Below are 288358 nucleotides of genomic sequence, written 5' to 3' on the forward strand. Positions count from 1 at the left end.
TTTGGTTTGTAACCGTTTCACAAAAATGGTTGCAAATCTATTTCATCAATGTTAGGAAATCCGACTACACTGACGAGAGGTTGGAATGACCCATTATATTTCTTTTTTACAAAACGCAACAGAAGCAACACGGAATAGTAAAATGCAAACTCAAACTATTGAACGGACCCCACTAACTATTGAATGTCAAATTAGCTGCACCATCATCCGGCTGCTATAATACATGCCCCATACATGTCCCCATCAAAGATGGCACCAGCAAGCCAAAATGGCGGCAGCCAGCTAAAATGGCACCGCCTCGCTCTGCTATAGCTAATGATTGTGACGGCGCTTTAATGACTCGACTCTCGGAGACGACTACGACCCCGCAAACTCAAACTATTGAACGGACCCCGCTAACTATTTCTGCTATAGCTAATGATTGTGACGGCGCTTTAATGACTTGACTCTCGGAGACGACTACGACCCCGCAAACTCAAACTATTGAACGGACCCCACTAACTATTGAATGTCAAATTAGGTGCACCAACATCCAGCTGGTATAATACAGGCCCCATACATGTCCCCATCCAAGATGGCGCCAGCAAGCCAAAATGGCGCCAGCCAACCAAGATGGCGCCGCCTCGGCTGGCGCCGCCTCGGCTGGCACCATAGACATTAGCATATACATTAGCATAACAATACCCCATCCAAGATGGCGTCAGCCAAGATGGAGCCGTCTCGACTGGCGCCATTTTGGCGCCGGCTAGACTGGCACAAAACTCATCAGCATATACATTTGCAAGACATCAAAGGAAAGTGCCTTTATTTGTGTGTGAGATAGGGAGATGACATACCGATTATGGATTTGTAAATGAGGTGAGACCAATGCTGGCGTCGTCAGGAGTGGAGCAATGTCCAGTCAATCAATTTATACAAGTCACAGTGGTGAGTGGAGAAGTGCGCACCTGTGGCGAAGCGGATGCCTGAGTGGTGAAGCGGGTCCAGGGTTACTGAGAGTGGAGTGGGATGCCGTCCTATGGCGTCGCCATAATCAAAAATGGGCAGGATGGTCATTTTGACAAAAGAGTGTCTGGCTGCACGGGTGAAGGAGGCCTTATTACGATAGAGGTAAGCTAAGACGTGATTTGACTTTTGACTGTAGGTGTTTGTTAGGTTCAGATTCAGCAAAAGCATCAGCAGACAAAACCAGTGAGTCAGAATGTTGAGTCTTTTCTCGCGAGGAGTGCATCCAGACTTACAGCAATCCAAAATACACTAAAGGTCTTGTTTACACTCCTCTCTTTTTATTCAGGAATGCCCTACCTACAATGTGAGACTAGCCCCTGATAGGTGGGGGGGAAAGCGTGGGCTTTGTCTCATGAGAGAAGAAACGAGATTCTATGTGAAACTAGAAGTCGCAGACAGGATCCCATGAGAAACGAAAAGTGTGCAAGGATAAAATGTTATGGGAAACAAAGTAGTCATGTGAAAAGAGTGCATAGACAAAATGACATGTGCAGACATCAACAACTTTCTTGGATTGTAGAAGGTCAGGAAGCTCCAGACAGCATCGTTTGACTTGTTGTGGACAGGGTGATGTCTGCAAGAAGAAACAGCAAGCATTCTGCGCAATAACTTTATTAATATGTACTCATTAGGGAACGCATGATAACATATATACACAATTTATCTAACAATTCCCCCCTGTCTTATCATAAGTTCCCGGAGAACAACCCATCACCCATATGGCCACTTCAAAAAGATTTTCAGCCAAGGGATCACATTTCGCAAGAACTAACTTACACTCAGGAGGAAACTGAGTCATAATCGGCAAAGCTAGGGTCAAGAAACAAACCGGACAGGTTTACCACAATAGAGTCGCCGACCGGGTCGTCACTAGAGAAGGAACCCGCGTCGATCGAAAGGTCATCCCTTTGGAGCAACGGGAAAGTCTCAGCTGGTGGAGAGATAGCAGTTGTAATTAGCCTGTTAATTAGGGATCGGAGACAAGGAATGCAACAACATCCACACAAGGTCAAAATGGCAGAGAAAACGGCAATGGAGACCAGGGCAGAGGAAACCAGGGTGCGGTACTTTCCGAACACGTTCAACCAGTCGGTCCAAACCTCTGTGTTCACCCCACTGTGCTCCTTCATCTTCCCGTTCAAGGTCCGCAGGCCCTCAAGGGCCTGGGACAGGCTTCCGCCGGCTGCAGTATTATTCGGAATAAACGTGCAACATTGCTCACCGAACATGGCGTAGACACCGCCCTCTTTTGAGAGTAGCATGTCAAGGGCCATTCGATTCTGGAAAGCCATGAGGGAAGTAGCGGCCAGTTGGGAGTGGACCGCCTTGAAACCCGCCTCGGACCAGTTTCCAAGCCTCTGCACGTTGTAATGGACGTAGTTAATCCTGTCAACATTTTTGTTAATAGTACACCACCAACACAGGGCGGATTCAAAACCAGCTGCTATCTGATTCACCAGCTTATACTCATCCGGTACTCCTCTAGGAACACCAATGGCGTCTATGTAAATTGGATTAGCCGCGCCCCGCCATTCGGCGTTTCGTTTCGTTCTCGGACAGAATACGGGAACCACGGATTTAGCAAAAGATGTTAGATCATAAGAGGACATCGGCATCAAATGAACATGTAGCAATAGGGTTACCAAAGCGCAAATTCCGGAGCTGTCGAAAGGCAACCTATCATAAAGTTTGTTACTATTACACCAAAACCAAACATCACTACGAGCAATGGGCAAAAAAGGGGCAGTGACATTGGTCATGGACCCACACCATAGAGGAGGTAGGGCGCCGAGCTTCTCACCGGTACCAGGTAATCTAATACATGTAAAATTACCCTTAGCTACATCGGACGAAAAAGGGGTTTATATTTTGTCATAGAGGCAACAGGGTAAACCTTATCCCATTTAAAACAATCATGAGTGGGTGAAATGGATAGGCTTAACATTAAAGTAACAGCACACTTAGGACCTATATTCCAATACTACAATGTATGTTCTCTCCTACTCTCACATTTTTATGAGGGCTGGGCACTCTCCTCGTTGGACAAGTTTGTGACCACAACCCTCAGATTATTCTATAATTTCTAATTTTTACATTTAACAATGCAAATCTGATAAACCATTGTCTAGCACACCGCTTTCGTGCACCAATTTAACGCAATTCCAACCTTTATAACGAACTGATACACAAAGACAAACATACACAGAAACAAACACACGGGCCCACAACATAGACATGACAATCTTCCCAGTTGATAACAAGGGTGGTGGGAGCAACTGAAGTGCGGAGAGCCTCGCCACCGCCACGTCGCATAATGCAATCCCCTCTGTCCAAAATATGCATTTGTCAAGATATTTTATATTGCCGGTGCCGACCCCTTGCATTTCAATTCATGTCGGGGTAGCGGCTTTTGTTTGCTATTTGATTTTCCCATGGTTTATTTCTCTAAATTTCGGAGTTGGCAATTCGAATGGCACCTACAGTGTCCTAAAGCCAACTTTATTCACCGGACAGTGGTAAAATATTCAATGAGTGGTAAGTCTCCTTTCCTCTGCTTTTACACAAAACCACTGTTTACATAAAGGAGAGCTCAAATGAGATCACTCTCAGTCAAACCATACACACACACACAATGCGCATCCTTATCATCTCACAGGCAAGCAGGGGAGTCCGCCCTCCCGTGGATCTTTACAAAATCTAAACTCTTTAACCTTCCTATTGTGTAAGAAAAACTTATTTTTGCCATTTTCTCAAAGTAGATATAAAACCTATCTTTTCATGGATAAAGAAGCCAAACCAGCTAAACAAGAGTTAAAAAAAAAAACACCCCAGATGGCAGCAGAAAGCTAACACATTAGGAGGGTTAACTAGGAGGCCCCACGACACCTCAGCGGAATTTAACTGCTCCAAATTACCTGTACTTCTTTAGAAAACAGATGGGTCCGCTCTCCCATGGAATTTAACTGACTCATCAGTCGGGGGACTCCATCATCCCAGCGGAATTTACTGTTTCTAATTGCACTTGATAGGGTCTAGAATTGTCAAGGTTTTAAGTGACCTCTTGTCACTGCACTTTTATTACTTCCAACAGAATCAAGATTCGTACTCACAGTCTGCTGGGCCTTCTCCTCGGATGATCTCGTCAACCACTCCGGCGTCCAACCGACTGATCGAGACAGCCCCGTGTAAAGGGTTTCTCTATCTATATGCCTTGGCCAAGGACTTGTCCTGCGTCGAAAAGTCGGCCGGAACCCCGAAATAGGTCTTTTGAGATCCCGGACGAGCCCCCAAAAATCTGTTAGGTTCAGATTCAGCAAAAGGATCAGCAGACAAAACCAGTGAGTCAGAATGTTGAGTCTTTTCTCGCGAGGAGTGCATCCAGACTTACAGCAATCCAAAATACACTAAAGGTCTTGTTTACACTCCTCTCTTTTTATTCAGGAATGCCCTACCTACAATGTGAGACTAGCCCCTGATAGGTGGGGGGGAAAGCGTGGGCTTTGTCTCATGAGAGAAGAAACGAGATTCTATGTGAAACTAGAAGTCGCAGACAGGATCCCATGAGAAACGAAAAGTGTGCAAGGATAAAATGTTATGGGAAACAAAGTAGTCATGTGAAAAGAGTGCATAGACAAAATGACATGTGCAGACATCAACAACTTTCTTGGATTGTAGAAGGTCAGGAAGCTCCAGACAGCATCGTTTGACTTGTTGTGGACAGGGTGATGTCTGCAAGAAGAAACAGCAAGCATTCTGCGCAATAACTTTATTAATATGTACTCATTAGGGAACGCATGATAACATATATATACAATTTATCTAACAGTGTTTTAAGTGGGTAGTGAAGGAGAGGGACGAGTTCAACCATAGGCCAAAATATTTGTAACAATTTACAAACTCAAGTTCAATGCCATCCGCGCAAAAGATTTTAGGGGCAGTGGTCGGAGCACGAGTCCGGTTAAAAATGATGCATTTTGTTTTCTGAGTGTTGAGAAGGAGATGGAGATCATGGAAATATTGTTCAACGGAGGTGAAACTAAGTTGTAATGAGGATGCTGCAGAATGGAGAGAAGGGCCTTCAGAGTATAGGACAGTGTCATAAGCATAAAGGTGGATCTTTGAACTGCCGGCATACTTGACTACATCATTAATGTAAATAGAGAACAGTGTCGGGCCTAAGATCGAGCCTTGAGGCACCCCTTTGGAGATGGTAAGAGGGTCGGAAAGAAAGTTTTCCGATTAACTTGCTGGACTCGATTGTTTAGGTAGCTGACAAACCAATTACAAGTGTTTGATGACAGGCCAATACTAGAGAGCCTCTGCAGGAGGATGGAATGGATGACGGAATCGAAGGCTTTTGTCAGGCCAATGAAGGCAGCAACACAAATCTGCTTGGAATCTAGGGAAGTAATGATATTGTCTAGGACCTTCAGAGCAGCTGTTGTGCATCCATAGCCAGGCTGCAACCCAGACTGCAGTTCGGACAAGATTTTGTTTGTGGCCAAAATAAGACTAAGCTGTTAGTGAACCAGTTTTTCTAAGACCTTAGCCAAGTAGGCAGGACAGAAATAGGTCAACAAATTATAGTTAACTTTTCACGATTTGGATTCACACAGCATGTGTGTATTAATCCAAAATATTTTAACTATATATTTCAATACTTTGTATTAAATACTTTAATTTGAATCTACTGAATTTAATGAGTGGTTTCTAAAGTTGAAGTAACTAAAATATAGTCCATTATATTAATTGTCACTTTGTTGCCTTAGTTTTTTATGAAGATAATGATAACATATTTCCGAATGTACGCGCTCAAACATTAGTACACTTTAACTAAGTGTACACTTTACCGAAGAGCGTAGAGTGTACGGCGAGTATTTGCCCCTCAATTGCGCGTTTCCGTTGGGCATGCAAATGCACAGGTGTCCAGTTTTTCGGGTGCGCTGTCTCCCCGCCGCATTTGCGACCATGTTCCACATTTCGAGAAACAACTTTGAACACTCCTATTTGGTTGTGTAGTTCGCTGAGGGCGTGTAGAGTATTTAGTCAGAGCCGAGGAGGAGAAGAAGAAGGAAGTAGAAGACGAAGTAGAAAAAGTAGAAAAAGGAGTAGAAGAAGAAGACGAAGAAGAAAAAGAAGAAAAAGAAGCGAAAGGCGGCATTGTCGTGAGTTAAAAGTTGTACTTGTTTTTTGCATTGGTGTTGTTTTACTTGTTTATTGCATTGTTATTGTCGTAAACTACACAGACTCGGAAATTCCAATTCGAGCCTGCACAAATTCAACTCTGAGCGAGGAAAAAGCTGGTCGAACGTTCGTTCTTACTGTCTATTTTATGAACCGTCCACAAATTACATGACCTAGGCCAGGCTGATTTATGTTACAAATTATTCTCGATAAAATAAGATTGTTTTAAATATCCTAATGCAGCAGTAACGGGACATGACAGACAAAAAAGATCCCTCGCCACTTCGCGCTTCATCTTTCGTTAATGCGATACTTCACGGATTTATAAGTGACGGGAGAATACTGCGGTCAAGCCATCAGGCTTTCGTTTTCTAGTGGTCAGGCCAGCCGCTCTTTAAAAAAAAAAGTGTACCCCTATTTCAGGCGTTGCGGTAAAACAGAGCGAAGGAAAAGAAGAACAGTGTGATAGCACGTAAACGCCGCAAAAGAGAGCAAATTGAAAGCATAGCATCCTGATAGCATGTAAAGACATAAAAATAAAAGCTTCAATGCAATGCTAGCAATGTGTTTGGCCATCCACGGAGCGGGGGCGGGGCAATGTCATACCAGCCAACTCACCGAACCCAGGTTAAGAACCACTGTCCTAGACAGTTTGGGGCCAATAGGTCACATGACCTGGGAGCTATTGAGCTAAAATGCAAACATTTAGCTATTAAGAGTTAAAATGCTAATATTTACAGTAATAAATTCACTAAAAATATTTAAAACATTGGAATAAAAATTGGGCGGCTCGGTTGGACACTGGTTAGCATGGCCGCCTCACAGTTCCGAGGGTGTGGGTTTGATTCCTCCCTGGGATAGTGACAAACGTAATTTCGATCTCTGTGTGTGTCTTGACACGCGGAGGAATTGACAATAAAGGAGACTTTGAGACTTTGACTTTGAAAAGTATGTCGAAGCGTGACGGGAGGGGCACAATTCAGAAAACGTGCTCAGCTCGTCGAAAAAATGCGATTTAAGCAATAAAATTAAAAATGCGCCTAAAACCTAAACCAAACGCTGCAGATGTTCATTTCTCCGTGCGCAGTGGTCAACTCGGCACTCTAAAGCCCCCTGAGAACTTTTTACTATGCCAACCTAACCACAGTGACGGGAGAGGCACAATTCAGAAAACGTGCTCAGCTCGTCGAGAAAATGCGATTTAAGCAATACAATTAAAAATGCTTATAAAACCTAAATCAAACGTTGCAGGTGGTCATGTCTTCATGTGCCGAGATCATCTCGGCATTCTAAAGCCCCCAGAGCACTTTTTACTATGCCAACCTAACCAGAGTGACGGGAGGGCACAATTCAGAAAATGTGCTCAGCTCAGCCCAAGTGAACTGCTAGATTCATCATATTCTGCGTCAAAAGAGGTTTCTGAATCGGATAAAATGATGCTAATATTGCCGCTAGAAATGGAGCTGTCGCTATCATCTGCCATGTTGTTTGGGTTCATTTTAGCTTTATTCTTAGTAATCGGTGTCCATTTTTAATTTCCAATGCGGCAAATGTGTTCACTTTATACATTCTATCAAATTCCGTTCTAATGGAAAAAAAAAAGGGATGTCTCTAGCCCTTTAAGTGTGGTTAGAACTGCTCTTACAATTCTAAGACAAGTAGTGGCTAGGTTAGAGATCAACATGTTCCCATCTGTGTCCTCTCCTCTACTGGCTAATTGTGTGTCATATGGGCAGACGCTGCAAAAAGTTGCCATGCACCGAATATATCCGCAATAATGGTTTTCCGATGCACCGAGGCATAGGTGTAGCGAGGGATTACTTTACAGCTTCAGGTAACAAAAACTGTTTCAGTATTTAGGAGATTAGAGTATATATATATATATATATATATATAGAGTATATTTTGGCTCCTTTAAATTGGAAAATATACAAAGACGACCATGTATTTTGTGTTACTTATGTCACAGGTATCTTATTTTATTGAATAATTTTATATATATTTTTACATTGACTAGATTTCTGTTTGCTTGGTAGAAACATTGTGTTTGGACATTTACCGTAGTTTCCGGACTATGAGTCGCTCCAGAGTATAATTTGCACCAGCCATAAAATGTATAATGAAGAGGAAAAAGACATAATTTGCACGTCCCATTTTTGGGGAAAATTTATTTGATAAAATCCAACACCAAGAACAGACATCATCTTTAAAGGCAATTTAAAATAAAAATAGAATAGGCAAGAACCAGCTGAAAGTGCGGTATGCTTACGTTACATAAACATAAACAAGGAACTGAGAACGTGCCTGACGTAACATATAAAGAGTTATTCAAATAACTATAGCATAAGTAACATTTGTCACTTAAAATAATTAAATCCAACGAAATCGTCATTCTCTGTAGCAGGCGGGAGAGGATCAAAATCCGGAGTCTCCCACCTAAATCGGGAAATATACCTTAAACAAATATGCTGGGTATCTGCAGGGTTGCAAAGCATATTAAAAGGTAGTCAATACAATTAGCGCAAAATAAGGCCATTAAAAAGTATCAAAAAGTAGTACATACCATCTGACGAGGTATTAAATTTTTGAACCACTATCCACCTTTAAAGGCCTAGAGACATCCCTTTTTTCTTTTCAATTAGAACGGAATTTGATAGAATGTATAAAGTGAACACATTTGCCGCATTGGAAATTAAAAATGGACACCGATTACCAAGAATAAAGCTAAAATGAAATGCCAGTTTATCGATCGGGTCCCGCACGAAGCCACACTGGCGGCGCCATTACTGTGACGTCACAAGTTGTACATCTGGATGTCAACAAACCCAAACAACATGGCAGATGATAGCGACAGCTCCGTTTCTAGCGGCAATATTAACATCATTTTATCCGATTCAGAAACCTCTTTTGACGCAGAATATGATGAATCAAGCAGTTCACTTGGGCTGAGCTGAGCACATTTTCTGAATTGTGCCGCTCCCGTCACTCTGGTTAGGTTGGCATAGTAAAAAGTGCTCTTGGGGGCTTTAGAGTGCAGAGTTGATCTCGGCACATGAAGACATGACCACCTGCAACGTTTGGTTTAGGTTTTATAAGCATTTTTAATTTTATTGCTTAAATCGCATTTTCTCGATGAGCTGAGCACGTTTTCTGAATTGTGCCTCTCCCGTCACTGTGGTTAGGTTGGCATAGTAAAAAGTTCTCAGGGGGCTTTAGAGTGCCGAGTTGACCACTGCGCGTGGAGAAATGAACATCTGCAGCGTTTGGTTTAGGTTTTAGGCGCGTTTTTAATTTTATTGCTTAAATCGCATTTTTTCGACGAGCTGAGCACGTTTTCTGAATTGTGCCCCTTCCGTCAAGCTTCGACATACTTTTCAAAGTCAAAGTCTCAAAGTCTCCTTTATTGTCAATTCCTCCGCATGTTAAGACACACAAAGAGATCGAAATTACGTTTCTCACTATCCCAGGGTGACAAGACAGAGTTCACAAAGCACATACAAGTAAACAACGCAGGAAAATTAAAACAAGAAGATGAACAATACGAGTGATAGCACGTTAGCCGCTCCCGATGCACAGCAGAGTCCGGAAAGATGACAGTCAACCAGGCCACTGTGAACACGAGCACACAGCAGGCACGCACTGTCCGGTTCGTGGATCCTATCAGGCGAATGCAACCAATCTTGTCGTCCCGCGAACGAACGTACGCCAGGAGAATGGAAGGCACGGCTAGGCGAGCTGGGTTGGCCGCAAACCTGGCCCGATGGTCTCCGCGCTGGCCCCTCTTCTCTTTTTCTTTACATTCACTGAAGCTAAACGGGTACAACTTGAGACGTCATGAGACGTCACTTCCGGCTGGCGGCTCGGTGCAGTCAAACTTGTCTGCGCGGCAAATTTAAATTATATTTTTCAGAGCAACAGCTTCCTTTTCGTTGTTTCGATCGTCAATTTATATTTATAAACCCATAAGCTAACTAAAACCGATTTATACATATACCGGTGTCTCTGGGCCTTTAAGGCACGCATCATGGAAAATCTACTTTTTTTGCTTTTACAATGATTGTCTTGTGTATTTGGAGTCTCTGGGAGTGTAGAAAAGTGTAATATACCGTATTTATTCTAATTATCGCCCAGGGCGATAATTAGAAAAGGTTTATGTCCAACAAGGGGGGTGGGCGATTAATAGAGATCACAATTTTGTCCGATCGCCAAGAGGCACTGAATTTTCTATATTTTGGCATTTTTTTCAGTCGATCATTCAAATCCGTCTGAAATCAAATATTTCCAGGAAAGATTCGCGTGGTTTCATTTTCCTTGACCCAATCAGAAAACGTGTCAATCCGGAACTATGATTATGACCTAATTTCAAGGCAAATCCTGCGGCATTTCATAGGCTCTCAGAACTAGGCAGTGAGTGAAGGTGTTTGATAAAATGGTTACAAATTCACACTTGGCGGGGGCGGTATTGAAATACCCTGCAAATACATAGTTTAGGGAGAAAAACAATTTAAAAGGGACATTCGACGTGCTGTCAAATCAGTCATATTTAAACTTGGGCAATGACGTCGGCATGTGGTCGCGGAGGAAGTTTTGGGGGGAATTTTTAGCAGCATGGGCAATAATTAGAGGCATTAATGTTTTTTATTTATGTAATTGCTAACACACACTGGGCTATTATTGGAATATGGGCGATAATTAGAATAAATACAGTATCCTTCCAAGTGCTGCAGAGATATTTTTATGATCTTTTTGGGGGCTATTTTTTACTCCGTTCAAATTTCTCCGTTTTCTATTACGTATTTTTATCTATTACATCTGTTGGGGCGGGACAAACCAAACAAGGTAATGGGTGTTGCCAAACGGAAATCCGAGTCATAAACATGCCGGATTCGCAAATCCGCCTTGTTTATGAGAGAATTCTGTAGTCCAAACAACTTAAGGATGTTGAAATGGAGAGATCAAAATGTTCCGTTGGTGGATGCGTCAATCCACACAAATCATTGCACCATCCCCTAACATCAGACCCTCAAAGAAGTGCCTGGTCAAATTTAGTTTTTCAAGAAGTGTTTCCACATCTGTTCTGCTTGATCAAGGATGAGTGTTTCAGAACTCTTTTATCAGTATAGAGAAGGATTCGCCGAAAGAATTTGTTTCATTCATAGTTCAGTTCCTTCACTCTATGGAAATGACAACACAGACAAAGCACGGCTCACATAAACCCCTTATAAAGAAAAATATAAATGAATTTCGCTTTCCCTCGCCCGGACGCGGGTCACCGGGGCCCCCCTCTGGAGCCAGGCCTGGTGTTGGGGCTGGAAGGCGAGTGTCTGGTGGCCGGGCCTTCGCCCATGGGGTCCGGCCGGGCACAGCCCGAAAAGGAAATGTGCGTCCCCCTTCCCATGGGTTCACCAACTGTGGCAGAGGCCAAAGGGGTCGGGTGCAAAGAGAGCTGGGTGGCGGTCCGATCCCTGGCTGCAGATGCTGGCTCCTTGGACATGGAATGTCACCTCTCTGGCTGGAAAGGAGCCCGAGCTGGTGTATGAGGCAGAAAAGTTCTCACTAGACAGTCATTTTGTGTCTGCACACAGTTTGGGTTCTGGTACAAGCCCTCTTGAGAGGGGCTGGATTCTCTTTTCCACTCTGGAGCTGCCCACGGTGAGAGGCGTTGAGCAGGTGTGGGTATACTTTTGGTCCCCGGCTGGGTGCCTGCAATGAATTGCTGAGCTGCAGCAAGTTTTGTCACCTCCGACTCTTTATTTCTCTCTTTTTTTTTTTTTTTTTATTAATGTCAGGAGTTTTTTGTTTCTCATGTTATCAAAATAAAGCTCTACACCAGCTGCCAGATGGAGTTGTACTCCCAGTTCTTCATAACATCATGATCAATGAGTAGCCTCCTTCGGGTGGGGGGGACGGGTCCTGACTGTTGTTTGTGTCTATGCACCAAACGACAGCTCAGAGTACCCACACTTTTCTGAGTCCTGGAGTGCTGGAGAGCGCTCCTTCTGGGGACTCCATCGTTCTACTGGAGGACTTCAATGCTCACGTAGGCAATGACAGTGAGACCTGGAAAGGCGTGATTGGGTGGAATGGCCCCCCTGAGCTGAACCCGAGCAGTGTTCTATTATTGGACTTCTGTGCTTGACACGGATTGTCAATAATGAACATCATGTTCAAACATAAGGGTGTCCATGTGTACACTTGGCACCAGGACACCCTAGGCTGCAGTTCGATGATCGACTTCGTGTCATCGGATTTGCGGCCGCATGTTTTGGACACTCAGGTGAAGAGAGGGGCGGAGCTGTCAACTGATCACCACCTGTTGGTGCGTTGGCTCCGATGGTGAGAGAAGATGCTGGTCAGACCTGGCAAACCCAAACGTACTGTGAGGGTCTGCTGGGAACGTCTGGCAGAATCCCCTGTTAGGAAAAACTTCAACTTCCACCTACGGCAGAGCTTTTCCCACGTCCTGGAGGAGGCAGGGGACATAGAGTCCGAGAGGACCATGTTCCTTGCCTCCATTGTTGAGGTAGCCGACTGAAGCTGTGGCCGTAAGGTGGTCGGTGCCTATCGTGGCGGCAACCCCCAAACCTGCTGGTGGACACCGGCGGTAAGAGATGGCATCAAGCTGTGGAAGAAGTCCTATTGGGCTGTTTTGGCCTGTGGGATGCCGGAGTCAGCCGGCAGGTACCGGATGGCCAAGCTGAACGCGGTTTCAGCGGTTGCTGAGGCAAAAACCCGGGCGTGGGAGAAGTTTGGCGAGGCCATGGAGAATGACTTCCGGACGGCTTCGAGGAAATTCTGGTCCACCATCCGGCATCTCATCAGGGGGAAGCAGTGCACCGTCAACACTGTTTATAGTGGAGATGGCGTGCTGCTTACCTCGACTCGGGACGTCGTGAGCCAGTGGAGAGAATACTTCGAAGACCTCCTCAATTCCAGCAAAGCACCTTCCATTGTGGAAGCAGGGCCTTGAGACTCTGAGGTGGATTCTCCAATCACCTATGGTCACGAGCTATGAAAAAACAAGATCCCGGGTACAATTGGCCGAATTGAGTTTTTTTCCGCAGGGTTTGGGCTCTCCCTTAGAGATAGGGTGAGAAGCTCGGTCATCCGGGAGAGACTCGGAGTAGAGCCGGTCATCCTCCACGTTGAGATGAGCCAGATGAGGTGGCTCGGGCATCTTACCAGGATGCCTCCTGGACGCCTACCTGGGGAGGTGTTCCGGGCATGTCTCACCGGCAGGAGACCTCGTCGACGACCCAGGACGCGCTGGAGAGACTATGTCTCTCAGCTGGCCTGGGAATGCCTTGGGATCCCCCAGGATGAGCTGGACGGATCCCCCGGGATGAGCTGGATGAAGTGGCTGCGGAGAGTGAAGTCTGGGAGTCCCTCCTAAAGCTGCTGCCCCTGTGACCCGACCCCGGATAAGTGGAATAAGATGGATGGACGGATTATGAATTTGTGATTTTTTTTTTTTAATTTTTTTTTTTGTGTGGAGGGATTCCACGATGTACTGAAGCCGCGATAAATGAACCGCGATATATCGAGGGATTACTGAATATCCCTATACACATATACCCACAAGTATAGATGACCATGCATACATACATATCCATGCGCACGCACGCACGCACGCACGCACGCACGCACGCACGCACGCACGCACGCACGCACGCACGCACGCACACACACACACACACACACACACACACACACACACACTGTTTGATAAGATAACTATGTCAGTAAATTTAAATAGTTTGGATTGTATGAAAAGTGGAGTTGTATGTTCCAAGTAATTGACTTTATGAATAGTCCTTATTGCACTTTTCTGCAGGATGATAAGTGGCTGTTGTGAAGTTTTGTAAGTATTTCCCCAAACGGTCTTTTGTTGTCTATTGCATCTGTGATTTCCTTGATTGATTCCGTTAAGGGCTGTGCTCTTGATCTGTTAACCCTAACTTCTCTGCAATTAATTTGTTTTTCCAAAAATTCATCCATTCTACTGTTATAAAGCCTTTCCAATATTTTTGATTGTTGTGGCAATATTGTAGTTTTACAGTTGTTTGCTCCCAATTTTATAAAGCGAAATGACTTTAGCAATTTTCATCTCTTTTGGGAATGTACCAGTTAGAATAGACAAATTACAGATATGCACAAGTGGCTTTGAAATCCCCTAAATGATTTGCTTAACTAATGTTATATCAGAGCCATTGCAGTCAGTAGATGTTTTGTTGTTGCACTGTTTTAAAATGTTAATACCGTATTGCCCCGAATATAAGATGACCCGGATTATAAGACAACCCCCTCTTTTTCAAGACTCAAGTTTGAAATAAGACTTTTTGAACACCAAATTTAATTTTTATCCAGAAAATGATTACATCTGAAACAAATTATTTTAACAATATATTTGAGAGAAAAAGCATGTTGTTTTGCCTCATTCAAATCATGCAAAAACTGTCTATCACATCTTAATATCTAAACATTTATATATGTAAACTAAAGTAAATAACTCACATTTGTAAATGAATGGCTTCTGGTTTTTGAAATGGAAACAAACCAATCAACTGTAATAAAACAACAAAATTGCAATAACTGCATTAACCATCAAAGTGAAGTCTATTTGTAACTGTAGTCTCGAAACAAATCTGAATAAGGAAAAACATTGCAATAAAATAATGCAAAATGCTACCAGTATTGTTGGGGAGCCTGTAGACTATAGGGGGTTGGCTCGGATGGTTATGCTCTTTTCACCCCCGGGGGTTGGTCAGAACACAGGAGGGAAGACGTGGTTCAGTTTTGATTGTTTTACTGAATTATTGGCATAAAAATAACAGGCACTGTGGCTCATAGAGGCATATAGGCAAAGTGGCAAAAGGGTGTTTTGTGAAGCGTGTGAAATGTGTGTGTGTGTGTGGTTTGTGGGGTGTGTGCGTGTGGTTCTGCAACAAACAGAAATACAGCACGTAAGTCAACGCTCAACTTCTGATGTCACACAACACTAGTAGACGGCACACATTACATAACTAACTGCGTGTAATGGTTCCGCTATACTAAATAACCATAAATGAAATACTCTCTGCAACGCACCAAACATAGGTCATTGAGACAACAAAATACATTTGCTGGCGACCGTTAGTCGCTGTGCCGCTGCGTAACCGCTACTCGTACGATGCGAGGCAAACTTAAAGGAGCGCGCCGGAGCTGTCAATCAAACGGCGTGCACACGAAGCAAACTGCGCTCGGACAAACGGCACAACAGTGGACAGTCGTAACAATGAAATGTATATACTCACTTTGTGTCAAAGACGCACACGATCACAGCAACATACTCAGTTGATACCTGCAACCTTTAACTTACTAACTTACCGTTGCGCACAAGCTCCAACAATCGCGATAAACTGAGGTAACTCACGGGAGACGTACGGCGCGGTGATGTAACTTTAAAGGTATCTGGCGCCATCTAGTGTTGTGAATGTTTATATTGTCTAGACTCCGAATGTAAGACGACCCCCAATTTTCAGTATTATTTCAATGCAAAAAAACATCGTCTTATATTCGGGACAATACGGTAATTTCATTTTCCTCAACTGCCTTCAAAAACATTGGGGATTATTTTCTATGAGTTCATCCCTGTACTCTGTATTCGGCGCTGGATTCTGTTTTTTTTTTTGTTGCTATTTCAGGCCCAACGTTCATACAAAGAACTGATTAAAACCGCTCGCCACCTCATCAATATTATAATTCCATCCATCCATCCATCTTCTTCCGCTTAGATTCCAATTTTTGTTCCAAGATGGCGGCGCGCACGGACGCAGCGGCTTACGGCTCTCCACGCCAGTGCTCTTTTTTCCTTGCCTATATTTTTTTATTTTCACTCTTTGGCACACTTTCCACTCGCTCACGGACATTGGATACCAAGCACGGATACCTATTTCAAGTGACTTTCACCGCAAGCACAACATCCCAGACGAGATTGCGAGACCGCCGGGGTCTCCGTGGATTGTTGTCGGGTCTGGGAGGCGACGCAGGCGAAGAAGAGAGAGGAAGCAAAAGCGAGGCCGTCGGTCTGGCCTAATGCTAAGGCTACGTAAACAACCGCACAAGCCGCCTCTCCCGAGCCTGTTTCTCTCCAACGCCAGATCCCTGCTGCATAAAATGGATGACCTGGATCTACAGCTCACGGGAAACCACTACGTCCGGGACTGTTGTGTGATTATTATAACCGAAACCTGGCTGCGCCCGGATATCCCCGATGCTAGCATGCAGCTAGCAAGCCGCTCCCTGCTACGCGCGGACAGAACATTGGACTCCGGTAAACGCAGAGGTGGGGGGCTTTGTATGTATGTGCACGAAAACTGGTGCAACAATGCGACCATCGTAGGCAGCCACTGCTGTCCGGACCTCAAGTACATGGCAGTCAGGTGCCGGCCTTTTTTCCTCCCGAGGGAGCTAGCTGTTGTTATCGTCATTGCTGTTTACATTCCACCCGACGCTGACGTAAGCACGGCACTCTCTATCCTGCTGAGAGCTGTGAGTGAACAACAACGGGCTCACCCTGATGGCTTCCACATTGTAGCGGGGGATTTTAACAAGGCCAACTTAAAGACTGTACTGCCGAATTTCAACCAGCACGTAAAGTGTGCTTCACGGGGTGAGAACACCCTGGACCATGTCTACACCAACATCAAACATGCATACAGAGCTATCCCCCTCCCCCACCTCGGGCAATCAGACCATCTGTCCCTCCTGCTCTTCCCTGCCTACACCCCCCTCAGACACAAACTCAGACCCACCTTAAGGACCATCACTTCCTGGCCTGAGGATGCACTCCACAAACTCAAAGACTGTTTTCAACGGACAGACTGGGACCTGTTCGACCACCAGGAGCTGGGGACACACACAGACACAGTTCTGGGCTACATCCAGTTCTGCGCCAGCAATGTGACTGTGACCAAAACCATCCGTGTCTTCCCTAACCAGAAACCCTGGATGTGCAGCCAGGTCCGCTCTCTCCTCAGAGCTCTGTACAGCGCTGCCAGAGCTGAGCTGAGGAGAGGAGTCAAACGGGCGAAAGCGGACCACAGACAACGCATCGAGTCCCACCTGTCCAGCAACAACGGCCGCAAGGTGTGGCAGGGCATCCAGGAGATCACCAACTTCAGGGGCAGTGCCGCTCAAGTCGAAGACCAAGGCGCACAGCTGGCAGAGGAGCTAAACAGCTTCTTTGCTCGGTTTGGAACATCCCAGCAGCACTCCCCTGTCCCTGCCCTGCCCCCTCCCCCACCCAGCTCTGACATCACTCCACTCACTGTTCAGGAGCACAAGGTCAGAAAGGTGCTCCTTACAGTGAATCCCAGAAAGGCCGCAGGCCCGGATGGGGTCCCCGGCAAGGTGCTGAGGGCATGCGCTGAGGAGCTCGCCCCCACCTTCACCACGATTTTCAACCGCTCCCTGGCCCTAGCAACCGTCCCGCCCTGCCTGAAAACCTCAACCATTATCCCAGTGCCGAAGAAGTCGGCCATCTCTAGCCTGAATGATTACCGACCAGTGGCCCTCACTCCGGTGATCATGAAGTGCTTTGAGAGGCTGGTTCTTCAGCACATCAAGGATTATCTTCCCCCACACCTCGACCCCCACCAGTTTGCATACCGGACCAACAGATCCACAGAGGACGCCATCGCCGTAGCCCTCCATTGTGCGGTGAACCACCTGGAGCAGCAGCAGAGCTATGTCCGGATGCTCTTTGTGGATTACAGTTCGGCATTCAACACCATCCTCCCGGACAGACTCACCACAAAGCTGGACACTCTCGGACTCCCCTCTCTCACATGTGCCTGGATTAATGACTTTCTGACCAACCGACTCCAGGCTGTGAGAGTTGGCTCCCGCCTCTCCTCCACCCGTACGCTGAGCATCGGCTCCCCACAGGGCTGTGTGTTGAGCCCCCTCCTCTTCTGCCTCTACACTCATGATTGCAGACCGGCTCACAACCACAACCGGATTGTCAAGTTTGCCGACGATACCACTGTGGTCGGTCTCATCTCCAATGGCGATGAGGTAGCCTACAGAGAGGAGGTCCTGGAGCTGGTCGACTGGTGCTCTGAGAACAATCTCGCTCTGAACACCAAGAAGACCAACGAGCTCATCATAGACTTCAGAAGACACAGCCCTGAGCCAACTCCCCTCTTCATCAACGGCGAGCAGGTGGAGAGGGTCCACAGCACCAAGTACCTGGGCGTCCACATCTCTGACCGGATCTCCTGGTCAGAGAACATCACCACCATCGTCAAGAAGGCTCAGCAGCGGTTACACTTCCTGAGAGTCCTCAGGAGGTACAACCTCAACACCGACCTGTTGCTGACCTTCTACCGATCTTCCATCGAGAGTCTACTGACCTACTGCATCGTAGTATGGTTCGGCAGCTCCACCGCCGCTGACAGGGAGAAGCTGCAGAGAGTGGTGAAGGCAGCCCAGAGGATCATCGGCCGCCCTCTCCCCTCCCTTACGGACATCTACACTACCCGCTGCCTCAGCAGGGCTAAGGCCATCTCAGCGGACAGCTCCCACCCTGGCTCCGCCCTGTTTGACCTGTTGCCCTCTGGAAGACGCTACAGGCAAATGAAGACCAGGACAAACAGACTCAAAAACAGTTTCTTTCCCCAAGCCATAGCCGCCCTCAACTCCAGCCGACACTGATGACACTTTCCTCCTGCACTACTACTGCACTTTGTCCGCACTACTGTTTCTGATTATTCATCTACTTTTCTACTAGTCGATTACTTGACTATGTTACTCGTATCTACCTCATGCACTGGATGGAGGTCTCCAATTTCATTGTACTATGTAGAATGACAATAAAGGTTTTCTGATTCTGATTCTGATTATCCGGGGTCGGGTCGCGGGGGCAGCAGCTTTAGGAGGGACTCCTAGACTTCCCTCTCCCCAGCCACTTCATCCAGCTCATCCCGGGGGATCCCAAGGCGTTCCCAGGCCAGCTGAGAGACATAGTCTCTCCAGCGCGTCCTGGGTCGTCCCCGGGGTCTCCTACCGGTGGGACATGCCCGGAACACCTCCCCAGGGAGGCGTCCAGGAGGCATCCTGATAAGATGCCCGAGCCACCTCATCTGGCTCCTCTCAACGTGGAGGAGTAGCGACTCTACTCCGAGTCTCTCCCGGATGACCGAGCTTCTCACCCTATCTCTAAGGGAGAGCCCGGACATCCTGCGGAGAAAACTCATTTCGGCCGCTTGTATCCGAGATCTCGTTCTTTCGGTCACGACCCATAGCTCGTGACCATAGGTGAGGGTAGGAGCGTAAATCGACCGGTAAATTGAGAGCTTTGCCTTTTGGCTCAGCTCTCTCTTCACCACAACGGACCGGTACAGGGTCCGCATTACTGCCGACGCTGCACCGATCCGCCTGTCGATCTCACGCTCCATCCTCCCCTTACTCGTGAACAAGACTCCAAGATACTTGAACTCCTCCACTTGGGGCAGGATCTCATCCCCGATCCGGAGAGGGCATTCCACCCTTTTCCGATCGAGGACCATGGACTCGGATTTGGAGGTGCTGACCCTCATCCAGACCGCTTCACACTCGGCTGCGAACCGTTCCAGCGAGAGCTGGAGATCACGGCCTGAAGAAGCCAACAGCACCACGTCATCTGCAAAAAGCAGAGACGCGATACTGAGGTCCCCAAACCGGACCCCCTCAACGCCTCGGCTGCGCCTAGAAATTCTGTCCATAAAAATTATGAACAGAATCGGTGACAAAGGGCAGCCTTGGCGGAGTCCAACCCTCACTGGGAACGAATCCGACTTACTGCCGGAAATGCGGACCAGACTCTGGCATCGGTGATACAGGGACCGAACTGCCCTTATCAGTTGGCTCGGCACCCCGTACTCCCGAAGCACCCTCCACAGAACCTCCCGAGGGACACGGTCGAACGCCTTCTCCAAATCCACAAAACACATGTGGACTGGTTGGGCGAACTCCCATGCACCCTCGAGGATCCTGCCGAGGGTGTAGAGCTGGTCCACTGTTCCACGGCCAGGACGAAAGCCACACTGCTCCTCCTGAATCCGAGGTTCGACCTCCCGACGGACCCTCCTCTCCAGCACCCCTGAATAGACCTTACCAGGGAGGCTGAGGAGTGTGATTCCCCTGTAATTGGAACACACCCTCCGGTCCCCCTTCTTAAAGAGGGGAACCACCACCCCAGTCTGCCAATCCAGAGGCACTGTCCCCGATGTCCACGCAACGTTGTAGAGGCGTGTCAGCCATGACAGCCCCACAACATCCAGAGCCTTTAAGAACTCCGGGCGGATCTCATCCACCCCCGGGGCCTTCCCACCGAGGAGTTTTTTAACTACCTCAGTGACTTCGACCCCAGAGATTGGAGAATCCGCCTCAGAGTCTCCAGGCCCTGCTTCCTCAATGAAAGGCGTGTAGGTGGAATTGAGGAGGTCTTCGAAGTATTCTCCCCACCGACTCACGACGTCCCGAGTCGAGGTCAGCAGCACGCCATCCCCACTGTAAACAGTGTTGACGTTGCACTGCTTCCCCCTCCTGAGATGCCGGATGGTGGACCAGAATTTCCTCGAAGCCGTCCGAAAGTCATTCTCCATGGCCTCACCGAACTCCTCCCACGCCCTGGTTTTTGGCTCAGCAACCGCCAAAGCCGCGTTCCGCTTGGCCATCCGGTACCTGTCAGCTGCATCCGGAGTCCCGCAGGCCAAAACGGCCCGATAGGACTCCTTCTTCAGCTTGACGGCATCCCTTACCGCCGGTGTCCGCCAGCGGGTTCGGGGATTGCCGCCACGACAGGCACCAACAACCTTACGGCCACAGCTCCGGTCGGCCACCTCAACAATGGAGGCGCGGAACATGGTCCACTCAGACTCAATGTCCCCCGCCTCCCCCGGGACGTGGGAAAAGCTCTGCCGGAGGTGGGAGTTGAAACTCTTCCTGACAGGAGATTCTGCCAGACGTTCCCAGCAGACCCTCACAGAGCGTTTGGGTCTGCCAGGTCGGACCGGCATCTTCCCCCACCATCGGAGCCAACCCACCACCAGGTGGTGATCAGTTGACAGCTCCGCCCCTCTCTTCACCCGAGTGTCCAAAACATGCGGCCGCAAATCCGATGACACGACTACAAAGTCGATCATCGAACTGCGGCCTAGGGTGTCCTGGTGCCAAGTGCACACATGGACACCCTTATGTTTGAACATGGTGTTCATTATTGAAAATCCGTGTCGAGCACAGAAGTCCAACAATAGAACACCGCTCGGGTTCAGATCAGGGGGGCCGTTCCTCCCAATCACGCCCTTCCAGGTCTCACTGTCATTGCCCACGTGAGCATTGAAGTCACCCAGTAGAACGATAGAGTCCCCAGAAGGAGCGCTCTCCAGCACTTCCTCCAGGGACCCCAAGAAGGGTGGGTACTCTGAGCTGCCGTTTGGTGCATAGACACAAACAACAGTCAGGACCCGTCCCCCCACCCGAAGGCGGAGGGAGGCTACCCTCTCGTTCACCGGGGTGAACCCCAATGTGCAGGCGCCCAGCCGGGGGGCAATAAGTATACCCACACCTGCTCGACGCCTCTCACCGTGGGCAACTCCAGAGTGGAAGAGAGTCCAGCCCCTCTCAAGAGGGCTTGTACCAGAACCCAAACTGTGTGTGGAGGCTAGTCCGACTATATCTAGTCGGAATCTTTCTGCCTCGCACACCAGCTCGGGCTCCTTTCCAGCCAGAGAGGTGACATTCCATGTCCCAAGAGCCAGCTTCTGCAGCCGGGGTTCAGACCGCCAAGGTCCCTGCCTTTGGCTGCCGCCCAGCTCACATTGCACCCAACCCCTTCGGCTCCTCCCACAGGTGGTGAGCCCATGGGAAGGGGGACCCATGTTTCCATTTCGGGCTATGCCCGGCCGGGCCCCAATATTATAATTTTCAATATAATTTTTAACAAAATGTTTAGGTAAATTGTTTTATTTGGTACCATCTCTAATAGTGTTGTTTAGAGATGGTATCATTCTCTAATTTATTTTTATAGTATTCTTTTTTGCTTAATCTCATGCATGATATTACTGTATTTTCTGGACTATAAATCTCAGTTTTTTTTCATAGTTTGGCCGAGGGTGTGACTTATCGTCAGGAGCGGCTTATATGCAATGTTCCCTCTAAAATTTCAAGTGTCTGTGTCAACACACAAGCTACCTGTACACACTGTGGACCACTGTGTACAACACCAGATTAAATAATAGATAGATAGATAGATAGATAGATAGATAGATAGATAGATAGATAGATAGATAGATAGATAGAACTTTAACTTGCTCGGGGTCGGATTTTGTTTTGTGTGACAGCTGGTTCCTTTTCTGTAATAGTTTTCCTGGAATAGTGTACCGATCCCGTCCCATCTTGAGCCTTTGTACAATTCCAACAGCTTTCAAATAACATTTCTACCGAATGTGACACTTGAGCTAGCCAAATGTCCATTCAGTCCATATTTTACCCTCCGTAAACTTGCCCGCCACTTTGGCTTCACTGCATGTTTTGCATAGTAGATCATTCTCACTCGAAAAAGAGAAAATCACACCCAGTTTCACCGTTTGCTCTTTTATTTACGCACACTCCGACAACCATTCCATCTTAAAAGGACCGCTGCATCTTTTATTTACTTTGGCTTGGCAAGTGGATGTGTCGCCGCTCGTTCGTTTCGCCATGATAAGGGGTTAGCTCACTTAGTAGCATTTGCATATCTTGACTCCGCCGTACTGTTGTTAGCTAGCTAACCTGCATGGCACGGATGGGCACCTGTCAATCACTGATTTAGACTACAAAAAGTTACACTTAATTAGGTTAGATTACGTCAAACATTAGATATTAATATATGCTGAATTTTATTTTGTTTGCAGCATGGAGTTTCTTGTGCGCAGAGACTGCGCAAGCAGTGCGCAATTGCGCAGCTGCGAAGCTTAGAGGGAAGGGCTGCTTATATGTGAAATTATTAACACATTATTACTTGATCATTAACACATTACTTACGTACTAGTAAATTGATCACTTCACGTTATTTCCTTTTTAAACCGCATGAGATCGCACGGGAGTGCGGGGTGCAAAACCAACTGATAAGGGCGGTTCGGTCCCTGTATCATCGATGCCAGAGTCCGCATTTCTGGCAGTAAGTTGGATTCGTTCCAGTGAGGGTTGAACTCCGCCAAGACTGCCCTTTGTCACCGTCGGCTGTAATGCGGACTCTACCGATCTGTCATGGTGAAAATAGAGCTGAGCAAAAAGGCAAAGCTCTACGCTCCTCCCATCGCCTATGGTCACGAGCTATGGGTCGTGAACAAAAGAACAAGATCAAGGATACAAGCGGCCGAAATGAGTTTCCTCCGCAGGGTGTTCGGGCTCTCCCTTAGAGATAGGGTGAGAAGCTCAGTCATCCATTAGGCTCTACCTATGTAATTTTGCACTGCACCAGCTATACTCCGTTGCGGGCTCGACGGTACACGTCTTCGCCATGCTCCTTGATGATGTTGAATTTCTATCGATAGTCTTAGGAGACATTCTCGACTGCACTATTTGTTTTTACACTGCTTCTTCTTCTTCTGTCGTATGACTTCAGACTTGCAGCTCTGTTGAGGCGAACCAGGTCAATGTGTCGTCGTCCAGATCAATCAGGCCTTGTTTGCCATTCGGTGTTTGGGGCAACTGCTGCTGATGTGCTCTACTGTTTGGACTGGGTCCCCACACTCGCGTCCAACGCCGGTCCTCAGGCGATTGAGGGTTGTCCACTGTTTCCGGGGCAAGTCCTGGCCAGAGATGTCTGTGGGGTCATTGATATAGTGGTGCAGCCTAGATGGTTCTGCTGACTTCCACTGTTCTCTCCATTTGGTCTTGACCCAGGTGGCCTTGGAAGTGTCCGCTGATGTTGTGCTGAGCAGCTCCATGGGCTTGGATGGCAAAGGGGCGTCGTGACTTTAGGCGCACGCGTCGTGGTGTCTCTGTGATGATCTTATAGAGGAGGTGGGATTCACTGGTCTGTGCCTTTCGGGAGAGGGCCAGCGTGGCTGCTTCTCGTCTGATGTTAGCCGGGGCGATGCCTGCGAGGACAGGCAGTTGGTTTACTGGGGTGGCTCGCAGGCACCCCGAGACAGTCCGCAGGGCGCTCTTGAGGGCGACATCCAACTTCTTGACATGGGGGCTATGGCACCAGGCCGGGGCACAGTACTCGGCAGCTGAGAACACCAGGGCCAGCGTGGACATGTGCAGTGTCTTCGTCGTGGATCCCCAGGTGGTGCTATGCTAAGCGGCGTATAAGACCATCAACAAGTTTTTACACTGCTAACGCCCCAAGACGAACAGGGAATGGCAGAGGAAAAGAGACAAGGCGGTGGCTGGTGCGTTGGTTCGGAGTCGAAAATTGATTCGTAAGTAGCTGAAAAATCGCAAAGCTCCGGTTTGTATCTCAAAAGGTTCGTAAGTATATGCGTTCGTTGGTAACTTCCGATGCAGTTCATTGTGGGGGGTGGCTCACGGAAGTGTTACTTGTTTTTTGCTGTTCTGCCAGTGAGTGTCTGTGAGTGAAAAACGTGGCTAAATACATGTCTGTCACAAATATTGGCATATATTGGAATTTACCTTCGTAAGTAGCTGTACCAGTTTAGTTACACGTACAAATTTGGTTTCTGGTTAATGTATCAACATTTATAAACATGCCATTTAGTCAGCAGTACCTTAAAAATGTATATTTGTTCAGATTAATTACGTTTAACTATTTTTGATTCACTCGCTTCTTTTCACTCCGTTGTTAGAAAGAAAAGATACAGTGAACCCTTGTTTTTCGCGGGTGTTATGTTCGAAAAAGAACCCGGATAGGCAAAATCTGTGACGTAGTAACCTTTTTTTTTGGGGGGGGGGGAGTTATTATACAGTGTAATACTCCATAATACTTTTAAACCAAAGAAGAAAACATTTTTACAGGCCCAAGCATTTGTTTAACAAATAAAAGTACTGTATAAATGTTTTTTTTTTTTTAATAACAAATAACTACTATACTGTAAAATAATAAGTTTAATCATCAATATGAATTGAAGGCTTCAAATTGCGGAGATCAGCACCGAGTCAACCCAACCCGAGTCATTGGATTACAACGGGAGAAATTGAAAATTGAAAAATTATTATGAAAAAAAATACAAAGTACAGTAGGACACGTGTATTTCACTGCTCTTCTGACTGAATCACTACATCCTAACGCCGCTCTGTAGTGTTTTTTCTTCTAAAGCCCACAGTGCAGATGTGTTATTTGGAGAGAAGAACATAGTTATCGGCAGTTGTTGTTGCTCTTTTTCTTATAAACTGACATGACCGCATCGATTATGTTTGAGAACTGTAACGAACGGCTCATCAGTCCCATTCTTGAGCTGCTCGTTGAAGCTCAGTGGCCATTCTCAGCATTGTTGCTAAGCGATCAAGTGTTAGTCCATCCTCCTCATCTTTAGCCACACTTGTGTCCTCTTCTTCCTCTTCTCTTTCATTGTCGCTTGGTGGCTTTGTCATTTCTGCCTGGTCTGCATTCGTCAGCGGATATGCGTCTGCATCAACCAGGGCATTAATGTCATCCGGAGTCATGTCGTTAAAGCTGTCACCTCCAAGCTGTTTAGCGACATTCTCAGCTGTATCTACGGCACAGTGATGGATCTCATCAAGCGACCCTCCGCTTGGGTTTTGCACCGCCTCTGGCCACAGTTTTTTCCAGCAGGCATTCAAAGTTTCAGTTTTCATCTCCTGAATGGCCCTCTGAATATTTTGGAGACCTGATGCGAAGGTGTATCCACACCAGTATTCTTTGTTCAGTCCATAGCTTCAACAAGATGTTGCAGGGTGTTGCGCATATAGAGAGCTGTAAAAGCACGGATGATGCTTTGGTCCATGGGTTCAATCAGGGATGTAGTGTTTGGTGGCAGAAATTCAATTTGCACACCATCATATGCCAAATCATCAGCGTGACCTCTGGCGTTGTTAACGAGCAGAATCACTTTAAAGTCTAGTCCTTTTCCTCTCAAATAACACTTGACCTCTGGTATGAAACAGTGTTTGAACCAATCCAGACTGAGCGCTTTTGTCTCCAAGCCTTTGCGTTGTGCATCCAGTAAACGGGAAAATCATCCTTACTTTTCTTTTTCAGTGCTATGGGATTTTTAGACTTAGAAATAAGCCCTGGTTTGATCATAAAACCTGCAGCATTCCTGCACATAACCAGAGTCAAATGATCTTTTTGGGCTTTAAATCCTGGGGTTTTGGGTTCTTCCTGCATGATGAAGGTGCGGGAGGGCATTCGTCTCTAAAATTAGCCAGTCTCAACCATTTTAAAAACTTGTTCAGGCTTACCGTATTTTATTGACTATAAATCAAATTTTTATTCATAGTTTGCGTGGGGGGGTGACATACTCAGGAGCGACTTATATCTGAAATTATTCACACATTTTCAAAATTAAAAAATCCACGATGTAGTTAAATCGCGATAAACGAACCGCGATGTACCAAGAGATTACTGTAATTTGAACTGCAACTGACGTCAGCAGCGCAGCGCACGCGGCGTTGTATATTAAGGACGAAGATTTTGATCGATGGATTTAATGATTTGGAGTGACACAAATGGTTTGATAATATTGTTGTTTATAAAATAGGAATTTGATATATACTTTATATATTGTTATATGGGCCTGTGGAATAATTTGAACTGCAACTGACGACAAGGCCGACGTCAGCGGCGTGGCACACACGCGACATTGATTACATAAAGGACGATCGATTGATTTAATGATTTGGAGTGACGCAGATGGTTTGATAAAGGTGACAATTCCTGATGTCAAGGATTAAAGCTGTCTTCACTTTAAAAAGAACTGAATGGTTTACAGTATTATTATGATAGAGAAACACGAGATTTAGAACTCTAAAAATCTAAATAATCATTACTCGAATATATTGTTATAATCATTTGTTTCGGATGTACTGTAATTATTTTCCGTATAAAAATTAAAATTGGTGTTCAAAAAATGTTTTTTCAAACTTGAGTCTTGAATAGGGGGTGTCATCTTATAATCGATGGATTTAATAAATTTCAGTGACACAGATGGTTTTATAAACATGTTATTTATGTAATAGTTATTTAAATAACTCTGTTACGTCAGACCCGTTCTCAGCTCTTTGTGTTTATGTCACGTTAGAATACCTATCGTTTAGCCTGTTGTTGCTCGTTCATGTCTGTTCTTGGTGTTGGATTTTGTTGAATACATTTTCCCCAAAATGCGACTCATACGCCGGAGCGACTTATATGTTTTTTTTCACGTTATTGTGCACTTTATGGCTAATGCGACCTATATTCCGGAGTGACCTTTAGTCCGAAAAATATGGTAGTAGTTTTTGGGCAAAATATTTTTTTAATGCTGTTAATAAATGCATTTGTTTTCAAAAAGCTTTTTTGATTATCCATGCTTTACTACTTACTAAAAGTAAAAACCTTTTATGCAATGACCTTTACATGTTATTCCTATTACTTCACACAAACACTACATCCATCTGCTCCTGGTTCTTGGTGTTGTATTTTGTCGAATAAATTTCCCCCAAAATGCAACTTTTACTCTGGAGCGACTTATATATGTTTTTTTTTTCACGTTATTGTGCATTTTATGGCTAATGCGACCTATATTCTGGAGCGAGTTTTAGTCCGAAAAATACACATACAGTCAAACCTCAGTTTTCGACCACAATCCGTTCCAGAAGGCGGTTCGAGAAGTGAATCGGTCGAATTCCGAATCTATTCTTCCCATCACAAATAGTGGAAAAAAAATTAATCCGTTCCAAGACAAAAAACCCGCCTTTTTAAGCATTTTTTTTCATTTGTGCATTTTATTCCGATCGCGCAACTGCAGCGCACCGCCGAACGCGCAACCGTAGCGTGCCACCGACGGCGCAACTGCACCGCGCTGGTCACATTATTGTGACAGAGCCGTCGCTGAAATTTAGAAAATATTTTAAAAGTCTTGATGTACTTTCCAAAATTTAAGTGGAACTCAGTGCGCAGAGAGCTTAATTTGGTCCAATCGCGCATTGCTTTATGACTGACTTTGTGTTTTAGAAAGGCTTTACTGCTCGGACTTGCTTTCTTTGGAGGCATGATTAGGGGTTAATACAATCCTCAAAGTAACGAAAATACAATAACCAACGGAGTCAGTCGGCATCCGGGCCGCGCGGTCGGGTTTTCTCGGGTCCTTTCGGCTCATCTCGCGAGGTTCGAAGCAAAAAAATCTCGAGTTTTTCGTTCAAAATCTAATTTGTTCGAGAACCGGGACGTTCGAAAACTGAGGTTTGACTGTATATATATATGTATATAAAGATTTATTCTTTAGCCTAACATCAGTTTATATGTAACATCATGTTACTTTCTAAACCCACATGCTTGTAAAAGTAAAGACATACTAGTGTGTTTTTATGATTCACGAAAATGATACTTTCGACGGAAAAAAACACGGAAAATTCTCATCCCTGATTACTATTTCAATTACGTTTTGGAAAGGTAACTAGTAACTTGAACTAATTACATTGTTTACTGATGGTTCTCTCTCCACACACAAAAGCAAAGACAACCTTAGCCTACAAATATGGCATTACCGTTTCCTTTGGTAAAACATAGGGCAGGCGGGTGTTTCGTAGGTAGATAAGTTAGAAAAACGGTATGTTTTTAGCATGTATTATATTCTATTATATTTATTCTTAATTCACTCTATTACTAGAGGTGGGGGAAATTTCCGATTCTTAGATTAATCGCGATTCTAAGATTAATCGCGATTCGGCCGTGGAAGAATCGAGAACGATTCGCAAACATCCAAATTCCGATTATTTAAATATGCCAAGTAAAGCGGAACTAAAATACAGTAAGCGCATTCTCCGAGACGCTATGCGGAACGGACCGAGAGCACAGCACAGCACACTTCCGCATACACTCCTCCAGAAAAAAAACAGCAAACATGGCTGAGCCGGAGATATTCAATCCACTTTGCCGAGAGATCCGACCTGCTCCTAAAAATTTAAAAGCAGACGTGGAATCATTTTGGATTCTACAATGTTGACGGAGGAAATGAATTGGACTAAAGCTACGTTGTATGCAAGATTTGTCGCGCTAAAATAAAATATTTTGGCAAGTTTTGAGTGGTCAAAAATATTTTTCTACAAAATGCTAACATTTATTTTATTGGAAATTGAATGTACTGTTAAGCTGCTGATACAAAATGAGAGTTGAGTTTTTTGTTTACTGTTTTGAGCTGTTGGTACTGAAGTAGTCGCTCATTTAAGCCTGAGAGCACTTTTGAGTGGTTGAAAACAATATTTTTCTACAAAATAATGTGTTTTTCGGACTAAAAGTCGCTCCAGAATATACGTCACATCAGCCGAAGCTGAGAACAGGCCTGATGTAACAACAGTTATTCAATTGACTATAACATAAATAACACCTTTATCAAACCATCTGTGTCACTCCAAATCATTAAAGCCATCGATCGAGTTGGTCCTCCTTTGTGTAAACAAGTCCGATGACAGCGGCGCGTTGCAGTTTATAAATTTCTACAGGCCCATATAACAATATATAAATTATGTATGAAATAACAATACTACAAACAACAATTTTATTGAACCCTCCGTGTCACTCCAAATCAATAAATCCATCAGAATCTTTGTCTTCCTTGTCACTTGAAAGAAAAAAAAAAAACAAAAAACAGCTGTTGACGCCAGAAAGACTACGTGCGCCGCGGACGTCAGTCTAGATATATCAAGTAAATGTAATATAAACAACAATTTTATTGAACCATCCGTGTCACTCCAAATCAATAAATTCATCAGAATCTTCATCTTCCGTGTCACTTATCATCTGTTACCTCTTTCCTCTTGGTAATGTCATCCGCAAACTTAATCTGGACTTCCACTGCTATGCGGATGACACCCAGATCTATACGCACCACACCAACCCATAACCCTTCCCTCACCCACTTTGAAACCTGCATCTCTACAATAAAAACATGGCTGTCCCACAACTTTCTCAAACTCAACAGTGATAAAACAGAGCTCCTCCTCATAGGCACCAAATCCTTCCTTAATAAAACTGGATCCATCACACTCACCATCGACTCCACAAACATCACTCCCTCCCCCCTGGCACGCAACCTTGGCGTTATTTTTGACCCCACACTGCCCTTTCACCCTCACGTTAGCTCAGTTGTCAAGACCTCCTACTTCCACCTCCTACGCATTGCCAAAATCCGGCACTGCCTCGCTCTCCTTGCCGCTGAATCCCTCATCCACGCCTTCACCTCATCCCGGCTTGACTACTGCAACTCCCTTTTCACTGGAATCACTGCTCACTCACTCCATAGACTGCAACTAGTCCAAAACTCTGCTGCCCGTCTCCATACCCACACCCAGTCCCGTGAACATATCACTCCTGTTCTCCGCTCTCTTCACTGGCTCCCCATTGAGGAGCGCATCATCTTCAAGATACTCCTCCTCACCTTCAAAGCCCTCCACAACCTGGCTCCCACTTACCTATCCGGCCTCCTTATCCCCTACTGTCCCAACCGCCCCCTCCGATCCTTCAACACCTCACGTCTGACAGTCCCAAAATCTAAACTCAAATCCTTTGGGGACAGAGCCTTCTCCTGCACTTCACCCCGACTCTGGAACTCTCTCCCTCAATCTGTCTGTGACTCACCCACACTCCCCATATTTAAGTCTCGTCTAAAAACTTACCTCTTCTCTCAAACCTATGACCTCCCCTACCCATAACTGGTTTCCTCGTCTCAATTTTATCCCATTGTCTCTTCCCCGTCCCCTTACCCCTCCCCTCCTGTTTGTCTTTGCCTTCTTCCCTGTCAGCGTCTTTGGGTTTCTGAAAAGCGCTATACAAATTTAATGAATTATTATTATTATTACTTAAAAACAAACAAAAAAAACACCATTGTTGACACCGGAAGTACGTGGGCCGCTGTCGTCAGACTAGATATATCAAATAATTGTAATATAAACAACAATTTTAACGAACCATCCATGTCACTCCTAATCATTAAATCCACCGTAATATTCATCCTCTGTGTCAAAAAAACAACAACAACAAAAAACAGCTGTTGATTCTGGACCTACGTGCGCGCTGACGTCAGCCTCGTCAGTTGGCGGCTCCAATTATTACACAGATCTACGTATATATGTAACTATATTGTAGCGTTACCAAAGTACCAGGGTATATAAGACATGGGTTTGATAACCGGCTCTTTATTTCACAAATCAAGAGCTCAATATGTGAGCCAACACACGCAAGCACCCTGGATCGCCCTTTTCCACACATACTTTGATGTGCTGACAGATCATCGGCCCTCACATATCCCAGGAATTCCGAACCAAAATATTTTGAAGTCAGTTATTCTTTAAAAATCGAATGTGTATGTCCATCAGTTGTTTTTCCTGCACACGTATTGAGACTTTCATCGAACATGAGGACGAACGGTCCGGGTTCGTTAACACTCATAACTAGCTTCTTCTTGAAGTATGGAGCTAAAGCAAACTCAATATAGCGTCCTCCTACCAATTGTTGAAAAACTTGCATTTCCCCTTGACTTTGTTTTCCCAACACTTCCAGGGAATATTATGTTGGCGCAAGTTGTTTTCTTGACGTTTTTACCGCAAACGCACACTGATAGATGTCAGAGCCCTTCCTTTTTTTTTTTTTTTTTTTTTTTTTTTTTAAGTTGCTGGCTTCTACAACATTGCATCAACGCCGCACGCACACTACACAAGTCCTACTCACACATAATTAGATATTAATTATTATTTTTAAGTAATAGGCCAGCACTTACCATATTTTATGCATGTATATGACATACATATACCGTATTTCCTGCACTGGATTATAAAGTGCACCTTCATTGAATGTTTTATTTTAGAAATATTTTCATATATAGGGTACACCGGATTAAAAGGTGCATAGAACAGAAGCTACTGCATCAAACTGGGGTTGACTAGGGTTGCATTATGCTTCCACTAGCTTGAGCTGTGCTAAAGGGAATGTCAAACCAGTCAATGAGGTATTCAGTCAAACTTGTATCAACTTTATATAAGGCAAACATTTTTACACGTTTATTTATGGCTAACTTCATATACAATACAACATACAGGGTCCGGCAAAATGATCTGACACATTTGTAGGTTTAATAAAAAGCAAATGAAAAAGTACATATAATGCCGTTTTTGTTTCATTTCATTTTCGTTTCGTTTTTGAATAAGTTCTGGTGGTGCGAGGTTGGCCGGTTGATTTTCCTTTCAATGCTGATCCACTGGCTCTGAAGGTAGTAACCCAAAACAAGATCGTGTTTCGAGCAGGTGCGGGATCATGTCTACCAAGTCTGAAGCGCAAACGGAACGCTCGTTGTGTTGCAGTTACAGATTCGTTCTTGATAAACGTTTCCACAATGAAAGCGCAATGCTCACAGTCCAATTCATGTTAGCAACTGAAACGAAAAAAAATAACATTATTTGAAAATAAAACTAAACAAAACAAAATGGCATTATAGGTACTTTTCGAAAAAAAAAAACTTTTTTGTTTCTTTAATTTATTTGCATTTTATTAAACCTACAAATGTGTCAGATCATTGGACCCTGTATAATACAAAAATGTCAACCCAGTCAGTGAGGTATTCAGTCAAACTTTATATACGGCAAACTTTATATACAATACAACACAATACAAAAATTGCACAATAACAACATTCAATAATGTGCATATTTATTTACACATTTACATACCGTATTTTCCGGAATATAAGTCACACCGGAGTATAAGTCGCACCAGCCATAAAATGCACAATAAAGGGGAAAAAACATGTCGCGTCTGAGTGTAAGTCGCATATTTGGGGGAAATTTATTTGACAAAATCTTAACATCAAGAACAGACATTAATAGGCAACAGGCTGTACGGTATGGTATGCTAACGTTACATAGACACATAAAAGAGGAACTGAGAACGTGCCTGACGTAATATATTAAGTTATTCAAATAACTATAACAAATATGTTTATCGAACCCCTTCTCCGTGAGTCATCACCTTATTGTGGTGGAGGGGTTTGCGTGTCCCTATGATCCTAGAAGCCATGTTGTCTGGGGCTTCATGCCCCTGGTAGGGTCACCCATGGTAAAAGGGTTCTAGGTGATGGGCCAGACAAAGCACAGCTTAAAAGACCCCTTATGAAGAATATAATACAGTGGGGGAAATAAGTATTTGACCCCTTGCTGATTTTGCAGGTTTGCCCACTTGCAAAGAATGCAACGATCCATAATTTTAATCATATGTACATTCTAACAGTGAAAGACGGAATCCCAAAGAAAATTCCAGAAAATCACATCATATGAATTTATAAAAATTTATAATCGTCTGATGAGGAAAAACAAGTATTTGAACCCCTGGACAAACAGCATGTTAATATTTTGTAGAAAAGCCATTATTGGCCAGCACAGATGTCAAACGGTTTTTATAGTTGGTGACAAGCTTTGTGCACATTTCGGCAGGGATGTTGGCCCACTCCTCCCTGCAGACAGCCTCCAAATCATTCAGGTTCCGAGGTTGTCGCCTGGCAACTCAAATTTTAAGCTTCCTCCAAAGATTTTCAATTGGATTCAGGTCTGGAGACTGGCTAGGCCACTCCAGAACCTTGATGTGCTTCTTCTTCAGCCACTCTTTTGTTGCTTTGGCGGTGTGCTTAGGATCGTTGTCGTGCTGAAACACCCATCCTCGACCCATCTTCAGCTCTCTCACTGAGGGAAGAAGATGTTGGTCCAGAATTCTACGATACATGGCCCCGTCCATCCTCCCCTCAATACGATGGAGTTGTCCCGTCCCCTTGGCTGAAAAGCACCCCCAACGCATGATGTTGCCACCACCATCCTTGACGGTGGGGATGGTGTTCTTTGGGTTGTACTCGGTGTTCTTTGCCCTCCAAACACGACGAGTTGAGTTGAGGCCAAAAAGTACTATTTTGGTCTCATCTGACCACATCACCTTATTCCAGGCCTCTTCTGAGTCGTCCAGGTGCTGAATGGCGAACTTCATGCGGGCCTGTACATGTTTCTTCTTGAGCAGGGGGACCTTGTGTGCGCGGCAGGATTTCAATCCATGACGGCGTAGTGTGTTACCAACCGTTTCTTTTGTAACTGTGGACCCAGCTGCCTTCAGTTGATTCATCAGTTCCCCCCTTGTGGTTTTGGGATGATTCCTCACCATTCGCATGATCAGGGAGACCCCACGAGGTGAGCTCTTGTGTGGAGGCCCAGACCGAGGGAGGTTGGCGGTGGTGTAGTGCTTCTTCCATTTCCTGATAACTGCACCGACAGTTGATCTTTTCTCTCCAAGTTGCTTTCCGATTCTCTTGTAGCCCATCCCAGCCTTGTGCAGATCAACAATCTTGTCCCTGATGTCCGTAGAAAGCTCTTTGGTCTTTCCCATGGTGGTGATGTTGGATGCTGGTTGTTTGGGTGTTGACAGGTGTCTTTTATACAGGTAAAGAGGTGAGGCAGGTGTATTTGATGTAGATAAATGGTTGGGATTGGGGCTGTGTCTTAAAGAAAGACTAACTGGCTTGTAGGAGCCAGAATACTTGCTGTTTGTCCAGGGGTTCAAATACTTGTTTTTTCTCATCAGACGGTTATCAATTTTTATAAATTCATATGATGTGAATTTCTGGAATTTTCTTTGGGATTCTGTCTGTCACTGTTAGAATGTACATATGATTAAAATAGTAGATCGTTGCATTCTTTGTAAGTGGGCAAACCTGCAAAATCAGCAAGGGGTCAAATACTTATTTCCCCCACTGTATATGGACTTAGTTTTCCCTCGCCTGGACACGGGTCACCGGGGCCCCCCTCTGAAGCCAGTCAAGGATTTGCGAATCTGCCATGTTTATTACTCGGATTTCCGTTTGGCAACACCCATTAATAATTGTTTGAGTCCTCCTGCCCCAACGGATTTATGTAATAGATATAAATATGTAATAGAAAACGGAGAAATCTGAATTTCCCCACCCCCGGGATCAATCAATCAATCAATCAATCAATCAATCAATCAATCAATCAATCAATCAATCAATCAATTTTATAGGGAAAAGATATTGGCTCCAAAACTGGAGCTCCATCAGCAGTCTGTGCCGAACCATGTTTTCTAAAACAACTAAAATATTTGTCTCTTCAGATGTCTGACACAGCAAGAGAGGATGAGATACAGTTTCTCCGGGACCAACTGAGGCAAAAGGAGGAGGAAGTCCAGCTGGCTGCCCATGCTGGCTTGGATCTGCTTAATCAGCTAACAGAAACACAAACTCTGTTTGAGGAACAGAGAATAAAGATGACAAGTGCGTTGGAGGTATGACACTTCAAATCCATCCATTAATTTTTTTTCACAATCACAAGTGAGCTGGAGCCTATTCCAGAAGCGAGGTACATGGACTGGACACGAGTTTCCCTCAAAATTCTCCTTGCATCTCCCCATAATGACAACATAAAAAAGTTATTACATCTTTGAATACAGTAGAGCCTCGGTTTTCGAACATCCTGGTTCTCGAACAAATCGGTTTTCGAACAAAAAATTTGAGATTTTTTTGCTTCGGATGTCGGATGAAATTCGGTTGTCAAACCTCTCGAGATGATCCGAGAGGACCCGCATGCCAACTGACTCCGTTCGTTATTACATTCCCGTTACTCTGAGGATTGCATCAACTCTAATCATGCCTCCAAAGAAAGCAAGTGGGAGCAGTAAAGCCATCCTTAAACACAAAGACACTTCTAAAGCAATGTGACAGTGAGCGCCCGGCGCGCTGCGGCTGCGTGATCGCACCAAATTAAGCTTCCTGCGCACTGAGGTCCACTTCAATTTTGGAAAGTACATCAAGACTTTAAAAATATTTTCTAAATTTCAGCGACGGCTCTGTAACAATAATGTGACCAGCGTGGTGCAGTTGCGCATTCGGCATTGGGCTGCAGTTGTGCGATCGGACAAAGTGCGCAAATGAAAAAATGCTTAAAAAAGGCGTTTTTTTTTTTTTTGCTTGGAACGAATTAAATTTTCTTTCCATTATTTGCAATGGGAAAACATGATTAGGAATTTGAACGACTCACTTCTCCAACAGCCTTCTGAACGGAATGTGGTCGAAAACCGAGGCTCCATTGTACTTGCTATTTTCAGAAAGACAACTTTTTGAGTACCTGCCAATTTACAACTGGTGTTGTTTCTGGTGGCCTGTTTGAGTCTCATCTTTGTCATCATTTTAGTTTAAATTTGTTTTGGTTTTTGTTAACTCTTTTCCGTCTAGTCAAGTTTTAGTCAACTACTACTCTGAGCATTTTACTCTTATTTTCATTTTAGTGAGCATTGTGCATGACTATTTTAGTACATTTATCATTTACCGTTTTCAACACTGCTTACCCTGTTCAGGGTTTTGGAGGGGTGCTGAGCCTATTCCAGCTGGGCCTATTAAATCAGGTGTGTGAAGGATGGAAAGTTCTAAAATCGACTTTGGGAAAAAGTCTTGCACTTTTCCACCTGTTAGGGCCCTCATGGTTGTCATCAGTCTTCTACAGAGCTTGATTCTTGAATCAGGTGTGTTGAGACTAAAACAAGTGTTCTGTTTTTCTGATCAATGTCCAAGGATTTTAAGCAAGACAAGTATACGCTGCAGAAGGAGGTGGTGCTGAAGACCCGGCTAATTGAATCATTGCAATCAGAGGTTGATTGCCTGACAAAATGGCATCGACAGAACATGAACATTGAAAAGGAAAAACTTGAGAGTAGTCACCGCACGACTCTGAATGAACTCAACAACAAGGTACGGTAGCTGTCTCAACTTTAAGATAAAAACTAAAAAATAATTAGATTTAAAAATCTATCTGATGTCAATTATTTGGATGAAAGTTTATTATTCTTATTATTATTGTTATTATCAGTGGTAGTAGTGGTTGTCATCGTCTTAATTTTCTTTAATCGATAAGTGCAATAGGATAGAAAGAGGAGATGGGTGAGCCATCGGGAAGTGCCGGTCCAGATGTAGCGGGGGTAGGGTTGGCTTTTCTGAGGAGGGACGTAGCAAATATTTTCAAAAATACATTTCACAAGTCTCTAGTCTAGACAATGCTTTATATCTACTCTTAAACTCAATTTGCAACCCATGAAGAGACAATTGGCTGCTAGAGCTGCCGAGGCTACTGTTGCGACACCAAGTGGTACTGTGGAAGAAATTGGCTGTCTTGGTGTACCAATGGCATTGTGCAGATGAAGACCATCAGAGCGGGTCTGACTGGTACTGTTGTCAAACTAAAATAAATTAATGATTCGGAGTCCAGAGAACAGTGTAGTAAAAGGAGCAAATACCTCAAAACCTTTCTGAATCTGCTACTTTATTGACTATCTTTGTGCATTCAACTGACCCCTTTTTAATTTTTTTTTTAAATTGTGTATTTGTTTTCATACAAAATATATTTGATTGTATTGATTTCTGTTTGTGATTTTTTTATTGTGTTTTTTATTCCTTTTCCGTAATTGATTAGTTTTCTCATTAATTGCATTACCAAGTCTAGTTGTTCTTTTCTTGCTCTTTTTTGCCTTCTTTGTTGGTTTTGAGGTTGGTTTAAAGTATTGTCATTTACAAACCGGATTCCGTTAAAGTTGGAAAATTGTGTAAAATGTAAATAAAAACAAAATACCATATTGGCCCGAATATAAGACGATGTTTTTTGCATTGAAATAAATAAAATAAAATAAATTTAAAAAAGTGGGGGTCGTTTTACATTCGGGTTCTAGACATTATACTCATTTTCACTTGTGCGCAGCGGTCAGTTAAAGGTTGCTGGTATCGACTGAGTATGTTGCTGTGATCGTGTTGTCCGATCGCGGTTTGCTTCATGTGCGCGCCGCGCCGTTTGATTTACAGCTCTGGCGCGCTCATAATCGACTGAGTATGTTGCTGTGATCGTGTGCGTCTTTAACATAAAGTGAGTATATACATTTCATTGTTACTACTGTCCACTGTTGTGCTGTTTATCCGATCGCGGTTTGCTTCGTGTGCGCGCTGTTTGATTGACAGCTCCGGCACGCTCCTTTAAGTTTGCCTCGCACCGTACGAGTGGCCGTTACGCAGCACCACGGCGACTAACTGTCGCGAGCAAATGTATTTTGTTGTCTCGATCGATGACTTATCGTAATTTCCGGACTATAAGCCGTGACTTTTTTCCAAACTTTTGGACCCTGCGGCTTATAGTCAGGTGCGGCTAAATATAAGATTTTTTTCGTGATTTTTGTGATGACTTGATCACTTTTACTCTTAATACTATTATATACAGTAAAAGCTACAAAACAAACTGACCAATAACTCGTTTTCAAATCAGACGAGTAAAAACTGGTCAAATATTTTTAAAAAAAGATATTAAAAGTGAAGACAATTTGTAATTCTAGTAATGACACACGAATTTGATGCACAATTTGTCTTCGCGGGCCACATAAAATGATGTGGCGGGCCGTATCTGGCCCCCGGGCCTTGAGTTTGCTCTAAACCCTTTCTCTTACTCTGCCATGTCACTCAGAGATTACACAAAGCGCTGTTTGGACCATCTGCGTTGTATTAAAACCCAATCAATCAGCATTTAAATTCAATTCTTCTGATATTTTGCTCACCAAAAACAAGTTGTAATGAATGTGAACTTTTAATGCATTTTATTCAGAAGGTTACTTTGAACCTTAAATGGCGGCGCGGCGTACTTATGGATTTTTACGGCCTCCGGCCTCCCGGATGACCGAGCTCCTCACCCTATCGCTAAGGGAGAGCCCGGACATCCTGCGAAGAAAACTCATTTCGGCCGCTTGTATCCGGGATCTCGTTCTTTCGGTCACGACCCATAGCTCGTGACCATAGGTGAGGGTAGGAGCGTAAATCGACCGGTAAATTGAGAGGTTTGCCTTTTGGCTCAGCTCTCTCTTCACCACAACGGACCGGTACAGGGTCCGCATTACTGCCGACGCTGCACCGATCCGCCTGTCGATCTCGCGCTCCATCCTCCCCTCACTCGTGAACAAGACTCCAAGATACTTGAACTCCTCCACTTGGGGCAGGATCTCATCCCCGATCCGGAGAGGGCATTCCACCCTTTTCCGATCGAGGACCATGGACTCGGATTTGGAGGTGCTGACCCTCATCCCGACCGCTTCACACTCGGCTGCGAACCGTTCCAGCGAGAGCTGGAGATCACGGCCTGAAGAAGCCAACAGCACCACGTCATCTGCGAAAAGCAGAGACGCGATGCTGAGGTCCCCAAACCGGACCCCCTCAACGCCTCGGCTGCGCCTAGAAATTCTGTCCATAAAAATTATGAACAGAATCGGTGACAAAGGGCAGCCTTGGCGGAGTCCAACCCTCACTGGGAACGAATCCGACTTACTGCCGGAAATGCGGACCAGACTCTGGCATCGGTGATACAGGGACGGAACCGCCCTCAGTTGGCTCGGCACCCCGTACTCCCGAAGCACCCTCCACAGAACCTCCCGAGGGACACGGTCGAACGCCTTCTTCAAGTCCACAAAACACATGTGGACTGGTTGGGCGAACTCCCATGCACCCTCGAGGATCCTGCCGAGGGTGTAGAGCTGGTCCACTGTTCCACGGCCAGGACGAAAGCCACACTGTTCCTCCTGAATCCGAGGTTCGACCTCCCGACGGACCCTCCTCTCCAGCACCCCTGAATAGACCTTACCAGGGAGGCTGAGGAGTGTGATTCCCCTGTAATTGGAACACACCCTCCAGTCCCCCTTCTTAAAGAGGGGAACCACCACCCCAGTCTGCCAATCCAGAGGCACTGTCCCCGATGTCCACGCAACGTTGTAGAGGCGTGTCAGCCATGACAGCCCCACAACATCCAGAGCCTTTAAGAACACCGGGCGGATCTCATCCACCCCCGGGGCCTTGCCACCGAGGAGTTTTTTTAACTACCTCAGTGACTTCGACCCCAGAGATTGGAGAATCCGCCTCAGAGTCTCCAGGCCCTGCTTCCTCAATGGAAGGCGTGTAGGTGGAATTGAGGAGGTCTTCGAAGTATTCTCCCCTCCGACTCAAGACGTCCCGAGTCGAGGTCAGCAGCACGCCATCCCCACTGTAAACAGTGTTGACGTTGCACTGCTTCCCCCTCCTGAGACGCCGGATGGTGGACCAGAATTTCCTCAAAGCCGTCCGAAAGTCATTCTCCATGGCCTCACCAAACTCCTCCCACGCCCGGGTTTTTGCCTCAGCAACCGCCGAAGCCGCGTTCCGCTTGGCCATCCGGTACCTGTCAGCTGCCTCCGGAGTCCCGCAGGCCAAAACGGCCCGATAGGACTCCTTCTTCAGCTTGACGGCATCCCTTACCGCCGGTGTCCACCAGCGGGTTCGGGGATTGCCGCCACGACAGGCACCAACGACCTTACGGCCACAGCTCCGGTCGGCCGCCTCAACAATGGAGGCGCGGAACATGGTCCACTCAGACTCAATGTCCCCCGCCTCCCCCGGGACGTGGGAAAAGCTCTGCCGGAGGTGGGAGTTGAAACTCTTCCTGACAGGAGATTCTGCCAGACGTTCCCAGCAGACCCTCACAGAGCGTTTGGGTCTGCCAGGTCGGACCGGCATCTTCCCCCACCATCGGAGCCAACCCACCACCAGGTGGTGATCAGTTGACAGCTCCGCCCCTCTCTTCACCCGAGTGTCCAAAACATGCGGCCGCAAATCCGATGACACGACTACAAAGTCGATCATCGAACTGCGGCCTAGGGTGTCCTGGTGCCAAGTGCACACATGGACACCCTTATGCTTGAACATGGTGTTCATTATTGAAAATCCATGTCAAGCACAGAAGTCCAACAATAGAACACCGCTCGGGTTCAGATCGGGGGGGGGCGTTCCTCCCAATCACGCCCTTCCAGGTCTCACTGTCATTGCCCACGTGAGCATTGAAGTCACCCAGTAGAACGATGGAGTCCCCAGAAGGAGCGCTCTCCAGCACTTCCTCCAGGGACCCCAAGAAGGGTGGGTACTCTGAGCTGCTGTTTGGTGCATAGACACAAACAACAGTCAGGACCCGTCCCCCCACCCGAAGGCGGAGGGAGGCTACGCTCTCGTTCACCGGGGTGAACCCCAATGTGCAGGCGCCCAGCCGGGGGGCAATAAGTATGCCCACACCTGCTCGACGCCTCTCACCGTGGGCAACTCCAGAGTGTAAGAGAGTCCAGCCCCTCTCGATAGGGCTTGTACCGGAACCCAAACTGTGCGTGGAGGCTAGTCCGACGATATCTAGTCGGAATTTTTCTGCCTCGCACACCAGCTCGGGCTCCTTTCCAGCCAGAGAGGTGACATTCCATGTCCCAAGAGCCAGCTTCTGCAGCCGGGGATCAGACCACCAAGGTCCCTGCCTTTGGCTGCCGCCCAGCACACATTGCACCCGACCCCTTTGGCCCCTCCCACAGGTGGTGAGCCCATGGGAAGGGGGATCCACGTTTCCTTTTCGGGCTATGCCCGGCCGGGCCCCATGGGCGAAGGCCTGGCCACCAGACGCTCGCCTTCGAGCCCCGCCTCCAGGCCTGGCTCCAGAGGGAGGCCCCGGTGACCCGCGTCCGGGCGAGGGAAAACGAAGTCCATTTATTTCAATCGTCATAAGGGGCTTCTGTGAGCCGTGCTTTGTCTGGCCCCTCACCTAGTCGCTCGCTAGTTTAATGTAATTTAGCGCTTCGTGCATGAATAACATTAGCATGAACAGACCCTTTTCACACTCAAAGAAATGCATAAAACCGACGACGAAAGAGAGACTGAGAAAGTGTGAGGCGAAGGATATCTAACGCTATTCCAATCGGACACTAAGGAGGAAGACTTCGATGATTTCAGTGCTCAGGAGGAAGATGAAGACGGCTCTTTTTTTACTTTTACTGGTATGTTTTTTTTAACCAGCCCTGTTAGTGCTGTGCTATCGTGTTGCTGCTGTCTTGCTGCTGTGTTACCGTCGCGTCTCAGTGACTTTGCTGTGTTACTTCCGTGTTGCTGCGGTATTACTGCCGCGTCACAGGCAGTGTTTGGAAAGAAATGTTAAGGTATGTTATTAAAGCTTTAAAAAAACTTTGTGTCCAGTCTTTCTTTGCTAATAACTCGCGTGCACACTTCCGCGTTGCTGCGGTACTACTGCTGCGTCACAGGCAATGTTTCGAAAATCATGTTCAAGTGTGTTATTAAAACGTTAAAAAGGCTTTCTATGTACTGTCTTTCTTTGTAAAAAATTCGTGTGCACGTGCGGCTTATAGTCCGGTGAGGCTTATGTAAGAAAAAAACTGACATATCCCTGAATTTTAGCCGGTGCGGTTTATAATCCGGTGCGGCTTATAGTCAGGCAATTACGGTATGTTTGGTGTGTTGCCGAGAGTATTTCATTTATGGTTATTCATTATTATTTTTTGCCAATAATTCAGTAAATTAATCAAAACTGAACCACGTCTTCCCTCCTGTGTTCTGACCGACACCCGGGGGCGAAAAGAGCATAACCATCCGAGCCAACCATACACCAACAATAACGGTAGCAGTTTGCATTATTTTATTGCAAGGTTTTTCCTTATCCATTTCAAAAACCAGAAGCCATTCATTTACAAATGTGATTGCACTTTAGTTTACATTTTTAAATGTTCAGATATTAAGATGTAATAGACAGTTTTTGTATGATTTGAATGAGGCAAAATATCTTTTTTTTTTCTCTCGAATATATTGTTATAATCATTTGTTTCAGATGTACTGTAATTATTTTCTGTATAAAAATTAAATTTGGTGTTCAAAAAGTATTTTTTCAAACTTGAGTCTTGAAAAAGAGGGGGTCGTCTTATATTCGGGCCAATACGGTACAACTGTTTGAAAATCTTTCTCAACCCATATTCAATTGAATACACTACAAAGACAACATATTTAATGTTCAAACTGATAAACTTAATTGTTTTTTCCCAAATAATAATTAACTTAGAATTTCATGGCTGCAACACGTCCAGTAGAAATTGGGAAAGGCGGCAAAAAATACTAAGAAAGCTGACAAAAGCTCGTCAAACATCTATTTGGAACATCCCACATGCGATCAGGCTAATTGGGAACAGGTGGGTACCATGATTGGGTATAAAAAAAAAGCCACCCCAAACTTGCTCAGTCATTCACAAACAAGGATGGGCGAGGTTCACCACTTTGTCCACAACTGCGTGAGAAAATAGTTTAACAGTTTAAGAACAACATTTCTAAAAGCAAAATTGCAAGGAATTTAGGGATTTCAACATCTACGGTCCATAATATCATCTAAAGGTTTAGAGAATCTGGTGAAATCACTGCACGTAAGCGCCACGGCCGAGACTGAATGAATGAATGACCGTGACTTCGATCCCTCAGACGGCACTGCCTTAAAAACCGACATGAGTGTGTAAAGGATATCACCAAATGGGCTCAGGAAAACTTCAGAAAACCACTGTCAGTAAATACAATTCTTCACTACATCAGTAAGTGCGGGTTAAAACTCTACGTACCATGCAAAGCAAAACCCGTTTATGAACAACATCCAGAAATGGTGCCGGGTTCTCTGGGCCCGAGCTCATGTAAAATGGACTGATGCACAATGGAAAAGTGTTTTATGGTCCGATGAGTCCAGTTTTCGAATTCTTTGTTAACACTGGACGTCATGTCCTCCGGACCAAAGAGGAAGCAGACCGTCCGTACTGTTATCAACGCAAAGTTCAAAAGCCAGCATCTGTGATGGTATGGGGGTGCATTAGTTCCCATGGCATGGGTGACTTACATTTCTGTGAAGGCAACATAAATGCTGAAAAGTACATACAGATATTGGAGCAACATATGTTGCCATCCAAGCGACGTCTTTTTTATGGACGCCACTGCTTATTTCAGCAAGATAATGCCAAGCCACATTCTGCACGTGTTACAACAGTGTGGCGTCGAAGTATAAGAGTCCAGGTTCTCCCCTGGCCCGCTTGCAGTCCAGACCTGTCTCCCATTGAAAATGTGTGGCGCATTATGAAGCGTAAAATACGACAGGGAAGACCCCGGATTGTTGAACAACTTAAGCGGTTCATCAAGCAATAATGGGAAATAATTCCACATGAGAAGCTAAGAGAATTAGTCTCCTCCCTTCCAAAATGTTTATTGAGTATTTTTAAAAGGAAAGGTGATGTAACGAAGTGGTAAACATGCCCTTTCCCAACTTCTACTGCACGTGTTGCAGCCATGAAATTCTAAGTTAATTATTATTGGAAAAATAAAATAAAGTTAATGAGTTCGAGCATTAAATAGGTTGTCTTTGTAGTGTATTCAATTGAATATAGGTTTAAAATGATTTTCAAATCATTGTATAGTGGAGGCTCGGTTTTCGAACACAATCCGTTCCAAAAGGCTGTTCGAGAAGTGAATCGTTCGAGTTCCGAATCATATTTTCCCATTACAAATAATGGAAGAAAAATTAATCCGTTCCAAGCTAAAAAAAAAAAAAAACAACGCCTTTTTTAAGCATTTTTTTCATTTGAGCATTTTTTGTCCAATCACGCAACTGCAACGTACCACCAAACGTGCAACCGTAGCTTGCCGCCGACCGCGCAACTGCACTGCGCTGGTCGCATTATTGTGACAGAGCCGTCGCTGAAATTTAGAGAATATTTTTATAGTCCTGCTGTACTTTCCAAAATTTAAGTGGACATCAGTGCACAGGGAGCTTAATTTTGTCCGATCGCGCAACTGCAGCGCGCCGCCGAATGCACAACCCTGGTCACATTATTGTGACAGAGCAGTCGCTAAAATTTAGAAAATATTTTTAAAGTCCTAATGTACTTTCCAAAATTTAAATGGACCTCTGAGCGCAGGGAGATGAATTTGGTCCGATCGCGCAACCGCGGCGCGCCGGGCGCTCAGTGTTGCATTGCTTTAGGATGGCTTTACTGCTCCCACTTGCTTCCTTTGGAGGCATGATTAGAGTTAATGCAATCCTCAGAGTAACGAGAACGTAATTACGAACGGAGTCAGTTGGCATGCGGGTCCTCTCGGCTCATCTCGCGAGGTTCGACAACCGAATTTCGTACGACATCCGAAGCAAAAAAATCGCAAATTTTTTGTTCGAATACCCATTTGTTCGAGAACCGGGACGTTTGAAAACCGAGGCTCCGCTGTATTTTGTTTTTATTTACATTTTACACAATTTTCCAACTTCAACCGAATCTGGTTTGTTCCAGTACTACTTTACTGTTTGTACTAATACTACTAAAATGCACATTTATATTTGTCATTGTGAGTACTATAATGGGTCTATTTGTGTTGTAGACAATAAGAACAGGATATTTGGTTAATTTTTACACATTACAACATTTCTTGCAATTTATCGTTCCATTTTTTTTCAATCGTGTATAGGAATCTGTTTTAAATTTGCTAATTTATTTTATTTAATTCCCCAATTTCACTTGATTTTTTTGGGGGGTTTGGTCTTTGGATTATTTCTATTTTATGCGTGGCAGCGACTGCAGGGAGGTCACTATTGTTTTTGTTGAAATTTGTAGGTCCTGAGCAGCGACTACTGCGGGGTACCTACTGTTTTTGTAGAAATTATTTTGCTTGTTTTTCTTTGTAAATGATAGAATTTTTGACACCTTAAACATACACAAAAACCTACCAAACGTTGCACACTCATCAGCTCTGTTGAAAAATTTGATATTTAGTGTGAATGCTACACCATTCACTTTATTAGTGTGAGGGTGAAGGCCTTCACACTTATGTTATTCTACACCATTTACTTTATAGTGTGAAGGCAATAACCTTCACACTTATACAAATAGTAATAATAATAATAATAACTAGAAAATGCAATTCCTGGAGAAATTGCGTGTGAAGGTGAAGAAGTTGAATAAATACTTGGGGAATGCTGCAGAATGATGTTTAAAGTCGGAAGCGGTGTGCGAGGAGGCAGAAGAGGGGCAAGCGCGGAGGCGTCCGGGCCAGACTAGCGGCCAACCCAACTCGCCCGGCCGTGCCTTCCATTCTTTTGGCGAATGTTCGATCGCCGGACAACAAAATGGATTACATTCGACTGCTGAGATCTACGAGACGGACAGTGAGTACCTGCTGTTTGCTTGTGTTCACTGAGACTTAGTTGACTGTCAACATTCCAGACTCTGGAGCAGCTAGCGTGCTATCGAGCAGACCGGGCCATTGTAAAGGGGGGAAAATCGCGAGGAGGGGGAATCTGTGTCTACATCCGTGACAAATGGTACCGAGACTCTGTGGTTGTATGCAGGCACTGCTCGCCACTGGCGGAGTTTGTGATCATTAAGTGCCGTCCTTTTTACCTGCCAAGGGAATTTACTGCGATTCTGCTAGTCGCGGTATACATCCCAACACTGAAAGCGACAGGATCACGGCTCTTAGTGAACTGTACCAGGCTGTCAGTGAACAACAGACGGTGCACCCTGACGGTTTCACCATCTTTGCTCGGGAATTTAATCATGCTAACCTAAAGTCTGTTTTTCCAAGGCTTCACCAGCATGTTCATTTTCCAACACGTGGTGACAGCTTCCTGGACCTGGTCTACACTACACATAAAGGAGCTTTCAAAGCCACCCCCTTCCCCCATATTGGGCTTTCTGACCATATCGCTGTTATGCTTATGCCCGCATACAGACAAAGAGTGAAAGCATCTAGGCCGGTTCGCAGGCGGGTAAGATCCCCCGGGATGAGCTGGACGAAGTGGCTGGGGAGAGGGAAGTCTGGGAGTCCCTCCTAAAGCTGCTGCCCCTGTGACCCGACCCCGGATAAGTGGAATAAAATGGATAGACGGACTATGAATTTTTGATTTTTTTTGTGGAGGGATTCCACGATGTACTGAAGCCGCGATAAATGAACCGCGATATAGCGAGGGATTACTGAATATCCCTATACACATATACCCACAAGTATGTCCATGCATACATACATATCCATGCATACATACATATCCATGCATACATACATATCCATGCGCACACACACGCGCGCGCAAACACACACACACACACACACACACACACACACACACACACACACACACACAATGACAATCAATGACGATAAGTCCTTGTACCCGCAAAACAACATATTTTTGTACATTTTTTTTGAACTGGTGGATATTTGAACTTTGCTTGAGTTCCTCACTTACTGTTCCATAGTTTGACCCCGGTTTGTCCCTGGCCCTCAGCAGCCTAAGGACAGCCCCTGTCAGCCATGGCTTCCAGTTAGCCCGAGTGACGATGCATTTTGTGTGTGTCACATCATCAATGCACTTCGAGATGTAAGAGGAAACAGAGTCACTATAGTCCTCTATGTCCGTCTGATTGTTGCAAAAGGCTGCCTGCTTAAACATTCCCCAGTTAGTTGTGTCAAAGCAGTCTCGAAGCGCATCAGAGGCACCCTCAGGCCACACTCTTTCCAGTTTGCGTACCGAGCCAAACGTTCCTCTGAGGATGCCATCTGCTCTGCCCTCCACTCAACCCTCGTCCACCTGGAGAGAAGGGACTCACTCGTATGTGAGATTGCTGTTTGTGGACTTCAGTTCTGCATTCAACACCATTGTACCACAGCGATTCATCTGCAAACTCGACAAGCTGGGCCTCAGTACCTACCACTGCGACTGGCTACTGGACTTTCTCTGTCAGAGGCCTCAGGTAGTACGTGTTGGCGACAAAATCTCCGCCAGCATGACGCTGAGCACGGGGCCCCCCCAAGGCTGTGTGCTCAGTCCGCTGCTCTTCACCCTGCTGACACATGACTGCACTGTAACTTACAGCAGCAATATGCCGACGACACGACTGGTGGGTCTCATTACCGAGGGCGATGAGTCTCAATACAGGTCGGAGGTCGACCTTCTGGCCATGTGGTGCAGGGACAACAACCTCCTGCTGAACGTCAACAAGACCAAGGAGATTGTTGTTGACTTCCGAAAGGGTCGCACCCAGCACCTGCCACTGACCATCGACGGTGCTGTGGTGGAGAGAGTGAGCAGCACCAGATTCCTGGGGGTGCATATCAGTGAGGACCTCTCCTGGACCACCAACACTGCATCACTGGCGAAGAAAGCTCAGCGCCGCCTGTACTTCCTGCGGAAACTCAGACGAGCAAGTGCCCCCCCCCCCCCGGCCATCATGACCTCATTCTACCGTGGCACCATTGATGTGAGTCACCCCGCTCACTATTTGTTTGATCTTCTGCCCTCTGGGAAGAGGTATGCGAGCCCGCACCACCAGACTCACCAACAGCTTCATACTCCAGGCTGTTAGGATCCTGAACTCTCTCCTCCCTCCTGCTTAACGTCCTGTATTTTTGCGCTATATTCTGACTGTCTGCTGTATGCACACTTGCTCCATTTTTGCTCCTCTTATTTATTATGTTATTTGTTTATTTATTATTTATTCATCACTCTTATTTATTCATAGTTTGTGCCTTCTTGTTTTTACTTTTTGTGTTGTTTACTTGTATGTATATTGTGTACTATGTCTTGTCACCGTGGGATAGTGGGAAACGTAATTTCGATCTCTTTGTATGTGTTGCATGTGAAGAAATTGACAATAAAGCAGACTTTGACTTTGACTTTGAATTGGTTGAAAAATGTAGAAATTAGAAGGGAAAAACGAAATTTAGCAAAATTTGGTGTGAATTTCAAAATTGAAAATGTGGAATTTTGGTAAATGTGAATATGTTGAATAGGTAGTTAAAAGATGAACAGTGAAAAGTTGGAACGGGTTGAATCAGATAAAAAATGTAGAAATTATGAGTGAAAAATGAACTTTTGGAAAATTTGGCGTTAACTTCAAAATTGAAAATTTGGAATATTTGGTAAGTTGAAAGTTGTGGAGTACGTAGGCAAAAGATGAACAATTGAAAGTTGGAAAGGGTTGAATCGGTTGAAAAATGAAGTTAAAGCAAATGTTCAAACCCCATAGAGAATGAATGGTAATTTAAAAACAAAAATTGTGGCAACATTTTTTGAAATTTGGAACAAATCAAAATATACTGGTTCAGACGAAATGTACGTGTTCAGGAGGTTCACTTTTGGTGTTAAAATGTTGAAACGGGTTGAATTAGACAACAATTATAAAAGTTAGAGCAAATTTAGCTATCTAGGGCACCTTTTGTTGAAATAAGGTCACTTCCAGTTTATTTGGGGCACATCCGGTTTAATTTAGGGCACTTCCGGTTTGAAAAGGTAACTTCTGGTTCATTTAGGTCACTTCCGGTTTGATTTGGGGCACTTCCCGTTCATTCTGGGTTCATTCGGGGCACTTCAGGGTCAATCCAAGTTTACTTGTATTATTGCCCAGTGATGTCTCTGAGACTGAGTGGTTTGAGTTCATCAGAGCAACAGCCTGCGGAAAGAAGCTGTGTCTGTGTCTGCTGGTTTTGGCGTACAGCGCTCTGTAACGCCGGCCAGAAGGGAGTACCGTATATTTCGGACTATAAGTCGCAGTTTTTTTCATAGTTTGGCGGGGGGGGGGGGGGGGCGACTTATACTGAGGAGCGACTTATATGTGAATTTTTTAACAAATTTTCAAAATTCCCCAAAAAATAAATAAATGTGAAACCGCGATAAACGAACCACGATGTAGCAAGAGATTACTGTAATTTGAATTTCAAGTGACGTCAGCGGCGGCTGTGCGGTTGTTTACATAAAGGACAAAGATTTGATCACGGGATGACGAAGGGCCCCACGTACTACCAGCATCATTAGCGGCTTTGTTTGTAAGTGACACGGAGGACGAAGAGTTTGAAGGATTTAATGATTTGGAGTGACGCAGATGGTTTGAAAAACTATTATTGCTTTTACGCATGCCCGGTCCTACTCCACGGAGCTCTCTTTCACCGCCATGGATTGAAGTCGGGGGCCGGCGCTCGGCCGGTTGACTGTCCGGGGACGGTGGATGGGGCTCGGACATGGCTTCTACGCACGCCCGGTCCTACTCTACGGAGCTGTCTTTCTCCTCCGTGGATGGAAGTCGGGGGCCGGTGCTCGGCCGGGTTGCTGTCCTGGGAGGGTGGATGGGGCTCGGACATGGCTTTTACACATGCCCAGTCCTATTCTATGGAGCTCTCTTCCACCTTGTCCGTGGCTGGAAGTGCCACCTCCGGGAATGGAAGTCCACGGCGCCACACGCCTGGAAGTCGTCGCCGGTGCTTGGGTCTGCGTGGCGGTGAACTATTTGTTATAGTTATTTGATATATATTATTTCATATAGCAACTTGTATATGTTTTTATCGTTACAGTTCAGTAGTTGTTGGCTCGTTGAACTCTTGTTTTGTTAAATAAAGAGCCGTTTACTAAACCCACGTCTTTCCTTGTACTTTGTTAACGCTATAATATAGTTATATACTAGATCTGTGAAATAACGACGAGGCTGACGTCAGGGTGCACGCGCGTTGTTGACAAAGGACGAAGAATTTGATCGATGGATTTAATGATTTGGAGTGACACAGATGGTTTGATAATATTGCTTATATAGTAATTATTTGATATATAATTTATATATCGTTATATGGGCCTGTGGAATATTGGCTATCAGCGGCGCGCACCCGGTTGTTGACATAAAGGACGATTGATGGATTTAATGAATTGGAGTGACACAGATGGTTTTATAAACGTGTTATTAATGTAATAGTTATTTGAATAACTCTGAATGTTACGTCAGGCCCGTTCTCAGCTCTTCGTTTGTGTTTATGTCACGTTAGCATACCTATTGTTTAGCCTGTTTTTGCTCGTTCATGTCTGTTCTTGGTGTTTTATTTTGTCGAATAAATTTCCCCCAAAATGCGACTTACATGTTTTTTTGCACGTTATTGTGCATTTTATGGCTAATGCGACCTATATTCCGGAGCGACTTTTAGTCCGAAAAATACGGTAGTTCGAACAAACTGTGACCTGGGTGAGAAGGGTCTGTACGTACTTCCGTTGCCATTGGTCCATAAATACTTTTGTTTGTGCAAAGTATGTACCCCCGCCGATTTGCACAAACGGTAGGATTCATTTATCAATAAAAATAAATACTACCGGTTGTGCAATTCTGTAAAATTGTTTTGTGTGGCTTCCGCCACGCAGAGACGTAATATACAGGCGTAATATGTAGGTAGACCTGATGAATCAATCAGCGTACATTACGTTTTACATAGATAAGTGTGGTAAACCAATCAGAGGACTTCACGTAACACAGAGTATGTACCTCTGCCGCCATTGATAAATAAATACTACCGTTTGTGCAAAAAAACAAAAACAACAAAAAAACAGCATTGTGACCCTCTAAAATGGCAGAGACAAAGAGACATGCTTATGAGGCACAATTAGAGCTTTCTGGAAAGCCGGGATCATTGCTGAAGATCAACGTGACAACGACGAGACACTGAACTTGGCATGTTTAATGGTGAACTTGCCCAACTGTTTAATTTGGATACAGAAGTTGAGGATTTTGATGGATTTGCGCATCAATATCAATTAACAATGCGAGTACAATACAGGACATGATTAAAAAGTAGAATAAAGGACAACAAAACTTTCTATCGTTCCATGCAAATCACTATGACCCAGCTGCTTTGTCATCAGGGAAATGTCACCCTCAGACCCTTGCATTGGAGTTTGGAGTGAACTTGTCACGCATGTGAATAGAAAATAAGTAGTAATAATTAACAACGTCAAAGTCCGGTGCCACTTTTATGTCTTTTTCAACTTTATTTAGCATTTTATGGCTGGTGCAACTCATACTCCGGAGCTACTCATAGTCCGGAAAATATGGTAAATATAATAAGGGAAAAAAAAATAAAGGTTTTAACTTCACGGCTTTTGCCTATCATGGGTTGTTTTCGGAACGTAACTGTTTCAGTAATTGTATATAAGTTGTCCCATATTTACTCAAAATTATTGTGTGTTGTGCTAGATAGCTTAGCAAGAACAGAAAAAAAAATCTAGTTGCATTGTTCCACAGGAAAGCAGCACTCAGCAGCTTCTAGATGTCTCACTAACCACGTCCGAGGATGTGTCAGCTGTAGTGGTGTCAGCCAGCTGAAGAGGAACAACAATTCCATTTATTGGAATGATAGCTGAACAACGTGGCGACACGACTCCTATCGGTTCGAACAACAATCCATTTATCGGAATGTTAGCTGAACAATGTGGCGACACGGCTCCTATATGTTTGAACAACACCCCATTTATTGCTATGTTAGCTGAACAGCGTTGCTACAGTTTCATAATTCCCTCCCTTTAGTGTTGCAACGCCTATGTAACCAGGGCATCCTAAACAGAAAAAAAGGAGGCAAAACAGAGTGCTCCAGAACTGATCGAGATTGTAACTGAGTGCTCTCTGTCGTTCTCCTCGGGATTAAAGCTATTACTGGTTGTTTTCTCTTCTCTGTTTTCAGTGTTTAATAAGTATCTGACAGTAACCCCAGCAAAAAATGAGGGATTACTGTATATGCTTCTCTTCTGAGCACATAACTTGCAGATTTGTGGTTAAGGTCTGAGTCAGTAAAGTTAGTCTGATTTCAAACTTTATGGTACCGCAGCACAGTACAGGTCTTTTTTGACATCCAATAATGGTAGCTGTTCAAGAAGGGTATCATTAGTTTTGAAAGCACTTCTAAATGCAAAAAGAGAAGAAGTTAGCACTTAATGCTACGTTTGACTAGCTAGTAAGCAAAGCCTCTTCAATCATCCAAGATTCAACTTTATCAACTTCAACCATTTCTTCTTCTTCTCGTCACGGGGAAATTGATTAAAAAAAATAGGTCTTTGTTACACAGCATTGCACCATTTTTTGCGTAGCGGGATAGCTAATACGTAGCATAAAAAGGGGGAAGTGAGTTGATGACGTAGGCACTAGCCATCCCCAAAGAGGCTAGTGCGACTTATACTCTGGTGCAACTTATAGACTATTTTCTGGTTTGTAAATTTGAAATTAGTCCTATTTTTAAATAAAGGGATGGGAATTCAATTATTTTTATCTGTTAATACAATAGTCAACTGATTAATATATCTTTAAATGCAGCCCTAGAGTATACGTTTGGTTCCATTCTTAGTTTTTTTTTTATATGTATATATTTTAAATACCAACAGGGAGCTGTTTGCATTCCTTAAAGTTTTTATTTTCACACATTTATTTCTTATAGGTGATACATTTACAATCTGCTCTGGATGAGTCACAGCTGATTCAGAAACAGCTGAAAGAAAAGCTTGACTTACAAACCAAGGTGCTGAATAATAAGATGGATGAGATACGGTTTCTGAATGAAGACACTCAGAGTTCATGTACATCAGAGTTCTTGGATCTGCAGAAAAATGTTCTGGAGTTAGAGGACATAAAGGTGAAGGAGACATTTATGAGCACTTTTGTTGCACACAAAATATGGATGTATCGTGTTGTGTGGTAGGGCTTTATTAGTTTTTATCTTGCAGTTGGAGTTGGAACTGGCACTAAAGGAATCAAAGTACAAAGAGCATCAGCTAGAATTGACCAATAGGGGCCTACAGCACAACCTCAAGCAAACCACAGAGGAGAAAAACAATGAAGCTGCCACCTGGTATGCAGCATTGGAGGTAAATATTCGGTTGTACTAACTGTGTTGATTTGATTTTGATTTTTTATGTCCCACATGTGGAAATTCCATTTTGCAGCAGCCATGAGGTGTTAGAAAAGAATGGAGCTGATGTAAGTGGCTGAAACTCATCTGCCGCTGGAAGTAAAATAAAAAATATTAATTTACAAAAATATCACATGAAATAACAATATGACAGAAAATATCACAAAGGATTGCCAATAAAACAAACACAATCCCTATCTCTCCAAAAATGAATCTTTTACAGATAGGTCTGTGTATGATGCACTGCCTGGGGGTATCATTCATACGTCTAAAATTGAAAATCAACTCCTTAATTGTGGATTCATTACAAACTCTTGATATATACAGTATTTTCTGCACTATAAGGTGCACTGTATTATAAGGCGCACCTTCATTGGATTTTTTATTTTAGAAATTTTTTTTCATGTATGGGGCGCACCGGATTAAAAGGCACATAGAATAAAACAGGGGTGGGCAATTCCGGTCCTCGACGGCCGGTGTCCTGCATGTTTTCTATGTCACCCTGTTGCAATACACCTGATTCAAATGGTCAGATAATTAGCAAGGTCTGCAGAAGCTGGATAACAATCCTGATCATTTCAATCAGGTGTGTTTCAGCAGGGAGACTTGCCCACCCCTGGAATAGAAGCATCAAACTGGGGTTGACTAGAGTTGCGTTATGCATCCACTAGATGGAATTCTGCTAAAGGAAATGTCAACCCAGTCAATGAGGTAAAAATCCAACTCCCATTCCATATGAAAGTGATACGGTTTGGCTTCTTACTTGGTCCAGCCACCCCACTCATTTTTGATGGTCATAAACTTTCTTTAATTTAAAAGAAAAAGGCGGTTGCGTGCGTTTATGCGTAATGCGTTGATTAGCTTGTGTCTGCACAGCCAAACATGCTGCGGTGAGGGGGTGTGGTCACTATTGCGCATATGCGGTTCACTCTGATTGCCTCTCGCCAGGCTTACCTGTATGTCAATCAAGCGATGGGATGGATTCTAGCCTATAGAAGAAATGTATTTTTTTTTTTATTAAATGTCATGCGATCGACTAGTAGTAGATTACTTCTGTGACACTCCTGACCACGGTTGCCGTATTTCTGAAAGTGATGCGACCTTGTAATTTACTAGTCGCACTGAAACGTAATGAAGCATTTTTGCCTAGCGCTGTGAACAACTAGTATGAATCAACAAATGCATCCATATTTAAGGCGCTCTACATTACAAGGTGCACTGTTTTTTTTTGTAGTAAATTTTAAGTTTTTAAGTGCGCCTTATATTGTGGAAAATACCGTGAATATTAATTTGGGGGTTAAGGAGAATGTGTGGAGACTCAGAGGGAACCGTACAGAGGAGTTACTCGTAAGATTTTTTCAATGGCATGAGTGGTTTGCCCGTAAATTTCACAAAGGGCCATTAGGATGGATAATCCATGACATAGCTGTGTATGGACATTAAATGTTCCTCTAAAATTCTGTTTATCTGGTGTTTAGCACAAAAAGTATTGAAACTGTCGTATACTGCTGTTGTGTTTTTCTGAACATTAAACAAAATGTTCAGAATTACATTGTGGTGTGTCTTTTCCAAGTAAATTACACAGAGAAGACGATGGGTAGAAAAATGTGGATTTCATGTTGAGTTCAGCTAGGATGAAGTGAGTTTCAAGCTTCTGCTCCTCCTATAGTGCGGAAAATCAGAATCACAATCTGCTTTATTGACCAAGTTTGTGCATGTCAAACAGGGAATTTGACTCCGGTTGACTTCAGCCTCTGTACAACATTTTAGTGACTGACAACATTTAGGTAACTAATAACATTTAGGTGACGAGAGCAGAATTTTATTGCACAGTGATGACTCTGAGTCTCTATGAGTGGTGAGAGTTCATCAGAGCGACAGCCTCGGGTAAGAAGCTGTGTCTGTGTCTGCTAGTTTTTGTGTACAGCACTCTGTAACGCCGTCCGGAGGGGAGGAGTTTGAACAGACTGTGTCCTGCGTGAGAAGGGTCTGCGGACATGTTACTTAATAATAATAATCATTAAATTTGTATAGAGCTTTTCAAAGACCCAAAGATACTTACAGGGAAACAAGGCCAGAACCAGTGATGTGCGGTGAGAAGGGAGTTGCAGTAGTCAAGCCGGGATGAGATGAAAGCATGGATGAGGGATTCAGCGGCAGGGAGAGAGAGGCAGTGTCGGATTTTGGCGATGCAACGGAGGTGGAAGTAGAAGGTCTTGACAACTGAGCTAACATGAGCGTGGTAGGACAGTGTAGGGTCGAAGATAACGCTGGGGTTGCATGCCAGAGGGGAGGGAGTGATGGTTGAGGAGTCAATGATGAGTGAGATGGGTCCTGTTTTATTGAGGGAGGATTTAATGCCTATGAGAAGGAGCTCTGTTTTGTCACGGTTGAGTTTGAGAAAGTTGTGGGTCAGCCATGTTTTTATTGTAGAGATGCACGTTTCAAGGTGGGTGAGGGGAGGGTTTCGGGTGGGTACGGTGCGTATGTAGAGCTGGGTGTCATCAGCGTAACAGTGGAAGTCCAGATTGAGTTTGCGGATGACATAACCAAGGGGGAAGAGGTAGCAGATGAATAGGAGGGGGATATGAGATGGTAAAGTGTGAGTGGGTTTACTTTCTTGATGTTGCGGTAGGAGATGGTGCGTTTTGTGGGATTATGAGGCGAGGGTAGAGGGCTGGAGAAGAGGATGCAGAGATGATCTGACAGTGGGAAGGCGTGAGGACGGGAGTTGGATACGAGTGGCAATGAAGAGCCTGTGGCCTTTGTCTCGTAAGCAAAAAAAACACAAGGTGTTGCATACTTATCTGGCAATGTCTGCAAAACAATTTAAGCAATCAGCATCTCTCTTTGTCTCTATGATAAAAACAGGAAACTTGACGTTTTCTTGCCGCTCCATCTGAGAGTGTAAAACTGTGGTCAGGCATGTTGTTTCTACGAATTGTCTCGGTAGATGTTCTCTTATTGCAGAGTTGCAAGCTGGTAGCTGCGTCCTGCCTGACCTAGCCGTCACCTCTCTCGTGACCCAGCTGTGACCTTTCTTTTCTGTAGCACAACATAAAAAACAGCAAAGCCAAACAGCAAGCATATATTGCAGTGATATTGCAGTAAGCATTGATTAGAGAACGCATGATAACAAATATATACCGTATTTGCCGGTGTACAGGTCGACTCGGTGTATAAGTCGACCCCCTAAAATTCGACGGAAATTTACGATTTTATGATATATCCTTTGTATAAGTCGAGCTCAATTGTTGCATTATATTAAACTTCAAAATTCAATATGCGAAATTTATTGACGAAATGTGTTCAAATTCCGGGAGGCCGTGCGCATGCGGCTGTTTATAAGCACCGCGGAGGAGATCGCGGCCGGCGAGCTCGCGCACGCCACCCGGCACCAACGGGAGGCCGGAAATAGCTCCAAGCCGAGCGGATAGGCACTTTATAAGCACCGCGGAGGAGATCGCGGCGCCTCATTCGACTTCCAGCGGCCGGCGAGCTCGCGCACGCCGCCCGGCACCAACGGGAGGCCGGAAATAGCTCCAAGCCGAGCGGATCGGCACTTTATAAGCACCGCGGAGGAGATCGCGGCGCCTCATTGGACTTCCAGCGGCCGGCGAGCTCACGCACCCGCCCGGCACATCCGGGAGGCCGTGCGCACGCGCCAAGTGGCCGAAAATAGCCCCCGTCGAGCGGATCGGCTGTTTATAAGCACCGCGGAGGAGATCGCGGCGCCTCATTGGACTTCCAGCGCCCGGCGAGCTCGCGCACCCGCCCGGCACATCCGGGAGGCCGTGCGCACGCGCCAAGTGGCCGAAAATAGCCCCCGCCGAGCGGATCGGCTGTTTATAAGCACCGCGGAGGAGATCGCGGCGCCTCATTGGACTTCCAGCGGCCGGCGAGCTCGCGCACCCGCCCGGCACATCCGGGAGGCCGTGCGCACGCGCCAAGTGGCCGAAAATAGCCCCCGCCGAGCGGATCGGCTGTTCATAAGCACCGCGGAGGAGATCGCGGCGCCTCATTGGACTTCCACCGGCCGGCGAGCTCGCGCACCCGCCCGGCACATCCGGGAGGCCGTGCGCACTAGCCAAGTGGCCGAGGTCGATTTTTTTCGGTCGATTTTGGATCGAAAAAGGTCGACCAATACACCGGCAAATACGGTATACATTTTTCTAACAATTCCCACCTGTTTATCATAAGTTCTCGGACTATCTTATCACCTAAACGGCCACTTCAAAAAGATTTTCAGCCGTGGGATCACATTTCACAAGAACAAATTTACACTCGGGAGGAGATCGAATCTTAATCATCAATGTCAAACATGGGAAACAAACCGGACAGGTTTACCACAGTAGTAGTAGAAGTTTCGCTGACGGAGTCATTGCTCGAGTGACAATCGTTGTCAGTCAAAAAGTCGTCCCTCTGGAGCAACGGAAAAAGTCTCAGCTGCTGGAGAAATAGCAGTTGTAATTAACCTGTTAATTAGGGATCGGAGACATGGAATGCAACAACATCCACACAAGGCTAAAACAGCAGCAAAAACGGCAATGGAGACCAGGACCGAGGAAACCAGAGTGCGGTACTTTCCGAACACATTCAACCAGTTTTTCCAAACCTCCGTGTTCACCCCACTGTGTTCCTTCATCTTCCCATTCAAGGTCCTCAGGCCCTCAAGAGCCTGGGACAGGCTTCCATCAGCTGCAGTATTATTTGGAATAAATGTGCAGCATTGCTCACCAAACATGGCGCAGACACCTCCCTCTTTTGAGAGTAGCATGTCAAGGGCCATCCGGTTCTGGAAAGCCATGAGGGAAGTAGCAGCCAGTTGGGAGTGGATCGCTTTAAAACCAGCCTCTGTCCAATTTCCAAGCCTCTGTGCGTTGTAATGGATGTAGTTGATCCTGTCGACATTTTTGTTAAGAGTATACCACCAACACAGGGTGGATTCAAAACCAGCTGCTACCTGGTTCACCAGCTTATACTCATCCGGTACTCCTCTCGGAACACCAATGGCGTCAATGTAAGGTGGATCTGCTGAGCCCAGCCAATCGATGCTTCGCTTCATTCTGAACCAGAATTTGGGCACTATGGACTTAACAAAAAGTCCCAGATCATAAGGAGTCATGGGAATCAATTGAACAGGAAGCAAAAGGGTTACCAAAGCGCAAACACCAAAACTATTTAAAGGCAACCTATCATAAAGTTTGTTACTGTTACACCAAAACCAAATGTCACTAACGAGCAATGGGCAAAAAAGGGGCAGTGACATTTGTCAAAGAAACACACCACGGCGTGGCTAGAGCACCTAGCTTCACACCGGTACCGGGTAATTTAATGCACGTGAAGTTACCATAATTTCCGGTGTATAAGCCGCGACGTTTTTCCAAAATTTTGAACCCTGCGGCTTATAGTCAGGTGCGGCTTATATAAGATTTTTTTCGTGATTTTTGTGATGACTTGATCGCACTTTACTCTTAACACTATTATATACAGTAAAAGCTACAAAACAAACTGACAAATAACTCATTTTCAAATCAGACGAGTAAAAACTGGTCAAATATTAAAAAAAAAGATATTAAAAGTGAAGACAATTTGCAATTCTAGTAATGACACACGAATTTGATGCACAATTTGTCTTCGTGGGCCACATAGAATGATGTGGCGGGCCGTATCTGGCCCCCGGGCCTTGAGTTTGACACCTGTGCTCTAAACCGTTTCTCTTACACTGCCATGTGACTCAAAGATTACACAAAGCAGTGGCGTTGTTTGGACCATCTGCATTGTATTAAAACCCAATCAATCAGCATTTTAATTCAATTCTTCTGACATTTTGCTCACCAAAAACAAGTTGTAATGAATGTGAACTTTTAATGCATTTTATTCAGAAGGTTACTTTGAACCCTGAGGCTTAAATGGCGGCGCGGTGTACTTATGGATTTTTACGTCCTCCAGCCTCCAGGGGGCGCTCTAGCAGGAAGCAAGAGCGAGACAGGCGAAGAAGAGATATTGCGCCAAAGAAGACGTGCTAATTTGTTTGCAATATTTCGCGCATCACGCAGAACGCGAGCAAGACGGACATTACTGAAAGGAAGCTTTTATACACAAACCGTCATTATGGGGGACAAAAGAAATGCATATGATGCCGCTTTTAAGCTAAAGGCAGTCGATGTTGATATTGTGTTGCGGCACCCTTTTCTTTATTTCGTGGACCCTCATCATGGAAAATGCTAGAAGAAATGGATAAAAACGACGACGAAAGAGATACTGAGAAAGTGTGTGGCGAAGGATATCTAACGCTATTCCAATCGGAAATTGAGGAGGAAGTCTTCGACGGTTTCAGTGCACAGGAGGAAGATGAAGACGATGAAGCTCTTTTTTTCTTACTTTTACTTTAACCAGCCCTGTTAGTGCTGTGCTACCGTATTGCTGCTGTGCTACCACCGCGTCTCAGTGACTTTTACCGGTATGTTTTATTTAATCAAACCCTATTAGTGCTGTGTTTCTTCCGTGTTGCTGCGGTATTACTGCCGCGTCACAGGCAGTGTTTGGAATGTTAAGGTATGTTATTAAAACTTTAAAAAAGCTTTCTGTGTCCAGTGTTTCTTTGTTAATAACTCGCGTGCACACTTCCATGTTGCTGCGGTACTACTGCTGCGTCACAGGCTATGTTAAAGCATGTTATTCAAACTTCAAAAAGGCTTTCTGTGTACTGTCTTTCTTTGTAAAAAACTCGTGTGCGCGTGCGGCTTATAGTCCGGTGCGGCTTATGTAAGAAAAAAACTAAAATATCCCCGAATTTTAGCTGGTGCGGCTTATACACCGGCGCGGCTTATGCACCGGAAATTACGGTACCCTTAGCAACATTAGAAGAAAAAAGTGTTTTATTTTTTGTCATGAAAGAAACAGGATAAATCCTATCCCATTTAAAACAGTCATGAGTAGGTGGTATGGACAAGTTCAACATTAAAACAACAGCACATTTTGGAACAACATTTGCAGGTATGATTTTCAGAAGAGGTCGTGGTCCCATACATGCAATGACATGGTGTTAGTCATCTTTGCAGCTTGCTCAGCCATAAAGAGCCAGTTGTTAGTTTGACCACTTATACCTGTGGAGGCCACAAAATAGCTATCTATATCAGTGAGGAGTACACTTGTGATTTTTGCTCCGGCTGTTAGGGTATAATTATTCATACCTGGACGGTCGGCGATCGACATGGTTTTGTTAATGCAGATTACGACAGGGAAATGAGGATCAATCCCAGAAGACCAAGCAACTGAAAACCCCAACAGGAAGTGTTAAACAAAGTGGCGTTTGGAGGCCGAATTTGGCCATCTGGGAGTGCAAAGGTTAAAAAGGAGGCTTGTGCCCTGGTTTTTCAAAGTTACTCGCTTAGCAAAAAACACAGCCTCTTCACTGGAACCGGAGGGCCAATAGTCTGACGTTTGTGTGGTGACAAGGGTACTCCAGTCAGTGCTGACCGGGTGACCAGTTAAATACCACCAATATCCGAGCCATTTGTCCCCAGTAGTGGGGTGGCTGTTTTGAAAACCCTTTAAACTTTTCCTAGGTAAGGTAATAGAGGAAGATGTGTTAGGAGCCACCGTGAACATTAATGAGTTATTGTAAGTCCAAGACAAAAGCCATGGCATGCATGTTGGAGCATGGATGACAGCTGGTGTGCACACAACATGATCAAAAGGGGTTTGGGTTTCACGCTTATGTCTAGCAGTTTCTTTCCCTGATTCATCTAGTTCAAAGTTAACAGTAGCCAGAACGTACACGACCAATACTGTTGAAGCAAGACAAATCAGACAAGCTACATAAAGGCTTATCATTGACTTTGCGCAGGCCAACAGTTTCTCACAGCTTTTTAGTAAGCAAGAGAACATTTTAACGTTTTTATTTTTAGATCTCCCCAGAGTCAACGTCCTGAGCTTCAGGTCGGTGTCTTGGAAGATCTTCTGCTAGCTTTCGTGTCAACCCTGGATCTTGACACCAGGATCAGGCACTATTACCAGGCTTTGCTCACCTTCCTTACTTAAGTTGGGTCTGTGGAGATCACCTTTTTACAATGAGATAAATGAATCCACGTGTTGCGTTCAGCTATTTTTAAAATATTAGGTGTTGTGAGCAATACCAAATAGGGACCTTACCACTTGGGTGAATGCCAATTCTTCTTCTTGATACTCTTGATCAAGACCCAGTCTCCCGGTACCACTTTGGGGTCATCTTGCGGAGAGATGTGTTCGTCATCAGTGTTACTGGTTTGGTTCTTTAGATGTTCTAGCATGTTCTTCATGTAATCGGCCACATTTTAAACATCCTTAGTTTCCCCCCTTGTTTTAAAGTTAAAACATGGTAATCCATATTGTCGCACAAACAGTTTTTCATACGGGTTTAAACCCACAGTACTTGTAATATTCACGTACAGTTTGTCCAGGTCTAAACATTTTGTCCATGCACTTCTTCACATGCGATGGTGTGCACAATGATTTTTAAGTCTTTATGGAACATTGTACTTATTCTCCCCATTGCTTGATTTACAAAGTGTTTCTCATTATTATGAGAATTTATCTCCGAAATCACACATCTTGGTATTATTTCTTTACATAACGTTTTTTCCTCTGTTAAGGCATTCAGTGTTTCTTTGTTGAAGCCAATTCAAACCATTTTGAGAATGCATCTATTATGACCAGGCAGTATAACCCTGTGGATTGTGTTTAGTGCATGTTAAACAAGCTCTACAAAACAAAACAAAAAATGTTTTGAAAATGTTTTGAATATGAATCAAATCCGTATGTTGTATAAAGCTGACTGACCAGTCTCACTATCCCACCTCTTGAGCCATGTGACACGCACTATGGCTCAATATTGCTGCCTATTTGTATAGGTTCTTTGGTAGGACAGGTCTGTCTTCTGGTAATTTATAGATGCCATTCTCTACTCTTGCCCCTCTTTTCGTCCATAATTGAATTTCAGTCTATGGACTTTGTCGCTTTACATCTTTAAAAATGTGTCAGTGATTTAATCAGCTTCTTGTGTTGTATACAATTTGAACTGTCTTTTGCGCTGCAGTTTTGCGGTTCTGTCTGCAAGCTTGTTACCTCTTGACACCTTATCAGTCTCGTGTGTGTGCACTGCACATGTGCATATAGCTACTGCTTCCACAACTAGCTTTGTAAGTAAATGGATGGCCTCCCCGAATGGGGAGCGACTCAGCTTGCAAATGATTAGACATTTTCAGTTTCGTGTAATTTCTATTGGCCCTTTTCAATCATTTTCTCATCGTTTATAACAAGAATCTTAGAAATTTGAATAAAAATCAAAATGTCTGTTTTATTTTACTGCATTGCATGATTCAGAGAATCTGTATGTAGTAAAGTGTTGTATTACTACAAATAATAGTTAATAGTTGTTGTTTCTTAATTTTAACTTATTAAATCGCTCTCCTATTCTGCAATGTAAAAACTTGTATAGTGTTGACACAACCAAACGACTATTTCTTCTGAATTTAGCTTTGAAATGTCGTTATCTCATAATTTTGCTCCATCCAATTCCAGAAAGCAAGTTCTTTCCACCTCTCAATTGTTTTTTTTATTTTATTTTTATTTTATTTTTTTATCAGGGCTAGGCATTAATGGAGTGTGGACCAGTTTCTGCCCCCCCCAAAAAAATTGCTTGCCTTTCTTCTCTTCCAGCTCAGTGGTCATAGTAGAGTGTCCCTGAGACTGGAAGATTGCGGGTTCAAACCCTGGCCGGGTCATACCAAAGACTATAAAAATGGGACCCATTGTCTCCCTGCTTGGCACTCAGCATTAAGGGTTGGAATTGGGGGGTTAGATCACCAAATGATTCCAGAGCGTGGCACCGCTGCTGCTCACTGCTCCCCTCTCCCCCAGGGGATGGATCAAAATCACATGGGGATGGGTTAAAAGCAGAGGACAAATTTCACCACACCCAGATGTGTGTGTGACGATGATCATTGGGACTTTTATTTATACAAAATTGCTTTTGTTTAGTGGTGCAAATCAGAGTTTACAGTCTAGCAAATTCTTTTGTGCACCTACATTAGCCAATTTCATCCTTTTAACACATAACACTGACAGCACACAGACAACACAAAAACTTACAGTAGAGACACAGCTCACAAACAATACCTTCAAACATTTTGACATTTTGATTATACCTTAGGTCTGTCAGATCTTCCTTAAGCATCACTCTGCTTCAAACAATCACTGAGAAACTCACACTGTCCCTGCCCCGCCCACAGCCATAGCATCCCTGCGCAAGGGGGGGGGGGGGGGGGGAGCATCAATTTTGATTGGTCACAGGCTGGCCATTTGCTACAACAATCATGATGCCGGCCCACCGCCCACACGAGCATAGTACAGGCCCACGTGCACAGCCCAGACCCGCGACTACGCGCGAGTGCAGGCACGCTCATCAGTCTCACCCTTTCAAAGAGCAGGCCAACTTTGCTGTTGCGCCCTTCATCATGTTCACATTCGACATCTTTCAATGTCTTCTACACAACATTTGTTGTCTCATTTATCCACACCCTCAGCTACGGCCCTCAAGCAAGGCCGTGCTGATATTGTTTCATCATAGTTTCTCTAACCAACTTAAACACACCATCGTCCACTTCTTAATTTCCCTATTGTCGCTCAACAGCCTCCTGAACATTCTCCATTACTGATTTCTTCCATAGAACACACATCTCACTCACACACCCTCATATACACACCCACTCATGAGGATCCTCTGCGCGCGCGCACACACACACACACACACACACACACACACACACACACACACACACACACACACACACACACACACACACACACACACACACACACACACACACACACACCAGCACAAAAGGATGACGCACAACATATAAGACCACATGGAGCCCATTAAGAACACACCTATTTGCCCGTTTTTATTCATTTTCTTTTTGTTTACGCCATGTCTGGCATTAATTAATTGCTTGAGATTATTCAATGATTTTCAGCTCAACTGACCGTCGAAGTTGTAATCAGTTATCCATTCGTCAAGATATTTTACATTTTCTGGGTCGACCCGTTCCATTAATTTGTCGGGGTAGGGACTTTTGCTTACTATTTGATTTTCCCATGGTTTATTTTTCTAAATTTCGGAGTTGGCAATTCGAATGGCACCTACAGTGTCCTAAAAGCCAACTTTATTCACAGGACAGTGGTTAAATGTTTAATGTGTGGTAAGTTTCCTTTCACCTCCCCGAAGGGAGCGGAGAGTTCTTGCCTCTGCCTCCACACAAAGCCACTGTTTACAATCCTGTGTTTTTATATAGAGGAGAGCTCTAATGAGATCACTCTCAATCAAACCATACACAGTCACACAACACACACTTTTAGTCGACTTTCAGGCAAGCAGAGGAGTTCGCCCTCCTGCGGATTTTAACTAACTTGTAAGTTAGGGGGCTCCACAAACGCCCCTGCGAAATTTAACTGCTCTCAATTACCTGTACTTTTATCAAAAAAACAGAGGAGTCCGCCCTCCCGTGGAATTTAACCACCCTATGAGTTAGAGGGCCCCACCACCCTTCGCGGATTTTAACAGTTTTTATATGCACTTGATAGAGTCTAGAATTGTCAAGGTTTTAAGTGACCTCTTGTCACCAGTCTTTCATGCCTTTTAGTGGAATCAATATTCTTACTCACGGTTTGCTGATTCTCTTCCTCGGATGATCTCGTCAACCCCTCCGGTGTCCAACCGACTGATCGAGACAGTCCCAAAAAGGACTTCGATTACCTCGGCCGAGGACTTTCTCCTGTGTCGACAAGTCTGCCGGACCTCCGTCAGGTGTGTTGAGATTCCGGAACGAGCCCCCAATTTCTGTCAGGTTTATTTTACTGACATGTGTACTATAAAGTAAAGAGAAAAGACTCAGCAAACATAAATCACTATGAGACAAGAATATTAATTCGAATGTTCGCGCGGAGTGCCATACAGAAAGCTTACAACAATCTTACTACACTAAATATCTGTATGCACTCCTACTCTTTTTATTTGGATTTGTCCTACCCACAATGTGAGACAAAAGCCCCTGAGGGAGGGAGCATGTGGCCTTTGTCTCGTAAGCAAAAATAAACACAAGGTGTTGCATACTTATATGGCAATTTAAGCAATCAGCATCTCTTTTTTTTGACTGCATCATCCACCGACTTGTTTGCCCGGTATGCGGTATCCCCAGCCTCACATGATGTCTCCTGTTGGTCAGGAAGCTGGTGATCCACTGACAAGGCAGGCACCGTGAGCTCGGTGAGCATCTGTTGGAGGATATCAGGAGGGTGTCGATGTGGCGCAGGATGTAGTGCAGTCCAATTTTGACTGCATCATCCACCGACTTGTTTGCCCGGTATGCGAAGTGCAGGGGGTCGAGCAGGGGGCCCGTGATGTCCTTCAGGTGGGTCAACACTAGCCTTTCAAAGGATTTCATGACCACAGATGTCAGGGCGATGGGTCTGTAATCATTCAATCCAGTGATGGTGGGCTTCTTTGCCACTGGTACGATGGTGGAGCTTTTGAAGCACGTGGGCACCTCACACAGCTCCAGGGAACGGTTGAAGATCCGTGTTAAGGTGGGTGCCAGCTGTTCAGCACAGACTTTCAGGCAGGAGGCGGACACACCGTCTGGGCCTGGTGCCTTCCTCACCTTGTGTCTCCGTAACATCTGACACACCTCCTCCTGGTGGATCTGAAGTGCGTGCGCGGGTTCTGAAACAGAGAGAGTAGGTGTTAACGGTGATGGAGTTTTGAACAGGGGGCTTGTGGGGGGAGGTGTGGATGTTGATTGTGATGCAGGAGGTTCTATTGTGTTGTTGGACCGTTCAACCCTGCAGTAAAACCGGTTTAGCTGGTTTGCAAGCCTGGGGTTCTCCACAGGTCTCCTGAAACCCGTGATGCTCTGCAGGCCTTTCCACACTGATGAGGCATTCGGGTTTGCAGAGAGGTGTCTCTCCAAGCTCTGGCCATAGCTCCTCTTAATTTTCCTAATCTTTCGGGTCAGTGTTTTCCTGGCCTGCCTGAACAGGTCACGGTCCCCTGCCTGTAGGCCAAAAACACCCCAATCGGTGCAGTCGAAGCAGGCTTGGAGATCCTGCTTTGACTCCACTGTCCATTTCCTCACATTCCTCACTACAGGCTTAGACGTTTTTAATTTCTGCCTGTAGGTTGGTATTAGATGAACTAGAGTCTAGTTTTTACAAGGGGCCACATGAAAAACCTGAGTTGTGTCAGAGGGCCACACTTACGATAACTTAAACCTGCTCAATTTTCTTCCATTGTAAAATGCACTAAATTATGTATTTTAAATAGCTGGTACTGGTAATTAGAATAATACAATTATTCTGTTTATATTTAGTATATTAAGCTATGTGAAATTGTAGTGTATAGGTCAATTTATTCTTAACTTCTTTAACTTTTCCTCAAATGATAAAGCCGCTGCATCTCTGGGTGTGAAGTTTGATAAAAAGTCCTTGTTGGGCTTGCAGTTTTGCTAGCGATGCATCAGCCTCTGTTGCGCGCTGTTTATCAGACAGATGTACTTTTTCTCATGTTTGGTCGTGTAGTGACGACTCAAATTATATCCTTTAAACACAGCGACCTGTGTACCACAAATCAGGCACACGGCTTTACCTTTCATTTCTGTAAAGAAATACTTGGCAGTCCATGTCTTGTTGAAAACACGGCACTCCTTGTCAACTTTTCTTGTCTGAGTGTCAGCACGCATTTGCATTACTTCACACTGTTCACCTTCACGCACAGCACACATACAGTTACGCTACACTGAAGTGCGACACCTTTCAAAATAAAAGCAAAACAGTTGTATTGCACGCACGACACTGTTGTAATCAAATATAATTGATGATTGGCCTCATGCGGGCCGGACAGGGACGCACAAAGGATGTGGCCCGCGGGCCGTAATTTGCCCAGGTCTGAACTAGACAGTGATCCGAGAGTCCTAAAGCTGTACGGGGCACAGAATGATATGCGTCCTTTATTACTGAGTAGCAGTGGTCTAGTGTCTGTGCGCCTCTGGTGTGGCACGTGATGTGCTGTCTGCATTTTGGGAGTTTGTGTCTGTGAGATTTGCTGTTAAAATCCCCCAAAACAATAATCAGTAAGTTAGGGAATTTTTTTCTCCATGTCTGTCATCTGGTCAGCCAGCAGCTGCGTGGCTTCAATCGCACGCGTGTGTGGTGGAATGTAAACAGCCGCCATTACGATCGAGGAGAACTGCCATGGTGAATAAAACAGCTGGCAGCTTATGAAAAGTGTCTCTAAGAGAGGGCTGCAAGACTCTTTCAACCAGGAACGTGTGGTCAGAGGAACGCCTATCCTGCCATCATGAAAAGGGGAAAAACAAATTCAATTGTTTTTAATATACTGTCATTTTCCTTTTAATTTCAATAGTTTTGTATCATTTTGAACTAAAATCGCAAAATTTTTAGTTATTTTAAAACTGAAGACGATTCGCTCGGAGGAGCCAACTTCCTGCCTCGCCTCCTCTGAGGATTGCATGATCACATGGCTGCCGATGTTGACAGGCTATGCAGTTAGACTGAACTGCTCTCTGTCTTTGTTGCTGTTTAAGTGTTCAAACACTGTGGCTATAACAACTAATTTCCATAATTAAGCTGATATAGATACGTAATATCTAGTGTTTTTTGTCATCTGTCTGTACGTCGTGTTTCTTTAGATAAACAAAACGGCTTTGAAAAGATACCTTACGGAGGCTACGAAAAAAAGGTTCTCCAGCCTTATGGCAGGGGGTGCTAGTGATCCCGGGATGCTTCATGTGCCTACCTGTAGAATAAGAGATCTCCAGTTCAAATTTACAGTGAACAGCTGAGGAGCAGTCGTCCATTTCGTTTTACATTCGTTTTTTTTTTGCTTTTCTTTTCGTTTTTAAATTTCGTTTTACAATGGAAGATTACATGTCCAAATGATTTTTCCGTTTTTACATTTCGTTTTACAATGGAGGATTACATATCCAAATGATTATCAACTATGGATTTTCGGTCAAAGCAGGAGGTCATCAGTAAATGAAGAGCAACTCCGGAGTTAAAAGGTTTGATTCGGACAACGGGACTTCGGAACATGTCTTTTAAAACTGAGTGGTACGCACGATCGAAATCAAGTTTTTGATTCCTTGTGCTTTATTGAGTGTTATGTGTGAAGACTGCTGATGAGATTTTCATTAAAATATTTCAAATTAAATAATGAATAAGTGGTACGCACGGTCGAAAACAAGTTTTTGATTCCATGTGCTTTATTGAGTGTTTTAATGTGTGAAGACTGCTGATATGAGATTTTAATTAAAATAGTTAAAATTAAATAAGGAATAAGCCACACGAGAGCAGTGTTCCCCAACCTTTTTTGTGACACCGTTAGGTGCCGGACAAATTTTACCGGGGGGGGGGGGCATCAGTAACCTCCCCAGTCATGAACCCCACCGCACGTCACTGCTTTCAACACTGTGACATCAGTACACCTTCTTCTTTTCCTTTCGGGTTTTTCCCTCCGGGGTCGCCACAGCGACCATTTGTTTCCATCTCACCCTATCCTATGAATCCTCCTCTCACCCAAACTAACTTCATGTCCTCTTTCACTCCATCCATAAATATCCTCTTTGGGCTTCCTCTTGACCTCCTGCCTGGTGGTTCCATCCTCAGCATCCTTCTACAAATATATTTACTTTCCTTCCTTTGAACATTTCTGAGCCATCCCAGTCTGGCCTCTGGCTTTATCTCCGAAACACCTAACATGCGCTGTCCCTTTGATGTTCTTGTTCCTGATCTTATCCAACCGCGTTACTCCCAAAGAGAATCTCAGCATCTCCTGTGTTTTCCCCAGTTTCACTGTCTCTAAACCATACAGCATCGCTGGTCTCATCACTATCTTGTCGACCATTTGCGTCATTTTTGCTGATACTCTTTTATCACACATCACCCCTGACACTTTTCTCCACCCATTCCACCCTGCCTGGATGCGCTTCTTCACCTCTTTTCCACACTCTCCATTGCTGTGGACTGTTGACCCTAAGTACTTAAAATCCTACCTTCTGGATCTCTACTCCCTGTAGCCTCACCATTCCACTTGGATCCCTCTCATTTACACACATGTATTCTGTCTTCTTTCGGCTAATCTTCATTCCCCTCCTTTTCAGGGCTTACCGCCACCTCTCTAGATTTCCTTCCACCGGTTCCCTACTCTCACTACAGATCACAATGTCATCCGTGAACATCATGGTCCATAGAGATTCCTGTCTGACCTCATCTGTCACCTGTGACATCAGTACACCAACCTTCATTAATGAAGAAGCATAACCCACCTCTCTGTTTTTCCCGTGAGCTCCGTCCTGCGATCTGCACGTATGAGCCGAAATCTGTACGCCGTGGTCAGGGATGTGTTCGGTGACGCACAGGGCGGCGGATCTGCTAACGTCCGGGCTCTATGAGATGAGAAACAGCAGTTCGTCCATCTTGTTCGCCGTGGAGCGGCCATTCATCAGATGAATTGATAGTAGGGGAGCACGGAAGCCTCGCTACCTCAACTTCACAAGGGCTCTGGCACGCTTGCCACGCCGCCGTCTCCGGCAGAATTTGTAGAGCACCGCCGCTCTGGCTAGAATCTCCGTCAAACTGCCCGGGTCCGTGAAAACTGGAGAGAAAGTGCCGGTAGAAGACTGTCGGATGTTTAACAGTATTCTTCAAATACACATTTGAGACATGTTATTGCATGGTTTGTGCTCAAATTTATGATTTTGAATTGTTCATAGGTTTCATGGAATGGTATTTTACATATTTTTCTTATGTCAAAGCCGAGGACTATATATATGTAATTTCTTTGCCTCTTTTCTTTAATACAGAAATCTCGTGAGGTGAACTGTGAACTCCAGGTACATATGGAAAGAGTACTACAACAAGCCCAGGATCCAAACAGCAAGGGCAATTCTCTTTTTGCTGAGGTAAATGTCAAATGGCCAACATTTCTGAACATTTTTTCTATGTTTTCACAAAATCAAGATTTTTTTATATTTGTGAGCGCATGTTTGATGATTCAGGATTTAGAATTCAGGTCTGTTCAACACATTCCTATGTGTGTGTGTGTGCGTGCGTGCGTGGCGTAGAAGTACGCATGCGTTTGTGTGCGCGTGCGTTTTGTGTGTGTGTGTGTGTGTGTGTGTGTGTGTGTGTGTGTATACACAAACATACAGCGGAAGTTGACCGCCTCAGGAGTGAACATATTCCGTTTTTGACCCAAAATGTTGGGAAAAATGTTTTTCTCTGTTCTGGGTCAAAGCTTCAGAAACCAGCGTTTGTTGGTGCTTTTCTTTAGCAGGTTGTCAACCTTTGACGCCCGACTGCAATCGTGCGCGGCTATTTTCCAGAAATCTTCCTTCACGAGAACACAACGGTTCATGCTGAGAGTTGCTCTACTGTATTGTCATTGTTTCTTTTTGTAGTTTTACGTACGCAACGACTTTGCTACTTGATGTCCCTTTTGGAACAAATTAGCATAGAGATCTAGGTTTCTACTGTACGTATGTGTGTGTGTGTGTGTGTGTGTGTGTGTGTGTGTGTGTGTGTGTGTGTGTGTGTGTGTGTGTGTGCGTGCGTGCGTGCGTGCGTGCGTGCGTGCGTGCGTGCGTGCGTGCGTGCGTGCGTGCGTGCGTGCGTGCGTGCGTGCGTGCGTGCGTGCATGTGTTTGGAGTTTGTTTAAAGTTTGTATGTACAATGCTGGTTTGTGTGTCTCGGTGGTAGAGTGGCCTTCTCCCAACCCATAGATTACGGTCCATTCCGTTGCCATTGTGACCATGTCGAAGTGCCCGTGAACCCCGAGATGCTCCTAATGGAATGTCATCAGTAGGTAAATGAGGAAGCTGTGTGATGTGGTTTGTGTACGAAAGGTAGAAAAGTGCTAGACAAGTACGTTCACCACTTGGGCTACAGCTAACCCATCTTTCTCTGTTAAAAGCACTCTAAAATTCAAACGGAGAAACTGACCAGAAGAAATCCAGCTATGTTGATGTAGAAATTGCACTTTCATCTGCAATGTCTTTTGGTGTAATTTGCCTGTATCATAAACCATCAGCTAAATTGTATTTTTATAGAAACCTAAACTTCCTATTTAAATAGGTAAATTATAATTATTGCAGTTTCTTCAAGTGAAATTCATTTATATAGCCATTAATCACAAAAATGTCTCAAAGGGCTTCACATGCCTAAAGTTGACAGTTATTCTCAACATCCCCTGCTCATAACCCACAGGGTAATTGAGAAGGGACTGCAGATTGGGGCTCGCCCTTCCAGGATGACCAGGCTGCAATGGAAGCAGAGTATGAAACAATATGAAACAATACAAAATAAGGTAATATACTGTAGATATCAATAATCAAATGAAGAGCTGCAGGAAGACACCCTCAGTCATCATGGTAGCGCCCGCGGGGAGTTAGTCTACCTCAAATATCGTACCGGTCAGCTGATGCAAAACTTCTTTCAGTTTGGGCAGACTTTGCCCCCAAGATGTAGAGAAGAGGGCAGGAGCGAGAGCACAAACTGTAGCCATATCAGCCAGTGTAGTTTAATTAAAGGCAAGGGCGTAGAAATGCGACTTTAATCGTGTCTTGAATGCTTATACCAAGGTAGCAGCACTGATATCTGTGGATAGTGGATTCCAAAGCTCTGAAGCCTGTATAGAAAATGTTCTCGACCCCACAGACTCTTTTTAACCATTGGGGTCACTAAACACATTAGTGTTTTGTGAACAAAGATTTCAGGAGGGAACATACGGTACAACTAGGTCGACAAGATAGGAAGGTGCTAGGCAATGTAATATGTTATAGATTAGTAACAGAAACTTGAAATCACATCTCAAGTGGACCGGGAGCCACTGCAAGTTTGCTAGTAAATGATCGGAGTTTCTCGTCCTTGTGAGTGGTCTATCTGCAGTCTTGTTCATTAACTGTAAACGTTTAATACTGGACATAGGAAGACCAGAAAATAATACATTAGGCGCGATATAACAAATGGATAATTTATGCATCACATGTTAAAAGAATGGGCGGCTCGGTGGCGCACTGGGTAGCACGTCCGCCTCACAGTTAGGAGGGTGCGGGTTCGATTCCACCTCCGGCCCTCCCTGTGTGGAGTTTGCATGTTCTCCCCGGGCCCGCGTGGGTTTTCTCCGGGCACTCCGGTTTCCTCCCACATTCCAAAAAACATGCTTGGTAGGCCGATTGAAGACTCCAAATTGTCCCTAGGTGTGAGTGTGAGTGCGATTGGTTGTCTGTCTCTGTGTGCCCTGCGATTGGCTGGCAACCAGTTCAGGGTGTCCCCCGCCTACTGCCCGATGACGGCTGGGATAGGCTCCAGCACGCCCGCGACCCCCGTGGGGACTAAGCGGTTCAGAAAATGGATGGATGGATGGATGTTAAAAGAATGGAATAGAACTTAGCAAAGGTGAAAGCATGCAGTGCTAGTAATGTTCTTCGTGCTTTTGAAAGGACAGAGTTTGGCAACACCAAGATTAATTACAAATCACTTTGGGTAATAGATTCATCAAGAGTTTTTCCCACTCCACCTATTATGCAAGAACCACACGTGAGACAGTTTGCTCATTTTACGCTTACAAGCGGAGAAAGCCATCATCAGCCCTGTGTGGTACAGAGGTGCTTGAAAGCAGTCTGACTTTCGCCTCTTGCAAGAGACTATTTATTGAGAGAAAGCAGGGTGGGGGCAAGAATGAACATGTTTCGGGGGTCACATCTGCAAACTGGTTAATCAGTGCCGAGGGTCTAAGCCAGGGGTGGCCAACCAGTCAGAAACTAAGAGCGACATTTTTTTACTGTGTTACCGCAAAGAGCCACATCACACACATGGGCACACATGAACATCACCCCATCCCTTCCTCTTACACACACACCTCTGCTCAGCAAAATTTATTCATTATCATGTCACACACCAACATGATAATTACAGGAATTGACTCCTACTGTACTAAGACCACAGACCAGTCATTTTCAACAATGAACATTGCTTACAATGTCTCACACACACAAACTCTCCGTTCAACAAAGTCCACAAACACGACCATAATAATTTACAGTAGCGTTTTTTCACTTACGATGCATGTTGCTTAGTGCGACTTCTGGCATTCCTGTTAATGTCCAATATTCTGTTTTTAATAGTGTGGCGGGACAGTTGGATGTCTGATACCATTCGTTTCAGTTTGTCGTTTTCAGGAGACAAGATTTCAACAATGTCACTGAGGCATTTTTTAGCAAACTGCCTTCATTGTATGGCTTTTTAGCTCGTGCAATGTTCCAAGCCAGTTGATATGATGCAAGCGTGACAGTTTCTGAGTGCTTCATAATTTTTGTGAAAAACTGTGCCTGTTTTTCTCCCTGACTTTTCAAAGTCTCCAACTTGCGCTTGCAAAATTCAGTCCCTTTTGGAAAGTCCTTATCAATGTTAGTATGGAGTGAGCTGAAGTGGCGCTGAAGATTTGAAGCTTTGAAATGCGCTAATGACGTCTGACATATCAGGCAGAATGGCTTGCCATTACGTTCAACAAAAAATATAAACTTTCCCACTGTTAAAAACGTCCTGTGTTCATCTTCATATTTTCGTTTAGCTGTGCATTTTTTCCCTGCCATTATGAGAGCGAAATTGATGCTAATAGTTTACTCGAATGGATTTGCCCCTCCTACTTTGAACAGACTGTGACCTGGGTGAGAAGGGTCTGAAGAGATGTTACTTGCATGTTTCTTGGTCCTAGACAGGTACAAGTCTTGGAAAGAGGGGAGATTGGTCCCTATTATCTTTTCCGCAGTCCTGATTGTCCGTTGCAGTCTGTGCTCTTCTTGCTTGGTGGCCGATTCAAACTAGAAAGTGATGGAGGTGCAGAGGATAGACTGGATGATGGCAGTGTAGAAGGTCTTTAGCAGCTCCTGAGCTGTCTCAGAAAGTACAAGTGTCTGTGGTGGGAAAAGCATTGCTGAAGAAGGTGAGGGGGCTGAAATAGCGATGGGTCTCTCCTGAAGTCTACTGTCATCGCCACGGTCTTGAGCAGGTTCAGCTCCAGGTGGTTTTGGGTGCACCAGTGGACTAGTCTCCCCACTTCCTATCTGTACGCAGTATCGTCACTGTCCCGGATCAGTCCGATGAGAGTGGTGTCGTCCGCGTACTTCAGGAGCTTCACAGAACAGTCCCCTGAGGAGCAATCGTTGGTGTAGAGAGAGAAGAGCAATGGGGAGCGCCAGTGCCGGTGATCCTGGTGTCGGATGTGATGGTCCCCAGCCTCACATGATGTCTCCTGTTGGTCAGGAAGCTGGTGATCCACTGACAAGGCAGGAACCGTGAGCTCGTGAGCATCTGTTGGAGGATATCAGGAGTGATGGTGTTGAATTTCGAGCTGAAGTCCTCGAACAGGATCCTGGTTTACGTCCCTGGGGTGTCGATGTGGCGCAGGATGTAGTGCAGTCCAATTTTGACTGCATCATCCACCGACTTGTTTGCCCGGTATGCGAAGTGCAGGGGGTCGAGCAGGGGGCCCGTGATGTCCTTCAGGTGGGTCAACACTAGCCTTTCAAAGGATTTCATGACCACAGATGTCAGGGCGATGGGTCTGTAATCATTCAATCCAGTGATGGTGGGCTTCTTTGCCACCGGTACGATGGTGGAGCTTTTGAAGCACGTGGGCACCTCACACAGCTCCAGGGTACGGTTGAAGATCCGTGTTAAGGTGGGTGCCAGCTGTTCAGCACAGACTTTCAGGCAGGAGGCGGGCACACCGTCTGGGCCTGGTGCCTTCTTCACCTTGTGTCTCCGTAACATCTGACACACCTCCTCCTGGTGGATCTGAAGTGCGGGCGCGGGTTCTGAAAGAGAGAGAGTAGGTGTTAACGGTGATGGAGTTTTGAACAGGGGGCTTGTGAGGGGAGGTGTGGATGTTGATTGTGATGCAGGAGGTCCTATTGTGTTGTTGGACTGTTCAACCCTGCAGTAAAACCGGTTTAGCTGGTTTGCAAGCCTGGGGTTCTCCACAGGTCTCCTGAAACCCGTGATGCTCTGCAGGCCTTTCCACACTGATGAGGCATTCGGGTTTGCAGAGAGGTGTCTCTCCAAGCTCTGGCCATAGCTCCTCTTAATTTTCCTGATCTCTCGGGTCAGTGTTTTCCTGGCCTGCCCGAACAGGTCACGGTCCCCTGCCTGTCGGCCCAAAACACCCCAATCGGTGCAGTCGAAGCAGCCTTGGAGGTCCTGCTTTGACTCCACTGTCCATTTCCTCACATTCCTCACTACAGGCTTAGACGTTTTTAATTTCTGCCTGTAGGTTGGTATTAGATGAACTAGAGTCTAGTTTTTACAAGGGGCCACATGAAAAACCTGAGTTGTGTCAGAGGGCCACACCTACGATAACTTAAACCTGCTCAATTTTCTTCCATTGTAAAATGCACTAAATTATTTATTTTAAATAGCTGGTACTGGTAATTAGAAGAATACAATTATTGTGTTTATATTTAGTATATTAAGCTATGTGAAATTGTAGTGTATAGGTCAATTTATTCTTAACTTCTTTAACTTTTCCTCAAATGATAAAGCCGCTGCATCTCTGGGTGTGAAGTTTGATAAAAAGTCCTTGTTGGGCTTGCAGTTTTGCTAGCAATGCATCAGCCTCTGTTGCGTGCTGTTTATCAGACAGATGTATTTTTTCTCATGCTTGGTCGTGTAGTGACGACTCAAATTATATTCTTTAAACACAGTGACCTGTGTACCACAAATCAGGCACACGGCTTTACCTTTCATTTCTGTAAAGAAATACTTGGCAGTCCATGTCTTGTTGAAAACACGGCACTCCTTGTCAACTTTTCTTGTCTGAGTGTCAGCACACATTTGCATTACTTCGCACTGTTCACCTTCACGCACAGCTCACATACACTTACGCTACACTGAAGTGCGACACCTTTCAAAATAAAAGCAAAACAGTTGTATTGCACGCACGACACTGTTGTAATCAAATATAACCGCTGGGGGGCGCCAGAGCTGGTGGTCCAGGTGTCGGTTGTGATGGTCCCCAGCCTCACATGATGTCTCCTGTTGGTCAGGAAGCTAGTGATCCTCTGACAGGTGGAGGCAGACACCGCGAGCTGGATAATCTTCTGGTCGCGGATTTCGGGAGTGATGGTGTTGAATGCCAAGCTGAAGTTCACAAACAGGATCCTGGCGTACATCCCTCGGGTGTCTAGGTGGTGCAGGATGTAGTGCAGTCACATGTTGACCGCATTGTCCACCGACCTGTTTGCCCGGTAGGCAAACTGCAAGGGGTCGAGCAGGGGGGCCGTGATGTACTTCAAGTGGTTCAACACTAGCCTCTCAAAGGATTTCATGACCACAGATGTCAGGGCGACAGGTCTATAAACATTCATACCTGTGATGGCGGGGGTTCTTGGCCACCGGTACGATGGTGGCGTTTTTGAAGCACGAGGGCACCTCACACAGCTCCAGGGAACGGTTGAAGATTCGTGCAAAGGTGGGTGCCAGTTGTTCAGCACAAACTTTCAGGCAGGATGGGTACACACCGTCTGGGCCTGGTGCCTTCCTGACCTTTTGTCTCTGGAACATCAGACACACCACCTCCTCGTGGATCTGAAATGTGGACGTGGTTTCTGAAGGTGTGTATGTTGATTTTGATGCAGAAGGTCCTGTTGTGTGGGTGGACTGTTCAAACCTGCAGTAAAACCCGTTTAGCTGTTTTGCAAGCCTTGGGTTCTCCACAGGACGGGGTTTCTTGAATCCCGTGATGCTCTGCTGGTCTTTCCACACTGTTGAGAGATCAGGATTGGCAGAGAGGTGTCTCTCCAGGCTCTCCTGATAGCACCTCTTGGCTTTCCTGATTTCTCGGTTCTGTGTGTTCTTGGCCTGCCTGTACAGGTCCTGGTCCCCACTCCCGTTGGCCTCCTCCTTGGCTTTGCGCAGCATCCTGAGGTTTGGTGGAAACCACGGTTTGTTGTTGTTGTACGTTTAGAAGGTCTTAGTCTGCACACACAAGTCCGCACAAAAGCTGATGTATGATGTCACAGTATCGGTGAGTTCATGCAGGTCGGAAGTTGCAGCTTCAAAACACCCCAAAGCAGGCTTGGAGGTCCTGCTTTGACTCCACTGTCCATTTCCTCACAGTCCTCACCACAGGCTTAGAAGTTTTTAATTTCTACCTGTAGGTTGGGATCAGATGAACTAGACAGTGGTCCGAGAGTCCTAAAGCTGCACGGGGCACAGAGCGGTATGCATCCTTTATTACGGAGTAACAGTGGTCCAGTGTCTGTGTCCCTCTAGTGGGACACGTTATGTGCTGTCTGTATTTGGGGAGTTCGTATGTGAGGTTCGCTCTGTTATAATCACCCAAAACAATGATCAGTGAGTTTGGTCGTTTTCTCTCCATGTCTGTTACCTGGTCAGCCAGCAGCTGCGTGGCTTCGATTGCACAAGCGTGTGGTGGAATGTAAACAGCCGCCATTACGATCGAGAAGAACACTCGTGGTGAATAAAACGGCCAGCAGTTTCTAGGAGAGGGCTACAAGACTCTTTCAACACTGTGACATCAGTACACCAACCTTCATTAATATAGAAACATAGACCACCTCCCTTTGTTTTTCCCGTGAGCTCCGTGTTTCGATCAGCTCGTAGTAGCCTAATCCAGGCAGCTTCACGGCATGGTCGGGGACGAGTTTGGTGAGCCACGATTTGGTGAAGCATAGGACGACGGATCTGCTAACGTGCGGGTTCCTTGGGATGAGAAGCAGCAGTTCGTCCATCTTGTTCGCCAAGGAGCGGACATTTGCCAGATGTATTGATGGTAGCGGAGCGCGGAACCCTCTCTGCCTCAACTTTACGAGGGCTCTGGCGCGCTTGCCTCGCTGCCGTCTCTGGAAGAACTTTAGAGTGCCTCCACTGGGTAGAATCTCTGCCAAACATCCTGGATTAGTGAAAACCGGAGAGAAAGTACCAGAAGACTGTCCGATGTTTAACAGTTCTTCTCTGCTAAAAGTGATCCGGGATGGGCAGCAGAAGACGCAAAAAACACATAAAATAACACAAAGTAGCAGAGAGCAAGTCACCGAGGCGGCCATCCGCGGCGCCACCTTAGAAGGAAAAAACTGATGTCAAATTTGGCGTAAACTTCAAAATTTAAAATTGTGAATTTTTGGTAAGTTTTAGAATAGGTAGATGAACAGTTTAAAGTTGGAACGTGTTGAATTGGTTGAAAAATGTAGAAATTAGAAGTGAAAAATAAAATTTTGCGCGAATTTTAAACATGAAAATGTGAAAATTTTGAATTTGGCAATTTGGTAATGTCGAAAATCTTCCTCAATTTGAATTGAATGTGCTGAATGACGAACAACATAAATGTGAAATGTTGAGTGTGCCATTAAGAATGAACGGGGAAAAAATTGCCGTAAATTTGCGAATTTTGCGAGAACGGGAAATCACGTGAATATTTGGAATACGTCAAAAGTGGAGTCGAGTGAATCGGATGAATTATGTGGAAGAAGTAGCATGTCAAAAAAGTGAGGAGAATAAAATAGCGGAATTATATATGGGAATTCGCTCAACCAGTCCACGTGTTTTGTGGACTTGGAGAAGGCGTTCGACCGTGTTTCTCGGGAAGTTCTGTGGAGGGTGCTTCGGAAGTACGGGGTGCTGAGCCAACTGATAAGGGCGGTTCGGTCCCTGTATCACCAATCCCAGAGTTTGGTCCGCATTTTCGGCAGTAAGTCGGATTCGTTCCCAGTGAGGGTTGGACTCGGCCATGGCTGCCCTTTGTCACCGATTCTGTTCATAACTTTCATGGACAGAATTTCTGGGCGCAGCCGAGGCGTTTAGGGTGTCCGGTTTGGGGACCTCAGCATTGCGTCTCTGCTTTTTACAGACGTCGTGGTGCTGTTGGCTTCTTCAAGCCGTGATCTCGCAGCCAAGTGTGAAGCAGTCAGGATGAGGGTCAGCACCTCCAAATCAGAGTCCATGGTCCTCGGTTGGAAAAGGGTGGAATGCCCTCTCCGGATCGGGGATGAGATCCTGCCCCAAGTGGAGAGGTTCAATCATGGGGTCTTGTTCACGAGTGAGGGCAGGATGGAGCATAAGATCGACAGGCGGATCGGTGCAGCGTCGGCAGTAATGCGGACTCTGTCCCGGTCCATCGTGGTGAAGAGAGAGAGCTAAGCTAAAAGGCAAAGCTCTCAATTTACCGGTCGATCTACGCCCCTACCCTCACCTATGGTCACGAGCTATGGGTCGTGACTTGAAGAACGAGATCCCGGACACAAGTGGCCGAAATGAGTTTCCTCCGCAGGGTGTCCGGGTTCTCCCTTAGAGATAGGGTGAGAAGCTCGGTCATCCGGGAGAGACTGGGAGTAGAGCCGCTGCTCCTCCACGTTGAGAGGAGCCAGATGAGGTGGCTTGGGCATCTCATCAGGATGCCTACTGGACGTCTCCTTGGGTAGGTGTTCCGGGCATGTCCCACTGGTAGGAGACCCCGTGGACGACCCAGGACGCGCTGCAGAGACGATGTCTCTCGGCTGGCCTGGGAACGCCTTGGGATCCCCCGGGATGAGCTGGATAAAGTGGCTGGGGAGAGGGAAGTCTGGGAGTCCCTCCTAAAGTTGCTGCCCCCACGACCCAACCCCGGATAAGCGGAAGAAGATGGATGGATGGATGGATAATAAAGTGAATGGATAATAATAAATAATAAAGTGAACAGGGGTCACCAACACGGTGCCCGTGGGCACCAGGTCGCCTGTGAGGACAGCATGAGTCGCCCGCAGGACTGTTCTAAAATGAGCTCAAATAGCAGCACTTGTCAGTGAGCTGCATCTATTTATTTCACAGTCAAACCTCGGTTTCCGAACGTCCCGGTTCTCAAACAAATCGGAATTTGAACAAAAAATTCGAGATTTTTTTGCTTCGTTTGTTGAACAAAATTCAGAGGTCGAACCTCGCGAGATGAGCCGGGAGAACCCGAGAAAACCCGACCACGCGGCCCGGATGCCGACTGGCTGCGTTATTGTATTTTCGTTACTTTGAGAATTGTATTAACCCCTAACCATGTCTCCAAAGAAAGCAAGTGGGAGCAGTAAAGCCATCCTAAAACACAAAGACACTCTTAAAGCAATGCGACAGTGAGCGCCTGACGCGCTGCGGTTGCGCGATCGGACCAAATTAAGCTTCCTGCGCATTGAGGTCCACTTAAATTTTGGAAAGTACAACAGGACTTTAAAAGTATTTTCTAAATTTCAGCGACGGCTCTGTCACAATAATGCGACCAGCGCGGTGCAGTTGCGCACTGGGCGATGCGCTACGGTTGCGCGTTCGGTGGTATGCTGCAGTTGCGCGATCGGACAAATATGCGCAAATGAAAAAATGCTTAAAGGCGTTTTTTGTTGTTGTCTTGAAACGGATTACAATTTTTCCATTATTTGTAATGGGAAAAATAGATTCGGAATTTGACCGATTCGCTTCTCGAACCGCCTTCTGGAACGGATTGTGGTCAAAAACCAAGGTTTGACTGTATTTTTGCTATTCTTGTTAAAATCACACTTACATGTGAACTGGAAATGACAATAATAACACATCGTGAAAAACCAAATTGAATGTGTGTCAAACTGGTAGCCCTTTGCTTTAATCAGTACCCAGGAATTAGCTCTCGGTTTAAGAAAGGTTGGTGACCCCTTCGCCTTCACACTAATAATAAAGTGAATGGTGTAGAATAACATAAGTGTGAAGGCCTTTGCCTTCACAATAATTAATGAGTAAGAATAAAAAATTAAAACAAGAAAATTGAGCTGAAATGGACAATATTGCAGTGACTTGTCCGGATCTACTGTCAAATTAATTTACCGTATTTTCTGGACTATAAGCCTCTACTTTTTGCACAAGCTTTGATCCCTGCGGTTTATAGCCCTGCACTGCTTATCTATGAACAAAACAAGATTTTCCCCTAATTTTACCTTGTGCGGTTTATCGTCCAGAAATTACCATAACAATCCATTCATCCATCCATTATCCTTACTGCTAGTCCCCACGGGGGTCGCGGGCGTCATTCGGTAATAGGTGGTTAACCCTGAACCGGTTCCAGCCAAATCGCAGGGCACACAGAGAGAACAACCATCCTCACTCACACCTATGGGCAATTTGGAATGCTCCATCGGTCTACTAAGCATGTTTTTGGGTTGTGGGAGGAAACCAGACGACCTGGCGAAAACCCACGCAGGTTCGAGGAGAACATACAAACTCCACACAAAGAGGGCCGGCGGTCCAATCAAATCCGCACGCTCTGAACTGTGAGGCGGAGGTGCTAACCATTGCTCGGATGTGCTAACCCAGACATGGGCAAACTACGGCCCGCGGGCCACATCCGACCCACGGGGCCGTTTAATCCGGCTCGCCAAACCTGAATAAGTTGTATTATTGAACTTTTTTTTGGGTCATTTTCCCTGTAATTAGTATGTTTCCCCAATAGATGGGGAAGCGCCTGTCCGCGCATTTACTCCTGGAAGCCGTGTCAGAAAGCTCGGTGCACACTCACAAGTGCGTGTACGTACTAAGTAGTACGGACCCGGCGCACTCCGCGCTCTATTTCCATCAGTGCCGAATTTCGAGTGTGGGCTGTGACGTCAGCATTCTCGTAATTCGCGCGCTGAGCTTTCAGATACAGTTTTACGTTAATGCCACACACAAACCTTCCCCTGGAATCCTTCCACTAAAATGAGTGACCCGAGGAAAAGAAAGGTGGACACTGAGTGCATAGTGTTTAAAAGAAAAAGAGAGGACAATTTGGCTCGACCTACGTGTGTGAGCAGACGTTCAGCCACATGAACATCAACAAAGCCCGTCACAGCTCTAGGTTAACGGACCGACACCTCGGCTCTATCCTAAGAATTACCACAACAAATTTTACTCCAGACCATCATGCACTAGCAAAAAAGGGAGACCAACATAACTATTGATTTCTTTACTACTTTATTTAGAAGTATTCTTTCACTGATTCTTCAAGATGATGTATTTGGTCAGAATGTTTGCTGTTTGATGTGATTTCGCCTCATTAGATAAACATATTTCACAAATCTGACCTGCAGGTGCTGAAGAAGGAAACTATTAGTCATAATAACAGTGTTATATTTAATGAGAATCACTCACTGATAGTAGTTTTTTGGTGAAATATTTTTTTAATGCTGTTAATAAATGCATTTGTTTTCAAAAAGCTTTTTTTGAATATCCATGCTTTACTACCTACTAAAAGTACAAACCTTTTATGCAATGACCTTTACATGTCATTTCTATTACTTCACACAAACACTACATCCATCTGCTCCTTGTTCGGCCCCCGATCAAAATTTAGAACCAAATTCGGCCCGCCAGTCAAAAGGTTTGTCCACCCCTGTGCTAACCAATGCTCCATCGTGCTGCCTTACGGTAACAGTTACTTTCTCAAATGTTTGAGGGAAATAAATTAATTATTTTCATCTTCTGATCTCAAAGGTCAAGGTTCATTGATCTCACACACCTGTTTTTAACTTACTTGAAATAACAAGGCTGGAGGCGGCTCGGCGCACTGGTTAGCACGACCGCCTCACAGTTAGGACTTTGCAGGTTCGATTCCAACTCCGGCTCTCCCTGTGTGGAATTTGCATGTTCTCCCCTGGCCCGCGTGGGTTTTCTCCGGCACTCCGGATTCCTCCCACATCCCAAAAACATGCTTGGTAGGCTGATTGAGCACTCCAAATTCTCCCTAGGCGTGAGTGCGAGTGTGAATGGTTGTTCGTCTCTGTGTGCCCTGCAATTGGCTGGCAACCAGTTCAGGGTGTCCCCCGCCTACTGCCCAATGACTGCTGGGATAGGCTCCAGCACGCCCGCGACCCCCGTGGTACAGACAATCGATGGATGGAACAAGGCAGGAATTGATTACTGGTTCACTAAAACATTTGAAAGCTAAAGACATTCATAGAATAGACTCTCATCTCTTAAAGAGTTCTATGTAGTATAATGTACATCATTACTAACTAGCTAACTAACTGACAACAGAGTTATCCTATCATCCTGGAAACTGGCCACAGTCACCTCAATCTTTAAGTCTGGTTACAGTTCAAATAAAATAAATTATCGACCAGTTTCTAAGATTGTTGAGAGATGGGTAGCAAATATTGTAGGTAAACATTTAATTAATAGTCCCTTTAATATATATGTTGTACAATTTGGTTTCAGAGCAAACCACGGCACTGAATAAGCAAACAGCTTCTTTATAGAAAAAGTAAAAAGTAAATTGGAAATATGTGTAGGTGCATTGTTCCTTGACTTTAAAAAGGCTTTCCGCACTGTTAACTAATAAATTCTTTAAAAAAACGAATTGACTTCAATTTCTCACCAGAGGGAATCCAGTGTCTTATATCAGAGGTCCCCAACCCCCGATCCGCGGACCGGTACCGGTCCGTGGGCCGCCAAGCCGCACAGAAAAAATAAAAAAAAATATCGACGATCAATTAATTCAGGTCAAGATGCTCGTCCCGGTCACATGACATGTTTTCCCAGTCGAGCCTGCAAAGCTAGCAAAAATGAGTAAGAATTTATTTTGGAAAATATAAAAACATATGGCGACTCTCTCCCAATTACAGCCGTCAGTTCAGGTCAAGACGCTCGTCTCGGTCACGTGACATGTCACCTCAGTCGAGCCTGCGAAGCAAGCAAATACGTATGAGCAAGGAACAGAGATGTTTGGAAAGCTTCTTCGGAAAGGGAAAAAAGCCCAATGAGGAGACGGAAAAAGAAGAGGCTACGATTTCGAAGAAAAGGAAACCTGCATTTAAAAGAACATTTCTGGAGTCCTACTTAAAATATGGGTTTATCGCCACAGGTGACTCTGACGCGCCAAGCCCACTGCTATCTGCTCAATCTTCTTCCTAAACTCGTTTTTACTCCCTGCGCTATGTAGCTTCCACACCTTCAACTTGGGAGGATGCTTCTTAGCCCCCACCTTTTTGATTCGCAGAGTTAGGTCTCCGATGACTAGGCGATGCTGAGACACACACTCTTCTCCGGGGATTGCCTTGGCATCCCTGACCAGGGTGCGGTCCTCCTTTCTGACCATGATGTAATCTACTGTGCTCTTGTAGCCACCTGAACTGTATGTTACTAATTTGGCTTCGTCCTTCTTGAAAAGCGAGTTGCACAGCACCAGCTCCAGTGTGTCGCCGAACTCTAGGATCCTCTCTCCTTCTGCGTTCCGCATGCCGTACCCCTGTCCCCCATGTACCCTCTCAAAGCCATCTGACTCCCTCCCCACGTGTCCATTCAGATCACCTCCCAGAATTATGACCTCATTCTGGGGGATCCCTGACAGCACCATGATGGCCTTGTCCCAGAAGGCATCCTTCTTGTCCTGACTTCTGCCAACTTGAGGGGCATAGATTGAAATTACGTTTGTCAGGCGCTTCCCAACGATCAACTTCACAAAGATGCTCATTTACCCTGCTAATGCTTAGCACTTGATCTATCCACTTTTCAGCGATAAGTACTCCAACACCACCAGTCCCTTCATTGCGGCCTTGCCAGAAGAACTTTTACCTTCTGCCGATTGCACCCAGCATCCTTGCACTTCCACCCTTCCATCTCGACTCCTGGACACAGCAGACATCCATCCTTCTCCTGTGTAGAGCCTCAACCACCCCCCCGGATCGGTGCGACATCCTGCCGATGTTCCATGTAGCCACCCTAACACTTGCCTCCTGCCCCTCTCTATTCCGGTTCAGGCCTCCCCGCAGTCCATCGGGCTGAGAGCCGTCATATCCACCTGCGGTTTGGCCTCCTTTTCCATCATTCTTTTTGTCGTAGGCTGATGAAAATGCCCACGGGTTACTTAAGGCTGTACCCCGCCTCTTCTGTGTTTGTCTAGCCATACTGAGAATATTTTTTAGAGCAAAACGTTTTTACAGTCGGATGCCCTTCCTGACACCAACCCAAGGGGAAATTGATTTTCTGTAGGGGTTAACTCCCTTAGCCCATTCCTCTCCCAAGGAGCCCACTGGGCAGTGGTACTATTTAACCCATTGTTGGGGGCTGGTTCGTGGGCACCAGGGTGTGTCCACACACCGGTGGGCCTGCGTGCCGCACGTCTAGGGGCCAGACCTCCTCTGAGTCCCTTGTAGTTTTGCTTGGGTCCATGTTGTACCCAGTTACCATGTGTCGCCGCGTGGAGGCACTACATAGGGCTTGCTGTTAGAGAGGCTATGTACTGGCAGGGAGAGACTTACGCACTCGGCTCTCCCGTTCGCATACTGCTAGCCAGCGGTGAGGGTTGACAGTGAGAAGTGACATGCACTGGGCACTCCAACACACTAGACGCATCACAACAACCCGACTTGGTTTTATGAAGTCAGACACATACAGAGTCTGGTAAAATCATCTGACACGTTTTTGGGTTAAAAAAAAACCCCACAAATAAAGTAAAGAAACAAAAATGTGTTTTTATTTTTGAAAAGTACATATAATACCATTTTGTTTCATTTGGTTTTAAAAATTAAATCAGTCAAATGGAAGTCGTTATTGTCCACACACTGTCGAAGGCATTCATGAAAGTTGTCCATACCTCGGCGGATCATTTCATGGGGAATGGCAGCAATTTCTTTCTTTTTCGTTTCAATGCTGATCCACTGGCTCTGAAGTTAGTAACCCATAACAAGATCGTGTTTCGAGCAGGTATGCGATCATGTCTACGAAGTCTGAAGCGCAAACAGAACACTCGTTGTGTTGCAGTTACAGATTCGTTCTTGATAAACGTTTCCACAATGAAAGCGCGACGCTCACCGGTCCAATTCATGTTAGCAACTGAAATGAAACAAAATAACATTATTCAAAAACGAAACGAAGATGAAATTTAACGAAAACAAAACGTCATTATACGTATGTACTTTTCGAACATAAAAAAACGTTTTTGTTTCTTTAGTTTATTTGCATTTTATTGAACCTACAAATATGTCAGATCATATTGCCGGACCCTGTACATAAATATAACATTAGTTTTCATTGTTATGTGGACGACACCCATTATATGCCGTTAGAAATGAGAAATCCGCGGGATTGCCGTAATATTGAGGCATGTCTTGCTGAGATTAAACAATTGATGTCTCTCGATTTCTTCTTAACCCAGATAAACCCGAAACGTTGATAATTGACCCTGCTTGTCATCAGCACCTATTTAGGGACACCACTGTAAATCTTGATAAATGTACTATTACCTAAAGTGATTCTGTAATGAATATTGGTATATCATTTGAGCATACTCTCTCCTTTCAAAAACACATTAAGACCATGACTAGAACTGTGTTTTTTCACCTCTGCAAGAGTGCTACAATCCATCCCATTCTTTGAACACGTGATGCAAAAATTATGCATTTAATACGTCGCGCCTAGATTATGTTTTATTTTCCGGTTTCCCTATGTCTAGTATCGTCCTTGGTGGCCCTCGTGATTGTCCTCGTTCTTCTCCCGCTCCTTGGTTTGTTTTCTCCAGATGGAGTGTCTTATATCAGAGGTCCCCAACCCCCGATCCGCGGACCGGTACCGGTCCGTGGGCCGCCAAGCCGCACAGAAAAAATAAAAAAAAATATCGACGATCAATTAATTCAGGTCAAGATGCTCGTCCCGGTCACATGACATGTTTTCCCAGTCGAGCCTGCAAAGCTAGCAAAAATGAGTAAGAATTTATTTTGGAAAATATAAAAACATATGGCGACTCTCTCCCAATTACAGCCGTCAGTTCAGGTCAAGACGCTCGTCTCGGTCACGTGACATGTCACCTCAGTCGAGCCTGCGAAGCAAGCAAATACGTATGAGCAAGGAACAGAGATGTTTGGAAAGCTTCTTCGGAAAGGGAAAAAAGCCCAATGAGGAGACGGAAAAAGAAGAGGCTACGATTTCGAAGAAAAGGAAACCTGCATTTAAAAGAACATTTCTGGAGTCCTACTTAAAATATGGGTTTATCGCCACAGGTGACTCTGACGCGCCAAGCCCACTGCTATCTGCTCAATCTTCTTCCTAAACTCGTTTTTACTCCCTGCGCTATGTAGCTTCCACACCTTCAACTTGGGAGGATGCTTCTTAGCCCCCACCTTTTTGATTCGCAGAGTTAGGTCTCCGATGACTAGGCGATGCTGAGAGACACACTCTTCTCCGGGGATTGCCTTGGCATCCCTGACCAGGGTGCGGTCCTCCTTTCTGACCATGATGTAATCTACTGTGCTCTTGTAGCCACCTGAACTGTATGTTACTAATTTGGCTTCGTCCTTCTTGAAAAGCGAGTTGCACAGCACCAGCTCCAGTGTGTCGCCGAACTCTAGGATCCTCTCTCCTTCTGCGTTCCGCATGCCGTACCCCTGTCCCCCATGTACCCTCTCAAAGCCATCTGACTCCCTCCCCACGTGTCCATTCAGATCACCTCCCAGAATTATGACCTCATTCTGGGGGATCCCTGACAGCACCATGATGGCCTTGTCCCAGAAGGCATCCTTCTTGTCCTGACTTCTGCCAACTTGAGGGGCATAGATTGAAATTACGTTTGTCAGGCGCTTCCCAACGATCAACTTCACAAAGATGCTCATTTACCCTGCTAATGCTTAGCACTTGATCTATCCACTTTTCAGCGATAAGTACTCCAACACCACCAGTCCCTTCATTGCGGCCTTGCCAGAAGAACTTTTACCTTCTGCCGATTGCACCCAGCATCCTTGCACTTCCACCCTTCCATCTCGACTCCTGGACACAGCAGACATCCATCCTTCTCCTGTGTAGAGCCTCAACCACCCCCCCGGATCGGTGCGACATCCTGCCGATGTTCCATGTAGCCACCCTAACACTTGCCTCCTGCCCCTCTCTATTCCGGTTCAGGCCTCCCCGCAGTCCATCGGGCTGAGAGCCGTCATATCCACCTGCGGTTTGGCCTCCTTTTCCATCATTCTTTTTGTCGTAGGCTGATGAAAATGCCCACGGGTTACTTAAGGCTGTACCCCGCCTCTTCTGTGTTTGTCTAGCCATACTGAGAATATTTTTAGAGCAAAACGTTTTTACAGTCGGATGCCCTTCCTGACACCAACCCAAGGGGAAATTGATTTTCTGTAGGGGTTAACTCCCTTAGCCCATTCCTCTCCCAAGGAGCCCACTGGGCAGTGGTACTATTTAACCCATTGTTGGGGGCTGGTTCGTGGGCACCAGGGTGTGTCCACACACCGGTGGGCCTGCGTGCCGCACGTCTAGGGGCCAGACCTCCTCTGAGTCCCTTGTAGTTTTGCTTGGGTCCATGTTGTACCCAGTTACCATGTGTCGCCGCGTGGAGGCACTACATAGGGCTTGCTGTTAGAGAGGCTATGTACTGGCAGGGAGAGACTTACGCACTCGGCTCTCCCGTTCGCATACTGCTAGCCAGCGGTGAGGGTTGACAGTGAGAAGTGACATGCACTGGGCACTCCAACACACTAGACGCATCACAACAACCCGACTTGGTTTTATGAAGTCAGACACATACAGAGTCTGGTAAAATCATCTACACGTTTTTGGGTTAAAAAAAAACCCCACAAATAAAGTAAAGAAACAAAAATGTGTTTTTATTTTTGAAAAGTACATATAATACCATTTTGTTTCATTTGGTTTTAAAAATTAAATCAGTCAAATGGAAGTCGTTATTGTCCACACACTGTCGAAGGCATTCATGAAAGTTGTCCATACCTCGGCGGATCATTTCATGGGGAATGGCAGCAATTTCTTTCTTTTTCGTTTCAATGCTGATCCACTGGCTCTGAAGTTAGTAACCCATAACAAGATCGTGTTTCGAGCAGGTATGCGATCATGTCTACGAAGTCTGAAGCGCAAACAGAACACTCGTTGTGTTGCAGTTACAGATTCGTTCTTGATAAACGTTTCCACAATGAAAGCGCGACGCTCACCGGTCCAATTCATGTTAGCAACTGAAATGAAACAAAATAACATTATTCAAAAACGAAACGAAGATGAAATTTAACGAAAACAAAACGTCATTATACGTATGTACTTTTCGAACATAAAAAAACGTTTTTGTTTCTTTAGTTTATTTGCATTTTATTGAACCTACAAATATGTCAGATCATATTGCCGGACCCTGTACATAAATATAACATTAGTTTTCATTGTTATGTGGACGACACCCATTATATGCCGTTAGAAATGAGAAATCCGCGGGATTGCCGTAATATTGAGGCATGTCTTGCTGAGATTAAACAATTGATGTCTCTCGATTTCTTCTTAACCCAGATAAACCCGAAACGTTGATAATTGACCCTGCTTGTCATCAGCACCTATTTAGGGACACCACTGTAAATCTTGATAAATGTACTATTACCTAAAGTGATTCTGTAATGAATATTGGTATATCATTTGAGCATACTCTCTCCTTTCAAAAACACATTAAGACCATGACTAGAACTGTGTTTTTTCACCTCTGCAAGAGTGCTACAATCCATCCCATTCTTTGAACACGTGATGCAAAAATTATGCATTTAATACGTCGCGCCTAGATTATGTTTTATTTTCCGGTTTCCCTATGTCTAGTATCGTCCTTGGTGGCCCTCGTGATTGTCCTCGTTCTTCTCCCGCTCCTTGGTTTGTTTTCTCCAGATGGTGCCAGTCCCTGCATTTATGATACCCACACCCTTTCCCCATTGGTTCTTCCCAACATCAGCTCTTTTTATCATTTTGTACCTTGTCAAACGCACCTCTCAAATTAAGGTGCCCCAGGCTTCCCAGTAACGGGTTTATTTTAGCCGGGTTCGGAGATTCGTCCGTAATCTAACCACCCGAGTTAAATTAACTCCTCCGGAATCAATCTAATTTCTGTACGACGCCAATCCCTCTCAAGTCACCCGAAGCGCGTGCCGAGTAACTCAATTCGAGGCAGGACTTCGAAGTGACCGCATCGTATTGATGGCTCCCCGCTAATGTTTGAAGTTCTTATTCGTTACGGATATTTTTTAGATGTCTTTGTTAAGACCTCAGGGATTCGTTTGTATAGCGCACCCAAGCACTAGTTTTGCCGAAGTAAATGTTAATATGGGTCCGTTCCACTTGGTCGCTCATGCAGCGAGCCGACCAACTTTTTTATTCGAAAGAGAATCGAATTAATAAAAGTGTGACAATAATAGCATTTAAGAAGAAAATTAATGCACCCTATATGATTAATTCTAACTTCGTATAGTAGATCTAGCACTTGACTGTCGGAGTTCTTCACCCCACTTAATTGCTTTGAAAAGAATAGCGACTCTCTTAAACCGAATAAAAATGTCGTGCTGTATTTAGATTTGCCCAATAATTAATTTGGAAGGCAAGTCTATTTTTTGATCGTGTCCTATTTAACTTTTGACGCGGCCCGACAAAAGGGGAACTGGGCCGCGCCCGACGGACAATCAAAATGTTTTTATCCTCCACCAACTTCACTGATTTATTTTAATCATCGTCGGTATGTTATTTAAAGGAAGTAAATTCTCAACCGAATTCACTTTCAACGAACTCAACTCTTCCGTTAAATATTTACGAAAGTTATTTAATTCTCTAACTTGCTCAGAGTTACTTTTTACACGGCCCGTCAAAAAAGGGGAACTGAGCCGCGCCCGACGGACAATTGAAATATTTTTATTCTCCTCCAACTCCACTGATTTATTTCAGCCGTCGTCGTTAATTTATTTAGAAGAAGTAAATTTCCAACAATTCACTTCTAACGAAATCCACTCCTCCTTTAAATATTTACGAAAGTTATTTAATTCTCTAACTGGCTCAGAGTTACTTTTTACACGGCCCGTCAAAAAAGGGGAACTGAGCCGCGCCCGACGAAAAGGGGAAGCGGGCCTGAGCCTTTCAAATAGTCAAACAACTTTTCGTTCTACACAAAACCAATAATCTGATTTAAACACTTCCTTTAATTTTATTCAGACGAAACAACTTTCGAACAGATCAAAATTCACTCGTGGCTCAAATAACTACGGAAGTTATTTAAGTCTCTAACTTGTTCGGAGTTCCTTTTTACGCGGCCCGTCAAAAAGGGGAAGCGGGCCTGAGCCTTCGGTTGCATATTTAGTACAAATCCGCGCACAACGAAGTAAGTAATATACAAAACACATTTATTAAAGAAACATGAAATAGAATTACAAATCTCAATTACTCCAGAAACTGAACAATTTCACTCACTGATACCCGTGTTAATAAAATCATTCAATCCCAGAACAATTCGATTGCAAAACACAGTTCATAAAAAAGGGAAGAGGTAAATACCAGTTGCGTGCTATTTTTGGTGGAAGCAAAGTCGAGTGATCAGTTCGATCTTGCTTCTAAAATCCAAATTAGAGAAACAGGCTGGCCACGAGGAAGCCGGCGGCCCGATGACTATTCCCCCCTCTCGCTAAAATACATAAAAACGGTCATCCTCACCAATTTCTCGTTTAAAGTTGTCCAGTCCAATTTTTAGGAGTAAATCCAAGTTAATTTCAGTCCAGTGATCCTGCGTCTCACACAAAAATCTTTGGGACTTTGGAAAAAATCTTGAAACTCCTCCGGGCCTCTTCACGTATCAGAGCTCTTTTGGGGGGAAAGCCCTGAAGCTTCTCCAGCAGGACCTTTTATAGACCTCTCCGTCTCCCCCCTCCCCTTTCTTTTCTCCGGTACTTTCCCTATAGGGTAAGACTGCCCAGTTCCCACGCTTATAGCAGGGACTATTCCCACGCCTATGGACTGGCCAGTTTTCTCACGCGTATAGAAGGGACTGTCCAGCTTTCTCACGCCTATAGAGGGAACTGGCCTTTAGCAGCTGTTTCCGCCCTGACCACGCAGTACTTTCCACCAAATGCACAGCTAGTGGCAAAACCTTTCACTTCCCCTTTCCCCTTTGACCTACTTTCTGTTACATGACTTGTTTTCACCTTTGACCTACTTTCTGTTACATGACTTGTTTTCACCTTTGACCTACTTTCTGTTACATGACTTGTTTTCACCTTTGACCTACTTTCTGTTACATGACTTGTTTTCACCTTTGACCTACTTTCTGTTACATAACTTGTTTTCACCTTTGACCTACTTTCTGTTACATGACTTGTTTTCACCTTTGACCTACTTTCTGTTACATGACTTGTTTTCACCTTTGACCTACTTTCTGTTACATGACTTGTTTTCACCTTTGACCTACTTTCTGTTACATGACTTGTTTTCACCTTTGACCTACTTTCTGTTACATGACTTGTTTTCACCTTTGACCTACTTTCTGTTACATGACTTGTTTTCACCTTTGACCTACTTTCTGTTACATGACTTGTTTTCACCTTTGACCTACTTTCTGTTACATGACTTGTTTTCACCTTTGACCTACTTTCTGTTACATGACTTGTTTTCACCTTTGACCTACTTTCTGTTACATGACTTGTTTTCACCTTTGACCTACTTTCTGTTACATGACTTGTTTTCACCTTTGACCTACTTTCTGTTACATGAATTGATCGAATTGACAAATAATATTGCTTTAAAGCGGTTACAGAGTACATTTTTAGCCAAGCAAAAAAAAATCAAAAAATTAAAATCACATAATAAACATTTCATTTGTGCTTCTCCAAACAATCTATGTCACGCCACTATTTTCAGTGACGGGTCCCTTGATCGAATTGACAAATAATATTGCTTAAAGCGGTTACAGAGTACATTTTTAGCCAAGCAAAAAATCAAAAATAAAAAACACATAATAAAAATTTCATTTGTGCCTCCATGCGTGACTTACACTCTGACACCGTGTTCCTCTTTTCTATTTTAACTGGTCTAGCTTATCCTGGCCTCTCTTTTGGTCTCATGTTTTGGTCTGGCGCCATCTTTTGGACAAATTTGGAAATATCAGCTCTGTCAATTTATCCCTGTGAACAATCCATATTCTACCATTTGGACCATCTCTATCTCCATGTTACATGACACCCCCTCCTTGGATTGAAAAACAGGTATAAATTTTCTCTGCTCACTCCCTCCCCCGTTACGAGCTAGGCAGTCATGTCGTCGTCTCCGTCTGAGATACTCACGACCTCAGCGGTTGTTGAAGTAGGGCAGGCCGCCGCCATATCACCTTGTCTGGCGATCTCTGCGAGGGCGTTGATCAGGCGCGACAACCGACTAGCAGCGTTGTCGTCGTCAGCGTGGTTCTCCACGGCGAGGGCTCTCAGCTCCGGTGTTGAACGCCCCGTGGCCACACTCTCGACATCTGCCTCCTCATTTTCAGCCTCGCTCCCGCGTCCTCCGTCTCGAGCCTCATCGTCGTCCTCAGACTCAGAAGGAGCTGCATCCACATCCAGCGGGCTTATCAGATGCAGACGGACCTCGTTCCTCGGGCCTGGTGTCTACCGCGTCATTCGACATGTTGTTCTCTTGGCTACCGGCTTGTTTCCTGGTTTCGGAGGCTTTGCGCTTCATTTCTGCCAGCACTGGACATGTCTTAAGGGTGCGGTGACGCTCCGGACCCCATCTGGTGTTTCCTTTTCCATCACATCCAGGCGTGGGACACACCTCGAGGCTCCCCACATACACCGGGCAAGCTCTAAATGAGCGGTGGTGTGTTGCCCCTGGTCGGGCGCTACCGCTCCCGTCGCAGCCAGGAGTAGGGCAATTTGCCGGATACAACTTCGTCCAATCAAAAGGGGTCCAGTCTTGTAGAATCCTCCTGGGTTGGTCACTTACGCCACCGCCCTCCGCTTTTGGACATGATAAGTTTCCCTCCTGGACTTTTGCTTCTGGCAGGAGTGAAGTGGGTTGACTTTCCACTCGGACTTCTGGTTCTGGCGGGAGAGAAGTTGTTTGAATTTCCACTTGGGCTCCTGCTTCTGGCGGGAGAGAAGTGGTTGAATTTTCCTCCGTCACCACCGATTGGAACATGCTTCCTCCAGCTGGACATCCCTGTGCCAACTCCTGGCTGGGACCTTTATCCCATTCTCTCGCTTCCGACCGGTCAAGGTCATCTGTCTCCTTGGCCTTTTCTTGAGGTTCTATCTCCGCTACTGTGCCGTGCTCCTTTCTCGTTTGTATTTGTTCCCTAAGAATATCCCGTATCTGGGACCCGGTGTTTCTTATGGCTACAAATTGGCTAAGCCTCTTGGCCTCCAATTTGATTCCCAGTGAATATATTCCTTCGTAAGGAATGATGGCCATTTTCACTGTAATCCCTACCAGTGCTGCTTCACCCTTATTCACTATAAGGACTGATCCGACTTTATTCCCAGGGGCAAAACAGTATATTCCCTTTTTGGTCACATACTGAAAGTCTTTGTTACTTGTGTCCAAAACACTTCGATAGCAGTACATGTTGCTCACGGTCGGGCTTGTTTCCGCCGGGGCTGCCTCCACTTTGACCAATGGTGCGTCCTTGCACGCCAACAACTGGGCTATAGACCGAGCCCAGGTCATGGGCCTCCAAGGTCCCTCCAGCAGGTCCCCAAGGACTGCGGTTCCTCCTGCGGAAAGAACCGACTCACGAGCAAACAAGGCTATTTCGTCGGTCTTTTCTGTATAACTGTCGGGGGCAGGCCGGCCGACTGGCCTTGGCCAAGGCCAACAATGGCCCAAGGCCAGATAAAGGTTCTTCATGGCCTGATTATTATCATATGCCGGCCAAGACGCTCCTCCCAACACTGGATAGAGGGTCGCCAGGGGGGTCATTGCCCTGGTGATTTGCCATCCCTCTGCTTCTCCGACTTTCAATAATTTTCCTCTTGCCATGCGATCTAAACACATGAGGCAATATTTCAGCTCATCGCCGTCCCAAACACACGTGCACGAGCTAATTTGTCGAGCCCGTACATCCGTAGTTGGTCCGATCTCCCACTGTAAAAAGAACACCATTCGTGCCAAGATGGTAATTCGACACTGGTGGCATACCATGGCATCTAATACTTTGACTGGAAGCTTGTCCTCATTTCTCTGGGCAAATTCCAGCTCTCTTACTTCGGTGGTCAGTACAGGTGGCATCATGAAGCCTACTCCCGACCACATAGTAGGCAACAGGTTGGGTGTCAAACAAATGACACAAGCTTCGTTGACCCATGTCCAGTGAAAATGTTCTGGTCCACCGGGTGTGCAACCCCGCTTGGCCAATCTCACCAGATTTAGGGCCCTTCCGGTCTGGATCCCATTTGGTGTTCTTCTTACGATGACCGCACCTTTGTGTGCGGCCATGCGCACGAAGGCTGGGATTGTTCCGTGGTCCGTTGCCATATGTTATTTAAATTACTTCTTGGCTTGACTCGGGTTAGCCGATAACGGCTTCAGCTGTTCAACTCCTTGGATACCTTTCTTCTTTAGTCGTACTGTGTTTCTATCCAAAACTTCACTAACTATGTCCGAGCAGTCGTACTTGGCCTTCACTGCCGTGTTGCTGTTCAGGTCCCTCGACTTGATCCACACCTTCTGTCCAACGCTGATCCGACACTTCTCTTTATTCTGGGACAGCCGTCTTGGGTTCTGCCCACTTCTTGTGACACAAAAAGTCGTTGGTTCAGTTATTCGGACGGGGAGGGCCGGCTGCTTCTGCTCCTCCCGTTTAGGTCTGCAACCAAATCAAGCAATTTAGTACTCCACTCTTTTGGGATTCCTAGCCACATGCACCCATCTTCTAGTGTCTTGATCACACTGTTTGCATTGGCTTTCCTCACTGCTTTCAGCCCGACGTGTCCTGACATCGAGTCAACCAGCACAACAAGGTATTTCTCACCCTTTGCGCCACTTATTCCCATGGGGCCAGCTACGTCCATACAAACCGAGCCCCACGGCACAGTACAGTATTCCTAATCTTCAATCCATCCGTGCGTCGTCCTCTTCGCCCTGCGTTGTTTTTGTTGCACGGATTACAATCCCGCAGGACCGCACGAATCGTCCGGTCAGGGACCCAGAGTTCCAGCATCTCTAACTTTTTTCGCGTAGGCAGTGGACCCGCGTGGCCTAGTGCTTCATGCACTGCCGACACGACTTGCCTCACGCTCTCATCTGGGACCACTTTTCCGCAAGGGGTCTTGTCCCATTTTTCTGCTCCTACAACTTTTATTCTTCTTTTCTGGACGTATCAATCAACTTCGTTATTACCTCTCCAATAAGCTCCTTCTTTCACATGAGATTTCTGGTGAACCACATCCAGACTCAAATTTAGCCGTAACTCGGCTATCTTTTTCCACACTTCATAGTGGGCCACTAGTTTTCCTTTCGCGCCCTCGAAGCCATTCTCTTCCCAAATGGCTAGATCGAATTTGAGAGCTTGCTCACAATAATGACTATCAGTTATAAGTCTTACGCGTCCAGCGTGATTTTTTTTTTTTTCTAACAGTCCTTCCAACACTGCCGTGGCCTCTCCTGTTTGCGCGCTGCCGGGTGTCTTTCCTTTGCGGCGGCAACGCTCCACTCCATTTTGCTTCAGAACAAAACCCCAGTGGGCATTCTGCTCTCCTTCCTTTTTTGACCCATCGGTGTAAAGAGTCCATTCATAGGGCTTCTCTTCATCCGCGTTGAGAGGCATCCTGCCTCTATCGACGGGTTTGATCCCACTATGTACTCAGTCCATTTCTGAGGCCACTTCTCTAAGCCTCCTCCATACAATATTACACATGCTGGTTCTTCATGTCGTCTTGGAGAGTCTGGATTAGACCCCTCCTTTCCGGTTCCTTTCATAGGATTTCCAGGTTCGGGATCCAATCTCCTTCCACCGCTAGCCATCCTTTCAATGAGTAGCAGTTTCTCTAGTTGTAGGGTCGAGCTGTCTCCTTTCGAAGCCTTTCCGTGCGCATTCGGAACAGGGTCGATTCAGCTCTTAGTTACTCAGCGGCGCCCTTTGCGTCGCCTCTACTCAGAACACCAATATGAGAACTTTTGCCTCGCTTATTGATGCTCTCAACGGTGGGATGCACTTCTTTTTCTTTTTCCTTTTTCCCCACCAGGTTTTCTACTGACAGGAAATTCTAACAAGGGTACATTCAATTGCAAATTCTAATTCAAACGTTATTGTAGCGAACAGGAAATGACGACTAATCATCAGCCCGAAGCCACTCAGCCTTTCAATTCTTGGGAACCTGTAAGTCACAGAAGGTCTCCAACAGTTAAGAATCATGTACCATACAAGCCTTAAAAGAATTATCTTGGCTGTTTTTCTTCTGCCTGGAGAGTAAGTATAGTTACTACTCCTGGTCAGCCTTTACTGTAGTCTTCAACAGCAGGAAAAAAGAAAAAAGAAAAAAAAGGCGGAAAAAAGAAAAATCCTTTTGTGAGTTCAGCGGACAAAAATCTGTAATCCTCTGATGCGTCCGGAAACAAAAATCCTTGTAATCCACACAGGTGTCCAAAAACAAAAAAATTTGTAATCGACACAAGTGTCCGGGAAAATGTTGTAATCCACACAGGTGTCCAAAAACAACAAAATTTGTAATCGACACAAGTGTCCGGGAACAAAAATGTTGTAATCCACACAGGTGTCCAAAAACAAAAAAAAATTGTAATCGACACAAGTGTCCGGGAACAAAAATGTTGTAATCCACACAGGTGTCCGGGAACAAAAAAATTTGTGGTCCACACAGGTGTCCAGGAAAAAAAAAAAAAAAAAAAATTGTAATCCACATAGGTGTCCGGGAACAAAAAAAATTTGGAATCCACACAAGTGTCCAGGAACAAAAAAAAAAAAAAAATTTTTTAAGGGAGAAATGAAGGTTTATTATAAAGTTAAATTGAGAAAGAAAAAGGAAAAGGAAGAGGGGAGACAAGTCTTCTCTTTTTATCTTTCAAAATAAAAAGGCCTCTCTTCAGACGGTCTCCTAATTGGTTGCCTTCTCTTTGGCCTTGGCTTTGGCATGAAATCTAAAACATTTGCAGGCTCCTCATCGACTGGTTCATCTTCTGTATTTATACCCAATATCCGTGCCCATGTACCGGCCCCTCTTTCTCTTGCAAGTTCTGCCGCATACTCTGCGTATACTACAAACATTACTTTCAGCACCCCATACAAGTACAAGCTGTGAAGGATCTCCTCCTTACTCATGCTTAAAGTAATGTGCTGAGGGGCAACGGTCACCGTTTACTATGACACAATACAGTTCTAATCCTCCCGTGCTAATAAGGTTCTTTTCTAGGAAACTCTATTCCTTAAAGAGACTGTACTTATGTCACTCAAGGCCGTTCTGACATTTATTTGTATCAGTGAGCGGAATTAGGACAGTTTCTGGGAAGAAAAAACTGAAAAACTCCACACAGGTTCGTTTTGGAGCTGTGAGCAAAACAAAAAAACAAATGTTCTTCTATTGTCTCATTTCTATTTTTTTTCTAAACTTTTACTCACAACCCCCCTCCTACTCGTTGGGCGCCAAAATGTCAAACGCACCTCTCGGATTAAGGTGCCCCAGGCTTCCCAGTAACGGGTTTGTTTTAGCCGGGTTCGGAGATTCGTCCGTAATCTAACCACCCGAGTTAAATTAACTCCTCCGGAATCAATCTAATTTCTGTACGACGCCAATCCCTCTCAAGTCACCCGAAGCGCGTGCCGAGTAACTCAATTCGAGGCAGGACTTCGAAGTGACCGCATCGTATTGATGGCTCCCCGCTAATGTTTGAAGTTCTTATTCGTTACGGATATTTTTTAGATGTCTTTGTTAAGACCTCAGGGATTCGTTTGTATAGCGCACCCAAGCACTAGTTTTGCCGAAGTAAATGTTAATATGGGTCCGTTCCACTTGGTCGCTCATGCAGCGAGCCGACCAACTTTTTTATTCGAAAGAGAATCGAATTAATAAAAGTGTGACAATAATAGCATTTAAGAAGAAAATTAATGCACCCTATATGATTAATTCTAACTTCGTATAGTAGATCTAGCACTTGACTGTCGGAGTTCTTCACCCCACTTAATTGCTTTGAAAAGAATAGCGACTCTCTTAAACCGAATAAAAATGTCGTGCTGTATTTAGATTTGCCCAATAATTAATTTGGAAGGCAAGTCTATTTTTTGATCGTGTCCTATTTAACTTTTGACGCGGCCCGACAAAAGGGGAACTGGGCCGCGCCCGACGGACAATCAAAATGTTTTTATCCTCCACCAACTTCACTGATTTATTTTAATCATCGTCGGTATGTTATTTAAAGGAAGTAAATTCTCAACCGAATTCACTTTCAACGAACTCAACTCTTCCGTTAAATATTTACGAAAGTTATTTAATTCTCTAACTTGCTCAGAGTTACTTTTTACACGGCCCGTCAAAAAAGGGGAACTGAGCCGCGCCCGACGGACAATTGAAATATTTTTATTCTCCTCCAACTCCACTGATTTATTTCAGCCGTCGTCGTTAATTTATTTAGAAGAAGTAAATTTCCAACAATTCACTTCTAACGAAATCCACTCCTCCTTTAAATATTTACGAAAGTTATTTAATTCTCTAACTGGCTCAGAGTTACTTTTTACACGGCCCGTCAAAAAAGGGGAACTGAGCCGCGCCCGACGAAAAGGGGAAGCGGGCCTGAGCCTTTCAAATAGTCAAACAACTTTTCGTTCTACACAAAACCAATAATCTGATTTAAACACTTCCTTTAATTTTATTCAGACGAAACAACTTTCGAACAGATCAAAATTCACTCGTGGCTCAAATAACTACGGAAGTTATTTAAGTCTCTAACTTGTTCGGAGTTCCTTTTTACGCGGCCCGTCAAAAAGGGGAAGCGGGCCTGAGCCTTCGGTTGCATATTTAGTACAAATCCGCGCACAACGAAGTAAGTAATATACAAAACACATTTATTAAAGAAACATGAAATAGAATTACAAATCTCAATTACTCCAGAAACTGAACAATTTCACTCACTGATACCCGTGTTAATAAAATCATTCAATCCCAGAACAATTCGATTGCAAAACACAGTTCATAAAAAAGGGAAGAGGTAAATACCAGTTGCGTGCTATTTTTGGTGGAAGCAAAGTCGAGTGATCAGTTCGATCTTGCTTCTAAAATCCAAATTAGAGAAACAGGCTGGCCACGAGGAAGCCGGCGGCCCGATGACTATTCCCCCCTCTCGCTAAAATACATAAAAACGGTCATCCTCACCAATTTCTCGTTTAAAGTTGTCCAGTCCAATTTTTAGGAGTAAATCCAAGTTAATTTCAGTCCAGTGATCCTGCGTCTCACACAAAAATCTTTGGGACTTTGGAAAAAATCTTGAAACTCCTCCGGGCCTCTTCACGTATCAGAGCTCTTTTGGGGGGAAAGCCCTGAAGCTTCTCCAGCAGGACCTTTTATAGACCTCTCCGTCTCCCCCCTCCCCTTTCTTTTCTCCGGTACTTTCCCTATAGGGTAAGACTGCCCAGTTCCCACGCTTATAGCAGGGACTATTCCCACGCCTATGGACTGGCCAGTTTTCTCACGCGTATAGAAGGGACTGTCCAGCTTTCTCACGCCTATAGAGGGAACTGGCCTTTAGCAGCTGTTTCCGCCCTGACCACGCAGTACTTTCCACCAAATGCACAGCTAGTGGCAAAACCTTTCACTTCCCCTTTCCCCTTTGACCTACTTTCTGTTACATGACTTGTTTTCACCTTTGACCTACTTTCTGTTACATGACTTGTTTTCACCTTTGACCTACTTTCTGTTACATGACTTGTTTTCACCTTTGACCTACTTTCTGTTACATGACTTGTTTTCACCTTTGACCTACTTTCTGTTACATAACTTGTTTTCACCTTTGACCTACTTTCTGTTACATGACTTGTTTTCACCTTTGACCTACTTTCTGTTACATGACTTGTTTTCACCTTTGACCTACTTTCTGTTACATGACTTGTTTTCACCTTTGACCTACTTTCTGTTACATGACTTGTTTTCACCTTTGACCTACTTTCTGTTACATGACTTGTTTTCACCTTTGACCTACTTTCTGTTACATGACTTGTTTTCACCTTTGACCTACTTTCTGTTACATGACTTGTTTTCACCTTTGACCTACTTTCTGTTACATGACTTGTTTTCACCTTTGACCTACTTTCTGTTACATGACTTGTTTTCACCTTTGACCTACTTTCTGTTACATGACTTGTTTTCACCTTTGACCTACTTTCTGTTACATGACTTGTTTTCACCTTTGACCTACTTTCTGTTACATGAATTGATCGAATTGACAAATAATATTGCTTTAAAGCGGTTACAGAGTACATTTTTAGCCAAGCAAAAAAAAAATCAAAAAATTAAAATCACATAATAAACATTTCATTTGTGCTTCTCCAAACAATCTATGTCACGCCACTATTTTCAGTGACGGGTCCCTTGATCGAATTGACAAATAATATTGCTTAAAGCGGTTACAGAGTACATTTTTAGCCAAGCAAAAAATCAAAAATAAAAAACACATAATAAAAATTTCATTTGTGCCTCCATGCGTGACTTACACTCTGACACCGTGTTCCTCTTTTCTATTTTAACTGGTCTAGCTTATCCTGGCCTCTCTTTTGGTCTCATGTTTTGGTCTGGCGCCATCTTTTGGACAAATTTGGAAATATCAGCTCTGTCAATTTATCCCTGTGAACAATCCATATTCTACCATTTGGACCATCTCTATCTCCATGTTACATGACAACCTGTTCTGAAAGACTATTATGTTTCGTTACTAATGTCCTTGCTATCACTATCATCCCTCATGCCCAAGCTCATTGTCTCATATTCTGTGCAAACATTAATTTTCTCTCTCCAACTTCAAAATGCCACATAGCTTTGTTGTTTATTGTACCAAAACCTCTGGCAGTACAAACAAACATCAAGCAGTTCAAGAAAATATCAGGCAGTAGTTAGTGTGAAGGCGAAGGATTATGTTATTCTACACCATTCACTTTATTATTAGTGTAAAGGCCTTCACACTTATATTATTCTACAACATTCACTTTTTCTTTGGATTGTTTTATATTGTGTGTTCTATGTGCCCTCTCTGCATCCATAGCAGCCAGGTCATCCTGGAAGGGGGATTCTCCCATCTGTGGTCCCTTCTCAAGGTTTCTCATTTTTCCCCAAGTAGGGTTTTTTTGAGTTTTTCCTTGCCCTCCTGGGAGTTTAAGATCAGGGGATGTTAGAGAATAATTGTTAATTTTTTGTATATGTGAAGCCCTTTGAGACTTGCCTGTGATTTAGGGCTATATAAATAAACTTGACGACTTATTATTAGTGTGAAGGTAAAGGCCTTCACACTTATGTTATTCTACACCAGGGGTGTCAGACTCATTTTTTTCGCGAGCCGCATTGTAGTCATAGCTTCTTTCGGAGGGCCATTATGACTGTCAACCCAAATAAATGTATGAGCACCTCTTATTATATGCAGTAAAAGCTTCAAAACAAATTGACAAATAACTCATTTTCAAATCAGATGAGTAAAAACTGGTCAAACATTTAAAAAATATGTATTTTAAAAGTGAAGACAATTTGCAATTCTAATAATGACACAAATTTGAAGCACAATTTGTCTTCGCGGGCCACATAAAATGATGTGGCGGGCCGTATCTGGGCCCCCGGGCCTTGTGTTTGACGCGTGTGTTCTACACCATTCACTTTATTAGTGTGAAGGTGACGCCACACCATTCACTTTATTATACTTTTTATTACATTATTTCATTTTCACTTTTCTGTCCTTCTATTCCTTCCACATAATTCATCCGATTCACTCCATTCCACTTTTGACGTATTCCAAATATTCATGTGATGACCGCTTGCATTTTTCTCATTCCAAAAACCTTTTGCAAAGAGGGCCAGATTTGATAAACTGAACATGCCCGAGGCAATAGTAATTTGGGAAATTTTTTAACTACAAAAATTGCATGCAAATACACACTGTTATGAAACAAATTTCATCATCACAATTGTCTTTATTTTTCAAATGAGAAAATAACCAAATATAAGCCACTCAGGCAGATGTGAACAACTCTAAAAACACACATTCTGCCATACATTCATATCTGAAGAGTCAGATAACATTGAGCAAACTGTATGAAATACCTTACATTTACATGAGTTCAAAACATTTTAAACGGGAGTTATAAGTACCGTATTTTTCGGAGTATAAGTCGCATTTTTTTTTCCATAGTTTGTGTGGGGGGGGGCTTCTTATACTCAGGAGGGACTTGTATGTGAATTTTTTCAGACATTTTTACTTGATCATTAACACATTACTTAATTACTAGTATAGTTGATCACTTCACATGTTATTTTCACTTTAAACCGCATGAGGGTGCACAATGGCTGTGGAATAATTGGAGCCTCACTGACAATGAGTTCCATTCACTGAGTTTCGAAGTCGGGAGATTTAATGATTTGGAGTGACACAGATGATTCGATAAACTTGTTATTTATGTCATAGTTATTTAACACATAGTTTGTTTGGAGTAGCAACGTGTATGTTGTTAGATTTCAGTAATTTCCGATTGTCTAGGGAGGCCGTGAAGGCAGCAGGGGGGGGGGGGGGGGGGGCAGAGCGATCCAGGGCGCTCGCGTGTGTTGGCTCATATGTTGAGCTCTTGATTTGTGAAATAAAGAGCCGGTTACCAAACCCACATCTTGCCTGGCACTTTGGTAAAGCTACAATATAGTTATATACTAGATCTGTAAAATAATTGGGGCTGCAGCTGATGACGAGGCTGATGACGAGGCTGACGTCAGCGGCACATGTGGGTCCGGAATCGACAGCTGGGTTGTTGTTGTTTTTTTTTTCGATACAGAGAATGAATATTCTGGTGGATTTAATGATTTGGAGTGACACGGATGGTTCGTTAAAATTATTGTTTATATTACATTTATTTGATATATCCAGTCTGACGTCAGCAGCCCATGTAGTCCAGTTGTGTATTTTTCTTTTTTTTTTTTTTTTTTTTCTTTTACACAGAGGATAAATATTCCAATGGATTTAATGATTTAGAGTGTCACGGATGGTTTGTTAAAATTGTTCTTTATATTACATTTATTTGATATATCTAGTCTGACGTCAGCAGCACACGTAGTCTTTCCGGCGTCAACAGCCTTGTGTGTGTGTGTGTGTGTGTGTGTGTGTGTGTGTGTGTGTGTGTGTGTGTGTGTGTGTGTGTGTGTGTGTGTGTGTGTGTGTGTGTGCGTGTGTGCGTGTGTGCGTGTGTGCGTGTGTGCGTGTGTGCGTGCATTTGAACACGTGTTAATGTTACATCAGGCCCGTTCTCAGCTTCTCGTTTGTGTTTGTCACGTTAGCATACCGTATCGTTAGCCTGTTGTTGTTGGTTCATGTCTGTTTTTGGTGTTGGATTTTGTCGAATAAATTTCCCCCAAAATGCGACTTATACTCCGGTACGACTTACTATATATGTTTTTTTTCCTCCATATTGTGCATTTTATGGCTGATGCAACTTGTATTCCGGAGCCACTTTTAGTCTGAAAAATACGGTAATGTAAAGTTGTCTGTTATTATTAAAACTTAAAAAAAGTTGGCTCGGTGGAACACTGGTTAGCACGACCGCCTCACAGTTAGGAGGGTGCGTGTTAAGGTTGATAGATATATGTTAGGGTTGATAGATTAGTTTGATCCAATGCTTATGTTGGAATGTAACCTGTAATAAATAACCTAGCTAGATTAGTTTTATGCTTATGTTGGAATGTAACCTGTAATAAATAACCTAGCTTGTCCTGTCTTACACAACGTCATAAAACACCCCCTGATATGCTTTGACCAGAGGTCAGGGGCTTCAACTCCATCCTGTCCACTCTCACCCCCACCCTGTTTCTCTCAATAAAAATGCTCTTGCAAGAGGCCTGAGTCAGACCTCATTCGATCATCGCTGTACGCACAGCGACGAATGACTCTCCATTTGCAAGTGCTTAAAAAGGGCATACTGTCTCCCGTGTGGTTCTTGCAAAAATAAGTTAGAGTGAGCACCAACTAACTCTAACAGTGCGGATCCGATTCCACCTCCAGCCCTCCCTGTGTGGAGTTTGCATGTTCTCCCGGGCCCGCGTGGGTTTTCTCCGGGCACTCCAGTTTCCTCCCACATCCCAAAAAACATGCTTGGTAGGCCGATTGGGCACACCAAATTGTCCCTAGGTGTGAGTGTGAGTGTGAATGGTTCGTCCCTGCGATTGGCTGGCAACCAGTTCAGGGTGTCCCCCGCCTACTGCCCAATGACTGCTGGGATAGGCTCCAGCACGCCCGCGACCCCCGTGGAGACAAGCGGTATAGATAATGGATGGATGGATGGATGGATGGATAGATAGATAGATAGATAAAACAAGTGAATTTTGCTCTTGCCATTTACAATATCTTTCAGAAAGTAATAGTTTGTGTCACGTCTACAGGTTTATAACATCGATAACATGGCCACTTTGTAGCTTGCTTTAGTAATATTTACTTTTGATTTACAGCCCCACGTGTAGAATCACTGTTGTGATGCCAGTTCAGCTTGGAGCTGCTTCACTTTATCGTGGTCACTCCGTTAGCTTGTCGTATGTGTTAGCATGTTTAGTCTAATAGTGTCTCTTTAGGTTGAAATCTTTAAACAAGGCAACCATCTCTTTACAAATTCGACAAACACAATTGCCTTGATTTTCAGTGAAGTATTGTAATTCCCATTTCTCTTGAAATCGACGGCCCTCAATGTCAACTTTCCTCATTTTCTTTGCAGTCGCCATGGCAAAAATGAGCAAAGAGGGGAGGTGCTGCCACCTTTTGGTAATAGGAGAAATTACAGTTTCAAGTTTCATGATTTTTTTTATTCAGTTTGGCAGTGCAGGCGGGCCATAAATAATACATTTTAAGAACGAAGCTGCGGGCCAAATGAAATCTGACCGGGGATTTTGCCCTCAGGCCAGACTTCGGACATGGCTGGACTAAGCAATGTCGCTAGCTCGTGTATTTTGTGCCAGTTCTCTCTTTAATGCTCGCTATGCTAATAGTGATTACCAGGAGGGTGCCTTATCAGTTTAACTACCGTAATTTTTGGACTAAAAGTCGCTCCGGAGTATAAGTCGCACCAGCCATAAAATGCCCCAAAAAGTGAAAAAAAACCCCATAAATAATACATTATAAGAACGAAGCTGCGGGCCGTATGAAATCTGACTGGGGCCGGATTTAGCCCTTGGGCCAGACTTCGGACATGGTTGGACTAAGCAGTGTCGCTAGCTCGTGTATTTTGTGCCGGTTCTCTCTTTAATGCTCGCTATGCTAATATTGATTACCAGGAGGGTGCCTTATCAGTTTAACTACCGTAATTTTTGGACTATAAATTGCTCCGGAGTATAAGTCGCACCAGCCATAAAATGCCCCGAAAAGTGAAAAAAAAAAACATATATAAGTCTCTCCGGAGTATAAGTCGCATTTTGGGGGACAATTTATTCCACAAAATCCCACACCAAGAACAGTCATGAACGAGCAACAACAGGCTAAACGATAGCAACAACAGGCTAAACGATAGGTATGCTAACGTGACAAACACAAACAAAGAGCTGATAACGGGCCTGACGTAACATATAGAGTTATTAAAAACAACTATTACATAAATAACATGTTTATAAAACCGTCTGTGTCACTCCAATTCATTAAATCCATCGATCGTTCGATACGATAGCAACAACAGGCTAAACGATAGGTATGCTAACGTGACAAACACAAACGAAGAGCTGAGAATGGGCCTGACGTAACACATAGAGTTATTAAAGAGAACTATTACATAAATAGCACGTTTATAAAACCATCGGTGTCACTCCAGTCATTAAATCGTTCTTTGTCAACAATGGGTGCGCGTGGCTGACGGCGCTTCCAATTCAAAATATTCCACAGGCCCTTATAACGATATATAAATTATATTTCAGATAACTATTATATAAGCAATATTATCAAACCATCTGTGCACTTTAAATCATTAAATCCATCGATCAAATTCCTCGTCCTTTGTCAACAACGCGCGCGTGCGTCCTGACGTCAGCCTCATCGTTATTCCGCAGATCGACTATATAACTATATTGTAGCGTTAACAAAGTACAAGGAAAGACGTGGGTTTGGTAAACGGCTCTTTATTTAACAAAACAAACTTCCAAGCGTGTGGCGGTGTGGACTTCCAGCCACCGATGTGGAAGACAGCTCCATACAATAGAACCGGGCGTGCGTAAAAGCCATGTCCGAGCCCCATGCACCGTCTGCGGACAGCCACCTGGCTGAGCGCCGGCCCCCGACTTCGTTCCACGGAGGTGAACGAGAGCTCAGTAGAGTAGGACCGGGCGTCCGTAAAACCCATAATAGTTTTTCAAACCTTCTATGTCACTCCAAATCCTTAATTCCTTCAATCTCTGCGTCCTCCGTGTCACTTAGAAACAAAGCCGCTAATGATGCCGGTAGTACGTACGTGGGTACGTTTGTCCTTTATGTAAAAAACCGCCGTGCCACTGTAGTCACTTGAAATTCAAATTACAGTAATGCTTTGGTACATCACGGTTCTCCAAACTTTCTTTCTGCTGCTTGATTACTGTTTTCGGCTGCATATTTTACAACTTGAAGTTTGTTACCTAAGATATGAGTTTCTTTTTGGTGCCATTTTTCTTAAGCCCTTCCCATTTAGAGCGCCCTCATCCAGTTTCGTGTGAAAATATTTATTTTTTTCAGATGTAGTTTTTTTGTTTTGTTTATTTGGTTGTTTCATCAGTTAAAGTCTGCTTTATTGTCGATTTCTTCATATGCCAAGACACACAAAGAGATCGAAATTACGTTTCCACTATCCCGCGGTGACTAGACATAGTACACAATACGCATACAAGTAAACAACACAAAAAACTACTTTGACAACTATTTTGACATTATTGGCTGTGTGTTAAATCATTTTGCGGGTAAATCAACTTCTTTGGGTGAACTGTTTGCTGATTACATTGCATTTTTAGCAAAGTGTCATTTCCTCAATGTTATCCTGAGAAAATATTTAATTTGATATTAGCAAAAATGTGAGGTCATACTCTCTTTTGAGGAATAATGTATATGTATGTATGTGCCAAAATGCTGTCTTGTGATCTTCTGACTTTTTGTATGTATTTTAGTTGGAGGATGAACGTGCTGAAATGGAGAGAAGGCTAATCAGTATGAAGGACCAGTACGAGTCACTTCAAGCACATTATGCCTTTAACAAACAGCAGTTGCAACGTATGAAGGTACAGTACCATATTTAATATAACCGATGCTCGTGTCTGGTATCCTTTGAGATTTTATTTATTTATTTTGGGATTTTGGATCACATACGTTATATTGTCTAACTAACGATATTCTTTAATCAGGAATAAAAAAATAAATAAAAAATGTGGGTGGCGTTTTTGCTATCAAAGAAGTGTCCTTGTTTATGCTGTGGTTTTCTTCCCAAAACATGTTAGGGTTAATTTTTAGTCTTAATCAACAGGAAGAGGAGTTTCATGTTCCGTACCTGGCTAGTTACTAGTTAATGGAGATTTTTTGTTCAAGACTGTCTTGACTGTTTCCTCACACAGCACAAGCGTGCATCCTGCATTGGATGTTCATTTGATGATCTGACAAACTTTTCAGGCTGCATTTTTACCATCCAGATGCAGTAAAATTACAGCAAAATAAGTTTTAATAAGTCTGTTTATATTATCAGGCATGCCTTAACACAAAAGCTGATTTTACATTTTTTTTCTCCTTCACTTCCCAAAATGATCGCAGTGCAGCTGCTGCTCAGGGACATCCTTGGCAAGTGGTGATAAGGACTGCATATATATTGCCAATCACCTGTTATCCAATTTACTCACTGCGTGCTTGTTTGATTTCTTCAGATTTAGATTTAGATTTAAGACACTGAAGCAGAAATTAGGCTTACACAGGTTGATTGAGTTCAATCACAATTCTTGTCAAGAAAGCTCTGTTTTCAGGAAAGTACAATACAGCGCTGGGCCTTTCAAGAGCAGAAAGTCTCCATTCAGAAAAGGCAACGTTCAAGGTTCTTTGGTCAGCTTATATTCAGTCGGCCAGTGTGGGCCGAGTTTGATGGGTGATGAGTCTTTGGGGTGGGGCAAGTTCGCAGGAGAGTTTGATTCCATGGGAATGGGTGCTGGTTCGGTGAGAGCTGGTTCCGTGGGGTTGGGTGCTGATTATGGGTGATTCGATGTGTAGGGGCTGTTGTTTTCCTTTCCGTCCTTCAGCCTTGACGATCATCTTTGGCTCCTTAAGGGTCATTAAGCTATTCAGGCGATATATATAAAAAAACATTTGTTATTTCAAAGTGCTTAGAAATATATATCAGGTCATAAAGTTATAAAAAAGTTTCTCATTACCACTTATCAAACATGTCTAGTGATGTCTTCTTAATTGATTTTGTGTGTAGGTATAATTATATGCTTAAAATGTTTCTTTTATTTATTTAATATGTGAATATACTTGTCTGCTTATGTACTTTATTCGATGAGGTTTGAGCATATCTGGTTTTGTAGCTAGGCAGGACTTTTTGTATTTCGACCCCATATATATATATATATATATATATATATATATATATATATATGTATATTTATTTATTTATTTTTCTTCCAGATATGCATACGTTTTATATTCGTTTTTATATTCACTTTGATTTTTGAGTTTGGCAGTTGCAGTCCTTATCACCACTTGCCAAGGATGTCCCTGAGCAGCAGCTGCACTGTGTTCTTGCATTGCACTATATTGTGTTGGTTTTGTTTTTTGAACAAAGTGATGTTAATGCATGGCTCATTTTGTGCATCAGTAAAAAACATTGATGTCTTGAATTTGAAAAATATACTATATATATATGTTTTTCACTAAAGAGGGGTTCGGTGAATGCGCATATGAAACTGGTGGGGTTCGGTACCTCCAAGAAGGTTAAGAACCACTAATCTACAGCTATGAAATTTTGATGGTATGTGCAACAGCCAAAGGCCTACAAAAAAGTTACTTTTGAGCCATAGCTAAACCTAAAAGGAAGGAACCACCATTTTATTTCATTGTTCTCCAAATTGTGGCATTTTACAGAGTTCACATATTAAAGAAGTCCCGCTAGAAGTTTATCTATTTGTTTTGAAACTGGGGATACTTTTTCATGACAAAAAACAAATCCAACCATAGCTTTTTAATTTGTCCAACACTGTTGTTTTGTCCAACATGCTGTTTGCTGATTTTTTTTTTATTTTTTTTATGGTCTTAACTTTGAGCAGATAATGCACTTGGTAGATTAACTATTACGTTGAGTTTATTGTTATTCTTTAAAATAATTGATTAGTTGCACACTCTACAAATTTTAAACGAACAGCCACCTTGAACATTCCACCAAGATCTACCGGTAAAGATACTATGTCATAGTTCAATATCTACAAAAAGTCTCTGAAGCCAGCCATTTTCTATTCACTCACTTATGCCCTTTTTTTTAAGGTCACATTTTATCAAAGTAGCTTTGAATCTGATGCACTTTTTTACTTAAAAAAAAAATCATTTCAAATGTGCCAGTTAGTGATGGGTCCATGAGGCGTCGTGTGTCGTCCCGACACATTGGCAAACTGTATTGACACTGTGTCGATACTGTGTCGCTGACTGTTGACACCCACTGGACCTTAAAAATACTACAGGCAACCTAGTTGACAGATACGACTGACACTGATTTGATGACCTAGTATATACATTAATTCAAGTAATTATATTTTATATTGTATTGTTTCACATATTTATTTAAATTGAAAATATATTTTCTTTTTTTAGTTATAGTCAATCAATAATGTGAAAATATATCGTAACATGAAAATCTAAGTGAACGTGTTGTGAAAGAGGATGCTTGTGCACTGAGATTTGTTTTTTACTATTTTTTATTTAAAACAATAAGTTTTTCCAATATTTTGAAATTGAGCCTGTTGCGTTTTTTGGACACAATTTCTCCCGCCGTTGAAAACACACACTCACACGGCACAGATGAGGCTGGAGTGCAGTGTAGTGGGTCTTTTGATTGTCCCAGTATCTGACTTGAGGCTGCTCCATAATTCTTGATAAGTTCGAGGATGAACCGCAAAAGATCAGATATTGTTTTAGCAGATCCATCCCGTTGACAATGCGCTTCCTTTAACAGAGCTAAAGTGCGCTTCCTTGACAGTCTACAATGCTGCTCGTTCGGTCACGTGGCTTTTTTAAAGTGATACGCGCACCGACACGGGGCTTCGCTCTATGAGCTCGACACATGTGCCGACGCATCGGTGTTGCCGGACCCATCACTAGTGCCAGTATACCAACATGTGATTGCAAGGGCCTTTTTCAGCTGCTCGGAGCTGCAGTTATCAATATTTTTTTCCGTACAAAAATGCCGAGGAGGACACCTCTTGATCCACTGCTGGAAACATTACGTCAGGGTCACTATTTTGGCAGTATTGAAAACATGCAGCTGTCTTTCCAAACATGTCTTTATTCCAAGACTGCCAACAAGATCTTTTAGCAATATGAAACGCCGCATGAATGATAAAAGCGCGCGTTGTGTCAAAAAGACATAAGTACAGACACACCCACAACCACGCAGTTGCCTGCTGGGTGAGAGGCCTGCTCCAATGTCCGCCACACTCTCGTTATAACTTGTGCCAATGTTTTATGCGATGTGTTATGTTCTAGTGTTATTTTACATTATATGTTCTGTAAAGTGCTTTGTTACATCGACAGCTGTTGTGAAAGCACTATATAAATAAATATGTATTGTAATATATATTTAGGTGCCTATTTTTCTAACCTTAAGGCACCTTGTTTGTTAATCCTCCGCCTCCATTGTACTCACACACATTAGGCTCTCGACGCAAGGTGCATTCAGTGACTACTCACAAAATAGGACATCTCAAAATCTCAAAATTACGTATATACTATATAAAAATATTATACAACAAACAGAAATGTCTAGTATTTGAGCTGCAGGGGTTTTATGGAACAGTCTTTTAATAGGGGATGCACCAAAACCAAAACAGCCACATGTAAAACCAATTTGCTGGGGCAGCTCCTATGAAAAACTCAGTGTGTTTTGTCTGCTGCGGCAGTATGGGGGTGGCAACTTAAGATTCAAGAAACTTTGTTGTCGCCTTGGGGCAATTTGTTTGCAACAACAGTTAAAATACACAACACACAAAATCACACGTCCATTTATAAAACAGTCCATTTGGAACCATGGACTTTTTGAATCTGTTGATTCTACACCGTGGGACAGTGAACCCGATGGGAGCAAAGAAAACTCCTGCCACAGAGGATGGGAGGAGTCAGCTGTAATAAACAGCCTGAGCTTTCCTGAGATATCTAACCTTGAACACCTCGTTAAGGTCGTTAAGTGAGCCTTTGGTAATTTTACAGCACACTTGAACAGTCTCCATTAAACGATTCCACTGCTTAATGGACAGATGAAAGAAAATGTTAAAATAGACTCTATAAAAATACAAATAAAATATTTTCGTTAAAGAAGTGTCCACTTGGAAGTTCCAAGGTTTGCGCTGGTGAGCTTATTTGTAAACGGCATCCAGTTGTGACTTGAAGCACAGCTTGTCATCAATAATGGTTCACAAGTATTTATAGTCCTTGACCTGCTCCACACACTGGCCATTTATGACAGTAGGGGGAAGGACCAAAGGTCCAAAAATGCCAACATTACCAACCATCTCCTTGGTTTTGGTCACATTAATATTAAAAAAAAATATGTGTTACGCCACTCCACAAAGTCTGATAAAACTGGACCAGGATCACAAGCTCCCTGGTTTATAAGCGACACAATCAGCAAATCATCAGCAAATTTGGCAGTCTGAGGATCTAAATTACTGTCATTAGTGTATAAAACCAATAAAAGAGGTGAAAGAATACATTCCTGCGGTGTACAGTGGAGGAAAAAAGAACGTAGGATAAAACTGCATTCACGCTAACCGCTGGAACCGCCTGTTTTGCAGACAGCATCCACTTGTGGCTCGAAGCACAGCTTGTGATCAATAATGGTCCCCAAGCAATGTTCCCTCTAATTTTTCAAGTGTCTGTGCAAACACACAAGCTCCCTGTACACACTGTGGACCATTGCGTGCAACACTATATTAAATAAATAAATAAATAAATACATGAATAAATATATAAATAAATAGGTCGATCGATAGATAGAATATTGTCAATGAGAACTTTAACTTGCTCGGGGTTGGATTTAGTTTTGTGTGACAGCTCGTTCCTTTTCTGTCGGCCTTTTGCGCTCTCCCGCAATATTGTACCGAGCCCCTGTCCCATCTTGAGTCTTTGTACAATCCCAACAGCTTTCAAATGACATTTCTGCTGAATGTGATGCTTGAGGTAGCCAAAATTCCATTCAGTCCGTATTTTTCCCTCCGTAAACTCATCTGCCACTTTGGCTTCACAGCATGTGTTGCATAGTAGACCATTGTCGCTCAAAAAAGAGAAAATCTCACCCAGTTTCACCGTTTCTTTTTTTATTTGCACACACTCCGATAACCATTCCATCTTAAAAGGACCGTCACATCTCTTATTTATTTTGGCTTGGCGAGTGGATGTGTCGCTGCTCGTTCGTTTTACCATGATAAGGGGTTACCTAACTTAGCATCTCTTGACTCCGCCGCACTGTTGTTAGCTAGCTAACCTGCACGGCACGGATGGGCAGGACGCATTTTTGGCCATTGTCAATGCTATCATTGGCTATGTAGCGTAAGTGAACCATATCATATCATTGGCTGGACACAAAAAGGCATAGAAAGAAAATAATTTGTCCACTTAATTAGATTAGATTACGTCTAACAGATATTAATCAATCCATTTATGCTGAATTTTATTTTGTGTGCAGCATGGAGTTTCTTGTGCGCCGAGACAGCGCGAGCAGTGCGAAATTTTGCAGCTGCAAAGCTTAGAGGGAACACTGTCCCCAAGTATTATTTATATTCCTTGACCTGCTCGACACACTGACCATTTATGAGAATGACCAAAGGCGACCTTCCAAAATTAACATCTACTAGCTCCTTGGTCCCACTGGAACCACCCTGTTAAAAAGTCTATCAGCCAGCTAATCATGCTGGGTTCAAGGTAAAAAGAGTTTCTGACTTTATCTGCCAACAAATGAGGCTAAATAAAATTAAAATCAGAGGAGAACTTCATGAAAAGTAAACGAGCCAATTTTTTTTGCCCCTTCCAGGTGTTTAAACACAGAATGTAGCAGTGTACACATGGAATCATCTATTCCTTGACCTGGTTTATACGCAAACTGTCGAGGATCAAATTTGTCTTGCACAGAGTCCGTCAGTGCAGTCTTTAACAGTTTCTCAAAATATTTCATCACGAATGTGGTGAGGGCCACATGACTAAGGTCATTCAATTCCATGGGGGATTTATTTTTGGCAATTGGAACAATAGTCAATTCTTTCCAGAGGCGAGGTACAAGGTGTGACTGTAGAGACAACTGGAAGATGTAAGTAAAGATCTCTGCCAGCTGTACAGCACAGTTTTTAAGGCGTCGACCTCCAATGCCATCAGAACCTCAACTTTTATGCTCATTAGTAGAGTGGAAGCCTTTTGTCACAGCTTCTTTGTCAATGCTCTGGCTTGATCCCGTTCAGAACGGTTTTGTAGGCTGGAACAAGGTAAACAGATGCGCCAATGGGAGCTCTTGGGAGTGATCTGTACGCCGCTTTTACGGTTCTAAAGAAAAGATCAAGGCATTTGGAATGTCAAGTCAGGCAAGTCACGTATTGAAAAAAGTGTCTAAGCACTTTTCCCAGTTTGCAGTCATTAAAGTACCCCATTAAAAGCATCGGGCGCTAGCCCCTGAATACGCTGCACAGACTTAGTGGTTATTGTTTGTGTAGCTGTGTTTGCGTTTGCCTTGGGATGTATACAGTCATATGCAAAGGTTTGGGCACCCTTGATCATTTTCATGATTTTCCTTTATAAATCATTGGTTGTTCGGATCAACAATTTCAGTTAAATGTATCATATAGCACACAAAGTGATATTTGAGAAGTGAAATTAAGTTTATAGGATTTACAGAAAGTGTACAATCATTACTTGAACAAAAGTAGGCAGGTGCATAAATGTTGGCACCCCAACAGAAAAATCCTTCTTTTCTAGAAATTACAGCCTCAAAATGCTTCCTGTAGCTTCCAATGAGAATCTGGATTCTGGTTGAAGGTATTTTGTCCATTCTCCTTTACAAAACATCTCCAGTTACGGGTACTTAAGGTGTTCTACTCTTTGCATCTTCTCTCAAGAGTGGCAACATGGGAGCCTCATAACAACTGACAAATGACCTGAAAGCAAAGATTGTTCAACGTCATAGTTCAGGGCAGGGGTGGGCAATTAATTTTTACAAGGGGCCACATGAAAAACCTGAGTTGTGTGAGAGGGCCACACCTATGATAACTTAAACCTGCTCAATTTTCTTCCATTGTAAAGTGCACTAAATTATTTATTTTAAATAGTTGGTACTGGTAATTAGAAGAATACAATTATTCTGTTTATATTTCTATTAAGCTATGTGAAATTGTGGTGTAGTGAGGAAATGGAAGACCACAGGCACAGTTCGAGTTAAGGCCCGGAGTGGCAGGCCAAGAACAATCTCAGATAAGCAGAGGTAAAGGATGATGAGAACAGTCAAAGTCAACCCACAGAGCATCTCCAAAGACCTACAACCTGATCTTCATGCAGATGGTGACACTGTACATCGTTCAACTATTTAGTGCACTTTGTACAAGGAGATGATGTACGGGAGAATAATGCGACATAAGCCTTTTCTTTGCACATGCCACAAACAAAGTCGCTTGAGGTATGCTAAAGCACATTTGGACAAGCCAACTTCATTTTGGAATAAGGTGCTGTGGACTGATGGAACTAAAATTTACTTGGATATAACAAGGGGAAGAAGGAGGAAGAAGAACACAGCATTCAATGACAAACACTTGCTACCCACAATCAAATTTGGTGGTGGTTCCATCTTGCTGTGGGGTTGTGTGGCCAGTGCAGATACTGGCAATCTTGTTATAGTTGAAGGTTGCATGGATCAAGTCAGTATCAGCAGATTCTTGCAAACAATGTTCAAGAATCAGTGACAAAGTTGAAGTTGCGTAGGGGCTGGATACCTCAACAAGACAACAACCCCAAACACTGCTCACATTCCCCTAAGGCAGGGGTCACCAACCTTTCTTAAGCCGAGAGCTACTTCCTGGGTACTGATTAAGGCAAAAGGCTACCAGTTTGACACACATTCAATTAGGCTTTCACGATGTATTATTGTCATTTCCAGTTCACTTGTAAGTGTGATTTTAACAAGAATAGCAAAAATACAGTCAAACCTTGGTTTTTGACCACAATCCGTTCCAGAAGGCGGTTCGAGAAGTGAATCGGTCGAATTCCGAATCTATTTTCCCATTAAAATATTGGAAAAAATTGTAATCCGTTTCAAGACAAAAAAAATCCGCCTTTTTTAAGCATTTTTTCATTTGCGCTTATTTGTCCGATCGCGCAACTGCAGCGCACCGCCGTACGCGCAACCGTAGCACGTAGCGCACCGCGCTGGTCACATTTTTGTGACAGAGCCGTCGCTAAAATTTAGAAAATACTTTTAAAGTCCTGATGTACTTTCCAAAATTTAAGTTGACCTAAGTGCGCAGGGAGCTTAATTTTGTCTGATCGCGCAACTGCAGCGCACCGCCGAACGCGCAACAGTAGCGCGTCGCCGACCACGCAATTGCACCGTGCTGGTCACATTATTGTGACAGAGCCGTTGCTAAAATTTAGAAAATATTTTTAAAGTCCTGATGTACTTTCCAAAATTTAAGTGGACCTCAGTGCGCAGGGATCTTAATTTGGTCCGATCGCGCAACCGCAGTGCGCCGGGCGCTCACTGTCGCATTGCTTTAAGAGCGTCTTCGTGTTTTAGGATGGCTTTAGTGCTCCCACTTGCTTTCTTTGGAGGCATGATTAGGGGTTAATACAATCCTCAAAGTAACGAAAATACAATAACAACGGAGTCAGTCGGCTTCCGGGCCGCGCGGTCGGGTTTTCTCGGGTCCTCCTGGCTCATCTCGCGAGGTTCGAACTCCGAATTTTGTTTGACAACCGAAGCAAAAAAATCTAGAATTTTTTGTTCGAAGTCCGATTTGTTCGAGAACCGGGACGTTCGAAAACCGAGGTTTAACTGTAAAATAAATAGATGCAGCTCACTAACAAGTGCCGCTATTTGAGCTAATTTTAGAACAGTCCTGTGGGCAACTGATGCGGTCCTCACGGGCGACCTGTTGCCCTAAGGCATTCATCCAGAGGAACAAGTACAACGTTCTGGAATGGCCATCTCAGTCCCCAGACCTGAATATTGTTGAAAATATGTGGTGTGATTTAAAGCGGGCTGTCCATGCTTGGAAACCATCAAAGCTGACTGAACTGGAGATACTATTTTGTTAAGAAGATTGGTCAAAAATACCTTCAACCAGAATCCAGACTCTCATTGGAAGCTATAGGAAGTGTTTAGAAGCTGTTCTTTCTACAAAAGGAGGATCTAATAAATATTGATGTCGTTTGTCTGTTGGGGTGCCCAAATGTATGCACCTTCCTACTTTTTTGTAGGCAATGATTGCACACTTTCAGTAAATCATATAAACTTGATTTCACTTCTCAGATATCACTGTTTTTGTCTGCTATATGATATATTTAACTGAATATGCTGATCCGAACGACCAATGATTTATGAAGGAAAATCTTGAAAATGATCAAGGGTGCCCAAACTTTTGCATATGACTGTATAAACCACAGACACGAAGATTTGAGAGAATTCCCTTGGCAAATAAAACAGACATACTAGTGACACAGTCAGCAGTTTAATGTCTAGCGTCTATAAGGACTTGCGGACATGTGTCTGTAAAGGCAAGAATGCAAGGATCCCTGTACTCTTTTTGGGATCAAACATTAACTTGTACTTCATCCACTTTATGTCGAAGTGACTGTACGTTCACCAGCATTATAGACAGGAGAGAGTTCCACTGATGGCCGAGTCTTCTCAGCCTCTGTCGCACACCGCCGCATCCCCCCCTTCTTTTCTCTGGTACCTTGTTGTCCGGCGGGCCCCCCGGGTGGATGATCTCCTGAGGGAAGGACGCATCTGGATCAATAGAGCCAATCTTGGCATTACTGAGGAGGAGGAGTTGCCTTGAGTGCTGTAGCGGTTCCCCATTCACCGAGAGACATGTCAAAAGGTCACAGAGCAGTGTCAATTAAAGGAAAAGACCCACGACTCAGTCAGGGACGTGCTACGCCTTCCCTGCCATCATGAAAAAGGGAAAAACAAATTCAATTGTTTTCATTGTAAATTCATTTTCCTTTTAATTTCAATAGTTTTGTATCATTTTAAACCAAAATCGCAGACCTTTTATAGTTATTTTAAAACTGAAGAAGAGTCACTCGGAGGAGCCAACTTCCTGTCTAGCCTCCTCTGAGGATTGCGTAATCACACGGCTGCCTATGTTGACAGGCTATGCAGTTAGACAGAACTGCTCTCTGTCTTTCTGTCCCTGTTTAAGTGTTCCAACACTGTGGCTATGTTAACTAATTTCTGTAGTTAAGCTGACATATAATATCTTGTGTTTTTTGTCATGTCTGTAACGTCGTGTTTCTTTAGATGAACAAAATGGCTTTGAAAAGATACCTTACGGAGGCTACGAAAAAAGGTTCTCCAGCCTTATGGCAGGGGGTGCTAGTGATCCCTGGATGCTTCATGCGCCTACCTGTAGAATAAGAGATCCCCAGTTCAAATTCATAGTGAACAACTGAGGAGCAGTCGTCCCTTTATTTTGTTTTACATTACCGTAATTGCCGGACTATAAGCCGTGACTTTTTTCCAAAATTTTGGACCCTGTGGCTTATAGTCAGGTGCGGCTTATATACGATTTTTTTCGTGATTTTTGTGATGACTTGATCACTTTTACTCTTAACACTATTATATACAGTAAAAGCTACAAAACAAACTGACAACTCGTTTTCAAATCAGACGAGTAAAAACTGGTCAAATATTTTTAAAAAAAGCTATTATTAAAAGTGAAGACAATTTGCAATTCTAGTAATGACACACGAATTTGATGCACAATTTGTCTTCGCGGGCCACATAGAATGATGTGGTGGGCCGTATCTGGCCCCCGGGCCTTGAGTTTGACACCTGTGCTCTAAACCGTTTCTCTTACTCTGCCATATCACTCAGAGATTACACAAAGCAGTGGCGCTGTTTGGACAATCTGCATTGTAATTGTACTAAGTTCATCTTGTTTTTCCTTTTTTTAATCACTTCACTGGTTTCTTTTAAATCAAACAAGTTGTTTGATAACAACTTGTTTGATATAGAAGAAACCAGTGAAGTAATCTGCATTGTATTAAAACCCAATCAATCAGCATTTAAATTCAATTCTTCTGACATTTTGCTCACCAAAAACAGGTTGTAATGAATGTGAACTTTTAATGCATTTTATTCAGAAGGTTACTTTGAACCTTAAACGGCGGCGCGGCGTACTTATGGATTTTTACGGCCTCCGGCCTCCAGGAGGCGCTCTAGCAAGAAGCAAGAGCGAGACAGGCGAAGAAGAGACAATGCGCCGAAGAAGACGTGCTAGTTTTTGTTTACATTTCGCGCATCACGCGATCAAGACGGACATTACTGAAAGGAAGCCTTTATACACAAACTGTCATCATGGGGGACAAAATAAATACATATGATGCAGCTTTTAAGCCAAAGGCAGTCGATGTTGATGACATTATCTTGTGTGTACTCTGGAGCGTACTTATGGATTTTTACGGCCTCCGGTCTCCAGGGGGCGCTCTAGCAGGAAGCAAGAGCGAGACAGACGAAGAAGAGATAATGCGCCGAAGAAGACGTGATCGTCTCGCGCATCACGCACACACCCACATTCACACAAAGACAGGAAGCTTTTATACACAAACCGTCATTATGGGGGATAAAATAAATGAATATGATGCCGCTTTTAAGCTGTACGTGTCGCTCGCTAGTTTAATATAATGTAGCGCTTCGTGCATGAATAAGATTAGCATGAACAGAACCTCTTCACACTCGAAGAAATGCATAAAACCGACGACGAAAGAGAGACTGAGAAAGTGTGAGGCGAAGGATATCTGAGGCTATTCCAATCGGACACTAAGGAGGAAGACTTGGTTTCAGTGCACAGGAGGAAGATGAAGACGGATCTTTTTGTACTTTTACTGGTATGTTTTTTTTAACCAGCCCTGTTCGTGCTGTGCTACCGTGTTGCTGCTGTGTAACCGCCGCCATTACCGCCGCGTCTCAGTGACTTTGCTGTGTTAATTCCGTGTTGTTGTGGTATTACTGCCGCGTCACAGGCAGTGTTTGGAAAGAAATGTTAAGGTATGTTATTAAAGCTTTAAAAAAAACTTTGTGTCCAGTCTTTCATTGCTAATAGCTGGTGTGCACACTTCCGCGTTGCTGCGGTACTACTGCTGCGTCACAGGCAATGTTTAGAAAGACATCTTCAAGTATGTTATTAAAACGTTAAAAAGGCTTTCTATGTACTGTCTTTCTTTGTAAAAAACTCGTGTGCAAGTGCGGCTTATAGTCCGGTGCGGTTTATGTAAGAAAAAAAAAAGAAATATCCCTGAATTTTAGCTGGTGCGGTTTATAATCCGGTGCGGCTTATAGTCTGGCAATTACGGTAGTTTTTTTTTTTTTTTTCGTTTTTACATTTCGTTTTACAATGGAGGATTACATATCCAAACGATTTTCAACTATGGGTTTTCGGTCGAAGCAGGAGGTCATCAGTAAAGGAAGAGCAACTCCGGAGTTAAAAGGTTTGATTGGGACAACGAGACTTCGGAACAGAGTGGTACGCACGATCGAAAACAAGTTTTTGATTCCATGTGCTTTATTGAGTGTTCTTATGTGTGAAGATTGCTGATATATTTTAATTAAAATAGTTCAAATTAAATAATGAATAAGCCACACTAGAGCAGCGTTTCCCAACCTTTTTTGTGACACGGTTAGATGCCGGACACATTTTACCGAGGGAGGGGGGGGGGTGACATCAGTGCTTCCCCAGTCATGAACCTCACCGCACGTCACTGCAGTGAGTCATTGTCCAGACACTGTGTAGCCAAAGTTACAAAACGTCCAGAGTTCAAACAACACTTGAAACAACTCAACTCTACTCACACACTGCTGCTGCGTGTTGCTATTGCAAGCGCCACACCCCCACTACCATTCTGAAATGTCACAAAGTGAGGACGAAATCATTTTCTTGGATTGGACTGGGCTGATGTTTGTTTAGGAACAATGATCAGGAATGCTCCAAAATCAGCGGATAGAGGAAAACAATACTTCATAGATGACTTAAAGGCGGAATTAACATTTTAACTCAGCTAAAATCTCCAAAACGTTGGGTTCTTCAAGTCATGGCAGATCAAATGAAGTGAAAACTGTGATTTCATCTAATGCATTTGTGGGTAGCGTGTATAGGGGTTCAAAAACAATTTATCTGTTGTCACATGTGGCACCAATATGTATCGTAATAAGAATGTTGACAGTTAATAGCGACTCAGGAGTAATGCCTGCCGTTACTCCCAGTCAACTCTAGCGGCACCATGTTAATTTTGGATTGCTCGAGGGGAATGGACAAAAAACCTTGTTAAATCAGTCTTAAAATAAAAAGGGGGTTCTACAATAAAATACACATTTTACCAAAATAGAGGTTGACCTCGACACACACATGGAATCAAAATTAATGGAACTTAAGGAAAATGAATGGGATGTAAAAGGGAGAGGAGTGGCACTAATAGCAGATGAGCGTAAGTATGTGGTAGTACTGACTAAGGTGGCGGACTTGAAAATGCCAACGTTTTCTTGCATCTATATGCACCACAGTGCAGGTCTTAGCTAAAGAGAAGTTGGCACTTACGTCTGATCTGGAGTCTCACATGACTAGTAGAGGGAAGGAACTTTGATTTGTTTCCACACGAATATAAATAAACATTACCAAAGGGAGAGAGAAGGAGTGCAAGAGTGCGAGAGAGAGCTAGAGCGAGAGAGAGCCTTTTACCTCCAGACAGACAAAGGTGTGACGTAACCATCCACAGCTGAAGTTTCAGGCAAGACAAAAATCGTTGTCAAGATTTGAGTCTTAACTGTTCTGTGAAAAGCAGGGCTGTGGACTCGGTCGGATTTTTGCACTGAGTCCGAGTCCGGCCTCTTGACCACCGAGTCCGAGTCCGGATGTCCATTTTTTTCTGTTAATTCATGTGACTGCTTAGTCTTTATTCAAGGCTAACACATGACTCTTTCTGGATGCCATGATTATCCGAGGGACAAAATAGCTAATTATATATGCAGAACGAGCGCAACTACTTTCACACTGGCTAGTTTGGCTTATATAGGATCCCTTGCTGAGAGCGCGGATGTAAAAGTGAGGCGACGTTCCAATCGGACGTCGGATCGATAACATTTTCCCTGCCCTACTGGAGTTGTGCTAGTTCATAACGTAGAGCACTCATGGCGTAGTCATAAATGTACGGTTGACAATTTAACCGATAGAAGTGGATACATTGGAACATAACCTACACTCTAATATATTATTTGACATGGTATTAAATGCGTGGCTTTACAAAAATAGTCATTGAAGCCCACCCTTAGCCCTGAGTGCCATTGGCATGAGGCAAAACGCTTGAAAACACACACTCTCCCCCAATTAAATAACCATTCTGAAACACAGGACATGTAAGATAATATTTTTTAATCATTAATTACACCATTATAGCTCAGACATTTATCTAAACACAAATAATTAGTGACGACCCCACAACTATCGAAACACATCAATGATATAAGCTGGGTGACATAATCGTCCTTGACATTGGTACATAATGTAAACATTAGCCTAAGTGCAACTCAACGTGGCCGCATTGATCGTAAGCAGGGCTGTGGACAGTATTCCTACGCGCATTCTCAGCAGCATGATGAAAATAAAATTGAACGTATTTTTTTTATTGTCGGACTCGGTGGACTCGGTCAAAATCAGCACCGAGTACGAGTCCGCCAAAAATGACCGAGTCCGACCGAGTCCGAGTCCCCTAGTCCGAGTCCACAGCCCTGGTGAAAACGTATTTCCCAATTTTTAACTTGCATCAAAGCCTGACGTTCCTATGCTGGGAACGTCAAGCTTGGTCCTGCAATGCCAAGGTGGTTGGGTTGACCCCCGTTGGAAGGAGGGAATTTTTAGCAGGTCTTCCTGCATCTTCAAAGCCGAAAAGATGCCACAGTTACCGGTTACTCCTGTTGAGGGCAGTTTTCATACACAACCCGTGGTCTTGGAAAGCTTCCAATGTGACAATGTAAGTCTCCTGATCAAGGGTTTGTTTGTTCCAAAAGGGTTCGCAAACCCACATTAACGCAACATGTTGGCATTTAATGGTGATTTGTTCCCTCTGAAGTTGGGTGAGGCACCATCATGCTGTGCAGCTTTGGCTTTGGGGGTTTTGGTGCTGAGGAGGGAGGTTGGGTCCACTCTAAATATCACAAAATGGCCAAAGCATAATTGTCACTATCCATGTTTATTGTTCAGGTCCACATTGCCACCCTTATGCAACTCCAATGTTCAAGAGCTGATCCCTTTCAGCTGGACAGACTCTATTCTATGTTGTCACAGAAGAATGACGAGATACAACATTTGATGGCTAAACAACAGAGACTGGAGAAGGTTGAGGTGAGTGTTGATCAATTTGGAAATTGTGTATCTGCTGGCGAGACATTTACTCATCCTCTAACTAGTATTGTCAAAAGAACTGATACTTTTGCTACCAATTCGGTACCAACACGCAGAAAAATATATGTTGATACTTTTTGTGGTACCGACTACTAAATATTTAACTTTTCACTCGTCGAGCTGTATCGATTATTGCCAAAACTGAAGGGGGCAGTATACCCATGTGAGCACCACGGAGCAGCAGTCAGCGGCGCTGAAGAAGGAAACTTTCAGTCTTTCATAACAATGGCTTCAGCAAGTGGGAGTGGAAGTCCAACACGCTGGCTTGTTGAGAAGCCAGGTTGCTCAGAGAGTCGTGTGTGTGGATATAGTTTGCATTCGAGGCGGCTGCAACCGGGGCAATTACACAGGGATGAGAATGGCAAATGTGAAAAAACACTGAAAAATAGCCTGGGGTCTGTGGGGCCGACCGGGGGTAGCCGGTTTTCTGGGGGGCCGTTGAGATTTATTCTTTAAGGATAACATGACAATACCATGACAATAGCGTAACATTAGCTTACATCATGTTACTTTCTAAACCCACATGCTTGTAAAAGTAAAAAAGTACCTTTTTGTTTTTTTGTTTCGATGTGCTCCTTAATGTTCCTAGCGCCGCAACCTCCATATCTTGGCAGAAAATACACAAAACCTTCCCGGGACATCTACTTTACGATATGTTCCGTCAGACACGTGGTTACGAACTGTGTTCCAAGTTGTACAATGACGCTGCTCTCAAGCCATGCCCATCTGAAGCAGTTCTTGATCCTGTTCGGCTTGTCTATTTCCCTGGCACAATCCTCATGCTGGCGAAAATTTTTGCTGAGTAGGCCCTAGATCTATCTAACTAAATAACTCGTTTACAAGTGATGAAAACCCAATCGCAAATTTACATTGTGGCAGTGTAAAAACACTAGTTCTCCGCGTAAGTTAACAAGTGGAAATGATGTGACGAAAGTAGCGCCAAAATGCTGCCCAAAATAAGGCGGATGTTGTCGCATCACTGCTGCCAGTGAGTTAGGTTTACAGAGGCAAGCTGATTTCCGTACTCACAGCTTAACTAATTTTGCCTTGAGATGTGCCAAAAAATGCCGTCGTGGCAGGCGGGCGAATGCTTGCGAGTCACCGAGTCTAACGTTGCCCAGCCAGCTGGCCGGCCGCTTCCATAACCCGCCCCTATACATAAAAAAAAACTTTCTCATCGGATTTACACGATTCACGAAAATGATACTTTCGACAGAAAAAAACACGGAAATCCGCTGATCCGCGGAAAATGATCATCCCTGATTACAGATTCGAACAAGCCAACGTGCAAAAACTGCTTGAGAGGTTTGAGGCTTGAGATGCTCCATGCCACTGCTGCTCTTTTTTATGTATATAGTTGAATATTGTTATTTATTATTAGTCTTGCTTGTTTTTATAGACGTGACTTAAAGGCTCCATGCTACTGCTGCTCTTTTTTAGCGTATGGAGTTTACTATACGGTTTAAGCAGTTTTAAATAAATGTGTGGTTTTAAAAGTAAGTGGACTCTGTTGTTTTGTTGTTTTTTACCTTGGTACCGAATTACAGTAATTTACGTAAGAGGATTAGGGCCTCTCTCTCTCTTCTTCTCTTCTTCAGCTTGTCCCGCTGTAGGACGTTGCCTCTTGAACCTTCCTGCAAAACAGCACTCTTGTCTTCTGCTATTTTGCCAGCTTCTGTTATTGTCGTCCCAACCAGTCCTGTATGTCTTGCTCCCATCTTCTTGTTGGTCTTCATCTTCGTCTTTTACCCTCCATCTTTGTTTCCAGAATGTGTTTTTCAAGTGACTCATGGCGTTTGATATGCCCAAAATATTGCAGTTTCAATTTTCTCACAGTCTGCAGCAGTACTGGTGATGCAACTCCCATTCGTGTCAACACCTCGCCATTTGATATCCTATCAATCCACGATATGCGCAGAATCCTTCTGTAGCATTTCATTTCGAAGGCGGTGATCTTTTTGCTGTCAGTACTGTTGATGGTCCACGCCTCACAACCGTAAGTTGCAATTGGAAATATTGTACTTTTTAGAATTCTCATTTTTGTGTCGATACACTGTCCTTTCCAGAGCTTCTCCATCTTTTTCACTTTGGAAAATGCCATTGCCAGTCTTCTCCGTACTTCTGGGGTAGTTTTTCCATTTGCTTCTATTCTGGCTCCAAGATACTCAAAATGACTGACCCTTTCTATTCCTTCATCACCAATTGTTATTACCGCCTTCTCTTCACACTTGTCCGTGTCCATAATTTTCATTTTCTTCACATTCAGATATAGGTCTTTCTCTTTGCTGTGTTGTTTGACCGCCCTGATGAGATTTTCCAGCCCTCTTGGAGTAGTGGCCAGCAGCGCAGTGTCGTCGGCATACCTTAGGTCTCTGATGGTCAGCCCCTGCATTCTTGCTTCATTATATTCACATCTCCTATGGTCGTGTTCCACTGCCCTCATGATCAAAGTCAAAAAAAGTCAAAGTCAAAGTCAGCTTTATTGTCAATTTCTCCACATGCCAAAGACACACAAAGAAACCGAAATTTCGTTCCCCCCTATCCCACGGTGACAAGACATGGCTCACAACAGACAAACAAGTAAACAAGTATAACAAAAGCGTGCTGAATAAATAATGAATAAATAACACAACAATAAATAAATAAATAAGAGGAGCAGAAAAAAAAAGGAGCAAGTGCGCGTACAGCAGACATTCCCGAAAATAGCGCAACAGTGCCGCACGCTACGCAGAAGGGGGTAGCGAGTTCAGGGCCCTAACAGCCTGGAGAAAGAAGCTGTTGGCGAGTCTGGTGGTGCGGGAGCGCAGGCTCCTGTACCTCTTCCCAGAGGGCAGAAGGTCAAACAAAGAGTGAGCCGGGTGACTCACATCTCTGGCAATCGAGGTTGCCTTGCGGGCGAGATGGGAGGTGTAAATGTCCTTCAGGGAGAGGAGCGAAGCACCAATAATCTTACCAGCCGTATTCACTATGCGCTGCAGGGCCTTCAAGTTCTGTTCAGTGCAGTTACCACCCCAGACAGCGATGCAACTGGTGAGGACGCTCTCAATGGTGCCATGGTAGAATGTAGACAGGACTGCCTGAGGAGCACATGCACGCCTGAGCTTCCGCAGGAAGTACAGGCGGCGCTGAGCTTTCTTTGCCAGTGACGAGGTGTTTGCGGACCAGGAGAGGTCCTCACTGATGTGCACCCCCAGGAACTTGGTGCAGCTCACCCTCTCCACCACAGCACCGTCGATGATCAGCGGCAGGTGTGTTGTGTGACCCTTCCGGAAGTCAACAATGATTTCCTTGGTCTTATTGACGTTCAGCAGGAGGTTGTTGTCCCTGCACCACGTGGTCAGAAGGTCAACTTCCGACCTGTACCGAGTCTCGTCGCCCTTCGTGATGAGACCCACCAGAGTCGTGTCGTCAGCAAACTTCACTATGCGGTTGTCGCTGTAGGTCGCAGTGCAGTCATGCGTCAGCATTCCTTCAGTGTAAAGACTAAATAGGTGTGGTGAAAGTATGCACCCTTGTCTCACTCCCTTTTTTACTGGGAACCATTCTGTTGTTCCACATTCGAGTTGTACAGCTGATTGTGTGCCCTTGTAGAGTGATTTAATCAAGTTAATCAGATGTGGATGGAAGTTCATTTCCTGGAGAGTTAGCCAGAGCTTTTTATGATTGACACAGTCAAAGGCTTTTGAGTAGTCTATGAAGCATGTATGAAGATTTACATTCACTTCCCGATGTTTCTGAATCATCATTCGTAGATTGAAAATGTGGTCTCTCGTTCCTCTGTTTTTTCGAAATCCTGTTTGTGTTTTGCTAACTTCCTCTTCCAGTTTACTTTCCAGTCTTTTCATGATAACTTTGAGCAGTATTTTACTTGCATGGCTGATAAGCGATATTGTTCTGTAAGTTGGAACACAATTGTAAGTCTCCCTTTTTTGGTATAGTTATGAAAATTTCCCTTTTCCAGTCAGTCGGCCACTGGTTTTTTTGCCATATCTTTGTGCACAATTTATGGTATACCTCTACTCCTTCTCCACTTGCTTTCAACATTTCTGCTTGTATGTTGTCGCATCCAAGACTTTTTCCTTCTTTAAGGGATTTGATAGCCCATTCGATTTCTGATCTGAGTGGTGGTAATTGTGGTTCTTTTTCTGGTTCTATCTGGTCCAATACTTCTTCTGCATCATTTTGTGCGTACATCCCTTCACAGTACCTCCTCCACCTGTCCACAATTGCCTGATTCTCGGTCAGTGTGTTGCCGTTTTCATCCTTAATTACCCCAAGACCGGGTTGAAAAGTTTTTGTGAGACTCTTTATTTCTTCATACATTTCTCTGCTTTTGTTTTTTCTCATATGGTCCTCAATTTTCCGGCACTTTTTAACCAGGTATGCCTTCTTATCCTCCTTGCACATTTGCTTCACAACTTTTGCTATTGCTTTGTACTGTTTGCTATGTAGTCCATAGGATTTCTTTGCTTCTTTTCTTTTGTCGATATTGTTTAGCGTCTCTTCTGTCATCCAAGGTTGTTCTTTTGCCTCGCTTTTTCTTTAGATGTTTTTTGGCTGTTTTCATTAATATGTTTTTTGCCTCATGTCGTCCGGTTCTTTTTCTTCAATGTCGATCAACAGTGCTTGGAAACGGTTTCTTGTTTCTATGGTGAAGTTCTGATCTATGTCTCGTACATCGTAACGGACAGGTCTTGTTGTTGTCTTCTTACACTTTAATTTCAGTTTCATTGTTCCTACGAGAAGTTCATGGTCTGTGTCACAGTCAGCACTTGGTTTTGTCGTGACATCTTGTATTATAGATGACCATCGCTTTTCAACCATGATGTAGTCAATTAGATTTTTTGTTTTTCCATCTGGTGATGTCCATGTATACGGCCTTCTTGGATGTTTCTCAAACATTGTGTTTTTAATTGCCAATTGATTTGAGAGTGCAAATTCAACAAGTCTAAAGCCTCTCTCATTTCTTTCCCCTAGCCCTGACATTGCGATCAGTCCATCTTCTCACTGTTTTTTTTGCTTCCGACTTTGGCATTGAAATCTCCTGAAATGATTAAGATGTCCTGCCGTTCTTTGTTGTCTACTTCTTTTTGTAAATTCTCGTAGAATTCTTCTAATTCTTCATCTGTTGCTGCAGAAGTTGGTGCATATACTAGTATCAATGTAATATCTTTTGCCTGGCCCTATCAATCTGACTGTTATAATTCTGTCGTTCAAATAATAGGAAAAATGTCATCCGTTCCAAGCAAAAAAAAACACACCTTTTTTAAGCAATTTTACATTTGCGCATTTTTGTCCGATGGCGCAACTGCAGCACACCAAAGAACGCGCAACCGTAGTGCGCCACCGACCGCGCAACTGCACCACGTTTTTTTCATGTATTACATGTATGTAGTATGTCATGTAAAATCTTTATCCATTATGGGAAATGGGAAAAATAGATTCGTAATTCTAACGATCCACTTGTCGAACCACCTTCTGGAACGGATTGTGGTCGAAAACCGAGGTTTGACTATATTTTTAACTGTATTTAGTTTCCTTTTTTACGTACCGTATTTTCCGCACCATAAGGGGCTTCGGGTTAAAAGGCTCGTTGTAGGGGCTTTTCTGTACTTAACTGAATACCACGAATTACGGTAAACAAACAATAATTCACGGAAGCGAGACTTGAATTGTATGAGTTCAATTGTATTTAATTTAATTCTACTGTATAACCATGTACTGTACTGTACTCACATTGTTGTTAATCAATATTTTTTACATAAATCCATCAAAGTCTGCATCTTCTGTATTTGGATTAAATGGTTAGACAGGTTCGCCATTAAACATGACAAGTTCCATCTCGTCATTGTCTCGTCGTTGTCACCTGGCTCTTCAGCAATAATTTCGGCATTCCAGAAAGCTTGAATTGTTCCTCGTCAGCATGTCTCTTTGTCGATGCTGTTTCAGAGGGTGTTCTTAATTACCGTATTGGCCCGAATATAAGATGATGTTTTTTGCATTGAAATAAGACGGTTGTGGGGGTTGTCTTACATTCGGGGTCTAGACATTCCACCCATTCACTTGTGCGCACCGGTAAGTTAAAGGTTGCTGGTATAGACTGATTACGTTGCTGTGATCGTGTGTGTCTTTGACACAAAGTGAGTATATACGTTTCATTGTTACTACCGTCCACTGTTGTGCCGTATGTCACATCGCGGTTTGCTTCGTGTGCGTGCCGATTGATTGGTTGATTGGTTTGGAGGCGGGGCTCGAAGGCGAGCGTCTGGTGGCCGGGCCTTCGCCCATGGGGCCCGGCCGGGCATAGCCCGAAATGGAAACGTGGGTCCCCCTTCCCATGGGCTCACCACCTGTGGGAGGGGCCGAAGGGGTCGGGTGCAATGTGAGCTGGGCGGCAGCCAAAGGCGGGGACCTTGGCGGTCTGATCCCCGGCTGCAGAAGCTGGCTCTTGGGACATGGAATGTCACCTCTCTGGCTGGAAAGGAGCCCGAGCTGGTGTGCGAGGCAGAAAGATTCCGACTAGATATAGTCGGACTAGCCTCCACACACAGTTTGGGTTCTGGTACAAGCCCTCTTGAGAGGGGCTGGACTCTCTTACACTCTGGAGTTGCCCACGGTGAGAGGCGTCGAGCAGGTGTGGGCATACTTATTGCCCCCCGGCTGGGCGCCTGCACATTGGGGTTCACCCCGGTGAACGAGAGGGTAGCCTCCCTCCGCCTTCGGGTGGGGGGACGGGTCCTGACTGTTGTTTGTGTCTATGCACCAAACAGCAGCTCAGAGTACCCACCCTTCTTGGGGTCCCTGGAGGAAGTGCTGGAGAGCGCTCCTTCTGGGGACTCTATCGTTCTACTGGGTGACTTCAATGCTCACGTGGGCAATGACAGTGAGACCTGGAAGGGCGTGATTGGGAGGAACGGCCCCCCTGATCTGAACCCGAGCGGTGTTCTATTGTTGGACTTCTGTGCTCGACACGGATTTTCAATAATGAACACCATGTTCAAACATAAGGGTGTCCATGTGTGCACTTGGCACCAGGACACCCTAGGCCGCAGTTCGATGATCGACTTTGTAGTCGTGTCATCGGATTTGCGGCCGCATGTTTTGGACACTCGGGTGAAGAGAGGGGCGGAGCTGTCAACTGATCACCACCTGGTGGTGGGTTGGCTCCGATGGTGGGGGAAGATGCCGGTCCGACCTGGCAGACCCAAACGCTCTGTGAGGGTCTGCTGGGAACGTCTGGCAGAATCTCCTGTCAGGAAGAGCTTCAACTCCCACCTCCGGCAGAGCTTTTCCCACGTCCCGGGGGAGGCGGGGGACATTGAGTCTGAGTGGACCATGTTCCGCGCCTCCATTGTTGAGGCGGCCGACCGGAGCTGTGGCCGTAAGGTCGTTGGTGCCTGTCGTGGCGGCAACCCCCGAACCCGCTGGTGGACACCGGCGGTAAGGGATGCCGTCAAGCTGAAGAAGGAGTCCTATCGGGCCGTTTTGGCCTGCGGGACTCCGGAGGCAGCTGACAGGTACCGGATGGCCAAGCGGAACGCGGCTTCGGCGGTTGCTGAGGCAAAAACTCGGGCGTGGGAGGAGTTCTGTGAGGCCGTGGAGAATGACTTTCGGACGGCTTCGAGGAAATTCTGGTCCACCATCCGGCGTCTCAGGAGGGGGAAGCAGTGCAACGTCAACACTGTTTACAGTGGGGATGGCGTGCTGCTGACCTCGACTCGGGACGTCGTGAGTCGGTGGGGAGAATACTTCGAAGACCTCCTCAATTCCACCTACACGCCTTCCATTGAGGGAGCAGGGCCTAGAGACTCTGAGGCGGATTCTCCAATCTCTGGGGTCGAAGTCACTGAGGTAGTTAAAAAACTCCTCGGTGGCAAGGCCCCGGGGGTGGATGAGATCCGCCCAGAGTTCTTAAAGGCTCTGGATGTTGTGGGGCTGTCATGGCTGACACGCCTCTACAACGTTGCGTGGACATCGGGGACAGTGCCTCTGGATTGGCAGACTGGGGTGGTGGTTCCCCTCTTTAAGAAGGGGGACCGGAGGGTGTGTTCCAATTACAGGGGAATCACACTCCTCAGCCTCCCTGGTAAGGTCTATTCAGGGGTGCTGGAGAGGAGGGTCCGTCGGGAGGTCGAACCTCGGATTCAGGAGGAGCAGTGTGGCTTTCGTCCTGGCCGTGGAACAGTGGACCAGCTCTACACCCTCGGCAGGATCCTCGAGGGTGCATGGGAGTTTGCCCAACCAGTCCACATGTGTTTTGTGGACTTGGAGAAGGCCGTGTCCCTCGGGAGGTTCTGTGGAGGGTGCTTCGGGAGTACGGGGTGCCGAGCCAACTGATAAGGGCGGTTCGGTCCCTGTATCACCGATGCCAGAGTCTGGTCCGCATTTCCGGCAGTAAGTCGGATTCGTTCCCAGTGAGGGTTGGACTCCGCCAAGGCTGCCCTTTGTCACCGATTCTGTTCATAATTTTTATGGACAGAATTTCTAGGCGCAGCCGAGGCGTTGAGGGGGTCCGGTTCGGGGACCTCAGCATCGCGTCTCTGCTTTTTGCAGATGACGTGGTGCTGTTGGCTTCTTCAGGCCGTGATCTCCAGCTCTCGCTGGAACGGTTCGCAGCCGAGTGTGAAGCGGTCGGGATGAGGGTCAGCACCTCCAAATCCGAGTCCATGGTCCTCGATCGGAAAAGGGTGGAATGCCCTCTCCGGATCGGGGATGAGATCCTGCCCCAAGTGGAGGAGTTCAAGTATCTTGGAGTCTTGTTCACGAGTGAGGGGAGGATGGAGCGTGAGATCGACAGGCGGATCGGTGCAGCGTCGGCAGTAATGCGGACCCTGTACCGGTCCGTTGTGGTGAAGAGAGAGCTGAGCCAAAAGGCAAAGCTCTCAATTTACCGGTCGATTTACGCTCCTACCCTCACCTATGGTCACGAGCTATGGGTCGTGACCGAAAGAACGAGATCTCGGATACAAGCGGCCGAAATGAGTTTTCTCAGCAGGATGTCCGGGCTCTCCCTTAGAGATAGGGTGAGAAGCTCGGTCATCCGGGAGAGACTCGGAGTAGAGTCGCTACTCCTCCACGTTGAGAGGAGCCAGATGAGGTGGCTCGGGCATCTTATCAGGATGCCTCCTGGACGCCTCCCTGGGGAGGTGTTCCGGGCATGTCCCACCGGTAGGAGACCCCGGGGACGACCCAGGACGCGCTGGAGAGACTATGTCTCTCAGCTGGCCTGGGAACGCCTTGGGATCCCCCGGGATGAGCTGGATGAAGTGGCTGGGGAGAGGGAAGTCTGGGAGTCCCTCCTGAAGCTGTTGCCCCCGCGACCCGACCCCGGATAAGCGGAAGAAGATGGATGGATGGATGGAATAAGACGGTTGTGGGGGTTGTCTTACATTCGGGGTCTAGACATTCCACCCATTCACTTGTGCGCACCGGTAAGTTAAAGGTTGCTGGTATAGACTGATTACGTTGCTGTGATCGTGTGTGTCTTTGACACAAAGTGAGTATATACGTTTCATTGTTACTACCGTCCACTGTTGTGCCGTATGTCACATCGCGGTTTGCTTCGTGTGCGTGCCGATTGATTGAGTGCTCTGGCGCGCTCCTTTACATTTGCCTCGTATTGTACGAGTAGCCGTTACGCAGCAGCACGGCGCCTAACGGCCGCCAGCAAATGTATTTTGATATCTCCATGACTTATGTTTGGTGTGTTGCCTAGAGTATTTTATTTATGGTTATTTAGTATAGCGGAACCCTTACGCGGAGTTAGTTCTGTAATGTGTGCCGTCTACTTGTGTTGTGTGACGTCAGAAGTTGAGCGTTGACTTACGTGCTGTATTTCTGTCTGTTGCAGAATCACACATCACACACACACACACACACACACACACACTCGCCACACACCCCTCACGCTTCATCCAATAATCACACACACAAGAATCACATTCATACACCCAAAGACTCACCCATGTACACTACACAGACTTGCTCTCATATCCTTACGACCAAACGTGTGCCTATACCAAGGGTCGGCAGCCCAAAATGTTCAAAGAGCCATATTGACCCCCCCCAAAAAAAACATACCTGTCTGGAGCCGCAAAAATCTAAAAGCTTATAAGGCAACATAGACTGTCAATACATGAGCTGTATGCCTACTATTAAAATAATTAAGTAGGCTACAAATTAATAAGCAACAAAGAGCCGCAAAACATCACCACTGGAAAGCCAGCGGACTTTGTTGTGCAGCAGATCGGCATATTCGCTGTCAACTTCATCTAGCAATTCACGGAACTGGCGGTGGTTTAATGTTTTTACGATTATTTTGTTCACAATATGGATGACAAGGTTCATTACCTCCATACACTCCGGTGGGAATGTTTACGCTCACAGCGCCTCTTGGTGCAATATGCAATGGAATGCAAGCAAATTTAGATCCAATGCTTTCTGTCATAAAGTCACAAACCTTTGCGACCCTCTCATACTCGGTGCGCCGTCTGTAGCGACTGAAATCAGGTGGCCAGTGTGCATATCTGTCATTTAAACACTGCAGCACAGTCTCGCAGATGTCCTACCCCGTGTTTGGCCTTTTAGTGGTATCAATTTCTTCTTGCGGCCCATTAGAGTTCACGTACCTGCATAGCAGAGCTGTCTGTTCGATATCGGTCACGCCACACGACTCATCCATCACAGGCAATTGAGAAAGCGCGGAACTGAGTTGATGTCCTTGATTTGCTGATCGGTGATATTGTTTGCCATTCAAATTACCATTTCCTTCACTATTTTTGCAGAGAGAGGCTGTCAGGAATGAGTTGAGCCATGGCAACCAAATGCAGCTTGAACAAGGATTTATTGCAGGGAAAGGGAGTTGGAAGGGAGGCAGGTGGGGAACCGACGACACAGACGGGAGGGAGACTCACGGCCAGCAAACAGACAGACTGACCGACATGAAGTCCCCTTGGACAAGGTTAAAATTCTGACCGTGAGCCTTCAGACAGACCGAGGGAAAACCAGATGACAAGAACAGGAACACTGGGCACGAACAGGAATGGACACAACGGTAGACACCGACAGGGAGAAACACACGGGCAGGGCTTAAATACACAGGGTAACAAGAGGAAGCAGGTGACAGACATTACGGTAACGAAAGGGGTGTGGCCGAGCGAAGTGCAGGCCAAGCGTGCTCTGGCACGGGCGTGACAGAGGCATGTCTTTAATTTTCTGAATTATCTCGGTTTTGTTTTTGAAGTCCAAAAATAGGCACTCTGATATTTTAACGAATTAAGTTTGCAGGCTACCCAAAGTTTTGCAGAGGCCATTATTTTTGTTTCTCTTTTTCTGAAATTGTAAATGATGGCAACAAATTCTAACTTTGTTAACGTATCATAAGAATGTCTTATCTATAATTCGATGCCTGCTGGAGATTTTTTCGTCCTTCTTTGGCTTCTTTATTGATATTAATACCATTTTTTTACCTGGGGTGTCTGGACTTTAGATCTCCACTGTATAGGGAATAGTGTGCACATTCAGAGACATTACTTGTCTCTCGGCAGCCTGATCTGAGCTAGTTGCTTTGAGTCCGGTTGTCACGGCACCAGCTTCCAGAGTTTACCTCGTTCCTGCCTCGTCATGTGGTTCTGCCATCATCCTGTGGCTGAACATCTTCACTACTTAGCCGCTGACCTCTGGATTTGCCGTACTACATCACAGCCTCCACCTCCGGTACTGCTTCATCGCTCGCCCCCCTCATCGGCGATACGTCCATTGTGGGTCCCGCAGGCATATCAAGTTAAACAACCCCAGTACCCCCAGTTCAACTTGGTCCACCTCTCGTTGCTCTCAAATCTACTCCACTCGCACAATAATCCAACATGCCTTAGCCAGTCTGGCTAAGTCGCTTAATGCTATTGTTAAAACTGCCTCCTTTGCTATCAACATTGGTATGCATAACATCCGCCCATTCATGAGCAAAGTGCATCTCATCCAGGATCTCCTCATTAACCGTAAGCTTGACTTTCTCTTTTTGACTCAGACTTGGCAACAGCCAAACGACTATTCAAGTCAAGTTTATTTATATAGCCCTGAATCACAATCAAGTCTCATAGGGCTTCACATGTGCAAAATTGACAATTATTCTCAACATCCCCTGATCTCAACTCTCAAGAGGGCAAGGAAAAACTCAAAAACCCTTTCTAGGGAGAAATGAGAACCCTTGAGAAGAGACCACAGATGGGAGGATCCCCCTTCCAGGATGACCAGGCTGCAATGGATGCAGAGAGGGCACATAGAACAAATAATGTAAAACAATCCAAAGAAAAAGTATATTTCCATATTAAAAGTAAAGAGCTGCAGGAAGGTGCCCTCGATGGTCATGGCAATGTCTGGGAGGGTAGTAATCCGCTTCAGATCCCTCATCCCGATTGATCGACCAAATATTTTCAGTTTGGGTCTCACTTAACCGAGTGGGTTGGGGGGCAGGATAGAAAACACAAACTCCAGCCAACACAGGTTAATTACAGGCCATAGCATAAAAAGGTGTCTTTAATCGTGTCTTAAATATTTCTACTGAGGTAGCAGTTTTGATATCTATCGGTATCGGCTTTCGGTATTCCAAAGCTCTGGAGCCCGAATAGAAAATGCTCTAGAAAATGCTTCTTTTTGGCCCTCGGTGTCACGAAAAGGCTAGCGTTTTGCGAGCGGATGTTATGAGACGGAACATAAGGAACAACTAGGTCGACGAGATACGAAGGCGCTAAGCCATGTAGTGTTTTATAAGTTAGTAAAAGAACCTTGAAGTCGCATCTTAAATGGACCAGGAGCCAATGTAAGTTGGCTGATATTGGGGTAATGTGATTACATTTTCTCATCCGTGTGAGCAGTCTCGCCGCAGTCTACCAACTGTAGACTTTTAATACTGGACTTAGGAAGACCAGAGAACAATACGTAACAGTAGTCAAGGCGCGACATAATAAACACATGTATAATAGTTTCAAGTTCACGAGACGAAAGAATCAGACGAATATTAAGGAGGTGAAAAAATGCAGTTCTAGTTATGTTCTTAATGTGTTTTTGAAAGGAGAGCATTTGATCAAACAACAAAATTGGTTACAGTCAGAGAGCGCAGGCGCAGTCACGGAGTTGATATTCCGGTTGCTGTAGCTTTGATTGTGCGCCTGTCATTGACAGAGAGCTAAAATTTAAAATTGTATTAGGTAATTATAGTAGTTGTAGTAGTGTATGGCATTATCGTTATTTGAGGTTGCCAATCCTCAGGATAATCGCAGATCTAAAGTTGCCTGTATTGCTTGCGTATAAACACACGTATCAATTATTGCCTAAAACGCCTGACTTATACTACTCTGGGCCGCCCTCCTCAGTAGTCTTAACTGAGAGTGACTTCTACGTATGTGCAGAGTTGTCACGTCTCGTCCCCAACTGCTCCACTATGTGTCTGTTGTCTTGGTTTCTGTCTGTGTGCTCGCCCCTCCCCTCCTGTGTGCCCATGATCAGTGTGATTGTTCCCACCTGCCTCTCGTTACCTGTCGTGTATAAAAGTCCTGTCTGCCCCTCACTCCCTGTCGGATCATTGGTTGCTGTCGTTCGGGGTTGTCGTACTGTCTTGATGCCGTCATGTCCTGCTGTCTTCTTGTTTCACATCCCGGTCAGTCAGTCAAGTTGTTTGTTAAGTCATGTCAGTTTGCCTTTTGAGTTGCTTCAATAAACCCTGGTCCAAGCTGCACTTGGTCGTCCTGCTCCATGCTCCACCCGACCGTGACAGAATGATCCGACCATCACAGCGACCAGCGCTTGGACCCCCCTCCACCACCAGCTCCCGCTGCGACGCCCGATCGTCGTCCGAGCTTGTTCCAGCGCCATGGGCTTGCAGCTGCCATCGGATCTTGCTCCAGCGACGCCGGACTCACGGCCGCCATCGGAATTCCCCCCCGGCGCCATCGGCTCCGCGACCGTCATCGGACTTCACTGCCGCGACGCCGGACCCGCGGCCCCCATCGGAGTTCCTCCCGGCACCATCGCCTCTGCGACCGTCATCGGACTTCGCTGCCGCGACGCCGGACCCGCGGCAGCTATCGGAGTGCCTCCCGGCGCCATCAGACTCGCGGCCACCACCGGGCTCCATCCCAGTGTTGCAGCCTGCGGGCGTCGCCAGATTTCAAGCCAGCTGCGCCGGACCCGCGATCGTCCCTGGCCCCACTCCCACTGCTGTGGCGCGTGGTGGCTCATGCTGCTGCCACAGCTCCGCCTTCCGATTGACGCTGATCGCGATCTGGACTTTTAAATGTCGCCGATTGCGGCGCTGACTTTCGTATGCCGCTGATTGCGGTTCTGTTTCCCCGAGTCGCCGCAGAGTGCGGTTGTGTTTCCCCGAGTTTCCGCCGATTGCGGCTCTGTCCCCAAGTCGCCGCCCGAGCGCGGTTCTGTTCCCCAAGTCGCCGCCCGAGCGCGGTTCTGTTCCCCGAAGTCGCCGCCCGAGTGCGGTTCTGTCCCCGAAGTCGCCGCCCGAGTGCGGTTCTGTCCCCGAAGTCGCCGCCCGAGCGCGGTTCTGTTCCCCGAAGTCGCCGCCCGAGTGCGGTTCTGTCCCCGAAGTCGCCGCCCGAGAGCGGTTCTGTCCCCAAAGTCGCCGCCCGAGTGCGGTTCTCTCCCCGAAGTCGCCGCCCGAGTGCGGTTCTGTCCCCCAAGTCGCCGCCTGAATGCGGTTCTGTTCCCCAAGTCGCCGCCCGAGCGCGGTTCTGTTCCCCAAGTCGCCGTCCGAGCGCGGTTCTGTTCCCCAAGTCGCCGCCCGAGCGCGGTTCTGTTCCCCAAGTCGCCGCCCGAGCGCGGCTCTGTCCCCGAAATCGCCGCCTGAGCGCGGTTCTGTTCCCCGAAGTCGCCGCCCGACTGCGGTTCTGTCCCCGAAGTCGCCGCCCGAGTGCGGTTCTGTCCCCGAAATCGCCGCCCGAGTGTGGTTCTGTTCCCCAAGTCGCCGCCCGAGTGTGGTTCTGTCCCCGAAGTCGCCGCCTGAGCGCGGTTCTGTCCCCCAAGTCGCCGCCTGAGTGCAGTTCTGTTCCCCAAGTCGCCGCCCGAGCGCGGTTCTGTTCCCCAAGTCGCCGCCCGAGTGCGGTTCCGTTCCCCAAGTCGCCGCCCGAGTGCGGTTCGGTTCCCCAAGTCGCCGCCCGAGTGCGGTGCGGTTCGATTCCCCAAGTCGCCGCCCGAGTGCGGTGCGGTTCGGTTCCCCAAGTCGCCGCCCGAGTGCGGTTCGGTTCCCCAAGTCGCCGCCCGAGTGCGGTGAGGTTCGGTTCCCCAAGTCGCCGCCCGTGTGCGGTTCGGTTCCCCAAGTCGCCGCCCGAGTGCGGTTTGGTTCCCCTAGTTTTTTTTTGGGGACGTCGGGAGTCGTCCCTTGTGGGGGGGGTTCTGTCACGTCTCGTCCCCAACTGCTCCACTATGTGTCTGTTGTCTTGGTTTCTGTCTGTGTGCTCGCCCCTCCCCTCCTGTGTGCCCATGATCAGTGTGATTGTTCCCACCTGCCTCTCGTTACCTGTCGTGTATAAAAGTCCTGTCTGCCCCTCACTCCCTGTCGGGTCATTGGTTGCTGTCGTTCGGGGTTGTCGTACTGTCTTGATGCCGTCATGTCCTGCTGTCTTCTTGTTTCACGTCCCGGTCAGTCAGTCAAGTTATTGTTTGTTAAGTCATGTCAGTTTGCCTTTTGAGTTGCTTCAATAAACCCTGGTCCAAGCTGCACTTGGTCGTCCTGCTCCATGCTCCACCCAACCGTGACAAGAGTGTCATAGAGAAGAGAAAGCCAATAAAGCAAAGAGAAGGGTTACAGCAATATAACGGCATAGCTCAAGTTACTTATCTAATCACATGTGCCAAAGAGGCCTATTCTAACAGTATAGACAAGGGGCTGGCAGACAGATTCTGATCTACGGGTGGTGTTGGATGGAGATGATTCATACACAAGACGCACGATCAAGGTAGAAGGTGGTCTCTAAGTGCCAATCCAGAGCAGCCATTTGTTTTTATTATTATCTGCAAGTAGAGATCTTGCAATTCATTTCAAAGACTTGTACCTGTCCAGGACCAGGAAACGTGCAAGTAACATCTCCGCAGACCGACCCTTTTCACCCAGGACACAGTCTGTTCAAACTCCTTCCCTCTGGACGGCGTTACAGAGCGCTGTATGCCAAAACCAGCAGACACAGACACAGCTTCTTCCCCCAGGCTGTCGCTCTCATGAACTCGCATCACTCATAGAGACTCACTGTGCAATAATAATATTCTACTCTCGCCACTTAAATGTTGTTAGTTACCTGAATGTTGTTAGTCACTTAAATGAGATCAACCGGAGTCAAATTCACTGTTTGGCATGCACAAACTTGGTTAATAAAGCTGATTCTGATTCTGAAATGTACTTCAATTTTCATTCAAAAAAGAACTAAAACAGTATATATTAACCTAATGGAAACATGGATTAGAGATTCACTTTAAGATCTATCTATTTTTCAAATGCGAATTGACTTTGAATTAGATCAGTGCCCAGGAGAAAATATTTCACGACACCAACTCTCTATGACTATAAATGATACCATTCATCATTCAAGTACACTTCTGCATAACATTGTGTAGTAACTAGAAAATGCAATGTCTGGATAAATTGCGTGTGAAGGCGAAGAGGTTGAACAAATATTTGGAGATAGCTATGTTTAAAGTTGGAATGGGTTGAATTAGTTGAAAAATGTAGAAATTAGAAGGGAACATGAATTTTTGGAAAATTTGGTGTGAATTTCAAAATTAAAAATGTTGAATTTGAAACTTGGAACGGGTTGAATTGGTCAAAAATATAGAAATTAGACGGGAGAAGCAAACTTTTGTTAAATTTGGCGTGAATTTCAGGACTGAACATGTGAAATATTTGGTAAGTGGGAAGTTGTGAAATAGGTAGGAAATTAATGAATAGTTTAAAGTTGAAATGGGTTGAATCGGTTGAAAAATATAGAAATTACAACAAATATTGAATGCCCCATAGAGAATGAATGGGAATTTTTAAAAAAATTGCGCCAACATTTTTTAAATTTGGAACAAAACAAAAACCACAGGTTTAAAAGGTTCTCTTTGAAATTCTAAAGTTGAAATGCGTTGAATCTGACAAAAAATGGAGAAATTAAAAGTGAAAAACGAAATTTATGGCACTTCCCGTTTATTTGGGGCCACTTCCGGTTTAATTGGGGCCACTTCCAGTTTAAATGAGGTCACTTCCGGTTAATTTAGGTCACTTTCGGTTTATATGGGGCACTTCCGGTTTGTTTTGAGTCACGTCCAATTCAGTTGAGGTCACTACCGGTTTATTTGAGGCATTTCCTGTTTAATTTAGGTAACTTCCGGTTTATTTGTGGGACTTCCGGTTTAATTTAGGTCACTTCCGGTTTATATGGGGCACTTCCTGTTTAATGAGATCACTTCGGGTTTATATGGGGCACTTCTGGTTCAATTTAAGCCACTTCCGGTTTGAATTAGGGCACTTTCGGTTGACTTCCTGTTAAAATTAGGGCACTTCCGGTTCACTTCCTGTTCATTTTGGTTCATTTTGGGGCACTTCCTGTTCATTTTGGGGCACTTCCAATTCGCTGTGTTCATTCTGGGGCACTTCTGGGTCAATCCAAGATGGCCGCCACACTGTGGGGATGAAGGGATGAATTGGGTAAGCATAGTGGAAGTGGGGGTGAAGGGGGTGAATATGGTAAGCATAAGGTGAACAGTTCAAAGTTGGAACACATTGAATCAGTTGAAAAATGTAGAAATTAGAAGGGAAGAACAAAATTTTGGAGAATTTGGCGTGAATTTCAAAATTGAAAATTTAGAATTTTTCGGAAGTGAGAAGTTTTGGAATAGGTAGGAAAAAGATGGACATTTGAGAGTTGGAGCGGGTTGAATCGGTTGAAAAATGTAGAAATTAGAATTGAAAAACGAAATTTAAGAGAATTTGGCGTGAATTTCAAAATTGGCAATTGGTAGGCAGAAGATGAACAGTTTAAATTTGGAATGAGTTGAATCGGTTGAAAAATGTAGAAATTAGAAGTAAAAAACGACTTTTTTTTAAATTTTGTGGACATTTTTAACTTGAAAACGTGAAATTTTTGAATTTGGCAATTTTGGGAATGTCGAAAAGCTTCCCCAATGTGAATTGAATGTGCTGAATGATGTGAATTTCAAACTGGAACGACGTAAATGTGAAATGTTGAATGTGCCATTAAGAACAAATGGGGAAAAATTTGCCATAAATTTTCAAATTTTGTAGAAATTGGTATTAGAAAAATGCAAGCGGTCATCACGTGAATACTTTGAATACGTCAAAAGTGGAATGGAGTGAATCGGATGAATTATGTGGAAGGACTAGCGTGAATTTTAAAACAAAAGTGTGGAGACCCTTTAATTGTTGTCATCTTTCATGAAATGGTATTAACTTCTAAATTATTATCATGGTGTATTAAACCAGTACATGTGCATATTTGTATGCAGGTATTGCTAAAGACCAAGGAGAGCAATGCACCTGCCTCAGAAATTGGTACAGGCGAGGATGAAACGTTTTACACTGTCTTGCTCAAAATGAAACTCGACAATGCAATGTGAGTTTATTTATTTATTTGTATATTTGTGTTTGTTTCTGTGTTTGTCTGTTTGTTTTTGTTTGTTTGTAGAGTTTTTTGTTGGGGGTATAAATGACTACTATAATAGCAAACCGGTGCCCAATTGGGAATGAAACTAAAATGCACTGTAAACATCAGAGGTGAAGTCATTTTGGCTTTCTCCTACCATTTGAAATACAGTGGAGCCTCGGTTTTCAACCACAATACTTTCCAGAAAGCTGTTTGAGAATCGTTCAAATTCCGAATCATGTTTTCCCATTACAAATAATGGAAAAAAATGTCTCCGTTCCAAACAAAAAAAACGCCTATTTTAAGCATTTTTTCATTTGCGTATTTTTGTACGATTGCACAATTGCAGCACACCGCCGAACGCCCAACCGTAGCGCGTCGCCGACTGCGCAACTGCACCGCGCTGGTCGCATTATTGTTACAGAGCCGTCGCTGAAATTTAAAATATATTTAAAGGCTCCTGCAGAACGTGAGGATGAACTGATCATTTGAATCAGGTGTGTTTAACAAGGGAAACTTGGAAAACATGTAGGAATGTGGCCCCCGAGGACTGGAGTTTGAGACCCCTGTGTTAGATCGAACTTTAGTCAGTTCCGATGATTTTATAGGAGATAGTTTGAGAAACGCGATTGTTTACAGAGGGCTCATTGGTTATTGGCTAGTGGATGCATACCGCAACCCTAGTCAACCTTAGTTTGTTGCAGTATAGCTTCTATTTTATGCGCCTTTTAATCCGGTGCATCCTATATATGAAATTATTTCTAAAATAAAAAATTCAATGAGCGTGTGCCTTATAATCCAGTGCGCCTTATGGTGTGAAAAATACGGTTTATCTATTAGAGTCCCGCTTGCCATGACAATTGAGTCTGATAGTTTCATATTTCCTATAGTTTTTTTTTAAATACATTTATCCATTCATAAGTTATTCCGAAGTTTGAATACTGTGCGTCCTAATATTCCTAGATTTTGTGAGTAGTTAAGTGAGCTGTGTTCTTTTACCCTTTTTTTAAGATATGTTCCTCTTTTTAACATGTGCAGTAAGGATGTGGAACGTTTAGGAGATGAACTTTCCATGCAAAGGATGCAGTCTTTGTTAGAAAGCCAAAAAGTTCTTGAACTGGAGAAGAAACTCTTCAAAGATGAACGTCTTCTCAAACAGGTATATGGGTCCACTGTTAAAGTGGAATGAATATAACACACAAATAAAGGTTGGACAAAATGTGCTTTTCTCTTTCATATTGCTTTTTACTGTAAAACATTGCTTTCACCATTAAATCTACTGTTGTCCACCATTCCAATACATAGTAAGGTTTTTTTCTACAAACATGGTGATAACAGACATTGCCAACATTGTTTTAAAGCTTACGTATCAAGTTTATAAATTATTCCAATTTAAGTTTTACTCACCCCTCCGTGAGTCGTCACCTTATCGTGGTGGAGGGGTTTGCGTGCCCCTATGATCCTAGGAGCCATGTTGTCTGGGGCTTCATGCCCCTGGTAGGGTCACCCATGGAAAAGGGTCCAAGGTAAGGGACCAGACAAAGCATGGCTCAGAAGATCCCTTATGATGAATAAAATATATGGACCTCGTTTTCCCTCGCCCGGACGCGGGTCACCAGGGCCCCCCTCTGGAGCCAGGTGGGGCTCGAAGGCGAGAGCCTGGTGGCTGGGCCTTCGCCCATGGGGCACAGCCCGAAAAGATAATGTGGGTCCCCCTTCCCATGAGCTCAGCACCTGGAGGAGGGGCCAAAGGGGTCGGGTGCAAAGCGAGCTGGGCGGCGGCCAAAGGCAGGGACCTTGGCGGTCCAATCCTCGGCTGCAGAAGCTGGCTCTTGGCTGGAAAGGAGCCCGAGCTGGTGTGTGAGGCAGAGAAATTCCGACTAGACATAGTCGGACTTGCCTCCACACTTATTTTGGGCTCTGGTACAAGCCCTTTCGAGAGGGTCTGAACTCTCTTCCACGCTGGAGTTGCCCACGGTGAGAGGCGTCAAGCAAGTGTGGGCATACTTATTGCCCCCGGCTGGGCGTCTGCACATTGGTGTTCACCCCAGTGAACGAGAGGGTAGCCTCCCTCCGCCTTCGGGCGGGGGAACGGTTCCTGCCTGTTGTTTGTGCCTATGCACCGAACAGCAACTCAGAGTACCCACCCTTTTTGGGGTCCTTAGAAGAAGTGCTGAAGAGCGCTCCTTCTGAGGACTCTATCGTTCTCCTGGGTGACTTCAATGCTCACGTGGGCAATGACAGTGAGACCTGGAAGGGCGTGATTGGGAAGAACGGCCACCCCGATCTGAATCCGAGCGGTGTTCTATTATTGGACTTCTGTGCTCGACACGGATTGTCAATAATGAACACCATGTTCAAACATAAGGTTGTCCATGTGTGCACTTGGCCCCAGGACACCCTAGACTGCAGTTTGATGATTGACTTTTGACTAGCCGTGTCATCGGATTATCGGCCGCATGTTTTGGGCACTCGGGTGAAGAGAGGGGCGGAGCTGTCAACTGAACACCACCTGGTGGTGGGTTGGCTCCGATGGTGGGGGAAGATGCCGGTCCAACCTGGCAGACCCAAACGCTCTGTGAGGGTCTGCTGGGAACGTTTAGCAGAATCCCCTGTCAGGATGAGCTTCAACTCCCACCTCCGGCAAAGCTTTTCCCACATCCCGGGGGAGGCGGGGGACATTGCCTCTATTGTTGAGGCAGCCGACCAGAGCTATGGCTGTTAGGTGGTCGGTGCCTGTCGTGGCGGCAACCCCCGAACCCGCTGGTAGACACCAGCGGTAAGGGATGCTGTCAAGCTGAAGGAGTCCTATCAGGCCGTTTTTGCCTGTGTGACTCCGGAGGCAGCTGACAGGTAGCGGATGGCCAAGCAGAACGCAGCTTCGGCAGTTGCTGCGGCAAAAACCCGGGCGTGGGAGGAGTTTGACGAGGCCATGGAGAATGATTTCCGGACGGCTTCAAGGAAATTCTGGTCCACCATCCGGCATCTCAGGAGGGGGAAGCAGTTGCACCGTCAACACTGTTTACAGTGGAGATAGCGTGCTGCTGACCTTATCTCGGGAAGTCGTGAGTCGGTGGGGAGAGTATTTCGAAGACCTCCTCAATTCCACCGACAAGCCTTCCATTGTGGAAGGAGGGCCTGGACACTGTGAGGTGGACTCCCATCTCTGGGGTTGAAGTCACCGAGGTAGTTAAAAAAAAACTCCTCAGGGGCAAGGCCCCAGGGGTGGATGAGATCCGCCCAGAGTTTTTAAAGGCTCTGGTTGTTGTGGGGCTGTCCTGGTTGACACGCCTCTGCAACATTGCGTGGACATCGGGGACAGTACCTCTAAATTCGCAGACTGTGGTGGTGGTTCCCCTCTTTAAGAAGGGGGACCGAAGGGTGTGTTCCAACTACAGAGGAATTACACTCCTCAGCCTCCTTAGTAAGGTCTATTCAGGGGTGCTAGAGAGGAGGATCCGTCGGGAGGTCAAACCTCGCATTCAGGAGGAGCATTGTGGCTTTTGTCCTGGCCATGGAACAGTGGACCATCTCTACACACTCGTCAGGATCCTCAAGGGGGCATGGGAGTTCGCTCAACCAGTCCACATGTTTTGTGGACTTGGAGAAGGCGTTCGACCGTGTCCCTCGGGAAGTTCTGTGGAGGGTGCTTCAGGGGTGCGGGGTGCTGAGCCAATTGATAAGGGCGGTTCGGTCCCTGTATCACCGATGTCAGAGTTTCGTCCGCATTTCCGGCAGTAAGTCGCATTCGTTCCCAGTGAGGGTTGGACTCCGCCAAGGCTGCCCTTTGTCACCGATTCTGTTCATAACTTTTTTGGACAGAATTCATAGGCGCAGCCGAGGCGTTTGTTAGGTAACAGCGTTGAGGGTTTCCGGTTTGGGGAACTCAGCATCATGTCTCTGCTTTTTGCAGACGACGTGGTGCTGTTGGCTTCTTCAAGCCGTGACCTCCAGCTCTCACCGGAGCGGTTCACAGCCAAGTGTGAAGCAGTCGGGATGAGGGTCAGCACCTCCAAATCCGAGTCCATGGTCCTCGGTCGGAAAAGGGTGGAATGCCCTCTCTGGAGCAGAGATGAGATCCTGCCCCAATTGGAGGAGTTCAAGTCTCAAGGGATCTCGTTCACGAGTGAGGGCAGAATGGAGCGCGAGATTGACAGGCGCATCGGTGCAGTGTCGGCAGTAATGCGGACCCTGTACCAGTCTGTCATGGTGAAGAGAGAGCTGAGCCAAAAGGCAAAGCTCTCAATATACCATTTGACCTATGCTCCTACCCTCACCTATGGTCACAAGCTATGGGTCGTGACCGAAAGAACGAGATCCAGGATACAAGTGGCCGAAATGAGTTTCCTCCACAGGGTGTCTGGCCTCTCCCTTAGAGATAAGGTGAGAAACTCGGTCATCCGGGAGAGACTAAGAGTAGAGACACTTCTCCTCCACGTTGAGAGGAGCCAGATGAGGTGGCTCGGGCATCTCATCAGGATGCTTCCTGGATGCCTCCCTGGGGAGGTGTTCCGGGCGTGTCCCACCGGTAAGAGACCCCGTGGACGAGCCAGGACGCGCTGGAGAGACTGTCTCTCAGCTGGCCTGGAAACGTCTTGGGATCCCCGGAATGAGCTGGATGAAGTGGCTGGGGAGAGGGAAGTCTGGGAGTCCCTCCTAAAGCTGCTGCCCCTGTGACCCGACCCCGGATAAACGGAAGAAGATGGATGGATGGATGGATAAATGGATGGATAAATGGATGGATAGATGAAAGAATTAGTTATCTTATAGGTACTAAAAGTTGAAGAAAATTGCTAAAAGCATGGGGAAGTTAGTGCTTACATCTTGACTTTGGAAGTGGGGGAGATGTTCTTCAGGCACCGTCAGCCGTCCTTTATGTCAACAACGCCGCGCGTGAGCAGCTGACGTCAGCCTCATGGGTCAGTTGCGACTTACATATATTGTAGCGTTAACAAAGTACAAGGGAAGACGTGGGTTTGGTAAACAGTTCAACGAGCCAACAACTATGAATTGTAACGATAAAAACATATAGAAGTTAATACACGAAATAAAATAGATATCAAATAACTATAACAAAAATAAAACATTTTTACAAACTTCTGCGTCACTCCTAATCATTAAATCCTTCAAACTCTTCGTCCTCCGTGTCACTTTCAAAGAAAGCCGTGACTGATGCCAGTAGTACTTGGGGCTCTTTGTCATCCCGTGATTGAATCTTTGTCATTTATGTAAACAACCGCCGCGCCGCGCCACTGACGTCACTTGAAATTCAAATTACGGTAATCCCTTGCTACATCACGGTTCTCCAAACTTTCTTTCTGCTGTTCCTTTACTGTTTTCGGCTGCATATTTTACAACATGAAATTTGTAACCTGCAGAATATGAGTTTCTTTTTGGTGCCATTTTTGTTAAGCCCTTCCCAGTTGATGAGTCACGGCCAACAGTGAAATTTAGAGCGCACTCATCCAGTTTCGTCTGAAAATAACATTTTTTTTTTGGCTCTAGTTTTTTGTTTTGTTTATTTGGTGGTTTCATCAAAGTCAAAGTCTGCTGTATTTTCAATTTCTTCATATGCCAAGACACACAAAGAGATCGAAATTACGTTCCCACTATCCCACGATGACAAGATGTAGTACATAATATGCATACAAGTAAACAACACAAAAAATAAAAAACAAGAAGGCACAAACAATGAATAAATAAGAATGATGAATAAATAATAAATAAACAAATAACAATAAATATAAGAGGAGCAAAAATGGAGCAAGTGTGCATACAGCAGACAGTGGACTTGGATATGACGCTTTAAAGCAAACCTGGGCATTGTATGGCCCCCGGGCCGCATACAGCCCTTTGATTGACTCTGACCGGCCCGCGTAACATTAATTGGAAATTACAAAATAAACATATTTTCTTATTTTACCTGATGCATGGACTGAAGCTGCATGTCTTTTATTTTGAAGTTGTTTTTTATTTATGTACATGATGACGCAAAACGTGATTGGCGTGATTTGATCGTTGTCACGAGCAAGTCATAAGACGACTTTAGCCCTCAGAAATGTCTGCTCATGCTAAAAAAAGAAAGGTAGATGCCGAATGCAGGGTTTTCAAAAAATTGGACTGCAAAGTATTTATTTGCTGAAGTGAGAGGTAAAGCCGTGGGTTTAGTTTGCGGGGAGCAGATCGCCGTGTTTAAGACTACAATTTGAGTCGGCATTACGAGACGAAACACGGGGAGAAATACAAGAACGTGACTGATGCTGAAAAGGCGCGGACATCGGAAGCTTTGCTAGCTAAACTGTAAAAGCAGCAAGGTTTCACACATCCAGGGATGCAGCAACCAAGACCAGCTTTGTGATAGCTCACAAAATCGCTAAAACCAGTAAGCCATTCTCGGAGGGGGAATTTATCAAAGAGTGCTTGGTGGACTCTGGAGCTTTAATATGCCCTGAAAAAAAAGAAGAATTTGAGAAAGTCCCGCTCTCCAGGCGAACCGTGACGAGAAGGGTCGAGGATATATCGTGCAATCTGGAGCTTCTGCTGCAACGTGAAGTGGAAAATTTTGACTTTTTCTCCTTGGCTTTGGATGAAAGCTATGATGTCCGTGACACAGCCCAGTTACTTGTATTTGTCCGCGGGATAACGCCGGACTTCAAGATTACGGAGGAGCTGGCAGCAATGCGGTCGATGAAAGGAACAACTACAAGGAGTGATCTCTTCATGGAGGTGAATGCGTGCATGGACACACTGGGACTGAAATGGGACAGACTGGCAGGTGTCACAACAGACGGTTGTCCAAATCTTACAGGGAAAAATGTGGGACTTTTAAAACGTATGCAGGATAAAGTGGCTGAAGTCGACACAGATCAGGAATTAATATTTTTGCATTGTATTATACACCAACATATGTTGTGCAAGTCAGTGCTAAAAATGAACCATGTTATTAATGTTACTAACGTAGTAAACTTCATCAGGGCACGGGCATTGAATCACAGACAGTTTGTCGCACTTTTGGAGGACCATGAGTCTCAGCATAGTGACATCAGCTACCACACACCTGTCAGATGGCTCAGCCTGGGCAAAGTGCTAAAAAAAGTTTGGGACCTGAAAACAGAGATTCGAGAGTTTTGTGAGATGAAAGGCAAAAACATCCCAGAGCTCTCAGATGAGGACTGGATGGCAGATTTTGCATTTCCTGTTGATGTGACCGCACTGATGAATGACCTGAATACCAAACTGCAAGGCAGGGGCCTTTTTGTTCATGAAATGCACACCCTGGTGAAGGCTTGCATGAAAAAGATGCTGTTTCTTTCAAGCCAACTGGAGAGCAACAATCTCACTCATGCAAACCCTGAAAGAAGTCACATCATCAGCCGATCACCTCCGCAGGTACTCATCCATGTTAGGAGCATTGCATTCTGAGTTTTCAAGGAGATTTGAAGATCTCAGAACAATCGAGGATGAAATGCACATGAATTCCTCTCCCTTTACCTGCAGTGTGGATAATGCACCCAGTGATGTTCAGCTGGAACTCATTGACCTGCAGTCTGATGCAGTACTGGCGGAAATCTTTAAATCAGAATCTCTGCTGGATTTCTACTCTTCTCTCAAGGAGGAGAACTTTCCAAACATGAAGAGACATGCTCAGAAGATGTTGGTTCTCTTTGGCTCTACCTACAAATGTGAACAAACATTTTCAATGATGAAGTTCATGAAACCCAGGTACAGATCATCTCTCACTGACGATCATCCGTCAGCTGTGCTTCGCATCTCCACCTCAGACATTCAACCTGATTTTGATGCACTCGTTAAAGCCCAGCAGAGACTAGATTTCTCTCACCGAACAAGAAAAAATAACTTAAAAATGTAAAAAGTTTTAAATGGTTGAGATGTGCATGATTTCAATTGTATTGTGGTTATTTTTATTTGCATGTTTAGCGTGTTTTTATGATGCCGTTTTAGTGATTAATTGCCTTTTCCATTGTTTTGTGAAATTCGCTTGAATAAATTACATGTTTTTGGAAGGCAACCTCATGTTTTCATTGCTTAATTATAACATATACTCTTACCAGTTTGTCAAAACAATGCTATTTACTGTTTTTTACAAAGAAGTACAGTTAATATTATGCAGAATTGAGATCATTCTTTTGGCCGGCCCTCCACAATATTTTGTTTCTCATGTGGCCCCATGGAAAAAAATAATTGCCCACCCCTGCTTTAAAGTGTTAATTGCTTTATTTGATTTTTTCTCTCTATTTTTCATGTTTTGAGTATGTTCAAGATAAAGATATAAAAGCATGTGAAGTGATCAACTATACTAAAAATAACATGTGAAGTGGTCAACTATACGTGTAAGTGATGTGTTAATGATCAAGTAAAAATTTGTGAAAAAAAACATATATAAGTCGTTCCTGAGTATAGGTCGCCCCCACACCCAAACTATGAAAAGAAACGCGACTTATAGTCCGAAAATTACGGTAGTTATCTTGTAGTTAGTAAAAGTTGAATGAAATTACTAAAAGCATGGGGAAGTTAGTGTTTACATCTCGACTTTGGAAGTGAAGGAGACGTTTTTCAGGCACTGTCAGCCCATCCCGAGGGGGGATTCAGAATTTATAGTTAGGATCAAGCATTACAAAAACTTACCGAGTCAAATTTTGACACTTGCTGCTGTACCCCTGCGTAGTTGTAGTAGTTGGATTTGGTGTGTCATCTGATGTCATCTGAATTGCTGCGTGAGGGGTACACGCAGGGTCTCAGCAACATTATGTTGCTCAATCGTTGACGTCCTGCCTTAGGAATAGACATTACTGTGTCTGGAATTTTAAGTTTAATTATGTGAGTAATGGAGTCAGTCACTCTTCAAGGTGCAAGAGCCAGTAGACCATGGTGTAGTGGAATGGCTACGTCTTAACAGGCTCAATGCAGTTAGCAAGCCGCTTATGTCTAATACTAAACACGCTAGCAGGCTTGTTACTGCCCACGCTTATGTCTGCCACATCTACGGTTAAAAAACGGTTCCTAACTGTTCCTCTCTCAGGAACAACCTCTGCATGAGAAGTGTGTAAGTCAGACATGCCCAAAGTCCAGCCCACGGGCCAAATTCGGCCCGTGTCTTAAATTAGACCGGCCTGAAGCATCGTGTCATAAAATCAATATGTTGTAATATTCACACGTGTGAGCTCATGATCGGCGTGAGCGCGTTCTCCTCTATCCCTTCCCAGTTCACACACAGGTGTCTGTTTGCAATATCATCAGTGACACACTTTTTTTTATTCAAATATCCCCACACCAAAGACTAAAGCGACACTAAGAGAGACGCTGCCAGTGCCGCTACACAGGGTGTTAGGTTCAAAATCAGCAAAAGGATCAGCAGACAAAACCAGTGAGGCAGAATATTGAGTCTTTTCTCGCGAGGAGTGCATCCAGACTTACAGCAATCCGAATACACTAAAGGTCTGTTTACACTCCTCACTCTTTTTATTTAGAATGCCCTACCTACAATGTGAGACTAGCCCCTGATAGGTGGGGGGGAAAGCGTGGGCTTTGTCTCATGAGAGAAGAAACGAGATTCTATGTGAAACTAGAAGTCGCAAACAGGATGCCATGAGAAACGAAAAGAGTACAAGGACAAAATGCTATGTGAAACAAAGAAGTCATGTGAAAAGAGTGCAAAGACAAAATGACATGTGCAGACATCGACAAAATAGATTGAGCTATCAACAACTTTCTTGGATTCCAGAGGTGTAGAAGGTCAGGAAGCTCCAGACAGCATCGTTTGACTTGTTGTGGACTGGTGGACGTCTGCAAAGCGAAACAGCAAGCATTCTGTGCAATAACTTTATTAATAAGTACTCATTAGGGAACGCATGATAACATATATATACAATTTATCTAACACAGGGAAATAACCCACAGACTACTGATGAGAGCTCTGTCTACTTACTAACTCTACAAACACTACTGTGCGTCTGCGCCGCCCACTCACAGTGATTGCAAACAACAAAAAGACTATGAATTATTATTTTGTGATTGTAAAGTATTTTGTTGTGTATAAAGTTAAAATTCAAGATTCAAGAATTTTTATTCGCCATGTTTGAGCGTGCCAAACAAGGAATTTGACTTCGGTACATCACAGCGTCTGTTCAACATTTAGGTGACAAACAACACTCAGGACGTGTGAAAAATGGCAAATATTCTCAAACATCCCCTGATCTTAAAGTCCCAGGAGGGCAAGGAATAAAATAAATAAAATAAAATAAAATAAAATAAAAAAGATAAAACGTAGAATGATTTAATTTGGCATGATACAATCTGACCTGTTTACTGTAGTCGAAACACCAATATCAATATCTTCTTATTATTACAATAATAAAACAGACATGTAATGCAATTGACAAGAGTTTCATTTGCAATATCAACCTATTTTCAGACAGCACAGGATATCGTAACATACCGTATTTATTCTAATTATCGCCCATATGCTAATAATCGCCCAATGTGTGTTAGCGATGACATAAATAAAAAACATTGATACCTCTAATTATCGCCCATGCTGCTAAAAATTCCCCCCAAAACTTACATTTTCCTCCGCGTCCGCATGCCGACGTCATTGCGCAAGTTTAAATATGACTGATTTGACAGCACGTCAAATGTCCCTTTTAAATTGTTTTTCTCCATAAACTATGATACAATTACACTCGTCACTCCACTACAATTTCCTCACACACTTACGTTATCGGGGCGTGCACTCGAACAAGACGATCGCGATAACATGACGTGCGCAACATGTGATGTGCGACGTTAACGTGTCGCATCGATGGAGCGTCAATTGACGCCACCCAGCTGTTAGAGGTAGATCAAAACAGCCGCTGTTCTAGTGTTAAGAACACCAGTGAGATGCAGGTATTGCATACTACGTAAGGAAAATATACATATCGGCTATTTCAGTGCCCCTTGGCGATTGGACAAAAAGTGTTCTCTATTAATCGCCCCGTTGGACATAAACCTTCTCTAATTATCGCTCTGGGTGATAATTAGAATAAATACGGTATTTACAAGTTAATTTACAATGGTAATGGTTCGAGGAATGTCAATCCGAAAGGTTGGCCCTGTTGGATTTGGTCCACACTTTGGGAGGTGCGCTATCCGCGCCTCACGGCAAAAGCCAGAGTCTAACCTGTTATCCAATTCACTCACTGCGTGTTTGTTTTCTTTCTTCAGTTTTAGGAAAAGAACAAGACACCGAAACAAAAATTAGACTTACACAGGTTGGTTGAGTTCAGTCAAAATTCCTGTTAAGAAAGCTCTGTTTTCAGGAAAATTACAATACAGTGCTGGGCTTTTCACGCGACAATGCTCAAGAGCAGAAAGTCCCCATTCAAAAAGCAATGTTCAAGGTTCTATGGTCAACATATATTCAGTTGCACATGCCAGTGTGGGCCGAGTTTGAAGGGTAATGAGTCCAGGGAGTGGGGCAAGTTCGCAGGAGGGTTTGATTCCATGGGAGTGGGTGCTGGTTCGGTGAGAGCTGGTTCCGTGGGGGTGGGTGCTGATTATGGACGATTCGGTGCGTGTGGGGGCTGTTGTTTTCCATCCCGTCTTTCGGCCTTAGCGATCACCTTTGACCGGGTTCTTGGCTGTTTTTCTCCTGCCGCTCTCACTCTAGCACCTCTGCTGGTTTTATCTTCAAGTGTCCTTCCTGTAAACAATTTCCTCCATTCTTGCACATACCGTAATTTCCGGACTATAAGTCGCGTTTTTTTTCATAGTTTGGGTGGGGGGGCGACTTATACTCAGGAGCGACTTATATATGTTTTTTTTTCACAAATGTTTACTTGATCATTAAGACATCACTTACAAGTATAGTTGACCACTTCCCATGTTATTTTTAGTATAGTTGATCACTTCACATGCTTTTATATCTTTATCTTGAACATATTCAAAACATAAAAAATAGAGAAAACATCAAATAAAGCAATTAACACTTTAAAGCACCATATCCAAGTCCACTGTCTGCTGTATGTACACTTGCTCCATTTTTGCTCCTCTTATATTTATTATTATTATTTATTATTATTTGTTTATTTATCATTTATTCAACATTCTTATTTATTCATTGTTTGTGCCTTCTTGGTTTTTTTTGTGTTGCTTGTATGCATATGTGTACTATCTCACCGAGGGATAGTGGAAACGTAATTTCAATCTCTTTGTGTGTCTTAGTATATAAAAAAATAATCGACGATAAAGCAGACTTTGACTTTGATAAAACAACCCAAAAAAAATTATATTTTCAGACGAAACTGGATGAGGGCGCTCTAAATTTCACCGTTGGCCGTGACTCATCAACTGGGTGGGCTTAAAAAAAATGACACCAAAAAGAAACTCATATTTTGCAGGTTACAAACTTCAAGTTGTAAAATATGCAGCTGAAAACAGTAATCGAGCAGCAGAAAGAAAGTTTGGAGAACCGTGATGTACCAATGGATTACTATTTCAAGCTACGTCAGTAGCGCGGCGCGGCGGTTGTTTACATACAAACGTGCCCACATAAGGACTACCGGCATCATTAGCGGTCATCATTTCTAAGTGACACGGAGGACAAAGAGTTTGAAGAAATTAAGGATTCGGAGTGACATAGAAGGTTTGAAAAAATATTATGGCTTTTACGCACGCCCGGTCCTACTCTACTGAGTCGGGGGCCGGCGCTCGGCCGAGTGGCTGTCCGCGAACGGTGCGCGGGGCTCGGACATGGCCATTACGCACGCCCGGTCTGTCTGGAAGTCCATGCCGCCACACGCTTGGAAGTTTTTTTTGTTTAATAAAGAGCCGTTTACCAAACCCACGTCTATCCTTGTACTTTGTTAACGCTACAATATAGTTATATAGTAGATCTGTGGAATAAAGACGAGGCTGACGTCAGGGCGCACGCGCGGCGATGTTGACAAAGGGCGAGGAATTTGATCGATGGATTTAATGGAATTAAAGTGCACGGATGGTTTGATAATATTATTGGCTTGTATTATAGTTATTTGAAATATAGTTTATCTATCATTATATGAGCCTGTGGAATATTTTGAAGTGCAAGCGCCCTCAGCCGTGCGCACCCATTGTTGACAAAGAACGATCGATGGATTTAATGAATTGGAGTGACACCGATGGTTTTATAAACATGTTATTCATGTAATAGTTGTCCTTAATCACTCTATAATTTACGTCAGGCCCGTTCTCAGCTCTTTGTTTGTGTTTGTCACGTTAGCATACCTATCGTTTAGCCTGTTGTTGCTATTTAATGAATTGGAGTGACACCGATGGTTTTATAAACATGTTATTCATGTAATAGTTGTCCTTAATCACTCTATATGTTACGTCAGGCCCGTTCTCAGCTCTTTGTTTGAGTTTGTCACGTTAGCATACCTATCGTTTAGCCTGTTGTTGCTATTTAAAGAATTGGAGTGACACCGATGGTTTTATAAACATGTTATTCATGTAATAGTTGTCCTTAATCACTCTATATGTTACGTCAGGCCCGTTCTCAGCTCTTTGTTTGTGTTTCTCACGTTAGCATACCTATCGTTTAGCCTATTGTTGCTATCGTTTAGCCTGTTGTTGCTCGTTCAGGACTGTTTTTGGTGTGGGATTTTGTCGAATAAATTGCCCCCAAAATGCGACTTATACTCCGGAGCGACTTATATATGTTTTTTTTCACTTTTTGGGGCATTTTATGGCTGGTGCGACTTATACTCCGGAGCGATTTATAGTCCGGAAAATACGGTACATCCACTTCACCTTTTCGTTCGGAATTATGTGTAGTTTTGGGTATGACATCATCAGTTTGTAAATGTTCCCTGACTATGCAAAGTTCTTACTTAACACTTAACATGCATTTGGTTGCTTGTTCTTTTGACATTCCATGTACTTACTTACTTTGTCATATTTTTAGTTTAATCATGCTTCCAACCATATCTTTTCATTGTTAGGCCAAACGTTTCCCTCTGTCCAGAACATTCAGTAGTAATCCAAAGATGGCGTCTAGCATTAGCCAACATCATCAAGCGTCACATTAAACATTAATCAAAACATAAGATATAATCAAGTACTGAACATTCTTAGACGCCTTTGGCAGAGTCCGTGATTTAGAAAAACATCAGGCATGCATTAAGGGTCATTAAGCTATTCAAACAATATATCAAAAAACATTTCTTATTTCTAAGGGCACAGAAATACATATCAGACCATGAAGGTATAAAAGCCTTTGTCAATACCACATATCAAAAATGTCTAGTTATGTCTTTATTGATTTTGGTGTGTAGGTATAAAAATTATATGCTTAAAATGTTTCTTTGATTGATTTAATAGTGAATATACTTGTCTGCTTATGTATTGTACAAACCGGATTTGGTTGAAGTTGGGAAATACTGTAAAACTTAAATAAAAACAAAATACAACGATTTGAAAATCCTTCAACCCATATTCAATTGAATCCACTACAAAGACAACATATTTAATGGTCAAGCTGATAAACTTAATTGTTTTTTGCCAAATAATGAACTTAGAATTTCATGGCTGCAACACATCCAGTAGAAGTTGGAAAAGGTGAAATACTGAGAAAGCTGAGAAAAGCTCATCAAACACCTATTTGGAACATCCCACATGTGATCAGGCTAATTGGAAACAGGTGGGTACCATGATTGGGTATAAAAGGAGCCTCCCCAAACATGCTCAGTCATTCACAAGTAAGGATGGGACGAGGTTCACCACTTTGTCCACAACTGCGTGAGAAAATACCGTATTGGCCCGAAAATAAAACGGCCCCGCTTATAAGACGACCCCTCTTTTTCAAGACTCAAGTTTGAAAAAATACTTTTTGAACACCAAATTTAATTTTTATACAGAAAATAATTACATCTGAAACAAATGATTATAACAATATATTTGAGAGAAAAAGCATGTTATTTTGCCTCATTCAAATCATGTGAAAACTGTCTATCACATCTTAATATCTGAAATTTTAAATATGTAAACTAAAGTGCAATCACATTTGTAAATGAATGGCTTCTGGTTTTTTGAAATGTAGATAAACCAATCTACTGTGATAAAACAACATTTCAATAACTGCATTAACCATTAAAGTGAAGTCTAACTGTAACTAGTCTTGAAACAAATCTGAATAAGGAAAAACATTGCAATAAAATAATGCAAACTCCTACCGCTATTGTTGGGGAGCCTGAGGACCTTATAGGGAGTCGGCTCGGATATTTATGCTCATTTCGCCCCCGGGTGTAGGTCAGAACACAGGAGGGAAGACGTGGTTCAGTTTTGATTGCTTTACTGAATTATTGGCAAAAATTAATAATAAATAACCAGAAATGAAATACTCCGGAGCGCGCCGGAGCGTTCAAGCAAACAGCGCACACACGAAGCAAACCGCGATTGGACAAACGGCACAACAGTGGACAATAGTAACAATGAAATGTATATACTCACTTTGCGTCAAAACACACACGATCACAGCAGCATACTCAGTCGATTATGAGTGCGCTGGAGCTGTTAATGAAATGGCGCACACATGAAGCAAATTGCGATCGGACAACACGATCACAGCAACATACTCAGTCGATACCAGCAACCTTTAACTTTCCGCAACGCACAAGTGAAAATGGGTATAATGTCTAGACCCCGAATATAAGACAACCCCTACTTTTTCAGTCTTATTTCAATGCAAAAGACACCATCTTATGTTCGGGCCAATACGGTAGTTGAACAGTTTAAGAACAACATTTCTCAAAGCAAAATTGCAAGGAATTTAGGGATTTCAATATCTACAGTCCATAATATCATCAAAAGGTTCAGAGAATCTGGTGAAATCACTGCACGTCAGCGCCACGGCCGGAAACCAAGACTTTGGTTGTCAACAAACCCAAACATGGCAGATGATAGCGACAGCTCCGTTTCTAGCGGCAATATTAGCATCATTTTATCATTTTATCCGATTCAGAAACATCTTTTGACGCAGAATATGATGACTCTAGCAGTTCACTTGGGCTGAGCTGAGCACATTTTCTGTATTGTGCCTCTCCCGTCACTGTGGTTAGGTTGGCATAGTAAAAAGAGTAGAGTGCCGAGTTGACCACTGCGAATGAAGAAATGAACATCTGCAGCGTTTGGTTTAGGTTTTAGGCGCATTTTTAATTTTATTTCTTAAATCGCATTTTTTCGACGAGCTGAGCACGTTTTCTGAATTGTGCCCCTCCCGTCACGCTTCGACATACTTTTCAAAGTCAAAGTCTCCTTTATTGTCAATTCCTCCGCATGTCAAGACACACAAAGAGATCGAAATTACGTTTTTCACTATCCCAGGGTGACAAGACAGCGTTCACAACGCACATACAAGTAAACAACACAGGAAAAATAAAACAAGAAGATGAACAATAAGAGTGATAGCACGCTAGCCGCTCCCGATGCACAGCAGAGTCCGGAAAGATAAGACAGAGTTCACAACGCACATACAAGTAAACAACACAGGAAAAATAAAACAAGAAGATGAACAATAAGAGTGATAGCACACTAGCCGCTCCCGATGCACAGCAGAGTCCGGAAAGATGACAGTCAACCAGGCCACTGTGAACACGAGCACACAGCAGGCACGCACTGTCCGGTTCGTGGATCCTATCAAGCGAACTCAACCCATCTTGTCATCCCGCGAACGAATGTACGCCAGGATAATGGAAGGCACGGCTAGGCGAGCTGGGTTGGCCGCAAACCTGGCCCGACGTCTCCGCGCTGGCCCCTCTTCTCTTTTTGTTTACATTCACTGAAGCTAAACGCGTACAACTTGAGACGTCATGAGACGTCACTTCCGGCTGGCGGCTCGGTGCAGTCAAACTCGTCTGTGCGGCAAATTAAAATGATATTTTTCAGAGCAACAACTTCCTTTTCGTTGTTTCGAACGTCAATTTATATTTATAAGCCCATAAGGTAACTAAAACCGATTTATACATATACCGGTGTCTCTAGCCCTTTAAGCTATAATTACGTGCCTGGTGAACAATGGCGACGAGCAGCCACAAAGTCTTGCTAGATTCTGTGTTGTGGCCAAAACTGGCAAAGGTCAACGATTTGCTGCCTACAAATAAGAAAATAATAGTCTTCTAAAAGTAAAAATACAAACACAGGAAGCAGCTGTGGAGAGCGAGAAAAGAGAAGAAAATAATGTAGATTGTCTCTCCGGCAGACGCACATTATACTATAGCAACCCAGAAGCCTCGGCGCATTTGTAGCTTACAGGTAGTGTACGCAAAGCAGCAGATAGGAAACAGAAAGCAAAAATTCAAGTCTGTATATTAATCTAAATGCTGGAGCAAAACTGATCTGAGTGGCTGTGTGTAGAAACTTATTGTAGAGTATAATGATCCCTAGTTTTTTGTGGGACATGCGTTCCAGAACCACCCACGTTCCAGAAAATCCCTGAAGTACATACGGTGTATGCATTATTTAGCAATTTAGATACCATGTATTAATATTTCTAACACATAGTCTTTCATATTGGCCGCTAGAGGGCATGGGTGTATTGTAAGTCAATTAAGTGCAGTTTACCTTGCCAAGCAATGCTAAAGGTCCAACTTCAGAATTACCACACTACACTAACCCTGGGGACATCATGCATAACAAAATCAAAGTGAGTCACAGTTGCGCATTATTTTCCTGTTGCACTGTGGTCCAGTACACAATATTAATGATTTTTAAACCCTCCCCAATACGTTCATGCTACGTAAACCTTTCGTATGCCGTTACTAACCATTCCCACACTGTTCTGTGCATGTATTGTACCTTTACAGTACATAAAAGAATAAACACATATTTTCATGCCTTGACTCCTTTTGCAATGGATGGTGCGTGTGGCCGGCTGCCACGTCCTGCACTTGAACACAGTCACGTTCGCAGTAACGCACATTGCTCAGAGGCACACCATCAGGACTCATTGCTGGTGTCCTGCGCACGTAGGAAAAACAAAAAACCTTCTGTCCTGACTCCTGGACGGCAGTGCTTTTTTCCTGTGCGCGGCAGACTACCGCGCACCCCACGCTTGTCCTCAGTGAAGCACATTGCTTAGAAGCACGCCCCACGCCATCTGCTTGTATTTAAACTCCATGTTCCCATCACTTATAAACCCGTGAAGTAGTGCATTCGCGAAAGATGATGCGCAAAGTGGTGAGGGATCACTGTATTGACAATCTCCCAGACACGGGTCACCAGGGCCCACTGGAGGCGCTCTTGAAGGTGAGCGTCTGGTGGCCGGGCCTTGATCCATGCGGCCCGGCTGAGCACAGCCCGGAAAGGCAACGTGAGTACCCCTTTCCATGGGCTCACCACCCGTCGGAGGGGCCAAAGGGGTTGGGTGCAGAGTGAGCTGGGCGGTGGCCAGAGCTGGGCGGTGGCCAAAGCTGGGCGGTGGCCAAAGCTCGGCCTTGGCGATCCGATCCCTGGCTACAGAAGCTGGCTTGAGGGACGTGGAATGTCACCTCTCTGTACAAAGGAAACAAGATAAAACTTTATTCAAGATTCAATAGTTTTTATTCGCCATGTTTGAGCGTGCCAAACAAGGAATTTGACTTCAGTAAATCACAGCCTCTGTTCAACATTTAGGTGACTAACAACAACACAGGACATGTGAAAAGTGGCAGATATTCTCAAACATCCCATGATCTTAAACTCCCAAGAGGGCAAGGAAAAACTCAAAACTCCAGCTAGGGGAAATGAGAAACCTTGAGAAGAGACCACAGATGGGAGGGTCCCTCTTCTAGGATGACCAGGCTGCAATGGATGCAGAGAGGACACATAGTACAAACAGTGTAGACAATTCAATAAAGGTGTGGAGAGCAGGATGTTATTGCACAGTAATGACTCTGAGACTCTAAGAGTGGTGTGAGTTCATCAGAGCAACAGCCTGGGGTAAGAAGCTGTCTCTGTGTCTGCTGGTTTTAGCGTACAGAGCTCTATAACGCCGTCCGGAGGGGAGTAGTTCAAACAGACTGCAACCTGGGTGAGAAGAGTCTGTAGAGATGTTACTTGCACGTTTCCTGGTCCTGGACAGGTACAAGTCTTGGATAGATGGGAGGTTGATTCCAATTATCTTTTCTGCGGTCCTTATTGATCCCACGAAGGGAACATTTGTTCATTACAGCAGACCAGCATCGGAAAAACGAGAACAGCAATATAATAAGTAACCAGAATACGCCATCAAGAGAAACTTTGTACTTGAAAAAATGTATGGATCAAATCAATCTTTAATTGCCAAGTTTTAGTATGCCAAACAAGGAATTTGACTCCGGTACATCTCGGCCTCTGTACATTTAGGTAGCTAACAACATTCAGGACAACATGTGCAGACATTTACAATTATTCTCAAAAATCCTCTGATCTTAAACTCCCAGGAGGGCAAGGAAAAACTCAAAACTCCTACTAGGGAAAATGAGAAACCTTGAGAAGAGACCACAGATGGTGGGATCTCTCTTCCAGGATGACCAGGCTGCAGTGGATGCAGAGAGGACACCTAGTACATAGTACTTATTAGTGTTATTGCACAGTAATGACTCTGAGACTCTATGAATGATGTGAGTTCATCAAAGCGACAGCCTAGGGGAAGAAGCTGTGTCTGTTGGTTTTGGCGTACAGCGCTCTGTAATGCCGTCCGGAGGGGAGTAGTTCAAACAGACTGCGACCTGGGTGAGAAGGGTCTGTAGTGATGTTACTTGCACGTTTCCTGGTCCTGGACAGGTACAAGTCCTGGATAGATGGGAGGTTGGTCCCGATTCTCTTTTCTGCAATCCTGATTGTCTGTTGCAGTCTGTGCTTGTCTTGTTTGGTGGCCGATCCAAACCAGACAGTGATAGAGGTGCAGAGGATAGACTGGATGATGGCAGTATAGAAGGTCTTCAGCAGCACCTGTGGCAGGTTGAACTTCCTGAGCTGTCTCAGGAAGTACAGCCTCTGCTGGGCCTTCTTCCGGACAGAGTCTATTTGGCTGGTCCATTTCAGGTCCTGGGAAATTGTGGATCCCGGGAACTTGAAGGTGTCTGTGGAGGGAATAGTATTACTGTGGATAGTGAGGGGTGGAAGTGGTGAAGGGTCTCTCCTGAAGTCCACTGTCATCTCCACGATCTTGAGCGGTGTCCAGGTGGTGCAGGATGTATTGCAGCCCCATGTTGACCGCATTGTCCACCGACCTGTTTGCCCGGTAGGCAGACTGCAGGGGGTCGAGCAGGGGGCCCGTGATGACCCTCAAGTTGTTCAACACTGACCTCTCGAAGGATTTCATGACTACAGATGTCAGGGCAACAGGTTCAAACCTGTGATGGCGGGCTTCTTGGCCACCGGTACGATGATGGGGCTCTTGAAGCACGAGGGCACCTCACACAGCTCCTGGGAAAGGTTGAAGATGCGTGAAAAGGTGGGTGCCCGTTGTTCAGCACAGACTTTCAGGCAGGAGGGTGACACACCGTCTGGGCCTGGTGCCTTGCTGTCCTTTTGTCTCTGAAACATCTGACACACCTCCTCGCGAATCTGAAGTGCGGGCGCGGCTGCTGTAAGATTGCGAGTAGGTGATAACGATGAAGGAGGTGTAGACAGGGGGTTGTGGGGGGAGTTGTGTGTCGATTGTGATGCAGGAGGTCCTGATGTGTGGGTGACCGTTCAAACCTGCAGTAAAACCTGTTTAGCTGGTTTGCAAGCCTTGGGTTCTCCACAGGTTGTAGCCGTGATGCTCTGCAGACCTTTACACACTTTCGAGGGATCAGGATTGGCAGAGAGGTGTCTCTCCAGGCTCTCCCCATAACACCTCTTGGCTTTCCTGATCTCTCGGTTCAGTGTGTTCCTGGTCTGCCTGAACAGGTCCCGGTCCCCACTCCTGTAAGACTCCTCCTTGACTTTGCGCAGCATCCTGAGGTTGAGTGTAAACCGAGGTTTTTCGTTGTTGTACGTGCAGAAGGTCTTAGTCTGCACACACAATTCCTCACAAAAGCTGGTGTATAATAAGACAGTATCGGTGAGTTCATGCAGGTCTGAAGTTGCAGTTTCAAAAAAAAATGGTGCAGTCAAAGCAGGCTTGGAGGTCCTGCTTTGACTCCACTGCCCACTTCCTCACAGTCCTCACCACAGGCTTAGAAGTTTTTAATCTCTGCCTATAGGTTGGGATCAGATGAACTAGACAGTGGTCCGAGAGTCCTAAAGCTGCACGTAGCGCAGAGCGGTATGCGTCCTTTATTACGGTGTAGCAGTGGTCCAGTGTCTGCGTCCCTCTGGTGTGACACGCTATGTGCCGTCTGTATTTGGGGAGCTTATATGCGAGGTTAGCCCTGTTAAAATTACCCATCATGATTAGTGAGTTTGGTATTATTTTCTACATGTCTGTTACCTGATCAGCCAGCAGCTGCGTGGCTTCGATTGCCCTTGTATGGGGTATAATTGCCCTTGCCATTACGATCAAGAAGATCTCACGTGGTGAATAAAACAGCCGGCAGTTTATCAAAAGTGTTTTCAAAAGGTAAAAGGTAAAGACCCAATGATTGTCACACACATCTGGGTGTGGCGAAATTTATCCTCTGCATTTAAGCCATCCCCTAGGGTAGCAGTGAGCAGCGGTACCGCGCTCGGGAATCCTTTGGTAATCTAACCCCGCAATTACAACCCTTGATGCTGAGTGCCAAGCAGGGAGGCACTGGCTCCCATTTTTATAGTCTTTGTATGACCCAGCCGGGGTTTGAACCCACAACCTTCCGGTCTCAGGGCTTCACTGCAGTCCTCAGACTACAGCCTTATCACCATTTTAGTGGGGTATTTCTTCGTCAGCATGGGGTTGTAAGTTGGGTGAAGCAAGATGGATTGTCTATAATAAACACCATATTCAAACTTAAGGTTGTCCGTGTGTGCACTTGGCACTAGAACATCCTAGGCCACAGTTTGACAATCGACTTTGTAGTCATGTCATTGGATTTGCGGCCGCATTTTTTTGGACACTAGGGTGAAGATAAGGGCAGAGCTTTCAAATGATCACCAACTGGTGGTATATTGGCTCCGATGGTGGGGGAGGATGTCAGTCCGACCTAGCAGACACAAATGTATTGTAAGGGAGTGTCTGGCAGAATCCCCTGTCAGAAAGAGCTTCAAGTCCCACCTCCGGTCGAGCTTTGCCTACATCCCGGGGGAGGTGGGGGACATTGAGTCTGAGTGTATGCCTCCATTGTTGATGTGGCGGACCGAAGCTGTGGTCATAAGCTGTAACCCCGTGGCTGTAACCCCGGAACCTGCTGGTGACACCAGCAGGAAGTGATGCTGTCAAGGTAAAGGAGTACTATTGGGCCGGAGGCGACCAACAAGCGTAATGCTTTGCTGAGGCAAAAACCCGGGCGTGGGCGGAATTCGACCAGGTCATAGAGAACGACATCTGGATGGCTTTGAGAAAATTCTGGTCCACCATCAGACGTCTCAGGAGTGCACCGTGCACACTGTGTACAGTCGAGATGGGGTACTGCTGACCACAATTCGGGATGTTATGAGTTGGTAGGGAGAATACTTCGAAGACCTCCTCAATTCCACCGAGATGCCATCCATTGTGGAAGCAGGGCCTGGAGGCTCTGAAGTGGACTCTCCAATCTCTGGGGTGGAAGTTACTGAGGTAGTTAAAAAACTCCTTGGTGTCAAGGCCCCAAGGGTGGATGAGATCCGATCGGATTTATTGAAGGCTCTGGATGTTGTGAACCTGTCCTTGCAGACATGCCTCTACAGCATTGCGTGGAAATCGGAGACAGCGCCTCTGGTTTGGCAGACTGGGGAGGCGGTCATCCTTTTTGAGAAGGGGGACCGGAGGGTGTATTCCCAGAGGAATCACACTCCTCAGCCTCCCTCGTAAGGTCTATTCAGGGGTGCTGGAGAGGAGGGTCCATCGGAAGCTCAAATCTCGGCTTCAGGAGAAGCAGTGTAGTTTTCTAGCCAATGGAAGAAACTTTGGGATCATGTCAGACTTGTCTCATGCTGGGTAAAATAATGTACATCAGAGTTTTTGTGCCATGGCTGTGAGGGGTCATAGAAGCCAGATCAACATAGAGCTAATGTTATGTTGGGAATGTCACTGCTTTGCAAAATATTAATTTTTGACAGCTGGCGTGATTCTCTATTTTGTTATTCAATATGTAATGATGAAGCGCAAAATATTTTTTATGTAAAAACAGTGATGCAATGTGAAAACATTTATTAGAAAATAATACTGAATCTTCATTCTGTGCTACGTACATATTTACGTATTTACTTACTCATATCTTTTTTATTTTTTTATTTCGAACATTAAAGAAATACAAGAAAAAAGTAAAATACGGAAAAAATGATAACTTCATAGCAAAATAGAAAAAAGAAAGAAAGAAAAAGAAAAAAATGACATTGCGTTAGAATTTTCCCTTTGTCGTAAAATCATATTTGTTCAAAAGGGAGTAGAAGGAAGCCCAAGCTTAGCTGGCTCTACCCCATGTGACTACATGTTTGTTTGATTCTGTCAAAATGTGTCCATAGTCAGATATAGTCTCCTCCACATTGTGTGCGGACAGTAAGCAGGTATCTTAATCAAGACTTTTTGGAGCATTGGTTTGGTAAATGGACAGTTTTGAATAGCCATCATCTTCACCTGCCACCATTGAACTGTTTTGTTGGTGGTGTAGTCAAGAGTGTAGTCAGTGAATGAATCAAAACATTACATTTCAGATAGATTCAGTGAAACTGATTGGAATCAGAATTTGTGTTACATTGTGGCGAGTGTACAAAAGAAAAATTATAGAATGTCACACCCACATGCACACACACAGACACACACATACAGACACACAGACAGATACACACACACAGGCAGTCCAAAATAAGAACATATTTTTGTCTTTGCCATGAAAAATGCTTTGCTCGATTCTATATTTTTGTTTCCCGCTTACAGGCCCAGTGCGACAAAATCAGTCTACAGCTTCAAGTGGAAGAGCTAAAACACAAATATGAACCCAAAGGTAATTGGATAGATGTAAAAAAATGTACATGTGTTCTTTGTACATTTCCAATGCTATCAATTTGCATTTTGGTCTGTAGAGACAACTGATTTATCCCAGGGGACAAAGAAAGAGAAATTACCTACACATACTGTACCATCATTTGAAGGAACAACACATGGTAACAGCAAGCAGATTTCAAAGGAAAAAGTTATCACTCATACGATGATTCTTCTCCCCGAGACAGACAAATGTCGCACTGGTGAGCATTCCCACGACAAGGTGTCTTTGCTGTGCTGCTGTTATAGCAGCATACAATAACATATTCTTGTTTTGTTTTAGGATTTGATGTGCAGCTTAAATCTGTCAACCATGTCAACATTAATGGGGATGATCCTGTTTTGACCGCCAATACCAGGTCAGCAATTGTTGTGTGAACAAGAGTATTTACCGTATTGGCCAGAATATAAGACGGTGTTTTTTGCATTGAAATAAGACTGAAAAAGTCAAAGTCAAAAGTCAAAGTCAAAGTCAGCTTTATTGTCAATTTCTCCACATGCCAAAGACACACAAAGAAACCAAAATTTCGTTCCCCCCTATCCCACGGTGACAAGACATGGCTCACAACAGACAAACAAGTAAACAAGTATAACAAAAGCGTGCTGAATAAATAATGAATAAATAACACAACATTAAATAAATAAATAAGAGGAGCAGAAAAAAAAGGAGCAAGTGCACGTACAGCAGACATTCCCGAAAATAGCGCAACAGTGCCGCACGCTACGCAGAAGGAGGTAGCGAGTTCAGGGCCCTAACAGTCTGGAGAAAGAAGCTGTTGGCGAGTCTGGTGGTGCGGGAGCGCAGGCTCCTGTACCTCTTCCCAGAGGGCAGAAGGTCAAACAAAGAGTGAGCCGGGTGACTCACATCTCTGGCAATCGAGGTTGCCTTGCGGGCGAGATGGGAGGTGTAAATGTCCTTCAGGGAGGGGAGCGAAGCACCAATAATCTTACCAGCCGTATTCACTATGCGCTGCAGGGCCTTCAAGTTCTGTTCAGTGCAGTTACCACCCCAGACAGCGATGCAACTGGCGAGGACGCTCTCAATGGTGCCATGGTAGAATGTAGACAGGACTGCCTGAGGAGCACATGCACGCCTGAGCTTCCGCAGGAAGTACAGGCGGCGCTGAGCTTTCTTTGCCAGTGACGAGGTGTTTAAACTGCCTCAGTGACTTCGACCCCAGAGATCGGAGAGCCCACCTCAGAGTCTCCAGGCCCTGCTTCCACAATGGAAGGTGTGTCGGTGGGGGTCATCTTACATTCGGGGTCTAGACATTATACCCATTCACAATGCTAGATAACGCCAGATATCTTTAAAGCAAATGTCTGGTGATCACGCACTCACGCCGACAGGAAAGATTCAGAAGCCTCCGGTACGTTTGCTCTGTGAGTGGATCCTCCACGCATTGGATGCATCATCCACAGGTTTAAAAAATGTTGCATCTCAAATGCCCTGGACGGCAGAGAGGATGACGTGCTATGGGAGGAGCCATCTTGAGCCAGAGGATGGGAGTGAGGACAGTGACACTGAGCACAGCAAGGAAAAGGATGTTTGTGAGGAGTAATGTTCTGACATGACAGATCTCAGCTACTCTCAAGTTTAAACCAGTTTGCATTATTTTATTGCAATGTTTTACTTATTCAGATTTGTTTCAAGACTACAGTTACAGTTAGACTTCACTTTGATGGTTAATGCAGTTATTGCAATTTTGTTGTTTTATCACAGAAGATTGGTTTATTTACATTTCAAAAACCAAAAGCCAATCATTTAAGGTTTTTGCATGACTTGAATGAGGCAAAATAACATACTTTTTCTCTCGAATATATTGTTATAATCATTTGTATTATTTTCTGTATAAAAATTAAATTTGGTGTTCAAAACGTCTTTTTTCAAACTTGAGTCTCGAAAAAGAGGGGGTCGTCATATAATCAGGGTCGTCTTTTACTCGGGCCGATACGGTACATACTATAATTTATTACATATTCAACCAACCCCTGACCTTTATACTTTTGTTTTAAAGAGGCCACACATAATACATTCGGCTGTTGAAATTAATTGGTTTAACATGATGATGATGATGAAAAAGATATTGTGGAAAAATATTATTCCCCTCCCGTTACTAATCACTATTTCAGTGGTCGGAACACAAAACTCTTACACAACAGTTGTCAAGTGACATTGTGGTTCGAATGGTACAAGATGGCGCATGAATGTGTATTGGATTTGGCCCAGACGAATTGGCTCAGATTCAATTACAAATTTCACGAGAAGATGGTGCCAAAGCTTGACTGGGAGACCTAAAGGGGGCCTAGAAGGGGTTACTTAGAGGTCACTTGTCTGACTGGAAAGGAGCCCGAACTGGTGTGTGAGCCAGAAAAGTTCCGACTAGATATAGACTTGCCTCCACACATAGTTTGGGCTCTGGTACAATCCCTCTCGAGAGTGGCTGGACTCTCTTCCACTCTGGAGTTGCCCACGGTGAGAGGCGTTGAGCAAGTGTGGGCATATGTATTGCCCCCTGGCTGGGCGCCTGCACATTGGGGTTCACCTTGGTGAACGAGAGGCCAGCCTCCATCCGCCTTCGGGTGGAGGGACGGGTCCTGACTGTTGTTTGTGCTTATGCACCGAACAGTAGCTCAGAGTACCCACCCTTTTTGGGGTCCTTAGAAGAAGCTGGAGAGCGCTCCTTCTAGGGACTCTATCGTTCTACTGGGTGACTTCAATGCTTAAGTGGGCAATGACAATGAGACCTGGAAAGGCGTGATTGGGAGGAACCGATTCTGCTCATAACTTTTATGGACAGAAATTCTAAGTGCAGCCGAGGCGTTGAGGGTGTCTGGTTTGGGAACCTCAGCATTGCGTCTCTGCTTTTTGCAGACAATATGGTGCTGTTGGCTTCTTCCCTGGAGCGGTTCGCAGCTGAGAGTGAAGCGGTCGGGATGAGGGTCAGCACCTCTAAATCTGATTCCATGGTCCTCGGTCGGAAAAGGGTGGAATGCCCTCTCCGGATCGAGGATGAGATCCCGCCCCAAGTGGAGGAGTTCAAGTATCTTGGGGTTTTGTTCACAAATGAGGGCAGAATGGAGCACGAGATCGACAGGCGGATCGGTGCAGCGTTGGCAGTAATGCGGACTCTGTACCAGCCCGTCGTGGTGAAGAGAGAGCTGAGCCAAAAGGCAAAGCTCTCAATATACCGGTCGATCTACGCTCCTACCCTCACCTATGGTCACGACCTATGGATCGTGACCGACAGAACAAGATCCCAGATACAAGCAGCCAAAATGAGTTTCCTCCACAGGGTGTCCAGGCTCTCCCTTAGAGATAGGGTGAGAAGCTCATTCATCCTGGAGAGACTCTGAGTAGAGCTGCTGCTCCTTCACGTTCAGAGGAGCCAGATGAGGTGGCTCGGGCATCTCATCAGGATGCCTCCTGGACACCTCCCTGGGGAGGTGTTCTGGGAATGTCCCACCGGTAGGAGACCCCGTGGACAACCCAGGACGTGCTGGAGCGCCTATGTCTCTCAGCTGGCCTGGGAACGTCTTGGGATCCGCCGGGATGAGCTGGATTAAGTGCCTGGGGAGAGGGAAGTCTGGGAGTCCCTCCTAAAGCTGCTGCCCCCGCGACCCAACCCCAGATAAGCGGAAGATGGATGGATGGATGGATGGATGGATGGATGGATGGATGGATGGATGGATGGATGGATGGATGGATGGATGGATGGATGGATAAACTGGTAGAGGGAGGGTAACTGGTTGAATGCGTTAACCTCTATTGCAGTTCCAAATTTCACCAAATGAGCGTGCCAAAGCTAGATTGACTTGACATAGGGGTAACCTGATGGAAAAGTAGTAGATCAATAAGTTAAATTGCTCGTGACTAGAGAAACACGACCCGTTCTGAATTACGCATAGCGACACACAAGTTGGGATCATTTTATTTTGCTTTGCCATAATATACTTTGAAAGTGTTTGAGTATTTTAATCTGCTAACTAGGAAAACCCATGATCATAATTATGATTGTGTTAAGTTGACTATTGTGAAAATATGTGTTATTATTGTCACGATTTTTAATCCATATCCAACATATATGTAACATTCACACGTGAACGTATAAATGTGACCAAAGACAAAGAAGAGGCAGGGGGTTTGTTGGAAAACCGCGATCCCACACATGAGCCTGACCCGGAGGTCACCTCATCCAGTTGAGGATGCAGCTGCAGTCTATTTTAGATTCAGTCATGGGAAAACACAGGTATAGGACTTAATAGAAAAACTGGTACGTGACCTGGCGTAAGAAGGCCGTCCTGACACAGAGTGGGGCTCTCCTTCGTCAGGGCGATGTCCCTGCTGCTGCCTGGAGCAAAGAATGTCGTTCAGACAAAGATAGATTTTTCATTCTTTTTGAGATCAGACCAAAATCTACTAAGATGAATTTCTATCCATCCATCCATCTATCCATTTTCTGAACCGCTTAGTCCCCACGGGGGTCGCGGGCGTGCTGGAGCCTATCCCAGCCGTCATCCGGCAGTAGGCGGGGGACACCCTGAACTGGTCGCCAGCCAATCGCAGGGCACACAGAGACAGACAACCAATCGCACTCACACTCACACCTAGGGACAATTTGGAGTGCTCAATCGGCCTACCAAGCACTTTTTTTTGGGATGTGGGAGGAAACCGGAGTGCCCGGAGAAAACCCACGCGGGCCCGGGGAGAACATGCAAACTCCACACAGGGAGGGCCGGAGGCGGAATCGAACCCGCACCCTCCTAACTGTGAGGCGGACGTTCTACCCAGTTCCCCACCGAGCCGCCAAGATGAAATTCTAGTGTCTTCAAATTGGACTTCATCAAATTTTAAGCTTCGAGATAGTCAAGGGGAAAGCGGCTCCTCAGGCAGCAAGAGGGAGTCACCATATTAGGTCGTTGGCTTTCTCCTCAAGGCAGACCTATATTTTTAAACAAATTCGGATTTTTGGAACAAGGAGAATTGATCCCTCGACTTTTCCACCAAATAGCATTTCATACCTTTTATCTCTTACCCTCTTTTATGCTATTTTTGGAGTTACAATCGAGAGAACTTCGAAAGTGAATCATTTTGCTTATTGAGATTGGTGAGTGGAATTATTGTTGTTTGTTCGAACCCTAACCCAACATACATTGGCTGGTGACCATTAGTCGCCGTGCCGCTACGTAACGGCTACTCGCATGGACCTAGGCAAACTTAAAGGAGCGTGCCGAAGCTATCAATCAAACGGCGCACACAAGAAACAATCCGCGATCAGACAAACGGCACAACAGCAGACAGTAGTAACATCCATCCATCCATCCATTTTCTGAACCGCTTAGTCCCCACGGGGGTCGCGGGCGTGCTGGAGCCTATCCCAGCCGTCATCGGGCAGTAGGCGGGGGACACCCTGAACTGGTTGCCAGCCAATCGCAGGGCACACAGAGACAGACAACCAATCTCACTCACACTCACACCTAGGGACAATTTGGAGTCTTCAATCGGCCTACTAAGCATGTTTTTGGAATGTGGGAGGAAACCGGAGTGCCCGGAGAAAACCCACGCGGGCCCGGGGAGAACATGCAAACTCCACACAGGGAGGGCCGGAGGTGGAATCGAACCCGCACCCTCCTAACTGTGAGGCGGACGTTCTACCCAGTTCCCCACCGAGCCGCCAAGATGAAATTCTAGTGTCTTCAAATTGGACTTCATCAAATTTTAAGCTTCGAGATAGTCAAGGGGAAAGCGGCTCCTCAGGCAGCAAGAGGGAGTCACCATATTAGGTCGTTGGCTTTCTCCTCAAGGCAGACCTATATTTTTAAACAAATTTGGATTTTTGGAACAAGGAGAATTGATCCCTCGACTTTTCCACCAAATAGCATTTCATACCTTTTATCTCTTACCCTCTTTTATGCTATTTTTGGAGTTACAATCGAGAGAACTTCGAAAGTGAATCATTTTGCTTATTGAGATTGGTGAGTGGAATTATTGTTGTTTGTTCGAACCCTAACCCAACATACATTGGCTGGCGACCATTAGTCGCCGTGCCGCTACGTAACGGCTACTCGCATGGACCTAGGCAAACTTAAAGGAGCGTGCCGAAGCTATCAATCAAACGGCGCACACAAGAAACAATCCGCGATCAGACAAACGGCACAACAGCAGACAGTAGTAACAATGAAATGTATTTACTCACTTTGTGTCAAAGACGCACACGATCACAGCAACATACTCAGTCGATACCAGCAACCTTTAACTTACCTGTGAATGAGTATAATGTCTAGACCCCGAATGTAAGACGACCCCCACTTTTTCAGTCTTATTTCAAAGCTTAAAAACACTGTCTTATTTTTGGGCCGATACGGTAGTTATCTTAAACTCAGCTACGAGCAGGTGTAAATTAACGAATCCCCGCGTTTTAACAAAGACAGCTGAATTCATCCCAGATTTAACAAGAGCCTCAGATAATTTAGGAAGATAGCCGTTGTAAAAAGGGCGTGGTCATCCTAACGCCGTGTCTCGGCCCTAGTTACTCTACACGAGGGTCACTTGACTTTAGAGGGATTGGCGTCCTAAAAAGATTAGATTGATTCCTTTAGAATTAATTTAATAAAGATGGTTAGCACTCAGACGAAAATCTTACGAACTCGGACTTATTTTACTTTCGTCTCCCCATGAGAGCTGCATTACTGCAGCGCGGACGAAGAAGAGTTTTAACCCTTTAAACAGAGACCCGATCGCTTAACGCAGATTTGACACAGTGTAACCTACATAATCTGACTCTTATCGGATCTAGTCCCTAAAGAATAACAGGTCCAGCTGCAAACACAGGCATTGTGCGGTGGTGGGGAACCAATTTTATCTTTGACTACCTTTTTATTCACCAAACCGAAATGCCAGCCACTGCTCTCAAGCAGAACCTGTCTGTTCTTCTGTCTTTAACAGAAGGGTGCCGCCAAGCCATATGGGTCATCAAAATAATTCTAATGATTTTTTTCTCTTTATGTGATTTGTTTATTTTGGCAAGTACATGGTCAACACACTTATTACAACTTCATTTCACATTTCGTTTTACATGACTTGTCAAAAAGGGAAGCGGGTTGAAGCAATTCTGCTTCTCTTGTCCCGTCCTGATTTTAACCAAAAATTTCACTGGCAGACACACAATCTACATATCTACAGTACTACCTATAATACCACCATAACCAAGAAAAAAGAAAGAAACAAAAGAAATATTTGACATATGATAACATCATTTGAATACAGCAACAACTAGTTAAATGGGAGTTTGATAAGAATTGATAGTTTGATTTGGATACAGCAATGACAAGTTGATTGAGTTATAACATATTTTGACAGTTTGATTTGAATACAACAGTAACAATTTAATCAATTTTGAGAAAGTTGGAGTCACAATCTCACAGACACCCCGGGCACCAGGCACCTGCAGCAACCAATCACAGCTAATTATCTCCCATGCTGGACTCCTGTAGCTTGACCATTTTCTTATTGAGTTCAGACATCTCAAGACAGAGCATTGCCATCATCTCTCTGGCCACTCCTGATTCAATATATATTTTGACTCTACCACTAATTTTGTTGCTTCTGCGACTGCAAGTATTTATGTCCATCGGGGTAGAAACCCGTTGACTCTCTATTTTCTTTTATCCCCGTTTGATCTACATTTTTGATATTGCAGTGACATTGAAAAGTGTGTTTAATGTCTAAAGATAGTCTTATATTTTTTAAAGTTGGCCATATTTATAAAGTTGTTGAATTGATCTTCCAAGTGGTATCCACATTTGTCTCAATTTGCGTAACTCTCCAGTTCCTCCATCGCTCTGATCAGCACTAGTTTAGTGTTTTCTGGGGATGATCTATTCATCTTTTGTAGATTTTCTGATTTGTCGTCCAAGTGCTTTGTAATTTTTCATGCTTTTTCAGTTGGCGAGTTCTCCATGCAATATTGGCATTTTGCTTGTTGATATTTTCGTTTGATGTCCACATTAGACCTGTTGGATTTGATCCACAATTTGGGAAGCGCACTATCGGCGCCTCACGGCAAAAGCCATTGTCAATCACCTGTTATACAATTCACTCACTACGTGCTCATTTTATTTCTTCAGTTTTAGGAAAAGTCTAAGACATCGAAACAAACTTTAGACTTACACAGGTTGATTGAGTTCAATCATAATTCTTAAGAAAGCTCTGTTTTCAGGAAACATATAATACAACGCTGGGCCTTTTCTGCGACCATGCTCAAGAGCAGAAAGTCTCCATTCACAACAGGCAATGTTCAAGGTTCTTTGGTCAGCTTGTATTCAGTTGCACATGCCAGTGTGGGCCGAGTTTGATGGGTGATGAGTCCATGGGGGTGGGGCAAGTTCGCAGGAGAGTTTGATTTCATTGGAGTGGGTGGAGGTTCGGTGAGAGCTGTTTCCGTGGCTGCTGATTATGGGCGATTTTGTGTGTGTGTGTGGGGGGGGGGTTTGACTTGGTGGGGGCTGTTGTTTCCCATCCCATCTTTCAGCCTTGGCGATCACCCTTGGCCGGGTTCTTGGCTGTTTTCCTCCTGGCGTTCTCCCACTAGAACCTCTCCTGGTTTATCTCCAGGTGACCTTCCTGTAAACATTTTGCTCCACTCTTGCACATTCACCCACTGTCACACATCGTCCATTCATCATCTTTCCAATTTCGTCATTTTGTTCAGTATTATGTGAAGTTTGGGGTGTGACATCATCAATTTGTTAATGTTCTCTGACTATGCAAAGTTCTTACTCACCACTTACCATGCATTTGTTTTGTTTGTTCTTTTGACACTCCATGTACCTGCCTACTTCGTCACATTCTTAGTTTAACCATGCTTCCAACCATATATTTTCAATGTTAGGCAAAAAAATGTTCGTTCTGTCCAGAACATTCAGTAGTAATACAAGGCTGGCGTCTAGCATTAGGCAAAATACGATGTCACATCAAGCATTCATGAAAACATAAGATATAATCAAGTACTGAACATTCTTAGACACCTTGGGCAGTGTCCGTGATTTAGAATAACATCAGGCATGCATGAAATAGTTCCCTAAGGGTCATTATGCTATTCAGGCAATATATTGAAAATAATTTATTTCAAATTGCACAGAAATACATATCAGATCATGAAGATATAAAAACCTTTGTCATGTCCATATATAAAAATATCTAGTTAGTCTTCTTTAATGATTTAAAATCTGAATATACTTGTCTGCTTATGTGCTTTATTCAATGAGGTTTGAGCATATTTGTTTTTGTAGCTAGGCAGGACTTTTTGTATTTCGACCGCATTCCTTCAGACCCTCTTATGTTCTTTCCCTGTTTCAGTAGAGCAACTTTATGCTTAATACTTGTAAATCTCAGTAGTACCACACAATTTTCGCTCACCCTACTTCCAGTTGTGCCTTTCTTAGGCAGGGGTTGGCAGAAATCTACATTTGCCTTGTCCAGTGATGCGTTATTTGTTGTAAGAAAATCTACCACCTGATATTCTACTGATCGATTTTCGCCTTTATCTCCACCACTGGTCCCATTGTAGCGTCTGGTTGAGATCTTGAGCCCAGCGTTAATTACATCATTCATTTTATATTTTTGTTGATATCCTCTACTCTGTTGGTGAGAATTTTTATCAGCTGGTCTTTCTTGGCATTTTCAACTTTGAGAAAGGCAATTTCTTCCATCTTGGTTTCTAATAAAAGCAGTAGGGTTTCCATTCCCATTATACTTTTCTTAATGTCTCACATCAATGATCTCCCGTCCAGTGTCATGAAGAGTGTTTTCTGCTGATTTGTTTCCAGAGTTCTCATCTGATTGCTCATTATGTCCTAAGTATTGGCCATTGCCTGATCATTTTTTGTTGGTTCATAGAAGCCCTTTTGAACGTTAACGCCAGGGCTGTGGACTCGGTCGGATTTTTGCACCGAGTACGAATCCGGCCTCTTGACCTCCGAGTCCGGCTGTCCATTTTTTGTTAATTCGTGTGACTGCTTAGTCTTTATTCAAGGCTAATGTACATCAAAATCTACCAGAACGAACGCAACTGCTTTCACACTGGCTGGTTCGGCTTATATAGGATCCCTTGCTGAGAGTGCGGACGTAAAAGTGAGGCGACGTTCCAATCGGACGTCGGATCGATAACATTTTCCCTGCCCTACCGGAGTTGTGCTAGTTTATAACGTATGGCGTAGTCATAAATGTACGGTTGACAATTTAACCGATAGAAGTGGATACATTGGAACATAACCTACACTCTAATATATTATTTGACATGGTATTAAATGTGTGGCTTTACAAAATAGTCATTGAAGCCCACCCTTAGCCCTGAGTGCCATTGGCATGAGGCAAAACGCTTGAAAACACACACTCTCGCCCAATTAGATCACCATTCTGAAACACAAGACATGTAAGATACCGTATTTGCCGGTGTACAGGTCGACTCGGTGTATAAGTCGACCCCCTAAAATTCGACGGAAATTTACGATTTTATGATATATCCTTTGTATAAGTCGAGCTCAATTGTTGCATTATATTAAACTTCAAAATTCAATATGCGAAATTTATTGACGAAATGTGTTCAAATTCCGGGAGGCCGTGCGCATGCGGCTGTTTATAAGCACCGCGGAGGAGATCGCGGCCGGCGAGCTCGCGCACGCCGCCCGGCACCAATGGGAGGCCGGAAATAGCTCCAAGCCGAGCGGATCGGCACTTTATAAGCACCGCGGAGGAGATCGCGGCCGGCGAGCTCGCGCACGCCGCCCGGCACCAACGGGAGGTCGGAAATAGCTCCAAGCCGAGCGGATCGGCACTTTATAAGCACCGCGCAGGAGATCGCGGCCGGCGAGCTCGCGCACGCCGCCCGGCACCAACGGGAGGTCGGAAATAGCTCCAAGCCGAGCGGATCGGCACTTTATAAGCACCGCGCAGGAGATCGCGGCCGGCGAGCTCGCGCACGCCGCCCGGCACCAACGGGAGGTCGGAAATAGCTCCAAGCCGAGCGGATCGGCACTTTATAAGCACCGCGCAGGAGATCGCGGCCGGCGAGCTCGCGCACGCCGCCCGGCACCAACGGGAGGTCGGAAATAGCTCCAAGCCGAGCGGATCGGCACTTTATAAGCACCGCGCAGGAGATCGCGGCCGGCGAGCTCGCGCACGCCGCCCGGCACCAACGGGAGGTCGGAAATAGCTCCAAGCCGAGCGGATCGGCACTTTATAAGCACCGCGCAGGAGATCGCGGCGCCTCATTGGACTTCCAGCGGGCCGCGCACTCGCGCACGCCGCACGGTTCAAATTTTCTAAGTGCAACGCACAATGAGATGCATGAGAAACGGCCTTGGTTACCATCACATTTGAAGCGATGAATACGAAGTTAAATTTTATGACTCGGTGTATAAGTCGAGGTCGATTTTTTTCGGTCGATTTTGGATCGAAAAAGGTCGACCAATACACCGGCAAATACGGTAATATTTTTAATCATTAATTACACCATTATAGCTCAGACATTTATCTAAACACAAATAATTAGTGACGACCCCACAACTATCGAAACACATCAATGATATAAGCTGGGTGACATAATCATCCTTGACATTGGTACATAATGTAAACATTAGCCTAAGTGCAACTCAACGTGGCCGCATTGATCGTAAGCAGGGCTGTGGACAGTATTCCTACGCGCATTCTCAGCAGCATGATGAAAATAAAATTTAACGTATTTGTTTTATTGTCGGACTCGGTCAAAATCAGCACCGAGTCCGGCAAAAATGACAGAGTCCGTCCGAGTCCCCGAGTCCGAGTCCACAGCCCTGGTTAACAGCATTGCATGTCAAGAGATTTTTTTCGAGTTGCTGTTATCTTGTTTATTCAATAATATTCTCATCCTTTATTATTCTTTCCACTGTAGTTGTTATTTTCCTTGACATACTCATTATAATTCCCACGTAAATTCAGAAAATATGTGTCCACAATATAAAGTTGAATGAGGTAGTGTGTCTAAATAAATGTTTGTGACTTCTAAGACATATGGAAAATTCACTTTTTTGCTTATATATTCATTTTGTTGTGCACTTGAAGTCTCCAAGATTGTAGAAAAGTGTAATTTATTCCTCCAAGTGTTGCAGAGATACTCTTATGATCTGCTTGGGGTTATTTTTTACTCAGTTTTATTCAGTTTTCTCCATTTTCTTTTACGTCACATGTCAGGTTTATTTCGCTGACTGAATAACTGTTAAGAGAAAAGTATCAGCAGACAAAATCTCAAGTGAGACAGAATATTAATTCTATGCTCGCGAGAAGTGCAGTACAGATAGCTTACAACAACCTTACTACACTAAATTGTCACGTCTTGTCCCCAACTGCTCCACTATGTGTCTGTTGTCTTGGTTTCTGTCTGTGTGCTCGCCCCTCCCCTCCTGTGTGCCCATGATCAGTGTGATTATTCCCACCTGCCTCTCGTTACCTGTCCTGTCTGCCCCTCACACCCTGTCGGATCATTGTCATGCGTTAACGTCATGATGTCTTTTTGGTTCCAGTTGCTGTCATTGGTAATGTCATCCTGTCATTTTGTTTCACGTCTTTTTAGGTCAGTCTTGTTGTTAGGTTTTGTTAGGTCATGTCAGTTGCCGAGTCTGTTAGTTTGCCTTTTTTGAGTTCACCAATAAACCCTGGTCCAAGCTGCACTTGGTCGTCCTGCTCCATTTCCACCCGATCGTGACACTAAATATCTGTATGCACTCCTGCTCTTTTTATTAGGATTTGTCCTACCCACAAGCCCCTAAGGGAAGGGGAAAGCATGTGGGCTTTGCCTCGTAAGCAAAAATCAATCACAAGGTGTTACATACTTATATATGTCAATATCGGCAAAATAATTTAAGCGCGATCAGCATATTTCTGTTCCTCTCTTTGTCTTTGTAATGCATGCAGGAAATGTGATGCATACAGGCCGTTCCATCGATAGTGCGAGACAGCGGTTAGACGTGTTGTTTCTAGGAAGTGTCTCGGCAGATGTCTCTTTTTGCTGAGTTGTCAGCTGCGTCCTGGCTGACCCAGCCGTAACCTCTCTCCTGGCCCAGCCGTAACCTTTCTCTTCTGTTGTACATCATAGAAACAGCAAGGCCAAACAGCAAGCATGTATTGCAGAACTATTGTGGTGAAGCATTGATTAGAGAACGCATGATAACATATATATATATATATATATATATACATTTTTCTAACAATTCCCTCCTGTTTATCATAAGTTCTCGGAGACTTATCACACACACTTCAAAAACATTTTCAGCCGTAGGATCACATTTCACAAGGACACATTTACACTCGGGAGGAGATTGAACCTCAATCATCAATGTCAGAGTCGGGAAACACAATGGACAGGTTTACCACAGTAGCTTCACAGATGGAGTCATTGCTAGAGTGACAACCCTCGTCAATCGCAAAGTCGTCCTTTTGAAGTAAAGGAAAATTCTCAGCTGCTGGAGAGATAGCAGTTGTAATTAATCTGTTAATTAGGAACCGGAGACACGGAATGCAAACACATCCACACAAGGTCAAATCAGCAGCAAAAACGGCAATGGAGACCAGGACCGAGGAAACCAGGGTGCGGTACTTTCTGAACACATTCAACCAGTTGTTCCAAACCTCCGTGTTCACCCCACTGTGTTCCTTCATTTTCCCATTCAAGGTCCTCAGGCCCTCAAGAGCCTGGGACAGGCTTCCATCAGCGGCAGTATTATTTGGAATAAATGTGCAGCATTTCTCATCAAACATGGCGCAGACACCACCTTCTTTTGAGAGTAGCATGTCAAGGGCCATTCGGTTCTGGAAAGCCATGAGGGAAGTAGCGGCCAGTTGGGAGAGGACCACATTGAAACCCGCCTCGGTCCAATTTCCAAGCCTCTGCACATTGTAATGGATGTAGTTGATCCTGTCGACATTTTTGTTAAGAGTACACCACCAACACAGGGTGGATTCAAAACCAGCTGCTACCTGATTCACCAGCTTATGCTCATCCGGTACTCCTCTAGGAACACCAATGGCGTCTATGTAAGTTAGATCTGCCGTGCCCTGCCATTCGGCGCTTCGCTTCGTTCTCAACCAGAATTTGGGCACTATACACTTAACAAAAAATCCCAGATCATGAAGAGCCATGGGTATCAATTGAACAGGAAGCAAAAGGGTTACCAAAGCGCAAACTCCAGAGCTATTTAAAGGCAACCTATCATAAAGTTTACCATTACACCAAAACTATGTCACTACGAGCAATGGGCGAAAAAGGGGCAGTGACATTGGCCAAAAAAGCACACCACGGCGCGGCTAGAGCACCCAGCTTCACACCGGTACCAGGTTTAATGCACGTGAAATTACCCTTAGCCACATCGGAAGAAAAAAGGGGTTTACTTTTCGTCATGGAAGAAACAGGATAAATCCTATCCCATATAAAACAGTCATGAGTAGGTGGTATAAATGAGTTCAACATTAAAGCAACAGCACACTTCGGAACAACATTTGCAGGTTTGATTTTCAGAAGGGGTCTTGGTACATACAACGCAACTGGTGTTAGCCATTTTTGCGGCTTGTTCAGTCATAAGAAGCCAGTTGTTAGTTTGACCACTTATTCCTGTGGAGGCCACAAAATAGCTATCTATATCAGTGAGGAGCACACTTGTGATTTTCACTCCGGCTGTTAGGGTATAATTATTCATACCGGGACGGTCGGCGATCAACATGGTTTTGTTAATGGGGATTACGACAGGGAAATGAGGATCAATTCCGGAGGACAAAGCCCACAACTGAAAACCCCAAGGTGGCATTTGGAGGCCGAATTTGGCCATCAGGGAGTGCAAAGGTTAAAAGGAGGCTTGTGCCCTCGTTCTTCAAAGTTACTCGCTTAGCAAAAAACACAGCCTCTTCACTGGATCCAGAGGGCCAATATTCTAGCGTTTGTGTGGTGACAAGGGTGCTCCAGTCAGTGCTAACCGGGTGACCAGTTAAATACCATCAATATCCGTGCCATTGGTCCCCAGTAGTGGGTGGCCATTTCGAAAACCCTTTAAACTTTTCATAGGTAGGGTAATAGTAGAGGATGTATTAGGGGCCACTGTGAACATTATTGAGTTATTGTAAGTCCAAGACAAAAGCCACACAAGCAAGTTAGAGCGTGGATGATGGCTGGTGTGCAAACAACATGATCAAAAGGGGATTGGGTGTCACACTTATGTCTAGCAGTCTCATCCCATGAACTATATTGGTTAGAATCAGCGCTAGCCAGGTTATTGTAGACTGGAGGCTGATAGCACACGATCCATGCCACTACAGCAACACAACTCAGAACAGTTATCCAAAAGCATATAACCGACTTTGCGCAGGCCAGCACTTGCTCAAAGCATTTTTTTTAGTAACATCTTAATGTTAATTCTTAGATCTCCCCAGAGTCAACGCCCTGAGCTTCAGGTCGGTGTCTTGGAATAACTTCTGCTAGCTTTCGTGTCAACCCTGAATCTTGGCACCAGGATCAGGCACTATTACCAGGCTTTGCTCACCTTCCTTACTTAGGTTGGGTCTGTGGCGATCACCTTCTTACGATGAGATAAATGAATGTGCGTGTTGCGTTCAGCTATTTTTAAGGCCTTACGCGTTGTGAGTAATACCAAAAAGGGGCCTTCCCATTTGGGTGAATGCCAATTCTTCTTCTTGATACTCTTGATCAAGACCCAGTCTCCCGGTACCACTTTGGGGTCTTCCTGCGGAGAGATGGGTTTATCATCAGTGTTACTGGTTTGGTTCTTTTGACGTTGTAGCATTTTCCTCATGTAATCAGCTAATGTGGCTTCTTCAGGGATGTCCCATGTGTTTTTAAACTGAGGAAGCCTATAAGGTCTTCCAAACATGATTTCGTATGGAGTTAGCCCCGTTGTATTTGTAACGTTGATGTACATTTTGACCAAGTCTAAACACTGAGTCCATGGCCGTTTCCTCCATACATTTCTTTAGCCTGTTTTTTTTTTTTTTATAGTTCCATTAACTCTTTCCCCAAGCCCTGCTAATTGAGGGTGATATGAGCAATGGTTATTTAGATTTATGTGGAACATTGTCCCAATGATTTTTACTACTTGGTTAACAAAATGTTGACCATTGTCACTATATTTTTTTTCTGGAATACCATATCTCGAAATAATATCTTTGCATAAGGCTTTTGCCACTGTGAGTGCATCAGCATGTTTGGTAGGAAATATGTCTACCCATTTAGAAAACGCATCTATTATGACCAGACAATATTATTTTCCTTCGCTTTTATTTAATTGGATATAATCCATATGTATTGTCTGAAACGGATACAATGGAATCGGGAACTTCCCTCTCTGAGGTCTTAATTTACCTTGTGGATTATGTTTAGCACAGATCAAGCATGCTCTACAAAATTGCTGCGAAAAACCCGCAAATCCGTGTGCTGTATAAATAGCTTCAATTTGTTTCACCATACCCCCCGTCGAGACATGGGTGACCCCATGACTCGAAATAGCAGCCCACTTATACAAGTTCTGAGGCAAAATAGGCTTGCCCAGGGGTAACACAAAAAGGCCATCGGTGTTTTTTTATTGCACCCCGCCTTTCCCAAGAGAGCCATTCCTGGGAGGGGCTCTGAGACTGCATGTCAAGCAACACATCAGGGGAGATGTGTGACATCGAACCATAATCAATGGAAGACGAGAGGACATGAAGCAGGCCTTCTGCAGCAGCCCTGGCAGACTTATCAGTGAAGGCATTTTCAAGTGAAACAGGATCAGTTTTTTAGTGTGAGCAGCACATTTGCAAACTGCCACCTTAATGGGCATTTGGACAGCGTCCAAAAGTTGAGGTAGTAATGTAGAATGGGTGACGGGCTTGCCCGTAGAAGTTATCATGCCACGGTTGCTCCATTGTTGAGCAAAAATGTGCACTGTAGAAAAGGCATACTGGCTATCAGTCCAAATAGTGACGGATTTGTTCGCAAACATTTTGCAGGCCTCAGTGAGAGCAATGCGTTCGGCGGACTATGTCGACATATGGGATGGCAGTTTGACAGCCTTCAAAACCTCATTAGCAGTAACAATGGCATACCCAATAAGGGTCACACCAAGTTCACTTTTCTTTGAAGACCCATCAACGAAAACTAGATGTCCGTCAGGTAAGGGTGTATCTTCCAGATCGGGTCGAGCCTTTGCAATTTGTTGAGCAGCGATGACACAATCATGGAATTCGCCATCGTCAGGAAGGGGAATAAGAGTGGCAGGATTGAGTGTCGTGCACCTTTCAACGGTCAAATGTGGCTGAGAAAGTAACGTAGCCATGCTGGACAGATGACGTGCAGGCGACAGAAAGGTCATATTGGTTTGTAGCAAAAGAGCTGAGACCGCATGGGGAACCTTCCGCATTAAAGGATGAAATAGCACAACACCAGCACTGCTCTCCACAGCCATGGAGGCCGCCACCATGGCCCTCACGCATGGTGGGAGAGCACAAGCAACACTATCCAATTTAGAATAATAAAAGGCGATAGGTCGCAACTTTGAGCCTTGTGATTGGAGTAAAACAGAGATCATATCATGACCTTTGCGGTCAACAGTTTGGACAAACGCTTTGTCATAGTTGGGTAGGGCCAGAGTGGAGCTGGAGACCAGAGCCTGCTTGATCAGCACAAAATCATCCTCTGCTTCGGGAGTCCATTTTAATAGAGTGGCCATTGAGATGTTCTCTTCATACATCAATTTGGACAGAAGAGCTACAATTTGTGCATAATCAGGTATCCAGCTTCTACAATGACCCGTGAGTCCCAGGAAAGACATAATTTGTTTCTTTGTGAGTGGTTTAGGAGCTTGCAAAATGGAGGTTTTTCTACTTTCAACTATAGTCCAAACTTGGGAACTCAGATTGTGGCCTAAATATTTAATTTCAGTGGGCCACAACTGGAGTTTGTTCTTGCTGACTTTTTGGCCTTCATTTGCTAAGTGATGCAACACTGCAAGTGTGTCTGTCTGACAAGAGGCACAATCAGGGGATACTATCAAAATGTCATCAATGTTAGAGATTTGCTCACTCCAACTTATTTTGCAAGAACCACACGGTAGACAAGCAAGTTCTTTTAGACACCTGCAGGTGGAGAGTTCACTCGTTAAAGGAATGAAGTCTAAAAACTCTCCCTCCTGCAAGGGCATATTTATTAAGAGAAACAGAGTGGGGGTAAGAGTAGGTTGAATAGGAAGCCCTTGTGCTCTAGTCAAAACATATCAGGGGATGTTTTACGACCTTGTGGAGGATGGGACAAGGTAGGTTATTTATTACCGGTTGCATTCCAACATAATCATACGATAAGGATAATCTGAAAAACCCTAACATCTCCCTCCTGTTTTATCATATGATTATGCCACCCCAAACAACAAAGACAAGTAAAAGAGAGAAAAAAATGTGTACATGTATAATGAAGAAAGAAGAATAGTAAAAAAAAATAAAAAAAAATGATAGCAACACTTTCCAGTGAAGATGAGGCATTACCTTAATACCCCCAGATCAAACTTATTGTGTAAGAGAAAAACCTGCCGGCCAGATGTTATTAGCAGGAAAATTCTTACACGGTCCCTTTGCCTAAGACGACCAGAATGCTATCAATAAAAAACAAAAACACAGAAACAGTACGTCATTGTATCCATCACTTGCGAAGCATTTTCGATGGTCAAATCATCAAGTTTCTGTAAAACATGCTCAACAGAACAGCATCTACGCAATCCACGTTTCATTATCGTCATCACATCCGTCATCTCTAAGAAGTTGTATATGAGCTTGTGTTTTCATCAGCTGATGATGTTCTAGTCTGTAGGTGTGGTCTGTCACACACACTGGCGCACACACTCGTATCCAGTTGGCAGGCAGCATCGGACAACTCTTGTGACCACAAAACCACGATCCGTTCTAAACAGGCACGTGCACTCATAGGATGCAGGTGAGGCAGTGCTTCCGAACTTCTGGACGAAGTAGGTCAGGTCCGATGGTGCAGCCATGTTGGTAGTAGAGCCCTTACACCTTGAAAACGGCTCTCCTGGCACACAGCGGCGATGTCCAAAGCTCTCATCCAGTCTCCTCTCTAGCTGGTCTCTCTGTGTAGGCCACTTGGGGTATTGTTCATCCTCTAACAGTCACATTGAGATTTTCCCAGAATAGCTGATCACAGGCACTGTCTGCAAGTCCAGGGCGGTAAGGGTCGGCATCTTTGACTGTGACAGCACGGTGTTGATATCCAACTCCTGGATGCCGTGTCCCTATAAAACAATGCTCTAGACTTTCTTGCTACGTTTCACACAATAATAATGATGAGTAAATCATCAGATACCTCTCGTGCATACACCCCAACAAACGTTAAGTAGATGTGAGATAACTTGCATGAAGTCTACTTAACTAAACATTGAGTAAATATGGGATAACTTAAAAACTGTCCCGGTCAACAACAATTCGTAAATAGAAACTGCAAGGCATAATAGATAAAGAACTTCTCTTTAGCTAGACAAAGAACAAAGGTGTTCTGTTCATAAATAGTGAGGGCCTCTCACAGATAAGACAAGGAAGGGAGTATAAGAACTCCCTAAAACCTGGCAGATGTGTTGGCCTTGAGCGAAGGTATGAGACCTCCGGTTCAGGCCGGCCAGCGCTTCTACAAAACTAATTATCCTGACATTTCCCTACTGTTTATCACATATTTGCTCAAATTCACACATCACCGTAAACAACCCCTTTTCTCGACTCTCAGTCGTCGGATCACATTCATGAGGACAAATATGTTTACACCAAAGGATAAATGTTGTGATGTCATCATTCAGAATCCCATGGATCTGGGAAAAGTCTGGTAACACAGATGCAGGAATTTTGCCATCAACATCATGTTGCCGCTCAGACATTAGGTATATCTGAGCAATCTCGTCCTCCATGGGCGATATTACTGTAGTGGTGAGACAATTAAACAGAGCACGAAGACACGGTATGCAACATCCATACAAGGTGAGCATAGCAGCAACACTGCAACTGATGGTAAAATTGAGGACACAATGGCGTTATACTTCCCAAAAGCATTCATCCACTTGTAGTGCTCTTTCATCCTCGTTTTGAGGGATCGCAGGCCTGCAATCCGTCAGGCTCCCATCAGGGGCGGTGTTGTTGGGGATGAAGGTGCAGCATTGTTCTCCAAACATTGCGCAGACGCCTCCTTTCTCAGACAACAACATATCATGAGCATTGTGGTTCTGGATCGACATTAGGGAAGGCGTGGCTAGCTGTTCATGCACTGCCTCGAGCCCCGCTTGTGTCCGTTTGCCCAATTTCTGCATGTTGTAATGGATGTAATTTATCCTGTCTACGTTCTTGTTCATCGTTCACCAGCAGCAAATGGAGGACTCCCATCCCGCTGCAATTTGGTCATTTAATTCTTATTAATCAGGAACTCCTCTAGGGACTCCAATTACATCAATTTCGGTCAGATCATCGTCGCCTCTCAAATTTAAAGATATTTTGGTTTTTACCAGCTTTTTTCCCAGATCTTGGCATGTTGATACAATTTCGCTTGACTACATTCTCTGAAAGCAATGGCTTCTTTTTTTTTTTCTTTTTTCTCTCAATGGATATTATATAGACTGCTCTGTCACACACTTCACAATCCAGTAGACGTGACAGATTTCACACAATCTTTGGTCAATGGCAACGGTACAACATAAATAATCGGTCGCAAATCCATACATATGACATATCCAATTTTTTTTCTGTCTTTGCAGCTTGTTTTGCCATAAGCAATCAATTGTTTCTTTTTTCAGTTACTCTTATAGTTAGTTACCTGAAACAAATTATCCACATTCATTCTAGATATTCATCCCATTCTTTAACATCTACAGAGGTTGTTGACGAAGTACACATATAAACATCATACTTTCATGGCAGTCCAGATCTGACACAGCAGATCATCCTGCAAAGGTCAAATTGATCTTTTAAATTGGAGGCATTCAGTGTTTTTGTTTTTGTTGAAACAAGCTCTACAAAAAAAAAATTGTTTTGTTTTGAAACTGTTTTGAATATGAATCAAATCCATATGTTGTATAAAGCTGACTGACCTGCCCCACTATCCCTCCTCTTGAGCCATGTGACACGCACCATGGCTCAATATTGCTCACCATTTGCATAGGTTCTTTGGTGGGGTAGGTCATTTATAGATGCCATTCTCTAATCTTGCCCCTCTTTTTGTCCATAATTGAATTTCACTCTATGGACTTTGTCGCTGCACATCTTTAAAAATGTTTCAGTGATCTAATCTGCTTCTTGTGTGTATAAAATTTGAAGTGTCTTTTGCGCTGCAGCTTTGTGGTTCTGTCTGCAAGCTTGTTACCTCTTGACACCTTATCAGTCTCGTGTGTGTGTGTACTGCACACGTGCACATAGCTACTTTTCGTGGCAATTGGACTGTTTTGACAACTAGCTTAGCAAGTAAATGGATGCCCTCCCCGAATGGCAAATGATTAGACATTTTCACTTTCTTGTAGTTTCTTTAGTTACTTTTCAATTGTTTTCTCATTGTTTATCACAAGAATCTTAGAAATTTGAATACAAATCAAAATGTATGTTTTATTTTACTCAATTGTATGATTTAGAGAATCCATATGTAGTAAAGTGTTGTATTACTACATATGATTTCATCATCATTTAATTTGACTTTCTTTCCAAAACGCTTCTTAATTTCTCAGTTCACACATCTTCTACATGTGTTACTGGTTATCCATTTTTTTTCTCTAGTTAATTAGCAATCCAAAAGCTACGTTTTCTTTTTAGCATTCAACCTGCTCAAAATCACTCTTTCATCAGAGTCGCTCTACTAATTTTCTATAGTAGTCGCCAACGACCATTCAACCTTTCATTCAGGCAATCATTCATCAATGCTCATCATATGCATCTCACACAGTCTCCAAAAAGGAGTCTTCTTATCACATTGGTCCCATTTCATCCAAGCTCACCACACAACATTCATATTTCATTTTCAAGCTTCCTGGTAGAACAATCCACCAATTCAAAAAAAACTTAACTAAAACAAACAACTGGCAAATTAATCTGATTTTTTTTCTTTTTTTTTAAATTTGAAGAACTCAATCGCTCAGATTTAGCTTGCATTTAGAATTTTGCATAATCTTATAACCCAACCAATCAATTATTCCTATTAAATGTAGCATTGCAAAATCTTAAATTCACAATTTAGCTTTTTCCAATTCCTGAAAGCATGTTCTGTCGTTTTTTTTTTTCTTCTTCGAATTTCTCATGTGAGCTCGACACTTAACATGCACTAGTGTGGATAAGTTTCTGCTCGCAAACAGATTTCTCTCTTTTCCTCTCATTTTTATCTGTCAAAATTGTTTCTGTTCTGCGGTGTAAATTGAATAGACAACAGTCTAGCAAATTTCTTTATACTAAAAGTTTAGCCAATCTTCATTATTTTAACACATACGCACACACATGCACAGCTCTCGCGTGCGGAAGGTAGGTCTCAGCAATTCGTCACAGGCTGGCCATTTCCTGTGGTCGATCATGAGCTGGTCCTTCCCATGCACACGAGGACAGCACATTCTAATTTTATGTATCTTCTAAAAGCAAGTTGCATTTCTTTACCACTTGATTTGCATATTTTAACTTCAGTGTAACACAATTTGATCCCTATTCATTTGTAATTGGGCCTACAAACAGCATTGTCATACTTCTTGTGTGGACAGGGGCTCTAACAATCTAAAACGATTTTTGATAACCTGACAATGACATGTTTTGCTGTCATATGGGAGAGGTTTCAGATCTTTTAAATTTTGATACATGATTTGCATAGGACCGGAAACTCCTCTTGCCCCTTGCTTGAGCCGCGGCTTGAGCTGAGGGCCTTGCACCTGCTCACAGGGGCCTTATTGTCTCCTGGTCTGACAAACACTTGTGACCGCATCAGTTTGCATCTTTCTAGCTTTTGTCTCTTGAATTCGTTCTCATCTCTTTGTGAATATTTCAACCACACTCTAGAACTTCTAGCACTTCTTCCACATTTCGAATTTCCTTGTACTCCATACATTTTCTTCCACTTCAGCATGTATTGCATACAATTAAGAAATCTACTTGCCATGAACCTCACGTTTCAAAGAAGAGCAGAGCAAGAGATTTACCGTTCTTATTTCCCATCTTAATTTTAGTACCGTAATTTCCGGACTATAAGTCGCGTTTTTTTTCATAGTTTGGGTGGGGGGGCGACTTATACTCAGGAGCGACTTATATATGTTTTTTTTCACAAATCTTTACTTGATCATTAAGACATCACTTATAAGTATAGTTGACCACTTCCCATGTTATTTTTAGTATAGTTGATCACTTCACATGCTTTTATATCTTTATCTTGAACATATTCAAAACATAAAAAATAGAGAAAACATCAAATAAACTAATTAACACTTTAAAGCACCATATCCAAGTCCACTGTCTGCTGTATGTACACTTGCTCCATTTTTGGTCCTCTAATATTTATTATTATTATTTATTATTATTTGTTTATTTATCATTTATTCAACACTCTTATTTATTCATTGTTTGTTGTCCTTCATGTAATAGTTGTCCTTAATCACTCTATATGTTACGTCAGGCCCGTTCTCAGCTCTTTGTTTGTGTTTGTCACGTTAGCATACCTATCGTTTAGCCTGTTGTTGCTATCGTTTAGCCTGTTGTTGCTCGTTCATGACTGTTTTTGGTGTGGGATTTTGTCGAATAAATTGCCCCCAAAATGCGATTTATACTCCGGAGCGACTTATATATGTTTTTTTTCACTTTTTGGGGCATTTTATGGCTGGTGCGACTTATACTCCGGAGCGACTTATAGTCGGGAAAATACGGTAGTTTAAGGTTTTACAATTTTTTTTTCAATTTTTTTTTCTTTGAGGATCCTCAATGCAGGTTTAAATTAACCTTTCAACAGATCACTAGCCTGTTTTATTGCCGTGGATAAACGCTAGAACTGCTTTTTAGTCAATTTATCCTACCAGTCACACACTCAATCACACAAACACCAGCGCTTTTTTAGGCCTATCCAGGGATGGGTGTAAAACCCTCCCAAACAGCTTTGGAAAACCGGACAAAAGAAAAATATCTACGCCCTTCTTCAATTAAGAAAAAGAAGCTCTGTTTTTCTTAGCCCATTTCTTCCACTGGGACTTGAACCCAAGCTGTTCTTTGGCTTGGAAAAACATACAAAGAAAAATCTACGCCCTTCTTTGATTAACAAAAAAGAAGCTCTGTGTTTCTTAACACGTTCCTTCCACTGGGACTCTAACCCAAGCCAGATCCCTCAGCTCGGAAGAACAGACAAAGAAGAGTCTACGCACCTCTTCGATGAACAAAAAAGAAGCTCTGCTTTGCTTAGCCTGTTCATTACACTGGGACTTGAACCCAAGCTGGCTCTCGTGCACCTCTACATTTTACGCGTTTCACAACAACACAATCACACAACTTCAGGCCTTTAACTTACTTGTCCCCTGGTTCGTTGCACTGCCGGGTCCCGTCAATCCACCTCTGTCAGACGAAGGCAGACCTAAGATGCTAGCCCAGCGAAGAATTCTCTTCCCAGGACTTTCTCCTCCAGGTCCTCTTAATGGACGCTGGCTTGTCAACAATGCAGCACGTCCTTCTTCGTCAGACAGATAGCGGGTATGAGGGGTCCCGGGTTTTGGCACCAAAATGTTAGAGATTTGCTCACTCCAACTTATTTTGCAAGAACCACACGGTAGACAAGCAAGTTCTTTTAGACACCTGCAGGTGGAGAGTTCACTCGTTGAAGGAATGAAGTCTAAAAACTCTCCCTCCTGCAAGGGCATATTTATTAAGAGAAACAGAGTGGGGGTAAGAGTAGGTTGAATAGGAAGCCCTTGTGCTCTAGTCAAAACATATCAGGGGATGTTTTACGACCTTGTGGAGGATGGGACAAGGTAGGTTATTCATTACCGGTTGCATTCCAACATAATCATACGATAAGGGTAATCTGAAAAACCCTAACAATCAACATAGAGCAAAATTTGACTCTCCATTGGTGGGATAAATTTTGCCATGCTGGCTGCCATCACCTGTGAGCAAATCGTTGGGCTTTCACAGTACTCTTGGGGCAACCGGGTAAAGCATACGTGAATGCAAACCAAAACTGACTTTCTTCTGCAATAGGGACAGAGAAAAAGGCATTGCTAATGTCAATTACTGAAAATATTTTTGCATCAGGTGTTAACGAATTCAACAAGGTATGTGGGTCAGGGACACAAGCTCAATGACAGCATTGTTTACGGCTTGAAAATGTTGTACCAACCTCCACCCTACAGAAGGAGGTGCCTTCTTTACAGGGAAAATCGGAGTATTGCAAGGAGAATCTGGGCAAGGAACAATGACACCTGCCTTTAATAAATCAGAAATAACAGGTGTGATACCCTGTAAGGCATCGGGTTTTAATGGGTACTGTCTCACGCAAGGGCGGTATTCGGTTTTAGGTCTAATGACAACAGGAAGTGCTCCTTTCACCAAACCCACGTCAGAAGGACCCGCAGACAGAAGATCGCTTGGGATCTCAGCGATGATCTGCTCGTCATCTGATGACAGCACAAAATTTCAGAATGAGGGCGCTTTCTCAGAACAGGAGTCAACGTGAACTCCACTAATAAATGACAGGACCTGGTTCATGTTTTGTTTAAAAAGCTTGGTAGAAGGACTGAGTCCAATCAGAAACCGCCATTGCATCTCTGGCCATAAATCCCAAACTTTGCCATGTGGCAGTGAAAGGCCGATACAAGGAGATGTGGAGCGGAGTAGGAGACGTGCAATTTCTGTATCTCAGAGGGAGCTGGCTCTATGACTACACAGGCACAGCTTTCACCATCATGCAGGAGGAAAGATGTCCTCAAGGAGGCAGGTGTAACAGCCTCAAGCATGTTTTCGTAGTTGTGATCAGGACCGGGTGTGTCTTTATGCCACATAGTTATGTGCAGGTTGGTGGGGTCCATCGCCTTTTCGGGGCAACGCAAAAGGGTGCCTGCTTGGGCCAGAAGAGGGGATCCAAAATGCACTACTTCTGCATCAGTCAAATCCAATGAATAAAAATAGTACCAATGAAATTGACCAAACACCTCTAATTGGTGTCGCCTTTTGACAACGATTTTGTCGTTAAGGGACACTAGGAAAAGACCAAGGGCAGTGAGAGCATCTCTTCCTAGCAAGTTAACAGGGCACTTGGGCATCAGCAAAATGGGACTACAACAACTTCCCCTTTCTGGGTCCCGTATCCAAACTGGTCGAGACTGGGGAACTGGGGTTGTCAACATATTCGCTGCTCTTACCCAGAAGGTTTTCCCATCTTCCCGCACATCTGCAGGTATGTCACGACACGTAGTCACACACGCACCTGAGTCGCACAGAAAGGTTATGGGAGTCCCGTTTACCATAAGGGTTATCACAGGTTTTTCTACATTGTTCATTAATAAGTCCTTAATGTTCAAATCTACATCAGGACGGCCTTTTCAATTTTCTGTTGGCCGCCGGTCAGTCATAAGGGAGGATTAACCTGACCCTTATCGTAGTCTGGACAGTTTTTTGCTATATGGCTTTCTTTGCCACATGACCAACAAATAGGAGTTCGGGTGCCATATTGTTTTAACTGACCTGGGGCGGGCTGGCTATTTGGGTCATAATCGAGAGAACCACGATTATACCCTCCTCTGCCTTTGCCACGGAAGGTTTCACGACCGCGCCTGTTTTCACGACCACGCCCTCTCTAGCGTAGTTTGAAGGTTCTATTTTGATAAAACATGTCAGATGAATCACCATTAAAAGATGGTGCCCATTTTCCCTTTTTCTTTTCCTTTTTTACATTGACAACTTTCACAGTGTGCATAGCATGATCAATAAACTGTGGCAATGTAGAGGTTGGGAAAGTAATCATATGTTTAGCGACCCAGCTCTGGATTGCTGGCCGTGAATTTGCATGTAGAGCATTTTTGAGCTGTTGGTTATAGACATCAGTTCCAGGCTCCAAGCCACTATTGGCTTTGAACACCTTCTCCAGTCTGTGTCTATAGCCTTCAAACAACTCAGCTTCTTTTTGTTTGGTTCGGCCAATATCTGTGTAGTTTGCTCTACGTTGAAATTGTATTCTTATCCTACCCAATAGTTGGTCAATTTGAGTTTTCAATGGAAACCCATTATATTCCAACGGCCATGGAGATCAAAAGGATTCTAGTCGCCCTTGACGCTAGCCCAATCTTTGGTTAAGGTTGCCATAAAAACCTGCTGCACCTCATCACCTCTCAAGTTATAGGAAACAATGAGTTGTATTATGTCGGTGCAGTATTGTTCAATGTCTTCAGAAGGCAATGATATTCCCTCTGTTGCCGATTTTACATCAGCTTGTGTCCATGTTCTGTATACTAAAATTGTGGATCCCCCATCTTCATGAGGATTCGCCACTTGAATCATTGGGTAGGCGTCAGCTACTCCTGCTCCCATGTCGCTTGGGTTGTAGCTTGCCGCGGGAGCCGAGGGAGAGGAAGTTCCTGACATCACACGGCTCCACATTACCATGCCATGAGCAGAATCACTATACTTTGAAGGATCATCTGCGCTTGGCAATTTGGGGTACAGAGGTGAAAGGATGGTTCACTTTGGCGTCCCACAACACCTTTCCTTGTACTTTGGTCATTCTTTTCATCTTCATCCACCACACCCTCAGCCACGGCCCTTAAGTGAGGCCGTGCTGATATTATTTCATCATCTTCCTGCCTATGCAACAACAAACTCCCTTTGGATTTTTCTTCACTTCCCTTATCTTTCAATGTTTCTCTTATTTGTCCACATTTTCTTTTCTCAGTTTCCAATTCCCATTTTACTATTAAATGATACCCGTCTTTATTCTTTTTATTCACGCCACATCTGGCATTAATTGATTGCTTGAGGTTATGCAATGATTTTGAGCTCAACTGACCCTCAAAGTTGTAATCGGTTATCCATTTGTCAAGATATTTTACATTTTCTGGGTCGACCCATTCCATTTATTTCCAATCCTTGCATTTTAATTCATGTCGGGGTAGGGACTTTTGCTTACTATTTGATTTTCCCATGGTTTATTTTTCTAAATTTCTGAGTTGGCAATTCAAATGGCACCTACAGTGTCCTAAAAGCCAACTTTATTCACAGGACAGTGATTAAATATTCAATGTGTGGTAAGTCTCCTTTCACCTCCCCGAAGGGAGCGGAGAGTTCTTGCCTCTGCACCCACACAAAGCCACTGTTTACAATCCTGTGTGTTTATATAGAGGAGAGCTCAAATGAGATCACTCTCAGTCAAACCATACACATGCACACAACGCGCGCTTTTTATCGCCTTTTAGGAAAGCAGAGTAGTCTGCCCTCCTGCGGAATTTAACTAACTTGTACGTTAGGGGGCTCCACAACGCCCCTGCGGAATTTAACTGCTCCTAATTGCCTGTACTTTATTAGAAAAACAGAGTCCGCCCTCCCGTGGAATTTAACTAACCTGTAAGTTAGGGGGCTCCACACGCCCCTGCGGAATTTAACTATTTCTAATAGCACTTGATAGGGTCTGGAATTTTCAAGGTTTTAAGTGACCTCTTGTCACCGCTCTTTCATTCCATTTTAGTAGAATCAATATTCCTACTCACGGCCCACTGGCTCTTTTCCTCGAATGATCTCGTCAACCCCTCCGGTGTCCCACCGACTGGTCGAGACAGTCTCGTCAAAGGGCTTTTGTTCACCTCGGCCGAGGATTTTCGCCTGTGTCGAAGAGTCCGTTGGAAGCGTCAGGTCTGTTGAGATCCCGGACGAGCCCCCAATTTCTGTCAGGTTTATTTTTTATTTTTTCTGTTAAGAGAAAAGTATCAGCAGACAAAATCACAAGTGAGACAGAATATTAATTCTATGCTCGCGAGGAGTGCAGTACAGATAGCTTACAACAATCTTACTACACTAAATATCTGTATGCACTCCTGCTCTTTTTATTAGGATTTATCCTATCCACAATGTGAGACACAAGCCCCTAAGGGAGGGTGAAAGCATGTGGGCTTTGCCTCGTAAGCAAAAATCAATCACAAGGTGTTACATACTTATATGGCAATGTAGGCAAAAGAATTTAAGCGCGATCAGCATATTTCTGTTCCTCTCTTTGTCTTTGTGATGCATGCAGGAAATATGATGTATGCAGTGCGTTCCATCGATAGTGCAAGACAGCAGTTAGAAGTGTTGTTTCTAGGACGTGTCTCGGCAGATGTCTCTTTTTGCTGAGTTGTCAGCTGCGTCCTGCCTGACCCAGCCGTAACTTCTCTCCTGGCCCAGCTGTAACCTGTCTCTTCTGTTGTACAACATAGAAAAAGCAAGGCCAAACAGCAAGCATGTATTGCAGTAATATTGCGGTAAAGCATTGATTAGAGAACGCATGATAACGTGTATATATATATATATTACTTTTCCCTTGGGGACATTAATACATTTTCTACACTGCCTTTGGGTTGTTGGTCAGTCGTAACATTATTACAGTTGGCGTTGTCGGCAAAAGAAATCTGGGGGAATGACCTTTTTTATCAGTTGGATATTTTTTTTTGATTAAGGACAGCAGGAGCGGGAGGAATGAGATTGATCGCTGATTGACAAGTGACAATATTGACTCGTCCAGTAGCGGCGGAGCTTATGAAGAGCCCGATAGACAAGCAATCATGTCACAGCGAATAAAAGATCTTGAGAGCGAGCTGGCTGCTTTGAGAGCGGCAGCTGACTCGGGAATGCCCTCCATCTCATTTGGCGTGGTGAGTGGAGGAGCACTGAGCGTTTCAGATCACGTAATCTATTTGCAGCAGGACAGGAAAATGCCACTGTTTTCCGGAAATTTGAACCATTTGGATTCACCGACTTTGGATAAATGGATTGAGAAAATGAGAGACTACGTACAAATGAGAGGGCACACGGAAAAGGAACCTGGTCAGGTTGTCTTGCACCATCTAGAACAGGGGTGGGCAAACTTTTTGACTTGCGGGCCGAATTGGGCTCTAAATTTTGACCGGGGGTCAGAACCAGGAGCAGATGGATGTAGTGTTTGTGTGAAGTAATATAAACGACCTGTAAAGGTCATTGCATAAAAGGTTTTGGCCTTTAGTAGGTAGTGAAGCATGGATATTCAAAAAAAGTTTTTTGAAAACAAATGCATTTATTAACAGCATTAAAAAAATCCCTAAAAAACTGCTATCATAAAATACGACACTGTTATTATGAATAACAGTCTCCATCACTTCAGTGCCTGCAGGTCAGATTAATGAAAGATGTTTATCTTATGAGATCACATCAAACGGCAAACATTCTGACCAAATATATAATCTTGAAGAATCGGTGAAAGCATACATCCAAATAAAGTACCGTATTTGCCGGTGTATTGGTCGACCTTTTTCGATCCAAAATCGACCGAAAAAAATCGACCTCGACTTATACACCGAGTCATAAAATTTAACTTCGTATTCATCGCTTCAAATGTGATGGTAACCAAGGCCGTTTCTCATGCATCTCATTGTGCGTTGCACTTAGAAAATTTGAACCGGGCGGCGTGCGCGAGTGCGCGGCCCGCTGGAAGTCACAGCCGATCCGCTCGGCGGGGGCTATTTTCGGCCACTTGGCGCGTGCGCACGGCCTCCCGGATGTGCCGGGCGGGTGCGTGAGCTCGCCGGCCGCTGGAAGTCCAATGAGGCGCCGCGATCACCTCCGCGGTGCTTATAAAGTGCCGATCCGCTCGGCTTGGAGCTATTTCCGGCCTCCCGTTGGTGCCGGGCGGCGTGCGCGAGCTCGCCGGCCGCGATCTCCTCTGCGGTGCTTATAAACAGCCGCATGCGCACGGCCTCCCGGAATTTGAACACATTTCGTCAATAAATTTCGCATATTGAATTTTGAAGTTTAATATAATGCAACAATTGAGCTCGACTTATACAAAGGATATATCATAAAATCATAAATTTCCGTCGAATTTTAGGGGGTCGACTTATACACCGAGTCGACCTGTACACCGGCAAATACGGTAATCAAAACGGCAACACGGTGAGGGGTATCTGAAAATCAGAGCAGAGTTTTAACTCACAAACACCTGGTAACAGAGGTGAGGAAACGGGAAACACTTCCTTAAAGTAAGCCTTAAGAACTTTACAGGTTAAGATTAGTCACAAACAGGTGGTGCATCAATGTCCTTGAGCATCCTGCATTGTTTGAAAATGAGAATTGTCGCTAGTTTCAATCCCTGCTATTTGTACAGATCATATTCAAAATGCATTTTTTTACAACAAACTTGAAAGCCTCCCCTTCATTTTCAGTGAGAACAGTGTTGTTGGTCTCCCTTTTTTTTGCTAGTGTGTTATAGTCTGGAGTAAAATTTGTTGTGGCAATTCTTAGGAGAGATCCGAGGTGTTGGTCCGTTTACCTAGATCTGTGACGGGTTGATGTTGATGTTCATGTGGCTGAACGTCACGTCGCGTACGTTGAGCCAAATTGGCCACTCTTTTCAAACACTCGGCACTCAGTGTCCACCTTGCTTTTCCTTGGGCGACTCATTTTAATGGAAGGATTCCAGGGGAAGGTTTGTGGGTGGCTTTAGCGTAAAACTGTATCCGAAAGCTCGGCGCGCAAATTACAAGAATGCTGTCGTCACAGCCCACGCTCTAAATTCGGCACTGATACAAATAGAGCGCGAGTGCGCCATTTCCGTACTACTGAGTACGTACACGCACTTGTGAGTGTGCACCGAGCTTTCTGACACGGCTTCCGGTAGTAAATGCGCAGGCGAGTGGTTCCCCATCTACTGGGGAAACACAGTCATTGCAGGCAAAATGACCGAAAAAAAAAAAAAAGTTTAATAATACAATTTATTTAGGGTTGGCGAGCCGGATTAAACGGCCGGATGTAGCCCGCGGGCCGTAGTTTGCCCATACCTGATCTAGAACCAGGGTGTCAAACGTACTGCCCCCGGGCCGGATGAGATGATTTTGCAAAGTATAAAAATGAGCTGCAGTTTTTCAATGAAAGAAACTGCCGTTCTAAATGCATCCACTGGATGTCGCAATAGCAATTCTGTTAAGCAAGCAAACTGTTTATACCGGCTGAGCAAGTGACCAATCAAGTAGCCTACAGCTTCCGGAGCTACTTTTTCATTTTCCCTGCGTTATTACATCTTCTACTTTGAACATTACGTGCTTTGGCACCCTTATTAGCGCAAAATGTCTCTGGACGCAGAGTGTTCCAAGAATAATGGTCATCCTCCTATTTATTCACGGAAGTGAATGGCAAAGCTGTGTGTTTGTTGTGCTCACAGCATGTTTCAGTGCTGAAAGAATATAACATTCGTCGCCACTATGAGACTCTTTATGCTGACAAATACGAGTTTCAAGGACAACAGAGAAGAGAGAAGGTGAATGAATTACCGTATTGGCCCGAATAAAAGACTACCCTGATTATAAAACGACCCCCTCTTTTTCAAGACTCAAGTTTGAAAAAATACTTTTTGAACACCAAATTTAATTTTTATACGGAAAATAATTACAGTACATCTGAAATAAATCATTATAACAATATATTCGAGAGAAAAGGTGTGTTATTTTTCCTCAATCATCATGCTAAAACTGTCTATCACATCTTAATATCTGAACATTTAAATATGTAAACTAAAGTGCAATCACATTTGTAAATGAATGGCTTTTGGTTTTTGAAATGTAAATAAACCAATCTACTGTGATAAAACAACAAAATTGCAATAACTGCATTAACCATCAAAGTGAAGTCTAACTGTAATCTTGAAACAAATCTGGATAAGGAAAAACATTGCAATAAAAGAATGCAAACTGGTTTAAACTTGAGAGTAGCTGAGATCTCTCTTTCTTCGTGACAGGGGTTCGCTTTGGCCTGGGGAGTTAAGTTCAGCATTCGCTTTAAAGATATATGGCGCCATCTAGCGTTGTGAATGGGTATAATGTCTAGACCCCGAATGTAAGACGGCTCCCACTTTTTCAGTTTTATTTCAATGCAAAAAACACCGTCATATTTTGGGCCAATACGGTATTGGCGGGTCTGAAGAAACAGCAGTCTGTGTTTACTCATAGCAGAGAAATCAGTGATGCTGCAGTGAAAGCCAGCTACCTTATTGCCATTGAAATTGCAATGGCTTCAAAACCATTTAGTGAGGGTGAAATTGTGAAAACATGCATGCTGAAGGCTGCGGAGATTGTGTGCCCTGAAAAACGCCAGGCTTTTGCAAATATCAGCCTGACAAGAAACACAGTTGCGGACAGGATTTCTGATATTTCTGCGGATTTAGAATGCCAATTGCAGCGCAAATTAAAGTCATTTATTACGTTTTCAGTTGCAATTGATGAAATCACAGACATTACAGATGTTGCGCAACTAGCAATATTCATCCGTGGAGTTGATCACACTTTGACCATCACTGAGGAGTTCATGGAGTTGGTGCCAATGATGGATACCACAACAGCAGCTGATATTTTCACTGCACTTGTCGGTGCACTGGACAGGGTTGGAGTGTACTGGTCCCGCACTATCAGCCTGGCCACAGATGGTGCGCCATCAATGGGCGGAAAAAAAGCAGGTGTTGTGACATAGTTCCGGGAGAAAGTGCAGACGCAAATGGAGGACGTGATTTTTGGACATTTCACTGTATTTTGCATCACGAAGGTTTGTGTTGCAAGTCATTAAAGATGGATAATGTCATGAAAGTGGTCATCCAAACTGTTAATTTCATCCGATCCAGAGGCCTGAATCACTGTCAGTTTGACAGCCTTTTTAGAGCGAAAGACCACAAGTATGGCCTTACAACACTGAGGTAAGATGGTTAAGCCGAGGTGCTGTGCTGAGGTGTTTCTTTGATATACGAGCGGAAATTGAACATTTCATGGAAAAAAAGGGCAAACCAGTATTAAAATTTCAGTCCACAAAATTTATGCAGGACCTTGCATTAATGGTGGACGATATAGAGCACTTGAATAACTTGAAAAAATGCTACAAGGGCGAAACAATGTTGCCACGCAAATTACAACAGCATATGTGCGTTCAAGTTGAAGCTGTCATTGTGGGAGACGCAACTCGAAGGAGGTGATGCAGCTCACTTTCCTTGTCTGAAAGATGTGTGCGTGACTCAACATGCCGCAGGCATGAAGCGGTTCAAAGATAAAATAACGGGACTATTGCGGGAGTTTGAGCAACGCTTTCAGATTTTTGGCGAACTGGAGAAAGTTTTTTGCTCGCCATTCACTGCCTCTGATCTTCCCATCAACATCCAACTTGAAATAATAGACTTGCAGTGTGAGTCAAATTTGAAGGGTAAATTTGCCACAGCTGTCTTGGACACTCTTTATCAGTATATTTTGCCATTACCCCAACTTGACAGCCCTTGTTGCAAAACTCTTGTGTATGTTTGGAAGCACATATCTTTGTGAGCAAATTTTCTCTGTAATGAGCTTAAATTAAACAAAGCTGCGTTCAAGGCTCACGCACAAGCACTTAAATAACATCCTGAAATTGGCTGCCACTCAGGATGTAACGCCTGATATTGATGAACTTGTGAAAGCTAAAAGATGCCAAGGTTCAGGGGGAAAATAAACGAGTAACCCCACTTAAATTGCTGCATGAGATAGGCTGTGACTTAAAGTTAAATGGCTTTGTGGATACGTCCGGGGACAATCCCGCTTAATACAAAGGAGTGACCCTCACAATGACAAGTAGGAAATTAAGAGATGAAAGACACGGACACCCAAATGTAAGCCTTCCGGTCGGGAGAGATGAAACCGCAGTGTGTTGGTCATGTCTCTGTTGTTCTATCACAACCCGGGCTCTTTATTACATGAATTATACAAGTTAATCAATACCTGGATTGATTAACTTGTATAATCAACATGACATGACATAGGGAGAGGACTTCAATCCTTGTCCCATACAAGAATTAATATGACATGACATATTATAGGACTTTAATCATAACGTGTTTGTTTGTTCTTAGCTTTGGTGTATTTTAAGTCTGGTGGCGAGGTCGTCCTAACCCCTTCGTTTCATCCTGGGATTGTCATGTATAGGCCACCTTTTCTAAACTAAAATAAGCTTGGATACATTAAACAATAACACAGGATATATACTTGCGTAGATAGGATGTGATAAAACATATCAAGTACATCACACAACACGTGTTTATATAATTAAAGATGTACAGGACTGTCTCAGAAAATTAGAATATTGTGATAAAGTTCTTTATTTTCTGTAATGCAATTAAAAAAACAAAAATGTCACATTGTGGATTCATTACAACTCAACTGAAATATTGCAAGCCTTTTGTTATTTTAATATTGCTGATTATGGCATACAGCTTAAGAAAACTCAAATATCCTACCTCAGAATATTATAATATCATGTAAAAGTATACTAGTAGGGTATTCAACTTGAATGGTCTAATTAACTCGGAACACCTGCAAGGGTTTCCTGAGCCTTGAAAAACACTCAGCTTGGTTCAATAAACTAAATCACAAACAAGGGGAAGACTGCTGATCTGACTGCTGTTCAGAGGACCATCATTGACACCCTCCATCAGGAGGGCAAGACAAAAAGAAATTTCTCAAAGAGCAAGCTGTTCACAGATTGCAGTTTCAAAGCACATCCACAAAAAGTCTGTTGGAAGGGGTAAACGTGGCAGGGAACGCTGCACAACCAAGAGAGATGACCGCAGCCTTAACAGCATTGTTCACAGATGTGTCCAGGAAATGGGCTACAAAAGCCTTATTGCCACGGTCAAGCCACTTCTGAACTCAAGACAACGGAAGAAGCGTCTGACTTGGGCTATGGAAAAGAAGCACTGGACAGTTCCAGCGTGGTCCAAAGTCCTCTTTTCAGACGAAAGCAAGTTTTGTATTTCATTTGGAAGTCAAGACGCCAGAGTCTGGAGAAAGGCTGGAGAGAAGCAAAATCCAAGTTGCTTGAAATCCACAGTCAGTTCCCACAGTCAGCGATGGTTTGGGGAGCCATGTCAGCTGTTGGTGTTGGTCCACTGTGTTTCATCAAGTCCAGAGTGAATGCAACTGTGTACCAAGAGATTTTAGAGCACTACATGCTTCCGTCTGCTGAAAAGCTCTATGGAGATGATGATTCCATTTTCCAGCATGATCTGGCACCTGCCCACGGTGCCAAAACCACCAGTAAATGGTGTACTGACCAGGGCATTACTGTCCTTGATTGGCCTGCCAATTCCCCTGACCTGAACCCCATAGAGAATTTGTGGGGTATTGTGAAGAAGAAGCTGATAGACACCAGACCCAACTATGCAAATGAGCTAAAGGCTGCTATTGAAGCATCCCAGGCATCCATAACACCTCAGCAATGCCACAGGCTGATTACCTCCATGCCACGCCGCAGTGATGCAGTAATCCGTGCAAAAGGATTCCCAAACAAGTACTGAGTGCATTAATGGACATTTTCAAATCTTTGATTTTGTTTTGCTGTTTTAAATCTTTTTTCACTTGGTCAGAGGAAATATTCAAGTTTTTTGAGATAGGATTTTTGAGTTTTCTTAAGCTGTAAGCCATAATCAGCAATATTAAAATATTAAAAGGCTTGCAATATTTCAGTTGATTTGTAATGAATCCAGAATCTATGACGTTTTTGTTTTTTTAATTGCATTACAGAAAATAAAGAACTTTATCACAATAATCTAATTTTCTGAGACAAAGTCAAAGTCAGCTTTATTGTCAATTTCTCCACATGCCAAAGACACACAAAGAAACCGAAATTTCGTTCCCCCCTATCGGGTGAGATGGGAGGTGTAAATGTCTTTCAGGGAGGGGAGCGAAGCACCAATAATCTTACCAGCCGTATTCACTATGCGCTGCAGGGCCTTCAAGTTCTGTTCAGTGCAGTTACCACCCCACACAGCGATGCAACTGGTGAGGACGCTCTCAATGGTCCCACGGTAGAATGTAGACAGGACTGCCTGAGGAGCACATGCACGCCTGAGCTTCCGCAGGAAGTACAGGCGGCGCTGAGCTTTCTTTGCCAGTGACGAGGTGTTTGCGGACCAGGAGAGGTCCTCACTGATGTGCACCCCCAGGAACTTGGTGCAGCTCACCCTCTCCACCACAGCACCGTCAATGATCAGCGGCAGGTGTGTTGTGTGACCCTTCCGGAAGTCAACGATGATTTCCTTGGTCTTCTTGACGTTCAGCAGGAGGTTGTTGTCCCTGCACCACGTGGTCAGAAGGTCAACTTCTGACCTGTACTTGAAACGTTACATTTGAATGTTAACATGATTACATATGATTGAAGATATACTTGAAACATTACATTTGATAATATGGTTATATAGAACTTCCTTCTCATTTCCCTCCTGTTTAAGTGTAATGAACGATCAAACATACACTTATTCTTTCGATTTTCGGTGCAGTCATCATAAACTTTTACACCATCTCAAATTCGTAACTGTCGACCACATCATTTTCGTTCAACGTCTCCACTTCACAGTGCAGGTTAATCCTAGCATCCTCAAACATACGATCAAAGATCCCACACACTTTTCAGGCATGGAACACAAACACACCCGACCCCTAACAGTAAAGTGATAGCCACGCACGCCATCACTAATATCAGCATGATGGCTATTTTCCATGACTCAAACATGTTATTGAACCAACCTAGGACCGGATTACCCACACCTGAGTGAGTGTGCATGGTTTCAGACAACATTTGGAGTCCCTTGAGAGTATTAACACCCAAACCGTCCGGTGCTGTATTATTAAGGATGAACATGCAACACCATCCATCCATCCATCCATCCATCTTCTTCCGCTTATCCGGGGTGGGGTCGCGGGGGCAACAGCTTCAGGAGGGACTCCCAGACTTCCCTCTCCCCAGCCACTTCATCCAGCTCATCCCGGGGGATCCCAAGGCGTTCCCAGGCCAGCTGAGAGACATAGTCTCTCCAGCGCGTCCTGGGTCGTCCCCGGGGTCTCCTACCGGTGGGACATGCCCGGAACACCTCCCCAGGGAGGCGTCCAGGAGGCATCCTGATAAGATGCCCGAGCCACCTCATCTGGCTCCTCTCAACGTGGAGGAGTAGCGACTCTACTCCGAGTCTCTCCCGGATGACCGAGCTTCTCACCCTATCTCTAAGGGAGAGCCCGGACATCCTGCGGAGAAAACTCATTTCGGCCGCTTGTATCCGAGATCTCGTTCTTTCGGTCACGACCCATAGCTCGTGACCATAGGTGAGGGTAGGAGCGTAAATCGACCGGTAAATTGAGAGCTTTGCCTTTTGGCTCAGCTCTCTCTTCACCACAACGGACCGGTACAGGGTCCGCATTACTGCCGACGCTGCACCGATCCGCCTGTCGATCTCACGCTCCATCCTCCCCTCACTCGTGAACAAGACTCCAAGATACTTGAACTCCTCCACTTGGGGCAGGATCTCATCCCCGATCCGGAGAGGGCATTCCACCCTTTTCCGATCGAGGACCATGGACTCGGATTTGGAGGTGCTGACCCTCATCCCGACCGCTTCACACTCGGCTGCGAACCGTTCCAGCGAGAGCTGGAGATCACGGCCTGAAGAAGCCAACAGCACCACGTCATCTGCAAAAAGCAGAGACGCGATGCTGAGGTCCCCAAACCGGACCCCCCCAACGCCTCGGCTGCGCCTAGAAATTCTGTCCATAAAAATTATGAACAGAATCGGTGACAAAGGGCAGCCTTGGCGGAGTCCAACCCTCACTGGGAACGAATCCGACTTACTGCCGGAAATGCGGACCAGACTCTGGCATCGGTGATACAGGGACCGAACCGCCCTTATCAGTTGGCTTGGCACCCCGTACTCCCGAAGCACCCTCCACAGAACCTCCCGAGGGACACGGTCAAACGCCTTCTCCAAGTCCACAAAACACATGTGGACTGGTTGGGCAAACTCCCATGCACCCTCGAGGATCCTGCCGAGGGTGTAGAGCTGGTCCACTGTTCCACGGCCAGGACGAAAGCCACACTGCTCCTCCTGAATCCGAGGTTCGACCTCCCGATGGACCCTCCTCTCCAGCACCCCTGAATAGACCTTACCAGGGAGGCTGAGGAGTGTGATTCCCCTGTAATTGGAACACACCCTCCGGTCCCCCTTCTTAAAGAGGGGAACCACCACCCCAGTCTGCCAATCCAGAGGCACTGTCCCCGATGTCCACGCAACGTTGTAGAGGCGTGTCAGCCATGACAGCCCCACAACATCCAGAGCCTTTAAGAACTCTGGGCGGATCTCATCCACCCCCGGGGCCTTGCCACCGAGGAGTTTTTTAACTACCTCAGTGGCTTCGACCCCAGAGATTGGAGAATCCGCCTCAGAGTCTCTAGGCCCTGCTTCCTCAATGGAAGGCGTGTAGGTGGAATTGAGGAGGTCTTCGAAGTATTCTCCCCACCGACTCACGACGTCCCGAGTCGAGGTCAGCAGCACGCCATCCCCACTGTAAACAGTGTTGACGTTGCACTGCTTCCCCCTCCTGAGACGCCGGATGGTGGACCAGAATTTCCTCGAAGCCGTCCGAAAGTCATTCTCCATGGCCTCACCGAACTCCTCCCACGCCCGGGTTTTTGCCTCAGCAACCGCCGAAGCCGCGTTCCGCTTGGCCATCCGGTACCTGTCAGCTGCCTCCGGAGTCCCGCAGGCCAAAACGGCCCGATAGGACTCCTTCTTCAGCTTGACGGCATCCCTTACCGCCGGTGTCCACCAGCGGGTTCGGGGGTTGCCGCCACGACAGGCACCAACGACCTTACGGCCACAGCTCCGGTCGGCCGCCTCAACAATGGAGGCGCGGAACATGGTCCACTCAGACTCAATGTCCCCCGCCTCCCCCGGGACGTGGGAAAAGCTCTGCCGGAGGTGGGAGTTGAAGCTCTTCCTGACAGGAGATTCTGCCAGACGTTCCCAGCAGACCCTCACAGAGCGTTTGGGTCTGCCAGGTCGGACCGGCATCTTCCCCCACCATCGGAGCCAGCCCACCACCAGGTGGTGATCAGTTGACAGCTCCGCCCCTCTCTTCACCCGAGTGTCCAAAACATGCGGCCGCAAATCCGATGACACGACTACAAAGTCGATCATCGAACTGCGGCCTAGGGTGTCCTGGTGCCAAGTGCACACATGGACACCCTTATGTTTGAACATGGTGTTCATTATTGAAAATCCGTGTCGAGCACAGAAGTCCAACAATAGAACACCGCTCGGGTTCAGATCAGGGGGGCCGTTCCTCCCAATCACGCCCTTCCAGGTCTCACTGTCATTGCCCACGTGAGCATTGAAGTCACCCAGTAGAACGATAGAGTCCCCAGAAGGAGCGCTATCCAGCACTTCCTCCAGGGACCCCAAGAAGGGTGGGTACTCTGAGCTGCTGTTTGGTGCATAGACACAAACAACAGTCAGGACCCGTCCCCCCACCCGAAGGCGGAGGGAGGCTACCCTCTCGTTCACCGGGGTGAACCCCAATGTGCAGGCGCCCAGCCGGGGGGCAATAAGTATACCCACACCTGCTCGACGCCTCTCACCGTGGGCAACTCCAGAGTGGAAGAGAGTCCAGCCCCTCTCGAGAGGGCTTGTACCGGAACCCAAACTGTGTGTGGAGGCTAGTCCGACTATATCTAGTCGGAATCTTTCTGCCTCACACACCAGCTCGGGCTCCTTTCCAGCCAGAGAGGTGACATTCCATGTCCCAAGAGCCAGCTTCTGCAGCCGGGGATCAGACCGCCAAGGTCCCCGCCTTTGGCTGCCGCCCAGCTCACATTGCACCCGACCCCTTCGGCCCCTCCCACAGGTGGTGAGCCCATGGGAAGGGGGACCCACGTTTCCATTTCGGGCTATGCCCGGCCGGGCCCCATGGGCGAAGGCCCGGCCACCAGACGCTCGCCTTCGAGCCCCGCCTCCAGGGAACATGCAACACTGATCTTGAAAAATGGAGCAAACTCCCCAGCCTCAGCAAGCAGCATGTCTAACGCCATGCGATTTTGGAATGCTGTCAGTGAGGTCGCATCGAGCTGTTCAGTAAGCGCCAGACCAAGAGCAAGAGTATAGTTTGTTAATTTGAGAACATTGTAGTATATGTAGTTGATACAGTCCACATTCTTGTTTGGTGTTACCCACAGGAAAATAGATTCAAACCCTGCTGCAATTTGGTCCACTAATTTGTACTCATTTGGTACCCCCGGGTTACCCCAATGGCGTCAATGTAGATGGGATTAGGACCCATTTGGTCCGCAAATTTGTGCTCCTGGGGTACCTCCCTACGTATGGCACTGACGTAGGTAGGCTTAGGACTCATATCCAGAAGATGGACGTATCATTTTAGCCTCTTTTGATGGTTAGGCGCCATAACAGCAATGTGGGGCGAGAAGATCAGTGCTACATGTGAGCAAGACCATGTCCAATCTTTTGGGAGATGTCCTCTGAGGATGTCGCTCCCACACCACCACCAGACATCCCTCCTCTGGTATCCAAGTTGGATGCCTGATGGCAGAGACAGTTTTTTTACACAAGCCGCTGGGAATGAATCCTACAGGTGAACACTCAGATCCTGTGCAATTGTTAACAACACAAACGTTCTCGCCCTCATGTGGCACTTGGAAATAGGGGGGTGGTGATTTTTTTAAGCGGAGGATAAGCATTTCCAAACGTGTTACAGACTGGAGATGAAGTGAATGTTACATTTATGGTAGATGAGATTAGCAAACTACAATCAACAGTATCAGGAATAGCAGAAGTAGGGAGGAGTGATGGTCGAGCTTTAAGGGAGACCACACAGTCCTCATTCACACCCTGAGAAGCCTGCTGCGCAGCTGCAACCCATGTTCATTGTGACATCAGTTCCTGTAGCCAGATAAATTATCTTGTTTGGGGACACCTTATAGGGATCAAACACTTGAATCTTAGCGGTTGCGCGGCCAACAGAAATATATGTGTGACTTGGTGTTAATAACAAGGGGTCCCTGCAGACAATCATATCGACACAGGGATCTTTTTCGGTACCTGGGTAATAGGCGTAGATTCTCAACAGGATACATGTGGATGAATTCTGCTGATTTGTCATATTTACTGTTATTACCAAATTGTCAGGCAACCTTGTTAACTTTATTATTGACCTCCATTGTTGAGCAAGTGTGGTAGTCGGATATGGCTTCCAAATGTGCATGTTCATTTTTTATAATATCAACACAACCAGCCCATGGTCTCCCAGTCTCTTTCATTGTCTTTACCAACTTGGTTTTAATTGTTTGATTTGCTCGTTCAACTAGGCCAGCACTCCTTGAATGGTAAATACAATGCTTTTTAGGTGTGTTTTAAAATGTTCTGACAATCTTTTAATAACTTCATTAACAAAGTGAGACTCATTGTCACTTCTAATAACTCTCGGGATTCCAAAATCTGTTTGCACAATGCTTTAGCCACCGTTAGGGAGTCCGGCTTGGCTGTAGGGAATATTTCAACCCATTTTGAAAACGCATCAATAATTACTTGGCAATATTCATAACCCTTTGATTTTGATAATTGAATAAAGTCCATATGTATCGTATGGAATGGATGTTCTTGTTCGGGAAATGAGCCTCTTCTAGGTCTCACATTTCCCTGAGGGTTATTCCTTATGCATATCAGCCATTGTCTACAAAATGTATTTGCATATTGTGTAAACTTCTTATTTACTTGATCAATCATTCCCTCCGATCCCACGTGACAAAGTCCGTGCGTTACAGCCGCCGCCCAGGAGAACAAAGAACGTGGCAACCACGGTTTGTCATCTGGGCCGCTATAAAGATCATTGTCCAAGGTGGCCCCTTTTTTCAGCAATAATTGTTTTTCTGTGTTTGGGGCGATGCTCTCCCTGTGTTTGAAGATGTCTTGTAAATCGTCAACATCATCAGCCTACTGACTGTCTGTATATTGTTATGGCCTTCCCTGACTTTATTCCTTCCTCCGCATCTGGCTTTAGCGGATATTTCCTAAGTCGTGGCTTGTAGCCAGTTTTTCCCTTTATTTGAACTGGGGGTAACATTTATCATAAGTCCAACATCAGCTGGACCTACACTCCATATTGCGTCTGGCACGCCTACTAACGCTTCTTGTTCCTCATCAACTAGCAAATACCATCATTCATTTGGTGGGGGCTCGAGATCTACTTGAGGGTACATTGTGACCCTGAGTGTGAGCTTAAACCTGCACCATCTACTGGGGAAACATAGTGATTGCAGAGAAAATGACCCAAAAAATCCATCCATCCATCCATTTTCTGAACCGCTTCGTCCCCACGGGGGTCACGGGCGTGCTAGAGCCTATCCCAGCTGTCAACGGGCAGTAGGCGGGGGACACCCTGAATCGGTTGCCAGCCAATTGCAGGGCACACAGAGACAAACAACCATCCGCACTCGCACTCACACCTAGGGACAATTTGGAGTGCTCAATCGGCCTACCAAGCACTTTTTTTTGGGATGTGGGAGGAAACCGGAGTGCCCGGAGAAAACCCACGCGGGCCCGGGGAGAACATGCAAACTCCACACAGGGAGGGCCGGAGGTGGAATCGAACCCGCACCCTCCTAACTGTGAGGCGGACGTGCTACCCAGTGCTCCACCGAGCCGCCTGACCCCAAAAATGTTTAATAATAAAAAAAATCTGATTTTGTGGGCCGGATGTGGCCTGCGGGCTGTAGTTTGCCCATATCTGGTCTAGCCCTATATTATTGCACAGGCTCATCTGTGATTTGGGTAGTTTGGCCGATTATTGTCAATTTTGATTTTATGAACACTCGCCTCATGTTTCCATAAACAGAATTTGGATGATTTAAACTGTGTATAACCTCATTTACCGGCATGACAATGTCTCAATTGTCACCTGTATATGGACTCCACTGCCCTTTGCATTGGTGCCATTTTAGTCCGGTTACATGCATGAGTGCTTGGAGCATTTCCAGCCCATTTAAATGGGAGCTTTGTTGTAAATCAATTATGCCCTAGCTCAGGGCTATACACGTAGAAATTTCAGTTGACTCACAAAGTGGTGTCCAGTCAGAATGTTATAGAACGTGTTCATTTAGACCTGCCTAATTTCGAAAATCTATAGGGAGAGGAGGAGCAGAAGGCCAGAGGATTACTTCCTAATTATTAGGATGTGTTTGCATGCAGCGATTTTGATGTGCGTGGTACTAATTTAATCACAAATGAGAGCTCACTTTTGGATGAAACGCCGGTCCGACATCCCTATAGACGTATTTATCCCTTGCAGTATGAGTTGGTGCGAGCTCACATTCAGCAACTGTTGCAGAGTCAAATTATCAGAGAGAGCAGTATGCACGCCCATAGGGAGAACTGGGAGTATTCCCGTAGCGCCGGCCTAGGATTGGCCGGCTACGGGCTGTTGGGATGTTGTCAAATTGTCTCTGTTTTTTTTTTTTTTTAAGTCTGCCAGTGCAGCAGCGCGCCTATCAGAGAGACAGGCCAGGCTACTTAGGCCACTCAGGCCAGGTGCATGTGAGGAGGGAAAGATGATTGGTTTATATCAATTAACACCCGCCCCCACAGTTCATATGAACCACACAGAGCGCGTGTGAAGGAAGGGGTGTGTCACGTACGTACACTACCGTTCAAAAGTTTGGGGTCACCCAAACAATTTTGTGTTTTCCATGAAAAGTCACACTTATTCACCACCAAACGTTGTGAAATGAATAGAAAATAGAGTCAAGACATTGACAAGGTTAGAAATAATGATTTGTATTTGAAATAAGATTTGTTTTACATCAAACTTTGCTTTCGTCAAAGAATCCTCCATTTGCAGCAATTACGGCATTGCAGACCTTTGGCATTCTAGCTGTTAATTTGTTGAGGTAATCTGGAGAAATTGCACCCCACGCTTCCAGAAGCAGCTCCCACAAGTTGGATTGGTTGGATGGGCACTTCTTGCATGCCATACGGTCAAGCTGCTCCCACAACAGCTCAATGGGGTTCAGATCTGGAGCGTCACATTTGTGGGGTCAATTAAACGCTCAAAATGGCCAGAAAAACTTTCATCTGAAACTCGACAGTCTATTCTTGTTCTTAGAAATGAAGGCCATTCCATGCGAGAAATTGCTAAGAAATTGAAGATTTCCTACAACGGTGTGTACTACTCCCTTCAGAGGACAGCACAAACAGGCTCTAACCAAAGTCGAAAAAGAAGTGGGAGGCCGCGTTGCACAACTGAGCAAGAAGATAAGTACATTAGAGTCTCTAGTTTGAGAAACAGACGCCTCATAGGTCCCCAACTGGCATCTTCATTAACTAGTACCCGCAAAACACCAGTGTCAACATCTACAGTGAAGAGGCGGCTGCGGGATTCTGGGCTTCAGGGCAGAGTGGCAAAGAAAAAGCCATATCTGAGACTGGCCAACAAAAGAAAAAGATTAAGATGGGCAAAAGAACACAGACATTGGACAAAGGAAGACTGGAAAAAAGTGTTGTGGACGGATGAATCCAAGTTTGAGGTGTTTGGATCACAAAGAAGAACGTTTGTGAAACGCAGAACAAATGAAAAGATGCTGGAAAAATGCCTGACGCCATCTGTTAAGCATGGAGGAGGTAATGTGATGGTCTGGGGTTGCTTTGGTGCTGGTAAGGTGGGAGATTTGTACAGGGTAAAAGGGATTCTGAATCAGGAAGGCTATCACTCCATTTTGCAACGCCATGCCATAGCCAGTGGACAGCGTTTGATTGGAGCCAATTTCATCCTACAACAGGACAATGACCCCAAACACACCTCCAAATTGTGCGAGAACTATTTAGAGCAGAAGCAGGCAGCTGGTATTCTATCGGTAATGGAGTGGCCAGCGCAGTCACCAGATCTGAACCCCATTGAGCTGTTGTGGGAGCAGCTTGACCGTATGGTACGCAAGAAGTGCCCATCCAACCAATCCAACTTGTGGGAGCTGCTTCTGGAAGCGTGGGATGCAATTTCTCCAGATTACCTCAACAAATTAACAGCTAGAATGCCAAAGGTCTGCAATGCCGTAATTGCTGCAAATGGAGGATTGTTTGACGAAAGCAAAATTTGATGTAAAACAAATCTTATTTCAAATACAAATCATTATTTCTAACCTTGTCAATGTCTTGACTCTATTTTCAATTCATTTCACAACGTTTGGTGGTGAATAAGTGTGAGTTTTCATGGAAAACACAAAATTGTTTGGGTGACCCCAAACTTTTGAACGGTAGTGTATGTCAGGTGCCGGCTGCTGTGGTGTGTGTAGCTAGCGAGTGGTGCAAGTGAGGATAATGGACGTCGAACGTGGTAAAAAGAAGAGGAAAGGCGGTGCAGAGAGGGAGAGGGACAAAAAAAGAAAGGTGCTGGAGGAGAACAGAAAAGTTATGGATTTATTCAGCCCCCCCCCAGGGTGCCATTAAAAACTGTGTGTGTGCCCGCGCGTGTATGTATGCCAGTTTGCATGTGTTGTGTGCATATGTGCCACTGCCATGTAATAAGGCTGTCCCTCTGTTGATTTATTGTTAGATTTAGTTTTAGTTGATTTTGTAAGTTGAAGAGTCATTTGTTATTCTTTCTTACACGCACGTTCCTCTAAACTTTGTAACTTTGAAATTTGAAGTGAAAAACGAAATCTTGCGCAAATTTTAAATGCGATTTTTTTAACTTGACAATATTGGGAACGATGTAAATGTGAAATGTTGAATGTGCCATTAAGAATAAATGGGAACATTTTGCTGTAGATTTGCGAATTTTGTGAAAACGGAAAATGTTTGGAATGAGAAAAATATAATCACTCATTATGTGGAAGTAGTTCAATTTTTTTTTATTGAGTACATTACCATATTTTTCGCACCAAAAGGCGCACTGGATTATAAAGCGTACCCTCATTGAATTTTTTATTTTAGAAATTATTTCATATATATGGCGCACCAGAGTGAAAGGCGCATAAAATAGAAGCTATACTGCAACAAACTAAGGTTGACTAGGGTTGTGGTATACATCCACTAGCCAATAACCAATTAGCCCTCTGTAAACAATCGCGTTTCTCGAACTATCTCCTATAAAATGATCAAAACTGACTAAAGTTCGATCTAACACATTGCTACTGCTTACCTATGTTTCCCTTCCATATCAATCCTTAAATTTACTCAAAACATTAACAGAGCAGCCTATTTTGACATGAAATAGCCTCGTGCGTATAGCAGCTATCACTATAGCATTAGCCACCCGCAAACTCCCATGAGCCTCAGCTCGCTGACTCCCATGAGCCTAAGCAATGTGTAAACAATCGCGTTTCTCAAACGATCTCCTATAAATAGATCGGAACTGACTAAAGTTCGATCTAACACATTGGTACTACTTACCTATGTTTCCCTTCCATATTGATCCGTAAATTTACTCGAAACATTAACAGAGCAGCCTATTTTGACATGAAATAGCCTCGTGTGTATAGCAGTTATCATTATAGCATTAGCCACCCGCAAACTCCCACGAGCCTCAGCTCGCAGACTCCCATGAGCAGCAAAGTGTAAACAATCGCGTTTCTCAAACGATCTCCTATAAAATGATCCGAACTGACTAAAGTTTGATGTAACACATTGGTACTGCTTACCTGTGTTTCCCTTCCATATCGATCCGTAAATTTACTCGAAACATTAACGGAGCAGCCTATTTTAAAATTAAATAGCCTCACAGGTACAACAGCTATTCAGTGACGCCCCCTGACCACGGTTTCTGTAATGCTGTGAAGCGATGCGACCTTGTAATTTACTAGTCGTACTAAAACGGACTGAAACATTTTGGCAGAGCACTGTGTACAACCAGTATGGATCAACAAATTCATCAAATAATCCATATGTAAGGCGCACCGGACTATAAGGCGTACTGTCGGCTTTTGAGAAAATTTTAGGTTTTTAGGTGCGCCTTATAGTCCGGAAATTACGGTATATATTTTTTCAAAACTCAAGCTCAACATATTTATTTTTAGATTCAATTTTTTTTCAAGTACAAAACTTTTGACCGCAATCTGTTAGCCAGCTCAAACAACCATTCAAATGATTCCTCAGTAGCCAAGAAGAATGACTAAAATAGTTGTTCGCCTCCACATGAGAAGCTTTTGGCTTATGGCATTGGGTCTGCAGACTATAAGCTCATGCCACTTTGTGTTTTCCTGTCTTGTCTCTTTCCTGGACGCTCTTGTCTTTTGGCTCTCCTGCTCCGGGCGCTGCCATTTTATGAATCCGCCGGAATGGGAGAGGGTCTGGGGCCTGTACCTTTGTTTCCCTGCTAGCACATCGGGCCACCCGAAGGTCCAAATGTTTCCTTTTTGTTCAGAGACGTTTTGTTCTTGTGTTTGGCTGTGTGGCACTCTGGTCGCAGTGCCTCAAATGTTTTTCAGACTGAGTGTCAAGTGTTGAGCTGGATATGGACCCAGAAGCAGACATAAAACGAAAGTTGAAAAACAAAGTATTTTTCAAGTATCAACAGAAAGCAGGGCTGGGCACTCAGGGGAACTAGACGTTCTAGCCCTGGAAAAAACCTTGATGCACTCACAACTTATTGACAACTTCTCTGAGTAACTGGAGCTTATATACTGTAAGACAGCAGGTCTATATGACCGAATAAAGGTTGACATAACAGGACTTGGCATATAAGGGAAACGACAACTGCATAGCAAGTGATACATTATGAAATCAGGCTTATGACACAATAAACTTCGAACAAAAGGACAAAAAATCAAAGAAAGGATCAACAACTTTATAACAACTGATACATCGAGAAACAACGAGTCACCGACCGGTCACAAGTACAACATAACAACAGGACAAAGCATATAAGGGAAACGACAACTGCAAAGCAACTGATACAATATGGAATCAGGCTTATGACGCAATAAACTTATAACAAAAGGACAAATCATAAAGGATCAGCAACTTTATAACAACTGATACATCGAGAAGAGCATGAGAAGCTAGGACAAGTTAGGGAGCGGTGGAAAAAAGGCAAGGGGGTGGTCGGCAGGCTGAGGGCAATAGTGGGGTAATCAGGGCTTGTGACGTCCTGAGCGACCCATCAAGTAAAAGAGGGACTCCTGGCAAAGCAGCAGCCGGTGAGATGATCACTTCCTGATTGGGGGTGAAGAGATTGTTTGGAGCAAGTGGGTGATGTTGGCTCGATGGAACATGATTAAGCTTGCTGGATCCGTGACAGGCTAAGCGCGAACTGTCACGTGTGGAGCCGGATATGGACCCAGAAGCAGACATGACATGAATGTTGAAAAGTAAAGTCTTTATCAAGTATCAACAGAAAGCAGGCCTGGGTGTGACGGATCAGACTGGACAACCAAATGCAGAGCGACACAGACTTTATTGTTACAGGGGAAGAGGAAGGTGGAACACTGGAGCAGTGGTCGGGCTGGAATGCCGGCCGTGCCGGGACGAGACTGTTGGACGAGACTGGCGGCATAGCGATCGAAAGCTTCCTTCACCAGGGCTGACTGGCTGAGGGCTGGACACCACCTGGTGGGAAAGGCAGCAGAGCGAGCGCGCAGCAGAGCAGGGAGTATTGTGGTCGGGAGCAGGCAGCAAGCAGATGGTCAGGATAGGCGGTCATCAGGGCTCGACGGGTCAGTACACGGACCGGGTCGGTAACGGGAGTCAGGCAAAACGAGAGCAGTCTACGAACAAGTGGCATGACGGAACAGACTGACAAGGGAATGATTGGATCGCGAGGTTTAAATAGGAAGAGGGTGAGCAGGTGACAGATTGAGTGACAGGTGCCGCAGGCGCGTGACATTGAGTACTCAAGAAAACTTGACGTTCTACCTGGAAGAAAGCTCGACACTCTGAGTAACCTGAGCTTATTTACTGTAAAACACCAGGTCTATATGACAGAATAAAGGTTGACATAGCAACAGGACAAAGCATATCAACTTCATAGCAACTGATACATTATGGCATAGGTGTCAAACTCAAGGCCCAAGGGCCACATACGTCCCACCACATCAATTTACTTAGCCCGCAAAGACACATTGTGGATGGACTTTAAAAATGACTAATTGTCTTGACTTTTGAAAAATAGAGCTATTGCTAGCAATGTTTATTCACTTTCATCTTTTTAAAATATTTGAATAGTTTCTACTAGTCTATGATTTCAAAACTAGTTATCAGTTTGTTGTGTAGCCTATACTGTATGTAATATATGGTGTTGACAGTCATAATGGCCCTCAGAAAGAAACTACAACTACGATGCGGCCCGCGACAAAAATTAGTTTGACACCCCCTGCATTATGAATTCAGGGTAATGATACAATGAACTAATAAAAGGACAAAGCATAAAGAATCAGCAACTTTATAACAACTGATACATGGAAAAACGACAAGTCACTGGCTGTTCACAACAATGAGAGCCACCTTTTACGCGCAGCTCCATGTTGGCATGTGTTTCCCGTAACAAAGTATCCCAGGGTGGTCTGACCTAACCATCGACCCATTTCCTGAAATGATTGTTGTTTTGGTCAATTTTAAATGCTATCATTCTATTTGCTAGTTAGCATGAAGCTAACGGGAACTTGTGTCCTCATTCCTCCGGGCATCCAATGATGATCAAATTTCCTTTGATGGCTTCGTTACTGCCTGAAAAGCTCATCATCCTTTTTCTCCCCTCGCTGCATTACTAGGAAAGAGGATTTTTTAGTGGGAAGCAGGTTTTCATGGACTCATTGGATTGTATTTTTGTTCTTTTCCTCCTCAGCGCTCATGTGACCAGTTACAATGTGCTGGTAAAGAAGGAGCACCACAAGAAGAATGAAACAGAGGAGAGGAAAAAGGGGGAGCATCACGAGTCTGATGAAGCAGAGGAAAGGAAAAAAAACCCAAATGTTCAGATAATGCATGTCTGTTCTGAAAGCACTATAGAATCCCAATGTTTTCCACAGTAGGAACCTCCTATAATTCTGGCAACCGGATCAGTACTAATGTATACATGCAATAGTGCCAAGATTTTCAATATTTTCATTTTGTTTATTATTGGAATAATAGTTGTGTCCCTACTTTGTGAAATATACTTTCAGTTTAGTACATTCTTGACCGCGTCAATCAAATGTTCAACATGATTTGTGATGCACTGGCTGTTTAGAGTCAATTTATCATAAACATCCGAGCATGTACAATGTCTTTGAACAATTTTTGTCAGTAATTCTTCAGAGTTGAGCATTTAGCCTCATCCTCTGTCCATACTCAGTTGCATCACATCCTGTATTATACTGTTCTATGTATTTGCAGTGAACAGGAAAATATAGCCTGTCTTTCTAGTCTATTAATTGGAAACAATAAAGATGACTTTGGTTCTTTATTTGGACAAACAAAAAAGCTGTTTATTCTTTAAACTGGACAGTGTTAGTACAGTCCCTGACAGAAGTTCTGTCGGTCAGTTCCCCCCAAGCTCCGGTACCAGACCGTTGATCATTTGGTACCGGGCTGCACAAGAAAGAATAAATAACTTGCATTATTTCTGTTTTATTTATCTGAGTCTGAATGATCTTTTATTTTGAAAAATGGACTGGACTCTCTCCGACACCTCGGTGACGTGAACATGACATTACACATGTTGTTGCATAGGGGTACACAGTGGATTCACATTTATTATTATACCATATGCCGGTCGTGTCATTTTGTTGTATTGATCCGCTACTAGGCTAGTAGCCTAAGTTAAGGCCGGTCCATGAAAATATTGTCTGACATTAATCCGGTCCTTAGTGCTTAAAAGGTTGAGGACCGCAGCTGTCGCTTATCCTGTCGGGTGGAATGGAGCCAGGGCGACCAAATGCAGCTTGGACCAGGGTTTATTGAGGGAAAAGGGAGTTGGAAGGGAAGTTGAGGGGAAACAGACAGACCGAATCGCAGACACTGTTAGAGTTGTGCTCACTCTAACTCAGGTATGGGCAAACTACGGCCCGCGGGCCACATCCGGCCCACGGGACCGTTTAATCCGGCCCGCCAACCCTAAATAAATTGTATTATTAAACATTTTTTTTCGGTCATTTTGCCTGCAATGACTGTGTTTCCCCAGTAGATGGGGAACCAATCGCCTGCGCAGTTACTACCGGAAGCGGTGTCAGAAAGCTCGGTGCACACTCACAAGTACGTGTACGTACTCAGTAGTACGGAAATGGCGCACTCGCGCTCTATTTGTATCAGTGCCGAATTTTGAACGTGGGCTGTGACGACAGCATTCTTGTAATTTGCGCGCCGAGCTTTCGGATACAGTTTTACGCTAAAGCCACCAACAAACCTTCCCCTGGAATCCTTCCATTAAAATGAGTCGCACAAGGAAAAGCAAGGTGGACACTGAGTGCCGAGTGTTTAAAAAGAGTGGCCAATTTGGCTCGACGTGCGCGACGTGACGTTCAGCCACATGAACATCAACATCAACCCGTCACAGATCTAGGTAAACGGACCAACACCTCGGATCTCTCCTAAGAATTGCCACAACAAATTTTACTCCAGACTATAACACACTAGCAAAAAAAGGGAGACCAACAACACTGTTCCCACTGAAAATGAAGGGGAGGCTTTCAAGTTTGTTGTAAAAAAATGCATTTTGAATATGATCTGTACAAATAGCAGGGATTGAAACTAGCGACAATTCTCATTTTCAAACTATGCAGGATGCTCAAGGACATTGATGCACCACCTGTTTGTGACTAATCTTAACCTGTAAAGTTCTTAAGGCTTACTTTAAGGAAGTGTTTCCCGTTTCCTCACCTCTGTTACCAGGTGTTTGTGAGTTAAAACTCTGCTCTGATTTTCAGATACCCCTCACCGTGTTGCCGTTTTGATTACTTTATTTGGATGTATGCTTTCACCGATTCTTCAAGATGATATATTTGGTCAGAATGTTTGCCGTTTGATGTGATCTCATAAGATAAACATCTTTCATTAATCTGACCTGCAGGCACTGAAGTGATGGAGACTGTTATTCATAATAACAGTGTCGTATTTTATGAGAATCACTGATAGCAGTTTTTTAGGGATTTTTTTTTTTAATGCTGTTAATAAATGCATTTGTTTTCAAAAAACTTTTTTGAATATCCATGCTTTACTACCTACTAAAGGCCAAAACCTTTTATGCAATGACCTTTACAGGTCGTTTATATTGCTTCACACAAACACTACATCCATCTGCTCCTGGTTCTGCCCCCCGGTCAAAATTTAGAACCCAATTCGGCCCGCAAGTCAAAATCTTTGCCCACCCCTGCTCTAACTTATTTTGCAAGAACCACACGGGAAACAAGCAAGTCCTTTTAGACACCTGCAGGTGGAGAGTCCATTCGTTGCTGTGCATACAGCGATGATTGAAATGAAGTCCGACTCCCTCCTGCAAGAGCATATTTATTAAGAAAAACAGAGTGGGGGTAAGAGTGGACTGGATAGAGAAAGCCCTTGTCCTCTAGTCAAAACATATCAGGTGGTGTTTTACGACGTTGTGTAGGATGGGACAAGCTAGGTTATTTATTACCGGTTACATTCCACTATAAGCATAAAACTAATCGAACCAGGTTATTTATTACAGGTTGCATTCCAACATAATCATACGATAAGGATAATCTGGAAAACCCTGACAGACAGGAACAGAAACTAACAGAGACAAAGACTGGAAACAAGAGACAAAACAGACGAAAACAGAGATGAGAACAATCCAACAAGGGAGTGAGAGGCAGACGGGACTTAAATACATGACAAGTAACGAGAGGCAGGTGACGGTGATTATCGTGTTGGCCCGAATACAAGATGGACCCGATTATAAGACGACCTCCTCTTTTTCAAGACTCAAGTTTGAAAAAATACTTTTTGAACACCAAATTTAATTTTCATGCAGAAAATAATTACATCTGAAACAAATGATTATAACAATATATTCGAGAGAAAAAGCATGTTATTTTGCCTCATTCAAATCATGCAAAATCATCTTAATCACATCTTAATATCCATCATCCATCCATCTTCTTACGCTTATCCGGGGTCGGGTCGCGGGGGCAGCAGATTTAGGAGGGACTCCCAGACTTTCCTCTCCCCAGCCACTTCATCCAGCTCATCCCGGGGGATCCCAAGGCGTTCCCAGGCCAGCTGAGAGACATAGTCTCTCCAGCGCGTCTTGGGTCGTCCCCGGGGTCTCCTACCGGTGGGACATGCCCGGAACACCTCCCAGGGAGGCGTCCAGGAGGCATCCTGATAAGATGGCCGAGCCACCTCATCTGGCTCCTCTCAAGGTGGAGGAGTAGAGACTCTACTCCGAGTCTCTCCCGGATGACCAAGCTTCTCACCCTATCTCTAAGGGAGAGCCCTGACATCCTGCGGAGAAAACTCATTTCGGCCGCTTGTACCCGGGATCTCGTTCTTTCGGTCACGACCCATAGCTCGTGACCATAGGTGAGGGTAGGAGCGTAAATCGACTGGTAAATTGAGAGCTTTGCCTTTTGGCTCAGCTCTCTCTTCACCACAACAGACCGGTACAGGGTCGCATTACTGTCGACGCTGCACCGATTCGCCTGTCGATCTCGCGCTCCATCCTCCCCTCACTCGTGAACAAGACTCCAAGATACTTGAACTCCTCCACTTGGGGCAGGATCTCATCCCCGATCTGGAGAGGGCATTCCACCCTTTTCCGATCGAGGACCATGGACTCGGATTTGGAGGTGCTGACCCTCATCCCGACCGCTTCACACTCGGCTGCGAACCGTTCCAGCGAGAGCTGGAGATCACGGCGTCAAGAAGCCAACAGCACCACGTCATCTGCAAAAAGCAGAGACGCGATGCTGAGGTCCCCAAACCGGACCCCCTCAACGCCTCGGCTGCGCCTAGAAATTCTGTCCATAAAAATTAGGAACAGAATCGGTGACAAAGGGCAGCCTTGGCTGAGTCCAACCCTCACTGGGAACAAATCCGACTTACTGCCGGAAATGCGGACCAGACTCTGGCATCGGTGATACAGGGACCGAACCGCCCTTATCAGTTGGCTCGGCACCCCGTACTCCCGAAGCACCCTACACAGAACGTCCCGAGGGACACGGTCAAACGCCTTCTCCAAGTCCACAAAACACATGTGGACTGGTTAGGCGAACTCCCATGAACCCTCGAGGATCCTGCCGAGGGTGTAGAGCTGGTCCACTGTTCCACGGCCAGGACGAAAGCCACACTGCTCCTCCTGAATCCGAGGTTCTACCTCCCAACGGACCCTCCTCTCCAGCACCCCTGAATAGACTCTACCGGGGAGGCTGAGGAGTGTGATTCCCCTGTAATTGGAACACACCCTCCCGTCCCCCTTCTTAAAGAGGGGAACCACCACCCCAGTCTGCCAATCCAGAGGCACTGTCCCCGATGTCCACGCAATGTTGTAGAGGCGCGTCAGCCATGACAGCCCCACAACATCCAGAGCCTTTAAGAACTCCGGGCGGATCTCGTCCACCCCCGGGGCCTTGCCACCGAGGAGTTTTTTAACTACCTCAGTGACTTCGACCCCAGAGATTGGAGAATCCGCCTCAGAGTCTCCAGGCCCTGCTTCCTCAACGGAAGGCGTGTAGGTGGAATTGAGGAGGTCTTCGAAGTATTCTCCCCACCGACTCACGACGTCCCGAGTCGAGGTCAGCAGCACGCCATCCCCACTGTAAACAGTGTTGACGTTGCACCGCTCCCCCCTCCTGAGACGTCAGATGGTGGACCTGAATTTCCTCGAAGCCGTCCGGAAGTCATTCTCCATGGCCTCACCAAACTCCTCCCATCCGATGACACGACTACAAAGTCGATCATCGAACTGCGGCCTAGGGTGTCCTGGCGCCAAGTGCACACATGGATACCCTTATGTTTGAACATGGTGTTCATTATTGAAAATCCGTGTCGAGCACAGAAGTCCAATAATAGAACACCGCTCGGGTTCAGATCGGGGGGGGGCGTTCCTCCCAATCACGCCCTTCCAGGTCACACTGTCATTGCCCACGTGAGCATTGAAGTCACCCAGTAGAACGATGGAGTGCCCCGAAGGAGCGCTCTCCAGCACTTCCTCCAGGGACTCCAAGAAGGGTGGGTACTCTGCCGTTTGGTGCATAGACACAAACAACAGTCAGGACCCATCCCCCCACCCAAAGGCGGAGGGAGGCTACCCTCTCGTTCACCGGGGTGAACCCCAATGTGCAGGCGCCCAGTCGGGGGCCATAAGTATACCCACACCTGCTCGACACCTCTCACCATGGGCAACTCCAGAGTGGAAGAGAGTCTAGCCCCTCTCGAGAGGGCTTGTACCGGAACCCAAACTGTGCGTGGAGGCTAGTCAGACTATATCTAGTCGGAATTTTTCTGCCTCGCACACCAGCTCTGGCTCCTTTCCAGCCAGAGAGGTGACATTCCATGTCCCAAGAGCCAGCTTCTGGAGCCGGGGATCAGACCACCAAGGTCCCTGCCTTTGGCCGCCGCCCAGCTCATATTGCACCCAACCCCTTTGGCCCCTCCCACAGGTGGTGAGCCCATGGGAAGGGGGACCCACGTTTCCTTCTCAGGCTGTGCCTGGCCGGGCCCAATGGGCGAAGGCCCGGCCACCAGACGCTCGCCTTCAAGCCCCGCCTCCAGGCCTGGCTCCAGAGGGAGGCCCCGGTGACCCGCGTCTGGGCGAGGGAAAACAAAGTCCATTTATTTTAATCATCATAAGGGTCTTCTGTGAGCCGTGCTTTGTCTGGCCCCTCACCTAGGACCCGTTTGCCATGGGTGACCCTACCAGGGGCATGAAGCCCCCGACAACATGTCTCCTAGGATCATAGGGGCACGCAAACCCCTCCACCACCATCTTTTTAGCGAAAACAGCCTCACCAAATTTAAAACCGAACTGGCGCAACATATCGATTTAAAAGGTTCGTGGGAGGTTGGTTTATGTGAGATTTCATACATCAACTCAATCCCCAACATTCCTGAGAAAAAACGGAATTTCTATCTGAAACAGCCTAAGCTTCTGGTTCGTAGAGGGGATGTGTTCCAAGATGACTCAGAAGTTCGAACCATGCTCAAAACGCGAGGAGGGATCTATAGAGATCATGAATCGTTAGCTTTGGACATTTAAACTCTATTAACTAAAGCGAGTAACAAAAAGATTGACGTCCAATTTGATCAACATAAACAGAGGTTCCTGTTTTCGGGCGAAGAAGGGTTGAGAATTATGTTCAAGAGCCCCCTAGCGTACATTGTTGGAATGAACAATGAACATTGGCTCTCACTCAAGCCGGAAGGCGTAAACGCACAACATCCTGCCGACAGACGAGCCGGATCATATTTCATGTTCAGCTACACTGATGTCATACATCATCAGACAGCAACTTATAATCCTGTTTACTATTTAGATGTGTGCAGAAGCCATATTGAAACCATTTCGGTTTACCTGCGAACAGACCAGAACAATCCGATAGATTTCGAATACGGGAAAATCGTTCTCATTCTGCATTTTAGATCGAAATAATAAAAAATAATAATGACATCAGCAACGCATCCCGACTTATATTGTTTTGTCGATTATTATGAAACACAAGTCGGGGGGTCCTTTCAAGGCTTTTCGGGAAGCCCGGTCCAATATGGGCGTGGTCTGGGGTCTATTTTTGCAAAACTATTCCGTTTTGTGATGCCTATGTTCAAAAACGGGTTTAACTTGGCGAAGCCGCATCTTCAAGCCGCCGCTAAAAACATAGCAACGGATGTAGCAGGGCGCATCATTCAAAGAATCCACCAGAAACAAGGCCCCGATCAGCAAGGTTCCGGGCTCGCTGTATTGTCACGTGGGGGACTCCATCCTGGTGGGCGGAGAAAAAGGAGCTTTAAAAGAAAAAGGCGCTCGACAGGTCTCAGGCCAGTTGTCAGGAAAAAGCAAAGACGCAAGGCAGATATTTTCTCTTAAAAAAAATGGCCCTTCTACATTTTAAATCACTCAAGGCAACGCTATCAAGTCTTGACCTGTTTAGCCCGCCCTTGACGCAACTCTCCATAGAAGATAGTTCATATGTCGAATTTCAACCTTTGTCCGCAATTGTGGACCAGGATCCCATAGAATTTTTTATACCTGGGGACGGCTCAAAATATTTAGATTTATCCGACACTCTACTACATCTCCGTTTAAAGGTGACGCGTAGGGATGGGACAAATATTCCACCGCAAGAACAAGTTAGCATCGTGAATTTCCCTATAAACACAATTTTTAGTCAATTAGATATTTCGTTGGGCGGGCGGCTAATCTCACAATCTAGTGCCCCACACGCCTACAGGTCCATCATCGAGTTACTGTTAAACTTTTCAAACGATTCTTTGGAGTCGCAATTCACAGCAAGAATGTTCGCAAAAGACACTAGGGGGCGGATGGACTCCATCGCTGTCGAGGGAGCTGAAATTAATCTCGGGTTTTTGCGTCGTGCACAGCAGATTGCACGTTCACGTGAATTCCACCTTACGGGACCGCTTCATGGAGATATTTTCTTTTCCGAACGCCATCTATTGAATAATGTGGATCTGCGTCTAAAGTTAACTAGAGCTTCTGATGATTTCTGTCTCATGAGCGCTCCAGACAGCGACTCGTGTCTCAAAATACTAGGAACATCCCTATTTCTGAAAAAAGTAACAGTCTCACCGGCCGTAGCAATAGGCCACGCCGCCACTTTACAGAAAGGTAACGCACGGTATCCGTTAAGCCAGATAAATATGAAGACTTTCTCCATACCTCAAAACTCAAGAATCTGCCATCAGGATAATCTCTTCCTCGGACATATCCCTAAACAAATTGTAATAGCCCTAGTAAACCTCAACAGTTTCATGGGACGGAGAGATTTAAACCCGTTTATTTTTTTATTTTTTTTATTATTTAGTATTTAGCTCTCAGTCACGAAGGTCGACAGATACCTGCCAAAGCTTTTCAGCCCAATTTCGAAGCTGGGATATGTACATGTGAATTTCATAATTTATACACAGCAACAGGGCGTTTTTTGAAAGATCTACCTCTTTGTATCGACCAACAGGATTTTAGTCAAGGCCACTCACTTTTTGATTTCAATTTAAGTCAGGCAGATGATTCTGGGGCTTTGACACCCATAAACAACAGGGTTTTACACCTCGATCTGCGTTTCCGTGTACCGCTACCGCACACAGCAACTCTTATCGTATACGCTGCATACGATTCTCTTATCGAGATTAACGCCAAGAGGGAAGTATTGATGGACTATTATTAACGCTATGAACAGTCGTGAATTGGACTTGATTATGACTCGGATGCAGAGAACCTTATTTGGAGGTGTTTTCGCATCGGATGAGTTAGCTGACGTCAGAGACCCGCCTCCAAAATATTACATTGTCAACACCCATCCAAGACTTCTACCCGGAGAGCACTGGCTCGCTTTGACTTTAGAATCGGATGGTTCGGCCACATTCTTTGATCCTTTTGGTCTGCCACCGGATAGTCCATATTACCCGTCAAGTGTATACAGATTTTTGAAGAAGCATTCTAAACGGGTCGAATATCAGAACGGCCAGCTGCAACACAAGTTGACAGACACCTGCGGTCAACACTGTGTGTATTGTCTAAGTAAACGTGGGTGGGGGCTCACCTATCATGAAGTGCTGACTCGTTACAATTCCGATCCTCTCCATAACGACGCCATGGTTAGTGAGTTTGTTAAAAAATGTCGAAGGCCAGACCGGATGTGCGGCGGGCAAACATTATGTTCATTGCATAAATTTAAAAAATGTCATTGTCTGAAACCGTGTTAATGTTTTATAAAAATCTCTTTTATTCAATAAACATTGTTAAAGAGAGTTACAGAGTCATGCGTTTTTTTTTTTCATTAACAACAATAGAGTATCATCTAATAACTAACCCATTTTACTATAGGCGACATCCTTTTTCTTTTTCTTTTATTCAACACGCTTACATCTTCTACATAAGAAACATCCTCATCTTCACCCCTAGCGTATTTTAAACGTTTAAAATCTGCGCGAGCCAAGGGGTTGGAGATGCTTGTTTCCGTTAAGTTTAATCGGGCTAGCGTCCGAAGAAATTCACTCCATCCTACCGGTTGCTCGTTGATTTTTTTTCCCACTCGCACACCAATCTCTCAACAAATCGCTCATATGGGAGCCTTTGACAGTTTTTCCTCTAAAAATAAATTCACTTAACGGCGTCCAGCTTACATCTTCTGCCGACAGTCTTTTCAGCACATACTTGGCGTTGCGGCGGAAACGTGGACCTATGGCGTCCAAAATATGCCCAGACTGTGCACCTGTCACCTCAATTGTGGCCTCATCTGCCTGTCTTTCTTTCACCCCCCTCATTGACTTCGTTGCGAATCGTAATAGGAATTTGCTCTGAGTCTTTTTGTTTGACCAACCCCATGTAACGCTGCATTAAGGTTTGATAAATTTTGATCTTTTCATATTGATTTAAATTTTTATTATCCAAAACCTGTTTCATCTCTTCATCCAAAGAATACTCTGCTGTATCACGGATGGTCGGAGCGGGTCGATTCAGCCTCTCGAGCTGATAAGGTGAAATCAGGAACATTTTCTGAGCCGTTTTCAAACTCATTTTATGATTTGTTCATAAAGCCACTAATGACACTTCCGAGAACAGGTGCGAAAGCGGCCAGTAACGGCAATATAAAACCACTTTTCTGAACTAACACAGCTCTTCTTCAAAGTATTTTTCTTATCAGCCAAAAAGCGGATATTTTTCTTTTGCTTTTTAAGTCTCTTGTAAAGTTTTGATTTTAAGGGTACATGTCCTTTAAGAAGATTTCGAGCAATCTCATATAATGCTTTCACTAAACTACTGGGACCTCTGAGTAGCAAATGCTTACGTTCGGCCGATTTGGATGTAAACAGAGATTTGAGTAATGGTGCGTTTGTTTTTAAAAGCTTCGTCATTGTTTTATTGTTTGGGTATATAAACGACAGGCCACTGGTTATGTAGTACACCTGTACGTCGTCTTTATTGTTCTGGGCATGAAGGTGTAGAATCTACCAGTAAATACCCATGCGGCTCTCTTGTAGCATCTTCAAAGCATTTCAGGAAAAACTTCCGGTTGCTGGGAGAAATTTGATTTGCCAGGACACTCACCTGCAGTTTATCGCGGGGGGTTTTGAACAAAATCAAATAATTACTGTTTAAACTAATAGTACGGCTGAATTTACCCTGATGGAATACATTCTGCGTTAGCATTATAACGCTTAAATTTGTATGATGTCTATATTGGGTGAATATTCGGACCACTTCCGGGTTATCCGAAGCTTGGAAGATGATGTCATCCAAAATCAGTAAATGCTGCTGCTGTGGCAGGAACAGCTTCTCGTCATCAAAAGATTCAGGCAGCCCCTTGATAAAAACAATGTCTTTATTCAGGTTTTTGAGCTCATCGTACATTGGTTGATATGAAGTATAAACCCAGACAATATTATCAGTTTTTTTTCTCATAACATGTTCAGGATTTTCCAATACATTTTTTACAAAGAAAGTCTTGCCACAACCTGAAGGCCCTGCTACTAGAGATGAAAAAGGAAGTTCTAATCTAGGGTCAAATTCAATCTGGTTAAAAGCCATTTCCACACACAGACACACGTATGGATAGATAGATAGAAATATCAGTAGCCAAATGGTTCAGTGGTGCCTCGCTCTAGCAGCCTTCTTTTATTGTACACCACACGAAGCCGCTTGGAAAATGACATGTTTCTGAGATGAAACCCTCTCTTATCGCGAACGATATTATGTTGAGGAGCGTATAGCACATCTGAGGTTGCACCTGCTGTATCGATGTACCCTTGAACCAAACTGAGCATGCTATCGAGATTGATGCTGTGACAGCTTTCGTGAGTCTGTGTGATCCCCTTCACTTTCATGACCGTCTGAGATGATCCTCGTGTTTTGTAAGCGTATGTTTTTGGCCTCGCTGAGACAAATTCTAAAATTCGAAATTCGAATAATTAAGAATTAATTAATTAATTAAGTAATTTGAAAGCTCATCTGTCAAATCACCCAGATAATCCCCTAGAGGGAGAACACTTTCGCCCGGTTTCACCGTGCACACGAGGCTGTCTGTATCGGTGTAAAGGACACGCCTCTGTAAAATTTCTAAATAGCTGTACATTTTTAGGCGTGCATAGGCTGTTGTGAAACACGCTGCAGCCACGTTTGATGTTTTTGAGGCGGGGATCTCATTGTTTATGTTGAAACAATACTGCACAATTGAAAGCTTCTCACTGATAAATTGGAAGAATTTCACATTGTACAGACCTGAAAACAGAAGTTCAAAAAAATCCTCAGATTTTGTCACAATTTTTGTGTTTGTCATATTCTCACGTTGCGCAAGTTTTCCCCATAGATTGTTAAGACAGAGTTTTGACACTTGCCTTTTGCCAGGGTTTACAGCAATTTTGGAAGGGTCTAGTTGGATACCCTGATGAATGGCATACCCTTCTATGTATCTTTCTCTATCCGCCTGGTTGACCACGTGAGCCGGATAACCTGAAGATTCCTGTTTACCTTTTAGAAATGTTTGCATATAATCGCGGAAAATTGTGTCGCTCGTTCTTGTGTAATGCCACAAGAAGGTAATATATAATAATATCGGTAATATCTGCAACCGTGTACCCGAGATCAAGTGCCTTAACAAATTCAGGGGTTGTCCAAACACCTGTTAATGATCTTTGCTCATCACTATGCGTACACGCCGTCTACTGGTTGTTACACTCGGCGCATGTACGGCACAGTGTGAAGACGAGTTTACCTCTAGCTGTTTTGAAGGGTAGAACAGAAAAATACAAACCACGGGGTGGGTTGACTGTGACGGTGATGAAACCGAAATACGACCTAGGGTCTTTAAAATCACCGTGGATAATCGTTGGATGACCGATAGGGTAGGTGCCTGTACTGTTGATGAAAGGGTATAATGACATCACATCAACATATAACACGCGCTCGTTAGGCTCAGCCGTGTATCTTAAAACGAATGCGTTTGTTCGGCCCCCAAAAAGAGCCTGCCTCGGTTTGAGCGGTGTAGGAACACCTGTGTCACTTGACACACTTGACGAGGCATCGTCAAGAATGAGAGTCTATGAATCGAGATTTTGTGTCTAAATCGACAAATGATAGAACTTTACTCCCCTGCATCAGAATGTCAAGTTTGAGACCTAATTCAAGCATTCTCCTTATCAGTATGTATGAATCAAAACCTCTCGCATTATGTGCAACAAACGTAGTTTGTTTAAACCGTGGCCTTCGAAAAAATCTGAGAAATTCGTCAACACAATCTGTGCCAAACCATTGTTTCGTCAGTCTATTTGATTTGCAACAGATGAGAAAAGGTTTGTGTAAACCATCTGTATCTGCATAGGTTTCGAAATCGTAGTAGACTACATTTTTGCACGGGGGTTGAGGCTTGATGGGCTGAATGTAGCACATGTGGGGGTTCAGCAAGGCATCATCTTGATTTAAGATCTCATCACACACTGTGCACTTTTTAACGGGGCAACGATGTTTAGCACCGGTACCATCAGCTTTCACATAATACCGAAGACCACATTGCAAGCATTTTTTGTATGAAGTGCAGTTGCTCACACGATTCATTGATCAAAACTTTTTATGTTTGGAAAAGCATTCCTCATTACGACAAGTTATGTTACAGTCGGGGCAGATGACAGGTTTAATCCGTCGTTGTTTACAACACGGATCGAGACAAACGCTACAGTGTCCTTCACACTGGTGCTGTTGCCAATTCTCGTGCCCTTTGTAACAAAATGCCTGCAAAAGAATGCCTGACCAACGAATGCCTCTATCGCTTTCACACCGTAATAATGACCCTCGAGGTGTAAGACAAATAAAGTGTCGTTATCTGTTTTGGGGTAATGCGTGTCGAAAAAAGTCATAGGGCGGCAGTCCTCTTTTCGATACATTAGTTATTTTCCGTTTGAGGACTTTCTCAAATGTATGAACATCGCCCAGACTCACAGGTGTTTGACAATCCAATCCTACACTCTCGTGTAAGAGCCTGTCAAACGCACCTCTTCCAATAAGGTGCCCCCGGCTTCCCGGTAACGGGTTTGTCTTAGCCGGGTTCGGAGATTCGTCCGTAATCTAACCACCCGAGTTAAATTAACTCCACCGGAATCAATCTAATTTCAGTACGACGCCAATCCCTCTCAAGTCACCCGAAGCTCGAGCCGAGTAACTCAACTCAAGGCAAGACTTCGAAGTGACCGCATCATATCGATGGCTCCCCGCTACTGTTTGAAGTTCTTATTATGTTACGGATATTTTTAGATGTCTTTGTTAAGACCTCAGGGATTCGTTTGTATAGCGCACCCTAGCACTAGTTTTGCCGAAGTAAATGTTGATATGGGTCCGTTCTACTTGGTCGCTCAAGCAGCGAGCCGACCAACTTGTTTATTCGAAAGAGAATCGAATTAATAAAAGTGTGACAATAATAGCAATTAAGGAGAAATTAATGCACTTTACGTTATTAAAGTGACCACCAACACTGGAGCCCCTCAGGGATGCGTCCTCTCCCCACTGCTCTTCTCCCTCTACACCAACGATTTCTCCGCAAGTGACTCTTCCGTGAAGCTCCTGAAGTATGCAGACGACACCACTCTCATCGGACTGATCCAGAACGGTGATGAGACTGCGTACAGACAGGAGGTGGAGCGGCTGGTCCACTGGTGCAGCCAAAACCACATGGACCTGAACCCGCTCAAGACCGTGGAGATGACAGTGGACTTCAGGCGAGGCCCTTCACCACTTTCACCCCTCACTATCCGCAGTAATACTATTCTCTCCACAGACACCTTCAAGTTCCTGGGAACCACAATCTCTCGGGACCTGAAATGGACCGGCCACATAGACTCTGTCCGGAAGAAGGCCCAGCAGAGGCTGTACTTCCTGAGACAGCTCAAGAAGTTCAACCTGCCACGGGAGCTGCTGAAGACCTTCTACACTGCCATCATCCAGTCTGTCCTCTGCACCTCCATCACTGTCTGGTTTGGATCGGCCTCCAAACAAGACAAGCACAGACTGCAACGGACAATAAGGACTGCAGAAAAGATAATTGGAATCAACCTCCCATCTATCCAAGACTTGTACCTGTCCAGGACCAGGAAACGTGCAAGTAACATCTCAACAGACCCTTCGCACCCAGGTTGCAGCCTGTTTGAACTACTCCCCTCCGGACGCCGTTATAGAGCTCTGTACACTAAAACCAGCAGACACAGAGACAGCTTCTTCCCCCAGGCTGTCGCTCTGATGAACTCACACCACTCTTAGAGTCTCAGAGTCATTACTGTGCAATAACATCCCGCTTACCACACCTTTTTTGTCTACACTGTTTGTACTATGTGTCCTCTCTGCATCCATTGCAGCCTGGTCATCCTAGAAGAGGGACCCTCCCATCTGTGGTCTCTTCTCAAGGTTTCTCATTTCCCCTAGCTGGAGTTTTGAGTTTTTCCTTGCCTTCTTGGGAGTTTAAGATCAGGGGGTGTTTGAGAATATCTTTCGTTCTTCACATGTCCTGAGTGTTGTTGTTAGTCACCTAAATGTTGAACAGAGGCTGTGATTTACCGAAGTCAAATTCCTTGTTTGGCACGCTCAAACATGGCGAATAAAAAACTCTTGAATCTTGAATCTTGAATCTTGAATTAATTCTAACTTCTTATATGTAGATCTAGCCCTGTCGGAGTGCTTCACCCCACTTGATTGCTTTAAAAAGAATAACAACTTTCTTAAAACGAATAAAAATGTCTTACTCTATTTAGATTTGCCCAGTAATTAATTTGGAAGGCAAGTCTATTTTTCAATCGTGTCCTGTTTAACTTTTGACGCGGCCCGACAAAATTAGGAACTGGGCCGCGCCCGACGGACAATCGAAATACTTTTATCATTCACCAACTCAAATAATCTAATTTAACCATCGTCATTATTTTATTTAGAGGAAGTAAATTTTCAAACGAATTTACATTTAACGAAATTCACTCTTCCCTTAAATATCTATTATTTAATTCCCTAACATGTTCGGAGTTACTTTTTACGCGGCCCGTCAAAAGGGGAAACGGGCCTGCGCCCTTCAAATAATTAAATTACTTTCAGTTCTACACCAAACCAATAATCCGATTTAAACACTTCCGTTAATTTATTCAGACGAAGCAAACTTTCAAACGGATTGAAATTCACTCGTGTCTCAAATAACTACGAAAGTTATTCAATTCTCTAAAATTGTCTGATGTTACTTTTATTTATTACTGTTCTAGGTTATACCATAATAACCCCCCGCACATTAATCAAATTGTCAAATCAACCCCAAACCATCGATTGCACATTCAGTACAAATCAGCGCACAACGAAGTAGATGAATATACACAACACATTTATTGAAGAAACATGAAATAGAATTACAAATCTCAATCACTCCAGAAAGTGAACAATTTCACCCACTGATACCCGTGTTAATAAAATCATTCAATCCCAGAACAATTCGATTGCAAAGCACAGTTCATGAAAGAGGGAAAAACTAGATACCAGCTGCGTGCTATTTTTGGTGGAAGCAAAGTCGAGTGATCAATTCGATCTTACTTCTAAAATCCAAATTAGAGAAACAGGCTGGCCTCAAGAGGACCGGTGACCCGATGACTATTCCCCCCCCTCGCTAAAATACAGAAAAGTTGTTCCCCTCACCTAGTTTCTTATGCAAAGTTGTCCAGTCCAATTCTTTGGAGTAAATCCAAGTTAATTTCAGACCAGCGATCCTGCGTCTCACACAAAGATCCCGGGACTTTGGAAAAAATCTTGAAACTCCCTTGGGCTTCTTCACGTATGAGCGCTCTTTGGGGGAAAAAGCCCCGTAGCTGCCCCTGCAGGACTTTTTATAGACTTCTCTGTCTCCCCCCCCCTTTCTTTCTTCTATACCCTCCCTATAGGGTAAGATTGCCCAGTTTTCCCACGCCCCTATAGAATAATATTGGTAAGTTTTCCCACGCCTCCTATAGGGTATGATTGCCCAGTTTTCCCACGCTCGGACACCTCTTGCCTTCAGCAGCTGTTTCCGCCCACGCATTACTTTCCACCAAATATACAGCTAACCCCTGGTAAAACCTTTCACTTCCTCTTTTCTTCACTTCCTGTTTCATGAGAATAACCTTTTAAAGTTACGCTTCAATTAACTCTGAAATAAAAATCCAAACCTTTTATCTATTTCTTTAAACAATTTGTGTCACGCCACTATTCTCATAGTGACGGGTCCCTTGATCGAATTGACTAACAATATTGCTTTAAGCTGTTACAGAATACATTTTTAGCCAAGCAAAGAAATCAAAAAGTAAAAATCACATTTGTGCGTCCATGCGTGACTCACAATCCGACACCGTGTTCCTGTTTTATTTCTATTTTAACTTGCTTAGCTTATTTTGGCCCCTTTTTTGGTCTCATGTTTTGGTCTGGCGCCATCTTTTGGACAAATTTGGAATTTCAGCTCTGCCAATTTATTCGTGTGAACAATCCATATTTTACCATTTGCACCATCTCTTCCCCCCATGTTACATGACAAGCCGTGCCTGTCTTGTGGCCTGTTTTGTTGTGAGTCATTTAGCAGATAGGTTAGTGAGAGCGAAACACAAACTGTTGTCTTTATTACAAGGTATGTGTAAATGTCGTTTTTTTCAACCTCAAAATCTCTCTGTTGGTAGTGTTCAACAACCTGCGACGCATTCCACCGCGCAATGGAGTGACTATTTGTGCAATGAGCTCTAAGCCCTCATCAGCCAGAAGCTCTGTATTTGATTGGGCTAAACGCTCAAGCATGTCTGATACACTATCTCTGATAGAGTTTATATCAGTAGTTTGCTGGTAGATGTGAGCTCTATCGTTACCACCCGCTAACTCGATCTGAATTACATAACCTGGTTGTGCTCGGCTAACCACCTCTAGCACGACATCATCTATTTTATCTTCAATCTGGAGGTAGAAGGTTGCAAAATCATTAATGTTCTGTTGCGATGGTATATTTAACTGTCGCCTTACGTCTACATTATTGAAATGTGGTCTATTGACTACAACAGAACCGCCGCGCTGATCAGCTAATACAGAACCGCTGTTAGATTGCTGGGGGATGTGTTGAAATGCTGGTGTGTTGTCATCAATAACATCTATTTCGTGATCAATTATAACAGAGCAGTTGTTAGGCTGAAATGTCGGTGGAACGACGTCAATAGCAACCGGCGATGAATCGACAGTGTTAGCGGTCAACGGGTCAACCAGAGGCTGCATATTTAGATTTTGGATAATGTTTAGCAACTGGACAGGAATTTCAGGACTGATACGCCCGTTGCTGTCATTAGCTTGGTTGTTTAATTCTGCTATCATGTTTAGCAATTGTGCCGGGATTTGTGTAGGACTCTGTCCAACCTCATTCAGACTTTGATTGTTCAATTCATCTATGACAGCTTGTAAATGGGTAAGAATAGCATGACTGTCTGGTCTTTCCCCCTCTAACAAAGCCGTGCTCACATTGTTCAGCAAATCTGTTATTTGACTCGTAGACGTATTGTTAACGTTTGATAAATCTAGCTCTGGTGTGTCACTTCTTTGGCTTGTTTCGCTAAATGGTAGCAAATCTATTTCATCAATGTTTGCTAAGAAATCTGACTCTGTTGACGTAAGGTTTGAATGATCCATTATATTTTCTTTTACAAAACACAACAGAAACAACACAAACCTATTTTGATTCGGCTAAATCTGTAAGGATACGAATAATCTTAAAACATTCTTGTAACCGTCTTTTGTAGATACAGTTACCACGGCACTTTACAGGCCCCCTGCTGGTTGAGTGGCGCTCCTCTCTCTCCGTGCCTCCGTGTCATGACGCTCACCTGCAAGTTAATCCTTTATAATACCGAAAATAGCAAGTCGGACAACAGCATACAAAGAGAGAAAAAATATAAGGAATACCTCCAACTTTGTTTGTCGACTCTTGATGATGTTTCAAACCCTCGTATGTAGATAGAGCTTCAGCTAACTCTGTGTCTGTCGATGTTTCCTGTCGGTCGGCGTGGGATGTAATTGGATTGGTTTCAACGGTCGCACGTGACTGAGGCGTTTGGTCTAGCTGTCTCATTCACTGCTTCAATATGGCGTTCGAAGGCAGCTTGTGTCGGCTGATTGTTTTTCCTAGTAGCCGCGGCCACGAGATCTGTTACATAAATAAAATAAAATCATCAACTACTAACATTTATATGAACTATCTTAGATGCACTATTGACTCACCGTAGTCTGATTGTGTTAGGTAAACGTCACTAAAGTCGTCGTCAAAAGATGCGTGGACATCGGCAAAAGCGATGTCTGCAAATATTATATAAACATTACATATTGTTTTATAAAATAACCGCAGTGTATTATTATTATTATTATTATTATTATTTATCATTATTATTGCGAGAAAAGTAGTAAAATGACTTACCTTTAACTATTCTCGAAACAGCTTTTGACGCGCTTCGACCCCGTTGCTCAGAGCGAGGGCTTGTCTTCTCAAAAATGAGCGCTGGTTATTCGCACTAGACCAACTTCAAATTCTGCGGGGATAAGACCACGCCTATGGGATCACGTGTCGCGTGAAATCAGATAACTTTGGCCGCATGCTGATGACGTATCAAAGGCTCTACCTCATCAGATATCTTTGGCACCAATAATGCCGACTCCACTATTGTTTGTCATGCGCCAACACCTTGATTTTTTTCTCTTTCAGATACCTTTGGCACCATGCTGACGACACTTCAATGATTTTCTCAACAAAACCCCCTAGATCCTCTAAACTATTGTTTGGCAAATTACATGCGTCTCTCTTTCAGATAACTTTGGCTAAACTATTGTTTGTCAAATTGCATGCGACTCTCTTCCAGATAATTGATACAAACACCCCCTCCTCTTCACCTTCTCAACAAAACGGGCCCTTCAAGCCATACGTACGGGCTGGTAGCAAAGCTAGCTCAGATGCTGCACCTGTCTTGATTCATAAAAATCTATGCCCATACATATCCACATCTTAAAAATGGCGCCAGCAAACCAAAATGGCGACAGTCAAAGATGGCGCCGTCATGACTGGCGCCATCTTGATGCCCCCAACCCCGCCCCAATTCAAAAGGGGGTGATTTATGATACCATAACAAGTCATAAAAAGGTCATAACATTTTATGACCCCTAACTCATTTGCATATCAATAGACATCAAAGCCTGGAGCATTCTTCCTCTCTCTGACGGATGTCGCCCTCACACAAAGCCCGCGCCGAGGAGCTGCAAGGGCGACGTCCGTCTGCTGAACGATCTGAACCGCTTCTTTGCTCGCTTCGACGCCCAGAACAGCACTTGCCCGCTGAAGTCCACTCCCCCCCCACACGAGCAGCCCCTGCGCCTCTCTGCCGACGGTGTGAGGAGGGCGTTTGCCGCTATTGACACCCGTAAGGCGGCGGGCCCTGACAACATCCCGGGTCGAGCGCTGAAGGACTGCGCTGGGGAGCTGTCGGGTGTCTTCACGGACATCTTTAACGTTTCCCTGCAGCAGGCCATCGTCCCCTCGTGTTTCAAGGCTGCCACCATCGTTCCTGTGCCGAAGAAACCTGCACCGTCCTGCTTCAATGACTACCGCCCTGTGGCACTGACGCCCATCATCATGAAGTGCTTTGAGCGGCTGGTCATGGAGCACATCAAGTCCGTTCTCCCCCCCACCATTGACCCTTTCCAGTTTGCGTACCGTGCCAAGCGGTCCTCTGAGGATGCCATCTGCTCTGCCCTCCACTCGGCCCTCACCCACCTGGAGAGAAAGGACTCATATGTGAGGTTGCTGTTTGTGGACTTCAGCTCTGCCTTCAACACCATTGTGCCGCAGCGACTCATCCGCAAACTCGACGAGCTGGGCCTCAGTACCTCCCTCTGCAACTGGATACTGGACTTCCTCTGTCAGAGGCCTCAGGTGGTGCGTGTTGGCGACAAAATCTCCGCCAGCATCACGCTGAGCACGGGGGCCCCCCAGGGCTGCGTGCTCAGTCCATTGCTCTTCACCCTGCTGACGCATGACTGCACTGCGACCTACAGCGACAACCGCATAGTGAAGTTTGCTGACGACACGACTCTGGTGGGTCTCATCACGAATGGCGATGAGACTCGGTACAGGTCGGAAGTTGACCTTCTGACCACGTGGTGCAGGGACAACAACCTCCTGCTGAACGTCAAGAAGACCAAGGAAATCATTGTTGACTTCCGGAAGGGTCACACAACACACCTGCCGCTGATCATTGACGGTGCTGTGGTGGAGAGGGTGAGCTGCACCAAGTTCCTGGGGGTGCACATCAGTGAGGACCTCTCCTGGTCCGCAAACACCTCGTCACTGGCAAAGGAAGCACAGCGCCGCCTGTACTTCCTGCGGAAGCTCAGGCGTGCGTGTGCTCCTCAGGCAGTCCTGTCTACATTCTACCGTGGGACCATTGAGAGCGTCCTCACCAGTTGCATCGCTGTGTGGGGTGGTAACTGCACTGAACAGAACTTGAAGGCCCTGCAGCGCATAGTGAATACGGCTGGTAAGATTATTGGTGCTTCGCTCCCCTCCCTGAAAGACATTTACACCTCCCATCTCACCCGATAGGGGGGAACGAAATTTCGGTTTCTTTGTGTGTCTTTGGCATGTGGAGAAATTGACAATAAAGCTGACTTTGACTTAAAGCTGACTGAGAGGCACAGGGGCTGCTCGTGTGGAGGGGGAGGGGCCTTCAGCGGGCAAGTGCTGTTCTGAGCGTCGAAGCGAGCAAAGAAGCAGTTCAGATCGTTGAGCAGACGGATGTCGCCCTCACAGCTCTGCGGCGTGGGCCTGTAGTCCGTGATGGTCTGAATGCCCTGCCATAGGCTCCGTGCATCCCTGCCGTCCTTGAAGTGGGCAAGAGAATGCCCATTTCGCTTCCTTGATGCCCCGGGACAGGTCGGCCCTCACTGTTCTCAAGCCAGCCTCATCCCCCGCTCTGAAGGCTTTGTCCATTTCCCTCAGCAGCCTGAGGACAGCCCCTGTCAGCCATGCCTTCCAGTTAGCCCAAATGACAATGAATTTTGTGTGGGTCACATCATCAATGCACTTCGTGATGTAAGAGGAAACAGAGTCAGTAAACTCCTCTATTTAATAATTTCTTTGTAAATGTGGGGCCGAAACTTGCAATGGAAATAAACCGTCCACAAGGAAGAGGTGTTGAGAGATTCCAGGGAGAGAGGAATCCAGCCAGCATCTTTTTAAAACAGACAGATAGAAAGGAAATTATTGATGTTGTCAATAAATTTAAGAACAAAAAATCATTAGACTGGAATGGTCTCGATATGACTTTAATAAAGCATGTAATTGACACCATTGCAGACCCCTTAACATACATTAGTAATCTGTCTTTCAACCAAGGCTACTTTCCGAGCAAAATGAAAACTGCAAAGGTGATCCCAGTACACAAAGCTGGAGACAAAAATGGCTTTAGCAACTATAGGCCAATTTCACTACTCTCCCAGTTTTCCAAGATTACCGAGAAACCTTTTGTTGTACGATTAGACAGCTTCATTGACAAACATAAATTGCTCACAGACAGTCAGTATGGCTTCAGAACGAACAGGGAAACTGCCATGGATTTAGTGGACTTAGCGGAAGAAGTAACAAGGGCCATTGACGATAAGAAATTTGCAGTGGGTGTATTTATTGATCTGAAAAAAGCCTTCAACACAATAAATCATGATATATTATTGCAAAAACTTGAAAGGTATGGGATCAGAGGGGTGGGGCTACACTGGTTAAAAAGTTACATTGAAAACAGAAAACACTTTGTGCAGGTGGGTGAAATAAAATCATCTCTTTTGGATATTACTTGTGGTGTACCGCAAGGGTCGATATTGGGACCAAAATTATTCATATTATACATAAACAAAATCTGCGATGTCTCAACAATTCTGAAATATGTCATTTTTGCTGATGACACAAACATCTTCTGTATAGGTAATGATCTCCAGCAGCTGTCAGAGGCTGTTACAGCAGAATTGCGGAAGCTTAAGTTGTGGTTCGACGCAAACAAACTATCCTTAAATTTAAAAAAAAGACCAAATGCATGGTCTTTGGCAAAAGAAATAAACACCCATATACTTCTGCAGAATTAATGATCGATAGTGTTAAATTGGAAAGAGTGTTTGAGAATGCATTTTTAGAAATGATAATCGACCACAACTTAAACTGGAAACCACATATCAAGCATATCAGATCCAAGCTGGCAAGTACTGTGGGGATTTTATGTAAAACAAGAACAACTGAACAACAAATCACTGCAAACACTGCACTGTACACTCTTTACCATATCTGAATTATCGTGTTGAAGTATGGGGAAACACCTACAGGAGTAACCTGCAGACAATATACAACATGCAAAAGAGAGCAATACAGATAGTAAATAAGGTAGGATATTATGAACACACAAATGCACTGTTTCTAAAGACACAGTCATTTAAATTTTGGGATCTGGTAGAACTAAAAACTGCTGAGTTTCTGTTTAAAGCACGTCAAAATCCACTCCCCGGAAATATTCAGAGATTGCATAGTGAGTGAGAAGGGGAATATGAGCTGAGAGGCAGATTGAACCTCAAACAACCGATTGCTCATAGGACTTTGAAGAGCATGTGTCTGTCTGTCTGTGGGGTGAAACTGTGGAACACATTGCCGGAAGAGATCAAGGAATGTAAAAATCTTGTCCAGTTTAAAAGAAAGTACAAAAACTTTATTCTGGAGAAGTACAAATATGATGGGAGGTAAATAAGGACCAATGGGACATTTTGTATTTCTATTTGTTTATGTGTATTTAAATGTATAGGTGGTAGGTGGCGTGTATATGGGCATGTATGTTTATGTATGAACACTAGGTGTTGTAAATATATACATTTGTGTATTTAAATGTATGCATGTGTACTGCATATGCCTCCATATAAGACTTAAAGGCAAACAGATTACGGCATTTACAAGCTATTTAGCTTCAGCCTTAACCATTTCGGTCAGCTTTCTGAACTTTGAGCTTTAGGGCTCTTTTCATTTTGTTTTGTTTCTGTTTTATCGTTTGTTTGTTTTTAATTTGCCTTCTGTGGATACTTTAGTACTGAATATGATGTATATATTTTGCTGATCGAAATAAACTGAACTAAAAAAACAGGTTGTTCAAATGTGCATCATTAGGCTAAAATGCTTTATTTTGTTAAGAACGTTTTCTCACCATCACAAGGTGAATGTATACTGACACAAAGTAGTATATAGAAGACCATTACAAACACACCTCGGCAAATATGGAGACAGATTGACTAGCCACACAGTTCACGCAACAAACAGCGAGCCTAAACGCACGGAGTCCTTTTTAAATAGCAGGTTCAATCAGTGCACCTAGTGGCACATCTGAAACCAATCACTGATGAAGCCACGCCCACCCTGCACTGATGGGTCAGATGGGTATGAGGGGCACCAATCAGGGATCACCACCATTCATATTATGAACTGCCACAAAATATTGTGGCAACAGAGGATACATTTGCTAAAGCAGTACTAGCCGTAACAGCTTAAAGCAATATTATCACACGATTAATGCCCACTGCCATATGATTGTATGGTGGTGTGTTAAGAATTAGTCAAATGAACTGGTTGATCCAAATGTTTTTATGATGTTTTAATCAGTGCAGTTAATCAACAGGTTGATTCAAATGTTTGTATGATGTTTTAATCATCGCTCTTCGGACACAAAGTATGGCAGCGGACCAAAAGGTTTGTACGGCTTCGTGCACCAACTGCACCCTTCTCTTAGAGAGGTTGTCTCTGCTCGAGGGACGTGTCCACCAGTTAAAGCAGAATAGTGCGATAACAGTAGTTGGGGCGGACACAGACGCGGGCTGTAGTCAGCCCACTAGCCCGGTTAGTATTAGCCCCAAGCGGCTTGCTAATCGCGATGAGCCAGGTAAGATGCATAGCCGTCCAAAGTCATCTCGGTCTACTGGCCCTCGCACTTTGGTCATAGGTGACTCCATTACCCGAAACATTACGCTTAAAAATCCAGCCACGGTAATGTGTATTCCTGGGGGCAGAGCACCCGACATAGAAGCTAATCTTAGGGAGCTGACTCGCAATAGGCCTAGTCAACAGCGTAATTCCACCAACACTAGCTACTCGGACATAGTGATACACGTCGGCTCCAATGATGTTAGGATGAGACAATCAGAGATCACAAAGAAAAACATAGCGAGGACTTGTGATCTTGCCAGAAAGATGAGTCGGCATCGAGTATTTGTCTCTGGCCCCCTGCCTGGGAGAGGCACTGATGAGAGGGTTAGTAGATTAGTCTCCCTTAATCGATGGATGGCTGGGTTCTGTAAAAAGCAGGGACTGTATTTAATAGATAACTGGTCCTCCTTCTGGGGCCGCCCTGACCTGCTGAGGAAGGACGGCCTTCACCCTAACCGTGAAGGCGCCTTCACTCTTTCTAGGAATATAGATTACTGTTTGAGCCACTCATGACAGGTCACTTTAGAGCAGGCCAGGGCACAGGTGTTTGGACCACCTGTGAGGATGGGTTTGAAGTCTGTTAAGTTAAAGTTAACTAGCGCTAGGCTAGACTTTCAGCATACACATAGCTCCTCGTGTAGACTATAGCGCGACGGTTTGAATAGTGCTACAGTACACATAAACACACTTTCTACTGGGGAAGTAGACAAATCCAATCACTCCGTCCCGACCGGTCTTGCTGATGAAACGGTGCCTGTTTTAGATAACTTCACATGTGTAACAAATATTCACCATCAAATTCCCACGGTCGTTTCATCCCACCGCGCTAATAAACTTCTGAGAGGTGATGTTAGGCCTAGAGAACACAATTTTACTTGCATCCCGTTTAAAAATCATTCGATAGATACGCACCCTGATCGACCGATTACACTTAAACTCGGTTTTATGAATATTAGATCGCTTCATACGAAAGCAGTTCTCGTTAATGACATTATCACGGAACATAATCTAAACGTTTTTGGTCTTTCCGAGAACTGGTTAAAACCTAATGAACTGCTGCCACTTAACGAGGCCTCACCTCCAAATTGTGTGAGGTCGCATGTGCCGCGTCCTCGAAAAAAGGGTGGGGGTGTCGCCCTCATCTCAAATTCTGAGCTTAGATTTAGGCCTCGCTCAATTCACGTATTTAAAACATTTGAAGTTCTCATTGTGCGATCCACTGCTTTACCGTCATTCTATCTTGCTGTTATTTACCGTCCACCTGGCGCTTACTCTGGCTTCCTGGATGAATTTTCAGAATTTGTGGCTGATCTAGTGACAAATGCAGATAATATAGTTATCATGGGTGATTTCAACATCCACATGAATTCACCGTCAGAACCACTGACTTCGGCATTTCAGACTCTAATCGATACGTTTGGTTTTACGCAAGCCGTACAGGCAGCAACGCATAAGAATGGAAATACCTTAGATCTGGTATTATCCCGGGGACTAGCAACCTCAAATATACCAGTACTGCCATACACTACTGTTGTTGGGTTCACAACATTTATCTGAAATCAATCTCAGAAGCGGTAGGTCTTTTTGGCTTAGCGTTTTCTTCTGCGCAGAAAGACGCACCCCAGACACACACAGCAAGTGTGGCTGAGATCCGCCCTCTTCTCGAGTTTAGCCGTGCCTTTTATTGAGAAAGAAACAATTGGGCAAGTGTACATGTTCGAGTAGGTTTCCAGACAGGAAGTCAAAGTCAAAGTCAAAGTCAGCTTTATTGTCAATTTCTCCACATGCCAAAGACACACAAAGAAACCGAAATTTCGTTCCCCCCTATCCCACGGTGACAAGACATGGCTCACAACAGACAAACAAGTAAACAAGTATAACAAAAGCGTGCTGAATAAATAATGAATAAATAACACAAAAATAAATAAATAAATAAGAGGAGCAGAAAAAAAAAGGAGCAAGTGCGCGTACAGCAGACATTCCCGAAAATAGCGCAACAGTGCCGCACGCTACGCAGAAGGGGGTAGCGAGTTCAGGGCCCTAACAGCCTGGAGAAAGAAGCTGTTGGCGAGTCTGGTGGTGCGGGAGCGCAGGCTCCTGTACCTCTTCCCAGAGGGCAGAAGGTCAAACAAAGAGTGAGCCGGGTGACTCACATCTCTGGCAATCGAGGTTGCCTTGCGGGCGAGATGGGAGGTGTAAATGTCCTTCAGGGAGGGGAGCGAAGCACCAATAATCTTACCAGCCGTATTCACAATGCGCTGCAGGGCCTTCAAGTTCTGTTCAGTGCAGTTACCACCCCAGACAGCGATGCAACTGGTGAGGACGCTCTCAATGGTGCCATGGTAGAATGTAGACAGGACTGCCTGAGGAGCACATGCACGCCTGAGCTTCCGCAGGAAGTACAGGCGGCGCTGAGCTTTCTTTGCCAGTGACGAGGTGTTTGCGGACCAGGAGAGGTCCTCACTGATGTGCACCCCCAGGAACTTGGTGCAGCTCACCCTTTCCACCACAGCACCGTCAATGATCAGTGGCAGGTGTGTTGTGTGACCCTTCCGGAAGTCAACAATGATTTCCTTGGTCTTATTGACGTTCAGCAGGAGGTTGTTGTCCCTGCACCACGTGGTCAGAAGGTCAACTTCCGACCTATACTGAGTCTCATCGCCCTTCGTGATGAGACCCACCAGAGTCGTGTCGTCAGCAAACTTCACTATATGGTTGTCGCTGTAGGTCGCAGTGCAGTCATGCGTCAGCAGGGTGAAGAGCAATGGACTGAGCACGCAGCCCTGGGGGGCCCCCGTGCTCAGCGTGATGCTGGCGGAGATTTTGTCGCCAACACGCACCACCTGAGGCCTCTGACAGAGGAAGTCCAGTATCCAGTTGCAGAGGGAGGTACTGAGGCCCAGCTCGTCGAGTTTGTGGATGAGTCGCTGCGGCACAATGGTGTTGAAGGCAGAGCTGAAGTCCACAAACAGCAACCTCACATATGAGTCCTTTCTCTCCAGGTGGGTGAGGGCCGAGTGGAGGGCAGAGCAGATGGCATCCTCAGAGGACCGCTTGGCACGGTACGCAAACTGGAAAGGGTCAATGGTGGGGGGGAGAACGGACTTGATGTGCTCCATGACCAGCCGCTCAAAGCACTTCATGATGATGGGCGTCAGTGCCACAGGGCGGTAGTCATTGAAGCAGGACGGTGCAGGTTTCTTCGGCACAGGAACGATGGTGGCAGCCTTGAAACACGAGGGGACGAGGGCCTGCTCCAGGGAAACGTTAAAGATGTCCGTGAAGACACCCGACAGCTCCCCAGCGCAGTCCTTCAGCGCTCGACCCGGGATGTTGTCAGGGCCCGCCGCCTTACGGGTGTCAATAGCGGCAAGCGCCCTCCTCACACCGTCGGCAGAGAGGCGCAGGGGCTGCTCGTGTGGGGGGGAGTGGACTTCAGCGGGCAAGTGCTGTTCTGGGCGTCGAAGCGAGCAAAGAAGCGGTTCAGATCGTTCAGCAGACAGACGTCGCCCTCACAGCTCCTCGGCGCGGGCTTGTAGTCCGTGATGGTCTGAATGCCCCGCCAAAGGCTACGTGCGTCCTTGCTGTCCTTGAAGTGGGTGGAGACCTTGCACGAGTACGCCTTCTTCGCTTCTTTGATGCCTCGGGACAGGTCGGCCCTCGCTGTCCTCAAGCCAGCCTCATCCCCCGCTCTGAAAGCCTTGTCCCTGGCCCTCAACAGTCTGAGGACAGCCCCCGTCAGCCACGGCTTCCAGTTCACGCGAGTGACGACGGATTTCGAGCAAGTCACATCATCGATGCACTTAGTGATGTAAGAGGTAACAGAGTCAGTATACTCCTCTATGTCCGTCCAATCGTTGTAGGTGGCTGCCTGCTTAAACAAGTCCCAGTCAGTGGTGTCGAAGCAGTCACGAAGTGCATCGGAGGCACCCTCAGGCCACACTCGAACCTGCCTCCGAACCGGCCTGGATGCCTTTACCAATTGTCTGTATGCGGGCAAAAGCAAAACGGTGAGATGGTCAGAAAGCCCCAGATGGGGGAGGGGGGTGGCTTTGAAAGCTCCCTTTTGCGCCGAGTAGACTAGGTCCAGGAAGCTGTCTCCACGTGTCGGAAAGGGAACATGCTGGTGAAGCCTCGGGAAAACAGTCTTCAGGTTGGCATGATTGAAGTCTCCAGCGAAGATGGTGAAACCGTCAGGGTGCGCTGTTTGCTGTTCACTGACAGCCTGGTACAGTTCACCAAGCGCCGCGATCCTGTCTCCTTCGATGTTGGAAGGCGGGATGTATACCGCGACTAGCAGAATCGCGGTAAATTCCCTCGGCAGATAAAAAGGACGGCACTTAATGATCACAAACTCCACAAGCGGCGAGCAGTGCTTACATACCACCACAGAGTCCCGGCACCATTCTTCTCGGATGTAGACGCATATTCCACCTCCTCGCGACTTTCCCCCTCGTACAACGGCACGGTCCGCCCGATAGCACGCTAGCCGCTCCAGGTGCACTGCAGAGTCCGGAATGTTGTCACTCAACCAGGTCTCGGTGAACACGAGCACACAGCAGTTCCGCACCGTCCGGTTCGTAGACCTCAGCAGGCGAATGTAATCCATTTTGTTGTCCAGCGATCGAACATTCGCCAGAAGAATGGAGGGCACCGCCGGTCGCGCTGGGTTGGCCGCCAGCCTGGCCCGGACGCCTCCGCGCTTGCCCCTCTTCTGCCTCCTCGCACACCGTTTCCGACGGCTCCCAACCGGGGAAGGAATAGCGGGTGAGGTCGGCGACGTTTCAGGACGTAGCAGTCCGAGCGCCTTTAATGTCGACACTTCAAAGTCCAGAACGCCGCAAAACCCACTTCTGCCGATGTCAAGCAGAACCTGCCTGCTGTACTTGTAGCACGGACGAGACGAACACACAAGACTGTCGGACGAACACTCATTAGACGAACAAATCACCGTACTGACGGGACAGAGAGTGGCCGCTGCGTGTGCACGCATATATCTCATTACCACAGAACACAGGGGATACTCTTATGGACATAGCAGTATGGACGTCTCATGACCATTAGCTTAACAAAAACGTAGTCTTAGTGCCCCTGGGAATACATAGCTGTGCCGTACTCATGACTTCAACTTAAATAAGACCTTTGTCTGCTTCAGCCATCCCATGACAATCGGCTTATTGTATAGCGCGGCTAATGACTGGAGTCATTAGCCGGCCATATGCCCCCAAGTCATTATCACGAGGCCTGATGGTCACATACAATCTTGCACACAAAAGTAGATACATAGATTCCAATGATAAAAGTATATTATTATTTCCAACATTCCCCCCTGTTTTAACATTGGAATTCATGGGAAAAAAGATCACCTAATAACTACATATGTTTATAAATAAGCATATGCCTACATAATATAGTATAGTACCATCAAAAAGCATGAAAGTTTACATTCCAGAGTTTAGCAGAACTACAGCCCTTCATCCGGCTTTGGCTATGTTCGTTATAATGAAATGTATTTTATTCTGGATCGTCAAGAAAAAAAAATAGACAGGTAGGCGATTTACGCAAGGCGGTCCCACTCATCTTGTTCACGCTGGGCCAACATGATATTCTGGACAGCAGACGCTGATGTCAACCTTTTAGTCATGTGACAAATTAAAATAATGCCGCATGTGGTCATTTGATAAAGTAATGAAGGACATAATATTGACACAATATCACAGCATACTGCAAAGTTGAAATGCTCTTAGTTTTGCCACCCTTGCATATGTATGTGTCTGTCGATGCAAAGTCCAGTCCACTGAATGTTCAGTAGTGAATTGCTCTGGGATCACTGCCCAGGGCCTGCTGTCCATCCAAGATCTTTATGTCCACTTCACCGTCCTCAGAGTCTCTTCCCAGGCCCCGGTTAGCGTCCAGGAGTTCCCTAGTAATCGACATCTCCATAACCAGTCGTCAGCAAACAATTCTCCTTTGGGGTTATTCGGGGCACGGGGATGATTGGTGGTCGTCGTCTCATCGGAGTGTTCAATAGAACCTCCGAGCGTCCCTGCATCTACTCCTATGATCCAGAGGCCCGCGTGAACCTAAAACAAACAAACAACAACACTCACCCCAGGAGTTATGAATTATCTCCCTTATTTCTCATCATGCTGTCAGTCTCGCACGATTTCTCCTGCGACTGCTGCCTGTTGATTTCTGACACGTCCTGTTAAAGCCTCCAAAATAAGTGAATCCGAAAAAGCATTGAATGTCACAATTAAATTTTATATGTATCTACTTACTCATTCAAACGTAACCCCACTCCCCTTTGACACATTCGCCCAATGTCATTAGGCATTCAAAAAGGAACCGGCAAACGTCCTACCACATCATCATGTCTTGCAGCCAGTCCTGTCGAACCTTGCAGGACCATCATCCCCAAGTTCCTGAAAATTGACTGTGCACCTCACACTCGGCAACACCAACAACGGACACTTGCACTCACAAAACTACACAGGCAACGAGCATCTACTAAATGAAAATAGACACACAATGAATCATGGCGCCCGAGGATTCCGTCCTGAAACTTCTCAATCATCATAAAAATCAAAAGGGTTAGGGTTAACATTTTCACGTGAATTCAACATAAACTTTCCAAGACTACCTGCAAAAGTAATACAAGTTATAAAACAACCAACAATCTGCTCCTTGGCTGGCGGTTGACGCTGCAATAAGTCAAGTGACACACAAAAACAAAGCAAAGCTCGCACTTACCACAAGCAAGCTTAAGTTCCATATGTATGGTTGTCATCTACATAGTCTGTCACCTTGTCGGGTGAGTCCAGGTTCGTCATGTCATATGTCCATCGTCCTAGTGTTTGATATCAGTCCTGTCTTGTCCATCCGTGTTGCTGAATTTGGCCTTCTCCATGAACTATTTTTGTTTATGGTGCCTTTGATTAACCATCGGCTGTTAGTCATCACGCTTGGGTGTTCCCGTCTCAGGTGAGAGGAATCTTACCCTCAACTGTGACCCTTTCATACCAACTCCAAAATACTTTGGCTTTTCATACTGCCCTCAACACACACACACACACATATTCCTAACCACACAAGCGCCAATCCATTTGCATCTATCACTCATACAACAACAAACAAATTTAGTATGTGTAAGTGAACAGGCAATCAGCGATGAACCCTTCATTTCTGGATGTTCTTCCCAAGTGAATATTTCGTACATTCGTACCGGACCTTTACCATAAAATTGTCAATTAAATGCCTAAAAATTCAGTCATTTGTACTGCTGAGCATGTTCATGGGTGAGCATGGGGAAAGAAGCAGCCTCAGCAGGTCCTTAAATAATCTTGTCCTAATCCATCGTTCTGATCGAGCACCTGGGTAAAGATACTCAGTCTTCCTCCAACAGTCTATTCCACTACATTATTTTCACTTTGCCATGTTAAGGCATTTGTTTTCCGAGTCCTATGACATTTGTCATTGCGTTCACTGTCACTTGGTGTGAGTCTTATGCAGTGTTATTCTTAACTGTCAAAAGTTTTCATGGCTGTTATTCCTTGATCTCATCAGACTTTTTGTTTTGACACCAGAATTTCCCTGTGAGGTGTGATTAACTTCTACTTTATTAATTACCTCCATTGAACATTCTAACCACCTTTTGACTGCATCCTAGTAGATCCTAATGCCCTATTTTCCCTTCTCCAAACTGACATGTAGAAATTAGAGTCGAAAAACCAAATTTTAGAGAATTTGGTTTAATTTAAAATTTGAAAATTGGGAAATTTTGGTAAGTGGGAAGTTGTGAAATAGGTAGAAAAAAGATGAACAGTTGTAGTAGAAAAACATTTTTTTCCTACTTACCAAAAATTCTGACTTTTCATGTTTGAAATCCAACCAAATTTTTCAAAATTTCGTTTTTCTCCTCTAATTTCAAAACTTTTTCAACCGATTCAACTCATTCCAACTTTCAACTCTTCATCTTCATCTTCAAAATTCATCATTTGCATTAAATATGTTGTCGTTGTAGTGTATTGTATTGTAGTGTAAAACCTCCTAAAAACATTTTTATCAACCTGTTGATTATCCATACTGAATAAAACATCATAAAAACATTTTAATCAACCTGTTGATGAACCATACTAATTAAAGCATAAGAATATTTGAATCAAACTGTTGATAAACTGTACTGATTAAAACATCATACAAACATTTGAATCAACCTGTTGATTAACTGCACTGATTAAAACATCATAAAAACATTTGGATCAACCAGTTCATTTGACTAATTCTTAACACACCACCATACAATCATATGGCAGTGGGCATCCCTTTGTTAATCGTGTGATAATATTGCTTTAAGCTGTTACGGCTAGTACTGCTTTAGCAAATTTATCCTCCGTTGCCACAATATTTTGTGGCAGTTCATAATATGAATGGTGGTGATCCCTGATTGGTGCCCCTCATACCCATCTGACCCATCAGTGCAGGGTGGGCGTGGCTTCATCAGTGATTGGTTTCAGATGTGCCACTAGGTGCACTGATTGAACCTGCTATTTAAAAAGGACTCCGTGCGTTTAGGCTCGCTGTTTGTTGCGTGAACTGTGTGGCTAGTCAATCTGTCTCCATATTTGCCGAGGTGTGTTTGTAATGGTCTTCTATATACTACTTTGTGTCAGTATACATTCACCTTGTGATGGTGAGAAAACGTTCTTAACAAAATAAAGCATTTTAGCCTAATGATGCACATTTGAACAACCTGTTTTTTTTAGTTCAGTTTATTTCGATCAGCAAAATATATACATCATATTCAGTACTAAAGTATCCACAGAAGGCAAATTAAAAACAAACAAACGATAAAGCAGAAACAAAACAAAATGAAAAGAGCCCTAAAGCTCAAAGTTCAGAAAGCTGACCGAAATGGTTAAGGCTGAAGCTAAATAGCTTGTAAATGCCGTAATCTGTTTGCCTTTAAGTCTTATATGGAGGCATATGCAGTACACATGCATACATTTAAATACACAAATGTATATATTTACAACACCTAGTGTTCATACATAAACATACATGCCCATATACATGCCACCTACCACCTATACATTCAAATACACATAAACAAATAGAAATACAAAATGTCCCATTGGTCCTTATTTACCTCCCATCATATTTGTACTTCTCCAGAATAAAGTTTTTGTACTTTCTTTTAAACTGGACAAGATTTTTACATTCCTTGATCTCTTCCGGCAATGTGTTCCACAGTTTCACCCCACAGACAGACAGACAGACACATGCTCTTCAAAGTCCTATGAGCAATCGGTTGTTAGAGGTTCAATCTGCCTCTCAGCTCATATTCCCCTTCTCGCTCACTATGCAATCTCTGAATATTTCCGGGGAGTGGATTTTGACGTGCTTTAAACAGAAATTCAGCAGTTTTTAGTTCTACCAGATCCCAAAATTTAAATGACTGTGTCTTTAGAAACAGTGCATTTGTGTGTTCATAATATCCTACCTTATTTACTATCTGTATTGCTCTCTTTTGCATGTTGTATATTGTCTGCAGGTTACTCCTGTAGGTGTTTCCCCATACTTCAACACAATAATTCAGATATGGTAAAAAGAGTGTACAGTGCAGTGTTTGCAGTGATTTGTTGTTCAGTTGTTCTTGTTTTACATAAAATCCCCACAGTACTTGCCAGCTTGGATCTGATATGCTTGATATGTGGTTTCCAGTTTAAGTTGTGGTCGATTATCATTTCTAAAAATGCATTCTCAAACACTCTTTCCAATTTAACACTATCGATCATTAATTCTGCAGAAGTATATGGGTGTTTATTTCTTTTGCCAAAGACCATGCATTTGGTCTTTTTTTTAAATTTAAGGATAGTTTGTTTGCGTCGAACCACAACTTAAGCTTCCGCAATTCTGCTGTAACAGCCTCTGACAGCTGCTGGAGATCATTACCTATACAGAAGATGTTTGTGTCATCAGCAAAAATGACATATTTCAGAATTGTTGAGACATCGCAGATTTTGTTTATGTATAATATGAATAATTTTGGTCCCAATATCGACCCTTGCGGTACACCACAAGTTATATCCAAAAGAGATGATTTTATTTCACCCATCTGCACAAAGTGTTTTCTGTTTTCAATGTAACTTTTTAACCAGTGTAGCCCCACCCCTCTGATCCCATACCTTTCAAGTTTTTGCAATAATATATCATGATTTATTGTGTTGAAGGCTTTTTTCAGATCAATAAATACACCCACTGCAAATTTCTTATCGTCAATGTCCCTTGTTACTTCTTCCGCTAAGTCCACTAAATCCATGGCAGTTTCCCTGTTCGTTCTGAAGCCATACTGACTGTCTGTGAGCAATTTATGTTTGTCAATGAAGCTGTCCAATCGTACAACAAAAGGTTTCTCGGGAATCTTGGAAAACTGGGAGAGTAGTGAAATTGGCCTATAGTTGCTAAAGCTATTTTTGTCTCCAGCTTTGTGTACTGGGATCACCTTTGCAGTTTTCATTTTGCTCGGAAAGTAGCCTTGGTTGAAAGACAGATTACTAATGTATGTTAAGGGGTCTGCAATGGTGTCAATTACATGCTTTATTAAAGTCATATCGAGACCATTCCAGTCTAATGATTTTTTGTTCTTAAATTTATTGACAACATCAATAATTTCCTTTCTATCTGTCTGTTTTAAAAAGATGCTGGCTGGATTCCTCTCTCCCTGGAATCTCTCAACACCTCTTCCTTGTGGGCGGTTTATTTCCATTGCAAGTTTCGGCCCCACATTTACAAAGAAATTATTAAATAGAGGAGTATAGTGACTCTGTTTCCTCTTACATCACGAAGTGCATTGATGATGTGACCCACACAAAATTCATCGTCACTTGGGCTAACTGAAGCCATGGCTGACAGGGGCTGTCCTCAGGCTGCTGAGGGCCAGGGACAAAGCCTTCAGAGCGGGGGATGAGGCTGGCTTGAGAACAGTGAGGGCCGACCTGTCCCGGGGCCTCAAGGAAGCGAAATAGGCATTCTCTTGCAAGATTACCTCCCACTTCAAGGACGGCAGGGCCGCACGGAGCCTATGGCAGGGCATTCAGACCATCACGGACTGCAGGCCCACGCCGCAGAGCTGTGAGGGCGACATCCGTCTGCTCAACGATCTGAACTGCTTCTTTGCTCGCTTCGACGCTCAGAACAGCACTTGCCCGCTGAAGGCCCCTCCCCCTCCACACGAGCAGCCCCTGTGCCTCTCTGCCGATAGCGTGAGGAGGGTGCTTGCCGCTACCAACACCCGTAAGGCGGCGGGCCCTGACAACATCCCAGGTCGAGCGCTGAAGGACTGTGCTGGGGAGCTGATGGGTGTCTTCACGGACATCTTTAACATTTCCCTGCAGCAAGCCATGGCTTATATGGTCATAATCGTTTTCTAGAAAGAGTTGTATGCGGACTCAACATCCATTGCTTCGTATACTTTTCGCCAATCCTGCCTCAGCAGTTCAGATCGCAATACTTTAAGGGTATGCTCCGTTCTTACTCTCCTCTGTGATTATAAAAGGCCTAAGGAGGAAAACTTACTAAGACAGTCATAAATAACAAACACTGGCAGATGGTGACTTTGATCATTTATTAGTAGTCCACTTATCATATTGTCTTCCAAGTTATTATTAAAGACGTTATCTATAATTGTAGCTGATTGAGATGTTATTCTGCTGGGTTTTGTAATGGTCGGTTAAAGGCTCATACTGTACATTGTAGCAGTCAATTCATCAATGGCTGGTAAATTATTAGGATTTATTATATCTATGTTGTAATCACCATAAATAAAAGTGACCTTCTGCTCAATGTTTGTAAAGATATTTTCCATTATTTCCTTAAATGTATCTATACTGGAGCTAGGAGCTCTATAAACACAGCTGATAGTGATAATTTTCTTTTTTCTATGTTTATCTCTATGGTAATACATTCACATATTCATATCACTGTTTTCTGGACTGTCTGCTGTACGCTCACTTGCTCCTTTTTTGCTCCTCTTATTTATTTATTTGTTGTGTTATTCATTATTTATTCAGCACGTTGTTGTTTACTTGTTTACTTGATTGTCTATTGTGGGCCATGTCTTGTCACCGTGGGATAGGGGGGAACGTAATTTCGGTTTCTTTGTGTGTCTTTGGCATGTGGAGAAATTGACAATAAAGCTGACTTTGACTTCGACTTTGACATATATCCTTAATGGCAGCAGTCATACGGTTGACAATCCTGTATTTTAGTCTTTTATCTACATATAAGGCTGCCCCCTCCCCTTTTGTCAGCCCTATTAATGAAGTTTAGTTCATACCCTTCTAGATCAACGTTCGCCCAGTCCCTCACGTCCTTTTTAAGTCGGTGCCTCACATACTTGGCGGCCACCAGCCGTTGTGAGGCTTTGGTACCGGGGTGTGAGAGGCCATGGATGGCGTCGGAATCAGGCCACCTGCACTTCACAGGCAAACAGGCCTAGGAGAGCCCATGGATATGTCACAAAGCAGAGTGGTGCCAGCGTCGTCGAATGCCACCTCATGCAGCTGCAGTCCAGCAGTGGATAAACAGCATGCCTGCACGTCCGGCTCAGTGGCCTGCTCTTCTGCCATGCTGCTGCAGTCCAAGCCGAGGTGGACCGCTCCCGCAACAGCACGTGGAGGCAGTCTGAAACCTGGTTGTGTTTTCCAGAAAGGTGTGCAATGTCCATTGTGAATTCCGAGATGTAAGTCAGCTGCCGCTGTTGCCTTTCAGAGCATGGTTGAACGACTTCGGACATTGCGAAAGTCAAAGGCTCGTGGTCCACAAAAACGGTGAACCGGCTTCCCTCCAGCAGTGAATGAAAGTGTCGGATGACGAGGTACACACCAAGTAGCTCCCGGTCGAAGGTGCTATACTTCCGTTCACTGGGACACAACTGCCTTCTGAAACAGGCGAGCGGCTGCCAAGCATTACCCACCCATAGTTTGTAAACCGCACCAACTGCGTAGTCTGAGGCGTCCGTGGTAAGTGCGATTGGACAGAGGAGGCAAGATGGGCCAACATGGCAGCCTTAGCCAGGGCAATCTTAGCGTCTGCAAAAGCCTTGTCCCTTTCTGGGTTCCAGTCCACAGGGTGTTTTGGCTTGCCACCTTTCAGAGCTTCATACAAGGGTCACATGGTTTGGGCAGCCCTGTGGAGAAAACGGTGGTAAAAGTTAACCATGCCAAGGAACTCCTGTAAGGCTTTGACAGTGACTGGGCACGAGAAAATAGTGATGATCACTACTTTTGACGGGAGAGGACCGATACCGTCCTTTGTGACTCTGTGCCCCAGAAAGTCCATGGTGGAAAGGTCAAACTCGCACTTGACAAGATTGATGATGAGCCCGTGCTCTGTAAGGTGCTCAAACAGAGTGCGAAGGTGCAAAAGGTGCTCTAAAGGTGATGAACTGGCCACCCGGATGTTGTCAAGGTACATAAACACAAAAGGCAGATCCCGTAACACGTAGTCCATGAGCCGCTGGAAAGTTTGAGCAGCATTTTTGAGCCAAACTGGTGTGCGCAGGAACTCAAACAAACCAAATGATGTGATCGCAGCTGTGTTTGGGATGTCGAGAGGGTGTGCGGGCACCTGAAGGAAACCGTCTTCGAAAAAATGACCTTGCCAGCTAGGTGTGCTGAAAAATACTGGATGTGGGGCACCGCGTAGCGATCAGTCGTTGTCACGTCGTTGACCCGTCGGTAGTCCCCGCAAGGACTTCAGCCCCCTCCTGGTTTGTGGACGAGGTGCAGCGGGGAGGCCCAAGGACTGTTGGAGCGTCGAACAATCCCCAGGCGCTCCATGGACTTGAACTCCATCTTGGGTACGGCAAGCTTGTTTGGCTCGAGGCAACGAGCGCGGGCGTATAGGGGCGGGCCAGTGGTGTCAATGCGGTGCTCGACACCGTGCTTTGCTGTGGAAGAGGTGGGCAGCAACCTTGGCCATCACAAAGTCCCAGCCAAAGCGATGCCCCCAAATACACAGGTCGACACGCCTTGTGCCGTACGTACGGATAGGGGTTCAATTGGCAGCTTCCATGGGGGGGGGGGCGTGGGTGTCCGCCACCACGTCCTACTGTGAGGCAGGCAGTAGACTCCGCTGTGCCCCTGTGTCGCAGAGGAAACGTCGGCCGGAGATGGAGTCTTTGATGCAGAGCAGCCTGCCGGCATGGCTGACGCTCACGGCCACTAGTGAGCGCCAGCCTTGATGTTTCCCACAACACCGAAGCTGCATAGAGAGCGGCATTGTTTGGCCTTGGAGCCAAACTTGGCATGGTAAAAGCACACACCCGAAGACTTTTGATGAGGCGGAGCTGCTGCTGCGACGAGCGTGTGACCATCCAGTACATCAGATCCAAGACCAGTAGGAAGGAGGGCAGCTGTGCAGGGCTGCTTACTAGCTTGGACACACTTGACAGCCTCAGCTAAAACATCTCTGCAATCTGTGCTGGCGGTGTTGGCCAAAGCAGCTCTCCAGTTGGCGTAGGAAAGGGTAGAGGTAAAGGAAATCTGGCTTGTGGTCACCCAGCAGATCGAGTGTTGGGTTGACAACATTTATCTGAAATCAATCTCAGAGACGGTAGGTTTTTTTGGCTTAGCGTTTTCTTCCGCGCAGAAGGGCGCACCCCAGACACACGCAGCAAGTGTGGCTGAGATCCGCGCTCTTCTCGAGTTTAGCCGCGCCTTTTATTGAAAAAGAAACAATTGGGCAAGTGTACATGATCGAGTAGGTTTCCAGACAGGAAAGACATAATTATATCTCATGACTTCAACTTAAATAAGACCTTTGTCTGCTTCAGCCATCCCATGACAATCTCATGATCTGTACATGTCTAGCTAACTATGGGGCTTATTGTATAGCGCGGCTAATGACTCCAGTCATTAGCCGGCCATATGCCCCCAAGTCATTATCACGAGGCCTGATGGTCACATACTGCGAAGAATCTTGCACACAAAATTAGATACATAGATTCCAATGATAAAAAGTATATTATTTCCAACATTCCCTCCTGTTTTAACATTGGAATTCATGGGAAAAAAAGATCACCTAATAACTACATATGTTTATAAATGAGCATATGCCTACATAATATAGTATAGTACCATCAAAAAGCATGAAAGTTTACATTCCAGAGTTTAGCAGAACTACAGCCCTTCATCCGGCTTTGGCTATGTTCGTTATAATGAAATGTATTTTGTTCTGGTTCGTCAAGAAACAATAGACAGGTAGGCGATTTACGCAAGGCGGTCCCACTCATCTTGTTCACGCTGGGCCAACATGCTATTCTGGACAGCAGACGCTGATGTCAACCTTTTAGTCATGTGACAAATTAAAATAATGCCGCATGTGGTCATTTGATAAAGTAATGAAGGACATAATATTGACACAATATCACAGCATACTGCAAAGTTGAAATGCTCTTAGTTTTGCCACCCTTGCATATGTATGTGTCTGTCGATGCAAAGTCCAGTCCACTGAATGTTCAGTAGTGAATTGCTCTGGGATCACTGCCCAGGGCCTGCTGTCCATCCAAGATCTTTATGTCCACTTCACCATCCTCAGAGTCTCTTCTCGGGCCCCGATCAGCGTCCAGGAGTTCCCTAGTAATCGACATCTCCATAACCAGTCGTCAGCAAACAATTCTTCTCCTTTGGGGTTATTTGGGGCACGGGGATGATTGGTGGTCGTCGTCTCATCGGAGTGTTCAATAGAACCTCCGAGCGTCCCTGCATCTACTCCTATGATCCAGAGGCCCGCGTGAACCTAAAACAAACAAACAACAACACTCACCCCAGGAGTTATGAATTATCTCCCTTATTTCTCATCGTGCTGTCAGTCTCGCACGATTTCTCCTGCGACTGCTGCCTGTTGATTTCTGACACGTCCTGTTAAAGCCTCCAAAATAAGTGAATCCGAAAAAGCATTGAATGTCACAATTAAATTTTATATGTATCTACTTACTCATTCAAACGTAACCCCACTCCCCTTTGACACATTCGCCCAATGTCATTAGGCATTCAAAAAGGAACCGGCAAACGTCCTACCACATCATCATGTCTTGCAGCCAGTCCTGTCGAACCTTGCAGGACCGTCATCCCCAAGTTCCTGAAAATTGACTGTGCACCTCACACTCGGCAACACCAACAACGGACACTTGTACTCACAAAATTACATAGGCAAGAGTATCTACTAAATGAAAATAGACACACAATGAATCATGGCACCCGAGGATTCCGTCCTGAAACTTCTCAATCATCATAAAAATCAAAAGGGTTACGGTTAACATTTTCACGTGAATTCAACATAAACTTTCCAAGACTGCAATCGACAACCTGCAAAAGTAATACAAGTTATAAAACGAACAGCAATCTGCTTCTTGGCTGGCGTTGACGCTGCAATAAGTCAAGTGACACACAGAAACAAAGCAAAGCTCGCACTTGCCACAAGCAAGTTTAAGTTCCATATGTACGGTTGTCATCTACATAGTCTGTCACCTTGTCGGGTGAGTCCAGGTTCGTCATGTCATATGTCCATCGTACTAGTGTTTGATATCAGTCCTGTCTTGTCCATCCGTGTTGCTGAATTCGGCCTTCTCCATGAACTATTTTTGTTGTTCATGGTGCCTTTGATTAACCATCGGCTGTTAGTCGTCACGCTTGAGTGTTCCCGTCTCAGGTGAGAGGAATCTTACCCTCAACTGTGACCCTTTCATACCAACTCCAAAATACTTTGGCCTTTCATACTGCCCTCAACACACACACACACATATTCCTAACCACACAAGCGCCAATCCATTTGCATCTATCACTCATACAACAACAAACAAATTTAGTATGTGTAAGTGAACAGGCAATCAGCGAATATTATCGGTAAACCCTTCAGTTCTGGATGTTCTTCCCAAGTGAATATTCCGTACATTCGTACCGGACCTTTACCGTAAAATTGCCAATTAAATGCCTAAAAATTCAGTCATTTGTACTGCTGAGCATGTTCATGGGTGAGTATGGGGAAAGAAGCAGCCTCAGTAGGTCCTAAGATAATCTTGTCCTAATCCATCGTTCTGATCGAGCACCTGGGTTAAGATACTCAAAAGTCTTCCTCCAACAGTCTACTCCACTACATTATTTTCACTTTGCCATGTTAAGGCATTTGTGTCACGGTCGGAGGTGGAGCATGACGACCAAGTGCAGCTTGGACCAGGGTTTATTGGCGAAACTCAAAATACAGACTCGGTAAACTGACATGACTTAACAAAACAAAATGACTTCCCAACCAAAACATACTTGAAACCGACAGGAACCAAAAGGACATGAAGACGACACGACAGCAACCGACACGACAGCAATCAATGATCCGACAGGGAGTGAGGGGCAGACATGACTTATATACATGACAGGTTAACGAGAGGCAGGTGGGAATAATCACACTGATCATGGTCACACAGGAAGGGAGGGGCGAGCACACAGACAGAAACCAAGACAACAGACACATAGTGGAGCAGTTGGGGACGAGACGTGACAATTTGTTTTCCGAGTCCTATCGAATTTGTCATCGCGTTCACTGTCACTTGGTGTGAGTCTTATGCAGTGTTATTCTTAACTGTCAAAAGTTTTCATGGCTGTTATTCCTTGATCTCATCAGACTTTTTGTTTTGACACCAGAATTTCCCTGTGAGGTGTGATTAACTTCTACTTTATTAATTACCTCCATTGAACAATCTAATCACCTTTTGACTGCATCCTAGTAGATCCTAATGCCCTATTTTCCCTTCTCCAAACTGTTAATGACCAAATGTCTAATTGTTAAGCTGGATGGGCTAAATGGGATTCTACTCTTATTTCTTACAATTTTAGCCTATCTGTTTCATCCAAACTTATCCTCTGATTATGATACTTTTTCTTTCTTCGTAACACTACACAATTTGTTCCTTATCTATTTATTTATCTTTTAGCAAGACTCCTCAGTTGTGTCAAACTCAGTGCCCAAGCAAGCTTCCATCCACTCTGACCCAAGCTCCACCAGGTTTGACAGCGCCTTTCCTTCATGAGCGCTCGGATGTATTGTGATGGACCTCATTTGAACCATTTTATATTGACAGATTACCCTAAACTTAAATTGAAAGTCTTAACTGTGATTTCTCTCAATTATACTGTAATTTCCAGAAGCTCCTCCTATTTTCAGGCTACTATCTATCTTTTGTTTTCCTAACTTTGATTTTATGCCATTCTCTCTATTACCTTTCCACCTTTCCTGATTTGAGCCTTCAGTTTCTGATAAAGTTTCCAAATTTTGCCTAGTATCATCTCTATTTTGACCTCAGTATTAATGGTGTTATGCTCACTTTACAGATATTACTGAACTGTCCTGAATTTATAATTCACTGCCAGTACATCGAAGGCCATTTCTCAGCTGTTCACTTTTTCCATGTTCCTGTTAGGCTCCACTATTTGAATCTAGGATGTGATTTTTATATAGAGTTTCTTTTAGGTTCCTGTGTGGATCATGTTTCACACAAACAGGACATGCTTAATTTTTTTTTTTTGCAAGAATCTAAACCAAAGGTAACTAATAGGTAACTAATAACTCATCTCCCCCCTGTTGTCACATAAGTGACACAACAGGCGTTGCCTTAAAAGTCATTTTGGCAAAACAGTTTTGTTATTGACATCGTCAATAACACCTTATCCATTATCACACCCTTTGTTGTTTGAACTAATATCATTTTCAATCTTGTCAATCCTTCTTCTACTTTTGGTGTCCACGCGAATGTATCTTTGACTGCTAACGGCTGTCCATGAGCCACTCCTGTTAGTGGCTTAGCAATTTCAGCATAGTGTGGAGGCCAAGCTCTGCAGTAATGACAGAAAAAAAAAACATCAGTTGTTTTTTCGTGGCAGGTAGTGGTGTGTCTAATATAACCTGTTCCCTGCTCTCCCTTTCGCTGAGAGTAAACCAAGATAGTTTACTTATGGTTTTTACCCATCCTAACTTCTGTTACTTGACTTCACTTCCTCTCTGGCCTAAATGCTGCATGAGGAGAAAGGAATCTCATCCTTACACTTCCTTTGTTTCAAAAGCAATTATCATCATTGTAGACGAAAACTTGAATTTTTGTCTACTTGAAGCCCTTTGAGACTGTTTGTGATTTAGGGCTTTACAAATAAACTTGACTTGACTTTTAGATGAAAGCGTAAAACGAGCCATTCAATTCATGATAATCAGTCAACCACTGTGAAATAAACCCTATTTTCTTTTCTTAGCATTAAATATGCTCAAAATCACTCTTTCTTCAAAGTTGTTCTACTACTTTTCACATAGTAGTCTCCAACAACGTCAACCAGTCAAGCTGTATCTTGTCATTCATTCCTGCTCATTTGCATCTCACACACGCGCACACACACAGGCACCCACGCATGCACTGTTCTCACTCTCCTCAAGCTCTCTTCAAGCTGTCCACTACATCATTTTTAATTCACAGTCCTCATTTGAATCTGTCCTATCTCAAGGTTCTTGGTAAAACAACCCACTCATTCCGATTTTGACATATTCCAAAAATTCACTCAAAAGATGCTTGCATTCAATTAATTCCATAAGCTTTTAATTTCCACAAAATTTGCAAATTTAGGGCAATTTTCCTTCCACTCATTCTTAAAGCCAAATTCTACATTTCACCTTTACATTGTCCCAGTTTGAAAATCACATCATTCAGCCCATTTAAATCACACTGGGAAAGTTTTTAAACATTCCCGAAATTGCAAAATTAAAAAATTCATATTTTCACGTTAAATTAATACTTCTTTGTATGGCATGCTCAAATTTGGCCGATAAAAGATTGATTGAAATTTCTGCAAAATTTTACAAAATTCAAAGTCAAAGTCAAAGTCAAAGTCAAAGTCTCCTTTATTGTCAATTCCTCCGAATGTCAAGACACACAAAGAGATCGAAATTACGTTTCTCACTATCCCAGGGTGACAAGACAGAGTTCACAACGCACATACAAGTAAACAACACAGGAAAAATAACATAAGAAGTCAACATCAATGAACAATAAGCGTGATAGCACGCTAGCCGCTCCCGATGCACAGCAGAGTCCGGTAAGATGACAGTCAACCAGGCCACTGTGAACACGAGCACACAGCAGGCACGCACTGTCCGGTTCGTGGATCCTATCAGGCGAACGCAACCCATCTTGTCGTCCCGCGAACGAACGTACGCCAGGAGAATGGAAGGCACGGATGGGCGAGCTGGGTTGGCCGCAAGCCTGGCCCGACGTCTCCGCGCTGGCCCCTCTTCCGCTGCCTCGCAGACCCGCTGCCGACGCATCCCAACAATGCTCCAGGACGGAGCAGTCCGAGCTCAGGACGCAGTCCAACCGGGGGAGGAAGAGCAGGCCAGTCCGGCGTCGCTCCATGACGAAGCAGTCCGAGCGCTAACACCAGCAGCAAATCTCTCCACACCAAAGTCCAGAACGCCATAAAACCCACTTCCGCCGATGTTGAGCAGAACATGCCCGCCGCACTAGTAGCACGACGTATCACACGAGACGAATACACACAAAACTGCCAGACAAACACTCAGTAAACACTCACAAAACACCGAACGGGACAGAGAGTGGCCGCTGCGTGTGCACGCGCCGCCATATTTCATCTCTAAGTTCTACATGTTTCAAATGATTCAATTCTGCTCGGACATCATTCTGTTGCATCTCCTAAGTATTTATTCATCCTTTTCGCCTGCCTTTACCCCAATTTCTCCAAAAATTGCATTTTCCAGTTTCAATGTCTCCTTTTTTTCTTGCAGTGCAAATCGAATAGACCCTAGTGTAGTAACATTCCTTGCACACTATTTTAGCCAATTTCAAAATTTTAACACATAGACACACATAAACACGCAGAGAACACAAGGACAAAACAAAGGCCCACAACAAAAACACAGTGCACAAACAACATCAACAAACAATGCTGCGCAAACGTCTTCCTCTATTTGATGTTTTGGTTTTACTATTTTTATTTATTTATTTTTTCTCACATTAGTGGCCTTTCTTGGCTTCATTGTCTGACAATCATACTTGCGGCCTCAAGTTTGGTAACTTATTTAACGTATACTTCTCATCCCCTGATACATTGTCAGTAACACTTTGACGGCCCCCCATTTTAATCAATGTAGTTCAACATTTAAATCATAGGGATTTCTAAAGATGGAATGTTTCTTTAGTGCAATAACAGCTTTCTGTGGTAATTCCTGCTTCGACCAGTTTTCTGGTGAGGAATTCCACAGAAATTCGCCATTTCTTCCCACCACGTTACATGCAGCACAATAGCGAGTGATACGTGCTACCATTCACACACACATTCACACCGCGGAATTTTCTTAACACAACGAGGTGTATTTAGGTCTACAAGTTCCATCTGTAGACCGAATTCCTATCACTTGGAATTCACAACAAGGACTCCGCCGTCCTTACCCGGGTACCCTTTTTCTGGGGACTAAAATACCCCAACCACGCGGCCAACAAAGAGGTCTCACCGAGTCTCTGAGAGATTTCTTTTGAAGATTCCGTCAATCATCGCTGCCGAGAGGTGCTGAACCGGACGCCGGCCTGGTGGATGAACATTGTTCCCCAGGGCTTTCCTTCAGGCGTCCTGTGACCTCTGCCGTGCACGGATTCGGCGTCTTCAACACTCCTCGGATCAGCGAGCCGATTTTCAGGAAATCCCGGACGAGCCCCCAAAAATGTTGGGTTGACAACATTTATCTGAAATAAATCTCAAAGACGGTAGGTCTTTTTGGCTTAGCGTTTTTTTCTGCGCAGAAGGGCGCACCTCAGACACACGCAGCAAGTGTGGCTGAGATCCGCGCTCTTCTCGAGTTTAGCCGTGCCTTTTATTGAGAAAGAAACAATTGGGCACATGATCGAGTAGGTTTCCAGACAGGAAGGACATAATTATATCTCATGACTTCAACTTAAATAAGACCTTTGTCTGCTTCAGCCATCCCATGACAATCTCATGATCTGTACATGTCTAGCTAACTATGGGGCTTATTGTATAGCGCGGCTAATGACTCCAGTCATTAGCCGGCCATATGCCCCCAAGTCATTATCACGAGGCCTGATGGTCACATACTGCAGAGAATCTTGCACACAAAATTAGAAACATAGATTCCAATGATAAAAAGTATATTATTTCCAACATCGAGCATCCAGTCCATTAGTTCTGAGGGCTTGCTGTCACCGAGCCCCTGAAAAGAGAAAAGCTCTCTCAGTGCCAGACAGGTCAAACGTCTTTAGTAAGTATTCCTTCAGAGATTCATACTTTCTTGTCAGAGGAGGATGTTCAACAAGGCTCACCACCCTCAAAGCTGTAGAACGTCTAAGGACAGATACCATGTAGTACTTTAAAGGCGTAGAAAACAAGCCGAGAACTTCTCACATTCAGACTCCGTGAGCCATGTTTATTAACTGACCAAAGTACATCCCATGCGCATGACAGAAAAAGCCATCACCGGAACTCTTAAAGGAACCACAACTCTAAAGTTAATCAGAACCTCTTAACATATAACAGAACACACATATGGTAAAGTGAATTATGCCGGCCTTGGAGAAGGCACCACACAATCTTAAAAACACGGCACGTCCGGAATCCAAACCCACATATGAGTGGGGAATTCAGTTGGAATCTGTTAGAATGTCTATTATGCTGGTGAAAATACAAATATTTTGCTGTGGAAATATTGAAAATGTGTCCCTAGTTAAATTGAAAGATCATCACATGTAGAAGTTTGGAATGTAAATCAGCTTCTTTAGTTCAGAATGTCAAAACTGTTAATGTTTTCTTTCCCCAAGCATTTATATAGTCAGTGTCATTCATGGTTTTTAACTATAGCTCTTCTTAGTAAATGTTCTTAATGGGTGATGATCATCATATAGAGCAGTGGTGCTCACACATTTTCAGCTAGTCAACCTTCTCCAGGTAGGTATTCACGGAATAACCATCTTTGAAGAGATCTGGCTCGAACAGAACAGGCAATCTTTGTTGTCACATCCATGATCTCTTTCAATTTGAGCATTTTAAAACGTTTGTTGGTGGATTATGCAATGGTAGTTCAAGAAATCTGGCTCTTTTCTTACTTGCTCCATGCTGATTGGCTTGTTCTGACAGCCCGATCCTGTGGCTCGTGTTTGTTTTGGAACTGGCTGATGCTCAATCTCATCATCTTCTTCTGAGTCAGTGTCAGACTGAATTTTCAGAAATGTGATCCTCAAAATCTGAACCCTCTTCTTCTGAATCCTCTCCCTCTACATCATAATCAAAAACTTCACTATCTTCCAAAATCGATTCAAAGGCCCTCTGCGCAGAGTACCTTTTGGTCATATTGATCGAATGTGATAAGAAACCACACTGGCAAAGTTGTAATTATAGTGTCCCGCCTCCAATTTGAAGCAGATTGACAAAGGGTCAAATGTGCGAGAAAAATAGAGCAGACACTGTTGACAAACAATGTATGGGAACTGTTTCTTTTGTGTTTCTGCACCTATGGTTCCCACACTAGGTTGCAACATTGGTTGTCAACACTGTCCGCTCTCATTTTCTTGCACATTAGACCCAATGATGTTCCGTGTACCTACACTTTGTTCTCCTCCTCTCTAGGCATGCTGTGTGTGCGTGTGCATTTGTGTGTGTGTGCATGTGGTACACAGAACATCAATTTCTACACTTCTATTAGCCCAGTGTCCAGTGGACATCTTATATGTAATAGAAATGTGTAGGGGGGGGGGGGGTGTATGGTGTGTGTGGTCATTAAATATGTATTCTGATACATGTTCTTCACAGAAAATGAGCCAAAGCCAGTGAGTCTCAGTTGAAAAATTAATTCATGGTATCATTTTTCTTTTAATAAAAAATGAAAACGGGTCCCACGGACCCGAACACCACACAAGGGTTAAAATGGCTCAAATTAAATAATGAATAAGATACTCTAGAGCAGCGTTCCCCAATGTTTTTTGTAACACGGTTAGGTGACACGGACAAATTCAACCGGGGAGGGGGGGGGGGGGGGGGCATCACTGCCTGTCAGGTTTAAGTACCATCAGACATTAAACCACACACTGGAACAAAGAGAAGAAAACCAGGACAGGTTTACTCGCGAGGAGAATGATAGAGAAAGGAAGCTCAGTTTCAATCTTCATCAATTCTGAGTCCTTCCTCATTTTAATGTTTTGGTTGCCCTGGTTACAGAGGCATTGCTACACTAAAGGGAGGGGGTTTGGAACTGTAGCAACGCTTTCTATCTAAGGAATGTAGTTTGGTGTGATTCAGCATTTAATTGTTGGCCCGTGACCCCAGCACTGGAATTGCAGTCTGTCCTGTTTCCTCAACCAGCTGTCTTCTCCATGGTTGGCTGACTTGTCCTCGACTGTGATCAGATAATTTGAAGCACGTTGAATGCCGCTTTCTTGTGGAACAATGCAACTAAACCTTTAATAAGTCCAATTTGAAGACTCTGGAAATTCATCTTAGTAGATTTTGGCCCAATCTCAAAAAGAATGAACAATCCATTTTCTCCTAAACGGCGTTCTTCACCCCGGGCATTAAAACTACCTAAATGATTTGTCAGTGATAAAAGAACCAATCAACTAATTTATAAGTGAAGACAAAATGAACTTACAGCGAAATGCGTCGAGTTTCGCCTCCTGGAAAAACTGACGAGGAAACGCGGCGGAGATCACGGAGCGTTATTAGACTTCCAGCGGGCCGCTAGCCCAACAAAAGCGGCTTTGCTGACCGTGGAGCGCGATCTGGTACCTCGCACGGGACGCATCTCCCCCCTGCGAAGAGTTCCAGGGGCTCGGGGAGACTTGCCGCTGCAGCTGTTACCTGCCTCTGGCAGACACGCCAAGTCAATACACCATCAGTCGCACTTAGAGCATAGCCGCCTCTTCTCCGTTCCGACGGCACTTTGTGCCTTTTCCACGCGCTCCTGGGACTTCCGGGAGGCCGCGCACACGCGCGAGGTGGCCGAAAAAAGAACCAGGAGAGCGGATGTACACTTTTTAGCGGTCCGATGGCACTTGAAATCCTAACCATAGCTTTAAACTCATGTTTAGAACCCTAACCCTAGCTTTGAACCCTACTTTGAAACCCTAACTCTAGTATGAAACCCTACTTTAAAACCCTAACCCTAGATTTAAACCAGTGGTGTCAAACTCTTTTATTTTGCAGGCCGCATTGTAGTCATATCTTCTTTCGGAGGGTTATTATGACTATCAACCGAATTAAATGTATGAGCACCTCAAATTATATACAGTAAAATCTCAAAACAAATTAACCAATAACTCGTTTTCAAATCAGACAAGTAAAAACTGGTCAAATATTAAAAACAAAACAAAGATATTATTAAAAGTGAAGACAATTTGCAATTCTAGAAATGACACACGGATTTGATGCACAATTTGTCTTTGCGGGCCACATAAAATGATGTGGCGGGTCAAATCTGGCCCCCGGGCCTTGAGTTTGACACTGGTGACTTAAACCATTACTCGTTGAAAATAAAATACAAAACCAATCATACAATCACTTATTACCCACAGCAAACATCATTCCCAGGATCTACGGTATACTTAAAATCCATAAACGAGGTACACCTCTCCGCCCCATTGTAGACAGCATAGGATCATACAACCTTTCAAAATCACTCACAGAAGTAATAAAATCATTACTGGGACTCAGATGATCATTGCAAAAAGTCAAACCATCCCACCACAGAACTCAACCACATAAAAGTACAAAAACATGAAATGTTCATATCAAATGAGGTTATTTCACTCTTCACAAAAACACCCACACAGGCCACCATACACATAGTGCATGACAGATTATTAGCAGACAGGACACTCAAAAAGTGCACAAATCTAACAGTGTACTGTTAGATTACCTGTAGGATATCATTCAAACAGTACAGGACATCCTTCAGCTACTCCATCTCATTGCCACTTACATATACTTCCAATTCAGAAACACAATTTACAGAAAGAAAGAAGGATTCCCCATGGGAGAACCACAGTCTGCCACCATGTGCAGTTTTTTCATAGAGGACCTGCAACAGAAAGAACTCAACAGCCCTGAATGAATACAGACCCACATTATGGGAACGCTACGTAGACGGCAATCTGGAAAAAGTGGAAACAGGACATACACAACACCTCATATACCATCTCAACAACATAGACACCACTGGCAGCATAAAATTCACTCATGAAGAGGAAACGGATCAATCCATAGCCTTTCCGGACATAAACATACACCACACAGACAACAGAGATATAAAAATAAAAGTACACAGAAAACCCACACACACCGACCAATACCTGGCCTGGACATCTTAACACCCCACTATCCACAAACTGTCAGTATTCATAGCATTACACGAACGTACAACAATAATCACGGACAAGGATGACAGAACACAGGAAGAAAAACACATACAACACGCATTTAAAAGGTGTCAGTATCCACAGTGGCAATAACTAAAAGTGAAGGACAGGTAAAAAAAGACACAACACAGGGAGGAAGAAAAAACAAACAAGTACCATAGAACACAGAGGAATGGTGACGTTTCCGTACGTGAGGGGTTACGGAACGCATCCATAGAGCCTTGATAAAACACAACATAAACACCCCGGTCAAACCACACACAACACTCTGTCAGATACTGGTTCATCCAAAGGACAAAATACACACGCAAAATAAATGCAACTCCATATACAAGATCCCATGCAAATTATGCAATAAATCGTACATCGGGGAGACCGGGAGGAACTTTAATACGAGAAAAAACGAACACAGGAAGGAGTGTGAGAAGGAGACAGCAACAAGACAAATGAGGAAAAAGAAGAACAAGCACAACAGGAACACTACAAGTCAGCCATCACCGACCATTGCAAAAAAGAAAAACACATAATGGCCTGGGAGAAAGCCAGACTCATCCGTACCGAAGAAAACAAACATCAAAGTTGGATCAGGGAGGCCATTGAGATCCGCAAGCGGGGCCTGAGGACCATCAACACGGACGAGGGAGCTTTCATGCTCTCTACCACCTGGAGCAGCATTCTGGAGGGGTGAACGGACAGGAGAGGGCGTGACTCACCTGTCAAATCTGCCAGCCAGCCAGCCAGCCAGCCAGCCAGCCAGCCAGCCAACCAGCCAGCCAGCCAGCCAGCCAGCCAGCCAGCCAGCCAGCCAGCCAGCCAGCCAGCCAGCCAGCCAGCCAGCCAGCCAGCCAGCCAGCCAGCCAGCCAGCGCGTGAGTGCACCGGCCGCGGGAAGTCGAATAAGGCTCCGCGATCTCATCCGCGGTGCTTATAAAGTGCCGATCCGCTCGCCTGCAGCTATTTTCGGCCAACTGGCGCGAGCGCATGTTCTCCCGGTGGTCCCGGGCGGCGTGCGTGAGTGCGCCGGCTGCCGGAAGTCGAATAAGGCTCCGCGATCTCATCGGCGGTGCTTACAAAGTGCCGATCCGCTCGGCTGGAGCTATTTTCGGCCACCTGGCGCGTGTGCACGGCCTCCCGGTGTTCCCGAGCGGCGTGTGTGAGTGCACCGGCTGCCGGAAGTCGAATGAGGCTCCGCGATCTCATCCGCGGTGCTTAGAAAGTGCCGATCCGCTCGGCTGGAGCTATTTTCGGCCACCCGGCGCGAGCGCACGGCCTCCCGGTGGTGCCGGGCGGCGTGCGTGAGTGCGCCGGCCGCTGGAAGTCAAAGAAGGCTCCACGATCTCATCCGTGGTGCTTATAAAGTGCCGATCCACTCGGCTGGAGCTATTTTCGGCCACCTGGCGCGTGCGCACGGCCTCCCGGTGGTCCCGGGCGGCGTGCGTGAGTGCGCCGGCCGCCGGAAGTCGAATGAGGCTCCGCGATCTCATCCGCGGTGCTTATACAGTGTCGATCCGCTCGGCTGGAGCTATTTTCGGCCACCTGGCGCGTGCGCACGGCCTCCTGGTGGTCCCGGGCGGCGTGCGTGAGTGCACCGGCCGCCGAAAGTCGAATGAGGCTCCACGATCTCATCCGCGGTGCTTATACAGAGCCGATCCGCTCGGCTGGAGCTATTTTCGGCCACCTGCCGCGTGGGCACGGCCTCCCGGTTGTCCCGGGGGGCGTGCGTGAGTCCGCCGGCCGCCGGAAGTTGAATGAGGCTCCGCGATCTCATCCGCGGTGCTTATAAAGTGGCGATCCGCTCGGCTGGAGCTATTTTCGGCCACCCGGCGCGTGCGCACGGCCTCCCGGTGGTCCCGGGCGGCGTGCGTGAGTGCGCCGGCCGCCGGAAAATGAATAAGGCTTCGCAATCTCATCCGTGGTGCTTATAAAGTGCCGATACGTTCGGCTGGAGCTATTTTCGGCCACATCGCTCGTGCGCACGGCCTCCCGGTGGTCCCGGTTGCCTCCATGAACCGTTAAAAAAAATGTCAAATGAGCCTACCTTAAGAGAGTTATAGTTACTCCCGCCGTTTTGCCGCTTAAAGTGTCATCAGATGCGGAGCAATGCGAGTGTGTGGTAAGTTCGGGAGGTGGTGTAATTTTTCACCGTGTCCGCCGGGGGGAGGTAATTACCCGCTACAACTTCAACGGCAGCTTCCGAATGTCTCCCCGAGCGTCTGGAAGTCCGCGCGGGGGGAGAAGCGGGCCGTGCAAGGTACCAGATGGAGCTGGACGGTCACCGGCGCCGCTCATAGTGCGCGCGCGGCCCGCCGGAAGTCAAATAAGGCTCCACGATCTCATCCGATGTGCTTATAAAGTGCCGATCCGCTCGGCTGGAGCTATTTTCGGCCACCTGGCGCGTGCGCACGGCTTCCCACTGGTGCCGGGCGGCATGCGTGCGTGCACCAGCCGCTGGAAGTCGAATAAGGCTCCGCGATCTCATCCGCGGTGCTTACAAAGTGCCGATTCGCTCGGCTGGAGCTATTTTCGGCCACCTGGGGCGTGCGCACGGCTTCCCGCTGGTGCCGGGCGGCGTGCGAGAGTGCGCCGGCCGCCGGAAGTCGAATGAGGCTCCGCGATCTCATCCGCGGTGCTTATAAAGTGCCGATCCGCTCGGCTGGAGCTGTTTTCGGCCACCTGGGGCGTGCGCACGGCTTCCCGCTGGTGCCGGGCGACGTGCGAGAGTGCGCCGGCCGCCGGAAGTCGAATGAGGCTTCGCGATCTCATCCGCGGTGCTTCTAAAGTGCCGATCCGCTGAGCTATTTCCGGCCACGTGTGCACGGGGGGAGAAGCAGGCCGTGTGAAGTGTAATTTGGAATTTCCTCTATTCCTGTAGGTGGCCTTAGAATGTCCACCTGGCGTCAGTGATACGATTCTATTCTATATTTGCTGGTCAGGGAGAATTCAGTTTCAGCAATGTGTGGTAAAGTGGCTGTTGTGGTCCATCACCAACAGCGCTGGTCAAGATCTCCTTTTTAGGACTGAAGTAAACTAGTAGATTGAAAACTGCAGCTGGTACACAAAGCCATGACATCAGCTCCTTGCCAGGTATAAAAGATACGGGCCTGACAGGGGTTGGGGGAGCTTTTTACATCCATGCCTTGGGGCCACTCAACTTTTTGGAAAGACTTCACTCTGACATCGGTTTAATAAAATCTTTTCCCAATCAGCCGTGGGTCCCTGAAGTGCTTATTTGTCTGGAAACAGCCACCGATCACCGAGTGTTTTTTGGAGACCAGCAAAGCAGCAAAAACTATATACCACATTTTTGGCGTCACAAACAGGATTTGTGTTTTCCAGGGGACCTTCCCGTCCGCTCTCTCTGCGAGCATCCAGCGGCCGGCCGACGACCTGTATTGAGGTGAGTTGCTTGCGCTCAAAGTCGCCGCAGCATGCTCGCTCTTGGAAAGGGGGGGAGGGAGCGTTGTTCCCCACACGGAGGGCAGTTAAACGGATCTGATGGGGCCACGGCGGCCTCCAGGGAAAGTTGTCTCTCCTAGTCAAAAGCCGTATAATGCGACTTTTGAAGGGGGAGTGGCCCCAAATAGAGACAGCGAAACAAAAGTAAAATACAAACCGGAAAAATAAATAAAAAACAATAAATAAAAAGGGAACACTAACAAAACGTTTTGGGGATTGCACGAGTGAATGGCATGCTGGGTGAGAATGTTAATCGAGAAGAAATAAACGCCCCAGGGAGGGCGAATGTGAAACAGGACAGGTTGTCGAGAACAACACTGGTCGGCTGTCACGAGAAGAAAATAGTAGGAAGTCCCATAAAACATGGACGTGGAAATTAGTCGTGTCAATGGTCCGGCGGAGGATCGAAATTTTAGCTGTGTGATTGTGACGGAAACACAGATACGATTGAACTATGTTGCGACAGGAGACAGCCAGCCACCTCGCCCCCAGAGGTCCAAATTCCTGGGCCAAGCCGGGACACTGCAAGCGCCAAGTGCGATTGTCGAGATGTTTGGTGGCCGTGCTAGTCTCTGCCAAAGTCCAACGAAAAAGGGAGGTTGCGTTGACCGCGTTTGGCCAATAGGAACGAGCGCAACCTTGGCATCCGTACTGTGAGAGTGAATGGGAGAAGATATCCGGCCAGGTCAGGGACCTGTGGGCCGAAGAGAAGGATGCGCGCGAAGCCACGTCGTTTGGGCACTGATCGAATTAGAGATGTATGTGAGTTATAAGGCTTGTCAATTTAAATGCTGGTGTAAGAGGCCCCCAGGTAAAACTTAAAAGGACTGGCGGTTTTTGAATATTGATTAAGCTAATACGATCTGCTTGCGGTTCGATTCCTCTATGGGGACGTATTATAATAGCATGCACGTCTGTCAAAGTTTGATAAATTTGAGCCTGTACAGACCGCGTTTGGGAAATAGGTGCTGGACGGCTACTGTGTGAAGAGAAATCCATCTGTGTGAAGGGGAACACGTGCCAATGAGGCGTCTTGGAGTGCAAGGATTGGTATACCATGGGGGAAAAGTAATTTGTGTGCACACTTAAGTTGAATTCTGCAGAAAATAAAGGGGAAAATATAAAGCGCTATTAGAAATGAAACGAAACGAAACAAAAGTTAAGTAAGACGTGCGTATTTGTCAGTGCACATGTGCACTGATAACACCAAACTGCATAGCAGCAGTTGGCAAGCAGCAAAACGCGGAATGGATTCGAATCCTGCTCTGTCTTCTATGTTTGTCTGCGAGTGCAGAGACGTGTGGGATCCCATGTGTGTGTGTGTGTGTACCCGTGTGTGTGTATGTGAGCATGTGTGTGTGCGCGTGTGCGCGATTGTGAGTAAGTGTGTGTGTTTGCTCTTGAGTGCGTGTGAGTGAGCGTGCTTGTAGAGGCAGCAAAAAGCTAAAAGGATAGTGAGTTTCTCGGTGCTCTGGGGCGCGTGCCCGCCTGCGGTACCCGCTCGGGGAGGGGAATCTGGCTTCGGGGGCGGGGCAGCGAGTGGCCAACCTGTACCTGCCCACTGTGTTTTTAGGCTAGGCACTCCCCGTGTGGGTGACGTGGGGGCGGGGCGCGGGGCCGGAGTTGTCCCCATTTTGGGGCCTACCTTGCTGGTAGCGAGAAAATGTGACAGGATGATGGAGGACGGCATGCTGAAGGAGCAAAAGAATGCATGACCAACAGTGGAGGTCCTGAGGTAACTGCAACCCAGGAGAATTAATGTGCCACAGCTGTCTAACAGGAGAAACAAGAAGCATGGGAATGCTACCTAATACGACACTAATATAGATGTGCATGTATGTATCTCAAGAAAGAGTGTGGCCCCCTCATAAATAATGAGGGACCCTACTAGGGTCAGCTGGTGCCCCCTAGACCCTCTGGAAGCAGTGAGAAATTGGAGTTGAAGAAAAGCCCAACTTGTTAATTTAAATTAAAGACAGAATGATAAAATTGATATTGCTCTCTGGGGCTCTCCTCAATAATTCTGATTTTCTGTTTACATAAAAAACCTGAGACAGCGGATACATCCGTTTCTCCAGGGGGACAAAGAGACACAGACTGAAATTCCAAGTCGTCTGGAGAAGAGCTTCGTGGAGCGTCACATTCAAATTCTTAAGGCCAGTGTGATTTTGTCCACAAACTCTTGCATTTCACTCTAACCTGGGAACAGGGATTGCATAGCAGACTGACTACAGACTGATCATCATAAACTTGTGAACAATTGTTTTTCAAACAAGGTGTCATCTCCAACATGAGTTGAGTGCGGGTACAGAAATAGCGTGGGCGGAATACACCGGATCAAATATCAATTGAGACAGCCGGTCTTAAGGGGTCCATCTGAGGTTGGCGAAATCGTATGAATATTGTTTAGTCGATATTGTTACCTGCAATCAAACCAAATTAAAAAAAAAATGGGAGAAAGGAACTATGCTAGTCCAATGGTGACTACCCCCATCGAGGTAGTGCTGGGAAACTACCCGCTTATTAAGGGGGTTAAAGAAATATCCAAAAGATGGAATAAGAGATGGCCTGACATCGAGAGACCTTGGCCGGTGGAAGGGACTTTTAACAGGGAAGTAGTTGAGACTATACGTGTACTAGTATCAGCATACAAGGCAGGACATAAAAAAGGAAAAAGAGGAGAAAAGAGGAAGGAAAAAAGAGAATGGGAATTGGGATTGTTAAAAATATTTGACGAAGAGGGACTCAAATTGAACCGAGAGTTCCAACAGAGAAAAGAGAATATTAAAGCTGAAGTGCAGAAAAATATGGAAGAAGCTAAGAAACTAATGGAAAAAGCAAACATGCCCTTTTCACATGTGTCCCCTGTTAAGAATCCCCCACCGTGTGATGTGAGTGAAGACCGTGGAAATGTCTATCCACAACTTCCGATAATCAACCAGGAAGGAAGTTATCAGCTGGAGACGGAGGATAAGGACATTGTCGAAACAGGAAGAGCAAAGACCACCATCATCATGCACCCTAGTCCTACCCTAGAACATGATTTGCGAAGCAAGGCACTTCTGACTACACCAGAAAGGAGCTGCAGTATGACAGCCAGAGTGATGCTGAAGGAGCAGCGGGGGGCTATGACCCCACAATCAAAAGCATTTTGAAAAAAGCGGAGGAAAAAGGACGCACTCCGGGGAAAAAGGATAGAACAAGAACATATTTTAGTAGTACCGACAGTGGAAGCGACAGTAGTGATGATGACGGGGGAGACAAGGATCCCACGCCTACCTCATGCTCCACCCCCACGGCCATGGAGGATTGGAGAAGAACCGCCTTAATGAGCATTAAGAACAGGAAAAAGCAATGCCTGGAGGAATTGGACTGGAGTGTGGAACCAAAGGAGCAAGAGGAGCTGGAGGAACAATTGCAAAGGTTGGAGGTCGCTGAACGCAAACTGAAGAAAGAAGCGTCCAAAATACCAGCGTCCCTTTTGAGCCAGGGACAAAGATCAAGGCGGGCAAATACAATCCTACCAGTTTTGGTGAGAGGACAACAGCTGGAATACAAACCATGGCAGAATTCCGACATGTCAGCCATCTTTGAGAAGCTGCCCACCATTCAAGACGGAGCACACCCTTGGATATCCAAATTGGAGGAGTGCATGGTGGGAACCCAGTTCGCGGTAGGAGACAATAAGAGGCTTCTGGCTAACGTGATAGGAGTTCATACCATGAAAGACATTTTGGGAAAAGCAGGGTTACATCGCTTTGCTACAACATCAGCAAATGACTCTGACCTGTTTGCAGCAGTCCGAGGCCAGATGTGGGGAGCACTGAAAGCAGCGTACCCGACCAATGCAAACCCTGATAATATTGTGCTCGAACCCCTGGGACTGACAGAGAACACATGTTCATACGTGGCAAGAGCATATCAGACTTGGAGACACATCACAGGAAATGATCCAGATACAACCCAAATGGAAAAATCTATCTTGCGGGATAAGATCCAAAAGGGCCTGCATGTGCAAGTGAGGAGCAAACTGGCTGAAGTGGTAGGACTGGGAAGCATGACGACTAATGTCTACACTGATCACATCGCTCATCAAGTTGATTGGTTCCGCAAGAAGGAGATGGCTCAAAAGGAGCAGGACCAAGAAGTGGTGAGGAGGCGGAACCAAGTGTAGCTCGTGGACAATAAAAAGGAAAAGATGCAGACAGTCGTGGTGCAAGCTCCACCTCAACAAATCATACTACAGCCCACGTCCCCGCATGGCCTAACTCCACAGGCAGCCATGGCGGTGCCCTTCAGCCCAGCCCCTCAATGGGGAAACAGACCGGCCCATCTCTGGGGAGCCACGGCCCGTGGAGACAAAGGACGGGCAGGAAGGCCTAATCTCCCGGGGGGCCTACAACAGAGACCTAATGTGTGCTATAATTGCGGACGACCAGGCCACATGTCTCGCCAGTGTGATAGGCCCTATAACAACTCCTCTGGAGGTGGCCTCAGAGGGGGAATCAAACCACGAGGCCAAAGGCCTCAGGGCCCGGTAAACCCCTTTTGGGGACCGGAGCCTGGATTTTAGGGGTGCCCAGAGTGCCCTAAGGGGGGATGTCAGCTGGTAGTGTCAGGTCTGGAACAGGAGCCAACAATAACAGTGAAAGTAAATGATCAACCTTTGACAGCTATGGTTGACAGCGGAGCGGCTTTCACTTGTATCTGGCCCGAAGACGCTACACATCTCCCCATGTCCGGTCATTTTGTGCGGACAATCGGGTTCGAGGGTATTAAACAGCTGATCCCTTCCACAAAACCAGTAAAGCTCTGCTGGCAAGACCACACAATAAGAATTCCAGTCCTGGTGTCAAACCGTACACCTATTGCCCTCCTCGGCAGAGATGCCCTGTGTGGATTGAACTGTACCATAAAGTGTTCTCCCGATGGATGTGAGGTTGAAATACCATACAAAACGTGCCACAAGGTGATGACGCAGTCAAGGTCCGGGAAGTCAACGCCCACTGTATTTTGGGTGGGAGATGTCAGCGACAACCTGTTGAAACCATACAAGAAGTGGGAAAAGTTTATCCGCTCCTATAGACCATGAGCAAGGACCCCAGAGTACCCATTCCACTGCACGCTACAATATCACAAAGACCTAACGCAGGCACAGGCAAAAGAGTGGTTGCATCAGCAACCTCAAGAAGTGCAATTGAACGGCACTTGCATTATCCTGGGACCACAGGGAGTGGCCATGAAAATCCAGAGAAACGGATTCATTGACAAGAAATTTAAAGTCAAGAATAGCATCCCACATGTGACTTTGTTGATAGCAGAAGACTGGGAGCAGCAACATGTAGGGGAAATGATGGCGGAGGCGGAAACAGGCCTGGTTTCTGTCTATGTGCTCGCCCCTCCCCTCCTGTGTGCCCATTATCAGTGTGATTATTCCCACCTGCCTCTCGTTACCTGTCGTGTATAGTCCTGTCTGCCCCTCACTCCCTGTCGGATCATTGGTTGTGGTTGTTCGGTGTTGGATTTATGTTGTGCGTTCATGTAATGATGTCTTTTTGGTTCCTGTTCCTGTCATTGGTAATGTCACCCTGTCTTTTTGTTTCACGTCTTTTTGGTCAGTCTCGTTGTTAGATTTTGTTAGGTCATGTAAGTTGCAGAGTCTGTTAGTTTGCCTTTTTTGAGTTCACCAATAAACCCTGGTCCAAGCTGCACTTGGTCATCCTGCTCCATGCTCCACCCGACACACCACGTGGCCGAAAATAGCTCCAGCCGAGTGGATCGGCACTTTATAAGCACCGCGGATGAGATCGCGGAGCCTTATTCGACTTCCGGTGCCCGGCGCACTCACGCGCGCTGCCCGGGACCACCGGGAGGTCGTGCGCACGCGCCAGGTGGCCAAAAATAGCTCCAGACGAGCGGATCGGCACTATATAAGCACCGCAGATGAGATCGCAGAGCCTTATTTAACTTCCGGCGACAGGCGCACTCGCGCACGCCGCCCGGGACCACCGGGAGGCTGTGCGCACGCGCCAGGTGGCCGAAAAGAGCTCCAGCCGAGCGGATCGGCACTTTATAAGCACCGCGGATGAGATCGCGGAGCCTTATTCGACTTCCGGCGGCCGGCGCACTCACGCGCGCCGCCCGTGACCACCGGGAGGCCGTGCGCTCGCGCCGGGTGGCCAAAAATAGCTCCATCCGAGCGGATCGGTACTTTGTAAGCACCGCGGATGAGATCGCGGAGCCTCATTTGATTTCCGGTGGCCGGCGCACTCACGCGCGCCACCCGGGACCACCGTGAGGCCGTGCGCACGCGCCAGCTGGCTGAAAACAGCTCCAGCCGAGCGGATCGGCACTGTATAAGCACCGCGGATGAGATCGCGGAGCCTTATTCGACTTCCAGCGGCCGGCGCACTCACGCACGCTGCCCGGGACCACCGGGACCCCGTGCGCAGAAATTTAAAAAAAAAAATGTCACTGAACAGCCACGATGGACCTCCTCGGTTCCAGTAAAAAAAAAAAAGAGTTTCAAAGGCAATAGAAAATAGCTCCAGCCGAGCGGATCGGCATTTTATAAGCACCGCGGATGAGATCGCGGAGCTTCATTCGACTTCCGGCGGCCGGCGCACTCACGCACGCCGCCCGGGACCACTGGGAGGCCGTGCGCACACGCCAGGTGGCCGAAAATAGCTCCAGCCGAGTGGTTCGGCACTGTATAAGCACCGCGGATGAGATCGCGGAGCCTCATTCGACTTCCGGCGGCCGGTGCACTCACGCACGCCGCCCGGGACCACCGGGAGGCTGTGCGCACGCGCCAGGTGGCCGAAAATAGATGCAGCCGAGCGGATTGGCACTTTATAAGCACCGCGGATGAGATCGCGGAGCCTTATTCGACTTCCAGCGGCCGGCACACTCACGCACGCCGCCCGGAACCACCGGGAAGCCGTGCGCACGCACCAGGTGGCCAAAAATAGCTCCAGCCGAGCGGATCGGCACTTTATAAGCACCGCGGATGAGATCGCGGAGCCTTATTTGACTTCCAGCGGGCCGCACACGCACGACGAGCGGCGCCGGTGACCGTCCAGCTCCATCTGATACCTTGCACGGCCCGCTTCTGCCCCCGCGCGGACTTCCAAGTGCTCGGGGAGACATTCGGAAGCTGCCGGTGAAACTGTGGCGGGGAATTGCCTCCCTCTGGGGGACGGGGCGAAAGGTTACACCACCTCTCGCACTTACCGCACACTCACATTGCTCTACGTCCGATGACACTTTAAGCGGCCAAACGGCGGGAGTAACTATAACTCTCTTAAGGTAGGCTCATTTGAAATTTCTTTAACGTTTCGTGGAGGCGACCGGGACCACCGGGAGGCCGTGCGCACGAGCGATGTGGCCGAATAATGCTCCAGCAGGCCCGGGTGATTACTATTAGGCTCCCCGGCCGGCGTCCTGGAGCTCTGATGGTCCTCCGCGGGACTTGGAGCAGCCGGCACCACCGGGAGGCCGTGCACTCGTGCCAGGTGGCCGAAGATAGCTCCAGCCGAGCGGATCGGCACTTTATAAGCACCGCGGATGAGATCGCGGAGCCTTATTCGACTTACGGCGGCTGGCGCACTCATGCACGCCGCCCGGGACCACCGGGAGGCCGTGCGCACGCGCCGGGTGGCCGAAAATAGCTCCAGCCGAGCGGATCGGCACTTTATAAGCACCGCAGATGAGATCGCGGAGCCTCATTTGAATTCCGGCGACCAGCGCACTCACGCACGCTGCCCGGGAACACCGGGAGGCCGTGTGCTCGCGCCGGGTGGCCGAAAATAGCTCCAGCCGAGCAGATCGGCACTTTATAAGCACCGCGGATGAGAATGCGGAGCCTCATTCGACTTCCGGCGGCCGGCGCACTCACGCTCGCCGCCCGGGACCACCGGGAAGCCGTGCGCACGCGCCAGTTGGCCGGAAATAGCTCAGCGGATCGGCACTTTTTGCGGATGAGATCGCGGAGCCCTCCCGTCACTCCGGTTAGGTAGGCATAGTAAAAAGTGCTCTTGGGGGCTTTAGATTGCCGAGTTGACCTCGGCACATGAAGAAATGACCATCTGCAGCGTTTGCTTTAGTTTTTTTGCGCTTTTTTAATTGTATTGCTTAAATCGCATTTTCTCGACGAGCTGAGCACATTTTCTGAATTGTGCCCCTCCCTTCGCTCCGGTTAGGTTGGCATAGTAACAATTATTCTTGGGGGCTTTAGAGTGCCAAATTGACAACGGCACATGAAGAAATGACCACCTGCAACGATTTGTTTAGGTTTTTTGCACTTTTTTAATTTTGTTGCTTCACCTTCCTAATGTGTTAGCTTTCTGCTGCCATCTGTGGTGTTAGCGGGTTATTTTGGACCCGTGTATTAAATCAACCATAAAATTCCCTAAAAAACAATCTTTTATCATCCAATGTTTTTCTCTACTCTTGTTTAGCTGGTTTGGCTCCTTTATCCATGAAAAGATTGGTTTTAATATTTTTTGTGGCCCCCTGGGCCTTTGTTTTTACAGCATACCCCTCTTTTTCAATGTCTAAAAAATGGTCAAATGAACCTTAAGAGAAGAAGGCAACAAAATAATCAGTTGTTCGGTTACCTGAGTGTAACAGAGATATTAAAACACATTTCTTAAATGTTCAACAAAAAAAGATTTTCATTTTAATATTATCAAATATAGTATCATCTATGGTGTTTCGGGTCATTTTGGACTACTTCATATCTATCTTTATATCTACTTCAAGAAAAGGGCAATAATAAATATTTTTTTCCACACGATAGAACTTCAATACAATATTAAACAATATGAAAAACAGAACAGTCATAAATAATAAAAAAATTACAATAAAACAACGATTTGCAAGGTCAAAAAACAACAACCAATCGAGACCAATCAAGAAAATCACACCAAAAGAAATCAAGTACTTGTTCTATAAATACTATGTGCAAAGAACATGCCTGTGTGTGTGTGTATGTGTGTGTGTGTGTGTGTGTGCGTGTGTGTGTGTGTGTGTGTGTGTGTGTGTGTGTGTGTGCGCATGTAGGTGTGTGTGGGCGGGCGTGCTTGTGTGTGTTTCGATGCATGTGTTGCAAAAAGTGACAGTGTGTTCTTTGCAGATGTATTATTTGCAGGTGAAGCACACTATCTAGGTTTATCTGTCCATACTGCTGGGGCAGACCTGACAGCTCTTTCTTTTTGAGCAAGGTGGTCTCACTGGCATTGTGGCTGTGGATGTGGATGGAGTGCTTGAGGTACGACTGGCTGCTGAGGAGGAAGGTGATGCTGATGTTTTTCTGGTTGTTGTGGATGTGGATGGCGTGCTTGGTGACCACTGAAGCTGTCTGACCAAGTCTGCAGAAGCTGGGTCTCGGGGCACCCGTTCCCGTTGCTCAATGTGCGGCTGGACAAGGCAATTCCCGAGCTCCTCAAGAAACATTCTCCGCTTGGTGTTTTTGGGTTGAATTCCACCCTTGGTGAATATGGGTCCACAATACAAATGCATTGTATGCAGACACATTGAGGATGTTGTAAAACACAACCATTGGCCATCTCCTGGTCATTCGCTGGCAAGTGTAGGTGGCAGTCACCTTGTCCAGATTGTCTACTCCTCCTTTGTTTTTGTTGTAGTCCAGGATGATGATGGGCTTTTTGTCTCTTCCTGATGACACAGCATCATAGACTTTTTTTCCCCTGAAGGTTTGTCATAGCAATTATGACTTTTTTTAGTGACAATGGCAAAAAAAATCACAGCACGTCTTGATGTCACATACTCTTGTCACAGCAAACCTCGTGGCCCCTGGGGTCATTTTGATGATGTTTGCATGCACATCAGGAGGAACTGTGCTCCAACGTATGTTGCCACGTTTGGATTGGAGTGATTCAGCAGGAGCAGCTTCAGCACCAGTGACCTCTTCTTCAGACTGATCAGTTGTGTCTGTTTCTTCCAATTGGTACTCCACATCATCTTCATCCTAAGAGGCCTGCTCATCTCCATCGTTAAAATCCTATGTCCTCTCCCGCATTTGCAGGAAAGATGTGATCCAAAGCTTAATTTACAGTCAATCTTCTCCTCATTGTTGCATCCTGTGAATTGGAGATGTGTACTCTGCAAGTCACCACCTCTACACTCAAATGGCTTGACATGCCTGGACATGTCTCCCTTTGTTTGTTCTCGCAGAAAGGCAAAGAGAAAAGCCCCTAAATGAAGCTCAAGTGGTTGGAGGAAGAGGCTGTTGGTTGATTGTGTGTTTATGATTTCATTTTTGGCATTTTTTAATGTTTCATAATTGAAAATTTTAACCGGGTCAAAAATGACCCGAACACCACAAAAGTATTTTTTTTCACCAGAGCACTTTATAAATCAGTAAAAAAACAACAACAACATTAATTTCTTTAAATGGAAGTCCCTGACAAAGTCAAAAAGTTTCAACGCAAAAAACAAATATATGAAGTACTTTTATGAATGCCAAACGGGTCACTAGTGACCCTAACACAATAGGAAGGTTAAATCGCATTTTCTCGACGAGCTGAGCACGTTTACTGATTTGTGCCCCTCCCGTCACTCTGGTAAGGTTGGCATAGTAAAAAGTGCTCTTGGGGGCTTTAGAGTGCAGAGTTGACCTCGGCACATGAAGAAATGACCAACTGCAACGTTTAGTTTAGGTTTTATAAGCATTTTAAATTTTTCTGCTTAAATCACATGTTCTCGACGAGCTGAGCACGTTTTCTGAATTGTGCCTCTCCCATAACTCTGGTTAGGTTGGCATAGTAAAAAGTATATAAGTATTTTAAATTTTATTGCTTAAATCGCATTTTCTCAACGAGCTGAGCACGTTCTCTGAATTGTGCCCCTCCCGTCATCATTCTGGTTAGGTTGGCATAGTAATAAAGTGCTCGTGGGGGCTATAGAGTGCCGAGTTGACCACTGCGCATTAAGAAATGACCTTCTGCAGTGTTTGGTTTAGGTTTTAGGCGCATTTTTGATTTTATTGCTTAAATCGCATTTTCTCGACAAGCTGAGCACGTTTTCTGAATTATGCCCCACTCTGGTTAGTTTGGCATAGTAAAAAGTACTCTTGGGGGCTTTAGAGTGCCGAGTTGACCTCGGCACATGAAGAAATAACCACCTGCAACGTTTGGTTTAGGTTTTAGGCGCATTTTTGATTTTATTGCTTAAATCGCATTTTTTCGACGAGCTGAGCACGTTTTCTGAAATGTGCTCCTCCCGTCACTCTGGTTGGGTGCGCATAGTAAAAAGTGCTCTTGGCAGCTAGAGAGTGCCGCGTTGACCACTGCGCATGAAGAAATAACCACCTGCAACGTTTGGTTTGGGTTTTATAAGTATTTTTAATTTTATTGCTTAAATCGCATTTTCTCGACGAGCTGAGCACGTTTTCTGAATTGTGCCCCTCCCGTCACTCTGGTTAGGTAGGCATAGTAAAAAGTACTCTTGGGGGCTTTAGAGTGCCGAGTTGACCTCGGCACATGAGAAATGACCATCTGCAACGTTTGGTTTAGGTTTTATAAGTATTTTTAATTTTATTGCTTATATTGCATTTTCTCGACGAGCTGAGCACATTTTCTGAATTTTGCCCCTCCCGTCACTGTGGTTAGGTGGTGTCATGTAAAATGGGGAGAAGAGATGGTGTAAAGGGTAAATATGGATTGTTCACAGGAATAAATTGGTAGGGTCGAAATTCCAAATTTTAGCGGCAGATGGTACAACATTTGAATTAAGGATTACTGAATAAATTGGCAGAGCTGAAATTCCAAATTTGTCCAAAACATGGCGCCAGACCAAAACATGAGACCAAAAAGGGGCCAAAATAAGTTAAGCTAGTAAAAATAGAAATAAAACAGGAACACGGTGTCGGATTGAGAGTCACGCATGGAAGCACAAATGTGTTTTTTACTTTTTTATTTCTTTCCTTGGCTAAAATGTATTCTGTAACAGCTTAAAGCAATATTGTTAGTCAATTCGATCAAGGGGCCCGCCACTGTGAGAACAGTGGCGTGACATAAATAGTTTGGAGAAGCACAAATGTGATTTTTACTTTTTGATTTCTTTGCTTGGCTAAAATGTATTCTGTAACGGCTTAAAGCAATATTGTTAGTCAATTCGATCAAGGGGCCCGCCACTGTGAGAATAGTGGCGTGACATAAATTGTTTGGAAAAGCACAAATGCGATTTTTACTTTTTGATTTCTTTGCTTGGCTAAAATGTATTCTGTAACAGCTTAAAGCAATATTGTTAGTCAATTCGATCAAGGGGCCCGCCACTGTGAGAATAGTGGCATGATATAAATTGTTTAAAGAAATAGATCAAAGGTTTGGATTTTTATTTCAGAGTTAATTGAAGTGTTACTTTAAAGAGTTATCCTCATGAAACAGGAAGTAAAGAAAAGAGGAAGTGAAAGGTTTTACCAGGGGCTAGCTGTACATTTGGTGGAAAGTAATGCGTGGGCGGAAACAGCTGCTGAAGGCAACAGGTGTCCGAGCGTGGGAAAACTGGGCAATCTTACCCTATAGGAGGCGTGGGAAACTGACCAATTTTATTCTATAGGGGCGTGGGAAACTGGGCAATCTTCTCCTATAGGGAGGGTATAGAAGAAAGAAAAGGGAGGGCAGAGAAGTCTATAAAAAGTCCTGCAGGGGCAGCTACGGGGCTTTTTCCCCCAAAGAGCGCTCATATGTGAAGAAGCCCGAAGAGACACGAATCACTGTGAGACACAGGATCGGTTGCTTGGATTAACTTGGATTTACTCAAAAGAATTGGACTGGACAACTTTGCATGAGGAACTAGGTGAGGGAACGACTTTTCTGTATTTACGTGAGGGGGGGGGGGAAATAGCCATCGGGTCGTCGGTCCCCTCGAGGCCAACCTGTTTCTCTAATTTGGATTTTAGAAGTAAGATCGAACTGATCACTCGACTTTGCTTCCACCAAAAATAGCACCCAACTGGTATCTACCTTTTCCCTCTTTCATGAACTGTGTTTTGCGATCGAATTGTTCTGGGATTGAATGATTTTATTAGCACGGGTATCAGTGAGTGAAATTGTTCGGTTTCTGGAGTAATTGAGATTTGTAATTCTATTTCATGTTTCTTCAATAAAAGTGTTTTGTATATACATCTACTTCGTTGTCCGCTGATCTGTACGGAATGTGCAATCGATTGTTTGGGGTTGATTTGACAAATTTGATTAATGGGCGGGTGGTTATTATGGTATAACATAGGACCGTAATAAATAAAAGTAACATCAGACAATTTTAGAGAATTAAATAACCTTCGTAGTTATTTGAGATACGAGTGAATTTCAATCCGTTTGAAAGTTTGCTTCGTCTGAATAAATTAACGGAAGTGTTTAAATCGGATTATTGTTTGGTGTAGAATTTAAAGTAATTTAATTCTTTGGAGGGCGCAGGCCCGTTTCCCTTTTTGACGGGCCGCATAAAAAGTACATGTTAGAGAATTAGATAGCCTTCGTAATTATTTAAAGGAAGAGTGAATTTCGTTAAATGTTAATTTGTTTGAAAATTTACTTCCTCTAAATAAAATAACGACGGTGGTTAAATCAGATTATTTGAGTTGGTGACGGATAAAAGTATTTTTTTTTCCGTCGGGCGCAGGCCCGTTTCCCTTTTTGACGGGCCGCGTAAAAAGTCACTCCGTGCATGTTAGAGAATTAGATAACCTTCGTAATTATTTAAAGGAAGAGTGAATTTCGTTAAATGTTAATTCGTTTGAAAATTGACTTCCTCTAAATAAAATAACGACGGTGGTTAAATCAGATTATTTGAGTTGGTGACGGATAAAAGTATTTTTTTTCCGTCGGGCGCAGGCCCATTTCTAACTTTGTCGGGCCGCGTCAAAAGTTAAATAAGACACGATCGAAAAATAGACTTGCCTTCCAAATTAATTACAGGGCAAACCTAATTAGAGTAGGACATTTAGATTTGTTTTGAGAGAGTTATTAATCTTTTTAAAGCAACCGAGAGGGTTGAAGCACTCCGACAGTTAAATGCTGGATCTACGTATAAGAAGTTAGAATTAATAATGTAAAGTGCATTAACTTTCTTCTTAAATGCTATTATGGTCACACTTTTATTAATTCGATTCTCTTTCGGATAAACAAGCTGGTCGGGTCGCTGCTTGAGCGACCAAGTAGAACGGACCCATATCAACATTTACTTCGGCAAAACTAGTTGTGATTAAAAGTTTGAGAAAAATGTTTTCTTTTTTGCTTTGCTCACAGCTCCAAAACGAACCTGTGTGGAGTTTTTTTCAGTTTTTTCTTCCCAGATACTGTCCTAATTCCGCTCACTGATCCAATCAAATGTCAGAACGGCCTTGAGTGACATAAGTACAGTCTCTTTAAGGAATAGAGTTTCCTAGAAAAGAACCTTGATAGCACGGGAGTATTAGAATTGTATTGTGTCATGGTAAACGGTGACCGTTACCCCTCAGCACATTGCTTTAAGCATGAATAAGGAGGAGTTCCTTCACAGCTTGTACTTGTATGGGGTGCTAAAAGTAATGTTGGTAGTATACGCAGAGTATTAAGCAGAACTTGCAAAAGCCAGAGGGGCTGGTACACAGGCACGGATATTGGGTATAAATAGAGAACATGAACCAGTCGACGAGGAGCCTGCAAATGTTTTAGATTTCATGCCAAAACCAAAGCCAAGGAGGAGGCAGACAATTAGGAGACCGACTGAAGAGAGGGCTTTTTATTTTGAAAGATAAAAAGAGAAGGCTTGTCTCCCCTCTTCTTTTTCATTTTTCTTTCTTAATTTTATTTTATAATAAACCCTCGTTTCCCCCTTGCAAGATTTTTGTTGCTGAATTCCTTGTGTGGATTACAAATATGTTTGTTCCTGGACACATTGTGGATTGCAAGATTTTTGTTGCTGAATTCCTTTTGTGGATTACAATTTTTTTTTGTTCCCCGACACATTGTGGATTGCAAGATTTTTGTTGCTGAATTCCTTTTGTGGATTACAATTTTTTTTTGTTCCTGGACACATTGTGGATTGCAAGATTTTTGTTGCTGAATTCCTTGTGTGGATTACAAAAATTTTTTTTGTTCCTGGACACATTGTGGATCGCAAGATTTTTGTTGCCTAATTCCTTGTGTGGATTACAATTTTTTTTTGTTCCTGGACACATTGTGGATTGCAAGATTTTTGTTGCTGAATTCCTTTTGTGGATTACACATTTTTTTTGTTCCCGGACACATTGTAGATTGCAAGAATTTTGTTGCTGAATTCCTTGTGTGGATTACAAAATGTTTTGTTCCCGGACGCATCAGAGGATTACAGACTTTTGGCCGCTAAACTCACAGAAGGATTTTTCTTCTTTCCGCCCTTTCCTTTTTTTCCGCTTGTTGAGGACTACAATAGAAGCTCACCAGGAGTAGTAAATGTACTTACTCTCCAGGCAGAAGAAAAAACGGCCAAGACGATTCTTCTAAGGCTTGTATGGTTCATGATTCTTAACTGTTGGCGACCCTCTGTGACTTACAGGTTCCCAAGAATTGTAAGGCTGAGTGGCTTGGGGCTGATGATTAGTCGTCATTTCCTGTTCGCTACAATAACGTTTGAATTACAATTTGCAGTTGAGTGTACCCTTGTTAGAATTTCCTGTTAGTAGATAACCT

The 288358-nt window shown here is 44.8% G+C and overlaps 2 protein-coding genes across 13 annotated transcripts; both read left to right on the forward strand.

Annotated features, from left to right (window-relative positions):
• Positions 1-5743: 5743 nt before the first annotated feature.
• Positions 5744-237973, forward strand: spdl1 (spindle apparatus coiled-coil protein 1). Of its 12 annotated transcripts, XM_049740227.2 has the most exons (17): positions 5750-6173; positions 14027-14053; positions 35477-35647; positions 36716-36763; positions 36930-37106; positions 53478-53672; positions 53764-53888; positions 53983-54016; positions 70871-70969; positions 109109-109219; positions 124634-124774; positions 143342-143448; positions 144517-144637; positions 167450-167516; positions 167596-167757; positions 167838-167913; positions 237465-237968. In XM_049740227.2, the coding sequence occupies exons 3-17, from the start codon at positions 35477-35479 to the stop codon at positions 237763-237765; spliced, it is 1935 nt and encodes a 644-aa protein (XP_049596184.1). In that variant the 5' UTR covers positions 5750-6173; positions 14027-14053; the 3' UTR covers positions 237766-237968. The 12 variants fall into 12 exon arrangements, with proteins under 12 accessions (XP_049596231.1, XP_049596218.1, XP_049596237.1 ...); XM_049740221.2 differs by lacking the exon at positions 14027-14053 and having other exon boundaries at positions 5758-6173; positions 237465-237962; XM_049740270.2 differs by lacking the exons at positions 14027-14053; positions 237465-237968 and adding an exon at positions 232206-233356 and having other exon boundaries at positions 5770-6173.
• Positions 144645-167515, forward strand: LOC137840184 (general transcription factor II-I repeat domain-containing protein 2-like). The gene has a single exon (XM_068650303.1). The coding sequence runs from the start codon at positions 150157-150159 to the stop codon at positions 150898-150900; it is 744 nt and encodes a 247-aa protein (XP_068506404.1). The 5' UTR covers positions 144645-150156; the 3' UTR covers positions 150901-167515.
• Positions 237974-288358: the final 50385 nt, after the last annotated feature.

The sequence above is a fragment of the Syngnathus scovelli genome, chromosome 1 (genome assembly GCF_024217435.2).
Source record: "Syngnathus scovelli strain Florida chromosome 1, RoL_Ssco_1.2, whole genome shotgun sequence".
Taxonomy (NCBI): Eukaryota; Metazoa; Chordata; class Actinopteri; order Syngnathiformes; family Syngnathidae; genus Syngnathus; species Syngnathus scovelli.

What these genes read in the sequence shown, in the direction of transcription:
- spdl1 (XM_049740227.2), top strand. Translation starts at nt 35,477, where the DNA reads ATGTCTGACACAGCAAGAGAGGATGAGATACAGTTTCTCCGGGACCAA. An exon ending in AGATGACAAGTGCGTTGGAG is followed by an intron (nt 35,648 to 36,715) that starts GTATGACACTTC and finishes TACCCTGTTCAG; the next exon opens with GGTTTTGGAGGGGTGCTGAG. An exon ending in ACACAAATATGAACCCAAAG is followed by an intron (nt 167,517 to 167,595) that starts GTAATTGGATAG and finishes TTTGGTCTGTAG; the next exon opens with AGACAACTGATTTATCCCAG.
- LOC137840184 (XM_068650303.1), top strand. Translation starts at nt 150,157, where the DNA reads ATGCGGTCGATGAAAGGAACAACTACAAGGAGTGATCTCTTCATGGAG.